General features: G+C 39.9%; 2 protein-coding genes and 2 long non-coding RNA genes across 15 annotated transcripts; 2 read left to right on the top strand and 2 right to left on the bottom strand.

The window, feature by feature from the left end:
* On the top strand, positions 2112 to 206307 carry MCC (mutated in colorectal cancers). Of its 7 annotated transcripts, none has more exons than XM_021380993.1 (19): positions 2122 to 2482; positions 21281 to 21528; positions 35838 to 36049; positions 136580 to 136693; positions 143575 to 143717; positions 151495 to 151631; positions 153028 to 153191; positions 157888 to 158094; positions 167721 to 167867; positions 168185 to 168274; positions 168952 to 169100; positions 170765 to 170905; positions 172419 to 172519; positions 174943 to 175126; positions 181145 to 181379; positions 187700 to 187906; positions 188849 to 188946; positions 201618 to 201740; positions 202849 to 206307. In XM_021380993.1, the coding sequence occupies exons 1-19, from the start codon at positions 2346 to 2348 to the stop codon at positions 203027 to 203029; spliced, it is 3018 nt and encodes a 1005-aa protein (XP_021236668.1). In that variant the 5' UTR covers positions 2122 to 2345; the 3' UTR covers positions 203030 to 206307. The 7 variants fall into 7 exon arrangements, with proteins under 7 accessions (XP_021236671.1, XP_021236668.1, XP_021236667.1 ...); XM_021380992.1 differs by having other exon boundaries at positions 2123 to 2482; positions 174940 to 175126; XM_021380995.1 differs by lacking the exon at positions 2122 to 2482 and adding an exon at positions 7564 to 7579 and having other exon boundaries at positions 174940 to 175126.
* Positions 115922 to 117916, top strand: LOC110389922. Its single transcript, XR_002433450.1, has 2 exons — positions 115922 to 116052; positions 116762 to 117916. It is a non-coding gene; the product is annotated as an uncharacterized LOC110389922 (long non-coding RNA).
* On the bottom strand, positions 181386 to 202877 carry LOC110389921. The gene is made up of 5 exons (XR_002433449.1): positions 201820 to 202877; positions 199107 to 200401; positions 196483 to 196656; positions 187520 to 187735; positions 181386 to 185015 (listed from the first exon to the last, which is right to left on the bottom strand). It is a non-coding gene; the product is annotated as an uncharacterized LOC110389921 (long non-coding RNA).
* Positions 206829 to 242470, bottom strand: DCP2 (decapping mRNA 2). Of its 6 annotated transcripts, none has more exons than XM_021381001.1 (11): positions 242145 to 242470; positions 230412 to 230563; positions 228733 to 228860; positions 228225 to 228323; positions 224905 to 225057; positions 222538 to 222650; positions 222323 to 222430; positions 221474 to 221597; positions 220851 to 220958; positions 213255 to 213306; positions 206829 to 212449 (listed from the first exon to the last, which is right to left on the bottom strand). In XM_021381001.1, the coding sequence occupies exons 1-11, from the start codon at positions 242453 to 242455 to the stop codon at positions 212286 to 212288; spliced, it is 1512 nt and encodes a 503-aa protein (XP_021236676.1). In that variant the 5' UTR covers positions 242456 to 242470; the 3' UTR covers positions 206829 to 212285. The 6 variants fall into 6 exon arrangements, with proteins under 6 accessions (XP_021236676.1, XP_021236675.1, XP_021236678.1 ...); XM_021381000.1 differs by having other exon boundaries at positions 206829 to 212452; XM_021381003.1 differs by lacking the exon at positions 220851 to 220958.

Raw genomic sequence — 247034 nt, forward strand, 5'->3', positions numbered from 1 at the left:
ATAACAATGGAACTACTGCCCTAAGTCATTATGCTTGAAAGGAACTGTATAACAAGAGGAGTTTGACAACTTTACTGGCTTTGCATATTCACAAGCCACTGCCAATGTTGTGTAGAAGAAAGGGATGTCTTCAAAGACTGCAGAATGCCATTTGAAAGTGTGAAAGAAAAGCATTCCCTTAATAACAAGAATTGTTTTTCACATACACAAAAATAGGATAGAAGAAGACTTACCTGACCTTATTAATCACAGGATAACAAAGTGAGAGATATAATGCTACTGGGAAACAAGCAAATGCAGTTCCAGACTGCTTCAAAATACCTATTTCCAGGAGGGATAAAAGATAACCCTTATATGTAATGTTGATGCAGCAGATCTTTTCACATGAGTAAGAAAAAAAAAGACTGATTAAAACTTAACTAGGCATTAAAAAGAGTGCCAAAGATACTAGAGAAGATGAATAAGCTATTTTGTATGTGTGAGATGAAAAGGTTTTTTTATCTGGCAACAATGATTCTGTTAATAAAATGACTTTTTTTTCTAAGTGCAAAGGATGCAGAAAGATGGGGAGTGGTGTATGCAAAGAATAAGTTTGAAAAATTTGTGGTTTTTTTTAATCAGGGCACTGAGGCCTTCCTGATGATGAATTGTTGGAGCAGAAAAACAAACCACTTCCTTTTCATATAAAATGAGTGGAAAGGAATTGGATGCGCCAGAAAGAGCCAGAATGCTCCCACTCATTGTTCAACACCCCACCAAACAAAATGATGCACAAACACAATGGTGCTGAACACAAACACGATGGTGCTGAAAACACCTTGTTTTGTTGTAGTTGTTTAGTCTTGGTGTTTACAGGCTGGCCAAAGTCAAACAAGGCTGCAGCACTAACAAAGCAGGGAGTTTGGCCTGCCTTGTGACGGCATCTAGCAATGGGAGAACAGAAATTTTAGGGCCAGTTCATTTTAATGTTTTCATAACTGACTTGGATGCAGGACTTGAAAGCATACTAAGCAAGTTTGTGGATAACACTAACTTAGGATGAGCTGTTGACTCCCTTATGACATCTTGCTGAGAGATCTTTAGAAATTGAAGGGCTGGGCAACTGGCAATAGCATTAATTCAAACATGACTTAAGTGCCACATTCTGACCATGGGACAGGGCAATCCCAGCTATATGTACAGACTGTAGGACAAGAGGTAGGAGAGCAGCTCCATGGAAAGGGATCTGGGGGCTCTGGCTGATGGCAAGTTGAACATGAGCCAGCAGAGTGCCCTGGCAGACCAAAGGGCCAATCGTATCCTGGGGTGCGCCAGGCCCAGTACTGCCACTGGGTGGAAGGAAGGGTTGTCTGCTCTGCTCTGTGCAGTGCAGCCTCACCTCCAGCACTGGGTGCAGTTTGGGTGTCACAGTGTAAGAAAGACGTAAAACTATTAGAGAGCATCCGAAGAAGGGCTATGAAGTCGGGGAAGGGTCTGGAGGGCAACATGTGTGAGGAGCAGCTGAGGTCTCTGGGTGTGTTCAGCCTAAAGCAGAGGTGGCTGAGGGGAGGCCTCATGGCGTCCTGCAGCTCCTCACACGGAGCAGAAGGGCAGCAGCAGGACCCAAGGGAATGGCATGGAGCTGCATCAGAGGAAGGTCAGGTTGGGGGTGTTAGGGAAAGATTCTTCACTGCCACATGGTGGGCATGGAACATGCTCTCCAGGGCAGTGGGCACGCCCCTAAGTGCCAGAATTCTGGAAACATCTGAGCAGTGCTTCCAGACATAGAGTTTGAATATAGGATGGTGCTGCATGGAGCCAGGGGTTGAACTCAGTGATCCCTAGGGGTCTCTTCCTTGAGATATTCTGTGATTCTATAAAATTACACGATCCCTCCCAAGGACCAGTTTGGTCAAGGTTTTCCCAGCATTTGTTGATGGTCCCTAGGGCAGTGTGTAACTCTAACGAAGAGGGCAGACATTCACTTTCTGAAGGCCACCCACTCGCTCACAGACCACCACGATTTTTGGTAGTGTGGCAGAGGTCGGCGGAAGGAGGGAAGGACGGAAGAACTCTCCCAGGAAGGTACAGAACGCAGCGGCAGCTCTACGCCCACCCCGCATCTTCCTCTGGGTGCCGGCCGGGCCGGGGGCGGTGCCTCGGCGGGGCCTCGTCGCCTCTGCCCCCCGCGGGCACGCGCCTGGGTTCCGTGAGAGCACGGAAGGAACACGCAGGGCCGGGGGCGCGCCCTGGGGCTCCCCGCCCCCGCGCTGGCTTTGTGCTGCCGCCCACGCTTTGCAGGCGCGGCGGGACCGGGAATCTCGGGCGGTTGAAGCAGTCGTACCTCCTTCTCCGGAGCTGGGCGCATGATGGCGGCAGCTGCCGTAGCAGTGGTGAGCAGCGCCGGGAGCAGCAGCAGCGATACCTCCAGCACTGGCGAGGAGGAGAGGATGAGGCGCCTTTTCCAGACCTGCGACGGCGACGGGGACGGCTTCATCAGCAGGTAGCGGCGCAGAGGCGCTCCCGCGAAGCGCCGTCTCAACTTCTCACAAGTTTGCCGCTGCCGCTCGGAGCGGAACGGAACGGAGCGGCGGGCGGCGGCGGCCGGACCCTCCGCCGGCATTCAGACTGACCGCTCCCTCCTGCCCGCCGGCAGCTCGCGGCGGCCGCTGCCTCTCCCAGGACGGTGGGCGAGCTCGGGACGGGGCGGGCGCTCCCCAGTGCTCTTCCACCGTCCCCAGTGCTCTTCCACCGTCCCCAGTGCTCTTCCACCGTCCCCAGGTGGCTGTGGGCGCCTGAGCGGGGGCGCAGCTGAGGCCGGGGGCTCGCCTGTGGCTGGGAGCTGCCCTGCTCGCGGGCTGCGGGAGCGCCACATCAGCGGGTGGCGAAACTTGGGGCTGTGAAACTTGTGCGCCCCAGCCATCAGCGAGCAGGTGATTTTCGAGGGTAAAGATAAAAGCTGTAGGTAGTCGTGGAGGAAGGTATGACATTTCTGTTGAGTGCTCGTTAGAATCAGATGTCTTTTGGGGGTGCTCCCTCTGGTGTACCCACAGGTGTCAGTGTGAGAAGGTCGATAGGGCTTGTCCCAGTAATGCAGTGTGGAGGTAGAGCCCTGGATATTATGATGTAAGATAAAATTTGTACAGCTCTTCCAGACTTTCTTGTTTCCCTGTGTTTTTACCAGTATCCTTGCTCTGCAACTTTATATAAGTTTCTGCACTGGTCCTGTGTTAGTTTCGGAACTGTTACCTGAGCTGATAAATTTCTTCAGGCAGCAGTGAGTTCATACTGTTGCAGTAGGTGGCTGGGTATAAGCTACAGTGAAATATACAAATGTCTAGGATTATTGGCAGCATGTGTTGATCAGTGTTGGGCACATTATAAGGATACTTCTGGGACTAGTCCTCTGCTATCTCATAGAATAATGGAATGGCTTCTATTGGAAGGAACCTTAAAGCCCACCCAATTTCAACTCACCCTGCCATGGGCAGGGTTGCCACCCACCAGAGCAGGCTGCCTGGGGCCCCATCCAGTCTGGCATTGAACACCTCCAGGGATGGGGCATCTGCAGTTTCTCTGGGCAGCCTGTACTTCACCACCCTCTGAGTAAAGAATTTCCTCCTAACATCTAACATAAATCTTCCCTCTTTCAGTTTAAAGCCATTCCCCTCTCTGCCCCTCCTTGTTCTATCACTGCCAGACTGTGTAAAAAGTCTCTCTCCTACCTGTTTGTAAGCTCCCTCCTTCAAGTACTGGAAGGCCCCATTGATGTCTGTTGCGTAATGATTTTAAAAACATTGGGATTTCCAAACATAAGAGCTGTAAGAAGTGACAGTAACTTGCATTTTCACATTGAATCCTGTGCTAGTTGCAGTGAGTGAGCATCTTCAGAGAGCTAAATCAAAGTGAGGGAATTTTTGAGTTTGTCATCTAACCTGAAACCTGAGAGTATGACCCTACAGAAAGGCTAAGTAAACTTCAGTCCCCTCTGTTGTCTCCTTGGAACCAGAAAGTTGCTGAAAATCTCTAACAGCTGGCAGTCACTTTAGAAATAAAATCTAGGGGTCATGATATCCTTTATCTAAACAGCTCCTCAAACACTCTTTTTTTTTCTTTTCCTGATCTAGTAATTATTTTGACAGTTGTGGTTCTGAAATGTAAACTAAGAAAATGTATGCCTTCCAACCACTATGTTAGGATCACTTCTCTTTATGTTTTTGTACTGTCCTCGTGGAAATTATTCTAATGTCGGAAAACTTTGCATGTTCACTTAAAGCATGTGCTGCTTCCTCTCAGCGTGTTCTCTGATCTGCAATTTGATGCTTTTCTATAATGTAAACTCTATTGTGTTTTGTATATTTGTCTTTTAAAGCACTTACTGTGAGACCTTTCTTATTATGCTCCATATGGACAGTTGAGAGATGCTACCATGACACAAACCACTCAGATTTCTGATGAACTTTTCTTACATTTCCTAACTTTCATTCTAAGTTAGTATTACGTGTCTTTCTGAGTGAGTATTTCTGAGTGTTGGTTGAACTACACTGTTGTGAACATTGAGAACTCTGGGACATGTCTGAGGCGGAACACGGATTTCAGTAGCAAACAGAAATATGGCCCAGAAGATAGCAGGAGTAGAAAGCCCTTCTGGAGATGGTAGGTCTGTTGCTGAGACTTATTAGCATCTTGCTTCATAAGGGATTAGTGCCTTCAGTACAAAATCAGCATCACCTTGATCAGAACATTGTGTCATAAATTACTGTCTCCCCTTAAATTTCCAGATTTCAGAGAAAGTAGTGAGTGAATATTTAACAAGTGATTTTTGACATGAGTGAGAGTCACTTGCTCTTCTGGACTTCATTAGCCAGCATAAATGCAATGTGCTCCTTGCTTTATGTAGTATATCCGTTTCTCTTGTGATCTGTGACAATGGCTATGCACAAACAGACTTGCTCAATGGTTTTGAGGGTATATTTGTATGCCACAGTCTTGCAGGCAGTTCCTTCTGGTCATTGGCACACTGTATCTCTGTGAAGAGTATAGTTTTTGTCGTTGTTTGCAGTCTTAGTGTTTGGTAATTTCATCCTTTTTAATGTAGTGAATTAAAGACAATGAAGTTAACTTTTTAATGTAGTGAATTAAAGACAATGAAGTTAATTTTTGCATTAAACTTAATGCCCTTCTTCTGTGGACTTTCCTTTACTGGTGGAAACCCTAGTGTTTTCAGTCTTTGAGAGCAGCAGTATCTTTGTTTTTTTCCTTGTAGCCCCAGTGGAGATAGTAGGTTGGCTTCTGCACGCTAGTTGTGCTCTTTACAGCAGGTTAGACGTTGTGGTAAATGCCTGGGAATCTGTTGAAGGAGATAAAAACGCTGTAAAACTGTCTGCTTCATTGTAGAGTACAGCTGATTTATAGCCTCTTACTAGTTTGAGCCTCTTCAGAACTTAATTTTCAGTAAAGGAGGGTTTAAATTTTTTTGCAGCCTGTTTTGCAGCTGTTGTTTGTTGTAAGTTGTCATATCTTTTAAATCTAGTATCTCTTCAGTTTTGCTTATAGGGCTGAAGCTTTCACAGTCATTTGTTTGCATAATGCATGTAGTAGTTTGTTTACAAGATATCTTTCTTTCCTATTCCTGTGTCATTAGGGAAGAGATTTTTCTTTTTGAAGCAAAGGTAGGCATTTTGTACCTGTGTTTACTTAGCTCTTTTTCTCATACAATATGAACTATTTGCATTCCTAATAAAGTTATATGGTGACTCAGCTGTGTAAATGCTTTGTTGTGCATCAAGCTGTAAAGCTTTTTAAATTATAGCAGGGAAATAGAGGCACAGATGGAGAGGAGGAGCATGTCCTGTGACTCTAATTTTCCAGCTCTCACATAATGTACCGGTTATTTTTTTTTAATAGTTAGGATGATATGAGTGTACTTGTTAAAGTGTGTTCTGTTGATGGTTCTAACAAAGAAGAATCTGAATCATTGGGCATGAAATGCCTCTATCAGTCTCTGTGCATTGAGTTTGATGCATGCACGTTGAAGTTCTGCAATATCCAGTACAAAAAAGTATTAGGAAAACTGAAGAGTTCTAAGTTATTTTCCTCTTTATGAGACAAATAGTAATTACTTAATTTTTTTTAACATCTCTGAAGTGCTTGGCATGTTTTTGATACTTCAACAACAAGAGCTATCTTTACAAATAAAAATATGTGCAAAGCAATTAATGATTAAGATGGGATTTTGAACACTTAATATTAGTTGGATCAGCCTCACTGAGAGCAGGAAGCAGCCTTAAAGTGTTCTGAGCAAAACTTTATGTTTGCAGCTATAGTTGGATTGTGTTGTTGTTAACAAAAAGCTGTTAACTGAAAAAACTCTAATTGTATTCATTTGTTTAGTTTTTATTCTGTTTGAGATGATTCAGTATCTGATGCTATGGTTGAAACTATATTCAGCTTCAGAGGCTTGGTGCATTGGGGAAGATGTAGAGTAGAATATGTGCTGCCTTTAAAAAAAAAAATTTGCTTTGTCTTTAAGATTAATATTGTAGCCTTTATGGTTGTCAGTGAGGAAAGTGAAACCAAATGAAAACATGGGTTTTTGCAGGTATTGATCTGGATAAACGTCTTCTTCAGTAACTTAAGTGCCTTTATTATATGTGGATGGTACTAACGTTTCTTTTAGACATATAATGAATTTGACCTTTACTGCGGAAGTCATTAAATGGGTTTTTAGGTTATTATATTGCAACACTGTGTGGTCTAAGGTAAGATAATTTTGAGTGTGTGGGAAATACTTGTGTTGGAAAAAATGAAGTTATGAGCTACAGAGATACGGGGTGAATAAAAAAATATTAGTTTTGTAAATAAGTTACAAATAAATGCTAGTTTTGTGATTTGAAATTTAAAACATGACTTCTAGGTTTATGCAGAAGGCAAAGCTAGCATTTAATTCAAAAGGATAAATTTCGTCATTATTTTAAGAATAACGGTATGAAGTTCTACTTGTAGAGTCTGGCAATACTTTTGTCTGTATAGACTTTTGATTTTTACATTGCACTTAGTATCTCATTGAAACTCTGTAGTAAAAACAAAGTCAGATGTTTAAAAAACCACAAACCCATTGATTTGAGTTTGTGCAGCTCTTTAAAAGCACATGCTGAAGGAGTGCCTCCTTTGACACCATTTCTCAGAAGCAGCTAGAGATTTGTTGGATTTGATCTGTTATGTGAATGGTTTTAGTATTACTTACCTTTGGGAACTCACAATGTTTTCAATAAATATGAAGTTGATATTTCACTTTTTAGTGGGCTTCAACAGGAGGGCATTCCCAGATTTCCTGCTGAGTTATTTTGTTACCCCCTTCATTGTTTCGCCTTTTGATGGCCGCATGCTATTAGGAAAGAAGGTCTTTTCATGAAGACAAAATGCTTCTGTGTAGTCTGTTTTTAAGGAAACAGAATTATGCTTCAATTCTGTCTATCTGTCACTCTTCACACAGGAATTACTAAGAAACCTTTCTTTTTTAGGTAGCTGCTTTTGATAACGAGCTGGAACTACTAAAAGAAGTATCTATTGAAGAAGGAAAGGACCGATTGAATGAGAGGTGGAAAGTTGACTTTGGTTATTTGTGGCAGACAAATTTACTGTTTAAGCTTTTGTGCTTTTGGTTGTTTGGGGTATATGAGACTCAAAATATGCTGTCTCAGCAGGTCAGCAATTCAAGCTGACACTTCTTTTGTATGTGTACTTAAATAAGCTGGCTACTTGTAGCCATGAAGTCACAGAATCAGAGAATTGCAGGGGTTGGAAGGGACCTCAAGAGATCATTGAGTCCAGCTCCCCTGCTAAAGGAGGTTCCTTCCAGTAGGTCACACAGGCTGCCATCTTGAGGGACCTTGAATGCCTCCATACGACAGACACATCCAACCTGCAGCCCACGGGCCACATGCAGCCTCACCCAACTCACACTGCAGCCTGCACCCCCTGCTGCTATGCCATCATGGCATGGCTCTGCCCCAGGCGTGCAATTGTCACTCAGCACCAATGGCCCCAGGCGTGCTGCAGCTGGCACTCAGCACTGACTGAACGTTGGTGCACTATTATTGTTTATAAGCATTAGTCTGATCCCCCCCAGTGTTTATTGTGTGCTTGTGCTCATGTCAATTCATTTCTCGACTTCGTTGAAGTAGATCAATTCATGAGATTCTTAATTTATTTTTCCCTTTTCTCACCATTTTCTGTAAGTGGTGCAGAGAAGTGGAAGGGCAAACTGCCTTGAAATTTTGTTAAAGAAGTTACTACAGTGGCTTAATATCTGGAGAATGCTTTGACAAAAAAAAAAAAACACCTTTTAATTACTTAAAACAGATAGCCTTATGTAAAACAAGTAATGTTTCACCCTCTACTGCCTCAGTGTAGGTCAGGCTTTTCACTGATTGTAGCATGGAATTTGTCTTGTTCAGCTTACTTCGTGGGTCTTTGTGGAGAGAATATCTATGAAATGAAACTATGAAATAACAAAGCTGGCAGTGATATCTTTGTGAGAAAGTAATGTGAATGTTAGTTTTTCCCTAAAACAATTTTCTGCTCTTCCCGTTTTCAATCTCCACTCTAATAAGGAATTATTGTGAAGTGTTTGGAGAGAATATAGATGTTTCCCAAGTTTGCTATCTGTCTTTACTCCTTGCAGCTGATTGAAGAGAACATATCATACTTCAGTCTATAGCTCTGTATGAAACCACAATTTAGGTTCATACAGAGCATTGTCAGAGATTTTGACCAAGCATCATACATTTCAAAATTAAATATAAGTTGGCGGCAGTGATCTGGATGTCATAGAATATGAATAAATGATGAGTTAAGTGTATTGCACACTGTTATGATGGGGAAAAAAATAAGAAGCTACTGGTGTAGGATAAATCAGAGAATCACAGAAAATCCTGAGTGAGAAGGGACCCATAAGGATCACTGAGTTCAACTCCTGGCTCCACGACGACCACCCAAAATTCAAACCCTATGTCTGAGAGCATGGACCAAACACTCTTTGAACTTTGGCAGGTAAGGGCTGTGCTCACTGCCCTGGGGAGCCTGTTCCATGCCTAGTGCCCTCTGGTGAAGAACCTTTCCCTAACCCCCACCTAACCCTCCCCTGACAGAGCTCCATGCTGTTTCCTTGGGTCCTGTCACTGCCACTCTGCTCCCTTTGAGGAGCTGCAGGCTGCCATGAGGCCTCACCTCAGCCCCATGTGCTCTGGGCTGAGCAAACCCAGGAGTCTCAGCTGCTCCTCAGTGTCTTCCCCTTCAGACATTTCACCATCTCCAGAGCCCTTCTTTGGATGCTCTCTGATCATTTTATCACCTTCTTACCCTGTGGCTCCCAAAACTTACGCATGGCCAGAAAGTTCTTAGACTCCTCCTATGTACTTCTGGATGTTGCAATTAGTATCTTTCCAGTGTTTATGAGAGCTGTTAAGTAAACAATTCTGTTGACAGTAGAAAAAGTCCTTCTTTCTCAAAGGCTGTAGTTAGCAAAGCAGTTTTTCACAAAGGTAGCCACAGAAACCGTACAATAAAGAAAACATACTCAGGCTCTTACTATCACTGTATTTTCTTTCTTTAACTTCAGAAAATGCTCTAATGTGATTAGACCATATTCCTTTCACACATAATCTCAGAATGTTCTGGAACAAAGGTGAGCAGAGGTACTTCTATGGTTATAATAACGTGGACTTGAAGTGTAATGTTGAGGTGATGCCTCTTCTGAAATAAGCCTTAATGTACAGACTTTGTTGAAAGATGTGAACGAAGAGCTGTTCTGTTATTTACTTCGCAAGTAGTCTGTTGGAGGTCAGTTGCTGTATAAAACTGTACTGAACTCTATAATTGTACATGCATACAAAGGCGGATTTGTCAAAGAGTTAATCAGCCTCTTTTTGGTGTGGAGCTTATAATATTTTACGTGCTATATATGCAATTCGTAAGCCCTGTGGTGGTAAAATATGTTTTTTTTTACCTGCAAGACATTCTTTATGGGTCCGTGCAAATATATTCAGTGAGGTTAACTTGGTCATGAGTTACTGCTTTACGTGTAGGTGCTTTCTTCTCCCTTCAGGTTATTCTCTGCTATTCGTAAAGCAGCATCAGGAACAAAATGTGTAAGCAGAGGATGTTAGCTCTCAGCTGTGAGCAGACTAAGGAACAATACAGCCTTATTTGCTACAATGAAGAGGTTTTAAAAAGATCATCCATGTAATGGAACAGAAATAAAAAGATGACTTTGATGAGTTGGTAGAAAAGTAATATTATTCTGCTAGTTTTACAGGTACTGGGGTTCCTAACTGCAAAACCAATTTGGTCCCAGCAGTTTTAGTTCTGGCCTCAGTCTAGCTGTCTAACAAGGAAACAGCACTTGGAACAGTCTGCAAAATACCACCAAGGACAAGGCTTTTATTAGTCCTTTCATTCTTTTTGACTCTTCCTCATGTTGTTGGGCCATTCTTACTGTCACATGGTTGTAGAAGTTAAGAACAACTTGTACTAGGGTCTTACTTGAGATCTGAACTATTCTCTGAGCGTTTTTGAACCACCTGAAAGCTTGACACAACTCCATTTTAGGAATTCTCACAGAAATTGCCTGAGCCTTCTTGAAACTGTCTTTGTCCTAACCCCAGTTTTTCCCTGAGTCTTGAAAACAGTTCCAGCTCTCAGGGTATGTTCCTAGACTTGATTTTATTTTTGATCCATCTCCACTAAGAAGCTGTTGGAGGGGCTGTGAAGCATGTAATGGGAGGAGTGCTTTTATATGGATACAGCACAATAATATTACGTCAAATAAGACCGAGTTTGAGGCACTGTGCTGTTTTTTGCATGGTTGTACTCTGTTTTCTTTGTTTCTGCTGGAGCTTACTTTAGTCAGTGGTTCAGTGTCATGGTTTTGTGATTTTTGTTATTGGTATTCCACATCATAACATCATGTAGCGCACTGGGAGTTAAAGAGTTAATGCTCCAGTTCAGTGGATTGTCATAGAAGAGAAGAAGAACTGCATTCCCCAGAGGACTTTGCATTGTTCTGTTTCCGTTTACTGTTCAGAGGGAAAGATAAAACTGCAGATCATGAAAAGTTTTCTCTCTCTCTTCCCTTTCTGCTCTTCTCAGCAGCATCTCGATTTCAGCATTAGAGTAAGGCCTTCAGTTTTGGACACTCTCTCTCTCATTTTATTTGATTTATTAGCTTCAATTCCAATTATATTGTATTATATCATATTATATTGTATTGTGTTTTCTTGCATTCTGATGACTTTTTTAGTAAATTAGCTTTCCTCCTCAGATCGTTGCCACTGTTTTGTTTTTAGGCCCATCTCCCTACCTTTTCCCCTTTGCCCCTTTCCCTTTTTCTGGGGTGTGGGTCCTTGGGTCCCTCTACCCCATTAGTCACGGAACCAGGTTGAACCAGCCCGTAAACTGCTGACACTCAGTTACATAGAATTCTGTGGGTTTTTATTCTTTGTCCTGTAAAGGTCCTCTCAGAGCATCAGAACTGGAAAAAAAGGAATAAGTTATGGGAGAAAACTGATGTATGGATATAGACAACAAATGAGAGAAACACTCTATGTGCTTAATTTGGGCTGAAGAAAAATTATCCCTTTGTTAAATATTGTGTCTAGCAAGCATGCCAAGAATTAACATTCCCTAAAGACTTAAACATTTCAAAGTCTGTATTTGTTACAATTAAGAAACAGTCAGAGAACTATACTCAAACTTGAGTTTTCTGAAACCTTTCATGTTGTAGCGTTGGTTAGCTGTCCAGTTCTTATGTAAACATCAAACTCAAGAAAGTAATCAGACAATTTAGGTGGAGCTACTCAAGTTTTAAAGATAGTAGACTTAGCCAGCATGTTTTATACAGCTTGTTCTATTTTTCTTCCTACTGGCAATAGTAACTTAGGAAAAATGATTGAAGTATAAATCTCAGGCGTACTGCTATGTGGCTTTATTGTGTTCTTGTATTCTTCATTGAAGCTAAGTATCCAGGTAGATTGTAATGTGGAAAAACTGAGCAGTATACTCTGTTTTGTCATACTTTTTTGTGTCTTTGAACATTTTCACCGTTAACTCACAAGTGCTGAAGCTATTTCTTATCCTTATTCATTTTTAATGGGTTTGTTTGCTAATACTATTTTATAGGAGTTATTAACATAAGAGAATTTAACCTCTCTTTGAAATCAGTAATTTCCCGTCTGTGGTCTTGGTGAGGAAAAAAAAAAAAAAAGTATGCAACTGGAATTTTTTCCATGTGTTTCTTAATGGCTGTTCTGAAATATTACAACTTTACTAATATACTTAATGACTGATATCCCCTGCTCCTGATCCTTAGTAATATCTTTGGGGTAACTAAATGCCATTTTATAAGGCAAATGGCCATTTCCGTTCACCAAACTTGTTGCTTATCAGTTCCCTTTCCCCTTATCAGGCTTTGAAGGTCTTGCACAGTTGGGAGATTCTTCTCCCCCTCCCTATCAACGCTGTGGTTTGTGGGTGCTGGGCTGACTTCTTCCTTATAGTCCTTGAAGGTCCCAGGCACCTGGCCATCCACAGAAAAGGGAACATAACAGCACACAGGATGCTGTCTATAAAATTAAGCAGCTACAAATTGTAAGCAGGACTTGGACCAGAACTGCTACAGGACAGCAAAACTTGCGATCCCACAGTGGGCAGGGATGTCCCATCATTGTCTGCTTCCTCTGGAGACTGAGTGAATGTCTGATGCTCTTTTGTGCGTAATAACTGTTATGTTGTATGTCGCATACTAACATTTGACACGATCTGCAGAGGATCTAGATGATTTGGGCAAGCGGATAAGAGACAATAAACTAAGGAGTGCTATTACATCTTGTGCTGTGCTACTTATAAAATTTTAGAATAGAATAGTTTAGTTGGAAGGGACCTACAAAGATCATAAAGTCAAGTTGCAAAAATCTGCTGTATGCTTATTCGGATTACGAAAATCCTGTGTTACTCTGGTCATAAAATTCTGTTACTTAGCTTTAGCTAACTACAGCTTAGTGCTGTTGCCGTTCTGCCCAGAATCCCTCCAGAATCCCTCCTTGTGAAGGCCTCAGGTGCAGATGGTATATTTAGAGGTTTGATGGCTGGTTCTGTGGGTCTGACTCAGTCAAGCTCAGTTAAGTTAGGATACCCTGGAGGGGACACGGCGCTTGGTCGCGTTACAGAATTCCCTCAGTCAGTGTGGCATCAGAATAGCAAGTCCTCAGAATAGCAAGCTCTCTTTATTGTGTTTTACACACACCTTATATATCCTTCACTCGTAAGCTGTAAATCCATTCACGGTTAATTATCCTTAAGTTCTTCACAACAACATAGATAACAAACAAAGGGTTGCTTAACTGTCCCAGAAGTGACCACATTAGCTGTGCATACTAAAGAGTATTCTGTTTACACCTTAGCCCTGTCTCCAGACTCCGGAGGCCTCATAGAGATAAGATGTACCAGAGTGTTGAGCTCTTTGTTGTCTCCCCCCACAAGGACAGAGACCTCCAGCCTCTCTGCACATTCCATATGAGCTGCAGACTGCATTCTGCAGTCAGTTCCATATCTGAGCACCCTTAGAATGTCAGTCTTTTCCATTTGTCTCACTGGGAGTTGTCCATTTTCCAGCATGGGCTTTGTGCCTCTCATCCTTCCACCACTGAGCACCTTTGAGAAAAGTCAGGTTTCATATTCCACACTCCCAGCGGGCAGCGCTAGTCAACACTCAGGTCCTCCCTGAGCCTTCTCAAAGCTAAGCAAAGGCAGTTCCCTCAACCTGCTCTGGGATGCCATGTGCCCTGAGCCCTCCCCAGCCCTGAGTCCCTGGGATGGGCCCATAGGCTGACCTGTGAAATGTAAAAATGATGAACATTGCTGCTTACTTCAGCTTTGCCTATCAAAGTTGGGAACAAGAAATTTTAGATGTATTTCCATGCCCACGTACAAGCTGCTACTTTGTTTTTGAGAGAGGGGAGCGGGAGGGACCGGCCTCATAGGAGCCATGGCAGTCAAAATAAGAATTACCAGGAAATGGAGGCTCCGTGTCAGCCTGCAGGATGGCCCTGAGTTGGAGCTCTCCCAGCTAACAGTAAAGTTTTGGAATGGGAGGATCAGCAACAGCATAAAAGTGGCTGTTTGGAGGGAGGTGGATGGATCCTCCTACCCCTGCAGTGGTGTTTGGGGCATGATCTCTTCCCAGTCAGCCTGACAGTGATAGAGTGGTGATCAGTCTGCCCCAGTCGAGGTGGATCCACTTCCATCAGGTTGTCCTTTGGAGGTGGATCCGCCTCCATGGGCTCGATGTCGTTGCCCCTTTCCACCAGCCACCTCTTCTTCCAAGGTGGATATCCTCCATCCTTGAATGGAAAATTTCTTGTGTATCTCACATGGAGATCAAATGCCGCGAGCTGCTTCAGCTCAGCAACTGTGGTTCTGGATGCAGGGTCCTTGAATTTATCGGACTTGGAACAGAAGGTGGCCATGGCAATAGGATTAGGAGTTTCCTGTAGTGACCAAAACATGGGAGTTGGGGCCCATTGCCCTTTCTGTGAAATGGTTGCAAGATTGTACCAAGAGGGTCGGGGAAGGGGGGTTCTCAACCACCCTGCACCTGCCCAGAGTGGAGCTGTCCTGGTGCTAGCTAGTAGTGGAGAGGGGGCATACTTGGAATGGCACTTGAAGAAAAGCTGTACATATATGACTACTGAAATGCACCTTATTTTTATATGCATCTTTTAGAATACGTCTGTACATACTGTAATGGTTAGCTGCAGTGAGCACATTTAATGTCTTCTTTCTTGCGAGAGTTTTTTATTTCTTTGCAGGACTGCTATCTGAAATACAATAGACCAGTACTTATGTAGTACTAGCAGTAATTTATTCAGTGAAATCTCTTATGCCATTTGTAAGAGTAAGTTAGGTAACGAAGTCCAGACTGCCTTTGAATGACAACTATGCTCCTGATAGTTCCTACTACGTGGTAAAATCTGTAGGCTGAATTGATGCTCTGGGCAAAATTCAATACTAATCAGCACAAAAGAAAGCATAGTAGCAGGGATTCTACTGGCAAGTTCTGCTTCTCTTTTGATAAATGGTCCTTTGTTCACCTGCAACAATTCTGTCTCAGGAGGCTACAACCTTAGACAAAATGTGGATACACAGGTTGCAAGATGCAGTTTGGCTAACATTTTGACATACATGTTGGGAGCACACCATTTAATTTATTTCTAATTGGGTAGCATATGCATTTGCCTACTAAAAAACAAACATGTCATTTCTGACACTTCCTGCAAGAGATAGTTGATATTGTCCGTATCTAGTATGAATTGTAGGGGGGGCACCATGATGGGACATACTGTCAATTGGAGAAAGGTTCCACCTGCAAGAGGAGTGTTGCTGTGCAGAGATGGTATAAGTTATGCTGCTAGAATACTACTGTGAGATGCAGCCAAGGTAGGGCACAGCCATGAATTAAAACTTAGCCAATTGAGTTATGAATAAAGCCTATGGAGTTTTGGGGTTGGCTGACTGTTAATCCTTCCTTTTTCCTGCTGCTGCTCAGCACGGTGGAACTAGGTCAGGTTGTGAAGTTTAACACAATGGAACATTAAAGGCAGAAGATAAAACCAGCAAGTGGTTTCAAGTGTAACAACAACAACAACAAAGAATTGACCAGCACAATCCTGAAAGTCAAATTATTCACTACTCCTCTTTGGATTTAAAACACAAAATATCTTTGCACTTCATGCTTTTATTTTGCCTTTTCGTTCTGTTTCCCACAGCCAGCTCCTGACTTACTCCTCCCCTCCAAACTGCTGTATCTCCTTTTTCTTCTCCTGAAGTTTCTCTTTCCACTTGATCCTGTATCATCAACTGCATGCGCTGGTACCCTGCCCTCTGCCCAGGCTAGGAGAATAGATCATGTTTGAAAATATAGGAATAGTTGGTTGTTCTTTAAAACAGTTTGAAGCAGTACTGCGCTTCTAGTGCATAGATTAGTAAATTCTGTCCTTAAAAAATGCTGGCTTGATGTGGTCAGTGCTGTGCTTCTCCATTCCTTCTCATTTCTGAGTTTGTGGTGCTAAGTTAATAGTGTTTCTCAGTTGACAGTTTGGGCCCCTGGAGAGCTGTGGAATTGTTTAGAAATAGTTAGCAAGTAGCACAAAAAATCCACTTAAGAAGTTCTGCTCCTTTTAAAGGCTGCATGAGCCAAAATGCACCTGCTCTTTCTACTACTCAATGTCTAGGTTTTACATGCTGTTTCTGTGTCTTGTGGACCTGAGAGGCTTGGAGCATTCTCTTTGTGATGTGGATATGTCAGAAGGCTTGGAATTGTGATGACTTTCTTCTTTAGGTACAGATTAAGAAATAAATATTTTGTACAACCTGCTTCATGTGATGATGTCTAGATAGTTCTTTTTCCATCTAAAATTCTGATAGAGGTTATTCTAATACCTCTCTGAACAAAGGCTGACCCTTCTGGAGGATCTTTCTTAAGACTTACTTTGTTTTGCAATTGTTGGTGGCTCTTGTCTCTACTTTACTCCCAAAACTTTGCATGAATTAATTAATTCCTTCAATCTCTGTGGTACGCTATAGTTTTATCAGTTGGACATTTGTAGTTAAAATTGTAAGAACGAGATTATGAGTTTATATCTTTATTTTTATTTTGGTTTATTTTTGTGGCAATGAAACAAGTGAACTGGAAAACAACTGTTGTAATCGCAAAATCATTGAATGGCTTGGGTTGAAAGGACCTCAAAGATCCTCCAGTTCCAACTCTCCCACCCGAGCAAGGTTGCCAGCCACTAACTCGGGCACTAGGCCAGGGTGCCCAGGGCCCATCCCTGATAGCCTTGAGCATGTCCAGGGATGGGATACCCACAACCTCTTTAGGCAACCTGTTCCAAAACCTTACCACTCTCTCATTGAAAAATTTCCCACTGACACCTAATCTAAATCTCCCCTCTTAGTTTGAAACTGTTTCCCCTTTTCCTATCCCTATAAGGTCTAATGATGAATGGATTTGTGTAATGTTTGCATATTGGTCAATGTGATAGAATTGCTGTGTCAGCTGAAGGTCTTTACACGTAAGGGAGTTGCCCCAGGTTCTGCAGGTGAAGATGTGATTGCCTTCTCTGGTAGGAATTGCAGGTTAAGGAAATGAGGCAACTGTCTCATGATACTGGTAATCAAGAGAAATTTTGCCTCTGAAAGGACTGGTGCTGGCTTTCCTCCCTCTGTAGTAAACTGCTACAGGGAACTTAGTCAACAAAAACTATTCTTGTTATCACGATCAGTTTTATGCTGTTTTAATTGCCTGATGAGAAAGCCTTAGTAGAGGAACATGGAAGGAGCTGTGGGTAGACATCTGATGGAGTGGCATTACCTCTTTTGACAGCAGAAGGCTAACAAACTGCTTTCACAATTGTTGCTTCTTTGTGTGGGGAAGCAGAAACAGAGCAAAGGAAGCTGGAGACAGGCTACTTTGGGGAGCCAGAATGATGGTCAGGAAAGATGACTAGAAGAACTGAATTTCAGAGTAGAGGACTACTTCTTATCTGGTAGGAAGCTGATTTGCGGGGCAGAAAACATCTGTGAATTGCAAGAAATCTTTGGTTTGCTGGAATAAGTGAAGTACTTCACAGAAGTATTTGTTTGACCTATGTCTAAATTAAAGACTGATGAAGAAACTGAGGCAAGAAGTACATTTTTATTCTGCTTGAAGCCTATTTTAAGTGCAATCTCAATTAGGAGCAGCCTTAGAATTCTGTGTGCAGTGCAGTGCGTTTCAGAAATTTAGACTTACTGTTGCCGTTGCTAGATCAAATCCCACCAGGTGAAATTCTTGGGGGAGAGTGTTCCTAAGCTGTGTGGAAACGTTGGTCTTCCTTGATGGTTTTCCTGCTTCATGAGGGCAGTGACATCATCTGAAACCTGCAGAGGCTGAAGTCCAAACACTGTGTGCTCAGTTGGACTGGGGGACTTCTGTTCATATTCTTAGTAACATGGCAGCATCTGTTTAGATGAGTTTTCTCTTTTTCTTTGTTGCTGGGGCCCGTAGCTTCTTAACTGAAAAGCAAGATAAGTATTTTAGGTAAGTACTCTTTGGTAGCAGATGAATAGCAAACACGAATCAGGAGGGGGAAAAAATTCTTAGACTGTTTCCAGGGTCGTTTGTGCACAGTTGGCTCAGAGAAAAGACAGTGCTTGGGAATTGGTGCAGTTCCATGGTTTGATTAGTCAGGAGTTTGACTTGTTGTGAATGCAGAGGGAGTCAGAGCAGTTAGGGCACTGTGTGAGGCCTAGAAACACAGCAGTCTGGTAGATGTCCAGCAGAGGAGGCTTTGAAAACTCCTGGCTACCCCAGATAAGTAAATCAAATATACTGTTACCAAAGAAAAAAGTAATCTAATCCCAGTATATTTTTTATATTGACAACTTCTTATTGCTTCACTTCCCAACGATGTTACTGAATACTCCATTGGAGGGACATTTCCAAATCAATCTTTTCAAAATTAATACTTCAAACTGTCTACAGAACGTGTGAGCGTGTTCAAAAGCAGCTCATAACACAACTGCATGGAACGGATTTTCTTACGTTTGTTGTTTTTTTTAACTCTGTTTGCCTCTAGGGAGCTAATCTTTAATTTTTTTGACTTTTCTTCAAAGTCACTTGTAGAACTGCAGGTTGCATAAGCAAAGATAAAATGTTTCCTTGCAAAATCACCGTAAAACCTTTTTAGTGGCTGAAAATGTAGAGTCGGAATAATTCAAGTTGGAGTGGACCCATAAGGACCATCGAATCCAGCTGTGGTCTCCACATAGGACCACTCAAAAGTCAAGCACTATTTCTGAAAGCATTGTCCAAACCATCCTTGAACTCCATCCATGTGCAGCACAGTATCTTATCTGGTCTAAGAGAATGTATAACTTGAAGTGTGTAAGAAGTTCCTTTGTAAATGGCTTTTCCTAAATTTGTTGCTAGAATTGAAGTGATGCCTAAAACAGTTGCAGTCAGTGCCACCACATCACTACTGTTGTTAAAGTTGGGGTTAATTTCAGATTTAGCTGTTGGCATTTGAATTCAGGCTAGCTCTGGTTTAAATTTTTAATATAGATATAGCTTAGCTGTATCCCCTGTGAAAATTTGAATGCTTTGTCGTCTTTAATTTTCTTTGCAACATCCTTGTGAGATTGGTTTGTATTGTTATCCTAACTTTTAAAATAAAGGAACAGAGCCATGTTAGGTTTTATTTATTTACTTATTCATTGTCCAGGTTAAATGACAAGAACAAAACTCTGACCAAAATTGTAACTACAAATATCAGTCACTTAGAGTTGGTGCATGCTGCTTAATTCTCTTATTATAATTTCTTGTCCTATCTGGCAATATACGCTAAAATACATGCTCATAGCATTTGTTGTTGTATATTGTTATAGTTCATTTAGATTATAAAAATCTCTGCCAAAAAAATCGGCTGGGGAAGCTCTTACCATTCTCAACCCAGCAAATAGCTTTTATCTGTAGAATGGACAGGTGTTGACATATTACAGGCAATTGTATTAAGTGCATTTTAATGAAGCAGTTTCTGCAGGAACTTTAGGTACGTCATGATGTTTTCATAGAAACATTCTGAATGATGTTCAGTGTTTGTATTGAACTAATAATACTAAATATGCTATAATTCACATAATATTTTTTATTACACATTTCCTTTGCCTTTTTCCTATGGAAAGGTTCTGATCAACATGAGCAACATTTAAAACAAGCTATGAAATATTATGTCTGGTGTGAATCAGCGTGGTAGCATTTCACAATCCAAACCAAAAAGTATTTAAGAAAACGATGAAAGGGAAGAAATAGCAAAGGTTGAGACTGCCAAAGTGGTGGTAATTTTTTTAACCTTTGAAGATGGAGAGAATGGGGCACGAAGTTTTTGATAGTATAGGGCAGCTGTTGATAGAGATCTAGATTGTCACTCACATTTTATTTAGAATGTGATTGTTTTTTGACATATATGTATGTCTTCCTTCAGTTGCTGTAGAAGTTGTAACACGGAATGCTCAGGAAGATTATTCAATCTTGGTTTACAATTGCCAAGTTCTGTTTGCACAAGAATGGTAGTGGCTTTTTTTGTGATTTACATTTTGAAAAAGGTTAATACGACAGTCTCTTCAAAAAGAGCCTACATTTTCTGAAGGCCATTGTTAGAGAATGTCAGATGTTTGTCTATTAAGTCCACTTATTCACTATTATTTAGTCATCAACTTCAGATTCATATTGTGGTTTTTACCAACTGCTGCTACTGAGAATTCTTTCAACAAACTTAATGCAATTCTAATAATGGGGAACAAATAGAACATATTCTGCTGAGGATGTTTTACTTCAAGTTAAGCCTAAAATATGTTCTTGAGATTCTTTCATTTTTCACACAAAACAGGAAATAACATTGACCATAGTGTTGCTGGCTGGTTTGTTCTTTGGCAGTATGTTTACATGTATGTATATGTATTTATCCTAAGAGCACACTGTATACATTTTTAAGTATATCATATGCTTTCAGTATCTACCCTGTTGACTTGGTTGCAGTTGTCTTTTAGCCACTCACACTTGGTTTCAGAGTATTTTATGTAGTGCTGCCCTCCTCTATGCTTTGAGTTTCATTTAACAATTAGACCAAGCAAACTACTTGAGAGGATTTTGCAGTCATGATATTTGGAGATAGGCTTGAAAGCAATTATTCCAAATACTCTTTTCTGATTTTGTCCCTAAATACCTTTTTCCTCTTTAACTTACTGCTGTTCAGCAGCAAAAGAGATTTCCTTGGCCTATCCTGAGTAAAACGGGAATCAAAGCTGCCATTTGATCCATCTGAATTATAATGATTTAATTTCTTACTATGTCACCTTACTGTGAAGATCAGCAGCATGATTCAGCTCCCACTTGTGTCTCTGGTAGTGGAAGTGTTGAAAATAGCATGAAAATAGAGATTAATCCTTAAGGAGAAATCTTTCTGCTTTTCCGTCTTTCTGTGTTACAATTTCTTTCCAACTTCAGGTCACAGATTGATAGAAAACAGTAGTTGGCTTATTGGGTTTAAATGTCTGTATCTTTATGCATTTCAAAATTAGACAGAGTTAGTATTCCTTCTAAACTAAATTGTTCTTGTTTTTTCTTCTCCATTCCCATTTTTCCAATCTTTCTTGCACTTTTCTCCCTCTCTTACCCCCATTTTCCCTCTAAAAATATCCTTAGGAATGACTTGCTGATGGTGTGCCGCCAGCTGAACATGGAGGAGTCTGTTGCTGAGATCATGCACCAACTGGGAGCAGATGAAAATGGAAAAATTTCCTTCCAGGATTTTAGTCAGTGCCGCATGCAGCTGGTGCGAGAAATCAGAAAGGAGGAAGTGGAGCTTTCTGTGAAATCAGATGATTCTTGTAAAAAGAAAAAGTTAAGAGATAGGATAGCTTCCTGGCCGACTAGCAGCAATAACAGTTTAGGTAGGTATGACTTTTAAATGTCCTGCTGATGTTGTTTAACAGACAATAAACTCTGAGGTTGTTGCTAACAATTCTTTTTGGCATCAGAATTTCCCTGAAGAGTTTTCAGAATATGCTTTGGCATAAATTCGTCATATGTTAAAGTGTTGTTTTAAGTGATGCGTCCATGTCATTTGGTGTTTATAGAAATGTGTGTGAAGAATCTCCTCTTCTAAAAACCATAGTTACTCAAGACAACCACCTTTCTTGAAAAGACAGGAGTTGTGGTTATATTTTTATCTTGCAAATACTGTATATCAGGTATGTCCAACCTGTGGCCTGCGAGCCACATGCAGCCCAACACAGCTGCACTGTGGCTGCCCCTTGCCTTGTGCCATCATGGTGGCGACTCTGCCCTGCCAAGCAGCCCGGCCCTAGGCACGCATCCGTTGCTCACAACTACCAAACAGCTTTGTGTGATCAGCGCATTCTGGGCTGGAACCAGGGGTAGGGGAGGGTGACTCTCCCTCTCACATCTGTCGCACACACACACTCTCATTGAACCCCGCATGTATTGCATGTAGCATGTGCTTGTGCCTCTTGTTGAGTGATTGCCGATAACTGTTATTTCAACATGACTCATGGCATCTCAGAAGAAAACAGAACATAGAAAAATTGTGGATGAAGGAAAAAAATTGACATATTAGTACTTTTTTTCTCAAGACAAATAATATGGCAGTATGCTTAACATGTAAGAAAAGCATGTCAGTTTTCAAAGATTATAATTTGAAAAGACATTAAATGCAGAAACATACTGCCAAATTCAATATACATCAAAGAATGCTTTCTAAAGACAACACAGTGGAACTAAAAAAAAGTCATCTCAAGAAAATCTTTAAAAAAGTCAAAACTCAAATGGACTCTGTTATAAAAGGCAGCTACATGGTAGCAAATCTAAGCAATGTTTGGAAAGTGTGGCAGATATAATTTCTCCCGATATCTAGTAATAGCTACTGATGGCGCTCAGGAGATGGTTGGTAAAAATATAAAATTGATAGAAGATGATGCAGTTGCCACCAGCAGCGCGATGTTTGGTGAAATGTCACGTATTGTACATCAAGAAAATTTATCTTAGAATCATAGGATGGCCTGGGTTGAAAAAGACCATAATGGTCATCTAGCTTCAACCCCCTGCTGTGTGCAGGGTTGCCAACAGCTAGACCAGGCTGCCCGGAGCTACATCCAGCCTGGCCTTGAATGCCTGCAGGGATGGGGCATCCACAACATCTCTGGGCAACCTGTTCCAGTGCATCACCACCCTCTTGAGTGGAAAACTTCCTCCTAACATCTAGCCTACATCTCCCCTGTCTTAGTTTAAAACCATTCCCCCTTGTCCTATCACTATCCACCCATGTAAACAGTTGTACCCCCTCCTGTTTACACACTCCCTTCAAGTATTGGAAGGCTACAGTGAGGTCTCCCCGTAGCCTTCTCTTCTCCAAGCTAAACAAGCCCAGTTCCTTCAACCTTTCCTCATAGGAGAGTTGCTCCAGCCCTCTGATCATCTTGGTGGCCCTCCTCTGAACTCGCTCCAAGAGCTCTGCGTGTTTCTTGTGCTGGGGCCCCCAGGCCTGGACGCAGTACTCCAGATGGGGCCTCACAAGAGCGGAGTAGAGTGGGACAATCACTTCCCTCTCCCTGCTGGCCACTGCTCTTTTAATGGAGCCCAGAACATAGTTGGCCTTCTGGGCTGCTAGTGCACACTGCTGGCTCATGTCCAGCTTTTCGTCCACCAGGATCCCCAAGTCCTTTTCTGCAGGGCTGCTCTCAAGGAGTTCTTCCCCCAGTCTGCATAAATACCTGGGATTGCCCCTGCCCAAGTGCAGCACCTTGCATTTGGCCTTATTAAACCTCATTAAGTTCACATGGGCCCACTTGTCCAGCCTGTCCAGTTCCCTCTGGATGGCTTCCCTTCCCTCCAGTGTATCAACTGCACTGCTCAGCTTGGTGTCTGCAAATCTGCAAACTTGCTGAGGGTGCACTCGATTCCATCATCTGTGTCATTGATGAAGATGTTGAAGAGCACCGGTCCCAAGACCGAGCCCTGAGGGACACCACTTGTGACCGGCCTCCACGTTGACATAGAATCATTGATCACAACCCTTTGGCTGTGTCCAGCCAACCAATTCTTAATCCACTGCACAGTCCATCCTTCAAATCCATACCTCTCCAATTTAGAGAGATGGATGTGGTGAGGGACCGTGTCAAAGGCTTTGCAGAGGTCCGGAAAGATGACATCCGTCACCCTTCCCCTGTCCACCGATGCTGTCACTCCATCATAGAAGGCTACCAGATTGGTCAGGCAAGATCTGCCCTTGGTGAAGCCATGCAGGCTGTCTTGGATCACCTCTTTATCTCAATCTGGTGGCCTTCTATGATGGAGTGACAGCATTGGTGGACAGGGGAAGGGCGACGGATGTCATCTTTCTAATGTGAAAGCTTTAAAAATAATAATGTCATGCAAATAGTCTTCAAAGCTATGAATTTGGTATAGTCCAAGGGACTGAATCGTTGCTAATTCCAGGACATCCTTAACAGTATGGATGCTGATTATGGGGACATCATTTACTTTTCCAAAGGGAGGTGACTAAGTTGGGGTAAAATGCTAAAAAGATTTTAGAATTTGCAAAATGAAATCAAGTCCTTTATGGAATCAAAGGGAAAATTTATGCCAGAATGTGAAGATGAAAAATGGCTCACAGATTTTGCATTTTTGATGGATTTGGCTGCTCATTTAAATGAATTAAACATGTGTCTTCAAGGAGAAGATCAACTTAACTGTGCTATGTTTCAAACCTTAACAGTGTTATGAAACATAAATTATGGCAAGCTCAAGTTATAGCAAATAATTGTATGCATTTTGATGTTTTGGCTAAACAGAGTCCTGTGAACAGCAAAAAATGTGCAGCCTTGCTTTCCGTTTTGATTCTAATTGTCTTTTTTTGTATGTGTCCTAAATTAAGTTAGAAACATGTTTTGTTCTTTTTTATCCTCAGATTTACTTCATGCATCTTTTTGAACAGTTTGTTTCTCTTTTTTCTGGGTCTTTATGTTACTGACCTTCAATTCCTTTTCTGTAGTCAGCCTCCAAGAATGTAAAGTGTGTGTGTTGGTTCTTAGTTTTTAGCTTGTATTTTACAGGGTTCATGTGGAACTTTCTTACAGTAACTCTTTTTGCATGTGTTTGTGGCTTGTCTCAGACATTCATATGTTGCTTGTTTGCTTTGGATCCTTGGTGAATTCCATGTCTTCTTGCTTTTTAGATTGATTGTACTTTTCCCTTGCCATCCCATCATCTAATGCTCACTGGCTTTTCTTTTTGTCTTCCTAATGTAGTAGATATGTCTCACAGCACTTTTTATTCTCTGTCTGATCTCTGTTACCATTTTCATAGTCATATTTTGTTGTAGTTACTTACTCTGTAGTTTCTCTGCTCATTCTCCATCACTGACTATGCTGAATCTTCATAGTCCTTGGGCTCAATTGCATTTCCAGACCATAAATCACAGAATCACACAGAATCACAGAATTGTAGTGGTTGGAAGGGACCTTTAGAGATCATCAAGTCCATCTCCCCTGCCAAAGCAGGCTCCCTACAGCAGATTGCACAGGTAGGCATCCAGATGGGTCTTGAATATCTCCAGAGAAGGAAACTCCACAACGTCCCTGGGCAGCCTGGTTCCTGGGCACTGGATTCCAGTGCTCTGTCACCACCACCACAAAAAAGTTCTTTCACATATTGGTGCAGAATTTCCTGTGCTCCAGTTTGTGGCCATTTCCCCTTGTCCTGTCCCCACAGATCACTGAAAAGAGGTTGGCCATATCCCTTTGTCTCCCACACTTAAGATAGATCCCCTCTGAGTCTTCTGTTCTCAAGGCTGAACAGACGCATGTCACTCAGCCTTTCCTCACAGGGGAGATGCTCCAGGCCCCTTATCATCTTTGAGGCCCTCTGCAGGACTCTTTCCAGGAGATCCCTGTCTTTTTTTGTACTGGGGAGCCCAGAACTGGACAGAATACTCAAGGTGAGTCCTGACCAGGACACAGTAGACAGGGAGGATCACCTCCCTTCACCTGCTAGCCACACTCCTTTTAATGCACTCCATAATCCCATTGGCCCTCTTGGCCTTCAGGGCACTCTGCTGACTCATGGCCAACCTGTTGTTCACCAGGACCCCCAGGTCCTTCTCTGCAGAGCTCCTCTCCGACAGGCCATGTCCCATCTTGTACTGATACATGTATTTATTCCTTCCCATGTTCAAGACTCTACACTTGCTTTTGTTAAACCTCATCTGACTTTTTGCTTGTCACCTCCAGTAGCTGTATCAGACACCACCTCAAAACCAAAATGACCCCTAATATCTTTTTTATCGGATTAGGAATGGTGTATATTCCTTAGCTCATATATATGTAATTATCTTCACCTCCTTTCTTATATTGGTTATTCTTTTAGCGCTGTTGCTGTTCCATTTTCCATGTTTTCTGTCCACCATTTGGCTTCTAGACATTTCTTGTCAACTTGGGCTTTAAATTCTTGTTTCTTGGAGAGATCAGCTTAATAATTACGGTTTATGGTAATTAAAAGATTGAGCCTAAACTTTACCAGGCGAAGGTCTGTATTATTACAGTCTCAAAATGTATCCCACAAAGAAGTCTTATTAATTGCTGTCCCAAACTCGTATGACAAACATTCAAATTTGGTAATGCACATAGTTCAATCTCTACTCTTTTTCTCCTGTTTTCTAGCATCTTCTGATTGTATGAAGATAATTTAATACATTTTAAAGTTGATGAATGAATTAATATTTCTCTTCATATTTTTTTTTAAAGTTAAATCTTGAATAATTCCAGATTTCATGCCTTGGTCTATTCTGCTTTGTGCTGATGAAGCCTGACCTTCAAGCCTACGGAGACTTCATGGTTTCTGTACTTGTGCTGCACTGACTCTTGCAGAGTCTTTAGGACTTTGCAGTAGTTGGAGAACATATGGAGACATTCTCTTATGAAGAGAGTGGGAGAAAATAATAATGAGGATTCACAATGCATCATGTTTTTATTTGGTTGTAAAAGTAAACCATTGTGGCAGCACTAGCCAAGATTTCTACAGATACTTTTTTAGGCAGGCAAGGAAACACCACTGCCATGTATCTCTGTGATACATTACAGTGCACTGAGTATGAATGTAATGATAGCCAAGGAATTATATCTGCAGTCAAGCTTGAATTATAATCTGTATTTACTTACATGTCTTTCATGTCTTCAAGACCTCACGCATGTGCTCTTCAAGTGGATCAAGGAGTATTACATCAACCAGCTTATTATTGCTTTCTAGACATTGTTTAAAACAGGAGAAATTATATAGGTGCAAATTCAAATATATAAACTTTGTAGGTTTTGTGTGTGTGTTTATTCTGACAGGGAACACTTTTGTCATAACCATTACTTTCAAAGGTAGTTTATAGGACTTTTCTATGTAGTATCTTAGAGGTCTTTTCCAACCTTAATGATTCTGTGATTCTAATATATCAGCTACTGGTATTCCTTAAAAACTTTTATTGTGTATCTATATAGGATGCATAAACTGCACAGATTCAAAATTCAATTTGACTGCCACTGAGCAGCAGGGGTCCTGGTGCTCTGAAGCAGACAACACAGCTTCTCTGATGGACACGCTGTATTGCAAGTTGGGATTGTACAGAGATTACCACTCACGCAGCGTTGTGTGCAGGCTTTTCTTGTAGCTGGTCAGTTTCTTTACAAAGAATGCAAAAATGGATGAATATATCTACCAAAAAAAAAATAAATTTCTTTGTAACCTCTAATTATTGCAGTATTAAGTAAATAACTGGAGAAGAATAGTCCTAAGAAATAATTACTGGTAAATTACTGTTGAACTTCTTTGTCTCACCTATCAGTTTTTAGTGTTGATAACGATATTACAATACATTTGTCCACAAATGTTTCTTCTCTTGTACAGAGGTAAGGTAACTGGGTAACAGTTTTAGTCAAGGTACAGGACCCGTCATACATATGCTCATGAAACCAAACCTGCATCCTTGTCTAAAAAAGAAAGTGTAGGATTAGATTTGAAATTTTAATCTTTTATTCAAATGCATGAAAAAGGATACTTTTAAATTATTGGAACGATTTTTGCCACTGCTTGGATATGAACAAATCAAGGCTGTTATTAATAATTGTTAATAATACAGTTCTCAGACTATTAAAGTCAATGGGTGCTTTAATTTGCAAGTGCTAACCAGTGAATTTTCCATAGATGAAACTGAATGTGAACTCTGTTCATTAATATTCTTCTAACATTGCTTAAAAATTATTAAATACGAACTTCTGAAAGTGTTGCTGGACACTTGCAATGATTGTATGCCAACCTGACTTTAATATATCACTTCCGTAGGAAATACAGGAAGAATGTCAGCTACTGACCAGATATGTGGCAACTGTTTCAGTTATGGAGACTGAAAAGCCATAATGGTTATTATTAAATTTATGTGAATAATCTGTCCAGGGATGGAATTGAATTGCTTGTCAAAGAAGCCCCTGTAGTACAGCTGAACTATACCTCTAATGATCTAGGGCAGGAAATGACTTGAACATGTTAATGGTTTTACATTACATAAAAACTATACATGGTTTTTATATCTTTAAGTAAAAGATATAAATATAATTATTTGTATTACATATTGTACAGATTTGCTAGCTCTTTCCAGGTAATTAGCAAATTGCTGTTTTTACTTTTCTCATGGTAAAGATGACCTGTTTCTAGTACCTGTTTTTTCTGAGTGTGAATAAGAAATGATACTGTTTGTGAGTAAATTTGTCCTTTAGACAAGTGCGGAATTTCCAGTCCCACTGAGAGCTACGTATACTTATTGAAACAATTTCATATTCTAGATAAATAGTTATAGATACTAGAGACCACAATCTTTAGCTGTTGGTTAGTCGTCAGTAATTAATTCAGAGTCAACTCCCCTGTTCTCTTTACTGAAAATTTGATATAGTAATTTATTAAATTATGGATCAAACCTAAAAATAAATCAAAGGTGTGGCAGAAACTCAGTCTTAAATTAACCTTATAGGTAAGAGAGGCTGACCAGTTAGAGCTGAGAAATCATTATTTCTACTTTGCGTTAATTCTGTGTTTCACGTTATTGCCAACAGATTGGTTTCATGAAACTGATGCAATGACTACACTTAGTTTTACCCTTGGTCTTTATAACTGAAACAGCCATGACTACCTATTAGGCCAGAGTATAAGTACATATATGCTTATAAGTATGTACTTATATTATACTTACAATATATACATATGTACTTTGGCCTAACAGGTCAGTTAGGCCACATACAGTTGATATTATGTACTTATATTAACTATATTCAGTTTATTAAATAGCCATTTGGTATCACAACCTTTGTGCAAAGCAAGAGAGTATATGTAACTTTTTCTTACAGAAAAGAAATCATTAAACAAATAATCTACCATTAATAACAAACTGGTTGTTTTTGGTCACTGAGATCTTCAGCAGTCACGGAAGGCATTTCCTTTTGCATCTGTTCTACATAGAAATTAAAAAGGGAAAATTAATTATGCCATTCTTAGAACTATCAGTCAGTTCCTCAGCCTTGAGTTAATTTGCATGGAACTGAATCTGATGAATACAGTGATGCGAAGAAAACGGTTGCACTGAAACTGTGGAATGCAGTACTCCACAAATGGGCTTAATATTTCAATCAACACTTTCTCCGAGTGTTTAACCAGTTACCTCCTGCAATCACATTACACTGCATTATTTTTCTTGGCTGGAGTACTATAGCTCACTGTCTTCTCAGTACCTTCTACAAACTGAGAAATTCAGCATAGTTTAGACTTCGACAGCACTGTCAAATATCTTCAAAATTACCAAACTGCTTTAAAAATTGGAGAGAATGGAGAAGCAAGACAAACTGTTGGGCATAGTATGCCTATGAGAGAAACATGAGAAGCTGCCTTTCTTGATAGTTTCTGCTACAATAGGTGAGTAGAATAGCTGCTCCAGGTACAAGTATGCATCTAGAGCCAGAGCCTTGGCTTGCTTAGCATCACACAGCTGTAAAATAGCACCACAACAACTCTGGCCTGTGCCAGAGTAACATTACTGCATAGCTGATGCTATCCTTTTTTTTTACTGAATTCCAATGGTGAGACATGGATCTGTGGAAGGTGGAACTGGATTACAACATCACTTCATCACTTTTGTCCCAGCTGATGCGTTCTATGCAAACTGGTAAGACTGAGAAACCAAAAAGGTGGAGCTGGTAATTTCTCCTGGGTAGTGAGAGACCTTGGTATACACGCTGTTTCATAACTAATATTCATATTCCATTTCTTGTGACCTATTAGAGGAAATGGTTGCCATCCCTCAAAGATAATCTTGTTTTTCATTTCAGGTAGAAGTACAGGTGTCATGGTGATGGTGTCATGGAAACTGACCTTTTTTTGTCTTCTGTTGATACCATTTCTGATATGATTAATGCCAGTCTGCTGCTAAACATTGAAATGAGGATGAACATTTTTGCAGGAACTGAAATAAATTTAAAGAAGGTATTTCGTTTGAAACTACATGAGTATTTGTTAATCTGCATGGTTTGGGCTGCTGGTTTAACAAGCCCTGCTTGTTCATCCACACAACTGTATTGCTGGAAAATTGTAAGGAGATAAACCTTTTTTTTTTACATTAGGTGCATCACTAACTGTTGTACTTTCTCAAGACTTGATAATGAATGAGTTACTTGTTGCAAACTTTGATTTCAGTCTACTTCATGATTTTATTCTTGTCAAGCTCATTCTTTTATCTTTCATAATTTTCTAGTAGGCATTGAGTTTCATTCTTAAGATTTTGGATAGTTTTTATACTTGGTAAAGATCTGCTTTGAAAAACATGTAATATGGTGGGAAAAAATAAAAAACTAAAGGCTGAAGAAACAGATGCTAGCATTACTTGAGGAAGTGAGAGTTAAGTCTTGAGCTATTCTTCTAATTTCTTTAGAAAATACTGTTAAGTATTTCCCATGCTTACCCTCTTGTTATATCTTACAGTCAATCTGGCTGCACAGAATTCCAGACTTGTTAAATTCTGAATTTTTTAATGTTGAGGATACTGCTGTGACCCTGAAATGAGATTTTGTGATGATTTGAAATAATACAGTGGTAGAAAATGAAAACGTTGTAACTGGTTCAGGGACATAGGACAGTCAAACTGTGAGCAAACTGCACAAGTACTGCACCTCAACCTGTGCAGGAGCATTCCGTGTGCATTAACAAACATAAATGGAGAATATTTTACGGGGTATCAGCTACAAGAGCATTCTTGTCTATTCTAAACGTTTTGTTATTCTTAAAGGTAAGAAATATTTTTTAATCTTTCAAATCTTGACTTCTCTTTCCATCTGTTCTTTGTATTTTCATGCCAAACATATTGTTATATAAGATCATTTCTGATATTGATGAATATTTTTGTGATCTCTGTAATGCTGTGAAACTTTCAGATTATGTATAATATAAAATGCTGCTTAAGCTTTTTTCATGTATATTCACTTGTGTTGGCATTGTCTTGGTTTGTTTTGAGGCTTTTTGTTCTTCTAGGCATTCAGAAAATAGTAAATACAAAAAATGTCAAAGGTATCAAATGCATTTTTCTGGTGAAGACAAGGCCTTTCCATTTTAGAGCAAAACCGACTGGTTTAGTTCAGTTTTCCTCTTCCGTCTAATTTCTTGAAACAGATTTCTCCTATGCATTCTGAATCAGGGTGGGGTATAGCTGTGGCTAGTTTGCATAGAGGTTTTTATCTTATCTTCCAATCCTAAGGTGAAAGAGGATGAAATAATAAAGTGTAACACAATATCTTTTATCAGTGTTCATCAAGCCAAATACAAGTGGTGGTGAGAGGAACGAGAACTAGATAGTGATCCAGCAGGCCCAACCTTAAAGAGATTCCTCAGAATTTACTGCACCAATTGAATTAAAGATTAGCAACAACAACAGCAACAACAAAAAACAACTGAAAAATAGACACTCTTAGAGTAAAATAATACTTTTTGAATAGAGAAAGATTCAGTAAGTCAATCAGAATTTTGAATATGAACTGAAATGGAAGTGGAAGAAGAAAAAAAATCTGCTCATTGATTACCCTATGCTTTTCTGGGCATCAGTTTTGTGAAATGAGATGGTGGACTCAGATGGACTGTATCTCCAGGAATTGTTTTATACATGTGCTGAAGTATGAGGAAAGTGTTTAAACCAAATTATTTGGCATTTGCTAACATAGTCATTGGCTTTTTGAAATACTTTTAGAGACCAGGGGCTAATGCTTGAACAGAGACTAATTCAGTCTTCACCCACTCGGAAGAAAAATCACCAGACTCTAGAACTAAATTTCTCCCAGAAACTCTGAGCTGTGTTCAGTGTATACATAAATTATATATGTATTATCTTAGTCGCTCAAAAGTGTTTAAGTAACTAAATGTCACCGATACCTAATGGAAAACAGTGATCAGATTTTTGATCTCTGCTGTTAAGGCTGTACTCAGTGAAGTGTAACTACGTGACCTTGAGCCAGTTTGCACTTGTAGTGTGTTACATTGTCACCTATCTTCACATTTGCCATTTGCAAACCAGACACATTAGAGAAGCTGTTGCAGATTAATCTCACAGTATCTCACTTTTCCTGATATACTGGATCCTTCAGTGCCATAATGTCTTGATGCTTTGTGAGCAAAAGAACTCTAGGTCCATCAGCACAGTCTGATAAAGTTATCCTTCACCAAACCAAAAAAACATTGCTGTAGTCATGTTAGACAGCTGCTTCTCTATTGCCATATATGAGACTTCTACACAAAATATTAATTATTAGAAGATGGAATGCCATTTGCTTTGAAATCAGCACATTGAAATGATGCCAGCACCAGAACACAGCTCTGTGTGACATTACTGACAGCCTTGCAGTTGGTGAGGCATCAAACCTAGTAAATCCCGAGTAAGGGGGAATAGAAATTTTAGAATAGATCTTTCAAGTTGGGAGTACAGGCTTAAGCTTTTATGAAAAGATGGGTTAAAATTACAGTCATGGTACTGTAAATAATATATATATATATATATATATGTATTTGTCATTCCTGAGAGCCTTATCAATCAGTGTATCCAATTGCAGGCAGTGCAGACTATGAAGGCCACTGGTGTCTTCAACAGTGCTGATATTGTTAATTCGCTGAATATGAGAGCTCTTTTGCAGGTAATTGTCTTTTAAGAAACAGAAATTTACAGTGCACATACTCTGTTAGTGCCATATTTACCTCAGTAAAAACAAGTGTGATACAACATGCTGTCAATTTTGTGTCTATTTCCTGTATTTTTATCTTGAGGCATCTCTGTGCTTTAGTTCTGTTGGTTGCAGATTTTTCTGCTGTGCTGCATACAGTAGCCACAAGAGGGCAGAGATGTGTAGCACTGTACTTAGTACACACCATGTAATGAATTCGTGCTTTGGATGTTGGACTATTGGAAACGGTGTCTCAGTACAGCTATGTTGGACAGCTTGCAGCATGTAGTTAGATAATTTAGAGTTGATATACTCTATATATACTTATATACTTATATGTATACTTTCAATATAAAAGTAATTGAATTTTTTAAAATTGTTTCCAGAACCTGTGATAATCATGTTAATTACATTAGTATAACGTGTAATTCTTTGTTTCATGTTTTCTACTTAAATGCTTAAAGACTAGGTACACTTTTTGCTGGGTAAGGAGCTGGCTGAAAGGCCGGGCCCAGAGGGTGGTGGTGAATGGATTTAAATCCAGCTGGGGACTGGTCACGAGTGGTGTTCCCCAGGGGTCGGTGCTGGGGCCTGTCCTCTTCAATATCTTTATTGATGACCTGGATGAGGGCATTGACAACACTCTCAGTAAGTTTGCAGACAACACCAACCTGGCAGGAAGAGTCGATCTGCCTGAGGGTAGCAAGGCCCTACAGAGAGATCTGGACAGGCTGGATCTCTGGGCTGAAGCCAGTGGGATGAGGTTCAACAAGACCAAGTGCCGGGTCCTGCACTTCAGCCGCAACAACCCCAGGCAATGCTACAGGCTTGGGGCAGAGTGGCTGGAAGACTGTGTAGAGGAAATGGACCTGGGGTTGTTGGTCGATGCTTGGCTGAGCATGAGCCAGCAGTGTGCCCAGGTGGCCAAGAAGGCCAATGGCATCCTGGCTTGTATCAGAAATAGTGTTGCCAGTAGGAGTAGGGAAGTCATTGTCCCTCTGTACTCAGCACTGGTGAGGCCACACCTCGAGTACTGTGTTTTGTGCCCCCCACTGCAAGAAAGACACAGAGGCCCTGGAGTGTGTTCAGAGGAGGGCGACGAAGCTGGTGAGGGGTCTGGAGCACAGGCCTTATGAGGAGCGGCTGAGGGAGCTGGGGTTGTTCAGTCTGTAGAAGAGGAGGCTCAGGGGAGACCTTATCGCTCTCTATAACTACCTGAAGGGAGGTTGTAGTGAGCTGGGGGTTGGCTTCTTCTCTCTTGTAACTAGTGACAGGACAAGGGGAAATGGCCTCAAGTTGTGCAGGGGAGATTCAGGCTGGACATGAGGAAATTCTACTTTTCTGAAAGAGTGGTCAGACGCTGGAACGGGCTGCCCAGGGAAGTGGTTGAGTCACCGTCCCTGGAGGTTTTCAAGAAACATCTAGATGTTGTGTTGAAAGACCTGGTTTAGTGGGGTTATTGGTGGTAGGTGGATGGTTGGACCGGATGATCTTGTAGGTCTTTTCCAACCTAGCTAATTCTATGATTCTATGATTCTGTGGCTAGTGTATTCTTTTTACAATATAAAAGCGATTTACAATAATAAGCAAGGAAAACCACCTGTGAGTTTCTTACGTGAGTTTGTTAGATATGTCTGCTTTGCAGGGGAGTAAGGATATTGATCTAAAGATAACATGTTTGTTGCTACCTTGCTTCCCTTCTGGCTGCTCTCTTGCAGCTTTAACTTTTTGGGTGAGGGAGTGAGAAGGCACTCTACTAGTTGTTACATAGTTTATTCTTTCTCCTTAGCATTTTACTAATTAAATAATAAACACTGATTAGTAAACACTTGCTTATAATGTTTATGTAAGAGAGAGAAGTAGCTATTTGAAATAACTGCTCTCGTGAGACCCCACCTGGAGTACTGCATCCAGTTCTGGGGCCCCCTGTACAAGGACATCTGTTGGAGTGGGTCCATAGGAGGGCTATGAAGATGATCAGTGGGCTGGAGCACCTCTCCTATGAGGACAGGCTGAGAGAGATGGGGCTCTTCAGCATGGAGAAAAGGCAGCTCCAGGAGGACCTCATAGTGGCCTTCCAGTACCTGAAGGGGGCCTACAGGAAAGCTGGGGAGGGATTTTCTATATGAGCATGTAGTGACAGGACAAAGGGAAATGGTTTTAAACTGGAAAGTGGTAGATTTAGACTAGATATTAGGAAGAAATTCTTTACTGTGAGGGTGATGAGACACTGGAGCAGGTTGCCCAGCGAGGTTGTGGATGCTCTCTCCATGGAAGCATTCAAGGCCAGGCTGGATGGGGCTGTGAGCAACGTGGTCTAGAGGGAGGTATGCCTGCCTATAGCAGGTGGTTGGAACTAGATGATCTTAAAGGTCCATTCCAACCCAAACCATTCTATGATTCTCTTAAGAATTCACTGTTTGTCACTAGATATATGATCATTGTCTTGCATTGATTATTAATGAAATGCCTTGTGATCGATGCATTTTTGAAATTTGAACTGTAACTGGCAAGCCTGAGATAATAAGAAGGTAGTACTAACTAACAAGGTCATAAACTATACAAATAGAGTATTTATATGTTGTGTTGTTATTCTATTAAAAAAAGTTAAGAATTATGGTTTTCCTCTTTTGTTCTCTAATGCTGTTTTTAAACATGACAGAATTGCTGATGCTTCTTCCTTCTGTGGTCCTTAGCTATTGTAAATTACACTATTTACTTTTTTTTATCCTTTACTAAATAATGCTTGCCAGATGCTTTTTTTTTTTCTTCTGTATCTTGTGATATGGCATATGTTCTGTGCACTGACTGCTTCTTTTTCCTCTCTAGTACCGTCAGCATGTGCAAGATGAGGTGGAAGAGCTGTTTGCTTGTTTTCTTTCTGGGAAGGCAAGCTGGCTGATTGATACGTTCTCTACACATAGCCCATATTAGAACAGTTTTTAATTTCTGCATTTTAGGTGCCTTATCAGGAGCCAGAGAAAGCTGGGAGTATGATTCAGGAGCAAGAGACCTTCAGAGTCCAGACCTCCAGAGTTATTTTACACTACAGAAGGTATTGGAGAATGGTGGAAGCAGTGTGACTAAACAAGCTGCTCTGCAGAAGCTTCTAGCTCAGGCCTCAAATTATAGCAGCTCTGTTGGAGGAAGTTACTTGGAACTTGCCAACACTGTAAGTACATTTTTCCTCTCAAGTTCTATAGATTATTATTTTTTAAAATTCTCTGAAGAAGCATATTAATTCAGCCTTTGAACTGTCATGGAAACAATGTCAGGCTGCTGGTGCATTTCATTTACGAGAAAGTGAATGTGATTTTAGCAAGTGGTAGTGTATAATATTTCCAAAGCTCATATAATTGAGTTAAAAAGGATAGTAGTCAGTGAGGAACTAAGTTCAAGTTCTTAAGTTATGCGGTTTAACAAAAGAAGAGGTATGTGTGAAAACTTCCTACCCATTCCTGCCGATGACAACACTAAATTGAAAGGAGCTATTGACTCCTTTTCGGGCAAAGAGGCCTTGAAGAGGGATCTTGACAAATTAGAGGGCTGGGCAATCACCAACTGCATGAATTTTAACAAGATTTGAGTGCTGGATTCTGCACCTGGCATGGGGTAGTCCTGGCTACATGTTCATACTAGGGGATGAGAGTCTGGAGAGCAGCTCAGTGGAAAGGAATCTGAGGGTTCTGTCTGAGGACAAGCTGTATGGAAGGCAGCAGGGTGCCCTGGCAAGCCCAAAGGGCCAACCATACCCTGGGGTGCATCAGGCCCAGCACTAGGAGGAGAGGGGTTGTCCACCCTGCTCGGTGTTGTGCAGCCTCACCTCCACCACCAGATGCAGTTTGGGTGTCACAGTATAAATAAGGACATGAAACTGTTAGAGAGCACTCAAAGGAGGGTGTCATGGTTTTATGATTTTCAGTTATTGGTACTCCACATCATAACATCATGTAGTGAATGTACCTGGTCCTCAGAAGAGAAGGACTACTACATTCCCCACGGTACTTTGCTCCTCTGTTACCATTTTCCAGCCGGAGGGAAAAGATAAAAGCTCGCAGTATAAAAACTTGCAAATCACGAGACCTCGTCCCTTTTTCCGCCCGTCTCTCGTCTTGGCAGCACCTCGCTCTCCAGCCGTCTTATCATCGGTAGTAGAGTAAGGCCTACCTTGATTTTGGGACATTCTCTCTCATTGTATTGGATTTATCAGCTTAAATTGTAATTATATTGTATTATAGTGTGTTGTTTTGCATTCCGATATTTTATTTAGTAAATTAGTTTGTTTCTCCTCAGATTGTTGCCGCTGTTTTTTGCTCTCAGGGCCATCTCCTTACCCTTTCCCCTTTTCCCTTTTCCCGGGGCGTGGGCCCGTGGGTCTCCCGTCCCCTTTGTCACAGAATCGGGCCTAACGCCCGTAAACCGTTGACAGAGGGCTACAAAGATGGCAAAGGGTCTGGAAGGGAAGATGTATGAGGAGAGGCTGAGGTCCCTGGGTTTTTCAGTCCAGCACAGAAGAGGCTGAGGGGAGGCCTCATGGCGGCTGCAGCCCCTCACAGGGAGTGGCAGGACAGCGCTGAGCTCTGCTCTGTGTGACAGCGACAGGGCCCGAGGGAACGGCATGGAGCTGTGTCAGGGGAGGGGCAGGTGGGGGTTAGGGAAAGGTTCTTCACCAGAGGGCAGTGGGTGCGGCCCCGAGCTGCAGGAGTTCAGGGAGTGTTTGCACAACTCTCAGACACAAGGTTTGAATTTTGGGTGGTCCTGTGTGGAGCTGTGAGCTGGACTTGATCGATGGTCTTTATTGGTCCTTCTCAACTTGGATTATTCTGTAATTCTCTTAATTCTTTTTTTTTTTTTTTAATCAGGGTATCAGATTGCTGAGAAACAATTGTGTACAAAAATTCTTCCCATGTTTTTTCTTTGCAGCTGACTAAATTGTTTGGTAACTTTTAAAACTCTTAGTTGCTGCATTATGCTTTCTATCTCTATAGGCAGGAACTACTCTTTGTTATGTAAAGATATGCAAATGTTGAGCATGTAAGGCATTATTTTTGGCTTCTCCTTCAATACATTTGGATCAAATTTGTATTTTAGTTCTAAGTGAGGCATGAAATAAAAGACCACTTTGTACCATGTTCCTGATTTATGCTGCACAGAATTTTAAATGGAGAAGAAAAACATGAAAGAAAACAGGTTTTGTTTCTGAAATGGTTGTTTGTTGACCCATTTGTCTTCCATGAAATTCACATACAGCAATTCAAGCTGCAAGCAAGCCTCAGGAGGTTGTCTAGTCCAGCTTCCTGCTCAAAAGTTAATGTCTAATGGAGGTGATTGCTGGCAGCTGAGGAAAGTCAACTTCTTTAAGCTGCGTTACTCAAAAAAAAAACAATGAAAAATATTCTGGAAATGTTTTTAAAGCCTCCCATGTTTTTCTTGTTTGCTTATTTGTTTTGAATCTGATGCAGGTCCTAAAGTTTCCATATGTAAAGTAAAAATTTGTAGATATTCAAATGTGCCTAAAAGACAAAAATGTTTAAAGAAGTTGACAATTAATCAATTGTAGCTAATTGTAAATTGGTTAGTGAAAACTGGACAGAATCATATGAAATTTGTAAAAAGCAGAAAAAGCAGACACATGATTTATAAAGAGAATAAGATGGAGAACATGGGCCAGCTAGTAGTATTATTTATACATCCTGGTATGTTTCTGGAGATGTGCACGATTTTAACTAAGTGAGGATATCTGGTTTTATTTGAGAACAATAACATCCAGCCCATCTAAAACCTACTTTAACAGTGCAGTAGACTTTGGAGAAATAGTACGTCATATATCTCTGGTAATACATTTGACCCTGACTTGAATAACATTGTAATAATCAAATGCAGAAGCATGGTCTAAACTACTAATAGGTGAATGTCTGAATGGTTTTAAAATTGTGAGGCACTATTTTTTTAATGTCTTTCTCAGCCCTATTCTTCTCTGTTCTCTGCTTTGCATGATAACACCACCAAATTAAAATGAAGCTATACTTGCTGGTAAAATTAGTACTTCTCCACACTGAAAACTGCACTTGTGATTGTTCATTGAAAAGGTGCGCGTCTAGGTCTAAGGAAGATAGTTAATCAATGCTCATTTATACGTATTTCCATAGCTTTGGTTGATTTGCTTAAAAATGTATGATCTTGGAAAAAACATGAGCTACTTCTCATTTAATTATTTTAAAAGATGTAAGATGCAGTTTAAAAGTCTGAGTGGTGCGGCTTAGGATTAATATACCTATACAAAAAGGATGGTTTAAGACTTGTCTTTCTGGAGTAGAAACTATGAGTTGCTGAATACTTTTTGAATCTGGACTTCATTCAGGTTTCAAGATGAGTACATTCTAATGCGTCCTCTTATTATGTTCCTCTTGACAGATGTTGTTTCAGAAGTGGTGGGTTTTCGTAACCTGGAGGTGTTGGTTGACGCTAAGGTGAACATGAGCTAGCAGTGTGCCCAGGTGGCCAAGAATGCCAGTGACATCCTGGCTTGAATCAGAAATGGTGTTGCCAGCAGGAGCAGAGAGGTGATCTCTCTACTCAGCACTGATGAGGCCACACCTCAAATACTGTGCTCAGTTTTGGGCCCCTCACTACAGTAAAGACATTGAGGTCCTGAAGCGTGTTTGGAGAAGGACAGTGAAGCTGCAAATGGTCTGGAGCACGAGTCTTTTGGGGAGTGCTTGAGGGAACTGAGATTATTTAGCCTGGAGAAGAGGAGGCTCAGAGAGACCTTATCACTCTCTACAACCACCTGAAAGGAGGTTGTGGCAATGTGGGAGTTGGCCATAAATTGTGCCAGGGGAGTTTCAGTTGAATGTTAGGAAAAATTTCTTCTCCAAAAGAGTAGTCAGGAACTGGAATGGGCTGCCTGTGGAAGCTGGTGGTGTCACAGTCCCTGGAGGAGCTCAGGAACCATGTGGATATGGCACTGAGGGACATCATTGGTGAGCATGGTGGAGATGAGTGTGGGGGTTGGACCAGATGATCTTAGAGGTCTTTTCCAACCTTAATAATTCTATGATTCTGCGATACTGCATTGCTTTGACATGTAGATATTTTAACTATAAAAATGTGAAGCCTCAGAAGAAATGAAGTTCTCCAAATATAATAGCTTTCTCTTTATTGCCATCTCTAAATTCCTTTTATACTTATGGTTTTGAGAGATACCTGATCTTTGTTTTTAACAAGGATCTGTCACACTTCTATTTTTAAATATTCTTTCTGTGGTCTTTGAAACTATAGTACAATCAGACATCTCTCTTTTATATGTAGATGAATAGAACCTTCATAGCATCTTCATTTGACTTCTGCTAAGCACTGCTGTCATGAGTCGTGCACATTTTTGCTTTGGCTTTATTACAGTGAAGAGGGGCGAGAGAAAATGGAAAGAATATTTACAGTTTTTCACAATTTCCATTTATTTCATTTACACTACTAATAGATGAGATGCTTGTTTACTGCAGTCTGAATTTAGACCTGTAATGAGAGGGACGTTGCCTTAGAGATGTGATTTGTTATAGTTACTTCCTTCTGTGTCTCTTTCTCAAATTGTTTTACCTACTTTATTTAACACAATGACAAACCTTGCAGCTGCCTTGTATTCATTTTCAGAAATCACAGATTTCAACTTTCACACTTCTGTGGGTTTAATCCAGGGAACTTTTCCATTTGTACAGGAGCTGGACAAACTGCTTTGTACTCTAACTAGGATTACTTAAAAAATCCCTGATGGATCTTTAGTAACTGCTTTTCTGGTGTTTGGAAGTTGATTGTATTTCTTTTTGTAAAACTGTGTAATAGAAGAGCAAAAATTTTAAAACAGGTGACATGTGGATACTTCTCTTAGGTATTTTAAATGCTCCTAAAATTAGCCATAGATTTTTAATCTTCTTCAGAATGGTTATGAAGAAGCAGAGCAGAGCCTTTCTGTGTCATCTTGCTTTTATGAACAGTTCTGGGCAGTTGAACATCTCCCTGATATATCTACACAAGCCATATGGACACTCTCTTGAAAGGAATGTTTTTTACATTTCTTTGTAGGTGTTTAGAGTTCAGACTTGGAGCTCTAAAGAAAATATGTCTCTGAACATGGATGCTTTCTGGTTAGAGATTGTAATTTTTTTTTCTCTGAACACCCTAGTGTTACACCTATTGGAGCGCTTTTTCTTGTTAGTTAAATTAAATCCTTTTGATTTAAAAATATGCAGTAGGGATAAAGACATTCTTTACGTACTCCTAAAGCATAGATGATATTCCTCACACAATACAAAGGGTGTCCATTCCACTCTTAAATATTTAACTTTTCCATTTACAAAAACTAAGTGAACATCAGTCCACTATTATTTTGCTTAGTTTTTATAAGGTGAATTTTAAATGCGTTTTTAAAAGATTGTGAACACATAGCTCTGCTGAGCTTTGTAAAAATATAACTGCTCGGCAGAATTAACTCTTTTCCTTCAAAAGATGCAATTAAAAAAATGAAACTTTGAAGCTTACCTGTTGATATTCATTGTATTTATTTATATCTTTTTATTTCTTTTCAATTTGCAGTGTTTTGGTTTATCAACACATATTGCTATTCAGCTTACCTGAATAATTTATTCTGTTGTTTTTATAGGATGTCTAACTTTCAGTGTTTCTCAGATTCATCATTGTTACACCTAAGTAGTAAGAACACATTTCTCTTTATTGTTTTTCACCTTGTTACCAGTATTTATGACTAACACATTAACCTTTCACGTGACCCACCACCACTTACTAGTGATATACCTGTTCATGCCGGTAGCTTAAATACTACTGCTGTTATCTTTCACAAGAACCCTCATATGTCTTCCAAATGTAATCATCTATGAGTTTGTTTTTTATTGCATTCAGATACTGTATGGGAACTGCTGAGTCATAGCCTGAACCACTGACTGAGCACCTGGAGGAAAGACCCAGTCAGCCCTGGGAGCACAGGTGAAGCCAATTCACCTGTGTGACTGGAAGGGGTGGAGCCAGGCTCTATCCCTCTTAGGCCTCATTTAAGGGCTGACTGCCTCGTAGAATCACCAAGGTTGGAAAAGACCTCTAAGATCATCCAGTCCAACTGTCCAATGACAAAGAGATAAACACTTTAATATGATATGCATGTTTCACATTAGAGTTCTAGTGTATTTTAATAAGCTGAAGGAATGAGATTTGGAGATGTTTAGTTCTCTTTTTGTATTGTCTTTGTGCATGATAAAAATAGACTAGATAAACTTTTTCTTTTTACTTTTTTTTTTACTGTTTTTTCTTTGGAATGTATACATACAAATGCTCATGCATTTCTGTGTGCTTACTGTTTGTTTTTGTTGCTGAAGTTCAGTGTTGATAAGGTGAATGTATTTGTTGTCACAAATAGCTACATTTACATAAGTGAAACCAACTGGGATTGTTTGATTTGCTGTGATGATATGATTTCACAGTTTTGTTCTGTCAGATGGAAATAACTGTTGTGTTGTTTTGTTCAGAAAATCTCTGCACAAAGATTTTACATTTCAAAAATGTGGCCCAGAGAATGTTGATTGGTGTTTTAACTGTCCAGTGTTTGAGTTGATTAGATCTGGGATCCTTTACTCATTTTTCCTTCCAAAGGCACTACAGCTACACTGATCCAGCTCTTTTGGTTGAAAACACTTAGGAAAGGTTTGGTGGGAGTATGATTAACTTGCAGAGAGGAAGAATAGAGCTATGTTTTTGAGAATAAGTCTGTGGTAGGATGCCTTTATGACCACTTGCTTTTAGAAGCTTGTTGCTGTTTTCCTCTTCAAAGCAGCTGTGCAAGAGCCACAGATTTGCATGTTCTTACTAAGGCAGAGCGAGGGCAAATTTGAAGACTTGCTAGCATTGTTTCCTGCAGCATCTCACTGTTCTGACCAATTACTAAACAGGAATAATCCTGCTTTATCTTGAGCAGAGCTGTCAGTGCAAGGTGGATGTGTTTAGAGCGCTGGTCTGAATTGCTCAACCTGCCAAATCTGCACTTCTTTCTCATCATAAATGGAGCTGATTTTGGACTGCCTCCATAAAGAATAAAACAGAAAGCTAATGCATCTTTTTGTAACAACACTGGAATATACTCTTCCTCAGCTAATTCTGACTTGCCTGTATGTGTACCTCAGTTGGAGATATTAAAAACTTTGAGTTTGGGAATTGATGTTTTGATCATGTATCTGTGTGTGACAGGATCTTTTCTGTACAGTGGAATTAAGGTAACTAAACCAAGGTTAGTTCTGGCTGTGGACTGTCATTGCCAAACGTAGTTACCATCTCTGCTAGATAAACAACTCAAAAGTTTGTAAAGAACGAAGGGATACTGTGAATATTTGTAGCAAAGCTATATGTAATTGTACTGACATTACTCTCAACATGATTACTAGCAGATGAGAACCTAGTGTCTTTGTCTTAGGAAAGTATTGTGTTCTGCAAATAGGTATTACTGCAATAACCTCTTTGTGAGACTCAGTAGTTGTTCCCATTGCTGATTTTTCCTCAGGATCATTGAGCTGCAAACAATGACAGCTAGAGCAATTGTTTTGAGAAAGCTGTTGTTTCTAGTTGATACAGCTTATACTGAGTGATAATATTTCATAAACTATTAATTTGTTCACTGACAGGTGGCTTTTCCTTTCCTACCTGCAAGATCTGTGTCACAGTTAGGCAAACCTGAACTGATTATAATTTTCTGTCTATAAAACATCATATTTGAGATTATTATTGTGTATTAGATTCATTTCAGACTGTAGAGCAGTTCGGATATCTACCTGAAAAAGCACTCATGGGCTATTTCATTTTCTGTCACAAATAGCCATTTGTGTGCTTGTGAAATGCATGTAAAATATAAATCAAGTGATCTGCATGTAAATTGAATACTGCTGTCATGTTATTGAGCATTTAAGATGTAATGATTCCTTGCAGTGCCTTAATGTTATGAAACATGCTTAGTACTGTAGGAAGATAACATTGTGGGGATGCTTGGTATTTTACATATATTCACACAGGACATTTTGTGTTGAAATTTAAAGCGCTAAATTTAATCTTTGTCCAGCCTTTTCTCTAGCACTTCAGACCATCTGACAGTACATTGAGTTATTCTCTTATTTGATATCTTACCTCCCTGATTGACTGTAAGCCAACCAGCAACAAGCAGAAGATGTGTCTATGTAACTAAAAGTTTTTATAATCATAGAGTTGCTCAAGTTGGAAAAGACCTTAAAGATCATCAAGTCCAACCGCAACCTAACGATACTACCCTAACAACCCACCTCTAGGTCGTGTCCCTGAGCACCACATCCAAATGGTTTTTAAACACATTCAGGGATGGTGACTCAACCACCTCTGTGGGGAGCCTGTTCCAGTGCTTAACAACCCTTTCTGTAAAGAAGTTTTTCCTGATATCCAACCTAAACCTCCCCTGGCGCAACTCGAGGTCATTTCCCCTTGTCCTGTCACCAATGAGAAGAGATCAACCCTGCTCTCACTGCAGTCACCTTTCAGGTATTTGGAGAGAGCAATGAGGTCTCCCCTCAGTCTCCTCTTCCCCAGACTAAACAGCCCCAGTTCCTTCAGTTGCTCCTTGTAGGGCCTATTCTCCAAGCCCTTTTCCTTTCTGATATGCTATGACTACCAACTGGTAACAGGAATCTGCTTCTTGGTCTTATTTATCTGTTTTTTATTTGGCACGGCTCGCCATAGTGTTAGTGTTAAGGGAGTAAAAATGTAACTACGTTACTAAGACTCCAGTCGTTCTCCCCTGCGCTCCCCCCCAGCTATAAACCTTTGTATATGCACTGTAATTTTGTCAAGCTTCATTATTGTCACATTTCAACTAATCTGGAGAACATATTTTTTCAAATTGAGTCTTTAAGTATGGGAAAGATTGTCTGGTTCCCAAAGAAAGCAGAAATACTTCTGTAGGTGAGGGAGAACAGAGGACTTCACAGAGATGTGTGACTTTCTCGCTTGTTTAATGTATAGCTATCAGCTTAAATGTTCTATTGCAATCATCCAGGTATTTCTTTTGGGAATTTTTAAAGAGAAGTGTCAAGGAAGTTACGCCTGTACTGTGAGAAGTAATTCCACATCTGGTTTATAGATTATAGTCCCAGTTAATGAGGCCATACTTTTAAGTGTCTTAATTCATTTCAAAAGTTTTTGCAGTTTGATAACTCAGTAATACTGATACATGCTTTTCTGGTGAAGTCTGCTCTTTTTTGTTCTCTTCCAGGTTTTCCCTGTTTTTAAATTAAGCCTACTTGTTTCTCAGTTTGGGAAGCTCCAGTCCTTCAGCTTCCCTATCCCTTCACTTCCATACAGGGAATTTCAGACATCAAAGTGTCAGATACTCTGTTTTCTCAAAGCACATCTATTTGAATGGGAGAATAATGCCCTTCTAGTACCTTTGCATGAAACTAATGTGGACAAAAAACACCTACCTTCCATGTGTTTCAGGGAATTTGTTCAGTGCTGTATGTGCTCTGTTGGATAAACCAGAGTTAAGTTAGTTGTGCACAGACTGATTTTTCCTGGGTTATCTTGTCAGGGAATGTGTTCTGTATTTGGGAACTAATGCATAGTACTAAATAACAGGAGGTGGATGTGTGCCCCTCTTCCCTTTGAACACATTCATGTTCTGTGTCCTGTGTGCAACTGTTATTAGAATTTCTTTTTATCCCAATAAAAGCTATTGGCATAAAAATATAAGATAATTATTAATTCATCTGGAATCTGGGGAAGCTTGAAGTTGAACAATATTTTGGTGGTCAGGACAATGGAGCCTGCTTTTTATAAAAGATCTTTTATATGCTATAGCATATTAACACCATTACTTTCTCCATATTAGATGATAAATGTTATATACCCCTTCTAACAACTCTATCTTGAGGTTCCTTTTTGTTTCATTTTGTTTCTATTTTGTTTTGTTTGAATCCTTTTACAACTTCTATCAGCCCAGAGTGATGGTTTTTCAGCACAGGGTATGTGTGTTCAAGCAGCCTTTTAGTAGATCTTTTTGGTGATGCTTTTAAGAGGATCATTTATGAAACAGTTGAACAATATTCCTTACAAGTATGTAAGGAAGGTGAAGTGCAGAATGATGGGTTTTGACGCAGTTCTGCAATTGGAATTGTATAATGGGAACAAGCACATACCAATCAGGTGCTATAAGAAAGGGTTATCTTAGTAAGAGTGTTTAAGTAGATGTTTTTAAGGCATAGGTATTGAATTTCAAAACTTTGAATTTAATTTAGTTGCAAGTGCTCTGTATACTGTTTTCCTCAACTTCTCAACTACTAAGAAGCTGTTTATGCATCTCTTTTTGTATGCTGTAGTTAAGAGAGCTCTGGCCCTGATGCAAGAGCTATTATCTTTTCACTTACTTTTGCCAACTTTTTTTTTCTCCGGTTGTCTGAGGTGAAGAGCAGTTCATCTTGTACATTGGGCTGTCATCACTGCACACATCTGTACAGAATATAGAATTATTATTAATAATAAATAATAATTATTATTAATTATTAATAATTATTAATTATATCAATTAATTATTAATTAATTGTAATTATTAATAAATAATAATTAATATTATTATTATTTAGGCTGGACATTAGGAAATACTACTTTTCTGAAAGAGTGGTCAGACGCTGGAACAGGCTGCCCAGGGAGGTGGTTGAGTCGCCGTCCCTGGAGGTGTTCAAGAAACGTTTAGATATAGCCAGTTTAGATATAGCGTTGAGAGACCTGGTTTAGTGGGGTTATGTTGGTGGTAGGTGCATGGTTGGACTGGGTAATCTTGTAGGTCTTTTCCAACCTAGCTAATTCTATGATTATCTGCTTGGCAACATTAAGCTGAACTTGAGACCTAGTATTAATCCACTGAAGCAACATTAACCTCCTGCATTCCAGTGTGCCAAAAAGATTACCCTGCAGCTCTAGTCACAGACAATTTTGTTTTAACAGCTTTTCTACTTGTTCTCTGTTGACCTTTAGGTGTGGTTGATAATGGTGAGCTTCTGTGAACCCTCATTTACAATATAGATGAGAACTTATTACTTCTCCCCCCTTATACATATACAAAACCCTTATGTTTCGCTTACATGATACATAGGAATTTTGAAAATACAGTGAAAATCTTTCATCTATGCACGGTTCAAAATGGACTATAAGTGATTCTCCAGTTCAGTGCTAGTTCCGTTATAATGGAGTAATCAACCATTATTCTGTCAACCACATGAGAGAAGGCAGAGTTTCCATAGAAATCTGTCAGTGCCATGATTAAATTCATCAAGATGCTTCTGCTCTCTAGAACCATTTCTCTGTCACTGTTGGATTTGGGGTATTGAGTTGAGGCAGTGTAAAACACTGACATCATTCAAATTCCCTGCTTGTCTTTATGTTCTCTTCTTTTTCTAATGAATGTATGGTTGTCAGCATAGCTGTTTGTGCAAACTATTTTGATGCCAGTGCAAAGGAAATGGAATATTTCTTCACACAAACTTTTTATCACTTACACTTTCTGCCTTCTGTGAAGGTATTTTTCAGCATGCTTGCTTCATTTGGTGCTACAATCTTATTGCCATTTCTCAGCTGGGAGACAGATTATGATGGTAGCTGTGTTGGTAAACTCCACTCTTCATCATGGGAGAAAGCAATCAAAATAAACTGCTTGAATTTCAGTAAGGGCAATATCTGTTCTATGAAGAGCTGATAATGAAATGAGAACCCCACTGATGCACCCAAGCAAGATTTGTGCCCTTAAACTAAATAGCCATCTCTAACTTCTTACACTGAATTTCCTATTACTTTACCTACATGAAGTTATAATTTTGGGGAGAAAAAGACATTGCATCTTTCTACTTTATGTATTTTTAAAGAGATGGTAAACGCCCAATACTGATGGAATCTAATTTTTACACGGATATTGATTGTCTGATATGCATAAATAAAAAAAAAAAATCTTTGTTTCTGCTCACCCCATAATGGGGACAGGTGTTTCTTTATAATGATGAAATATCTTGTGCCAGAATTCATAATGACAGAACAAATATGACTATTTTTTAAGATTGGGTGGTTTATTATCTTTAATTTACTTGACTGAAAGACCTTTGAGCAAGTAAATGCTAGAAATATGTAGCATTTCTGCGCTTAAAGTAAGAGACTACTCATATGAGACCTGAAAGTAAGGTTGTTAAACCAAATTGACTCTAAAAGAAGGCAAAAAACCGTAATTGTTAAAGCAAGGTTGCTCACTGTCCCTTCCAAGGTAAAATGAAACGGTCAGGTATGAAGAGTGAAGTAGGAATGAATGAGGGAGAGGTAATGCAATCATAAATATTATGATGAGAAACTTAAATGTAGGAAGATATGTAGGAAAAAATATACTGGAGAAATTCAAAAGTTAGAAGGGCTGAAAACTGTGCTTTGTAGACTAGACAGACAGTTAGAATAGAGAACATGGGCTTTGTGTTCAACTGTCTGGAGAAAGAGGAAAAAGAATAGACATTTAGGAAAAATAAAGAAATATTCATATTTTATAGGTACTGAGTAGGGAGAGAATGGAGAAATAATATGTTGAGCAACTTCCTGACCTTTGTGAGCAGCAAATAAACTATGTAGTAAAGGAAGACAACAATTAAAATAAACATCTGATGAGAGCTGTAGGAATTCAGTTGCAATAGTCTTAAATTCATTGGTAGTGAAATGGATCTGGTAGAAAACCAGGGGGTTTGATTTACTGGATGTTTTATATGTATTGTTTCAGCTCAAACTGTTGAAGTAATTTTTCTTAAAATTTCTGCCAGAATGAAAGCTCTCAAAATGCCATCTCAGTGAAGCTTATTCATGTTAGTTATTCATGCCAGAAAAGACATCTTATAGAGTTTCAGGAAGGTTATCTGTCAGATGCTTGCCTTGCATTTACAGAATTCATCTGAAAATGTTTCAAATTAAACATTTCAGTCTCAGTGACTCCAAACTCTGTAATATTGATACGTATATGTATGTTACACATTACATCACACATTACACATACATAAATGTGTGTGTATATATATATATATGTATATATGCACATTGCCAGAAAGTACTCATCAATTAATCTATTAAGCATTCTAAAGAGATAGCGACCTTATATTTTCAAATGGGATGCTAGGCAGGGTTGGGAGCTGATGTAAACCAGGGGCTGGGATCCCTCTGCCTTCTCCATGTCAGTGTGATCACTTAGTCCCAGATCTGGCTCCGGGAGTTATTTGTTTAATATGCCAGTGGTATTAGAAGTTTGTGGAGAGAAGGCTTACAGTTAGAAAAGGTAAATTCAGACTGACTGCACATAGATGTCTTGGAGTAAAAGAGAAGTGGGCAGCTGATGAGTTGGGATACCTGAATATTTGCAGAGATGAGGGTATAGGTGGGAAGTGGGGACCAGAACTGTAAATAAGAGTGTATGAAAGAAAAGATAGGAAAATAAGAGAATATCTGATTTCTGATTTTCCCAGTCTGGGATTGGGAAAGATAGGAGAGACTTAGGAGGAGAGTACTGGCAATTCATTATTACGTAAGTGAGAATTTTTTAAAGAGATTTAGTTCACATCTGATAAACATAAGGAAATACGTGTTCTATTAAAGTGGAAATGCAGGTATCTTAAAGGTAGGATTAAGCCATGCACATATTATTAAGAGTGATCTTAGTACAATAAGTATGCAGAACTACAAGCTGTTTCTGGGAAGGTTAAATGAGAACAGTTGCCAGGATCATAGAGGCTGGAACTGAATGAGTGAAGTTACCTTGTATTTAGTCACAGAATCGCATAATGGCTGATGTTGGCAGGGAGCTCTGGGTGTATCTACCCTTGATGCAGCGGGGACACTCAGAGCAGGGTCCCCAGGACCACATCCAGACAGCTTTTGAAGATCTCCAAGGAGGAGACTGCACATCTTCTCTGAGCCAGCGCTTCATCACCTGCACAGCATAGAAGTGCTTCCTGATGATGGGGTAACCTTCTGTGCTCCAGTTTGTTCCCACTGCCCCTTGTGCTTATTGCCTGGCACTTGGGCAAGAAGAATGCATGACTGAACGGAAGGAATACTGGATGATAAATGGAAGCTAAGCAGAAATATGATGGCATGAACAATATTTCACAGAATGCCCTTGTTTTAAGCAAGGAGCAGATGAACCGTGAGGATAATTAGGTGGCTGCAAGATAAAAGCAGTGTAGAAATTGCTGCCATCTTTCCTTATTGTCCTCTCAGACACATCTCAAACATGAATAACAGGCACACATTAACTCCCTGGTCCTTTTCCTGTCTTGACCTTATGTTTAAGGCTTAGTGGGGTCAGAGGGAATCAAAATGAATGTGATGGCTTTGGATGAAATGACAGAAAATGAGAGTGGCTGGCTGACAGCTTGGTGAGTGGCTGCATGGCATGAAATACTGGAGAACTGAAAAAGGGATCAAATGTAGAGTCCCATGGAGACTGGTGAGGTCAAGGACATGGCTTTTTAAGTGGATTAAGTATTTGGTGAAGGGGTGAGAACAGCTGATTGAAGTGCTATTTGGTAAATGGATTATTCTAGATGTTTTAGACTAATCAAGACGGTGTGATTGAATGAAATAAAGTAAGTTTGCTTTTTTTTTTTTTTTTTCAGAGACAGCTTCATTATTTGGTGTAAGGTTACTTAGAGTTGTTTCAGATGAGTTGGATTTTTTTTCTCTGACCCTAGATGCATACCCTTCACTGGCATTATATGGGAAGAGTTTGCATCAAGGACCTGCATTCCTTTCAGCCTCTCTCTTTTAGATAATAGTGCATTAATGCTGTGGAATAAGGAGTTGTTTGGAAACATTATCTAAGTATTGTATTGAATTTTCCATTTGTCCATTGAAACTTAAATATTGGCATTACACCTGTATATTTTGTGCCAGAGTGAGAACAAGAACATGCTCAAGTTGTGTGTAATAGGCTTGTAATATATGAATGTGGAATTTATTTGTGTGGGGCACTTCACAGAGTGCTGCTGTGATTATGAAGATGATGCTAAAACTAACTAAATACTTTGTGAATTTCACCAGCTCCTTTGTGTATTTGGGGCTGGTGGCGTTGAAAACACTCAGGGCTGCCCTAGACAGGCTCACACCTCCTTTAAGAGGTGGCAACCCAACACACTCTCACCCTTCCTGTGGGTGGTTTACCGTTGGTGACCAACGGTATGGCCGTAAGAATGGAGTATCGCAATCCCTCCCCGCAGCCACCCTTGGGATCCCTGCAGCAGTGCCTTTACAATGTTCATCAGCATGATGGTGTTGTTCTGGACGTGCTTCTTCCCCTGGAAGCACACCACTGCATTATTTACAGCCAGCAGCATCTCAGTGTTGCAGCTGTTCCTCCAGCTGCTTCAGCATATTGGAGGGCTTGCCCACCCCTCGAGGTCCTTATTTTTAGATAATTCTGGGGTCATGGCTGTGTTGATGAACCTTTGGCACAAATGCCAGAATTTTACAAAACATAAAGTAAGAGAGAATTCCAAGCAGTTACGAGAACTTGTATGAGAAATGAGGTAAGAACCACTACAGAACCACTGTAAAGAACCACATTTTCAATGCACAGGAAATCTGTACACAAAACTGTCCCAGTTGTACTGTTCTAGATGGCAGTCTAGAGGACTCGGCCTGTTCCTGGCCTCCTTGGTGCTGTCTGCGTGGTCTGGCACTGGTCTCAGCGTCTCTGGTGGCTGAGATGGCAGCGATCTGCCAGCAGAGGGCAGTGCAGCCCCTTGTCATTACTTGAGAAAAAGTAAATGGAAACGTGTCAGGTACAAAGCAATGAATAAGGAATACCGAGAAGCGCTAAATGTGGAGTTGGAATGGAGCATGAAGGTGAGGCAGGAGAGATGCTCCCAATGAATAAAATAATAGAAGCTGGAGGCAATGCTTGGTCAGCATGAAAAAAAGAAACAAAAAAATACAGATTACTGGAAAGCAAACCAGAGAATACAGAATACAGGAAAGAGAAAGAAGCAGTGTGAAAATAGACTTGAAGAATAAAAGTAAAATTCTTGTAAAGAGATTGTGGCATTGTCCTTACCCCCCCGGGCCAGTTCCTGATCTTAGGTGCTGGGGAAGGAGAGGCACCCAGAAAGCACTTGTTATCTCTAGTATTGTGGATCAGTATGTATCTGTTTGCCTTGGTCCTTCTCAATGCACTTTCTGTATTGTCATTTGGATGAATTACTGTTATGTCTTCATATTGATACTCATCTATGATCAATAGAGAAGAAAATAAAATCTCTGGATGATTTTAAAAATTTAACTTTTGGAGTGCATATTTTTTTGCAAGGGTGCAAGGATTGTGCTGCAGTTTATATAGCATTTATTCATTTTCTCATGAATTTTTTAAACTCTTCTCAGTATTTGACACTCTTGTAATAAAACGTATTAAGATAATCAGGAAAGTTTCAGTTGCAGAGTATGGCATTCCCTACTTCAAACACAAAAGTGTATCATAATCCAGCATCGCAAAGAGCATAGGGCTGCCACTAGATTCTAGGGGATAGAGGGAGTGGGAAAATATATATATTTTTTGTTCTTGCAGTGGATACAACGTGACCTCAAATCTATCTCACTAAGGATTTTTCTAGGCTTTTTACTGGGTGCTGAAAGCAAATTGTTCTTTCTTCCCCCTTTGTGTAGCATTTCCCCAAAGTCTTTGTAAAATGCTGGTGTGTTATGTAAAATCTCCAGCTTTCCAATGGTGCTTTTGGGTTTACTGTGACCTTTTGAAATCTTTACAACTCCCACCCCCAGAACCACCCAACTTTCCCTACTGAATTGCGTGTAGGAATAGGGAAGGAGGAATTCAACTTTATTGTTGTCCAGGTGACATTTCCTGTTACTTGCTTAGCTTTATAGTTTTGGTATAGTAATTAGTATACAGAAAGCTGGAAAGATGGCTGTAATTCCAAAATGAACTCTATAGCTCTCTCCCTCCCACTCTCCTTTTAGTACCGCCCCTTCCATGCACCCTTTAGCCAGCAGCAAGACAGCTGTGTTAGATCATAAACCACTTAAACTCCGGGCTCGCTGGAAAGGGAAACTTCAGCATGAAGTGCAGCATTGGCTTGTCTCAGAAAGAGCAGCTTTCTTTTCTTTCTCCTTCTCCTTCCTGAACACTGAAGACCGTAGCAGCTCTCCTTTTATTTTCTCTGTGAACTTGAGTGAAGCTCACCAGATTGTTCTGAGTACATTAAGCAATGTTATGAGATGCCCTTAAACGGAGTTGCAGAAAAGAGCAGCATAAAATGTACAGCAGAGGTGAAGCACAACTTGTGGATGGACTGAGACAGCCCTGGGATCAAGGCAAGCAGCTTCTTCTTGGTGTTTTCTGAGCCCTCCATGGTATTAGCAAATCACTAGCAGCAATGGATTATATGTAAGTGGAAACTCATTTGGATCTTTTAGAAGGTCTTAGATCATTAATGTTAACAGTTAATGTGGAGTAAAAAATGGCTGTCTAGAGCAAAATATGCAAGACAGAAAAAAATTGGAGAAGGAAGAATTGAATGGGTTATATTTGGAGCATTAAAACCTGAAGAAATCATAAAGCCCTGAGAAGTCTCATAATGAATTCTGGAGTTCCGTTGAAATATGGAAATGACTCTCCTGCAGAGCTGAGTGAGGTAAGCGGTTTATGCTTTAAAAAGAAACACTCCCCTTTTGGGCTTTCACTCTGCAAGCAATGCAATTAAAAATTAAGAGAATGTGTAACTTGCTGTAACTTGATGTGCCAGTGAGGAAATGACGTGAACTTTCTTGCTGCTTTAGACTGAATACGTGGTGAAAAGCAAATGATTGCAGTCATGTTGAGATGCTTTTTCCTGTTTCCATGCAGCAGAGATTTCCTTACCTCCCAAGAGCTGTATTTATGCCCAAGATTCATCTTTACTGTGGGTGAAATACAGAGATCTCGATTGAGATTAAGCAGACTGTGACTAATTTAGGAGGGAGTTGGGTGAGTGGAAGATGACAAATATTTATTGGTGTGACAACAGCATTGGCAAAGTTGTGTTTGACTGTATTTATCCAAGGCGATGTTGTTCTTTTAGGTTAGATGAATGTTACCTTCCTCGCTTAAAAGAAAGCAAACCATGGGAGATTTTCTACTTTTCCCTTGCAAAATGTAGGCAGCTGTTATTTCTTATAGGTATGGGTATGTCTGGTTTTTTTTGTGTAACATATTTCTGAATATTTTTAATAAATCAGAAATTAAAGCTATATCAAATGTTATGTAAATATTTAATAAATTTTTTAGAAGTAGTGTATCCTGGCAGTTAAAGAAAAATCTTAGGTGTATCATCTTTATGAGCTCACTTGTCCTGAAAACTGCTAATTTGAATAATGCTATGAAATCCTGAGTATTTTATTAGTCATCTTGTAGAAAATTGAATTTTTGGTCCCAGTTTAACTGAAGCACCTCTCTTTCTTCTTTGCCCATTTTTTTGATACACTTCACATTGTAATGCATCATTTGTTTATTTTATGTTTTGTTTCATTCTGCCGTACTTGGCAGAATGAGAGATTTCACAGTTTGTGGAATTAATTGTCCAGAGATGGGAGACACTGAGATGTAGAATGGAAATGAAATCAGTGGGCTAGTGAAGGGGACAGCAGAGTAAATGTTTTGAGACCTTTGCCAGTGCAGTACCTTGTCATGCAAGATGGGCAGCAGGTTTGTGACTGGGGGGTACAATTAAAACAAATTTTGTGTACATTCCTCCTCTAACTACAGAATAATTCAATTTAATTCACTTTTGTTTTCAAATGATTGTTTAGAGAATATGTATTGGCAACACAGCATAAATTGAGTTCATAAAGTCAATATAAAAGCCTAAGTCATTTTTTTGTAGGAGTTATTTTTGTAGAAGTCTGTCATGTGTTTCCTGGCTACCCTTGTGGTGGTGTCCTGTTGATCTGTTTTCTGTCCCTTCAGCATTTGATTTTCAAAGCTACAGCGTCTCACATAAAACGTGAAGTGCCACAAGGACTTGATATTTGGCTAGTTATTTGGAGCAGGCAGTATTTACTGATAGCATTTCTACCTTAAAACATTTTCTGTTCAGATTTGTTTTACTCATTCACAGAGTAAGCCTTTTGTTGTAAGAAGTATATTTTTCCCCTGCTGTTCAGCATGAGAAATGTCAAAAAGAAGTCAGTGTCCATGCATCATAGAACGTTTTTCTTTCTCATTTTCAACAAGCTTACTTTTTACTTGATTTACATCTATAGTCTAATGCCAAAGATAAGTGAGAAGTAGTCCCCTTTCTGACTGCAAACATACCAGTGAAGATCTTATATTCCTGACTTTCCCCATCTGCTAATCATAATTTCTTTGCTGTTGCTTTTCATCTTTGTGATTTGAGCTGTTTGTGTAAGCATACTTTAGTCTGTTTTACTCAAAGGGCCAGGTCAGCCAATCTCAGTATGGTTCTTTGATAGGACACTGTTTCCAACGAAACAAGGAGAATTTACAGAAACAGCATATTCTTCATGGGTTAAGTTGCACGAGTACTCTGAGATGCAGTCAGTTGCCTACCTCTAATTTCTCAACTTTCTTCTCTCTGCAACTTGCATGTTCTTGTTAGACCTTTTCCTACTGTTGATTTCTACTGCTTTGTCTGCACCTATTGAAGACAGGAAGTCTTGACTGAAGACTGTGCATATACTTTATATATCTGTGTTTTGCACCAGTTTGTCATGCTTTTCCCCTTTTCCTTTGTTTCTGATTATATTTTCTGTGTGTCGTGTTTATTTTTGATCAGTGGAAGACAGTGGCATTGTGTTCAGTGGGAAAAGCTGGAACTGGTTATGTTAGTAAATGATGAAATTAGTGCAGTCTTAGTATGTTTTAACCCACACTTCTATCTCTGCTATCAGCTCATATTTTAACATCGTAGGGGGCTGTTACCTATGTCTGTGAGGCAGAAGAATGACAGACCAGGAGAGGCTGTGATGCAGATTTTGTTGTAGGTGCCTTGATCTATTTATCTCAGTATATGAAGCTCTAGGCATGAAACTATTGTTATTAAAATAAATAGGAAAACTACAAAGCCCTGGAGATGTAGTAAATGTGATGTTGAATGGGTGCACTAGACAAAACAAAGTGAAATTATTGCAACTCATTGCATTTGTATTGAAACTTTCTCTGCTTAAGATTAGGTTTCTCTTTGGGAAACAGCTGAGAATTAACTTACATCTTTTTTTTAAAGACACAGCTGTAATTGTAGAAAATTGTGTGTGGTTAATGTTTACTATTCATAAAGTTTGTCCAGGTAAACAGATCTTGACTGTTTTTATTTGGTTCTCCCTGTCCCATTCCAAAGATCATGCAGAAATAAACAAAAGGGAGGAACTCTGAGATTTATGTTGCAGGTCAGTGAGGTGCTTTGTGGTTCACTGCTTTTGGAGTCAAGCTGTTGTTTATTGATCTGTACATCGGTACCCTGTCTATTCTGTTTTACTTTCCATTCAAACTTCTCTTTCTTCTGGTCAAAGAACAAAATATAGATTAGCCAGTGTGCTGTTTGCATAGCAGAATCATTTTGTAACTGTGTAGAGAGGTAGAAGAAGCACTGTTCTTGTGTAGCAAGGTGTCTTGTAATGTTAGTAGTTGTTTAGTTGGGTTTTTTTGTTTGTTTTTAAAGTAAAGCATGATACATTAAGAGAGGCAGATTAAAAAAAAAAAAAACTTAAGTTTGCAGATAGCTCTTACTGCACTCTATGAGAATGCTGGACAGACTTTAGCAAACAAGTAATGTCCAACCAACCTGTTTTACTAAGTGGGCTTTCACCTGTCAACATTACACCTTACTGTTATTTGCAGTTTGCTTCGTAAGACTTGATTTAGTATGAGTGTGATTTGTATGCAATGCATAACACCCAAACTAAGTAAGTGCACTTTGGATTCCTTTGTTATTTTTAGTTTTAGTTTTAGTTGTGCAGTACTGAAACCTTAAGTGTAGTCACAGATTGTACTCTTAAAACCAACATTATGAGTGTCACCAAAAACACGTCCAGGTAAGTAATTCAGTACACAGAGGCTTAGTGTTTTTTGGTGTTTTTTTATCAGAATTTATTTGCTTTGTACATATTCATTCCTCCAGTAGTTTTTCAGAAAGTCATGTTTGTATAGAAGGAGCTGGATGGTCTGATCTGTATTTTGTTCCTTCAAATTCAAAGACACCACCTTTTACCCAGGAAGTCCTTGAATTTCAGTTTGTTATAAGCTGAAACCAAGCTTTATGGAGAGGTATCACTGCATGCTAGTCATCTTAAATCTCTTCACAAGCCATCCTGTGCTGAAACAGGGAGTTCTCTTGTCTGATCTAGTACAGCTATTGTGCTGAATGCTATCAGCAGTCATGCACATGTCTAATCATGGACAGTTCAAAAGAGTAGCATGGGAACATTAAGGGAATACAGTTAATAAGCTCTGTAATGTCTTTCCCCGTTGCTTACTTAAGGACTAAATTATATCCTTGGATTAAGAGTCAAATTGGATTCAGTTTTCACTAAAGTGAACCTTGTGAACTTGCTGATGGCAAGACTATGCCAAAGAGATTTTGCTGTGGGCTAAGAGCTGGTATTATAGTACTGCAGTACATTTGACACTTTAGACACAAATGATGTATTTAATGTTTTTGCATTCTTTTATCATTCGTTATGTAAGTGGATGGTGTGTGATTTTTAAAAAGGAAACTGTGAAATTAAAAGGTACTGTGCTGATTTAGGTGTATACTTCATACTCTATGCGTCTTTCTTTGTGCTTGGAAGTCAATTATTTAGGGAGTGACCATTTTGGCTTGCAACCTTACATTGATCTATACATTCATAAACCCTATATGTTGTCTAGAGTGATCGTGTTGTCTGTTTCTCTTGGGAGAAGGAGTAGTTTATTTGTCCACTTGACAATGGGATATTTAAAAGTTTTAAGAGGGTAAGAGAAGACAGGATTCAAAGTTTGTGTTTGTGTGGGGAGCAGAATAACGAGCTCATAAGATGGATTTCATAAAAGTCTTTTGAGTTGTACAAGATGTGACGTATAGAGAGCCAAATTTGAATGGCTTAAATTCTGAGCCTTTTATAATTTGACTGTAGGACAGAGTGCTGATTTTTTTTTTAAGATTTACATTCCACTGCTAATATACTTAGAAATTTCACTTTAAGGAGAAAATCATGTAGAAGGTGAACTGCAGAAAGAGAAGGTGCTGCATTGCCTGAAGTTGTGAACATGAGGCCAGAGGGCGAGTCTGAGGTCTGTTGCACAACTCTGGGCTGAGACCCCCTGGCAAGGGAAACATTCAGCAGCAAGAGTCCTCAAGCTGAGGGACTTCCCATGTATTTCTCTGCTTTTTTGGACAAGCATCAGCTTGTGCTCATAACCTACATGCATGTGAGGAAATAGCACTGATGGAGTAGGGAATAGGTTTTGTTTGCATTTAAGACTGGGATTAGATCTCTAACTCTTGTTTTGTCTTCCTGGGTTTGGCAGTCTTACCAAGACAGACAGTGAGCAAATGTCACCCTAATACTGCATCTGCTTCCTGAATGGTATTTAACTGTGCAACAGGCATGCCGGTACACTTTTGGTACTTCTTGTGAACACATGAACACCATCTCCCAGGGGAAGCCTCTCTCTGCTGCTGGATATGGCCTTGGCCCTCACTGTGAAAGGGATATGAAACTCATGGAGAACATACAGCATCTTCCCACCAGAGAGGGTGTGTGCCTTCCCCAAGCATATAGATGATGATGTTTTGGGAATTGTGATAAATTGTTAGTGTCAATCCTTTAAAATATTACAATCTTGCAACTGATAGAATATGATTATCAAATACTAAATATGGCGTATTTAAATTATTTGAACCTTGAAAAATCTCCATTGTTTTTTGTTTCTTTGTAATGGGAGTTCAACTGAAAATGCGAGCAGTGTTTGTGAACAGGTGACCAATAGTTAGCACTATATGTCAAGCCTTAGAAGAAGGAACACAGCAACCCAGTATACATAGATCAAAGTATCTCAGTAATGCTGATGCAGCTGTTTAATTTAAAGGAAATACTTTAATGGGGAACTTCATTGATTGTGCTCCTGGATGGTGACTATCAAGTCTGAATGAAACTCTTGGATTGGATACACTTTTGTTCCATTTCACTGATCTATTATGGATTATTCATTTCTCTTTGAAAAATCTAATTTATTTCTACAGCTTATTTGAAGCTTGTGATAAACTACATAGGTAAAAGCATCCTGTAAAAGGGGAAAGATAGCTTTTCTAGCATCATTTGGACATCCACAGTTCATTAATAGAGAAATCTGCTGATATGTTATTAGTGAGCTGATTATGAGGGGTTAGAGCATGAACTTGGTTCCATAGTCTGAGGGGACTCTATTTCTGGCATGACCAAAATATGTAATTTGTGTGATGGATGCATCATATTTCCAGTGAAAAAATGTAGAGACTTCAAAGAATGTTTATTTTCAGGATTTGTGTGAGCTGCTTATCACACAAACTAAGTGTTTTCCAGGCTTGGATCTTATTAAATGGAAGGACTATAAAAAAGATTACTCAAAATGCCCAAATACTGTCAGCAGAAATAATGCTCTTCTGCAGCATCCTAATGGAAAAAAAAAATACAGAGATTATGTAACTAATCTGCCTGATATTTTAATATGCCTCAATCCTAGAAAAACACGTTTGAAAAATGCCTTACCAGTTAAGTAATTAATAAAGACAAATGCAAGCTGTAAAACTAACATTAATAATATCTTCTTCTGAATGCTTTTAGAGTCTTTGTGTTTCTGTTCTTGCATCAAAAAAACAGAGTTCATTCCTGGGAGATTTTTGGAGATACAAGTCAAGTCACCCTTCCCCTTCTCTCCTTCAAACTTGTGTTGGAAAAGAAAAACGTCGTTCTGTCTGCAATCAGTCTTGGACAAAGGACTTGGGCATGTGTGCTCTATGTTGGTACAGTTTCAGAAGTTTTGGGGGGCTATTTTACTCTGCAGTCTATGGATCGGTGTTCTGTAAAGGAATGCATAAATCAAACCACTTGAAAAAGAATCCATAGATTGCAGACTTGTTGTTTCCAAAGGCAAAAGTGTCTCTGCTGTATATATGTGTGAAAAGAGGGCACAGGGAGAGGCTTTGTAATGAAATGGGACAGCTGTGGTAGAGTATAATGAAATATTTTGTTCTGGAGCCCCGAGTAGTTTGATAGCAGATTGAAAAGAAAATGTGTTGTTGCCACTCTTCCCCCGCATCTTCAAGTTTTGTAGTCTTTCTGACTTTGTATAGTATTTTAAAGTTGCAGATTTTACTTCTGCTTTCTAGATTATGTGGAAAAGCCTGCTGGAGCTCCTTGGTTACACACAGTAAAAATACATCAGTCAGTGTGCTTTGCAGGGAAATGTGATGATATCTGAATTTGAGAATTGTTAATGATGGAACAACAGAGGCTTGGTGTGGGGAGTAGGATCTCATGCAGGTAAAGAGCGCTTTGACACCGGTGGCAGTCTGCGTTAGTCCCACATCAAGATTTGCCATATAAATGAATCTTCTGTGTGAATAATTTATATTTTCAAAAGATTTAGATTTTTACCATGTCTAATGAACAGAGACATTCATTAAGACTCTAGAAATTGTCTTGTGTATTCTAACTTAGTTGTAATCATACATCTAAATTTTTAACTGAAATTAAAATATTGACATAATTTGGTAGAACTAAGTAGATTTTAAAAATAAAGCATAATTAATAATGATTTCAGTTACTTAAAGATCTCAAGATACTTATAATAAAAAGTGAGATGTTAAAAAAGAGTTGTCAGAATTCTGAATCTGCTTTAGAGATTACATCTGTGAGCTGGAAACAACCAGGGTAACAGGTAAAGCATTAAGTCATCCACAGTTTAATTCTACATTTCATGTTATGAATCTTGTTTGGAGTGCTGCATGCTTCTGATTGCTGCTTTGACAGGCACATTGAAGAGCAAGCTGATAATATACAAAGTATCTGAAAACAATATATATGTAAATACTTAGATTTAGGAGGTGAACCTAAAATTAAAGCAGAAATGCTTGTGGTATTTAAATTTGTATTTATTTTTAAACATGACTTGGTTATGATGTTTCTGCAGTATCCAAATATCTGTGTTAGAATGAGTGTTTCTAAATCCAGATACAAATATGATTAGTATACAGTCATTGAAGAATTACTGACAGTACTTAATATCTTAAGAACTTTTTAAACTTTGATTGTGTTATTGCTTGTTTGTGCTTTTGTTGCTCATTTACTCTCAGATAAATGAAAAGGTGTTGTCAAGAGCATTGAGTTACTAATGGTCAATACTGTAACAATAAACACTTTTTTGTTATTAAAGTATAGAACACTGAACAAAATAAGGTCAGAATAGACTACCCCTGTAATCTACTTGTGCAGCCTGGCCTAGGGAGCCTGCTTTGGCAGGGGAGTTGGACTCGATGATCTCTAGAGGTCCCTTCCAACTCCTACAATTCTGTGATTCTGTAATTCTGTGACTGTAGTGAACACTGAAACATCCTTACGTTTTTAGCACTCAAATGGCCTGTTTTTTAAACACAGTTTCACTTCAGCAGTTGGCCATTTTCCATTAGCTCCTAGCAAATTTCTACTTTGCAATGTAACATATTCTAGTGAAATTCTGGTAAAATCATTATCCACAGAAACATTTAAAAAATTCTACAAAGGTTAGTGATGGTAATCTATAAAATTTAGCATGCGATCAATAGTAACACAACCAATATTTTAAAGATGTATCATCATTATTGTTCAAAACCTAGCAGCTGAAACTTGAAAGTACCTGATGTACAACGTTAATGCAAACATAATATAAGTTCTTTGCCCTAATGTATTAAAGTGAATAGTACAACTTAGTCACTATCTTTTCTTCTGCACAAGTGAGAAGCCCACATGTATTTCCCATGCCTACACATACTCAGTTCTAGTCTTTCCTTTCCCGATTCTTTCTAGGCCACTCTGCCTCCAATTAATTGTTCCTTAGGCAATATGCAGGTCTCATCCATACCTTTTTCAGCCAACATCTTTCTCTGTCCTCACAAGTCCCCATTCTTACCTTCTGGCGAAGATGTCTTACAAGGTATCCAGCTTGCTGCCCAAGGAGTAGTTCTAGGGACCTGCACATCCCAATCCTTCTATGCCATTTCCTTACTCCAAGACCTAGTTTCTCCTTCCAGCCCACCTTCCAACCTCCTTTGTACCTGCCAGTGTTTACTCGTTTCTTCGGCATTTTCTTGATTTCCAAGTCCAGCTTTTATCCTTTACAGCTTCTAATCAGAAAACATGATTCTCAGAGACTAGAAAGTCAGGATGGACAAGATTAGGAATTGTAGTAACAGTCAGTTACGTAGTTAGTCATAACAGCACCTCTAGTTTTGATGCCAGCACAACTTTCTGAGACTTATCCAAAAGACTGAGTTATTTATGTGCAATGCTGGAATTACAGTTGTCAACATTGATAAGTGGTACACAGTTGTGATGACGTAAGGTCATTCCTGTACATTGTGATTAAGCCAAAAATTTTCGTTGGCAGCATAATGCCCTTCTGAACCATTTTTCCAGATGTTTGGATGAAGCTAATGTTCTCACAAAACTGGTGACCATCTTACTGAGTCTATCATTTGCAGGCTGCAAGCCCAGGGATATAATTAGTTTGCAAAGACCTTATGTTAACTGATCTTTGTCTACTCTGGAACTGTTCTCACCTAATGTCAGGAGGTATCCCTCAAAGCTCTGAAAGTATCTAGTTTGCCAATCTTTTGCACTTTCCTTCCTGTCTAATTTGCTTACTCTTAGCCAAGGTATTAAGTAACTGAATCTAGGTTTTTTTTTTTCACTGTAGCTAGCACCAGTACTAGTGTCCTTCAAGTGGCACATCAATTCTGTCATCTGTCCTTGAACTGCCTTAGACTGTGTGCTTGAGATCTGTTTTTCTTTCAAGTGACCAGGTAACCATTTATGAATGGTGCAATGAGGACTGTCCTGTGCTGCTGCTAAGTCTGAATGAAATTATTTCGTTTTTCTGCCCCTTTATCTCTTTTCCACCTTTGCTTGCATAACGTATTAAAGCATATATTCTGGTGGTTATGGATGTTGCTGTTGTTTGATTTACAGATTTACTTTGTTCTTTTTGTTTAAATTTGTGATGGTCTTCTCGTTCATCATCTGTTTCTTTCTCTTTACATATGGCAGTCTGATTACTGTAGGAACAAATGAGTCTCTTGGGATGTGTGGTATACCAGAAGCAAATGTTCTGTCATGTATACCTAACACAATAGAAGGACTGGCCCATGCTGAACAAGTATACTGTTTTCAGTATGATCAGTAAAGAAATTAAATCTTTGAAGGCAAATTTATCTCTATTGGTAGCATGATATGTCATTTAAATGCTGTGAATGATACCAGTATGATGGCAGTATTGAGAACTGCTATATGTAAAGGAATAAATTTGTTAAGCTTTCTCCTTTCTTTTGAAAGGAGTGACTTTTCTTCTGTCTTATGAGAGGCTAGTATGAAGAATGGATTGGATCACTTTTTATTCTCCACTGATAAGTATCTTCCCTGTGTTGCAAAATAGAAAAAAGCGTGTTGACTCCTAACAGCCAAACATTGTTTGGCATAGAGATCTGCATAAATGTACTTACTCTATGATAGATCTCTGCAAAACACAACTCTTTTTTCATGCTTTTAAAAATGTACAGATTCTCCCTTATTGCTGCAGGGCTGAATATCTACGAATACCCATGATTATCTATCTTCATCAAAATCAATGCAGTTGAATTTCAATACCTACCCCTTCTGAAACCAAAACAAAGATACTAATTGCTTTCCATGATTGAGGTTTTCTTCTTTCCTGTGAAAATTTCTTTAACTTCCTGTTTACCTATATTGTGTGTATGATGTTAAAGCTCTTTTTGTGTGTCATTTAAACATTTAAAAACCTAATAATTTTTTTCCAATTAGGTATAGGTGGCTGTCAAATCTCTTTTAGAATGTTACCTGATAAAATTCTGCAGTAATAAGATCTCAGTTTCCACCACAGAGTGACAGGATGATTGAAGATGGAAGGAATGTTCAGAGATCATCTGGTCTGATAACCCAGTTTAAGCAGGGCCACTCAGAGGAGGTTGCCCAGAACTGGATGGCTTTTGAATATTTCCAAAGATGAAGACTCCACAACCTCTCTGGACAACCCATCCAGTGCTTAGCCACTCTTGCAGTGAAAAAGTTTTCCTTCATGTTCAGAGGGAACCTCTTGTGTCTCAATTTGTGCCCATTGCTGCTTGTCCTGTCTTGTGCTTGTCTAGGCACCACTGAATGACTCCCGTGCTCTTTGAACCTTCCCTTCAAATATTTGTACACGGTGATGAGATCGTCCTGAGCCTTCTCTTCTTCAGGCCGAGCAGTTCCAACTCTCTCAGCCTGTCCTTATTGGATAAGTTATCCAGCTCTTTCATCATCTTGGTGGTCCTTTGTTGGAAAGGGACCTTCAGTCCCTTTCTGCCAAACTGCTTTCCAGCTGGGTCGTCCCCAAAATGTCCTGGTGCCTGGGATTGTACCTCCCCAGGTATAGGACTTTGTATTTCTTTTTGAACTTCATGAAGTTCTTATAGGCCCAGCCTGTCAAGATCCCTGTGGATGATAGCACAACATTCTGGTTTATCTTCCACTACTCCCAGTTTTGTGTCATCTGCAAATTTTCTGAGGGTACAGTCTACCCCATCATCCAGATCAGTAATGAAGATGCGGAACAGGATCAAACCCAGTAGGTGACCACTAGTTACAGGCCTCCAACTAGACTTTTTGCTTAGTGATTACCACCCTCGAGGCCCAGCCATTCAACCGGTTTGGAGTCCATCTCCATCTGCTTATCTAGCCCATGCTTCAATAAATTTTCTGTAACCATTATATAGGAAGCAGTGTCAAAGGCCTAAGTCCAGTAGACAGTACTACTGATCTCTCATCTGCCAAGCCAGCCACTTCATTGCAGAAGTTTCCCAAGTTTTTCAAGAATTATTTCCCCTTGGTAAATCCATGCTGACTACTCCTGGTCATTTTCTTATCCTTTCTTAGCATTAAAATGTTTTCCAGGTTTAGCTGCTTCACAGGGCTTGAGATGAGGCCACCCAGTCTGTAGTTCCCCAGGCCCTCCTTCTTGACTTTTTAGTTCTAAGACTGGAGTGACATTTGGCCTCAGGCTCTTCTCTCATATACACCATCATTCAGAGATTATCAATAGTGGGCTCGCAGTGCCATTTGCTGTCCCAGAATGGATAAAACACCAAACGTCCAGTGTTTAATGGATGTTATTTAGGCCAGAGAGTCCTTTCCTTTGTACAGAACAGATTAATAGAACAACTGGTAGAGAGTAAGCTTTGTATTAAATTCAAAATGTTGGTAGTATACTAGATACACTTTATAGTATAGCAGATATACTTTATATTTCATAGTGCATTTCATTTGAAGAGCTAAAATAAGCTGTACGCCATTATTGGTGCAATTCTGTCATTGTGTATGAGAACCCACATTTCAATTTGTTAATTACATTATGTTGCATGCTTTATCAGAGATCTTATTAGTCAAACTGATAACTCAGTTCCAGTTACCTGGCTTGGTCTTGCAGAGAGGAGTGCGTCTTATTGGGGCATGGTTAGGAAATTATACTTTTAAGACCATTTTACAGAAAGGGAATTCAGAAGATTTTAGTGGTAGGCAGAACTGGGTCAATTTTTCCTTTTTGCGAATGACATTGTTGCAAACTTCAAGTAGATTTGATGGCAGTGCTTGAGGAGACCTTGCATTTTAGTAGTTTTGAGAGAATTGTTGAAAAAACAAGATGACCTTGACACAAAGGATTTTTAGAACATGGTGCCTCCTATTTATATAAAGATGAGTTGTTAGCACAACCACAGGCAATCAGTTTTTTTCCTGCAGAATACTGGTTTCGTTTAGAGCCTAGAGGCTCAATCATCAGATATTTATTGCATTCTGTGGTTAACTTTTTTTTGGGTAGGCTTTTCTGGTTCTCAGCTGTTTGTATCTGCAGTTTGTTCTGTATTTTTCTCACAGTTTTGCTAAGTGCTATGTCTACTCTCAGCTTTCATTAGCCCTTTCTTGTGGCCCTCTTGCAGTTGATAATTTATTGTTGCTGCCCTTTAGCCTTTTGCTTTTATACATACCCAACTCCCTCTTCTCTGTCTGTCCTTTTACTTATGTTTTGTTCCACAGTTCTGCACAGAGTTCTTGCTAATGGCCTTCATTAAAGGATAAGGGAATTCTACCTTTTGCAGAGTTGACTGTATGAGGCTGCAAGTGCTTTGAGAAGGGGGATGATTCTCTTGGGGTAATGGCATGTATTTGCCATGTGATTAATTAGCATGACATTTTACAAAATTAATGGTCACGGTTAAACCAGTGTAAGCCAGGCAAGGGTGTCTTCAGTAGGGTGATCTGTGGTGTTGGTACAGCCATGTCCCCTCTGGTGGTGACAGCTCCTAATGCCATGTGATATAAAAACAGAATTGGTAACATTTGGTTCAAGAAATGTGTAGATGTGGCACTGAGGGACATGTTTAGTGGGCATGGTGGTGATGGATAGATGGTTGGACTAGATGATTTTAGAGGTCTTTTCCAACATTTATGATTCTTTAATTCTATGAAACCACTCCAGGTTGTATACTCTGGACTTCTTGAGGTTTATGCAGTACTTCAGATGATGAAAGTAAAATCTCTGCAGAACTTCCATATAAGAGTTATTGAAAGTGGTAATTACTTGAAAGTTTGCATTTTTTTGCTGTGGAGTACTCTGAAAATTTGATATTCTTTAGCGGATTTTGACATGAGAATTGATTTTCCTGGAGAAATCACAAGTGCTGATAGCATAGAGTTTTGCTGAAATTCCAGTATGTCATATTAACGTTTGTAAATAGCTGCTTATTCAGCTTTTATGGTGGCTTACAGTTTGTCTCCCACAAGTGATAATAGATTATATGATTATATCTTCCTTTTCCCTATGAGCGCTCCAATGATCTCATGAAATATCTTCATCTTCAGTAGCTTTTTCCTGTTGAATCACTTGAGAGCTATCTGGATGTAGTTCTGGTCACTTTGAGCTGGCTTCCCAGTAGTGATTTGCAGATGTCTTATGTCTACTAGATTAATGTTCTCAGCGCTACTACTGTTTTTTTTCTTTGCTTACAGGCAGTGTCTTATGGAAGCTGAAAAGGGAAAATGAAATACTTCAAAGAGTGAAGAACAGTGAAGAAAACTTAACTTTGTCTTTTGATATTATTAAAATATCCTGTTCCATTATAAGAGAATAAATGGTTTTAAATTTAACTTCATTCCATTTAGTCCAGTACTCTACTAACTTCTCATTGGCATTTTAATAGAAATTACGAAAAACAATTGACCTAGATAAACTGAGACCTTTGTGACCACAGTGAAGTCATTGACATTTTGGCACTGCTACTCTCATTAATGGTACTAATCCAAGTGTTGTGCTTTTAGCACTGCTGCATTTCATGCGTAAAATTTTATACACAGAAAGATAAAGAACTTGCAACCTCCTAATGAGGAAATCTAATAAGCAGTACACAATTTATGGTTATGTGCCAAGTACATTATGATTATGAAGTCATTGCAATATAATAATGTGATTTGTCAATATAAATCAGTTCTTCCTCATTTAGTGAAAATTTTAGAAGACGCAGGAAGACATTGTTTCATCTTAGACTAAAATAAAACAAACTCTGAAGTAAGAAGAGAATGCAAAGGACTGAGAGTACAGTTCTTTGAGAGGCCTGGTTTCAATAAATATTTTTTTCACATCTGGCAATAAGTTAAAATTTTACTTTATAATTTGACAAACATAATAGAATCATAGAATCATAGAATTAGCCAGGTTGGAAAAGACCCACAAGATCGTCCAATCCAACCATCCACCTACCCCACTAAACCATGTCTCTCAACGCTATATCTAAATGTTTCTTGAGCACCTCCAGGGACAGTGACTCCACAACCTCCCTGGGCAGCCCATTCCAGTGCCTGACCACTCTTTCAGAAAAGCAGTGTTTCCTAACATACAGCCTAAATCTCCCCTGGCGCAACCTGAGGCCATTCCCCCTCGTCCTGTCAGTAGTTACAAGAGAGAAGAGGCCCATCCCCAGCTCACTACAACCTCCCTTCAGGTAGTTGTAGAGAGCAGTAAGGTCACCTCTGAGCCTCCTCTTCTCCAGATAATTGTCCAGTAATAATACTACTATTATTTTTGTTCGCTTCCTTGGTTACTCTTTTTATCAGAGTGCTTTAAAAAAAAATGAAGTGAAATTACTACAGATTACTACAGAAATCTGCAATTTCTGTAGTATTGCTGAGACAGTTGTTTTTGTTTTTAGGAGGCAGACTCCTTCTGTCCACATGAAGAAACTAATTTGTTGATGTTGTTACATGATTGTCACAGTTACAAATGTGACAGGCAAAAATATACTGACCAGCTTAGTTGCAGACTAATAAGGATCACATGATTTTTTTGTCAGTTGACGAAATAGGGATTTACAATAATTTATCTGTGAAACTTTTTTCTTTTCTCCCTTATTGTTTCCTTACATTTGAATTCTTAAGCTTTTCCTGGCTTTGTGTATGTATGCTTGAAAATGTATTTCTTGTGTTTTTGTGCCTTAGTTTTTAACCTATGCTTTTGGATCAGAACAAGGCAATGTAGAGACCAGCATTTTTTAAGCTCTGTCATGCAAATGCAACCTGCAAAATAAGTTATCAAAACTGTGAGAACAGTAGGGCTCATGATGTTCCCTAGGTTGCTGGTAAACAGTGCTTTTAGAAAGTTGCTATTGCAGTTAGGCATTCTAATAGGCAGTGGCTGGATTTTAGTATTGCTGTGCATATTCATTTGAGTCTTTCATTCAGTGCATCACAGAACTGCAGCCTAACTTTAGAGGCCCTAGAAGAGCCTAAGGAGCAAGGGAGAGGGAGGGAAAAGGAAGGGGAGAAGAGGGCTGAGGAAAATGGGGAGAAGGAAAGTGGGAGAGAAAGGAAATAAAGGGAAAAAACTGCGCTCATTCTTTGGAGTTTTTAGAGATTTCATTTTTTTTTTTACCAGCAGTCTTCATAGCAGATCAAAGATTGCCTGCCTGAATTATCTTACATTTGTGCCTGATTATCTGTTGTTACCTTTATGCCTGATTGTCTGTCCACCAGTGCTACATGCAGCTGTTGGAGTGGGTCCAGAGGAAGACCATGAAGATGATCAAAGGGTTGGAACACCTCTCCTATGAAGAAAAGCTGAAGGAACTGGGCTTGTTTAGCTTGGAGAGTGGAAGGCTCCAGGGAGACCTCACTGCGACCTCCCAGTACCTGAGGAGAGCTTATAAGCAGGAGGGAGACAGACTTTGTGTGTGGTCTGATAGCGACAGGACAAGTGGGAATGGTTTTAAACTAAAAGAGGGGACATGTAGATTAGATACGAGCAGGATGTTCTTTACTCAGAGAGTGATGAGGCGCTGGCACAGGCTGCCCAGAGAAGCTGTAGATGCCCCATGCCTGGAGGTGTTCAAGGCCAAGCTGGATGGGTCTCTGGGCAGCCTGATCTGTTGGGCAGCAACCCTGCCCGTGGTTGGAACTGGATGGGCTTTGAGGTCCCTTCCAACCCAAGACATTCTGTGATTCAGTATAAAGGTACAAGCTAGGATAAACACTGTTATCATTACTTCTGATTTATTCAGTGCAAATACAGCCATGTGTTCTTGCCCAGTACAGATGGAATTTCTTCCTCTTAGGAGGTCTGATAGTATTGAGATTTTGTAGTAATAACTGTGGGATTACAGTCTAAGCAGTAGCTTTCAGACATCCATGAAGTACATAGGTATTAAGGAGCATAGAAGTGCTTGAACTCAGTAATCTCCTTCCACTTTTGCACTGCTGTCATGGCAAAGTATGTAAGGAGATGAAAATCTGAGTAGGAGGATTCTTCTTGCAGATAATCTGAAAAGGTTTTGTTACTCTTTCACAGAAGCCTGAAAGATAGAACTAGATGCTGAAGATAAGCTTCAAAGAGAAGTAATAATAAAGACAGTATTTTATTTTACGTACTGAGACTCACTTGTTAAGATAGAAAAATACTAAAGCACACTAACATTTGAGGGTATAATTAATCTTAGAATTGTTCAGTGTTTACTGAGGTGGGACTATATATGATCTTACTGAGTAATTATATTAAAGCTGAAGTTACCAGTATGAAACTAAATCCTGTTTCTATAGGAAAAAAAAAAATCAATGCTTGTCTTTTGCATCGAGTTCTGGGCTTCTCAGTTCAAGAACTTCTAGAGAGAGTCCAGCAGAGAGCTGCAAAGATGAGTGGTGTGGGGCATCTCCCTTCTGAGGAAAGGCTGAGAGATGTGGATCTGTTCAGGCCAGAGAAGAGAAGGCTGAGGAAGGTCTTATCTATGTTTATAAATATCTACAGGGTGGGAGTCAGATGGATGTGGCCAGGCTTTTTCCAGCAGTGCCCAGCAACAGAAGGGGCAACGGACACAAACTGGAACGTAGGAAGTTGCATATGAACGTGAGAAAAAACATCTTTACTTTGAGGGTGACACAGCACTGAAACAAGCTGCCCAGCGAAGTTTGTGGAGTCTCCTTCTTTGGAGATATTTGAAACCCACCTGGATGCTTTCCTGTGTAATCCTCTGTAGGGAACCTCCAGAAGCCCCTTCCAACCCCTATAACTCTGTGATTCTGTTTTAGTAGTTTTCTCTGTCTAAATGAGAACTAGACTGCTAGAACACACAAGAATTTAACTTCTTTGAGCTGTCTTAAGTTGCAATACACTCAACTGCTGTTTGTGGCATAGAGCTTTCACAAATGACAGCAGAGTTATTTGGACTTTTTTAATGTGTAAAATTTTTGGCATGAATTCCAGTCTAGCAGAAAGCCATTAGAGACAGCAGAGATTCCAGATGGGTAATTGTTTTAAAAAGGCAAGGGGAAACTTGGTGATCCCTCCCTTCCCATGTTTAATTTAATCAGACAAGAAAAAACCCTTTATTCTTATGTATTTATCTACCTTTAGAGAGTTGTTCTGTATATTTGTTAGTATTTGGGCAGTGTTTTGAGAACATGAAATGCTCTATATTTGTGATTATTTGGAGCCCTTTAGAACATCAGTTACCCCAGAAAAAAAGATGGCTTTATTTAATTTAAGGTAGAAGGAAGTCTGCTGTAGGAAAAAGATTTGCTGGTGCAAAGAAGCAGACATTGTTTGGAGTTACTTTTTTTAGTCTAAATTATTTGTAGAATCATGTTTTGGGAAATGAGTGACACTTTCTACTCTGTAAGTATCTGAATTTTGTTTTTTCCTTTTTTGCACCATTGATTTGAATCACCAGAGGCTAGCCATTTGTTTCTCATAAACTGTGTGCCAGTAATATTCTAGCTTTGTCCTTACTGTCTACATGGACTGCCCTACTGAGTTTTTTGGCTTCTCTAAAATTTTATTTTAGAGCCTTACCAGCTTCTTTAAAATATCTCCTTTTTTTTCTGTTGCTGTTGTACTATTTTTCTTTGTTTTCAGGGTGATATGAAATATGTTTTCCCCACTTTTTTCATATTTTCATATTCCTTTAAGCCACACTTTCTCCAGCAGTGTTCTGGCAGAGGAAAATATGTTGTTTGCCTGAAGAATTACTTAATATATGTGTATAATTTTAAACCCAGTGATCTCAAGGTCCATTTATTGTCAAAATACTGGTCTTAGCTATATTTGAACACATTAGAGAACATGTCTGAAGTCTTGCAGACACCATGAAAGTAGGTAGGATTATTTATTTATTTTTAAGCTCCTCTTTTCTTCCTACTAATTATTACCCTGATTAGTTTTTGGCCCTTTTTGAAGAGTGATCATTTGACCTAATACACGAATGTGCTATTTTACTGTAGTAGTAGTAATCCAAAAACCATTACCTGATCAGCTATATGAAAGATTCTGGTATTTTGAAAATCTTATCTGGTATGAATCACAGAGCTAACTTAGCTGTTAGTGAAAATCCAGACTGCCCAGTGTTCCAAGGTAATGTTTTATCTGACATTTACAGAATAGGGCATTGTTATTAAAGAAGCAAGAGAGATGGCAGTAATTAGACTGAGTCTTTATCTCTGTTCTGATATGTAGTTAAGAGTAGAGGATGTGGAAAATAAATGTATTCATTTTAATGCAGTGTTTCTTTAGAGCAGGTGCCTCTGCACCAGAGCTTTCACTGTCTTAGAAACTCATTTTAAAGAATTAGATCTTTCATAAACTCATTGCTTCAATTTTCCTCACTGATTTAAATTAAATTGTTTAATACTCACATAATTTTGTAACTTTGGCTGAGGTTCTTATGATGAGAATCTTTAATTCCAGGATACTTAAGTAGGATATCTCTCCTTGATACTTAGTTCTCTTGAAAATGTTTGTTATTATTAAGGCCTCAGTCAAATAAAAAATTATTTTTGTATTGAATTTTGTTTTATCTGTACATCATGGTTAGATCATCCTTTCTTGACTCCAGCAAGTTCACTATGTTGATGTATCAACATTTTAAGAGATCTGCTCTCACTTGATGACTCATCTCCTAAAGAATAACAAAAGGGCTTGACATGGAAATAAATTACTCTTCAACAGACATTCATAGGTCTTGTTGGAGATGAAAACTGTGGATGAAATAAGAATGCCAAGATCATTTCATAAAATTATCCTGATATAGTCACCATGGTTTTCAATAGTCTTTGCAATTTGCACAAACCATGTGTTTTGTTTTTTGTCTTACTGACTGTACTTCATGTTTTTAAGCCATAGTTATGCAGTGTAATTAACCATCATGGGAACTTGGGTTTTTGATAAAGCACAGGCATTTGTTGGAGAGCAGCGTGTAACTCTGCCCAGTGTGAAGCCTGTCTGTTTTTAATTTAAAGGAACATTCCTTAGAAAAATTGCCCTCCCTTGACCAAATAGTGAAGAAATCCAGGTAGGATATCTAGAAGTGTCTGGGCTCACCACTGCTGGGCATGCCTGTTCTGACACTGGTGTCTGATGTTAATTTTCCATGGCAACATAATTCCACATTGACAATATTGCGATTTCTGTTCATTCTTTAATCCAGTCTGGCTCATCTATCACAAATTCCCAGCTGCCTCTTAGGCTCTCATTCTTTCCAGAGTGATTCTCATGTTCTATTTCATCCATATTCTCCCTCCTATAGTCTGGCAGATAGATTACAACCTCTGCTTCTGCTCTTTGGTTGCTTTTTTTTCCTTCTCATCAGCACAGCATACATCCTCCAAGATAGCTGTCCAATTCAATGTTTTCTTTTTGTGCCTGGTAGCCATATATGCTATTCATGCATGAATATGCAGTATCACTGGCTGTTCCCATTAACCTACTCCAAGTCCTAGCTGTGCTGGCAGACACAGCTCTGCTGCTGCGCACTGTTGCCACACTGCACAATGAGCTTTTCATTTGGGAAGTGTAGCCATTGATGTGCAAGTTAGTGGTTCCCGAGGCTGACTCTTGTATTCTTTGTTCTAAAGAACAGTATCGTTCCTCAGTAGCTGTGTTGAGAACAGGAGCAAGCATTCCCTGCAAGATGGAACAGACTTTGACTACTATTTTTTCAAACATAACTGCTGCAGCTGATATTCACAGAATCATAGAATGGCCTGGGTTGAAAAGGACCTTGAAGATCATCTAGTTTCAACTCCCCTGCTGAGTGCAGGCCTGCCAACCACTAGACCAGGCTGCCCAGAGCCATGTTCAGCCTTGCCTTGAATGCCTCCAGGGACGGGGCATCCACAACCTCCTTGGGCAACCTGTTCCGCTGCGTCACCACCCTCTGTGTGGAAAAACTTCCTCCTAATATCTAACCTACATCTCCCCTGTCTCAGTTTAAAACGATTCCCCCTTGTCCTATCGCTATCCACCCTTGTGAACAATCGTTCCCCCTACTGTTTATATGCTCCCTTCAATTATTGGAAGGCCACAATGAGGTCTCCCCGTAGCCTTCTCTTCTCCAAGCTGAACAAGCCCAGTTCCCTCAACCTTTCCTCATAGGAGAGGTGCTCCAGCCCTCTGATCATCTTGGTCGCCCTCCTCTGCACTCGTTCCAAGAGCTCCACGTCCTTCTTGTGCTGGGGGCCCCAGGCCTGGATGCAGTACTCCAGATGGGGCCTCACAAGAGCGGAGTAGAGTGGGACAATCACCTCCCTCTCCCTACTGGCCACTGCTCTTTTAATGGAGCCCAGAACATAGTTGGCCTTCTGGGCTGCTAGTGCACACTGCTGGCTCATGTCCAGCTTTTCGTCCACCAGGATCCCCAAGTCCTTTTCTGCAGGGCTGCTCTCAAGGAGTTCTTCCCCCAGTCTGCATAAATACCTGGGATTGCCCCTGCCCAAGTGCAGCACCTTGCATTTGGCCTTATTAAACCTCATTAAGTTCACATGGGCCCACTTGTCCAGCCTGTCCAGTTCCCTCTGGATGGCTTCCCTTCCCTCCAGTGTATCGACTGCACTTCTCAGCTTGGTGTCTGCAAATCTGCAAACTTGCTGAGGGTGCACTCAATTCCATCATCTGTGTCATTGATAAAGACTGATGACAAGAAATTGATTGAGCAAAGCAAATTTCCAGAAACACATTTGCTGTGTTACTCAGTACTTGGAAACACCTTATAAGTCCCAGAAACAATGTTTGGCTTTTTTAGAGAAATACTTTCTGAATTCTTTTACGTGTTTTTGTTTCTGTAAGTACATTTGTAAATAGTTCCAGTTAGGACATAAAACAGTACTTTCATGTATTGTTTGATTATGGTGCTGATGTGTCAGCCATCCAGTGGCTGACAAATCAGAAAGCTGTGCTGCCATTCAGCGCAATCTGGACAGGCTGGAGAGTTGTAGGGAGGGGAATCTTATGAGGTTCAACAGGAGCAAGTGTAGAGTCCTACACCTGGGGAGGAATAACCATACGCATCAGTACAGGCTATGGGCTGACCTGCTGGAGAGGAGCTCTGCAGAGAAGGAACTAGGTGTCCTGGTGGACAACAGGTTGGCCATGAGCCAGCAGTGTGCCCGTGTGGCCAAGAATGCCAATGGTATCCTGGGGTGCGTTATGAAGAGTGTGGCTAGCAGGCTGAGGGAGGTGATCCTTCTCCTCTACTCTGCCCTGGTGAGGCCACATCTGGAGTACTGTGTCCAGTTCTGGGCTCCTTTGTTCAAGTAAGATAGGGAACTTCTAAGTGAGAATCCATTGGAGGGCCAAAAAGATTGAGGTGTGTGGAGCATCTCCTGTGTGAGGAAAGGCTGTGAGACCTGGAACTGTTCGTTCTGGAGAAAAGAAGACCGGGGGGAGAGAGGGGAGGGAATGTTATTAATGCTTATAAATATCTAAAGGGTGGGTGTCAAGTGGATGGGGCCAGGCTCTTTTCAACAGTGCCCAGCAACAGAACAAGAGGCACAAACTAGGACTCAAAGAATTCCATCTGAACATGAGAAAAAACTTCTTTACTTTGAGAGTAATAGAGCATGGGCACAGGCTGCCCAGAGAGGCTGTGGAGTCTTCTTTGCTGGAGATATTCAAGACTGGTCTGGACGCTTTCCTGGGCAATCTGCTGTAGGGAGTGTGCTTTAGCAGGGAGTGGGACTAGATCATCTCCAGAAGTTCTTTCCAACCCCTGCAATTCTGTGATTGGATCTCACTGTATTTCTAGGAACAGTGTTGTGTTGGTGTTATTTGCTATGAACTGGTGTCATGAGAAATGTCTGTTTCTTTCCTCTGCTGAGTACCTGTTCTATCAGCTATTCTAAGCAATTTTCCAAGGACCAGTGGTATGATGATGATTTAGTCTGACAGGCAGATGTAGGGCAGCTGAATGCTTTCTCCAAATTCAGAGGAATCATACCATCCATATGTTTGTTGGTCACATTTTGTATGTTGTTGTAAGGTTCCATACGATGTTCCACAGATCTTTATAACCATGCAAAAATAAAATGTTTTGTTCTTTCATATGCTGGAGATCTTGGCAAGACAAAATGTTACAAATTTACTTGAACGCATTTAAGGTTGTGATAGGTAATCAGAAAATGAAATCAGTACTTCCCACATACTATTAGACTAATCTGATATTTTAAGGACATAGTATTGTGTCAAGTATTGCCAGTGTTTGCTGAAGTTCAGGTTTACCTCAAAGATTGACATTTTGGTCAATTCACCATCTCTTGCCTACTGTACTGGATGAGTATGTGCTAACACCACTTAAGTGAAAAACCTGTCAGTGAGGTTTGAGCACAGATAAACATGAGATTATGTGAGACACTGTGCTTTGTAAGGAAGTCATGGAGGCTCTGGCAGTGTTTTCTGCTGCTTCTGCTGTAAAAATGACAGCTTGCAGCAGAAAAGATGGCTGGAGGGCAGTATCTTCATAAACTGCTTTCATGACACTTGTTCAATCTTATTTCAGTGTTGGGAAATACACCACTCTTCAGTTCCGTTGCTCAGAATTCTGTAAATGCCATACTGAGGGACTCTATTTGTAATTTACTTGCAGGTATACCATAGTTACTGACGTAAGTGAAGTGATCTCATTTCTAGCTTTTGCATTGCTATAAAAAGCTTAATAGACTTGCATTCTTTTTTTGGGTCTTGTGTATGTGTAAACGGATTTGCTGAGTTCTGAATGAATGCGTCATCCACACTGTGCAGCCAGCATAATTATTCTTTGACTTCTTGTCAGTATAACTGACACCACATTCAAATTTTTGTCAGCTCACCAAGGATAGATAGAATCATGCATTCTTTTTCTTGTTGGCTAGTGTGGTTGTGCTGTCAGAACTCCAGAGTTGTGGAGATATTCATATTCAGCTGCAGAATTTCTGTTTATTTCTGTGGGGAACCACTCTACCTGAATAAGGACTGCAAAACTTTGCTTTGACTGTATTATATTTGACACTGCAGACAAAGTACACAGGCAATATTCATTCCAGATGAAAAACTCCCTGAAAGCAGCATCAGTTAGTTTATGCCGCAAAATCACTTCTTCTTTTTTTCTTCCTTTTGTTTCCCCCATGTAAATTGTGGCAGATTTTATGGAAATAGTTTTGTGGAGATTGGATATTCTGTGAAAATTTAGTGTATGCCAAGTCCAGATCTTTGTTGCTTTTTGAAGTTTTATCTTTACAGTACCTCTCAGCACCTTCGAAATTATGTGAATGTAGCTTGATAGTATGTTTGAAGAGTCTGATTGCAAACAGATTGCTAAAATAGCAACTCTGTTTCATGCATACTGGCACACCCAGAACCTTAACATGAGGACAGAAAACTTTATTTAAATAATGAAAGGTCATACTTCAGGGAGAGTTATGCAGAATACAAAAACAAACAAACAAACAAACAAACAAACAAAAAACAAAAACAAAAAAAACAAAAAAAAAACCACAAATTGAGTGTGCTTAAAAGAAAAGTTGTCTGAAGAAAATTGGAATTGACATCGTAGGCACAGCAATGACTACAGTAATTTAGAGCCTGCCAAGTAAAAATCTAATTTTGCTCTGAAGTGCAGCATCCCTGATGCGCTGACTACTTTTTGTATGTAGCTTTTTTATGTAACATGTATCACTTGGTTTAAAACTCACCTCATATCAGATGGTATTTTTTTAATCACAGTTTTATTTATATTGTATTTCAGTAGAAGTTAAGTCTATTTTAGCAGCCCAGACAGTCCCTTCGAATGTATGCAGCATTACTGAAAGTAAGTTGTGATACACCACTGCCTAGTTCTTACCACAGTGTTGCCATTGATTCTGTAAATAGTTTGGTCAAACTGCTTAATTTCTGAATTACCTCTTTTTTCATAGGCATGATATTTTTGATGGTGGATATTTTTCAGGAGATGCTTACCATTTAAGTGCGAACATGCAGATGAGATTTTAAAAAGCCACGTTGACTCCAAAAGGCAGAGGAGGACACCTCTTAGAAACAGTGAAGTATAGAATTAATAATAAAACTATTCCCTTCGTTGGTGTTCATGGTGTTCTCTGCTTTTTGTTTTGTTTTCTTTTCTTGTGAGTAAAATCCAATGAAATATGCAGAATGGATGTAGGAGAAAACAACATGGGCCTCTTATCTGTGATCACTTGAAGCTTACAAGACAGTTTATGCATTTGTCACATTTTTTTTAATTTGTTGCTTGGGAAACAGCTATGAGATACTGTTAAAACAAAAATGGGAGAAAAAAGGATGAGAAAGATGGAAGGGAGCTTTCTTTCTTTATGTCTAACATTGTGTGGAGATGTGCAGTCTCCTCCTTGAAGACCTCCAAAAGCCACCTGGATGTGGCCCTGGGCACCCTGCTCTGAGTGTCCCTGCCATCCTCCAATACCCTATAGTCCTGTGACACAGTTTCAAGGCTGTGTATTGTTTTTAGAGCTGAGGTTTTCAAGTGCTTTGTCTTTCAGTTCAAGCTACTACACATGCAGTCAGGTCAATCAGACCAACGTGCAACTGACATGTACCTGCAGGTAAAAAGATTACTGGTGTGTTACCTGTGACTGTGATTTATAAGTTACATTAAGAGAAATAGCACTTTTAAGGAAAAAGAATTTGCAGTTAGGAGCAGCAGTGAAGAAAAAGTGAGATGACATTATACACAAATACACTGAATGGGCTTAATTGTTAATAATAATGTGCCACAGCTGTTGAAGAAGCAGAGAAGCAGGAAAGACACACATATATGTATCATATATATCTTATTTATGCTCTTGGAATTTAATCCATTTAGTTCACAGATAGGAATCTAAAACAATTTTGAATGAGAACATACCATATGTTTACAAAATACAACTGTAGCAAGAAATGGCAAAAAGGCATTCCAAGTATAAGCATGCTCATTTAAAGACCCATGCTAACAAAAACTGTACTGTTTTATCTACAGAGCATCAGTTGTTCCTATAAATCATACTTTATTGTTTGATCTTGAATAAGAGGTATATTGGGTTTCAGGCTTTCTTACTTACAGTGTGTGGTTCTACTACCCCAGCCTCATGGATTTCAGTTATAAAATCATAGACGCACCCCTGTCTCCCTGTACCATCACTCTCCATAGCTCAACTTCATATCCCCAGCTAAAGAACTCCCAGCCTCACATCAGTGCTGGTTCACTGCCATGACTCTTAGATACACAGACCATGCTTTGTTCCTCCCTTGGCAGTTCCTGTACCTCTTCTATAAATTGTGCTTCTTGTACCAAGAACCACTGGTGGGAGTCATCAAGACAGGAATCTTTGGATGCTGTAGTATTCCATATTGTCATTTGAAATAAATGGGATATTCTTTTGAAAGATTACACCTGAGTTTTTGAAATGAGTTCACAAAAGTGAAATTCCTAAATCCCAAGCAAATATGTTTGGACTCTGACATTCATTGACTACTTGGAAGACTCCATGTTTCTGGATGCAGATTCCAAGCTTGGTTTTTTAAAATCTCTGCAAGGCTATAATCCTAGTTCAAATGAGCTTTCTTCACCTGTATCTTTTCAGTTCAGAAAAATGTGCTATATTTCCTTGAGATATTTAAGGGAGGTACTAATACAGTCTGGTGTTAGCTTGCATAGATAAACAGTAGGGAAATGTTAAGTGTTTGATCTGCTTTCCTCAATATAGTAACTTACATTAATTCCTGCTTAAATAGCAGAGTGCTAGTTTGAAAAGCTGAAATATTTCAAGTTAGATTAATGAATACACTTTCAATGGATGTGTCTTGACGAAGCCATTAAAAACAGGACATCAAGTTAGCTTCCCTCCTTTTCTTCTTCAGCAGGGGAGGGGTTTATGATGAGCTTCTGTATTCCGTTAGGAATTCCTCAGTTTCCAAATGTGTTTTAACTTCTGAGGTTCAGAATGATACTTTGTCACATGTGTGGTGACCATCATTATACTCAACCAAGTTTTCATCTTCTTCCAGGACCAGTGATGGTATATGTAACCAAGTGTTTGAATTTGTCTTTTATAAAAACTTTCCTTGGTTCCCTCAATATTGTATTTCAGGTGATGACCAAAGAGGTAAAGTACAAAATAGCTTTGGCTGGCATTGTAGAACCTTTTAACTGTATTTTTTTTAAGTCTACATCAACTATTTTGAATTCAGCGTTTTCCTGACCATGGTCTGCTAATTTGATGAAAAAAACACACCAGGCTCTTTATTTCATAGCCTCTCGTGTATGCAGTAAGTTAGCTGGTTAGTTGTTACCCTTTGTATGCCAGCCTGGCTTCAGTGCACCTGGGATATCTGATGCTGGGAATGTTCCAGAAGCAGCAGCAATTTCAGTTCTGTTCAGTGCAAAGTCCTTCCTTAATGATTCTTCCACATGGCTTAGGTGAGTAACAACTTCAGTAATATTTCCAGGCAAGACACATCCTGTCCTAAGCTAAGGGGAGAGCTATCATATTGTGAGACTGCTGAAGCCAGTAATTTTTGGAAGAGAGCTTAAGAAAACATTTAATGTTCAAGTGAAAAGAATACGTGTCCTATTATCTAGAGTATTCTAATTCATTAATGCAGTTGTGATGAAAGGAAGTAGTTATTCCCACATTATACGTGAGCAAACAGTAAGGGCTTGTCTACACTTGTCTACAGCAGTTGTGCTGATGGCCAATGCACTGCTATATTTAAGCAGCTGTAATTATGCTGATAGAATTCCCCAAGTAAGACTCTACTTTGACTAAAAGCGTGCCCTTTTCTGGTTTGAGGTGTATTAGTTGGGAAGCAATTTGAACTGAGCCAAAAAAAAAAAAGAAAACAAAACAAAGAAGCTTTCTAGTTTAGAACAAAATAAGAGCAAGTACAGAGTAAGTTACACTGAGTTAACTGAGTCCTTTCATCCTGCCTAGCTTTCTTGGGTAAACAAAACATAGATAGATCAGTAGTGTGCTTTTGTTACTATTTATCCTGCACATTAGTACTGTATTATTTGTGCCTGTCTTCTCCTTTTATCATAGCTAGCTCTTTTGCTGAGCCTACAGGAGTTCTTTTGCAGAAGAATTCAAACATATAAGAGTAACACAAAAGGAGCAGAGAGTAGATCAAATCTGAGGGTATTACTCTGACCTGTATTACTTTTATTACAGGATGGATAATATTTATTTGCATTAGTGTTCAGTGTTAATTAAATTCCAATTAACATTTTGCTGAAAAGAAAGATACACGTGTGGAAAACTTTGCAGCTCAGGTCAAACCCCTTATATCATACCCATTTCCAGGAGGCTATGAAGTCTACTGCAGACTAAGCTAATTCTTTCTGATCAAGTAGAACTGTAGAAAAAGTAGGGGTGAATAAAAAGACAGTAACAGGCAGTGAAAATTGTGTCTTAGTCTACTTTTCTGTATTACTGTGGGTATTTTGGTCATATGGCTAGATGAAGTCTGCAAATATTCTTTGCAATCTGATATAATTGATTTTTTTGTTGGTCTTTGGTTAGAAGATGCAGATAATTTTTGATGATTTCTTGATGATATTAAAAATTATGTCAACAGAAAAACTATACAAGTTACAGATGGAAAGGCCCATGAAAATGTACTCCATATGTCTGTCATTGGAAGAGCACTTCTCAAAGTACATACATTTTGTTATCCAATCTAGTTGTGTGCTTCCCAAGTCACAGGTTATTTAACAGTCCCTCTGGGAAGCCATTATACGACTCTTCTAAATTTTGTTGTGAGGATCCCCTTTTTGGAAATTTCACATAAGCGTTTTTAGTTTCATACCATCTACCTTCCTAGCTGTGTATTTTTAAAATTATTTTTAAACTTGCCTTCTGCATTTCTGTATTTTAATGTCCATAAGAAACTTGTGGTTTTTTTTCTCTCGACTGAGTGAAACTAATTGTAAGCGTACTAGCCAAATTTTCAAGTTAATCACATTCAGCTTCAAAGTAGTTTCTCCTAGACAATAATTTTTTCCTAGTCTTTAAACTGTGTTTGCCTCTCTCTTTCTTCTTTCCATGCTTGATATGGTTAAATTGCTTGATTGCTTAGAGAGTTCTATGCATCTAGTAGCACTTTATAATTGTAGGTTAGTTCACTGTTCCATTAAGTAACCTTTGGTTTAGCTTCTTGTACTTCCCTGACAGTGAGAGGGCTGAGGGGCATGAGTAGCTGGGAGGGGACAGAACCCGGACAGCTGACTCAGGCAGAAGGGTTGTTCTATACCATGTACCTCATGCTCAGCAATAAGAGATAGGGTAAAGAAGGAAGGGGAGAATGATCAGAGTGATGACCATTTGTCTGCTGAAGGTACAGTTAGTTGTGAATAGCCCTGCCTTCCTGGAAGTGGCTGAAAACCTATCTGCCTTTCAGTGGGAAGCATGAACAAATTCTTATTTTGATGTGCTAGCGTGAGCAGCTTTTGCTTAAACTAGTAAACTGTCTTTATCTCAGCTTATGAGTTCTGGCACTTTTACCTTTTGAACTGTCTTCCCCATTCCACTGGGGAGAGTGAGCAAGTGGCTGGGTGGGGCTGAACTGCCTGCCAGGGTTAAAACATAACAATAACATAGAGAATATCTCATCTTTTGCTATTTATTCTGCATATTTCAGTTTTCATTATTATTAATAATATTCTGTTATCTTCTGTCTTATCCTAGAGGTAGCAGCTGGTATAAGCTTTTGCTTGTGATCATGTTTGTTTGGCATTTTTTACCCCTGTGTTGTTGGCAGGTTGAAAGGAGAGACGATGGAAAGATGTGATGTAGGGAGTTCTCCTTGTTAATTTTCTGTTAGAAGAGCCAAGATTTTTGTGATCTTTTCATTTCTTTTTAAAAAACAATGAAATAAAATCTTCGTTAGCAGCTATCACTTGTCTGGTTACTATTTTGCCAGTTTCTTGGCTTGCGTTTCTAGCCCACTGGTGAGTATTTCCAACCTGAGGCTGCAGTCATTGAATAATCCTAGTCCTTTTAAGAAAAATTCTCAGGAAGCCACCATTGCAGACATGAGAGAAAAAATGCCAAAATCTGTTTTGGAGAACTGCCTAAGCAAACAGTTCTTGCTGGAAACGTAGCATTTGGGAATCTTCACGTCTACCACAAAGGTTACATCCTGTAATCCCCTTTTGACCCAGATGGAATTTTCAGACTTAAAACTAAGGCAACAGGGTTGTCTAGTAGCTGCAGTTTCATGAGTGTTTGTGTAATCTTCCAATTATATGCAAGTGCAAACACTTAATTTTTGAAATTTATTACTGTATAGTTCTAGTTTGAAGAGTTGCTTGCTTGAAGATTAGAACTGCCACTTCAGTGGTTGATAACTGACGCATTAACTTTGGAAATCAAACTGCCTTTGTATGACTATTTTTTTGGTACCAGTGGCTAATAGTCATTTTAATTTGTTCACACTGTTTGAGGGATATCTTGAATTAAAACAGTTTGATTACAGTTCATTTTCCAGTTTTAGCATTCAAATACATTACATTGTATTACAAAACATAACGTATTGGAGACGAGGAGGAAAGTTCAGTCTCAAGCATTTGACATACATAAACTAAGATTTAGTCCTAATGCTATGAACCATTTGTGCATGTCATTAATTTCACTTGTTCAATTTTGTAGATGATAATTCCATGTTTCAAAAGAAAGTTTAATTTCTTATTTTTGCCCTTGTGTTTGAGACCCAGCCTGTTGTAGGAAGCTGGGGCTTTCACTGTCATTACTGAAATTGTCTGCAGGTGTGTAGAAGCATGTTTTAATCCTAATCTCTATTGTGCTTATTTCTGCTTATAGAAGTACTGCTAGAAAACAGTACTAACACAGCTTAAGATTCTGTCATTCTGAGGAAAGCTTTCTGGTATGAGAGAACATAAACAGCTACTACTACCTGTGAGTGAACTACTTTTGTTTCGGAAGACATATTTTACTTTATCTTTTCATTATTTTTTACATCGTCGTTAAAATGCAAAATTCTGGAAGTCATTTATATAATGAAAATTTTCATTTTTTGTTTCTCATCTCTCAAGGATCATACACACGAGTTTCCTCGACTTGTATTATTCTTTGCAGTTATTTCATCAGAGCTTTTCTTATTCAACACCTGATATTCATCTAACCAGAAATAGTCTAATGCTGATTAAAGTCAAAAGGGAAAGCAGGAAATATTGCAAGAAACTTTTATTTTCTTGTTCATTTGATTTTGTTGCTGTTGCTGAAGAACGTAATTCAGATAATTATTTTAGAACCATGGGACAACTGCCATAAGATTTCTATTTCATTTGTCAGAATTTTTCAGGTTTTTGTTTACCCCCGGACAAATGTAGCACTTGCCACATCTTTTCTTCTGTTTACATCTTCACCTTTTCTTTAGCTTGTCTAAATCAATAAACTTAATGAGAAGGTCAGGGAGAGAAGGTTATGGTTTTCTTAAATTAGGTATTGTTCATTAGTGGCTGTGTTTGTGTGAAAATTATGTTTTGGACATAAGCAGTTTTGTGTTGTTGCTTTGTCTCAGTGACAGGTCTGTCTGTATCTATATCATTTTATTCAGGTCCAATTCTTATTTTGAGGCTGTTGTCTTTAGTAATGTAATTCTAATATCATCATATATGTAGACCTTAAAATCAGTTTATATTCTTTTCCACTAACTCAGGGACCTAAAGGCATTTCACTGTGAAAAGGATAGTGCTCTTTCCACTTCTTTTGTTCTAGCCTTCTTGACTGAAACATAGAGGCGGTCCCTTTCTGAAAGATAAAAAATCTTACCAAAAACCACCGTAACTGTTACATACATACATACTGTTACCGCCATGATGGTGACAGCAGTAAATAAAACTTACTCTAGCAATCCATAAATGTTGGAGGATGTTTGATAAAACCTATCTATGCAATTAAAACTATTGAAAAGCATTTCTTATTAGTTAGTTCAGCTGTTCTCAGTGATAAAATACATGGTACCTGGCAGAAGATAGTGCTTTACAGCTGTGCAGCTGCAAGTAAATGACAAATGCTCTTGTAGATTTAGCTGAGGATGGAACATTAGCCAGCACCAGTGGTTCAGAAGCTGCACACAGAGGGAGCTGCTGGGGACTTAATGCGTTGACATGGAATCCCTGACACCTGTGTAGCTGTCTGCTGCAGCCTATGCAACTCCAGCAAATAACTGTGCCAGGGATGCATCACTGTCTCTGTATGAGATCTGGAGTACAGACAATTGGTAGTATTAGCTTTCTGAGCTGTGCTCTGATTTCAGTCTTCAGTGTTTTCAACTACGGCCTTCTCTTGTGATTTTGTAGGCTATCAGCAGTCCATCCTGAATTGAGGCTGAAAGTGACTTCAGCTTATCCCAAACTTCAAAACAAGACTGAAGAAAAAGTAAATCACTTTTTTTCAGTTTTCCAGTTTTTTCAGTTCCTTCGCAGGACTCAGGATTATAGATCTTGGTTAAACAATGAAGTGATGAGAGATTATTTTCAGGTTTTGTTCTCAAACTAGGTCAGTGTTTTCTTTCCTTGCAGGGAGCTGTTACAGTGTTGTTGCTGTTTTCATTGTAGAAAATAAGGAGCAAGAAGCAAAATGTTTTGAAGTCAAGTAAATGATGCTGCCTTCAATTAAGGTTATAGATACAGTCTAATTTTAATGGTGTTTTAACACTGAGCCATGAAACTGGTGTTTTTTCTCTGAATAAATTTTGCCATTTTTGCCTTCATGGGGCAGAATTTGTATTTCAGAATTATCCAAGCTGCAGGGACCACAGGATATCTCTAAATGAACCTCTTGCCCATAGCACTGAATTCACACCAGACTGCTCAGGGCTTTATTTGGTCAGGATTGGAAGCCTGTAAGGATGGAGTCTGGACAGCGTCTGTGGGCAGGACTTTCCACTGCTTGACTGTCCTCACTAGAGAAAGGTTGTTCTATATAACCAGTTGGAACCTGCTCTGTTTCAGTTTATTTCTGTTCTCTCTTTTCCTCTTGCTGTGCACGCCAGCAGAGAGCCTGGTTATATTTTCTTGATAACCTCTTCATATTCGCTGGCAGGCTGATACTTGGTTCTCCCAGGCTTTGTCTTCTCCATTATGAACAAACCAGGTTCTCATAGCCTGTCCTCAACTGCTCCAGCCCCTTGACCATCTTGTTGGCCCTCGGATAGACTTGTTCAAGTTGATTAACACTTCCTATGTGGCACAAAACTGAAGTGGGATAAGAAGTGACGAGTAAATAGATGTGAGTAGTCACTTATCTCTTTGTCAGCCTTCATGGTGGTTCAGTCCAGGATGCTGTTAGACTTACATTATTGCTGTGGTCCATTGCTGACCCTTCCACAGCCAACTTTCCTCCAAGACTCTCTGACTCTTCTCTGCAGAGCTGTTCCCCAGCCAGTCCATCCCCAACAGGCCTCATTGTAGTGTTTAGTTCACACTGTCTGTCAGACATTGCATTTGTCCATGTTGAATTTAATGACCTTGTTGTTGACCTAATCCTCCAGCCTATGTACAGTGGCAGCCCTGCCCTTAAGTGAAATAGAGGCTCATAAAGATTAATAATAATGATAAAAAAAATTTCAGTTAAAGAAGCAGCAAAAGATACCAAAATTTTTGCATGATACCTACTCCATTAAAATATGGCAATTTTCAGCCATGGTGCTGCAATGTGGCAAGCAGATGTGAGTGATAAATAGAAGGGAAGTGAATGTACCTTTTAAAATAGAATGTAGGACATAACTCTTGGCATCACATATGTGGGTGAGCTTTGCCTGGCAGTCATAAGCTACTCTAGCTGCTCACTTGCTCCCTCACACCCAGTGAGGCAGGGAAGGACAGCTGAAAGACCAGAAATGAGAAAGCTCATGGGTCAAAGTAAAGATGTGGAGATCTTTTTACAGATTACTGTGGCAGGCAAAACATGGTCACCGTGAGGAAATTAATTTATTGCTGATTGGATGTATATTTACATTGAGTTACTGATTCAGATATTGGGAAGCAATTATTCAAGGTTGAAAACCAAAAGGAAAACACTCCCACCTTTCCCAGTCTCCACTTCATACTTCTTTCTCCCTGCTTTGCGCTCAGTTCCTTCACAAAGTGATGAACTGTGTGAAAAAGCATGGGTTGGGTATGGGCAGTACACAATGGTTTCCCTCTTCTATTCCCTCCCTGCTTTTTTTCTATAACTTTTCTCTGCTCCAGCATGTGCTATCTATGGGCTGTGATTGCTTCAGGAAAGTTTTGCTCCAATGAGTGCTCTCCACAAGCTGCAGTGGTTATCTGCTCCCCTATGTGCATCTCCTTCACTTCCTCCTTCTCTTCTGACGTTGGTGTTCATTCTGCTGTTTCTTAACTGTTTTTTCCCTCCTCTTCCCTCTGGTGGTAATTTTTTTGTGCCTTTTGGCTGCTTGTTCAGCTGTGCCTGGCAGTGGGCCATTGGTCCAGTCTGGCACAAGGACAGCCCTGTCATCTTCTCACTGAGGCCACCCCTGCAGCCTTTGCTTTGCCATGGAAACCCAATACCACATTAGGAATTTGTGTAGCAACTGGATTTTGGTTCCATTGAAACTTTTGTTAGTAGCTACATGTCTACTCATCTAAACAGGGTCTAGAATCGATGACGGGCTCAAGTGCACCCTCAGCAAATTTGCCAATGACACCAAGCTGAGTGGTGCGATTTACACTTCAGAAGGAAGGTGCGCCATCCAGAGGGACCTCAGCAAACTCAAAAGGTGGGCCCATGTGAACCTGCTGAGGTTCAACACAGCAAAGTGCAAGGTTTTGCACTTGAGTCAGAGTAATCCCATATACGTATGCAGACTGGGAGAACTCCTACTCTACCCTTGTGAGACCCCATCTGGAGTACTGCATCCAAGTCTGGGGCCCCCAGTATAGGAACAATGTGGAGCTATTGGAGGGGGTCCAGAGGAGGATCACAAAGATGATCAGAGGCTGGAGCACCTCCCCTACAAAGATAGGCTGAGGGAGCTGTGCTTGTTCAGCCTGGAGAAGAGAAGGCTGCGGGGTGACCTCATTGCAGTCTTCCAGTATTTAAAATGGGATTATAAAAAGCAGGGGAATCAACTTTTTACACAGATAAATAGTGATAGGACAAGGGGGAATGGTTTTAAGTCGAAGGAGGGAAGGTTTAGATTGGATGTCAGAGGGAAGTTCTTTACAGAGAGAGTAGTGAAGTGCTGGAACAGGCTGCCCAGAGAGGCTGTGAATGCCGCAATGCTGGAGATGTTCAGGACCACGTTGGATGGGGCCCTGGGCAGCCTGGTCTAGTACCAGATTTGGAGGTTGGTGGCCCTGCCTGTGTCAGGGGAGTTGGAGCCTGGTGATCCCTGGGGTCCCTTCCAACCCAAGCCATTCTATGAGTCTTTGATTCTGTGATCTTCAGTTGAGCTTTGTCTGTTAAAACCTTTGGAGGTCTTTTTGTTCTTTTACTTCCTTCTGTTTGGGGACTTGCCATTTTAAAACATTCCTGAGAGCAGGCTTAGTTTTGTTGAAGTAAATAGATATTTAACCATTGTCATATAACTTTTTTATCGTCACTGAATGTTGTTTGATGTTGGCTTCTGTCAGTTAATTGTCTTGTTTTCAACCTTCAGATAATATACAAACAGTATACTGCTTTGCAGGAGAAATTTATTAGGGGGGTTCCTAAATTATTCTTCATACTAAAGGAATGGAAGATAAGCTTGGTTTAAAATTCCAAATGTTATATGTATTTATGTATGTATGTATCATCAAAGCTTTGCTTCCCTTATCTGGAATAGGAGGTCAAAAAATGCAATGAGAAATTGAGAAAAGTAAAAAGAATGAAAAAATCTTTGATGAGCTACATAAAGCTTCTGGAGAAATGCTCTATATTTGTACTAAGCACCAAACTATATTGTCAGAAATATTGGGCTTAGGAACAAAGAACTTGGAAACATATTTTCTGGACACTTCTCTGGAATCAAAAGATCTTACAAACTTTATAGATAATGGGAAGTATTTCTGGGAATACTCATTCCCAGAGAGAAACCACTTATACTGATGGAAATATGTGATTAAAATAATAATAAAAAAAATATTTAAGAAGAATCTTTCTTCTGTGTAAGTAGCCTGGGTATTTATAAAGATTTCTAAAGTAAAAAATTGTTCATAAAGGAAAACCTCACTGTGAGTGAAGTACCAAAAGTATTGTTCAAGCGTAGCTTCAAGTAATTCCAAAAAAGCAATGTAATGTGGTGCAGGTGAAAGTTACTGATACATATTTTTGCAGAGGGAGCTGCTTAGGAGGCGCTTGTTGTTGCTGATATTTCTTTCTGAAGGGCTTTTAAAAAGCTTTGATTTTATGGATGCTTTTACATAAAACTTCTCATATAGCACATACTCCTGTAATTTTATATTGTCTTTTTTTTGCTGCTTTTTGTGATCTCTTCTGTGAAATTCACAGGATCTGAGTTCTCGGGGATGAGCTGCTGACATGGGTAAAGTTTGGTTCTGTGTAAGATCCAGAGATGTGTTTTATGGTGATTTTTTTTGTGATCTCCTGTAGTGAATCTTTTTCATTCCAGTAAAACTTTTGATTTCATTGTAAGTTCTCATTTTGACATTGCAGTGTAGCATTAATTAGTTGTTAAGGCATATGCCTTGGTTAATTGGTTTTACAAAGGCATGCATAGCTCTTACTTTAGTTATCCCTCCTAGAGAAAAATGACTGTGGAAACAAGCAAGTTATTGTCCTGGTGGAAAGCACTGTTTAGGTTATAAATGTTGAATAGTTTACCGTTGTTAATAAATAATAAAGAATGTTTTATTCAAATGGGAAGGGAATCTTTTGGTTTGGGGAATTTCCAGAGTAACAGAGAACAGCTTTTACTTGAGCTGCTGTCTTAATTTTCTTGATCTTTGGTGACCAATCTAAATTTTTCATGGAAGGATACCTGTTTTCCAGATAATGTTTTTAACACTGGAAGATGTGGAGTCTAGAAATCATTTTCAGAAAGTGCTATATGAAATGGCTTTTGCAGAATAAACTGGTTTTGATCATCTGAATTTAAGCATAACTTCAGGTTTAATTTGGTAAAGATTTTGCCAAAATAGATAAATCATGTCAGCTTTTCTGAGACAGGATTTTATGGTTTTGAGTAGGTTGATTATAGAGGTATTAGTTAACACACAGGGAACAATTCAAGAAAATCACGTGATGGCAGGAGTTGGATACATAATGCAATTAAAATCTTTTTTTTTAAAAAAAAATTGAACATTGCTGAAAAGAAAGGTTACCTGAGTGGTGTTTGAAACAGGATGATTGGGTGTTCTAGCACTGTTGCAATTCTAGCAGTATTAACTTTATCTTAGATTTGTAACTACTTTTGAAACTATTTTAGTTATGTGGAATTTGCCGGAGTTGTTTAATAACTGAATGCAGTATTTGGTGATGTGAAAGAAAATATGGCAGAATGCTGAAGCGTGGCTGTGTCTTTTCATGCCTAGATGCCTTTTAAAAATTTATCCATTTTAGCGGACATAATAAGCATTTTTCCTGTGATTTGCATGGTAGAAGAAATGTTTTGTTTATTTTCTGAAGAATGCAAGATCCTTAAAATAATATGTGTTCTCTAGTCCTATTGATGCTGTCATCCAAAATCTGCAAAGAAAACTCTCTAACTCCAATGTGGTGTTAGAAAGCAGCATTCTTTTACTCCTCACGATAACATACCGGGCGACTAGATTCTCTCAGAGTTCATGTTCTACATTTGAACAGTTAAGACATGCATATGCAGTACATTGGCATACATATTCATTCATTTTCATGGTCTCATAGGTACGTGCTAATGTCCCTTCGGGCATGTTCAGTGGTATCTAGGGTGGTCGAGTGCCCATCTACATCTTTCCCATTTTTCACCATCAGCTTAATCACCGAAACCTTTGACCCACTTCCATCCACTTTTCCCCAGTTTGGAAGATTTCCATTGCTTATTAGGCCATAGTGAGCCACTTTCTAAAAACAATGTATGTGGAACCCGAGGAAAATGTCCTTGCATGTTTTGAGGCAAAAGACAAAAGGATTCTGTTGTGACTCTAGTGTTTCTTGTGAGGATAGTGCGGGTAGCGTTGATGTATTGTAGTCAGTTGTCACTTAGACATTTTTAAGGTATGCTGACCAGGTTAAATAATCTCAAAGAAAATTTAGAACAGAACATATTACTAAGACCTTCCTGATTACTGATAAAACTCCGCTTCTAATTCACAACCTCTCAAGCCAGAGACTTTCAGAGTTAGGGACAAATTGGATTTTAGATGAGGAAAATACTATACTGGTAGACACTTTCATATCCTTAGTACAACCAGATGAATGGATGCATGGAGTAGAGAATAAAACTTTTGATTTTGTAAATACTTGTTGCTTTTAATCCATTTATTTAGTGTTAAGCCTTTGGAGCAAAGACAAATTTATTCTCTCATAATTTAGAGATACAGTGGAACCCTGTGGCATTTAATTCTATATGTTTGTGTTACTGCTGACAAATGGCATACGCAACTGGAGGAAGTCAACCTGCTTAGTTGACAGTTCCCCACAGTCTTTCAGACCACAGTTACGTTGACGCTTGAAATCTTCCATGGGAAGAGGACCAAGCTAAGCCATTGTCTCCCAGGAAGGAAGAAGTCTCTGGCTGCCCTGACCTCCCTGAGTGCCAGCAGTTGCTAGGCTGATGTCTTTTCTTTGCACTGGGGACTTCAGAAGGCTGCTGGCTAGACTTGTTTCTTTGAAATGAAGTCTATTTGCCTGTAAAAATTGTGCACATAATGTTGAAGGGGCAATAAGAGAAAAAGCAACTGTCTCCAAGGGAAGCAGGGTTTATGAAAGAAAAGCTATGCCTTTGGATTAAAAACACGTTCTGTGGGTTTTTTGAGAATGCTTTTGTTGTCACTTAGTGTTTCTATAGACTGTATACAACTGTTACTGTTACCACTGTGTGGTGGTTTTTTCTCCTTTTTAGGTCTTGTGAGAAGATTGATTCAGAAATTGTTTAAAATTGAGTAGGATTTTGTAGATCAGGCTTGAAGGCTATGCAGGCCATACCCTTGTGGACATCATCTTGAATATATTCACCAGAGCTCATCAGTATCACAAGAACAGAGTATAGATGTGCTTCTAAATGAGACCAACTGAATAAGCTTTATAAAGTAAGTGTATATGATAAGAGAATTTTCTCAATCAGTATGAGTACGTGTGCTGCCCTGGATCCCTTTATGCTCAGTCTGTCACACTGAAATGTAAAAGAAAGTTTGTAAATAGAGAAATGGGTTCTTTCCCATTTCAAAGGGAGAGTAAAAATAGAAGTTGGATTCTGGAGCTGCTTCCTTTTTACTACCCTTATCAACTGCCATCAGAGTGTACCAGGAAGACTGCTGATCACCACCAATTAAATAAACAATGAAGGAGTTCAGTGATCCACACTCTACAAATTCCATCTATCCTTAGCACCGTAGCCACTTCCTGTCAGAGATCAGTTGTTAATCTCTCTCAAAATTTCACCTTGTTAGTCTCCAGACTTGCCTCAGTATCATGTTTCCATCATATTTTGTAGTTTTCATTGTGTTAGTGACAGTGAGAGACCAGATAATAGTTCTTAAATTTGCAATGCAGATGAGAGCAGCTTTGCGAAGGTACTGATGTCATGTTGGAGCTCACCATACCAGTTTCTGAGTGTTCTTCCCCCTCTACTGGAATAACATCTTGAAGTTGCATTCTTCTATGTAGAAGCTGAGTGTAAGATCGAAGTCCCTAAGACAGCAGTTTTTTCCAAACTTCCCACTCTGTTAGAATTGCAGTAACTTTATTACCTACTGTAGAAGAAGTGCTAGTGAAACAGCCTGCTGCTATGCTAGACAAAGGCACAGTGGAGTAGGAACTAATACAAGTGTGCAGTTAAACTTTTTGTTACAGACTAAATAGAGTTTAGAACAGTAGAGGGAGAAGGATGAGTTAGGTGAAGAATGAAAAACAGGGATTAGTCTTCCTTTGCGATAATTCAGTACAGCATGAAATGCTTTTGCTATTCAAGGTCAAGGAAAGCATTCCCCAAGAACAAAATGGTAGGTATATTCTCATTTTACAAGAAGGCCAATTGCACACACAGAATACATCTATTAAACACTAACAGGAAAACCTCATGGATTACCCTGTGTGTCTAATCTTGTATTAAAATGAAGTACATGAATGCAAATGAGACTCCTTAATGAGTAGTACTGTCATAGAGGGGTAGTAGATTTTGAATATGAATTCTACAAAAGGAATAATATTAATGCCATCTTCTGTGGTGTTAGTTGGGAATGCAAAACATCTATCTCAAAGACATGCTGATGCCCTTCAAACATACACAAAACCAACCCTCTCTCCTCATTTTAGTGAAATTCACATAGCTGCTGTTTCCACAGAATGTTTCAGTGTTGGGATGCGGGTAGAAATTTCATCATTCAGTTCTTCAGTTATTAATATTGAAAATTCTTCTGCTGTTGCACATTATGTTTTGTAATCTGCACATGGACCACCCTTTCCATTTGGATGGCTGAAGTGCAGACATCCCAATCACTGAGCAACTGTACATCTCACTGTAGATGTAAGTAACATGATGTAAGTGTTTCAGGGCCCTGGGGGTGAGTTTAAGTGCCCTTGGGATGATTGGTAGCTAGGAGCAAGCTGTGTGCATTGTTCCTGCGTTAGTCTAATTCCTGATGGTGGGAGAAGGTTGGAAAGCTAGGTGACTGCACTAAAAACTTCTTCTTTGCTGTGTTTGATTTATGGCTGCACCCAGGCAGGCAGTGTTGGCATGGACGTGTACTCCCAGTCGTCTGGCAGCTTACAGTTTCGGAATGGCTTTGTTGAAGTCAAGATTGTTCTCCATTGAGGCAAGATTGTGTTTAACAGGTATTGCCTTCTGTGCTCCTTAATATTCTGAGAAACTTCGAAGTGATATATTTGTCTGTGGTAAGGGAAGGATCATAATGGTAGCACTTGAAGTAAATTCTTTTCAAATGTGTAATTTGTCTGCTGGTACTGTTGATTTGAAGAAATAATTACACAAAATATTCTGTTAATGCTTGCTTGCAACAGATGCTGCAGTAGCCTTTAGATGTTGTGGATGATAATTGTGATGCAGCATTGTAGATGGGGAGCCATGTTGTAAGACTGTTCTGCTTTGGCAAGGCAAAAGAAACAACAACGGAAAAACCAGAAAAACTGCGGCTGTTTAGTGGAGTCCTTACCATTTATCAACATCAAAGGAAGCCAGGATACATACATACTGGGCAGAATTGGCCCAGTATGTATGTGATAGACAGCATCAAGACATTCCCCTTTGTCTTCCTTGTCTGTGTGTGCAGAGATGTGTCTGGTTGTCCTTGCATTCCACAGCAATATGTGAGAAAAAAGGAGTGCTTTTAGAAGATAGACTGTTTGGAGGAAGTAAATGACTCCCTGGAAGGACAAACAATGGGCCAACAGTGGACCATCATGATGCTAGGAGGACAAGGCTGTGGAGCAATAATTGGGAGTGGATAGGATAATGAATTTGGGAATGTAATGAATATGTAATACATGTGAAAATATAACCTGTTCACAAACAATCAACTGGTGAAACGTTCTTGGAGAGTTATCTCAATGCTACCCCTGTTCTGCCAATAAGGAATACCTTGCTTACCAGTAACAAAAATTTGCTGTTATGTCTCTATGCATCAATTTCTTCAAAACACCATAATCCACAGACAATAAAATTTCATACACAAAATCCTTTTGGAGTGTTTGTTATAATCAAGCTCGTGAAAAAGTATGTCTGTGATCCTGAGTTAGCATGTGAGATCATAGGCAAAAATTTGAGATAGGGTTTTTTTTCCTCCCTTGAGCTTTAAGGGCTGTAGTTACTTCCTCCTTTTGAAACTTTGGCATAAGAACTTCTGTTTCTGTTTGAAAACCTGTATTACTGATAGAGGATTCTGTCAGCGTCTCTGGGTCAGAACTTTTCTGAATTTTAAATGTTTCTGAGTAAAAGTTGGTAACATATTGCCTTCCTTAGGTCATTCTGAGGTATCGTCAGTTTCTTGGTTGTGGAAAGAGAAGTGGAAAGAGAAATGAATAAATCAAAATGAAGATATTCATACTTCTGCTGCCTCATGCTGCTGATCATCCGTACAAGGATCCTTTGTTTTTGTTCTCATGTCAGTGCTGTTGTTTGACATTATTGAACATTGCTGCTGTCACAGGGCAGCAGCTCTTTCAATGACATAGTGTTTGTGTGGTGTTTAAATTTTCACTGATGCATTGCTAAACACATGAACAAAATTCAACTTTTTTTTTTTGTAAACAGAAATTGTGTAGGTCGTGTGTGTTTAATAGACTTGAGATCTAGCTTTCAGTTAATCCACTTTGGGCAGAATTCAGGCAGAGGTGTGAACCGCTGGGATTCGCAGTGCTGTTGCGTAGCTTACTTATGTTAGGTCGTCCTGACGCATGCCGCTAATCGTGTCTCACATTTCAGTGGCAGCCCTGTCTTCCAGGACTACTTCTAACAGTACTACTCTTGCTGAGGAGTGACCTAAAGAGGGAACAATGAACACGTTCCTCATGGCAGCAGTAGTAATCTCAAGGGCCTGCTTCATTAATTGGAACTCTTGGGAGTTTGAGAAGGGTGTAAAACTGCCCCTACCATGCCTATTAGCCTATCTTCATACCTGAGTGTGCTGCTGAGCTGTTCTGGAGAAAGCTCTGTGCAGAATCTGTTCTTTATAGATTATCTTCTCCCTTGCAGCCTGCCTTCTGTTCTGGCTGTGGAAAGGAGCAGTAACATTCTTAGCACTCCAGTGAGGAAAATCCTTCTGTAGGCACAAACCTCCCTCCCCTGTAGATGGCTTCTTTTGTTGCCGTCACTTAAGTGGTAGTTGAGGCTGCAGCGGGGTGGAAATATGTGTCCTGCTCATCTCTCCTTTTTTTGTTTTTTGTCTCCCACAAGATTCTCTGCACTCTTTCAAATACTTGTTTTTTTGAAAAGCAGCCTGTTCCTTCTTCCTTCCTACACTGTGTTCCTAGCTGACCAGATGTATGAAACCTATATGATAATATGCTCCCCACTTCAAGGATTTTGAACTCCCCAGAAATTGTGATCTTTTCCTCCGCAGGTTACCATTTCTGATAACTTTTGTGCTATTTAGCTAGCTAAACCCTTGTGGTGCCTTTATAAAACCTCGATGTGGATGCTTTAAGTGTTCCTTTTTACATTGCTAATTGATCTCATCACCTGCCTCTTCTGCTGTACTGTGTTCAAGATGCACTCCCATTCCTCAGCTTCTAATTCTTAATGAACTTTTCTTCTGTTTTCCTCTTCTCTTCCTTTCAGGGCTCTTGTGGATTCTTTTCAATTTCAGCCATTATTCCCCTGGAGTTCTTTTATCTCACTGAAAACAAGCAGCCCTTGATTTGAGGGGAAGTGAGGTAAAATAAATTGTTCTAGCACACTGGGGCAGCAGCCAAACAAGCTAGCATGAAGCCAGACAATCTAGGCAGAAAGCAGGAGAGGTGCTGGCACTTCCCTCTTCTCACTGGGGAATTTCTGTTTTGCTGGTGGCAATTCAGCTGCAGGTGTAGGTCTCCTGTCTATAATGCACTTCTTCCTTCTGGGGCTGCCTCAGCTCTGAGTGTGGACCTGCAGACATACTTTTGAAAATGGGATCAAACTGCTGGATGTTGAAATGGAAATCTTTAATAAGTAAAATGAGGTTTTGGGAGCTGTAAAATGTAAATTGATAAATATATGTCTTAAGACACAGGTGAAAGCCAGACCTATAATGCGTTAGAACAAAAGTCCAACTACCCGTTGTCTGATTTTTGATAGCGGCTGAGAACAGATGCTTGTTTAAAAATGAGACAGTGACATACTGCTATGCCCTGTTGACCATGCTCAGCACAAGACTTTCTGATCTAGACCTGTTCTGGGAGAAGGCAGTACTGCTTAATAGTTCCTGAAGGATTTTTAATTCATAGAACTGGTAAGTCTTTGAATCCATGTAAGCTTCCACAACCAACTGCATTTCAGGGCAATGGTCCCAAAGACTATTGGCACTTCGTGTGAACTTCTCATTTTTTTTTTAAATTGAACTTGGCAATGTTACAGCTTTATTTTTTTATTATGCAACAACAAAGACAGTCCTTGATTTTCTTCTTCTTAACAGTCAGTATTTTAAAAACTTGGGGTTTACTGCCCTCTTTAACCATCACTTTTATCATGCTCTTTTACAGTTTATTAAATTGCTTTTCTTGAGGAGGCCTTGGATTGTTTCTGCCATCCATCTTTGTTCTGATCTTAGCTTACTGATGTCTTTGCGTACCTGGGTTACTTTCCATTTAATATCTTTACCCTCGAATTACCATATTCTTTATATTCATTCAATTGTTTTTATAATGTTTCTGTGAAAACAAACTTTCTTAACTTTTTCTCCTTTTTTTCCTTTTACAGTTACAAATATTTTTTCTTGTTTTAGCATGTGATTCTGCGTTAATTTTTCATTCTGTAGACATTTTCTTGTTCAATAAAATGTGTTTATTTCCACTTTCTTGAGGAACAGACACAGGTTCTGAGTCAACAGATAGAGGTATAAAAAGGGGTATGGATTGGACTTGCAAGTGCTTCACTGTCACTTTCATTAGAACAAAAAGAAAATTTTTTTTAGCTACAAAGTTTGAAAAAGATGAATTATTTCCTGTATCTGCTGTAATGTGAGATGATGGCCAAAATCCTCTAAGCAGAAACTACTTGTCAACATTTCAGTTTTTAATTTCAATTTCTTTGTGATATTGCCTGAACATAGTTCACTGGAGATCATACTGCATCACATTAGCATCCTTCTTTATAGCTTTGGAGCAAACTGAAATACAGGAGGTTTCTCTGAACACCAGGAGCACTTCTGTGCAGTGGGGGTGTTGGAGCACTGGCATAGGCTGCCGAAGAGGTTGTAGAGTCTCCTTGGAGATCTTCAAAGGCTGCCTGGACATGATCCTGGCCACCCTGCTGTGGACGTCCCCACTTGAGGACCCAGAGGACCCTGCCAACTTCAGCCATACTGAGATTCTGTGGTTATTTTTATTTTTCAAAAGTCTAACATTATAGTGAAATATTAACTGGGATGGATATTAATCTGGGGAGCTGTTTTTACCGTTCATAAAGATTTTACTAGACACTGCTGGGAATGATGTAACTGAGAATTCATAGAATCATAGTATGGCTTAGGTTGGAAGGAACCTTAAAGCCCATCCAGTTCCACTCACTAAATCAGGCTACTCAGGGCTCATGCAACCTGAACTTGAATACCTCCAGGGATGTCTCTCTTCTGAGCTATCCACTTCTTAACGTAGAGGGCAGCTCACCTGCTCCTTCTTCCCTATCTCCTCTAAAAAGGTGTAGCTCTCTACTGTATTGCTCTAGTTTTGAGATTCACCCCTCCATGTTTCTGTGATAGCAATTAGGTCATAGTTTTCTAATTGCACCGCGTTTCCATCTCCTCCTACTTGTTTCCCATCACTTAACGATGGAAGGAAAGAGCAATAGGGATTAATTATGTCAAAGAGCCTTAGAAAAATCATTTACTTTCCAAACTCAAAATGTATGGTCATTACTTCACATGAAAAATAGTGATAGGAAGGGGACTTGTTTCAGTTAATGCTTTTTTATTAAAATAATCAGACGTAAAGTTAATGTGACTGTTCATTTGAGGAAATGTGTTCGGAGCCAGGGTATGTATGTTTTATGTCTATTGCATGTGCAGACAAATCTGTTTCACGTGCATGGAAATCCTAAGTAATTCTGGAAAAAAAGTATTGAGGTAGACAACATCAGGGGAAAATCAGTGGGGAGATATCTCTAGTGGTGAGTGTTCTCTTGCAAAACTGTAAAGTGAACAGCTTTGTGGCTCCAGTGAGAAAGTGACTCTAAGATGGGGCATCTGTAATGGAATCTTTTGTAATGATAATTTGGGGTGGCAAATTCTGTATAGTGCTTTTGACCTTGATTTAAGTTTAAATTTAGACTAGAATAGTGTTCCTTGGTGTTGCTTCTATAACTGGAGTATAACTGATCTTGAAAAGGGAAAGAAGCTTTCAGGATCTTGGTTTTTGGTAACTGTACAAGGAGTTTAGGAAGAAAGATACTGAAAAAATGCAAGCGTAAAAAGTAGTTAATTACTATTTTATTACCTTAAAATTGAGTAGACCATGTGATTTCCTCTTAATAAATAGGTATACGCCACACAGAGTATGCGAACCCCTTGGGGAAATGCTGAAAGCATTCAAGAGTTTGCTTTGAGCATTCAGTCATGCTGTTGGGCAGATGTAGTGTTTACAGCTGAGTCTGTTAGTCCAGTACTGCTGCTTTTCTGAAGTTGCTGTCATCTGTGGAAGACCTGGCTCAAATGGACGTAAGTTGAGCTTCTCACCCACCTCATTTGCATTGTTGTACACTGATAAAGCCAGAAACTGGGAAGGATGCATCCACAGTGGGGATGGCTGTGGATCAAGTATCCATTCTTGAGGTAGCTAGAGAGATCATGCTGGGAAAGACCTGCAACACCTGGCTCTACGTGGCAGCGTGAGTCAGAGCCTCCTGCCCACCTTCCACCATAGAGAAAACACACAGCTCTATTGTTTGGTACAGCGAGAAATGACTTTAATTGCACGTTCCCCATAGAGAGGAGACAAGGTTGTTTCCAGAACAGCTAAGGCAAACCCTTGTAGCCATCTACTGTAAACCACCCTACCTGGTTTATCCACCAGGATAAAATACATAAAAATATATAAAATATATAATAAAGCCTTCATAGCCATCATCTGTGAGAGTGTTTATGTGCCAAGCTTTCTGAACCCAAAACACATCTGTTTTGTGGCTGATGTGGTGATACTGACACGCAACCTTGCTTTTTCCTGGCTTCCTCACCTGAAATGTAGGAAAAAGTGTGATAACATGGAAGCATAGAGACTGCACAGCTCAATGGGATTAAAAAAAATGAGTAGGTAGAAGAATACTTGAATGACTTTTTACAACTAAGTCAGTGTGACCTGTGATCAGAGCATTCTGCGGGAAAATTCTTCAAGCCATATTTCCTGTTGGTCCAGAAAACCACGTCATCCATGTTTGCTTAAGGATTATGTGCTCTCTTGTGCATTCTCTATTTTAAAATAAAAACTAAAAGCATGTTAATAGTATTTCTGTGTAAAATGCCTTATGCTGACTCTTGTTTACACTTCAGGATTACTGTACTTAAAAAAAAAACAAATACAGCAGTTGTGTTCCATCAATATGCTTGAGTTGATCATGTCTCTGATAAATGCTGAAAATGTTCTTCAGAAAGTTGTGACAGATTCAGTCCAGTGTTGGACAGAGTTTGGGCAAAAGTGTCTCTAGAATACAGACTACAGAGACCTGAAGTGCAGTGTCCTTCAGCATGGTGGGTGTCAGGATGGAAGCTGCCAAAAACCATACCCAAATATCAGCAGAATAGAAAAAAGCCCTTGTATTTTGTTGAGGATTTTATCTTCATTTTTATATCTGTATTAATTGTCTAGACTATCTGCGCAAGTAAAAAATAAAAATTTGAATGTAAAAGGCAGATTTTGGTTCTGTTCCATATCTTGCAGAAATACTTTGGCTCTTAGGACTTGACAGCTGGTGGTTGTTAGTGATAACTGGAGCAGGATTGAATATGGTTACCTTATTAGTTCACTGAGCACCAGAAGAAAATACCAGGACAGGCTTCCTTAGCAAGACTTTTCAGCTGTTGTTACCTAAGGAGGCAGAAGGAGAAGGTGCATGGAGTTAGAAGATGCAGTTACTATGAACCAGTGTTCCAACTAGTCATACTACAGTTGTGTTCCAACTCTAGTCATACTACAGTTGTTTTGACTTTGCTTTCCAAGCAATTTCTAGCACTGCAGCTCTTCGAGATGGTTCTTACCATCTGAAGTGACTAGGCAGACAGGTACCGTATGCAAAAGCTTTCTGTCTAATGCTTGGTCTCCTGATTATGACTACACTTGAAAGAGCAGGAGAGAGACTTAACTTGAAGATAGATTTCTGAGGTAGACCACTTTGTTACCTTCTTTGGTTTCAATTCACGATAAACAGTGAATGGAAGCATCATGAACAGAGAGCATGTGTAGGCTGCAGCCAGAAAGCTAATGTTTTTCTAGGATAAATTTTCTCAGTATTTGTGTTTGTTCATATAAGGGATGTATGAAATTCAATAAGAAGAAAAAAAGCTTTTAATATCTTGTAGGTTGTAAAAGAAAACAGTTAAGAGAAACTAATTCATTGAAGAATCCTCTATTACTAAATAATACACCTGCAACATAATTCTTACTAAAATGTTTATTTTAGTTTGTTTGGACTTTACTTGCCTGCACCAAAAGCAATCAAGCTCAGGAGATGTTTTTCTTACGTCCTTTTATTTAGGTGTTACGGCTTCGAACACCATCTCAGAAAGCCTGTGGAAACCCACTTCGGTCACATAGCTGTGTCTTCTGTGAGTTGTAATGGTAACGTGGGGTACAGGTCTTGGTGCCCAGTAGTGTCATGGTCCTCACTGCTGCCAGGAGAGCAGCCAGCATTACATTTCAGCTATTGCCATTATCCTGTCCTGTAACGCCATGCCTAGAGTCTGAGCGTTGAATATGGTATCTGCACTTAATTGGGCACTAGGCAAATACCTGCTGCTGGAAAAGGAGCTCCTTCAGCTGCTTTGTGCATGTTAGCAAGGGACTGCTCTGTCAGGACAGATGGTAGCTTGTGCAACAAGAATATCTGGATCCAGAAGAGGACATTGCTCTGTGCTCCAAGAAATGTGCTGGGGAGGTGCAGAGCCTGCCTGGTGCTGCAAGCTTCGGATTAGCATTGTAGGTGAATGTTTCAAAACAGATCTGGCGAAACCAGTGTTGATGAGTTACTGTATCAAACTTGTCTCAAAGGCAGGTAATTGCTAGGTGGGGTTATGAAGCTTGTGTTTTGCAGGAGGTCAGATTAGATCACCACAATTTCTGCTGGCTTTAAATTCTGTGACTCTGATGTAACCAGTTGTTCCATGCAATCACTGTCCATACTTGTTTATCACTGGCACACCCATATCAGCTTGCATCCTTGTGTGGCTCAGAGTGTAATAGAGCTACCTGTTTTCCCAGGCATGAAGAAGAGCACACTGAGCTTTTTCACACACATTTAACTAGGTATCTTTCTGTAAATAATGTAACTAATTCTGTGTAACTACTCAAAAGTGGTTGTATTTTATTGGAACATGTCAATATCACTCCATTTATTAGTATTAGGTGTTAAGAAAGGAAAATGTTGCTACTTTGTACTTAAATGTTTCATCTCTAACCAGCAATTTAAGTTTCTGATTGATTTGCAGAAGTGTCTCAATTCTGTTTGCGACATTTATGTATGTTTCATAGAAGAATGAACAATTGTGACAGATCAAAGAATCATAGAATCACCAAGGTTGGAAAAGACCTCTAAGATCATCCAGTCCAACTGTCCACCTATCACCAATATTTCCTACTAAACCATGTCCCTCAGTACAACATCCAAACGTTCCCTGAACACCACCAGGGACAGGGACTCCATCACCTCCCTGCACAGCTTGTTTCAGCTCCTGACCACTATCTTGGGGAAGAAATATTTCCTAATGCCCAACCTGAATCTCCCCTGGCACAACTTGAGGACATTCCCTCTAGTCCTGTCACTAGTTACACAGTAGAAGAGGCCAACCCCCACCTCACCACAACCTCCCATCAGGTAGTTGTAGAGAACAATAAGGTCTCCTCTGAGCCTCTTCTTCTCCAGACTAAATCCCAGCTTCCTCAGCAACTCCTCATAAGGCCTGTGCTCCATACCCCTCACCAGCTTCGTTGCCCTTTTCTGAACACGATCCAGGGCCTTGATGTCTTTGTTGTAGTGAGGGGCCCAAAAGTGAACACAGTACTCAAGGTGCGGCCTCGCCAGTGCTAAGTACTGAGGGATGGTCACTTCTCTGCTCCTACTGGCAACACTATTTCTGATACAAGCTAGGATGCCATTGGCCTTCTTGTCCACCTGGGCACACTGCTGGCTCATGCTCAACCAAGCATCAACCAGTACTCCTAGGTCCATTTCCTCTACACCGTTTTCCAGACACTCTGCCCCAAGCCTGTAACATTTCCTGGGGTGGCTGCAGCCAAAGTGCAGCAGCCAGTATTTGGTCTTGTTGAACTTAATCTCATTGGCTTCAGCCCAGTGATCCAGCCTGTGCAGATCGCACTGTAGGGCCTTCCTACCCCTACGCAGATTGACACTTCCTGCCAGCTTGGTGTCATCTGCAAACTTACTGAGGGTGCACTCAATGCCCTCATCCAGGTCTTCAGTAAAGATATTGAAGAGGACAGGCCCCAGCACCAACCTCTGAGGAACACCACTCATGACCGGTCACCAGCTGGATTTAGCTCCATTAACCACCACTCTCTGGGCCTGGCCATCCAGCCAGTTCTTTACCCAGCAAAGAGTGTACCTGTCCGGATCATGGGCTGCCAGCTTTCTGGGAGAATGCTGTGGGAGACAGTGTCAAAGGCTTTGCTGAAGTCCAGGTAGACTACATCAACAGCCTTTCCCTCATCCACCAGGTGGGTCACTTGATCATAGAAGGAGATCAGGGTGGTCAAGCAGGACCATCATTTCATGAACCCATGCTGGCTGGGCCTGATCCTCTGGTTGTCCCACACAAGCTGTGTGATCTCCCTCAAGACAATCTGCTCCATAACCTTTCCGGCACCGAGGTCAGGCTGACAGGCCTGTAATTCCCCGGATCCTCCTTATGACACTTCTTGTAGATGGGAGTCACACCAACATGCCTCCAGTCCTCTGGAAGCCCTCCGGTTGACCAGGAACGCTGACAGATGATGGAAAGCGGCTTGGCTATCACCTCTGCCAGCTCCCTCAGCATCCTTGGGTGGATCCCTTCCGGCCTCAGGGACTTATAACAATCCTGATGGAGTAGTTGGTCTCTAAATGTTTCCACCTGAATTGTGGGGTGTTTTTTCTGCTTCCCATCTGAGACTTCTAGGTCAGGGGGTAGAGCACCCTGAGGGTAACTGGTATGACTTTAAAGACAGACATAAAGAAGGCACTAAGATCCTTAGCCTTTTCCTTATGCTCGGTAGTCATGTTCCTCGCCACATCCAGTAAAGGATGGAGATTCTCCTTAGCTCTCCTCTATATTTGTAAAAAGGTTTTTTTGTTCTCTTTTACCCAGATGGGCAAGTTCAGTTCAAGGGGGGTTTTGCCTTTCTAATTTTCTGCCTGCACATCCTAACAACTTGCTTTCAACTTGCCTTCCCCCATCATGTAGAAGCAGTTTAAGTATTTATGAATGAACAAGGCTTGGGACTGGAGCATGCAGTATTTGCTTCCATTTAAAGCTCTCCAGAATTTGCACTGCTTTTGAACTTGGCATGAATGTGTGACTTGCACGTTTATGTAGGAGAGGCTCTTTTCCTAGAGATGAGATGCTCATGCCAGTGCACAGTCATATAAGCATTGCCAATGGGCAGAGTTACCCTCCTAACTCTCCTCTCAGCCCCTTCAGAAGAAAAGAAGAAATAGAAAACTAAGAATTCTACCAGTCAAACTTGTCATGCATGTTTGATTGACAGGCAGAAAGCTGAGGTAATGCAGAACTAAAAACAAAACATTAGTCAACCTGAAGTAAAATGTTACTGCTTCTTGTATTATGTTGGCAGTGTTCAAACAAATGTTTAGTCTGTCTCCATCATCGGTCATTCACAGTGTAGGGCAGGATTGGCCAAAAGATCAGGTGTACTCTATCAGATGTATTTGGAATCCTTGAAAATAATACATTTTTGCAGTTGAGATGTGGTTAAGCAGCCCTGCACCTGTTCTGGTAAATCCTCAGCTCTCCCTTTGTCTTCACAAGTGCTGGTTACAGGCATGAGTTCACCTGTGCCTGCAATTTTAAGCCAAATCTGAAGGCCTGAGTTTAACCTTGTTTGCATGAGAGTTACCGAGAGAAAGTTAAAAGACTAGGTTTCAGACAGAGTTTGTATGCAAGAAATATGTGGAGGCTGCTAATTAAATGTACGCATATGAAAATACAAAATAGGACGTTTTAATGAAAAAGTTTATTTGTTTTTTAAGCCTACATGAGTATGGGTCAAGTTTTAGTTCTGCAGATGGAATCTGTGTCTGGTTAGTTTTACTGTAATACTGTATGCTGTATTTGTGAGATGCAGTGCTCTCCACTCCTTAAGTTCATTGCTTCCTGGAAATGATTGTTTTTCCAGGCACAGTGCTTTGTGAGGAAAGAATGAGGAGGCATGATTTTCAAAGCAGGACAGGATTGGAATGCATGAGAGAGCTTTGCTCACATTGTAATAATGTCTGAGTCAGCACCACTCTAAGCTCTCGGCATTCTACCTCAATTTATCTGTCAGGGTACTTATTTTCATTTACAGCAATTCAAATAGGTTCACAAAAACAAATGGAGTTTATATGGGTAGGATGATTGCTATGTAATATTGATTACTATGCTAGTAACTCTGCTGTAGATTTACCTCCTCTTCTTTGCAGGGTCTGGGATAAGATGACAAGTCTGAGTGTCTCCCTCAGCTAAACAAATACTTTGTTTGAGATAGTACATAAATTTTTCTCAACAAAGCTAATTAGAAAGATGCTGAGGAGGCTTATTTTTAGTGGAAAAATGTACAAATACCAAACTCACTGTTATCTTTGATATGTTCCAAGCATTTTCTGAATGTCTTTCCAACAGATGGTGTGCATAGCTCTTCTCTGGAATCAGTTATGCCCATTAAAAGTGAGAACATAAATAGGTCAGATGAAGTTGTTAAGTGTTGTTGTTATGAATGAGAGCGGTGGTTTCACTGCTGCTTCAGGAGCACATGGGCTTTTGGTACAAAACCACTCCATTTTGATTATTTGTGAAGAATATGTTGCAACTTATCCAGAGGAAAAATTGTGTATCGAGACATTGCTTGTGTCATATCTTTCCCTGACACCCCTCACTGTTTTTGTTTATATGGTTTGGCTGGATATCTGGTGTCATTTGGCTGTGTATTGATTCCGTTTCTCTGCAACAAAAATACGGATTTGAAAAGTGATGATTTTAAAAGTCTCTTTAGAATTCTTTTTTTTGCCATTAGAAAAACAGGAAGATTTAATGGCTGAAAGTAAAAAGAAGAATTTTTTCTATAGAGTTTGTTTTTGAGATTACCGTTTCTGAAAGGTGCCCAGGGAGTACTCTGTTATTACTATTTTACTTATTTGTTAGCTGTAAACAGATATATTTTGGGTAAGTGGGGGGGGGGGGGTGGTTATAAATTCTTAGAGCTTTTAGGGTTATTGTTACTGGTTAGAAGGCTGTGTCTTGTATCAAATACTTTCCAACTGTGAGTGCCTCAGAGGCTGGTCTGCCGTAGCTCCCACACTTGTGTGACCATTCACTTTTAATGTGATTTGTACTATAAATGTGACTTTTTTACCATTCTTCTTCAGAAGTTCTTTCTGATGGAAAGGGAACTGATTGCTTCTGATGAGATAGACCACTGCCAGAAGCACACACCTGTGGTCAGATTCTTTGAAAGCAGTTTATTATTAAGGTGTTTTGATGAGGTCAACCTGCTGATCAGAACCTCAAATTTTTGAGGATACATTTAAATATGAGGATATCAGAATTTTTCTCTTGAGTAACTAGGAGACAATTTAAGCAACTTTATTTAGTTGTTTGCAGTTGCTTTATTATTTATTTTTACCACAAAAGGCAAAAAAACGAGGCTTTTGAGCATGTAAGTGTCTGAAGTAAGTAACTCCCGTTAACTTGTATGTCATCTAAACCACTTTTTAAAATATTGCAGTTTGATGATGAACCCAGAGTATCTCCCTGGGGTTACAGAGGCATGTCGTTATCCATTATGAGGAACAGAACTGGAAGCACAGCTTCACATGAAGCACAAATGCATAGCTTGATAGTGGTATGGCACTTTGGGCAGAGGCAGAGTCTGAAAAAGCCATGGAACAGAGCAGCTAAGCAAAATTATTACGAACTATGAACTATGAGATACTTGTGCCCTTAACACTGACTTAGTTGATCAGCAGAAGCACTACATGGATAGCATTGTATTTATTATAAATAATCGTAATAATAATCACTTAATGACAAAAGCTTACAAGTGCCCAGGAGGAAAAAAAAATGCCTGGGCTGACTCCCCGTTCTCCAGGCAGCTGAGAGCCAGGAACTCTAAAAGCAATCTGTGCAAGGAAACTCCATGTTTCTCAAGATAACTAACAGACATCATTTAAAGAAAAGGTGTCAGATAGTTCAGTTTTTTAAAATATGCTAATCTTGAAGAAATGAAATTCAATTTAATTTTCTTTATACTATTCAATCAAATCTCTAGTTCACTTGCTCATCAATGGAACTTATATCCATTCAAAAGTATTCATATATTCACACGGAGGGTGGTGACGCACTGGAAGAGGTTGCCCAGGGGGGTTGTGGATGCCCCGACCCTGGAGGTGTTCAAGGCCAGGCTGGACGTGGCTCTGGGCAGCCTGGGCTAGTGGTTGGTGACCCTGCACTCAGCAGGAGGGTTGAAACTTGATGATCTTTGAGGTCCTTTTCAACCCAGGCCATTCTATGATTATATGATTCCATGATTCCAGCATTTAACTCCATAAGCATAAGTGTATGTATTTAGGGAATGCAGACTTGAGTAAAGTAGCTCAAAACTGAATTTTATCATTCATATGCAAACCGCACTTGTGATCAAACTTTATATTCTGGCCAAGTATTGCCAATTAACCCAAGTTTTTCTGTGAGGATTTTTACAAGAGATGGGCATTCTCTTGGCAATGGCTGGCTCTTTTTGAGTGGCTTCCTTCCATAAGAAAGCACTTAGTGATGTTTTTGTACTAAACCTCAGGGAAAGAGACAAAAATATTGGTCTGACAAGTAGTTACTTGCAATTGTAGAAAGTCTTGCTGGCAGAAGTGACAAATAGCACATGCATTTTCATACCGGAAGTATCACGTGCAGATAGGAACATGACTATCTGCACTGCAACATCCTGAATATGTCTGCGTTGTTGGGATCTTGAGCCCAGAATTTTCCGTGGAATGGATTCCAGAGTGGTTGCTTCCGTAGGCCGAGTACTGATGAAGATTCGTGTTCATTTATTCATCTTCAGCTGAGATTTGGTACCAGCATACCTCTTGTGTACATCCTGTGTTCATGGTTTTCTTTTTTGTTTGCTTGTTTGTTTCAATGATTATGACAACTTGTTGCAATTTCTTTAAGAACTCAAAATATAGAAAAAAGATAATGTGTTCTTGTGTGGTTTTGCTCTTTCTTAGCAGGTGTTGGATGGCCCTTGAATTACAGAATAACATGCTTAAATTTGCTATATTAAATAATGTAGTATTATTTTATGAAAGTGATGTACTAAGGGAAGTGGTTTAATGGGGAGATATTGGTGATAGGTGGACGGTTGGACTGGATGATCTTGGAGGTCTTTTCCAACCTTGGTGGTTCTATGATTCTATGATAACAAGTATGGCAAAAATAGATAGATACAATTTTCCTTTGATTGGATTGATGGTTTTCCGTTCTCCTATGTTCCTAACCTGTGGCTCTTTCCATCAAACAGTAGAGTATGTTGTCCTCTGCTGCTGTAAGCACGTTTATTATTGTAGGTTGCTACTTGGAAATGTGAGTATCTGAAAATAAATCTTTTGCCAATCTGGAAACGTGATATGTAAAGGGAATGCTTTCAGGTCTCCAGAGAAGGTCCACAAAGTACCACTGAGACATAATCTGTGGTTTGGGTTGCCCTGAAAGCTCTTATTGATAAGAGATAAGTCTTGATGGAGATGTCCTGCTGTCCTGTGTTCACTGGGTACTGACTGGGAGCAGGGAGGCTGCCCGAGCAGTGCTGGAGGGAAGGAAGGCTGAAGCTCGGACCTCTCCTATACTGCAGACACTGAAGGGTAAAAGGTGCTAATAATGCTTCATTAAGTCGGACTGACTAAAAACTGCAAAGTTTGTTAGACATGAGATACTCTGATCAGTGCTCATGAGATAAGAAAGCAGTGTGTTAAGGTAAGGGCATTGTTCTCCAGAAGCAGATACTGGAAGCTTTTTTTATTGTGTATGTAGTGGGGTTTCTAAAGTGCAGATCGCTGCTGTGCTACTGGAAAGAAATTGGCTCTGTAACATGTCATTGTCCGAGAAACAGCTGGAATGCAGAAATGCCTTTGAACTCAGGATGGATTTGTTTTTGCTTCCCAGGCAGTCAGCATCAGTGTTTTTGAACAAAAGGGAGGAGGCTGATTAACACGAGGTTTCCTGTTCATGTGGGTAAGGAGCTTTCAAAAAGAAACAGGAAAACAGAAATTCTCACATATAAGCAGCATTCTGCTGAATCTTCTGATGTTCTGTACAAATTGTAAATGAAGCAGAAATAAGCGTCTGCGGAGGGCTGGGCAGGAGGCACTGAGCTACTTCATGGGAAAAAGAGATAGCCAAAAATGCAGAACTGCGCGAAGTGCCCCCCGGAACTGGACGTACGTGCGGGAAGGCACTCGGTGAGGGGCGTGCTGAGCGTGTCCGCGCTACCCAGGCCGGGGTACGGACCGCCCCAGGTCTGCAGCTTAGCGGGAGGGGCGCGCGGGACGGGGCAAGAAGGAACTTCGCTGCGGCCCGGGAAGGTGGCACTGAGTCACGGCGCGCTGGGAGGACGAGTTGCCGGACTGGCCACTCCTCCCGTGCATCGCGCTTGGATCTCACCCCTTCCTCCCCAGTGCATGCACTCGTACGTGTACGGTCACAAACAAAAAGGGCTTTTCAGAGGAAGCGCGCGGCTCCCAAACGGTTCATCGCCGCGGCGGGGGTTTGTCTGGAAGAAGTGAGGAGGGAACGAGTTCTGCACAGCCCGCAGCGCAGTTGTCTGGCTGCAGGGCCGGTGGACGGCCGCCTGCCTCCTTCGGGGCTTGAGCCATTCATCCGCCTGTGCTATGTAGGGGACGGGAAAGCCTGCAGCCAGAAACACCGCGCCGGATATAAAACAAACTCTGTGTACTAGGTGAGTTTATTGATTCCCCCCCCCCGACCTCCTTCTAAAAATAGCGTGCAGCCGTCGCTGTTTCCTGTGGCGGCTCCCGCGCCACGAGGCCGAAGACCGAGGCACCTTTCTATTCCCCGGCCGAGGGGGGCGGCGGAGCCAAGCGGAGTCGTGCCGTGCGCTCCGGGCGGGAGCCCAGCCCTCCCTTGCCGCCCGCCGCAGCTCTTCCGCAGCTTTGTGGTGGTACGGATGTCAAGGGAGGCCTCAGGCAGGTGCCAGCCCGCGTTGACAAAATGTACCTTTTTTAATCCAAGTTTTAACGTAAGATTGCCAGACTTTGGAAAATACGTGTTTTCACTCTGCATAGTCAGCCTTTGTGTGATGTTAACTTGGAGGAGCAGCAACTTAAAGCATGATTCTGATCCCTTCCTGCCCTGTAGATATGTCTGTATGAGCGTGGAAGTGCATAGTTAGAGCAGCGAACAGCCTGGAACACATCTGGATCAGGTCACCTACTCTTTGAGAGTTCCCTGCTAGGTTGTGAGCTTGTGCTTCACAGGTCAGCATGGGTTCTACTGAGAGAGAGCAAGTGTCAGCACTGCTGGTGGCACTGAGTGGTTGTTACTGTGGCCTGGGTGTAAAGGTGTCAAAGGTGAGATTCTGGAAATGGGAACTCCCGCAAAATAATGTGAGGAGGTCCCATAGCACATGTACAGGTGAGATGAGATGAGTACATTGTGGAGCCGACCACTGAAGCCTTGAAAATGAGAGAATTCTGGCTTTCTGAGAAGATTAAATGAGTGAAGGATCTGTAGTGTATGCAGGGAAACTTTGTACTGTTAAAAAAACAGCAAATAAACCTCACATCATGGAAAATCGATTCCTTCCTTTGATCTGGGGACCTTTCTGTAGCTTTGAATCACCTCCACCCCAATAACCAAAGAGTTAACCGAAAAGAGAAACAACTAACAAGCGTATTTTACATAAAATGTTCAGAAGCTTTTTACTGTGTTTATGTAGAAGTAAATGCAGCATTTTGAATTCCTGAACCAAAAATGACAATTGCAAACCAGGTCTGTCTGCGCCATGTTGCAGTACTGTTTGCCCTGAGCATGGCATTGACAGCATTTTGAAATGGCTTAGTTTTACCTGAATATAAGAAGTTTCTGCAGTGTAATACTTGTATTACCAAATTGAGGTACAACAGAGCTTGGCTGCTGGAATACAACTCTTTGCAGTTGTCAGTTTTTCTAATTCTCATTGCTGCATTTATTGTAATGCCAAGTATGGGTTGTTTGTAAATTGCATCTTGATGTGAACCTGTGTGGCAGCACAGGAGAGCAAAAGACAAATCAGCAACAAGCAACTGTACTTAATTACAATAATCATTATCTTTTAGATGACAGATCTGAGTACATTCTATTTGGGTGAACTTAGTTTCTTCCCGTTCTTATCTGGAGCATGAGCTGCTGAGATAGCGCTGCATAGGTGGTTTCTGTGTATGACAGGACCTGTGCGTAGGGATCTTTTGCAACAGATTACAAAGGCTCCTGATAAAAACATAACAATTATTTGTTTTCAATCTCAATTTTCAATTCTTAATTTGTTTTTAAACTCGATCGGGGTATGAAAACTGTTGTTACAACTTTAGCCTGCTTCCACATTTTAGTGTACGTGCGATTCCTTTGGTAGAAGACAAGGCACGTATCACTGTTCAGTTCTTGTGCCTTGCAGATATGACAGCCATGGACCTCATAAGAAATGGAGCAGGGATAGGAAGGGGTAGAATTCTGTATGAGGTGCTCAGCTGCAGTTTTTCCTACGAAGTCTAGAATGATGAAGGCAGAAAAGTTAGTTCACTCACCCTCTCCCTCCATCTGTATGTTAGGAGTGTAAGTGTGCTGTGCTACATCCAGGACTGCTTCTGAATCTGTTTTCTCTTTGCCTTGGGCAGCACCTCCTGAGGAATGCTGCAGACACCACCTCTTATTTGTTAAGAAGTAATTTTTAGTTGCTTTGGTAGGCTAAGACAAGGCAGAAAGGATTTATAGTGCAGGATCCTCTTATCCATTTACTTCCCTCTGGCTTAGCTTCTTTCCTGTTGCTGAGGAAGTTGAGAGTGGGCTGTGTTCCAAAGCGCACGCTTGGGTAATCCAGTCCTTTCTTTTCAAAGATATGCATATTTAAAGAAAACAGTATTTTTTTTCAAGCCTTATTCTCAATTTTGAAGGCCTTTTGGCAGCTGTGTTATAAGAAAGGTGTACAGCAGCCTTCCTCTTCACTGTATGTTTCTCTAACATTATCTGAGTAACATTACAGTTCTTTCATACATAGTTACTTACCTAGTTTTGTTGGTGCAGTCTTTTCAAATTGGCATTTTTTATTTGTGTTCTTTTTTTCCCACTTCCTTTAGCTTTTGGATATGTGTAGTCTGCTTTTAGTAGCACTGTATCCATTCTGTACGTATCCTGTATGAATCAGTATGCAGCAAACCACACCTGGTTTTAGCCTAACCAGCTGTCTTTTTGTTCTGTTCCTTCCATTAAATGAGTGTCTGCCCAAACGTTGAGTAGGAATGAGAGACATGATGGATACAGTGCTTTTCGCTGCTCTGGACTTAGAGATGTCACATTTACAATTTATCACCTTACTACTGAGTCAGTGCTTCACTTTGTGTCAGCAGTGATAGAAGTTCAACCAGTTGTTGACTTTTTTCACTGCTGTCACAAGGGAAGCTGCTGTACAGACAGGACTTAGGTGTTTTTACCTTTACTGAAACACTGTCTAGTCCTGCTTGCTGTCAGGTGTGCTGTGCTGCAGATTATCACAGCCCAAGTACATCAGAGAATTAATGATTTTAATCTTCCATGGACAGCATGTCGTTGAGTGTATATTGTTCCTACTTTCTCTGAAGTGCAGGATTTTAATCTATTCTAAAGACAACACTTCAGATAGGTTGCTTTTCTGCTATAGTGTGGCAGATCTTCTATTTCCAGACAAAATACACACGATATTGTTGCCATTACAGAGCTCCCTTCCTTTTGTCATTGTGTAACACTACAACGAAGTGAACAATAAGAGCCAGTATGTGGTCTTTACTGTCAGCCATGTCCTTGGGCCTTCCTCTCATGTATTCTTTCATTTCCATCTTTGCACTCACTGCATGTTTTCCAGCTGTCCCTCGGACACTCATCTGTGACTGCAGAAGCAGACATGCATGTCTTGACACCATCGTTTGCGCACATGCTTGTCTCCCATTAACATCTCTAACGCAGTTGTACATGTGGTCTTTCACTTGCAGAGAAGATAAAATTCCACCACCCTTACTAGGATGGATGCTCTGGGCAGCGTAAGCATCTAGACACTGAGAGAGAGAGATGACAGCCCAGTAGCAGACCAGTTCTCACCAAGGTCACCATTCTGCTTCTCAAAATAGTGGTACACTGTGCTTACTTTTAGACCATTTACTTTCAGAATTAAATTTGGGGAAATTTGTCACAGTCCTACTTAAAGGATGGCTTTTTTCTCCTCTGGGGGTTGTATTCAGTAATTTGAAGAAACAGAAAAAAGTCGTTCCCCATAGAACTCCATCAACATCTGAATAAAACACCTTTGAAGGTGGAGTAAAAAAAAAACTGCCTCATCAACAGTGAAGATTTTAAGCTGAGTGGCAGTGCAGGCCAGAATGTGAAGACAAAAGCATGATTCTGTGATGTTTGAGGTATCCTGTGGGAGTTACGGCAGAAATCAAGATGACCAAAGCACAAAGCAGGTGCTTAACAGTGAGGGAAGGTACTGGAGAGGAGCATGTGACAAGCTTCAGGAAGAGTCTCTGAAACAAGCAGGATTAGCTCTTCTGTCCTCCTGATGAGTGTTGCTGAAAGGATGGTACTGGTTTTCCCAGTCCAGCAGAGATCATGCAAAGAGAGATACATTCCTAACTAGTGATGTGAACCAGTGGGAACAGAAGGCACAGAGTAGCCCCAGAAGGTTTGTAGTGACTCCAAACAGTGCAGGTAGAAAATGGTGGTAAATATTGGAGAGTGCAGGAAGAAACTGAAGAAGAGGTGATAATAAGAAACCCGTCTTAAGCTGTGAGCCAGTGAGGTTCCTCCTAACTCATGAAGAATGGTCAGCAGTTCTGAGAAAATAGTTATTTTCTTGAAGTGCTTCTGCCTACAGTTTCTGAAGAAGCTTTTCCGAAGGGTTTCTCTGAAGATAGAAACAGCATTTCTCCCCTTCGTCTTTGTGCTGGGACTTCTTCTGGACTGTTGGAATTTAGTTCCATGCTCTTGTCTGAGAGCCAAGGCTCTTCATTGTCGTGTGATTGTTTCCCATACAGAGTTTGCTCAACTTCCTGTGTCATTTCAGTTAGCTCTGCTACTGTTGTCCAATTGTTTCTTTCATTAGAGCTTCTTCAAGAGCAAAGGTTTAATAGTAAAGTTTTAAATTGTAAATAAGTTTTGTGGCTGTGTCCATTCTCAGTTTTTACTCCAATAGAGGGAACCTTTTAGACATGGTAAAACGCGTTTCAGATGACCTCTGAAAAGCTACAGGGCATGTGACCCCTGTGTGCTCCACCTGTTAGTCATTCTGTGCTCTCCTGTTACAGAATACGGAACAGGTTGGTGTTCAGTGAGTTCCTTCTCTCTGAAATTAGTTAGACCTGCATAGTCAATCCTCATTCTTGCTGAGTTGGATCACAGCCAGCATGAAAGCAGCAAAGTCAGAATCGCTCGTTTGAGTGATTGAGAATTGAAGTCCCTCAAATTTTAAGGTTATTTTTAGGTAATTGTTGAAGTCTCCTGCTCTGACACAGAGCATTTTTCTGCATTTCAGTGAGTTAGATAACATGTTACATTTTGAAAAGTTCATCTTAACAAGCTTCTTGGCAGATTTTTTAGAGATCATAAGTTTAGAGTTTTTTAAAAATATGGTTAGACTTGCTTCCTGCTTCTGCAGACTTCCTTGCTGTTCTTGTTTTAGTGATGCATTACAGTGAAATTAGCCTTTAGAATAACTTACACCAGAGGTGGTAATAGAGTAATAATGATTTGTTGGTGCAAACCTGGTTGTGGTGGTAAGTTTTATTTTAGGTTTAATTCTTTTCATTTTTTTAAGGATTGGGGAAAGAATAATTCCATGTATTCATTTTCTCTTGGTGTTTTTTTAAATTTTCACTTTCATATATAGCTTTATGTTCTGAACACAAGAGATGTGGAGGATTAAATGCAAGTTTTTTAAAATAACCTGAAAATACAGGACACTAACTATGGCAGAAGGCCTCAGAGACTGTTTGCTTGCCTGTTGATACTAGTCTGAGATTGCTCTCCACAGTTTATTTTCGAACATTTTCCAGCTCTTCAGCTCTTCCATTTTAAATAATGGAAGTTCAAATAATGGAAATTCAAATACATCTCTCGGGAGATTATTCAAGTTGAAAAAAATCATATAGTTGGAAGAAGATCACCATACACAACTCATTTTTATTCTTCTCAAAATCTGTTTTCTGATTGGGTCCATGTCTTGGAATTAGCTGCCCGTGTCCATTGTCATTTACCCAGAATGTACATATCAACAGTGTACCTCATGAGTGTACACATCTTCTTGTGAGTAGCATGGCATATGGGAGTAAACAGACACACGAAGCAGGGGTTGCAAGTTTTTCATTGTCTTTCATGTTCTTTTGTGTTGGTTTTTTTTGTGTTTTTTTTTTTTTTTTAATTTCCCTCAGGTCTTGGCTTAGATTTCAGTTTCTCAGGACTGAGTGGATTTTTTTCAGATAGTGTCTTACCTGAGCTGCACAGACAAGAGGTGTCACCATCTTGACTCGCTAGCAAGATCCTTTCTACAAAGTTCAAGGTGCTGCTTCAGTTCTCTATGCCTTTTTCAGGGTGCTCTTGTATTCTAACTCAGTATTTGTATAGTATTCTTCTGTGTTAAGTTATCTAGCCTCTTTCCGAATTCACTTTAATTTCCAAACCAACTTTGTGTATCTTTTGTATTATTTCTCATCAAACTGATGCTTTAAGCACCGTCCAGCTTACTCATATTTGCAGATGTTATTAGTTCATTGTTAGTCCCCTTTCTTAAGCATTGAGTAAGTTAGATAAGTAGTGGACCTCTAGTAGTGGACAGTTAATACCTCTATACAGCTTAGTACCTTCTCTGTTAGCATTATTGTGGCTTTGTGTGCAAGTACAAGTTAATTATATTTGAAATGAAGTATTCATGAGACATTATCAGAATTTCTACTTAAATTGAATATATTTTACTTACTGTTGGCTACAAAATGTAGGGCCTTTCTGTTTGGTTGCTTGGTTTGTGTTTATTTGTTATGTTGTTGTTTTAATAAAGCAGCGGTGGCAGAATGGAAGTGAAGCTTATTCTTGCTGTAGCCTTGTTCCATTTGTATCCAGATATGTCATAAAACGTTTTCTGGATTACCTCAGATTTGTCCTCTTACCAACCAGCAGTATTGGTGAAACTGTTTAGCTAATACATAAAAGCTAGTGTTTTTCCATTGACTGTGGCTAGTACTCTTCATCTGTTATTTACTACATTCATTAAGGCTACATCCCCAGCACAGAGCCTCTTGCTACAGTAAAGGTGAGTGGGTCCATTGGAGAACTACCAAGCTGATGGAGGTCTGGAGCACTTGTCTTGGGCTTGTTCAGTCTGAAGAATGGCAGCTTGACGTAACAGAAGCCGCCTGTGCCTGCAGGGGGATTATGGTGAAGATGGACTGCAGAGGTGCTCGGAGGAAAGGTGCATAGACAACAGGCAGAAATTGAAATGAGATGTGACTAAATACATGGATTTTTTTTTTCTCTGTGGGAGCAGAAGAGCAGAGGAGCTGATTTCTCAAACAGTTTGTGCAGTCTTCATCAGTGGAGGTTTACAATACCCAGCTGTGTAAATGCTCCTGGACAGCCTTGACTCCACAGTGGGCAGGAAGTTGGACTACAGACCTGCTGTCTACCCTGAATGATCCTACAGTTCTGTACCAGCTGTATACCACTGCTGATCTTTCAGACTGTTCATGCCATAGTTTTCCTGTTTAAATAAAAGTACGCTGAATTAACTCTAGTTTTACAGATCCTCTGAAGTCCAGACATATATCTTACATACAGTGGGAGATGTATTTTTCATGCTGATAAGTGCTTTCTAAAGAATTCTTTTTATTTTAAAATGAAAGTAAGAATTCTGTTTGTCAGCTGATTTGTATTTCCACAACATCTGAAAACAGAGCATGTTACTGTGATTAATAGAAATAGGGTGGATGTACTGAAACAACTGCAGGGCTTGTGTGAAATGTGACCAAGTTAGAATTAACATAAGCTACATCTAGTGTTTCAATTCTCATCTGAGGTCCTGCTTTAACTATAAATAATGTACAACCCCTTTTACATACTCCAAATGCTAGTGTTCACTGTAATTTTAGCTTTATGTTTTCCTCTACATGATAGCTGCTCTACTGAAGTATTTTAAGGTGTAAAATGATCATCTATTAAGTCTTTTGATTGGTTTGTTTCTGGCACAGGAAAGCTGCAAAAAGTCTTGTTTCTCTATTTAGCACAGACAGGTTGAAATATCTTTACAACAATACCTACTAGACTGTTCCCAAAAGGATGTTATCAAATTTTAAGGTCTGTAGTGGAAAAAATCTAATTTCCACGATCAGTGTAAAACAAACAAGACCAAAACAATAAAAACTCTTATTTCATTCTTGTTTTTGCTTTGGATGGATACACTTACTGGTGCATTTGCGATTTTTCTGCTTTTCTCAATTACTACTGCAGTACAGTCTTGCTTATTTTAATTTTCCTAATCTGAAAATCTATTATTTGTTACCGAAAAACTGGCAATGCCATCTCTCTTTTCATTTGGAAAAACAAAGAAAGAGTATTGACTTGAGATTTTTATCAGTTTATAAAACTAACCATTTTTACATCAGTACTGTCTGTAGTGCATAATTCATGTACAGTAGAGTAAGATAGTAAGCAGTGTTAGCACTGTGTTGTGCTTGCCAAAATAAATTTGTGAAGTACTTGGGGGTGGTCAGGATGGTTGAATGATTAGAGCAGCAGTCTGGGAAATTAAACACCTGGCTTATTGTGCCAGGTCTGCCATTCCCTGTCTGACGCTTGCGAAAGGAAGTCAGTGTCATTTATTCTTGTCTGTGGAGAGAAATACAGTTACTGATTCCTAAGTAATAATTACTTAGAAATGCTTAGAAGTATTTTTATTTCTCAGTCAAAATTTTCTAAGTATTACTAACTTCATTTTCTGATGTCTAGAAGGTCAAAGGATGGTTAGCACATGGATAGCATGTGGTGTTTGCAGGCTTTAATTCATAGTAGTGAGCTTCCCAACTCCTTACTTAATCCAGCAGATTCTGGATGTAGTGCTATTGCTGGTGTTATTTGAGAGGTCATACCAGATGGCTAGGCCTCCAAGACTGTGAAGTTGTGTACTTGTTGTCTGTTTTGGAGGTGCGGTGGAGTTTTTTGTTCAGTTGTTTTTTTAATGTAACATGGAAACTGCATGAGCTAAATGCTGCCATGCTCTTTCGGGTTATCTGTATATCTGAGAGACTTATGTGAAGGGTGACTGAGGTCTTAAAAGTTCTTCCCATGCAATCACACAAAAAAAGTTTGAAAGATGATAGTGTGATTCTCCCACATATGGACATGGAAATCTTTCCCTGGCCTATGGGGAGTGCAGAGAAGGAGGATGTAAAAGTGGGTGATTCAGACTGGTGGGAGAAGCAGCTCCATCCCATGTGTAAGGATTAGAAACGCAAAATCAGCTCAAATAGAAATTAAGCTCCAATGTGTAAGGCCTGCTGGGATTTCAAGGGGCTGGAACAATCCCATCTGCATTTATTCTGCCTGTGGCTGGGAGTGCATTGAGCAGACAGAACAGTTGATTCTCACAGCTTCCATAATTTTTGTTGGCAGTTGAAATCTGCCCATTCATAGTCGGATTGCTGAGCATGTAAAACAAAACCTGATTTTCCATTGGCTGATGCTGCTGCATTTTTATCTCCCACAGTATATAGTCTCAGTTCTGGGATATGGGATAATGCTGGAACTCTTTAAGTCCATAACACTGGAAAAATATGCATGTGTTGTGAAGAAAGATGTTAATATTTAAATGTAATGTTCTTGCCTGGAGCCATATGGTTTATAGTGTCCTTGAATTCTTTTCCAGATCTCTGACTTAGTTTCTGATTTTCTAGTGTAATTGGACATTTGCTATTAATTAGAAGGGGAAAGCCCCTAATGTCCCCACTGAGGAAAAGCAGTTAACTTAAATCTCAGGAAACTGAAGTATATCAATTCAGAGCGGAGTGGTCGCATTCACAGCACATTTTACAGACCAAGCGCACGCAGTCTGCCATCATAACCTTTGGGAAGACGGGGAGTGACTGCAGGGTCAGAGTATGTAAGCTGTACAGCTGAGTGTTGCCCAGAATCACAGAACCACAGGGGTTGGAATGGACCTCAGGAGATCGTTGAGTCCAACCCCCTTGCTAAAGCAAGTTCTCCATGATAAGGATTGCAGATAAGTGTAGAGACGGGTCTTGGATATTTCCGTAGAAGGAGACTCCACAACCTCTCTGGGCAACTTGTTCCAGTGCTCTGTCTCCCTTAACTGTAAAGTTCTTCTGCATGTTTTTATGGGACTTCCTGTGTTCAAGTTTTAGGCCATTGCTGCTTGTCCTATCGCTACACACCACCGAGAAGAGCCTGGCCTCATCCATTTGCCTCCCACCTCCCTTTAGATATTTACAAATGTTCATGAGATCCCCTCCCAGTCTTCTTTTCCCCAGGCTGAACAGACCCTGGTCGCTCTGCCTTTCCTCATAAGGCCCTTCATAATCTTTGTGGCCTTCTGCTGGACTCCTTCTGGGAGAACCCTGTCGTTTTTGAACTGAGGAGTCCAGAACTGGACACAGTCTCCTTAGGTGCGTGTGAACAGCCAGATAATGAAACTATGAGCTGTTCTTGCTGCATCCTCATACAAAAAGGAGGAGAAGGCAGAATTGAAAATTCCAGAGTAAGGCTGATATGCAGCTCTGAACTGCAGCCGCCAGCTGCTGCAGCCTGCGAGGAGGCCCACATAACAGGTAACACAGAAGTTCTGTTGCCACTCATGAGTTCAGGCTTCTTTGACTCTGAAGTGGCTCTGTTAGCCATCATACATACACATTCCTACTCTTTTCTAACTGTAGCCCATTAATTTTTATCCAAATGTAAAAAAAAGGGGTGGAAGATTGGGGAGATCAATGATCTTGTGGTATCCTACATACTGAACTCTTTCAGAATTACTCTTCAGTCTCATGTATTTGCCAGGTAGTTGGACCTGACCTCAGTAAGAAGTTTTAACAAGGTTAATCTGAATCCAACTTTGATCTAACACACATTGAGGATACTGGTGTGGATCAATATATGTAAATAGAGCTTCACTGGAGGCTTTTGAGTGTATAAGCAGTGCATGATTATAGCTCAGAGAAGCAGATGGTAAATTTCTGTGGTTCTTTGCTGTTGAAACCAGATACATTTCAATAACAGGGATTAAAGAATGATACAAATTACATTTACAGAAATACTCTTCTAGAGTTATTTGAGAAGATAATTTTGAGAATCTCAAACAGTGGACTCAAACTGATGAAATGTTTCTTCTCCTACTGCACCCCACACATGCCTCCCTTCAAGAAATACCTGCACTTAAATTTGACTGGATGTGGATAGGAGCATGCAAAATTACATTAAAACTTATACAGCCTTTCCAGCTGAATTGCACTGAACACGTTTCATTTTGAAGTGGGATGGTAACAGTAGGACTGAGGCTTGGTTTATCTCCAGTATGGAAGTTTGGTGAAATATGTTTATTACAAACTTTCTGTCTCAGTCCAGACCTTAGAAGTAGCTGTTGAAGTTGAAACCTTTTTTACTCTAGCAAGATGTGGTGTATATAAGTAGGGTTTTTTGTTTTTTGTTTTTTGTTTTTTTTTTTTATGTAGAGAGGCATCAACTTTCAAATGTGGTCTATTTCAGGAGCCATAGAACAAGAGAAAAAAATGACTTAACCTCCATCCTTTTTCTGGGTTGGGTTTTTTAGCAGAGTACTTTGAGATATGCTTGTTGACTGAAATTGAACTGTCTTTTGGAGCACTGAGTTGAGATCGCAAGGCACAACAAGGAAACTGCTAGCTTTTTTCTTCAGAAGGAAACTGTTAGTTTGCTTTCAGCTTGTTCCCCAGTCTTGCTGGAAATTTCAACATATGCGTTGAAATGTAGGGAAATTGAGTACCAGCTGAGAATATGCTCTGGGATCAGTCATCTGATGCCTGCAGGTTATGCAGAGCTTTCCTCCAGTGTGGAAACAGTAGGTCTCCTGGTGGGATTGCAATGAAAGAAACCTTGACAGTGTAGTCTGTTCTACAGCAGAAAACCTCATAGTAAGCGCAGAGTGCTACCCTGCAATTGTTTCCCGGAGCAGCAGGGAGACAAGGATGTTTGCATTTGGCTAATCAGTGTTGGGTTTGAGTCAGTGCTGCTTATAACCAGGTGGTCACTTTGAGGATTACTACAAGATCTGGGTGAGTTGCTTAAAGCTTGACTATTTTTCAAGAGCTCATTGTTGTAAAATTTGGTGAATCCATCTAATGACAAATTTAAACTTCAGAGAATTGGACAACTGAACCACAGCTGTGTAAAAAAGGTTAGTGGCTACCTTCTTGTGTATATTGTAATAGCAGACAAATTGCTTTTGTCTTACTTGAAAGTAGGCTCAGCAAAAACTTTGAGGGGGCTGGGGTGGTGTTAGAAAAGGGCTGAGCTCCATCTTATTGCAGAGTAAGAGTATCCTTGTGAAGAATTAATGTCAGCTTAATTAATGTTTTCCACAACTATAACTTTTATTTTAAAGTCTTGGGAGTTTGCTTCTTAACCTCTTCAGAGAAATGGGCATTGGAAAAAAACAGTTTTGAATATTCTGAAATATTCTGGCATGTGATTTAAATTACATCTATTTCAGCTAAGTTAAATAATGCAATCCACAACTTCAGCCAGGTTCAAAAACATGGAAGTGGTGGGTTAGTTTCTAAGATTGTTGCTCTTTAGATTCTGCCATTACTGTTGTAAATCTTCTCTTTATCACAAGGTCTTTTTTAAAGCATATGGTTGTTAACTTCAGTTTCTAGAAAGAAATTTTAGGCTGTCTTGGGCTGTGGAGCGCATTGCATCTGCTGCATGCTTGGTATTACAGCAGAAGCAGGAAAAATAAAGGTTTCTGCATACGGAGACAATATCAATTACTGCCAGCACTTAGGTAAATAGCCATATCAGCGCATAAGAGCAGAAGAGAAAGGGTTAATGAGAGGCTCATTCCTTCCTTCCTTACAGAGACCAGGCTAAATGGGAGCAGCTGCTGTAGTAGGGGCTGTGCTGAGTAGGGTGGCAGGGGGGACACGGCTGTTGTGAGTCCTGAAGCTTTGGAAAGGAGAAGATGTGGGGAAAGACTGCTGAGTAGGGAAGACAAGAAACAATCCAGAAATGCGAGTATGCAGAAAAATGTCCTGTGTCAGTAGCCGTGAGAGAGGAGAACTGTAACTGAGCAGAGGGGGATGAAGGGAGTTCAGGCTGGAACTGCAGACTCATGGAGGGGGTGCAGCCCCCCGAATGCCCTTGCCTTTTCTGGGTGAACAGCATGGCTTGTAGTTGAGTTGACATTGTGTAGCGTATGGGTGGCTTGGATATTAGAAGAGCATAGCTGTGTGAATGAGATACTTAACCTGAATTTGCTAGCTCTGTTACAAGGGAGGGGAATGTTACTTCAGGCAGATGCTGGCTACATAGTGATGTGTTTCTCCAGAACTGAGCTCTGTCTGGAGCTGCGTGTTTTTGATGGCCCCTCGACTGAGAAATTACAAAGAAATTACTTACTCAGAGAGTGCTGAGCTGCTGGTACGAGCTGCCTAGGGAAGCTGTGGATGCCTCATCTCTGGAGGTATTCAAGGCCAGGCTGGATGGGGCCCTGCACAGCCTGATCTGGTGGGTCTCAGCCCTGCCCATGGCAGGGCATTAGAATCGGATGGGCTGTAAGGTCCCTTCCAATCCAAGCCATTCTGTGATTTGTCAAAGCATAAATTATAATATTTTGCTTTGTTGATGTGTGAAGCACAAGAGTAAAATTATCCAATGCTGTCTAGATTATGAATGATTTGGATGGTTGTCACCTCTGTTAAGTGACATGATAGTGTTGCCTGGAAGTAAGCTTCTCACTTTTTTCTGTGCCTGTCATGAACGTAGACATGTAATGTGTTCTTGCTGTCACACTAGGAGCTGTTACCAGTATTCACAGACAATACCTTTCTGCAGACACTTTTCCATGTTTTTAACTGATGCTTGCTTCTGTGGCTGGCAATACTTCTTAATGACCCATAATACTTTAGCTTAAGCTAAGTCCTGTACAGTTTGTAGGGAGGAAACAGCTAATGCCCTTCCCACTGTGTTCTCCTAAAGACAAACATTTTTCCCTGCAATTGATACAGTCAGCTGGGGAGGGGCAGAACAGCTTGGAACTTCTCTGCAAAGAGCTGTGAAGTACGCCCCAGGGTATACTTCAGAATATAGGATTGCTTATGTATAGGCTAGACTGACCCAGATATTAATGCAGCAGAGGCCAGTGATGTAATATGTGTGTAGATTTAGGCTGCTGACAGCAGAAAATGGTTAGCTATTTCACCTGTGCTGCCACGCACTGTCCCACGGGGCTATGGTGTATTGAGCACCAGAAGTGTAGAAACAAAACTCTCCAAAGAAGGGCAAGAGAGAGGATCAAAAGTGAAGGAGCAGCTCTGTTAAATAGATTAGGGCACGTCAGCTTGAGATGGTATGGGGCGGGAAGGGGCTATGTGTTTTTGGGAGAGCATTGTAAACTGATAAGAGATATGAAGTTCAAAGGGAAAATGTTATCCATGAGTTGCGGGACATGGAAGGCATTACAGGGAAGCATTACAGATGCATATCCATTTCTCACATCTTTTTATTAGCTTCTGTTAATGATCAGAGGCAGGCCACTGAGCTACCGGACTGTGCTCTGGCCTGGTAGAGCACTTCTTTGGGTGTGTTGCTTGAACTGAGAAATTGCTTAAAGATGGTTGTTCTTGTTTTGTTTTTTTTTTTCCTAAATAATGTTTCTTAGTTTTAGATTGGAGTGGCTACTGTCCCATTATCAAAATTTTATTAAAGGTGATAGTTTTAGAAGGTATAATTTTAGAGCCCACAGAAAGTAATATTGAGAGTGTAAATTAAAAAGAAAATAATGCTTCACCTGAACTGTGAAGCACAAATGGAAAAGCCATGTGCTATGGAAAAAGTAGACTTCTACTTTCATTCTGCCAAATTATACAAATGAGAAATATGCTTTATGCTATATAAAGACGCAAGTAGGAATGCTGTATGAGTGAGGAACATGCCTCATGAAGAATTAATGTGGAGAAGCTTTAGAGTTGCTATGAGCAAACGTTTGCCATATGTAGTGTACAGGGGTGAAAAATAAGCCATGTATTAAATGGATTAATGCTGTGTTGATTCTTTTCTGTCAGGACAATTAGCATGAGTAAAATATTTGCCCTACTTTAAACCGATAGGGAGATACTGTATTGTGTTCTTCTTAAGATTGATGTTCCTATACGAGTAGCAGAGAGCACAAGATTTATTTCCTGAACATTATGTAGATTTATGGCTGTGCCAGTTACAAGTTGAAAGCGCTTTATGACCCATGTTCACTGTGAGTCTTTTCTTGTGTATGTTAACGAAAGTGGTCATATGAAGGATGCAGACATTTTGAAGTGCTAAGTGGGATGTGTGGTGTGTGTAATGCCTTTACAATATAAATTTTGGCTCACTGTGGCCCCTGATTTTTTTTGTGTGTGTGTATGTGCATACGTTTGCCTGCATTTGTATTATATAAACTTAAAAAATACATTTTATTGAATTCTGTAGAAACAACTCCCTGTGCTGCCCCGACTTCCTTGGAGAATCAGTTACGGGTTTTTTTTGGTGTGTGCTACTATTTCATGATTTAAACCAGAGAAAATTACATTCAAGAAGAGAATGTCAGTCTCATGGGAGGTGTGCGCTTTCCATTGAACTGTGCTCTGGACTCAAAAATATCTTTGTAACTCCTGTTTATTTAATAGACTTGCATGGGTGAAGTGTGGGGTCAAATTTGGCATTGAGAGTCCAAAATAAGGAACGAACCCCTGTCTTGGACTTGGTGGAAACAGGTACATAATGGTGGAAACACTACCTAAACAAATCTCAAAATATTTTAGCAGTTTTTATTTATAATTTTTGTTTGACTGAAACTTTAAACTTTGCTAGTTTTAAGTATCTGTCATTTCATTTATTAAGTAAAAATTTTGAATGTGTATGTGTATCAGTTACAGTGAAGATAAATTGTCCACTAAACACCCTAGAAATACCCTAGAACACCCTAGAAATAATTTTCTTTTTCTGAGAAAATGGAGGGAAAATATATAAAATGAGTTGTCTTAACCAAAATACATGATATATCTGGTTAGAAGATGGCTCTTAAGTTTGCAGATAATTTTGACGTTAAAAGGATAGGCATTTTTTCATGATGAATAAGGGATTTTTTGATGTCATTTGAAAAAGGGAGGCATCCTTACTAGAAGAATAGCTGTATCTTATCTGTCAAGTTCCCACATCTGAGCTTATGATACAAAAGAATAAAAATGAGTTCCTTCTTGGAGGAGAGGTTATGAGAAGCAGATTTAAGGTTGTACTGTGGTTTGCCAGATACCTTTTCCCACTCATCAGTTGTGCGGAGTTGTGAACTAGACTTAAATTCTACCCATTGCATTTGTGAGTGACAGTTGGATTTTCTCCATGTTTGTGATTACTGGCTACTTGTACCTTTGAATTACTTTTGATGAAATCTTTACTAATTGCTGTCACCAGTTCAAATATTCTGTTATGAATTTGTCATGCTGTTGAGGCAGAGTTCAGTGCAAATTTGACAGCTGTTGGCATTTAGTTGGAGAGGCCTGCAACATAAATGGTTAGGAAAGAAAATGAAGCTGCTTAAACAAGATACTGTGCTGACACAACAGACACTGATACCATGCTGGGTTATTAATGCACTGAGCAAGAGAGGAAAAGAAAACATTCATTCTGAATGGAGGAATATAACCAGATGTTACTAATATACCAAGAAACCTATCTACGTAAATTCTTACTTGGTAAACCAATTGAAGTGTGCCAGCTATGCAGTCTTGTCTGTGTTAGTGTAATTGATAATAAACATTTATTAATGTTTATTTTGACCTTTTCAGTGGTTTGTGCAATGAAGGTTCCGCTGCATAAAGAATTAGCATTGTAGTCACTCAAAAAGAGAAACACGCTGAGGTAACTGATTTTATTTCAGAAAGCCTGGTTTGTAAATGTGCTTGTGCTGTCTGCTTCTTTATGGGTAGATGGCATTAGGAAGGAGATTGGGGCATCATGCAGAAGTCTTGCATAAGGAGTTCTGGTAATTGTACCAGATACGAACATGCGAATAACCAGAATTGGAGAAGATAAGGTGCTGGAGGCTACATTCGGTTTTTCAGTCCTTCAGCTCACTGCTTTGGTCTGGCAGAAAAGCTAGTGAAGCTAGTGGCTTTAATGCAGTGTTTTGGGGTTAGGTTTTTTGTTTTGTTTTTTGGTGGTGGTTGTTTTTCCAGAAAGGTGAATAAGTTTTTAACTAGAGTTTTTCAATGAGAGATTTGTTTTAAATGAGCTATGCCATAGAGAGCAAAAACTTAACTGGGATAAACCCATAGAATAGTTTTAGACAGAAATGTTTGTTAGAATAGAACACAGAAATTGTGCTTGGGATTTTTATTTAAGGCACTTTCTTAAAGAACTGAGGATAGTTTTTTGTTCATATTTTTAAAAACCGCGCAAAAACAAACGACTGACATGCTGGAATCCAGCTAAATGGATGCCCTTCTGTTGCAAGCAGACTCCTCTAACAGTCTTATAGTAACTCACGTTTTGAAACTTTGTAGCATACTAATTTCAAAAGATAATCATTGCAGAGAATTATCAGGGCTATATTGTTAACACTGATGTATTTTCTATTTGTTAAAATTGTTGTTTCACTAATAGCACCCAATGCAATAGAAATGCCAACCGGAAATAACATAAGACTCTAGTAGTTTGCCATCTTATCACAAGGTTCTCGGAGAAATCAGTCAATTTTTCCCTTGTTACTGACCCAATAATAGGAAAGAGGAGACAATGAAAGATGCACAACTGGAGAAGTCTGGAAACGCTGAAATGTGTGAATGTTGTTTATGCATGCAGTACTCTTCATAGAACTTTAAAAAAAAAAAAAAAAGTTTTTTATGCATATCTAGAGGGAAACTCTGGAAGTTACCTACAGGAACTAATGTAGTAGCACAGGTAATTTTCCTGCCTAATAGCATGCCTTATTTGAAGAAGTCAGTTCCCTCTAGCAAAATTCCAGGTCCAGGTTTGAGCTAGTTAGCTGGTAGAAACTGCAAGTCAAAACTGAGATCTGCCTCAAATGACAAAACTGGGCATGGGGGATTCACTTGTGCGAAGAGCTGACCTGGAAATGTGATACACTGCCCTAAGAGTGTGGCACTGATGAGTCTTAGATCCATGGCCAGGAGTGTAAAGGTGCTTGCTAAACTGTATGGAAGTGGAGTATTGATTGTAGTATGCTGTCTTTCAAAAAAAAACATGAAAAAGGCTGTCATGAGCTGTCATGTCATCTGGGTGGCCACTGTTATCTCTGACACGCTAGAGGATATGTAACTGGTGGAGTTACAGGTGTAGGCAGTTCTTGGAGGAACTGCCACTTCAAGTTCTGTGAGGAGGGAATGGCCTGTGATTAAAGCAGAAGGGAGGGGAAGAATGTGGACATTTCAGAGATGCAGCTAACCCTGCAGCAGTGGGGTAGTTAAGACATAGACTGTACTGATTTTGCTAAGTGAGTACTTGATCATCCAGAAAATTATCCTGACACAATCTGGAGCTCTGAAGTTGTCTAGCTGTATTTAAGAATTGCTGTAGAGCTGTAGTTTTGTAAGCCATGTGGTGGACATTCTGTTAAAACACTTCAGTGCATGAGGTAGTTAAGAATAGTCAGAAAGATGTTTTCTTTCTCCAAACAGTGAACAATTAACCAAGTATGTTACAGGGGGTTTAGCTGATGGATTTGATGTTTTGTATTCTTTGCTTTTTGTTCTTGCTGCATCATCAATTTTTGGCATATTGCCAAAGAACAGTGTTGAATTTGGTGGTTTGACAAATATTGTCTCTCTAAATTGACCGTGACAGCAGATCACATGTATCATTCTGGAGATGAAGATCCTCGTATTGTGGTAAATATAACTGTTGTGAGTGCATAGACTTAATCTTCAGAATCCAGAAAATATTTTATAGTTGAGAAGATTTGAATGAAAACTATGGGAAGCGTGATTTTGCTTCTAGTAAGTAGCATTTATTTTTACTGGCTCTCAAGTGGCAGTCTCTATTTCAAAAGATCTAGTTTGCTCTTGGAAAAGACTGGGGGTGAAAGAGCTAGTTAATGTGACAGAAGAAAAGTGATGGGGCTGTTGGAAAACAGATTGATATATATGACATCTCTGACATTTGTTGTAACCAGTGGTAGAATGTGGGTCACCATAGTGTTTAATGTAGCAAATTGAGTGAGGTACGTTCTTCGGGTTAGTTTTCCACTTCCTTCTTTCCTGCCACCTCAAGGTGGTCCTTGCAAATTGGAGAGGAACAGAGAAAGGGGTTTATGGGGAATAAGGGTCTATGCTGAACCTCACTGTTTTTCTCCCTGTTTGTTTCAGTTTCTTTTGTTGTGTTGCGCAGGAGGACAAAATAAAGGTCTTCTTCCTCTTCTCATCAATTCAAAGTGATTAAAAACAGATAATATATCTTGCTTGAATTGTATTAAGAGTCCTCCAGCCAGAAATTGTAAGGGCAGTAGGAATGCTAAATAAATTGACTGAAGTGGGATCAAATTCTGCTGAGCATAACCATTTAAAGCTCTCTCTAGTTTATAGCGGAGTTTTATCATTTTCAAATTTTTTTTTTTTGAATTAAAGAAAGACTACCCAGTGAATGCAGACAACGTGTTGAGATTAAGATGAAATGAAGACAGTATTTTGTCCCAGGCAGGATCTCCTCTCCACCACGTTTCCACCCCCTACATTACTGTTACACTGCTCCCTGCAAATAGCTTGGAATGGAAATGGCAGTGGGCTCCTCCTTTGAAGGAAAAAGGAAGGCCGACTCTTCAAACAATGGAAAAGTCAGGTGAGAGCTTATCAATGTGGACATGTGGGCTGCCTTGCAGTAGGACACATAAAATTGTTAAGATTTCCAGAAAAGTAAACTTTTAAAGTGTAGTTTTTCTCTGCAATCTTCAGCTTCAAATGTTTGCATCTTTTGGTTACTTTTGGGCCATGTGTCTAGATTTTACTCCTCAAGTCACCAAAAATTTTCATTCCCAGGAAGGTGCGAACATCTTTTATAGTAGGAATAGGGCCATTAGTCTAGCTCTCAGGCACTCGTGAAGTACAAATTCGCACATGCTCTGTTGATCAAGTGTGAATTGCTTGAGTAGTTTTTCAGATGATAATATTTTCCATGATTCAGTCTTTTGTTTTAGTGATGTTCTGAAACTGATTGTACTCTGAAATAGTGTCAGATTATCTGTTCCATAACATTTTTGAATGTATTTTCTTTATTAAACACTTTTCACTGATGAGGCAAGACTTTGTGTTCTTTTAGTATAGAATCATAGAATGTCTTGGGTTGAAAGGGACCCCAAGGATCATCAGGTTCCAGCCCCCCTGCCACAGGCAGGGCCACCAATCTCCAGATCTGGTACTAGACCAGGCTGCCCAGGGCCCCATCCAACGTGGTCTGGAACACCTCCAGGGACAGCCTCTCTGGGCAGCCTCTTCCAGCGCTTCACCACTCTCTGTAAAGAACTTCCCTCTGACATCCAATCTAAACCTTCCCTCCTTCAACTTAAAACCATTCCCCCTTGTCCTGTCACTGTCTATCTGAGTAAAAAGTTGATTCCTTTGCTTTTTATAATCCCCTTTTAAATACTGGAAGACTGCAGTGAGGTCTCCTCACAGCCTTCTCTTCTCCAGGCTGAACAAGCCCAGCTCCCTCCGCCTCTCTTTGTAGGGAGGGTGCTTCAGCCCTGTGTTCATCTTCGTGGCCCTCCTCTGGACCCTCTCCAATAGCTCCACATCTTTCCTGTATTGGGAACCCCAGACTTGGATGCAGTACTCCAGATGGGGCCTCACGAGGGCAGAGTAGAGAGGGACAATCACCTTCCTGTTCCTGCTGGCCACCCCTCTTCTGATGGAGCCCAGGATACCATTTGCTTTCAGAGCTGCAAGAGCACACTGCTGGTTCATGTTCAGTTTTTCATCCACCAGGACCCACAGGTCGTTCTCTGCAGGGCTACTCTCAAGGAGTTCTTCCAGTCTGCATACATATTTGGGATTACTCTGACGCAGGTGCAAAACCTTGCTCTTTGCTGTGTTGAACCTCAGTAGGTTGACATGGGTCCACCTTTTGAGTTTGTTGAGGTCCCTCTGAATGACATCCCTTCCTTCTAATGTGTCAATCGCACCACTCAGCCTGGTGTCATTGGCAAACTTGCAGAGGTTGCAATCAAGCCTGTTGTCTATGTTGATGATTGGGGAAGATGTTGAAGAGTATGATGAAGGGTATGATTTGGTTGTTTAATTTTTAAGAAATAGTTTGGAATACTAAAAAGTGCATGAAGTGCCCAGAAATGTTAATTTCTAGATTAAATATATATATATCAGTTTAATTTGTTTATGAATAACTTAGATTGAATACATCTTCTGCAGCTTTTTCAAATTAAGACAGAGTGTGCTTTACAAAGATTTGGTCTTTGTTTTTCTAGAATTTGGATAATTCCTTCTTGGCTTGGGTTGGCATATTATTTGTTTAGTATTGCACAATCTTATGATGTAACTATGTAATAAAATGACAACAATTGCTTAGGCAGGATAGTCACAATGTGTCCCTTTTGTATGTCATTTAATTTTTTAATTTGTTAACATGTAACAATTGTTTGAAACATAGAGTTTTAGGGCATGTTGGTAGTCACGTCCGACAGTTCAATGACATTGCTTTTTTAGGCATTTTGACTTTGCCGTAGGTAATTAGTTACACAGCAGCTAGCTGTGATATTTCTGGGCTGTGCTCTATAGATCACACAACTGAAATTGTCTAGGGAATATTGAGCTGTCCTGTCACTGCTTCTGGGATATGGCTGTTCTTTACACTTTTCCATTTCACCTTGTCAGTACATCCACAGAAATGGGCTTCAATTATATTTATTCCATCCGTTGTACCATAAAAATGCACATTTCGTGGATCATGAGCAAGAAAAGATGGAGGAAAAAAAAACAGTATTTAGAACCGAGAATAAAAATTTTGTTAGTTTTTAGTTTTTTCACATAACAGTCACTTTAAGTAAATGTATTATTTGCATGTGGAGCTGTATCTGTGCTATTTGATGAAATGTAAACTTGACAGCACTTCCATTACGTACCGCAAATGTCTGTGACTCAAATTTTTAACTACTCTCTGATGAAAGCTTTCAAGCTTTGTGTATGTTATCTTTTGTCTTTCTGCTTTTTAAAGATGTTTCCTAGTTGTGTGAACCTATGGTGTAATTTTTTGTACTGTTTTTCTGTGTAATTTTTTCCTCTTGTACTTTCACTGTGTAAGGTTTAAGTGTACCTGTTATGTGTTAATGTGACATGTTCTCATCCATCTCAGCAGCTGAGTGCCTGCCTTGTCTGAGCTTTTCCTGGGCTAACCCTGACATTGTTGTCTCCTGCTGTTAAGAGGAGTTACCCGTGTACAGCTCTGGAACTCCTGAATGCAAAATCAAAAAAGGTTTTTATTTCTGCCTTAGAATGCTTATCGTTATAAACTCATGCTACCAGCCTTTTTATTTCCTTGTCTGTAATTGTAAATTCTGGTAGGTTTAGTTTCCTCACCTTTATGATGGGTGTCAGAAAATACATGGGCACTTATTTTTCCCTTTCCACAGTTTTGGATGAGATTCTGACTGAACTTTGTGTTCTGTACTAAAAACTCCCCATCTCTCATATTACAAAGCAGCATGGATTTTCAAATCCTGTGTAATGCCATTTGATAACAAAAGATTTAGTAGGTTTTCTTCAGGCAACATTATGAACATCTGATCAGGTATGTTTGTGTATACAGCATGCCACTGAAGGAGTTGTAGCAAAACACAGAAGAAGACTGTGCTGTGGATTATTTGCACTAAACCATGCAAAATATAAATGGAAATAGAGCATGATGTCAGAGTCCAATGTTCTCTGACCTGAGTCTTTCAGAAATTCCGTGCCTGGAGGATGACATGTTCACAATTAAATGCACTTATAATAAGTGAAAATAACTACACCTATATATATGTTATAAAAAACAGGCAAGACTGCATTGGATATAAAATACGGTTTAGCTGTTTTGGTAAACAGCCTGCTGTTGTGCTTGCATAAAATTTTGTAGAAACTATAGCTTTTGAGGTAAGATAGGTGTTGCATTTTTTAGTAGTGGTGTGTATCTGCTTTCTTTACTGAAGGAATTCTTATTTCCTTTGCTGGTGGTAGATAACAGGTTTTTGCCAGTTTGATTCCTTTTTAATCATTGCTTTCACATGTGTTGTCCTTCCTTTCCTGTTAGACAGTTTAGATTCAATCACATAGTGGTTTCTTTAGTGAGAATTTATTACTTTCCGTGTTGGATCAATATAAAATTTATTCACAGCATTGGCTGTGAAATGTTTTCCATGGTGCTCAGCTGGGTCTTTTTGGGAGCTGCTGTTTGAAAGTTTAGACTGGCATGTTGTACAAAGAGTACTCCAGGTGTTATCTAACTTAATTGTTACAAATGACAAAGTTTTTAATTTGTTTTGTGGTCTGTGCCACTAAGAGGCAGCCCACCCTGAGCTATAAATGTCTGAGATTAGTGCTGGTGATAGCCACTCTGCCTTGCCTATCATTGTTTGTAGAACGGGGAAAAAAGGGCTATTTCAGTTCTTTCTTTCTCAGGTCTCATATTCTGAAATAATTCAGTACCACTGAAACGGGATTTTTTTTTTTCCACTACAGGGTGTTCGGTTTTTTTTTGTTTTCAGTAGGTCTTCATTCTTATGTTTCCCTGTTTGTGTTACAGCAGCGCAGAAGATGTACATGCCAGTGCCCACCCTGTTGCATATTGTAGGAACGTGGAGGGAAACATGGGCTGTGGGAACATTCAAGGCTCAAGGAAAGATGCAGCAATACTGCCTAAATAACTTTTCTGAAGAATTGCAGAGGAGGTTCTGGTACTGCCAAGAACAGACAGATACACCACCTTCGCTAACCTTATTTTTTTTTTTTATCACAGTATTAGCTGGAGGCACCACTTAGATATTACTTACTGCTGTGTGTACTGGGTGTGCTGAAACTGAGGAGTGTCAGAAGCAGCCTTTTTTCTCTGTAGTAGAATGACTGGTCTGCCATTTCTGTTACACTGATTTTTCTGGGTTTTTTCCTTCATTTTTCCTTTTTTTTTTTTTTTTTTTTTTTTTTCCTCTGTAAGTATGTAGAAGCTGACCTGGATCAAATTAGGGAAGGATCATTTTGGATAGCAAAAAAATTTCTCTGTAATTAGCAAAGCAATTCTTTTGTTACTTTGATTGAAGGGGCAGTTACAGCCTACCTGTTGGATACTGTTGTGTGGCAGGGGCTGTCAGTCCAGGCCAAGTGGCAGTGTTGCTATTAAGCTAGATAGAATTTGTGCTGGTTCTTACCTGGTTTGGAATGGCAGGGGCCTTGAAGAAGAGCTGAGCTGGTCCTGGTGTGTGAAAGGAACAAAGGCAAATTCATAGGAAGTCAGCTTCATTAGTTCTACTGCTCAGAGAACAAGTATTTTTTCATGGAGATTTTTAAATTGGTGTCATTTTATATTACAGCTCCATGTGTATGAACATTATAAGTCTGGTATTTAATTAAAACCACAGCTGGTGATCATTTGATTATAGTGTACAAAAGGGAATTATCCTTACTTGACCACATACCATTATTTTATTCAATTTAGAGAATTGTAGCCATTTTTTTCACGTATGATTTGAAAGCTGTGGTGAAGGATGCAAGATCTGATGAACAAACTGGTAGGCTTCATTACAACATTTCTCCTCTGTTAAGGTAAAATGGTGACTTGCAAATTCACTATCTTTCCTGAAAATTGCAAGTCAGTTATAAATAGATCGGTACACTTTGGCTGGTTTTTGTTTCTCCTCACTGTAAAAGCAATGCACAGTTTCCCATGGTAGGAAGGGTGGCCTTACTCCAAAGGCCAGGAATGCTTTAAGACTCAGGGAGTTTCTGGGCTTACTAAGATATTTCAGTGCAGCATATTTGAAAGAGAATGTATAGCGTATGCCTGTAGTAGGCCTGAACTACTGTTTTTTCACTTGAAAAATGAGACTGCCTTAAGAACCTTAAACATACTACAACATAAAATTGCATATGTATATTATGCTGAAATGAATAACTGCATGCAAAATGTTTTGTAGCTGATGTAATAAAAATATTTTAGACAGCTGACAAATTAGGATGTCCAGAGCTTCCAGTCACGTAGTTATTCTGCAATTAAAATGGCAGAACTCACATCTAAAGTCTTCCTACAGATAAGTTTCATGTCCTCATGCCAGAAGTGGCCTTTTCTGTAATAGTGGAAATACTGTATGTGAAGGAGTTCCCTAAATGAATCTTGTCTCTTTTCTGTATTACAACTACTTTCACGTATCAGTACATAAAAACATATGTGGTTTTGCTGGCTTTTGGTATTATAAAGGCGAAACTGAGATCAGAATAGGATTCATCAGTGGATTGACTGGAAGTGGAAGAAGAAAAATTATGTAAAAGAGACTCACTCCATAAAATGTCAGACTACATGAAAACCTGAAACTGATTGGAAGTCTAGAACCACTGTTTGTGTTTCAGTCCAAGTCTTGGCAGCAGAGCAGTGTTTGCCGTTTTACTTGGGCAGTGTGAAGGATCACTTTAGTTTTCACATCCAGTATAACTTAGAGTTGTTTCTATACTACTACAAAGAATGACTTCAGTAATACTGGCTAGTTTCCTCATGGACTTTTCTGCTGTAGTTGTCAATATGGAACATTGAATTCTAGCTGCTGAAAGGGATATTGAGGAAAGCAAGAGAGTGTGAATGAGTTCTAAGTGTTGGATTTTTTTATAAGATTTATTCTTGATTTCTAAGTTATGTAGCTAACATAACTTGATTGTGTTGTTTATCCTACACATATTTCCACATATGATTGGTTAAATACAGAACACAAAATCATAGAATCAGTCCACCGTGGTCACTATAGACACAGTTGAGTGATGCTTTTTAGTAGACACAGAATCACAGAATATCCCAAGTTGGAAGAGACTCACAGAGATCACTGAGACTAATCCCTGGCTCCACACAGCACCACTCTAAATTCAAACCCTATGTCTGGGAGCACTGTCAAAATGCTCCCTGAACTTCGGCTCTTTGGGTCATGCCCACTGCCCTGGGGAGCCTGTTCCATGCCCACCACCCTCTGGTAAAGAACCTTTCCCTATCACCCACCTGGCCCTCCTGTGATGCAGCTCCATGCTGTTCCTTTGGGTCCTGTCACTGTCACCACAGCACAGGTATCAACGTAGATAAGTATCTTTCATCAAAGTAATCTCTTGCAGAGGGAATAACAGTTCACATTATCAGGGTATAGCTTCAGTAGGTTGGAAGTATTGAAGCTCACTGTTATGAGATAGAGAAAAATGACAATAAAGCAGTAGTTCAAAATGGAGTAGGCAGTAGTTGCAAAATAAAATTGAATCCTATGTATGGAGTTATTCTCTGTGTTATGACACAGTGCTCAAGCTGCTTGCTTTTAAGATAACCTTAGGGCTAATGCACATGTTCCCAGTTGCATTACTTTTCATTATACTTATCCTTACAATGCATTTTCTGAGGAAGGAAGGTGTGAAGTGTCTGAAGAAGACAACTCAGTGCTAAAAGGGTGTAGGAGTATGTGAACTGCTTTTTGGCTTCTGTTATTGTAAAGCTCCTGTTAACTACTCATCATATTCATGCTCAGAAATCCACAGATGTTGTGGCTACTGTATAATACCGTATCTTCTTTAAAATTCTTCTGCTGTAAGGCTTGTGACTTTTTTTCTCTATCTTTTCTCTTCCAGCTTCATTTAGCAGCCCTGGCATCATTAAAGGGAGACATAGTGGAGCTTAATAAACGTCTGCAACATACAGAAAGAGAACGTGACCTGCTGGAAAAGAAATTGGCAAAAGCACAGGTAAGCAACAATTACAATTCTGAAGATGGCCAGGGGTTTTGTACTGTCCTTGTTCTTCAGGGAGGTGTAAGATATGTGGTGAGGGTTAGAGAGGATGAAAGATCTTAACAGTGCCATGAGTGAAAAGAATTCTAAGACCGTAAGAAACATAATTGCCAAGGGTTTTAAGTTTTACATGCTAATAATATTCTTTTAAAAAGTACCAAGAAAGAATTAGATTGATTTTGCTTGAAGCCAACATAAAGAGTGTCTTTTAATAGTGAATGTTTCAAAATATTTTAGAAAATAAAAGTTGTAGTTCTCACTGGACTAGGTAGCTGATCACAGAGTCTTTTAGTCTTGGGTAAGATTCACACAGCACAAATGAACACTGATCAAAAGCTATTGCCAATCCTCAGCACTTCAGCGTTCATGTGAAAAGTGACTAGTGATCTCAATCTAGCTTCTAGTAAGCCAGTTTATGTATCTCTGTTATGGAAAACACAGTCAGTGGAAAGCCGAAGAATTAAATGAGAGTAAAATCTGAGCTCTAATGCTTTCTTGGCTCTTAGCATTTTTTTTTTTCACATCAAGGTAAGTGTAGAGAGGCAAATGCAAACAGGGAAACAACTATTTTATCTAATATTTCTTGTATGAACAAAGCCTCTGTTTTCAGGTACTGTGACTCTAGCAATTACCTTTTATAAGTACTTTACCATTTAAAACAACTGCAGAGTATGTACTCACACTTTTGGAGAGCCAGACAAAGCATTTTGTCTTGTAAAGTATCACATCTTATGTGTTATCTAGAGAAGCTACAGAATCTCTATCTTTGGAAGTACTTAAAAGCCATCTGGACCTGGTCTGCTGTAGGTGACCTTCTTTCAGTGGATAGGGTTAGAGGACTGGCCTCGAGATCAAGCTTAGCCATTCTGTGATTCTGCAGGTTTAGAGTCTTTGGTATTGGGGCATTTTGATAGAGGCTTCTAACTATATGTTATTTAAACTTAAGGCAGATGTAGAAGTATTTAAATAATCTATGTTTTAAGGATTTTACTTCAGTCCTTCAAGCATTCTCTTATACTTTTTCAGCTATTTTGAGGCTTGTAAACAGTACTCTTATTCCAGCCCATCAGTGCAGCATACTGAAGTACAAAACGTTGTCCCTTTTATTCCCTTTGATCTGTGAGCCAGAGACACACACATTATTTATCAGCTATAATCCCGAGATTGTTTTCTAACTTACACTGCTCTCTGAAGGAGAGTCCTCTTTCTGAGGTACAGCTTGATATTAGGCTGCATTTGGCGATCATTAAACTGTCCACTATACCCAAACAGTCTTTACCGTTCTGCGTGACTACACCGACCTGGTTGTTATTTTTAAGTCTGCAGGATATTGTGCTAGCTATAGGTTTTTGTTAGTGTTTTAAATTTATTTCAGGGTCTTTATTCAAAAGTACATATCATATCACAGCCAATCAAGAGTGCTTTGTACATGCAGTGATGGATCCCCGTTGATGATGACTGTGCTCTCTTAGCATGATTTTCTTGTGTTTTTTTTTTAACTGGTTACCAGTTGTGCATGCATATAGTGCTGAATTTCTCATGTTGGTGGTTTTTTCCATGATCTTGGGCTTTACAGTTGTAAATAGAACCATAGCGATGACCGCTGCCTGAACTGTGAATAACATAAAATCAGAATATCTGTTCTTTCAGAATACCTGAAGCCTTATGTGCTTTTGCTGTACATTTCTCCATGATGAAATAAACACTTCTGTGTGCACACCCAAAAAGAAAACTATAAGGTTGTGGGAGTGGGACTGAAGATAAATTTTGATAGGAGTAGAGAAACTTTAGGGGAATAGACTGACTGAGCTCACTTGTTGTACTGGGTTGATTACTCGTGTAATGTACTTTTCTGGTTTACTGATATAGTTGTGGCTGATGAGAAGCTTTGATGCAGTTGTTTTTTGGAAAAAAAAAACTTTTTAATTAACAATTTCTTTATAGTCTTAATATAATAGCACTTTTTTTCTAAAAGGCCTCAAGTGAGTAGGAACTTTTTGGGGTGTGAACGAAAGTCTAAAATGGTCATTTTTAAATAGTCATTTTTAAACAGTCATTTAAATACTCTTTTTAAGGGCATTAAAGAAGCACAGCTTATATATTCAATTAGTTGGCTACATTTAAGTGCTGAAACAGATTCTGATGACTTTGCCTTACCTTTTTTTCTTTCTCTAACTGCATTGCTTTCTTTTTCAAGCAGATGTTCCACATAACATTATTTTTTGAACATTTCCTCCCAATCTACAGAGATTCATCCAAATGCATATCACATTATGTATGTCATTTTTCTCTGACAGCCTCTGGCTAATGCATTTCTTCCTCACTAATATGAATTAGAAGTTCAGAAGGCATACATTAAATAAGAAGTGTTTGAGGTTCTGCATAACCATTTTCAGATGCTAGAGGGTCAGCATTAAATGGCATTTCTGGACTATACTTATAAAAGCAGTACATGTTTTTTTTCTGCTGGCACGCTATATGCTCTCTGGGAAAAAAAACATTCCTTGAACCACATTTTTTGTAACACCTTTCCTGTCATTTTGTGAGGCATATGAAATGCTTTGGAAGAAAGGATTAGTGATTTGCAGACGGAAAGTGATTTGGGGAACCAGAATTCACATGATAGAGGTGACAAATGGTTAAGAAAGATAGTTGGATAGCTCCGCTTTATAAGATTTTTGTAGAAGGTTGTAACTGATTGCTGGTCATTGTATTATAGTAGAGCTCATTTCCAAAACTCCAGTCTGTGGAGTCTCTGTTAAAACATTTGCCAACATGCTGGTATTATTTCTGTAAGACATCAGACCTCCTTGTCTCTTTTGTTCTCATCAGTGTAGAATTTGGCACTGAACTGACTTCGTGAATGAAAGTTACGGTAAAGTAGTAGTCAGCTATATCTAATGTAGTCTTCCAGAATCTATCTTTGGCTGAGAGAATAAAAGTAGTGCTTTCTACTAGCCCTGTATGGCTAGGTATCCTGGCTCTAATGATAATAAATGTCTGAAGGGAAAGTGCAAGTAACATATGTAGACAGTTGTTCTTCATATGCACTCATCTTTCTACTGTCAAGACTGTATGGATTTTCTGAGCAAGAGACTGCATTACACTTGATAGTCTGCTGTGGTCCTGTCCTCCATGGATTTATTTAGTCATCATTCCAATCCATTTACATTTTTTCTATTTCTGATATCACATGACGTTCAGTTTCTCTGGGGTCTGGCTTGAACTGAGTTAATTTTCACAACAGCCCGTGGGGTGCTGTGTTCAGATCTTCATCCAGCACAGTGCTGATAGCACAGCAGTGTCTCAGCTTATTCTGAGCAGTCATTGCACAGAGCCAAGGATTCTCCTGTCTCTGCCCACTCAGTGAATAGATGGAGGATGTGCAGGAAGCCAAGAGAGGACACAGCCAGGCAGGTAACCCAAACTGGCCAGGATGACGTTTCATGCCGAATAATGCTGTGCTCAGCAGTGTAAAGGGAGGGGCATCTGAGGGAGGTGAACTGCATTCTTGTTGGGATCTGGGTGAGCAGCACTCTGCCCATGGCAGGTGGTGGGTGACTAACTTCACGCTGGTGTTTAGTTTTGTTGTCTTTCTCTCTTCTTTCACTTCTCTTTCACTTACTAAACAGATTTTGTTGTGATCCACAAGTTTTCTTGCTGTTACTCTTCTTTTCTCTGCTCCTGTTCTCCTGGGAGTGGAAGGATAGAAAGTTGTGTGGTGTTTAGCTACCTACTGTAGTTAACCTACAACAGTTACACAGTTGTATGGTAGAACCATGGAATTAGCAACATGCTGAAAGTTTCAGTAAATGCATCAAGAGTGGACAGTTCACTTTCTGCATCTTGTATTTTCGTCTCTTTTCACAAGGTAGTTCTGTTCGCTCTTCATACTTAGTCCTAGTAATTTTGGAATTTCATAAGAGCTGTAGGCACAGAGTAACAAATACTGTGCTGCAACATTCTAGATCCTTTGTCACTGGAGCAGTATGTTCCATTACTGCACTTCTAAATTCTTGCCTTCCTTTCAATTATTCAGAATAGAGGGAGGGACAGCAGAATTTCATTATAAAAATATAACCGACAATACTTGGCATGTTAGAACATTCACACTTCATGGGAAGACTTCAATTGCTCATTTAACAAAGTTACTTGAAATAGAGATACTCAGGTAAACAGAGTGAACAGATCAGCATTGAAGTCATTAGCTCTGTTGTGCAATGTCCTTATCTCACTTGGATTAGCCCTGTTTGCTTATATTCGTTATCCACACTAAGTAAACACTGAATATACCCTATTAATTAATCCTGACCATATATGTTTTCATGATTGAGGCTTTAGCACAGTGGACATGTGTTTGTACTTAAAATTAGAGGAATTTATTGCCACTTTAAAATCTGCCTCTCCTCTTAAATTGAAATACTTGATTACTTGTTCAACAGGTTTAATGTTGTGGCTAATTGAAGTGATAAGTTGTGTTCTCCATAGACAGTGTTAGTGGCTCTGCAGGGCCCAAGGAACTGAGACATCTGTTAGCCTAGTACTGCTGCTGTTGGTTATTTTTTTGCCTGAGCACTTTAAATTTAACACAGGGTCTGCATGTGTTAGCATCACACGTTGTAACAGTATATTTTAATTAAAATATTTTCCCTTATGATCCTTCATACTTTTTTTTTTTTTTTTTTTTTTTTTGCTCTTGTGGTTGTTTCCTAGCATCCTCCTTCCAAGAGGTTGGAAAAGGGTGTTTCCAGGCATTGTTCATTTATTCTGTAATCAAAATAACCTTTCAAATCTGTACCAAAAACCAGCCAAGGGTCACTTACATAGAAAACTATGCAAGAAACTTTTCTCCTGACCTCTGTAATTACTTGTCTTTTGCAGTGTCTCAGTGGATTATCCCTGTATTTCCTTTTTCAGAAAATTAGAGCCCATACTGTTTTGATCAGAACTTAAGTATGAGTCTGGAAGAGAGGGATGAGGGAAAAAGTGCAAGGTGTTTATCTTCAAAATCTTGTGACTGACATGCGAATAAATCACAGTTTAAAAAGACAGGAACTAGGGGTAGAGCATTGTTCTGAGACTCAGAGGTCACAGAAAGTAAAAACAATGATGAACATGCTGAGTACTAAAAAAAAGAAAAAAACTGTGTAGCAGTGGGTACCAAGAGATGCATTTGTTTCTTTTCCAAGTTTTGAGGTAAATGTGCAAGTTAAAGAGCGGTCTGTATAACCAAGATTTTACATTGCTGCATTTTGGGATTCATATTAAATTATATTTCATTGTGTAAATACTTTTGTCTTTTTCAGTTGAGCCTTGTCATGACTGACTGGAATTTCTAGACCCTGACCCTCCTCTTAATCTCAGTGTTCCTTCTTAGCATCACGTCCTGTCTCTCCCAGAGGTTTCTTTCTGCACTGTGAAATTACTTTTGCCCAAGATAATCCAAGATCCCTTTTGAGAAAAATCAAACTTTAAGCTGCCATCATAATGCCAGACTGCTAGTTGCTCACACTGTATGTCTATCAGTAAATTATGATTATCCTGAAAAATGGTGGCTGTGAAATGTCTAGAGAAGGCAGAAGGCATGTCTGGTAATGTGGCTGAGGTCCATTAGCAAGAGTCCATATATCTTCGGTCAAGATAAACAAATTCTGCTTTTCAGTGCAGAGCTCAGAAAGATAAAAATTGCTGAGATAAGCCTTTTATTTACTGTATGAAAATAATTACTGTACACTCCACTCCATCTAAAACATCCTTTGGTTTAAAACTGAAAAAACAGTGCACAAAATTCACTGTTCTGGAAAACACTTAACTGTTTTTCTTTTTTACATCAATGTGTATCAGAGGAAATTTAGATTTATAAAGGAAAAAACTCCTCATTGTACTTAAATATTTATGTTAAACATTTCTGTTACTTTCACACTTTTAAAGCAGCGTTAGTACTTCAGCTAGATAACATGTTAATGTTCAGAAATAAGAGAAATAAGTGATCCTGCAATAAAGAGTCATTGTAATATACATAGTTAACCATCTCAGTTGTTGAGCATGAAGTTTTAAAAGCCAGATGAAGATTTCCTGTCTTCTAAAATTTGACCAATTGCTCTACTCTTCAGCAGTAGGACGTACTCTGTTTGTCTTGGTACAGCTGAAACTACTTTTGACTCAAGTTTGTGGGAGAAACTACCATTTTATTGTAATCTGTGGAGAGCTTCTCTAATCTTTGGAGCTACTGCCTTGCAATGTTCACATTCCTGAAAGTCAAAAAATATTGAAATAATTTTTACTAACAACGGTAAAATAAAAAATGTTATTGAAGCTCAGCATAAATTGTAATTTTGAAGCAGTGTTTTATGTAAATATTCTCAAACTGTGATGTGAATGGCCCAAAAAATGTAAGAGCAAACTATGAAAATTCTGGCACGCCTATTAGTATGGGTATAAGATTTGTAGTTATGAAAGAAGAGTTGAAGGGATTATCTCTGTATAGATTGTGTACTTGATTGAAGTGTGGTTACTTTTCTTTATAATAATGTGGTTTATACCTTATGACCTATTCAAATTCAGACAGTGCTGATAAGGTCCCTGGAAATTTTTGATGCATCACAAATCTCACAAATTCTTTCAGTTATATAGTCTTAAAATAGTCTTTCAAAGTTTCTAGAAGTTTGCTGGTTACATACTTCTTTGTGCTTGTCAGTATTTTCCTTGTGTGCTTTTTTCCTGCAGGTTTGCTCTGATAGGTAAGAAGACCTTGTAAAGGGGTCAGCTTCTATTTATATCTGTTCTCTATGGAGTTGTTCTTAAGACCCTTCCTATTTCTTGCTTCTCTGATTCAGTGTGAGCAATCCCACCTAATGAGAGAGCACGAAGATGTGCAGGAGCGAACAACACTACGCTATGAGGAGCGAATCACTGAGCTGCACAGTATCATTGCTGAATTAAATAAGAAGATTGATCGGCTACAGGGAACAACAATAAGGTATGGAAAATTCCTGAAAATTCTGTGCCGCACAAAAATTGATACAAAATACTGTGTGAATTATACTGTAAATATAAGTTGATAATGACTTCAAGGGTAGCTATGCTTATTAAAGCTGGTACTTTATTACGGGTACTGTAATTTAGGTATGTAGAGCATTATCCGATGGCACAAAAGTGCTGCATTCTCAGTGGCAAAGTCATGTTCTGCTCAGCTTAATGAGCACTGCACTGTGCTAAGTTTTTTTTATTTTTTAGTTTAGTGTACATGCAAATAGATGAAAAAAGCGATAGCCATAGTTCATAGAGAAAGTTGTAGCCAATCAATCTGCACCTCAGCTTTTCGCTTTCTTCCATGGCATTCTATAGATACTTAAGATGAACGAATCACTTCTGATGGGAAATACAGATTGAATGGTTTTCAGTATGTTTTGCATCTACTGTACTAGTAGTTGTGACAAAACTGTTGCAAAATAAACTTGGACTAGTAAAAGAGAAGAGCTTGTTAAAAGTTTAGCTTATGGGGATGCAGATAAACCACAGGAATCTATGGATTTTCTACAAAGTATCCAATTGTAGTTGATGCCTTTGTAGGTAAAGTTTATTTGATGTGTGTAGCAAATTTTCAATCAATCCTGCTTTTACTGGCTGAATAGTTTTTTATATTTGCTACATTTGTGTTTCTGTTAGCATAAGTCATTACAGCTGCTCACTTAACCTTTCATAAAAATATCTATATCAAAAAAAAAAAAAAACAAAAAAACCAAAACCAAGATGTGGTGTACTGTAAGAGAAAGTATCATCATGCATGTGTACCTTTATAAAAGTAGTAGTGGAATTATATCATGTTAATATTATATAAGAAAATAAATGTTGTAAACTTTGTGATAGTTATAACTGGTGATATTCATGGTGGGATGTTTTCAGGTCAAGGTTTTCTAAACTGAAACTACATCTCTGAAAAAAAATCCCACTGACTCCCTTATCCATTTGTGCTTCCTACCTCTGCATGTAGAATTTCTTTTCATCTCATTTCAAGTCATCTTTCTTTTTAGCATGAGACAGCTCATCCCACTCCACTCTATTCCTCTCTGGTGAAATTTTACAAACTGCGAAGGCCAACTGAAAAATGAAATCTGAAGTGTGAGAGCTGAGTAGATATGTTTTCTTGAATAACAGAAAAACACTCTGAAAATTAAGAGAAATCATACATAGAAGAGAGATTTTTTGCTGGAGTCTCTGTGGCAAGTTAAATACCAAATATAAGTCAAGATCTCCTGATGAGACACTGCTGGTATTTAAGACCAGTCAGATCTACCCATTTCAAACCAGGTGGGTAAGAAAGAGATGACCCGGTCTAAAGCTGAAGGAGCACCCCTCAGTAGCTTGTTTCATCCACGTCCAGCCAAGCTGCATATTGAAATGAAGCACAGTTTTGTTGATCATCAGAACTGCTCATGTTCTGACCAGTAGGCCAATCAAATGGACAAAGATTAATCAAATACCAAATAGCATTTTTAAAAAAGCAAGTCACTTCAGACAGTTTTACAGTTGGACTAGATGATCTTAGTGGTCTTCTGCAACCTTAATGATTCTGTGATTGTAAGTGCAGTTATTAAGACTGGGTAGATACCGTGAGTGTTTAAATGTGTCTGTAAACAAGGCAGTTATGGCATGCACAAGAAAGTGAGGCATGAGAACTGAGTTTGATATGAAGTGCAGGTTGCTTCACTTGAAAAGTGCAGTTTTGGGGTGCAACCTTTTGAAGGTATTAGAGTAATACTCTGGCAGCAAATGCTGAACCATTGCTGTGCCCCACCTCTTTGGTTTCACAATATGAGAGCTTCTTTTGCTCAGATAGCTAAGGTGTCCACCTGTTTTGTTTCACTCTTGTTTTACTATCAAGAACAGAAATGTTTATTAAATCAGTGTTTTTTTTAGTTTCCTTAATGATTGGAATACCCTGTTTTCTTTGGCTATCCAACAATTTAGTGTTTGGGGAATAGAGGAGAAATATTTTTGCTAAAAACATCAAGGAGAAGTAGAATTGGAGAGATTTCATAGTTTGTAACAATGACTGAAAGAAATAAAACTAGTGCTTCCTGCTGCCACTTTCTCTAAATTCAGTGTGGGATTTTCTTTGCGTCATCCTGCAGAAGCTGTTCCATCCCGCAGACCGGCGGTTGTGTAATTGCTGTCACTGCTGAGAAGTGTGACTCGCCATGCTCCACCCTTGGCCATCGGGAGTATGAGCTCCACAGCTGGAGCAACAAGGCTGTTCCCAGGCCTTGGCAACTAACACTGTCTTGCTATATCAGATTACAGGAGGTATTTGCATTTTTCATATGACTGTGGGACACCTGCGCATAATATCAAGAGGAAGCTTTGCTTGTGATACCACAATATTTTGGCTTTCTAAAAGCAGTTTTGTGATGTTACTTCAGCTGCAGAATAGATAAATGTTTCCCTATTGCTAACAGATTTTTCAGTATAAACTTCAGTAAAAAATTCAGATTTTTCATATGAACTTGGGTGTACTGCTTCTTTATGATGTTCTTTATTTTCATTAAACAGAAATATCCTGGAAACAATTACAAGAATCTGGAGTTTTATGGAGAGTATTCATCTATCCTCCTGAAGCAGTGTTATCTTTAAATTTGTAACTGTTTGTTTGAATGTGAGTGGTGTCCTCAGAGTGTATAACATAAGCAAAAAATAGTGTTTAAGTTCAAATAAAGTATTGCAACAGCGTGAGAAGTCCTGGAAGATTGTGTAAGCTGGTTGATACTCTCCGTTCCTAGATATTCTCTGTCTTTACCTCTCCTTCTTCCTACCCCCACTCCCTCCCTATCATTTTTTTTCTCCTTGTGATAACTGGGGGTTTTGAACAGCTTAGAGCATAATAGCTCTTGATAGCATGGTTTAGTAAGGCCAGGTCTAGAAGAAAGCTTAATTTGCATGTTGATGCCTGTGCCTCTTCCCAGATATATTTGATATGCTGATCTTAGTAGCAGTAATCTTGTGTAGGGATGTTCTGTTTATTTTTATTTTTATTTTTTTTTCCCAGAAATGTTGGGGATTGTTCTAGGTTTGCTTGCCATTTTGTGGTATAACACATTCCGTGTATGTGATCACATGAAGTTAGCTGCTGCTCTTGCACTATGTTCTTAGAGCATTCCTAACAAAAATTAGGTCACTATGGTTGTGGGAGCAAGCCAACATTCATTTGCAGTTTTCTCATCACCATTCTGCTGCTTTGGACAGCTCAGCTGGTTTGTAAGCCCAACCTCAAAAAAAAAAAGGAAAAACTGATGCGCAGCTGTAACTTATTTCATATTGAAGCTGAAAGAGACTTGCCTATACTGATACTGCACAATTAGAAGAAACTTTTGCTTGCCTAATTTTTTATGTCTGACACTACAGAATTTATCCACTGCCTGCTGCAGCAGATTGGTTAGAAGTTGATGACTTTGAGCAAAAGAACTCTAAAGAAGAGGTCCACTGGCATGAGGATGTGTTTTTTTCAGTTGAGCTATCTGGAGACCTAAACCTTGGCTCTCTTTTTTTTTTCTTGGAAAAATATAACTGGGTGGCAATGCCTCACTGTTGTTGTCTGTTAGGAAGAGAGTGAAAGGGGGTGCCTAGTATGTTACTTTTAATATTAAGCCACAGACTTTGGTCAAACTCAGAGTAAGGCTGTTGAATGGAAGAATCTGTGGTATTTCTGCATGATCTTTCAGAGCTTTTATCCTTCACTGAGTGATGCTAGCTTGAAATTCCTGATGGAGTGTCAGCTGGATGCATGTACCAGTGTTTCCCCATGCTTTTACCGTGTCAGTTTGTTAAGGAGAATGTTTTTACATGTGTTGGTTTTCTTTGACCAAAGACAAGATGTGCGCTTACTTCCTTTTTCCTCTCAAAGTGTGTACAACTTACAAGACAGCAAAGCCAATCAGATGAATCTTTCCAATTGTAGAGTTGTATTTTAAATGTTTGGACATAAAGGATATGTTCTGATTACTCTGAAGCATGGAAAGGATTTACAAATTATGCTGTAGTATGCTAATATGGAGTTATGTCTACATTAAAAGTGAATATTCCTGAATTCACGGATTGCGAGTACCACCTTGTATTCATTCAAACTCTTTTTTTTTCCCCTTAATCATGTGTTTGACTGGGAAAATCATCAGTGATCCAGGTGTTCCAAACTGACTTTGGCCAGTGACTGACAGTTTTCTTCAGGTGTCAGCTTGAAGTTCAGGAAAAAAAGAAGGTGGAGAGATGATACTGTTTTCAGTTCTAAGTTAGTGACTCATTGGATGCATCCATGCAACTCTTAAAAATTATTAATAGTCTATATGAAACAGACATATACTTTTTTGTTTGGTGCCTGTTAAAGATTATTTGAAATAATCTTAGAAAAGCTGGTAACTCGTTGCTTGCAAACCAGTTCAGACTTAAGGCTTTTAGCCTTAAATAAAACATATTCAGAAAACAGATTGTCTTAGAGTTAATGAGGAAGGAGAATGAATAGACCACAACATCACAAGAAATAACACATGGCACGCATAATCATCCATACCCAGTGACTTAGAAGTTTCATTCTAGCTTTTAATTCCAGATTCCACTTAGATTCTAGGTGAAAGCTACTTGGATTCAATTCAAATAGCAATATGGATGTGATAGTGTTGGGCTCAGCAAACAATACCTCAGGCCCACCTACACTGGGTGATTGACTCCCATATTGTCTGTAGTTTGCTGCTCTTTATTTACAAGTGAACTAGTTTAGACAGACCTCAAGTGTGTATACAAAGAGAGCAGCCAATCTTTGGGTTGCAGTGCAGATATACCTGCAGAATTTTCTGTTTGAGAGTCCTAGAATGCATTACGAACGTTTGTTCAGTAAAATGGTTATTTAAAAACTTTTGACGTCTGAAGTGTGGAACTATCCAGTGTTTGCAGGTGTGACAGCAATGCACCTTAGCAGCGTTGTGGAAGAGTTCTGCAGTGGTGAAAAATGATGCTGAAATTTGACTATTTTTTTTCCACGTTTGATATTTGTTAATGGTTTTCTCGACATCTGTCCTTTAGTTGCAATCCTTGATTGCATCTAACGTGAGGAAAGTAGGAAGTGCATACTTACCTGTAAAAAATGCTCCTTTGTTCCAAAATTGATCCCAGGCTGATCTGAGCTTAGAACAGCTTGGTATGGACTTAATTGCCTCCAGCTAGCCATTACATTCTGGAAGTGGTGCACCTTCAAACCGGAGAGAACAAATACTTGCTTTTTCTAGCCTGGGCATAGATGATGGCATTGGGAAAAGAAGCAACAAGGTGACTGTGATCCCTCTGTCTTTATGAGTGGTGTTGTAGAAGTTCAGTGAGTAGTCATAAGGTGTGAAAAGCCTTGACCTTCCAGCGCTGTTGAAGAACTGCTCTCCCATTTTGGAGAAAGGGAGATCTCAAATGGTATCTTATGTTACTGCCAACCAGGAAACTTGTCACCTTCAGCCTAGCATTGGCTCATTAAGTCCTGATAACCTTGTGTACAGTGTTCTTTCTGTTCTTGTGTGAGCATTCATGGGACACACCTGGTGCAAACTTTGTGTTACTCCAAAGTTGCCACCATCGTTAAAATGCATTGAAACTGACATTCAACTCTGTACACAGTTCCCTGTTTGTAATCCTCTGATTCAAGCAAACAGGGTGATGGAGATACCCTTCATTTTGTGGAGTGACAGCTATGCATGGCTGTCTGGAATGTGGCTTGTCTTTCATATCGCTGTTACCACTGCAGCACCCACCGCCTGATTGTGCTCACATCCACTGTTTGGTCTCCATAGGCACTGAGCAAGAATCGATGAATGTCAGTGAGTGCCATTTTTTCTGCATGGGGGAATTCAGTGATGTAATGGAATATTGGTGGGAAGGTTCAACCTTTACTGCCGTACCAACATCTGCCTCTGATGTCATAGGCCAACATAATAAAATCAGAGGCATTACTTCTGCAGCAGCCTTTGTAGTTCTCTCACTTTCTTACATGTGTTGTGCAGTACCATAAAGACCTTTATTTGATGTAATTTTCAGTTTTAACCAGCTGACCTGCATATTTCTAAGTATTACTGATAAAGTCTGGATTTCTTTGCACTGAAGCAAATGTAAGGGGTAGAATAGCGTTATCATTTCTGTAAAAATTACATTTCGGTACCTTAGGAAACCCTGCTTCAGTTGAGTGGACTTGATTAATAAATTGTCACTTCTGCTGCTTTGAGAGGAGACATTTTTCTGTTAGTGTTCTATGTATTCGCAGGCCATCATCTCTGGTGTTCTCCCTGGCAAATCCAGACAACTCTCCAGGCAAAATCCTGCAATATTTCTACATTTCTTACATTTCCATGTGTCTTACATGCAGCATACTTACAGTACAGATGCCCCTCCTGTATGCAGATCCCCAGATAGCTCTTTGCTATTTCTTACTTGTTCTAAATCCAGACAATTCTGTTCTCATGCTGTGTTTCTTATCCACAATTCTGCTGAAACTGCAGCAAAATAAATCTTTGAATTTGATTTAAAGATTAAAAAAATGTCTGTTTTCTTACTTGTCAGACGGGCTCTGCATAAACTGGTGTTTTTTGCATATTTAAAATATGTATGTTAACGTCAAAAGAGTTGCTGTAGAAATATTTTTTAGTCCAGTCAGCAAGTGGATCAAAAGAGAAAATGTTGACAAATGTTCTCAGGCAAAGGTATTATTCATTTACTTATCTCTTCTCAGTGGTCTGTGGGGGCAGCACAAGGGGAAATGGCCACAAACTGAAGCATAGGAAGTTCCGCGCCAATATGCGAAAGAAATTTTTCATGGTGAAGGTGACAGAGCCTGGAACAGGCTGCCCAGGGAGGCTGCGGAGTCTCCTTCTCTGGAGATATTCAAGACCCATCTGGACAGGACGCCTACCTTTGCAGCCTGCTGCAGGGAGCCTGCTTTGGCAGGGGATTGGACTCAATGATCTTGGAGGTCCCTTCCAATCCCTACAATTCTGTGATTCTGTGATTCTTTCCCAATGTTTTGAACTCCTCATACAGAGTCAGAAGGAGAAAGCCCTGATTTTTTTAAGGTTGATGGATTTAGCTAAAGTTCTCTGTGTCCTAAATAATTTTGATAGAACCAGCTTGACAGATAACTTAAAACCTAGCAGGTTGAGTGTTTTTATTTTCCAATAACTCAAGCAGTTCTGTACTCATTCTCTTCCTTTTGAGAAGAGAAACTGAAAACCTACCTCTCCCCAAGAGAATGTGATACGCATACACAGATATGTGTGTGTATACCTTGCTTTTCTCTCAAGCTGATGGCATCCTTCAAAAGAGGAGAGGACCAAATTCTGTTATTCCTAATCAACTATGTGATCAAAGCAACTTGTGCTCATTAAAAATGGTCTGCTGGGGAGTTATTGCAGTGCAGTGTGACTTTTTCTGGAACCTGTCCTTGCTTGCACTGAGTTCTACTCCTTGTGTCATTGTATGGTAGTCTGGAGTAATAAGAACTGGGGTTTAAAGAAATGGAAACCAGGCACAGGCTGCTCCAAATTTGTACTATGGGTACAGCACAATTAAAGTTGCTTTATGGTAACAGGTACAAATCTTTCTCAAATGGCTGGACAAAATGCCATTAGAGTTGTGTGGATTGTATCCCGTGGCTCAGCTTATAGGTCTGAAACAAGTGTCATAGAGTTGCATATTTACTCAGAGGTTTTGATTTCTGTCTTTGCTCTCTTGCCCAGGGAAGAAGATGAGTATTCAGAGCTGCAGTCAGAGCTCAGCCAAAGCCAGCATGAGGTTAATGAAGACACACGCAGCATGGACCAGAATTCTGTTTCAGTACCGGAGAATCAATCCACCATGGTCTCTGCAGACATGGGTGAGTGATGCTTCTTAGTAGACACAGAATCACAGAATATCACCTCAGCCTCTTCTGGGCTGAGCAAACCCAGGGACCTCAACTACTTCTCACACACCTTGTCCGACAGACCCTCTTCACCTTCATAGCCCTCCTTTGGATTCTCTCTGATAATTTTATGTCCTTCTTAACTCACACTCAGTGCAAAAAGACATACTTCTTGTAGGAGAAGGACATCATAGCCTTTGAAATGCCAATCAAAACATTTAGTGAGGAAGTAAATAAATTGAGGCTGTGTTAATGGAAGCAAATCCTGGAGTAAAATGAAGTGTAGCAATACACAAAATAACAGTGCTAACTCTAGGGATTCTTGCCTTTTTTTCCACATTATCCTTCTACGCATAGATGCTCTCCTTCCTGTTTCTTTTTGTTTCAGTATTCCTTTGAAAGTAAATTCTTTGTGTGTGTGTGTGCATAGAAATATATATTTGTATCTATTTTACCCCTATGTATTGGGGTAAAAAAAAAATAACCTAATAACTGTGTTTGGCCTCGCTTACTGCCTTAACAGAGTGAGCCTCAGTGACTGAATAAAAATTGTAGCATGTCATGATGCAGTAATGTATTTAGATATGCTGCTCTGCTGTTACTGGCAATAAAACGGCAAGAGCTAAAATATGAATGCTTCTCAGTATGTCTTGCAGAGTTTGTGGAGCAGTAGTGTAGAAATCATACACAGCAGCAAAAATGCTTGCCATTGTTTTTAATAAGGTATAAGAACTGTTGATGCACTGCTGTCACGTGGTACACCACGTGGGTACTGTACAGTCAGTAATTTCTGTAGGCTCTTAACTAGTAAGTTAGCAGTGCCAACCAGCACATTTGAGAGACAGCTTGTGGGTGAATTCTCTCCTGTGTCTTCTGTAGGATCTATGTCTTAGCTGTCACCATATGTGTGCAACATAATGTCATTGAATGTACCAGGCCAAAGAATCAGAAAAACCTGTGAGGATAATAAAATCAGAGTAGTAGGCCCTAAGTGGCAAAAAATAACAAAAAAAAAAGGCATAATGTAACATTTAAAATTAAAAATGTAGTTTTAGCTGTAATTTTCAATTTTAAAATTATAAATCTTAAAATAGAATTCTTCAGAAAAGTATTTTTGAACTAAGAATGAATATTGTGGATGCATAGGGAGAGTGTTAACTGTCAGAATGGAGGTAGCTCACGATTTCAGTTGATGCGTGTACTGTATTTAAGCCAGTTAATTGGTGAGGAAAAAGTGACAGATCGTAAGGGTATACCTTTCAGAAAAGGAGTCTTAGCTGTTCTGCATCAGATATGTCTTGGGCTAAAGTTTGTATTTTTACCAAGTCACTCAGTGTTGCAATCTAGTATATTTTTTGTTTTGTTTCAGATAACTGTAGTGACTTGAATTCAGAACTGCAGAGAGTGCTGACAGGTCTGGAAAATGTTGTCTGCGAAAGGAAGAAGAGCAGTTGCAGTTTATCGGTGGCGGAAGTGGACAGACATATTGAACAGCTTACGACTGCCAGTGAACACTGTGATTTAGCCATTAAGGTAAGAGTAATATTAGGCTCTAAGTGTGGTGTATGTATTGCATGTGAGAAGTGTTAATATTCTGTAGAAACAGCACCTTACATCTGAAGTCAAAGTACCTCATAGAAGTCAATTGTAATTCATTTGATGTGGTGGATAAGTACACGTGTTTTACATTAAATTTTCCAAGGCACAGGAGGAGGTACTAGTAGACTTTTGGTCTCAAAACAGAAATGCATTTGCCTTGTCCTCATTTCAGAAATAAGAGAAACTAGGACATTCAGCAGTTAATTTACTTTCTGAAGGTTATCCGGCAAATTAGTTGTTATTTGCCCAAGGTCACACAGCTAGTCGGTGACTGGTGACTGAGAGCACAACGTGTGAACTCCCTGAAACTTGAAGATAAGATGCCATAAATGATCTATAGGTTGTGACTTTGCTGTCTTAAAATACAAATCTAATATTTAAAACAAAAGCGTGTTATGGTATATTAATTCTGAGAAACAAATAGTTCAATTTATACCTGTTTCTTGGTTTTATTATGCATGTAAGATAACAATAAAAAGGAATGCCTGATCTGACATGTAATGGGATTGTAATCCAGAACCTGAAAGCAATGGAGTAATAGTGTCATGTATGGAAAAAGAGGTGAACACGTTTATTGTGTCAGGTAGAAAAGCATCAGTGACTCAGTTATATAACAACAAAAGTATTAACACTTTTCTTTTGATGGAGGCCTGTGACCATTCTAAACTGCTTAGGCAGGCCTTTGGCATGCTGCTAGAAAAGTTGTCCTCTGCTCCTGATGGTACTTGAGGAATGTAATTGCCTGTAAAGAAATCGATGTTGAGTAGGAGTTCGGAGAATGGGTATGTATGAGAGGCAGTCTGACTCCTAGGTCTCTTGGCAGTGGTGCTAAAGCAGTTTATTTGAGTGTCTCCAAGGATTAGGATCAATACTTTGAATGTTGTTGAGCATTTTCTGGAGTTTTAGGACTAAGTGTTCTCAGAAGTGTGTACTCATGAAGAGAGGGATTGTGGATATTGGAAAACAGGCTGAGACTGGTCGACAGTGCAGTGCACAGAAGTCTCTGAATAAAGAAGAGATTAGAAGTTTTGCAGGAAGTGGATTTCAAAATAGCTGCTATAAGCTGTCTTCTCAGGCTTCTTTGTTTTAACTCCATTGTTTACTGTGATTCTAATTAAAAGCAGTGAAGCTTTTATCAATACAACTAACTGCTGGCAGCTTCTTCCTGTTACAAAGTAGAGTTTTTCTGTTTTCACATGGTCTCTACATGCTGCATTGCAATTTTTGGACCATGAGGGGAAACACTTTTCCCCACTGCCTGTTCTGTAGAGCCTGGGATTGTTTGTGTTAGGCAAAGGGTAGCATGCAAAGGATATTAACCTTTCAAAAGGTAAGAATCTCTCTGTCCTGCCCTGATTGTGGGCTTGGGAAATGGGTCACTGACGTGCTTAATTCAGCACTACTTATATGTTGAGGCCCCCCGCATGCAATTCCATCCATGGCTGCAGGTTGTTTCTCCTTTCCTGCTTCCTGAACAGTTACAAATCTATCCTTTGTTTAGGAAAATTTCCTCAGAGTAGGCTGGTTAATGCTTCAGATGTTTTGAAAAGTAAAAAAGAATCAGATCCAGGAACAAGTACCTACTGAGTAACAAATTCTGGTGACTAAAAAAGTTGTAAATATTTCCTAACAGTAATGACTTAGAACATGATAGCTGCCTTGGGTTGAACCAACAGTTCATCCTGCCTGGTGACAGATGTCAATGGAAAGACTGTGTCAAACAGGACATGCATAGTGTGTCCTTCTCCTTACTCCAGAGATGTTTCCATCAAGATGGGGTTAGGAACATCTCAGCAAAAGGTTATGTCTTCGTGTTTCAGTTTTTAGTGTGATTTTCTTCTGTGTTTGTACCTGATTTTTTATAACCTATCTAAATTTTTGGCCTCCGTAAGTTCTAGCAGGAATAAGTTCTACCCTTAAGTTATACCCTGTGAGAAAGTGCTGCTTTTTGCATCTTTAAAGCCTGATACTTGCTGATGTTATCTGCTATCGTACCTGTAACACAGAACACATGTTGTAAGAAAAGCAAGGTAAAGAGTATTGATAACCTTGTCAGAGACAACACTGGAATTACCATATCATTTCCTGCCTTGTGCTCAGAACATCGCATGTAATTCAGTCTGTGAAATAAGTCTGTTAATTCAGTCTGTTAAATTGCACCTGAATTTATTTGCTTTGCAGCAGCATCCCTGTTAAAACTGCTCTGTTATACTGCTTTGAAGAAAAATAAACAGCATGATATTTATGCAGATATATCCATGTGCAACATACATGGTTTACTAATGTGGAGGATGTAGCATGTTGGTCATCAAACCAGGGAACTGTGGCAATAATTTAGTCAGCGAAAGGATATTGGTCACATCAAAATGAGAGCGCACAGGAGCAGGCAGAAATGTCCCTCCTCTTTGTTAAGGACTGTAGGGGAGCCCTTAGTATCACTGTTAGACCTGTGCTGATGCTATCACTGCCTGAAGTTTGTAGTTGCATAGGCAGTGGTGAAGGGTCTGGAGATGCAGTCTCTTGGAAGTATATACCTCTATGGTCTTGGCACTGCTGCTGCTTCTGCTTTCAGCATTGCTGCGTGCTTTTTGCTCACAGTAGTGCAATGAGGAGGAGCCCAGGCACAAACAATGAATGAGTGCACTAGGAACTTGAGGAAGGAGACAGGAGCAGAGCTTGGCGTTAGCAAGTTGAGGGAACAGCAGGGAAAGTGCCTGAAAGAGGAGAGGAGTCTCTAGAGAAAGGGAATGGAGAAGACAGCAACAGAGGCACTCTGTGAAATAAAGGTGAATTCATTAGAGAGATTGTTCCTGCCATTACAAAGCTTTTCTTTGTATTTTAAAATTATTTGCCCTGCACTTATTTAGACCTTGACCTCCTCCTCATGTTGTGTTGAAATAATTTACCTTTCCTTGAGACATGTTGGTCTAAGTGGAAGTAATATAAGGGAGAACTGTAACTTCTTTTGTCTTATAGAGATAATGCAAAATATTGCTCTTTAAGAAGTTAATTGAAACTTACATATGTAAGCAGATATATATATGATGTTATAACTCAGATACTGTGTCAGTTGTGTTTTATATTTATTAGTCTAAATGTATTGCAGTTTTATGGAAGAGAGTTGAAATGGAATTCAAAAGGCTAGACTGAATCTGATTGCAAAAATGTTGACCCCACTTTTTCCACAGAGGCTTGTAGTCCGATCTTCAACTTGTTGTTAAAAAGATTTTTATTTCCTTTTTTATTCCACTAAAGAATCTTGCTATATCCAGAAAGTATTTGAAATTAATGTTTTTATAACCATAAATATCCACTTTTTTATTATGAGCAAATAATGGTATGTCTCTGATACCACAGTGTCACTCTGCTGGAAACGGAGGGAGGATTTCTTGCAGAAAAAAACAGCTTTGGTTTCAACTTGACTTGTCCTTTTCAGCTGTATTCTAACTGAACCTTTTGTTCCCTCCCAGATTAAGAATGTAAACTTCTAGTCATTTTTGTTATATATAAAAATCAAATCCCTTTTATATAAAACAGCTAGACTATTTTTACCTTGGTATACGAGCAACTCGTCTTACGCATTAAATGTAAAAGTACAGTCTTCAGCTAAAACATTCCCTTGGAAAGTCCAATGAAATGAAACTTCTCTGTTGCTAGTTGCGTAATGCAGTCACTTATTTTCCAAATCTATTGTTACCATTTTTACATAGACTGAGTTAAAAGAGATTCAAACACTTATAAGCAAGATTTTTATTTTTTTTCTCAAACATCTTGAATAAGTTAATACATTTAACACAGGCAAAGCGTATGTTAACTGCAGTACAAGAACTGCTTGAAAGAAGTTACCTGACACTCTCAGCGCTATGCCATATTTTAAGACTTTGAATGACCAGTCGGGCTGAAAGTTCATTCACAGTAGTGTTCCTTTACTGGTATTGTATGCGCGTAGCTCAGTTCCAGCCTGTGGAAGATGCTCCATCTCTTTTGTGCTGAATGGTGCCTACAGGTCGTAGTTTTGAGCAAGGGAGGGGTCAGGGCAGGAAATACTGAAAAGAGTTCTATCCCACAGAAAAACAGCCTTTTTTAGATAGTAGGAGGGCTGTAAAATCTTCTGATTTATTTCTCTGTTCCCTGTGGGGAAGAATGTACTCAGGGAAGGAAGAATCTTTTTTTATTCTTTCTCTCACCCTTTTTGTGGGATTGGTCTAGTGTTAAGAAAGGCCCCATGCCCATTATGTACAACCACAGCCCACGCACAAGCTGCTGCTTCCTGCACACTGCCCAGGCAGGGATACAACAAGTGCATTGCTTCCCTATGGCAGGTAGTCATTAATTTGTTTTAAAATGTTTTGAGATAAATTTACAAGGACTGCTGTCACTTCTGGGTATTGCAAAAATAGTAGAGCCAATTTGCATTTAAAACGTCCCTTTGCTTTACTCTGGGTCAGCGTGAAATATTTTAATAAATTGGTTATCCCTAATAACAAGCTAAAGAAGCAAAATGATGATGTCGTGGGTTTGGGTGTGAATACATAATTATACAGTTGCTTGTTTCACACTTCTGTGCTGTGTACCATAAAACTTGTTCAATTAATTTCCTTCTTCCTATTTTATGACCGTATTTTTTCAGACAGTAGAAGAGATTGAGGGCGTCCTAGGACGTGACCTTTATCCAAATCTGTCTGAAGAGAGATCTCGATGGGAAAAGGAACTTGCTGGCCTGCGGGAAGAAAATGAGAGCCTCACTGCCATGCTCTGTAGCAAAGAGGAGGAGCTGAATAGGACCAAGGCCACTATGAATGCTGTTCGTGAAGAAAGGGACAGACTGCGTAGAAGGGTAAAGCCTTACAACTATCTGCATACACACTGCATAGATTATTCTGTGTTTCAGGGGAAAACTGAGTCCTCCTGTGTAATTTTGTCATGAGAACATCTTCCTTTATGGGCTTTATGGTTTTCTGTTTTTAAAGCTGAGATGAATAAATGGCAGAGCTAGGACAAAATTGAGCATTACTGAAAAAGCATGTATGATAAGCAGCTGACCTGAAGTCAGAAAGCATGTGTTAGCAGGAATTCTGATGTTCATCTCCACTTGAGCATATGTAGCTTGTCTTTTACTTGTCTTTTACTATTATTTTGTTTTAGATGGAAATTCAATCTATGATTAAGAGAAAGAAATAGAACAGGATTCCTGTCACTGGGTAATAATTCTCTAAACTGAACAATGCAGAATCCCAGCCACGTTCTGTTTCCATGTCTACATTTTATGGTGCTGCAGTGTCAGATAATGGCTTTGTGTGAAGTCTGAAGTAAGAAAACTGGAAATTTTTTTACAAAAAAAAAAGATCAAGACAACATGACCTCAGGACCTGTTACTTTTAAAATAAGTTAACTTTTTCTCTGTTAAATCTGCAGGATATCAAATAATTTTGTTATTAAAATACATCTGTTTAAAGTTTATGCTCAATTTGAGTAGCAGTTTAGACCACTGTGTGTTGTTAAAATTAATGAAAGTGTTATTGTTCACCTAGTGGCAGCCGAGCAACTCTCTGTGCAAGCACTGTGTTTCTAAAACAATACTGTTCTGTAGTTACTTTATCATTTCCCCATGAAGCTGCACCAATTTTCAAATATGGAGATTGAAATTACCTTTACAAAATTCTCTAGGGTTTTTTAACACTGAAAATGCAGCGTATTATGAGGGAAGAGCAACAATCTACTATTACATAAAACAAGACCATTTCTAACTATTGCTTTATAAAATGTATTTGTTATATACCAGAAGTGTGGATTGATTTCAGTCCTGATTTTTTTGGCCTCATTTCTTTTCAAATAGAGGTAGTACCCACCCCTTGAGTTATAAAAGTAGTATTTATGCATTTGGTAAATTATTGTAGGATTTTTAAGGGGAGTGGGAAGAGAAGTGTGCGCTTGCAAAATTTGCTTACAGAAATGCAGGTGCTGACACTACAAATGATGCAGACCAGTACTGAGATATTGTACAAGGAAAAAATACATGTTTTTGAGGATAGAATTAGTAGAAAATGGGCTGAATTTTGAAAAGTAAGGAGTGTGCCTAAAAGCCTGATAAAAAAAAAAATTATGACAGCCAGGAATTCTTCAATTGAAAAAAAAAAAAAAAAAGAGGAAGAACTGGTGTTTGTACTGAGTGGGATTATCCTGTAAGACAGTGATTCATGGCAGCAAATGCTGTTTTATGATGTACCAGGTTAAATTTTTCTAGTAGAGATTGTTTCACTTTATGTTAAGAGCGATGAGATCTGATCTGGAGTATTTTATGTAATTCTTATCTCCTATACATAAATAGATTCAGTTTAAATTGACAAAAAAGATGTAGAAGATGATCTTAAAAATTAGAGCTTACTTGGAGAAGTGACTGAAAGATACTGTCTTGTTTAACCTGACAAAGCAAAATCTGTATTTCATTTCTCATTATGAGTGCTGCAGAGAGCAAGTAAGAATTGGAGCTAACTGCTATTCAAGCTCAGGGACAAAACTAGAGCAAGAAAAGATTAATATAAACTATCTATAACTGCATTAGGCTAATTAAGTAGAAATTAGAGTATGTGGTGTCTAACAAACTAAAGGATTGTGGTTCTGAAGAGAGTAATGAGTAAGGCTGGAGGCTACTTTGAAAATAGAGTTTAAAATACTAAAGATATGTTTGTATGATGAAATATACAGCTATGTAGATACCGATCAAAATGAGGATATTGGGACTGCATCCAAAGAAAAGCAAAAAAGCCTGCTTTTAATTGGTCCAGTTAATACAGCAGCTTTATTTCTAGTGCTAGTTTAATGATCTGTTAAAAACTGTAGTGTTTTGTCTGGTTGCCACAAGAGCAGAAGGCTGGGTTAGGTGATGAGAAAATGGTATCTTATTCTTTGAATGTGGATGATGCTTGAATTGGTTGTTCTGTATCGGAATTCTCAAGCATTTGTGGAGATACACAAGTATTGGCTATATTACAAAATGAATGCACAATTTCCATAGGGCCTAGGAATGGAAGGGCAGCGTGTTAATGTTGATCTGATAGTTGTTGGTCTGTCTCTTTGAACTGTTCGTGTGGATGCTGCATCTGTCAGTAATGTGTGTCTGCTACAGAAGCATCTCCAGTGGATATAGGATTGAGACCTCCAACCTGTATGGTGTAAGTGGCTAGCACAGCTGTCAAATCTGCAGTGCATCACTATTGACTGGAACTGTGTTCAGTGTGTTGTCTGTGGATACGGTGACTCTTGAGATGCTCTGTAAGGATTCTGAGCTGTCTACTGTATGACAAGCCAGTTTCGTTTAAGTGTTCTTTTTTTTTTAACTAAGGAAATTCTTCTTGTACAAATGGGATAGATGTCTTGCCCTAGCTTTGTGGTAGTTAAAGAATTAATGTTGGGTTTGCACAGAGCATAATAAAATCCAGCCAACCATGTTCAGGTGCAGCTGGCAGGTTTTTTCAGTTGTTTTCATTTAGTTTGCACCTTTAGAGGACTCCTCTGAAATATGTTTTTTAGTACCACCCTGAACTTAAAGAACGCCTTGTTTATTGCCCCCACTGGGGAAGTGTGTTAACGGCATATGACTTTATCAGCAGTGCTTTGTAACTTTGCATCCATAGCTGCAACAGCAAATTTTTTGTTTGACCTATTAAATATTTTCTGTATGCCAGCTGAACTCAGAGTCACTCCAAATTATTTCCCTGGAGAGCAGAGACAAGATCCAACAAAAATTTAGTTATTGTTCTCAAATTAAATTTAAGTGAATAAGGTGAAGTTGACCAGATCAATAGGTCTGTTACTTTAGACCAGTGTCTGTAATCAGGCAGAGTGCTTTCAATACATTTTTGTCAGGCTTGTTGGAGATTTAATTTAATTAGGTATTTAATGTGCTCAGTTAACAGATTGTGCTGCTTTCTAGAGCATTAGCTATGAAACAACATACACGAAGAGTTCGTTTCTCATGGGTCTTTAGTAAATGAGGTAATCTGTATTTCTGTAAGGTGCCTGCACCGTTGCTGATTTCATAACACTGAATTTTAATTTACCTCTGTGTGATACTGCCATATTAAACATAAAATTTGTTTAAGTCTGGGCTAGTCAGAACCCTGAAAACTGCTTACTGCAGTACATATTTATATTATTGGATTCAGAATAATGATAAAATGGAACGCAGGGGAACTTCTGTACCAGCTCACGGGAATAGTACTAGCATAAAACTGGAATCAAGCAGTGCAATTTAAAACTACTATGTGTAGTAACAGGCTTCAACAATAGTGGAAGAATTAGTATTTGTGTTCTTACACAGAGTGTCTTGTATTCGCCAGGTGAGTCAGATATGCAATATATAGCATGTAACCTTCATCATGAATGCAAAATAAAAGTTGAGGGTTTTTGCTGATTAGGGAAAAAAAAAAAGCAAATTAGTGGAACCTTATTTCAGTACCCAGCAGTGTGCTGGCGTAAGAAGTGATCAGTATGGGCCATGTTCAGGCTTCCCTGAGTCTATAAAGAACTGAGTCTAAAATGAAAGTACAGTTCCAGCTCTGGATGTCTGTTAAGTCTATTCTCTGCATAAGCCATATGTCACCACTACAATTTAGTGCAGTTAATCAAATGCTTTCAGTTGTGATGATTTTTTTAATGTATCTGCTCCAAGCTCACCAAACTAACCAGAAAGTGCAGACCTAAAAATGTAATTGTCTCTGACTTAAGACCTTAATGAAAACATAACCTACAGTGAATTAGAAAACTGTAGTTTTAATGTGCCATCCCTCCAGCTGTCCAGATTGCCCCCACCTCAAGAAACTTTATTTTAGCATGAGAGCTCTCCCAAAATACTTCATTCTTGCAAGCAGCTGAAACCAAACCACAGAAGGAATCAGTGTTGGCTGTGCAGGCATTCTTGAGCCCACACTGTTCTCAAGTGACACAAAGCTGGCATGACCAGCTTGTCTCCTTCTTTTTGCACCATTCACACTGTGATCAGAAAGCATTGCTCCAGATTGCTAAAGAACACTGATATGTTATGGGCCCGTAGAGAATGTTACAATCTTAGCTTAAGGTGATCCTTAAGCAATTCTGTCACCTTGTCTCGGCGTGCAGAAACGTGCACTAGTAGTCAAAACCTGTTTACAGTTCTGCACCTTATTCAGATGCATGTTATTTGTTTACACAGGAATATCTCAGTTATTAAGAAACTAGAGCTTTGCTTCTTTTTCCAAGTTTGTATGAAGATGCTCAGTGATTAATCTAAAATTAAATGAGGAAAAGTCTGAGATAAGCTGACTGCCCTCTCTTAAGTTTGTTTCCAGCTGTATGCTTGCCTGGATCAGAATGCTCAGAGCTATCAGAGAATCCAGTCTCCATGTCCAGTGTCACATCCTTAGTTTTCTTTGCTTTGCATCCTTTATAGAGGTGCAGCACCCAGATCCTTGGTCAGCAAGAAGCACTGTGTGAGGGACTCTTGTCTGAAAGGCGTCAAAGGCTGTAGACCACTTCATAACATATAAACCAGAGCACTGCAGCTTCTCCTGCTACTTAAAATGCCCCTATGTATTAACCTTGATAGCACACCTCACATAGATGAATGTGTCCATGTGTTGTTCTTTTTTTCTGTTCCTCAAATGAGTTTTTCAGACTGTGAATTGATTTTCAGTCCTGTCAAAGGAGTCAGGCTTCCAGTGACAGTTAATATTTCTTGTAAGTTCATCCCTTTTTATAGGAGAGAGGACATTTACAGAATGTATCTTAGCTAATGATGACAGATCTGAGCTGATTCAGCTCCAGAGAATTCATTGAGGAGATTGCCCTCAGAAGTACTAGGAAATGCATCTGTTGGGATGTAAGTTGATGGCAGTTCAAGACTACTGTATTCAGACAACCACAAAGGCAGATCTGTAGCACGTCAGGCTTCTTGGTCCTGGTACTGATGATTCTCCTCCACAAATCTGTAGTGTACATGAATAAAATTGAAAGTGAGAGAGACTCACTACTTCCTGTAGTTTGTTGCACTTTCTCTTCACCCTATTAATAACAGGAAAAAAAATCGAAGTGATATTAAAATGCTGAAAAAAATCCCATGCTATTATGTAAGCAGTTTGAGGATACCAAATGGTGTAGTAGTCAGGTCACAAGCAGGATAGAATGAAAAGAATCTCATGCATGTCTCTTATTTTGTTTAGGAACAAAGGCAGCAGGTGTCCTTTTAATATGGAAATCAGTAAAAACAGGCAGTTTGTAGCTGTGTTTTTTACTTAGTGTGTGTTAAGAAATCACGATGTTATGAGCTTGCATGTGTAAAATACAAAGACTAGAAATAAGTTTCTTAGACTTGGAATTATAGACAATGAGCATGTTCCACTGAAGTAGTTTTTATAATGTACTATTCATTTCTGCAAACAAATCGCTGTTGCTTCTCAATCACTTATTAAGTCTTTTGTAAGTCCAACATTACTGTAGCATGTCAGCCCCTTTTTATCCTTTCTTTGCTGTCTTTTTATTTAGTTTATAAGGCACCCATAACAAATTTGGCTTTTTCGCCTATTTTCTACTCCAATTCTCAGCATTGAAATAAAATTTTAAAAAGTAAGTGAACGGTTGCAGCTAAGCACAAAAAAGTAATACATAGAATTTGAAGTTAATGTAAGTTTATATCAGTTACTTCAGAAAATGTTTGTTCTTGACTTACTTCGGTAACTCTCATCAGTTTCTCTGAAATTTAATGACTGTTCCCTTGTGTCTCAGTGCCCTTCTGCTGCAGTGTCTTTACTTCTATAATTGTATAATTCTTTGGGTTTCCTCCAACTATTAGAATATCTTTCCTCTTTTTTTTTTTTTTTTCCTCCCCCCCCCCCAGTCTCGCAGTTGTGGTTTTCACTGGTGTTTTCTTGGATTTCTACTTTCTTCCTCTGGCTGCTCCTCAACCTTGTTTCTTCTGATCATGTAATTCGATCTGCCTATCTACCACTTTCCATCTCAGTTTAGAGTTTTAGGGCTTTATGGCAATTTAGATATCCTCTGGATGTTCCTATCTTTAAACTAAACTTGATGCAGAGGTTTAAGATACCCTTTTTTTAAGTCCTTCCACATTATTCCTCTCCAGCTTACAAATCCACATTTCTTATCTTTAAGTGGAACTGTTTTGATTGATTTTTTTTTTTTTGCTGAACTTGTCTTAGTCCATTGGATTTTTCCAACTTTGTCACTCATTTCCTGTAAGATCTTCTGTTCTTCTCTCACCCATTTCTCAGTGTTTATTGTGTCTTATGCATTATTGTAGTTAACTTCTATCTTCTGATAAAAGTAATCTTCAGAATACTTTATATTGTGATGCTGACAAGACTGAAGATGGAAGATGTGTTGATCAGACAATTTTTAGTCATGCTTTTACAGCTAGTCCTTTCATTAACTCTTGCATTCACCAATCCAGAAAAGACACTGCTTCTTTTAAACTCTTTTTTTTTCCCCTTGGTTCCTGTTTTTTGATCTTCATTTAATTTCCGTATAGAATTACTACTAGTGTGGCAAAATACATTCTGAGGAGTTTGTATATACTGCTGTATTTATGGATAATGTTTTGGTGACCATTAATTGTTACCTGAGCTGCTTCTGGGCTGTCTGGTGGGTGGGTCACCCCATCACAAGATCCTGATTTGATGAATGTGTGGATTGTGAGACTAGTAATTTTGCAGGTAAGATAAACTTGCACTGTTATTCTACACAGAATTACCATCCAGTACTCAGTGTTGCTAAAATTAGTGCAGTTATTTATAGCAGTTAATTCGGCATTTTTTTTCTCATATGATGGCCTGAATCAATAAATACATCAAGAAAACAGACAGCTTATTCATGCCTTTTTAGGTTGTGGTTTCTTCTGTGATATGGTATTAAAGCAGTGACTTGAATAGATTGATAAATGTACCATGCTCTGTGTTTTCTTTTATAAATGCTCTTGTGAGCAAAGCTTTGCCGGGCTGCAGTGTTAGCTGTGTTCATTTTTCTTTTTGTTATGAGTCTTGTTTTACAGATCTGTAAGAATAATTGCCTCTATAATTGTGGATAATAATTACTACTCAGGAATAAAAGATAAAATGTAGGAAACCTATTTGCATTTGAGTTTTATATACTGTTGACGGTACATAAGGTGCTTTGAATTTTGGAGTAAACAGTTACATAGTATTTTAAGAAACTTTAACACTTTACCTCCTGGTTGCCATTAGAATATTTAGAATATTATTTATTTTGGAGTTAAATCTTCCAGTACTAGCTTTTGGGCATAGGTAAATATTTTAGCATTTTCTAAGTTGGACATTGTGGCAGGGATATTACTTCAGAATAGCATAAGTTAAAGAAATAGTAATACATGCAATTTTGATTTAATTAAGTTTTCGGGTTGCCTTTTTCTCTTCAGTGTTAATGCCAAACTGTACAAATCCTGTCTGTACTGGCATACCTCATGTGCAAGTATAGACATACCTGCAAGATTTATTTCAGTTTTATGCGTATCAGCAGGCTAAAATAATTGGTTTGCATCAGTACAGCACTCCTGTCCTTAAGGTTTGCAGTAGTGCTGCTGTACCCACGTTGGAATTATACATGTATTATTATATATGAAAGCCTCAGCTACAAATATTAGGAAGGTATATGCTTTAAATGTGCACTTTGTATACTCTGCTCATTCAACGCTCATTACAGCAGTTACACTTAAGATGTATAATTCTGGGGCAAATACTCATGTTCATTATTCAACAAAGTTCCTTGAAACATTGGAACTTTGCTTTGAAGGTGTTGTGTACTTCACCCTTTTTAACAGAGAGATCAAAGAAGCTATTTTTGTTCACATTGTGTAATTCGCATTGTGCACTCCTCTATGACTGAACAGGGAAGTTAAAAGTACAGTTAGCCTTTATCTACTCTTGTTGTTGCCGCCTACAGCCTTTTATTAGTAATATGCAATTGTTCTACTCTGCTGTGTAAAGAATGTTTTTTCCTTTCCTCCTTGTGATTTGCACTTCACTAAAAATTCTGTTGTTTTGACAGCAAGTCCTCAGACAACCTGACCTTCAGTTTGTGTAGTATCTGAGGCAGAGGAAGGTGAACTCTTCAGACACAAAGAAGCAGACTGTCGGGGGTTGTAGTAGACGTTAGATACTGTTTTGTTGACTGGGAAGAGTTCTAGCTTGAACTTTCTCCTCTTTGCAGTAGCTTGAAGGGATCTGTGCATGTTGTGCTGAGAACATCCTGACTGCCACTCCTTCAAACAGGGGTTAATTAGTGCATTTGATAAGCCTAAAAGCTGAAGGAGGCCCAAACCTTTATTGTGACTCAGTTTTTATATTTTCTGGCTGTGGAATTTCAGCTTGCTTAATCAGTAATTTGTGTAAGATGTTACATTTATTTGGAAATACCACCTTTCTTACAGAATAGGTATCGGAGTTGCTTTTCATGCTTCAGGAGGTTGTCAAGTTCAAATAACTCTTCTTAATTACTAGACTTATGGTAAAATTTCACAAGTTCTGTTGTGAACAGTTTTAGTATAATCCATGCAGAAACCTGCATATTAAAGTAAACATTCTACATTCAGGGAACCTTCCTCTCCATGTGACTTCCACCCCCTTCTCTCATCTCCCACTCTTTGTTTTTAACCAGGATGCTTGTTCTGTAGGAGAAATTAGCTCTGTCACTTTACCTTGTGTTGTAGTTGTTGTTAAGCAAACCATTTATTCTTCGTTAAAATTATTCCAAAGTAAGCACTATAATCTTTTGCTCAGCAATACAGCTTGGCTCCTGCATGCCTTTCTACCCCCCCTCAGGTCCTGAAGCTCTTTTGATGTCAGTTCTACAAATATCTGATGTACTGTGAGGACTGCGCAGTGTTTTGCAGAGGACTTCTGCAGACGGTCGGTTGGGTACTTAGTTCAATTTTTTTGTCCGTACAGTGCTCACTGTTTGGTAGTTCCACTTAATAATGGTTTTGAAAGCACGATTAACATCTGAATTTGTTGACCTTTAAAATACAATAGTAATCCTGTAATATTTTTATGTCAAGAGCTTCTTCAACACTAGAGCTTTCCACTAACAGCAGGATTGTGGGTTTTTGTTTAGGTATCACAGTCTAAGGCTAGAGCATTAAATTCACCCCCCGAGAAGATAATTCATATACAGGTAGTATTGCTGCACTGAAGGGCTTATGGGAAGTAAGCTGAAACATAATTACACTATTACGTTTGCGTATATCCTCAACAGATAGTTTAAAAACCTTGACAACAATGGAATTTTAAAACAACCTTCATGCGTCTTCTCCCCACATGAAAACTCTGCAGCCACCACACGACAAAACACAACACCTGTGCTCAAACTAGAAGCTGTCAGCTTTGTCTGGACAATGATAAAGTCTCTGAACAGTTTTAACTTTAAAAGTGGAAATAACATTGTTATGTTTTATTGTAGGTTCGAGAACTGCAAACTCGTTTGCAAAGTGTGCAGGCAACAGGTCCATCCAGCCCAAGTCGTCTCACTTCTGCAAATCGACCCATTAACCCCAGCACAGGAGAGCTGAGCACAAGCAGTAGTAGCAATGACATTCCTATAGCCAAGGTGAGCTATTGCAGATTACAGTAGTGCTTCTTACTATCTAGGTGAAGCAGACTTCATTTTGCACAGCCACTGTGCGTGGCTGTGATTAACTGAGGAATACCTAGAGTCCCCTGTGAGTTTTCCAGTGTCCTAAGTAGGCCCAGGAATTTGAGCAGCAGAGAGAAATAAGGTGTCAGCAGTTGTAATTTTCTCAGTTAGAACACAGGGGTCAACTTTATAGTAGCTTATTTTGGGTTTGTAAATATGGCTAGTCAACGAATGCATTTTGTATAATCTTCATGGGCACTTTGTAAGCTGTACAGCATTCTGACTTCTAGATTGCTGAAAGAGTGAAATTATCAAAGACAAGATCAGAGTCTTCATCGTCTGACAGACCTGTCTTAGGATCGGAAATCAGCAGCATAGGGGTAAGGACTAATGATTATATGCATGCACGATACCTTCTGAAGATGACTTGTATTTTATTTAAAACAGTTTTGTTTTCTCTCTAAATTTAAATCTGAGCTAACTGAAAAAAAACTTTAAAAGTTAATAAGAGAAAAGATATTTCAACAGAGGGAATTTCACCTGATGTAAATATCGCATTTTCTTTTACTTCTTGACTAGATATCATTCCCTGAGTGACTTTAAGACAATGATTTTGGAGTCAGTCCAAAATATTACTCCTCAAGAAAAGACTGGTTGCATTCCACGACTTCCAAATCAACAGAGAACTGTATTCTGCTTTGTAATACCACTGTAAATCCACAGTGCTGTTGCTATTGCGTGTTAATATTCAGTATGTTTCACTGAAGAACTTGGCTCAGATGTTTTGCTAAGCTTTCAAGAAAGTAAATAGCTTGCAGCTCAGGCTTTTTTATATCTATGATGAAAAACTGGGCTTCACCCTTTAGTTGGCAGAATTTTAAATCAAAATAGCTTCTTTAAGTAGAATTTGTAAGTGTTCTACTGAGTATGAAATTCATGGTAAAAACTGAATAATGACTGTCTTGAAGTGAGTAAGGAAAACTCCACTGTCAACTCAGACAGTCTGTAAGAGGAATCCAGTCACTGTTCACAATGATCTGTTAACTACTCTGTGCAGGTGTCTAGTACTGTGGCTGAACATTTGGCACATTCCCTTCAAGACTGCTCAAACATCCAGGAAATCTTCCAGACTCTTTATTCACATGGATCTGCTATCTCTGAAAGTAAAATCCGAGAGTTTGAAGTGGAAACAGAGAGATTAAATAGGTAAGGAGAAAAATTAGATGTGCTCAGATGTGTTGTTTACTGTTAACTTCTTTGAAGTTGCTACTTTTTTGCTTTTCTGAGCATTTCACATTTCAGTCCAAGCTCAACTCTGGCAGCTGCCATAAACATGAAATGTAGTTGGTGAAGAGAAAATTGAATCATTTGGTAAGGGCTCTTTCAGTGACTATGACAGTTCTGTCATATGTTGTTAGGTCAGCATGGCATCTTCTTCGGTCCTAGTATGGACTGTAGAATGTCCCTTGCTGTGGCTGAGCAAGAAGACATGACATTTTTTCCATAAAATACAATGGTTCTAGAAATAAGGATTTCCATAAATTATTCTCCATCATTCTGGAAGTAGTTTGCTTTGTTTTGTCCTGAAGAAGCTGAATTCAGTCATCAGCTGTTTCCATGGAGGTTCTGGTATATGGTGGTGTGACAGTGCACCATTAAATAGGCTTCTGGCTACAGAAGAAAGATTGCAGCATTCTGATTTCAGTAGAATAAAACTGATGATATCTTTCAGAAGCCTTAAGAAAACCAATGCTCCAGTAACCTGTTGGAACATAAAATCAAAAGCTGTGGATCAGGAACAAGAGAATTGTGTCTCGGAGTTCTTTAAAGTTCTCTGTTCCCCACAGTTTTCTCAAATTTAGTCTGATCAGTGCAATATCTCTTTTATTTATAGGTCATGTTTCAGTATTACTGCACTCTTTGTTTGTCTTCACATGCACTGCACAAATTTTATGTGCACAACATGGCCTTATAGGAGATATCAGAGAAGAAATAGGTGGTGAGGCATCTGGAAGATCTAACATCTGGAAAATTCAGGGTTTTGTTCTGATCACTGAAGAAATAGTGCAATAATCCTTCTCTTTTTTCTGTTTGTTAAGAAATCAGTGATTTCGGAGTTCTTGTTGGTAGCACTGGTCCAAATTTGTCTGGTCTCACTGTATGTCCAGCTTTTGTGATTAGTCATGATACAGTGTGATATATTGATATGTATTGTGGTTAACAGCAATGAAAATAATCAATAATACTGATGTTCTGAAACCCTATTTTCAGATTTAGAGTTGACCTCATTGAGAAGAATATTATGATTAAGTTCTGATCTGAGCTTTTTGACCATTGCCAGAACTTGGGAGATTTATGTCTTTGAAAATCAGTTCGTATTTCAGAAGATATAATAATTTTAAGTGAAATGGTTATTCTGAATATTCCAAAGAAAGGGAGCAGCCTGATCTCTACATACTCCCACACATTGCACTAATGAATACAGCATTTGAAAAAAGAAGCAAATGTGATAGCAGGAAGGGACAAATGGAGGAAGAAAGATTAAGCAAAAGGTTAATAAAATATCTGTCCCTCACAATATTACGGCAACAAAATAAAGATACAGCTTTCTGCTTGCTGCTGCTTGACAGGGTTATGCTTTACTTATTAAATTTTTGGGGAAGTAGAGAAGAGACTGTCGAAAGAGAAACAAAGAGGTAATCTCTTGTCTCTTGGTATGAGACACAAAACTGATAGGTTTTGCTGTCATCATTAAAAAGATTGTGTAAGCCAAATGATCTTTCCTGTTATAAATTACAGTTGTTTCAGAGTTTTCAGGGTAGGGTCTGCAAGCTAAGCTTGAAGGTCGCAAATTACTTCCTTTTCTGCAGCCGTATTGAGCACCTGAAATCCCAGAATGACTTGTTGACAATAACGCTAGAAGAGTGCAAGAGCAATGCTGAGAGGATGAGCATGCTTGTTGGGAAGTATGAGTCCAATGCCACAGCCCTCCGGCTTGCATTGCAGTACAGGTATGTACTTATGCAGAGGGTGGCTAAGCTGGAAAAAAAGGGAGTGAGTGAGATTTGATAGAAGTCTCTTGAGAGTTAAATTGTTGATGTGCCATTGTAATGGTATTAACTTCTGATTCCTCCCTGAAAAACTTCTTTTACTGGTTAAACTACTTGACAGACTATGTAACTGAAGTTACTGACATAAGTGTTTCTCAGACATAGTTCAACAGCAGCAGCAAACACAATCAAACGGTGTGATAATATGGATTTATCTTTTCATTTTTAAACACTGAATTAACATTTGAGATTGGGAAATTTTAATTATTTTTCATACCTTTTTGTGCACGTAGAAAACCTATGTTATCTGGGAGGTGGGTGGAGGACAAATTAACATGTTCATTATTAACTCATCCTTGTGTGATAAACATTGCTAGCGCTTCTTTTACAGCAGGAGGAAAACTGTGTTGTACCTCTCTAAACTGCATGCCATGTTCATAAGTCCATTGCCTCCATTGCTCAGATATCATCATTAGTATCTTCAGATGTTCTCTCTGAAACCAAAGGATTTCCTAAGGAAAAGTACTGAAAGCCAGTTCCCCTAAAAGTAAAAGTATCCTGGAATGTTCTTCTGAGTTATGTGTACATTTGGACTGTGTCTGCTCTTTCTGATCTTAAGTTACAGGTTGTCTGTGTTAATCTAGTACCTTTCATAAGACTTGTAGACAAAGGAATTGTGTAATTTAAATGACTTCAGAGACACTCCACATACTACAGAGTGACTTTTCAACATCCGCTGGAATTTTGAGAGAATTGCTTGGTGTTGGGTTACAAGTATCTAAATTTACTTTAAACTTCATGTGAAAAGATGTTCTTATTTAACTCCAACTGCAAGTAGTTTGGAACAGGCACTTCTGGTCTTAGAACAAACTGTGTGCCTTTTAAAGAATTTATTATGTTACTATCAGCCTTGGGCAAATTATAAGAAAATGTAAATTGTAGATAGGTGCGCATCTGTTTTCAAACAAATTAAAATGCATCAGAAGTGAAGACTCAAAACTGTATATAGTATCCATTGGCTTGTCTGGAGGAAAATCTTAAAGCCAGGAACAGAGAAACAAAGTATTTTTCTTGTATTTTCTTATATAATAATTTTATATAATACTGTTCTATAATATAGTTGTACAATATAGAATACCATATTTTATGTATTAAGAAGGCCGGAAAAGAGTTTCTTAAGAGGATATTCTCAACAGTCAGGTGTATTAGTGACTGTTTGAAACATGCTTCTGGTGCTTACATCACATCAGGTCATTATCTTCTGTTTCAAGACCAACCCAGGGCCATCAGTAGGAAAGAGAGACTGTTGAATGCTTGTGACAGAGGTAATATGCCTGCTGTTAGACATGTGGTAGGAATCATGTAGTTCATTAGCTACCTTTCTTTTGTTAGTGATCGCAAATATTTTTACCTTTCAAATTACAGATATATTTTCTGTGATTCTTTTTTCGTATGGTTTTCTTTCTTTTTTCAGTGAACAGTGCATAGAAGCGTATGAGCTGCTGTTGGCATTGGCAGAAAGTGAGCAGAGTCTCATTCTTGGGCAATTCAGAGCTGCAGGAATTGGTTCTGTTGGTAAGATTTCAATTTGTCGTTTCATTATTTTCACATTCATTAGCATTGAAGTTATTTGTAATAGTGGGCCATCTCATGACCCACCACTTAAGAATGCTATCTGGCCTTTTCTTGTTTTTAAATAAGTAAATAATTTTATACATCCAAAGAAGAGGGGAAAAGAAAAAGAGAGCTTGGAATGAAATCAGATTTCAACACTGAATTATATATGTATAAATTCGATTGTGTGTGCTGTCACTGGGGATGCCTACTCTGGCAGTGGTGAGGCTGCTACAGGCATGCAACTGTACAGAGTGAAGTAATTAAGAGATACTTCTGAGCATATGCGGATTAAAGTCATGCAACTGTGGTAATGACAAGTACAAATTTTGTTTGAACTAAACGTTGAACCCACCAGCACTGCGAAATTGAGTGCAGTTAATTTAAAGCTGGAATTAAGACAATACAGAAGTAGCATTTAGTAATTTAAAAAAAAAAAAAGCTCTAGTTTTTCATTCTGAATTTTACCTTTGCTCTGAATTTTTAAGTTTTATACCTTATGTTTTACTGTGTTGTCTGGGATATTAGCCTCTTACATTCTGGGTTTTACTTACTTTGTAGATAGCTAATTTTGAGAGTAGTGAGGTTTTTTTTGAATATGCTGTTCTCTAAATTATAGAGTGAGACTTTTTCATGGTACTGTTTACAAGTGTGTGAAACTTGACATTACTGCTACCTTCATTTTACTGATGGTAAGAGATGTTTACACAGTGAATGTTTATGTATGTTTTACAGTCCCATTCCTCTTATGATAGGGGAGGGTAACTAGTGATCTTTGAGTAGAAAGAGAAGTCCTCAGAGAGAAAAGAATAGTTTGGCTTGCTATGCTGAGGCATAGCAACTGCATGGTTGAGACATGAATTTATAGTGCTGGCTTCTTAAAAATCACTGAAACATGAACCAGAAGCTTTTAGAAATAAAGTGACCGTCTGGCTTTAGAGCCACCGGACTGATGAGTGCAGCCTCTTGTTTCAGAAGACTGGATGCACTTGTCTGACAGTCACTCTGCTATTAAACATTCAGCTTATTTTGTATTTTCTCTAGTGCTACTGGTAGGCCTCTGTGCAGCTGGCTTTGCCTGCGCAGCCACTGTCCTGCAGTAAGCTGTACAGTGGGTGCTTTAATTTTTCATCCACCTCCTTCCCAGTGCCTGGTCATTCCACATTGCTGCTGAAAGAGATGAGTGGCCAGAAAAAGTTAATTTAGCTGTGGATTTCCTGCTCACACAGAAGACAGAAATCTTAGAAAGGATGAATATTTTAGTTTTGAGTAGGGCATCATCTTATATGCATTTTGTGAAACAGACAGTGTTGCTTAGTCTTTATTTATGTGTTTGCCTACAGCTCTTAGTTACAGTATTATCAGTTACAGCCCCGTGATAGAAATAGTGCTGACTGTATGCTACATAACACAGCTTTGGAGGAGGTTGTGTTTGGTTTATGTACCCAGCAGCTCTTAATAGAACATTTTCACTTCCATTCTTCTGCATTAAAGTTACCTGTATTGCATGCATTTTGCTTAGCAAGTGTGATTATTTGACTCAGATAAGGGTGAGGTCAAAGTCTGAGGTAGAGCAAGCTGTTTTTTGTTGATAGCTATCACGTCTTTGCATTGTATTTGTTTGAGTATGGGTGTGTAGCTTTGGTCAGAATTTCAGAGTAGCCATGAGGTTGTCTTTCTTTACTGACTTTCTTTACTTGACTCTAGCTGCAGTTAGGACTACAAGAGTATTGTCTGCTGTGATTTCTGTCCTGCCTCTGCTGAAGTGATGGCTTAACAGCTGCATAGTCAGGAGAAATTACAGCGAATTAATACATAGCAGTGCTCATTTTCTTTTGGATTAGTATGTGTGGCTTTACACTCTGAAAGGCTACTTGTAGAAAATAAAGCAATCATTCCAGCTGGAAAGGGAACCTGTAAGAAAGCAATTTGGCAAATACATTAGGCTTGACATTAAGTTGCTTGTGAGAAAGGATGCTGAAGATAACTGTCATGACACAGCATTGGACTGTTTGAAGTAAGAGTTGTAATTTAGCCTGGTACTTTCCCATTGTGTTACTAACTTGAGCATCTTAACCTGATCCTAATCTGCAGTGCATGCCCTTACAAACTTTTGAGATAGCTAAGATAAAACTCTGCTTAAGACATGTACCTGGGGCAACAAGTACTTGGAGCTTGTGGCTGGGAGGGAGGTGGATTCAGACCAGAAGCCCAGTTACTACTGATGCTCACACAGAAGTGAAGTTGCTTTCACATTACAGGTTGATAATTTATAATCACTGTCTTGTTAAGACACTGAAAATGCATCAAAGCAACTCTATTGCTGTAATTTTTATCATGCTTCTCACTCAAACCTCTGAAACAGATTGTTTGTTTAAAAGTAGGTGACCAGACAGGTGATGAAAACATCACCCAAATGCTTAAGAGAGCTCATGACTGCAGGAAGACAGCTGAGAACGCAGCAAAAGCCTTGCTGATGAAACTGGATGGGAGCTGCGGGGGAGCCTATGCAGTCACTGGCTGTAGTGTGCAGCCCTGGGAAAGCCTCTCGTCCAACAGCCACACAAGGTAACTCACAGCTCATCGGCTTTCCTGATCCCCAAGAATGTGATCTCTGACCAAACATTATTTTTTATTGTATTTGTTGAACTACCTTCCTCACCTCAGTCTGCTGAGTTCTGTGCTTTGTTTTTCAAGTCACCGTGACTCAGTGATCTAATTGTCTTTAGACTTTGAGCAACTGCAGCCAAGAAGGTTTTGTACAAATGTGTTGCCAGTGGATGATTTGGAACTTAGATATCCATCAAAAAGGGCAAAACCATTACACGTGTTTTACTTCAGTAACTTTCTTCTTGTTTTATTTGAACTTGGATCATGTAATTATTGTTCATATGTGTTGTATGTGGACAGAACACATATACGAAGGTGTAGAGATCACTTCTGTTGAAGTTCTGGAATATTCAAGTACAGTTTTCTGAGTGTTGCAATTCCATCCATTTCATTCTGAAACATTTTCTCTTTCATCTTGTTTCCCTTTGACCTACTCAAAATTCTTCCTTCCCATGCTGTTCCACTGCATGTCAAACAGCAAATGAACATCGTAAGTGACAGTAAATTCTTCCAGAAAAGGGCAGGATTATGCAGTTTTTCTGAAGAACTAAGAAACAATGAAACTTAAATGAGCTATTATTGCATCAATGTTCCAGCTCAAATACATCTGCTAACAGCTTCATTTTGAGTTGTTGCCTGCCTGCAGTGTAGTTGTACTCTGGGCAGTGAATGTGTGCGCATTTGTGGATACAAATTTGGCAAGCATTCTGGATAAATGTAGATGAACATTTTTCTTTTTAAGTTATTTTGGTTTCTCAGATTCACTCTAAAACTTTTATTTTAAATTGTTTTTTGAGCCAATTCTTCATTCAAATGCTGTCATTTTTTGACACTTCTGGAAGTTTATTTTAGTACTGCATCATTTCCTCTTGCCGATGCGTCCTCCAGTGGATCTTATTTCCTGCCATCTGACTAGCATGAAATAGCTAAAAAGTCAGTAAGAAGGTAACCTGGAGGAATGAGGTCCAAATAAGAGATAATGTTCAACATTTTACTTGGAAAAGTTTTATGGTGCTCTATCAGTCCAAGAAAGCCTTATTTTCAGAAATTAATGTGACAGTGCGAGTGCTAGTAACATGTTGATCACTCATACTACCAAAAGTATTGACCAACTTTGGAAAGAGGTTATAGAATGCTGTTTCATGTACTTGACTTGCCTCAGCCTGTGTGCGCTTGTGCCCTATCTGCAGCTACATGTGAACATGTTCTAAGTGACCACACATGCAGCACCTCTACTCAAGTTGATCCTCTTTACCACTTGAGTATTTTAAAAGGTCATTTTCTTTTCTTTGTAACTATTTCAGTGTTTCTCTTCCTTGTGAGATGTCTGAAGTCGAAGCATATATGTTTGTTGTTTTTCTTTTTTTAACAGTTTGTTTTCCATAATTGAAGGGGGAAGTTCATATGAGTGTCATATGGACATACTGATCTGATCACAACTTACGTATTTTTGCCCCTCCACCTCCCTCTGCTCCCAGTGTAATTTTTCTTGTCTAAATACACATACCAGTGAAAACATTTCTGAAACTCTAGCTCCTGTGTGAAATACAGATCTTCTTTCCTTCTGTGGTGTTCAAGTGATATATGATAGAGGTGTTCTGAGATTTTTACCTCCCATGAACCCTGTCTCAAAAGAGAAGCATCCCTCTTCAGCTTACAGACACTGATATTGCAGCCCACAGGTGGAAGCTGTGTACTCTCCAAAGGCACCCACTTTTTCTATAATTATATCAGCAACTGCTCTGTCTCAGGTTTAAAAATTGAAGATTTTAACTCTCCTCTCCATGTCATTCTGGATCCCTTTTTTTCCTGTCTCCAGGACCCTGCGCATGTTTTTTGATGTTACCCTGCCTATTTTGCAACTTTCTCAATCCATTTGTATGTGTCCTCCTGTCTCTTGGGTCTCTGCTGCTGTAGACATACATCCCATTGCCACAGACCTCCAGCCGTCTAAAATTCTTCAGTGTTGATGTTTCACATTTTCTTTCCTTTTCCACTGCAGTAGTAATCAGGACAAAGATAGGAAGGCAGATTCTGGATTTCTAGCTGTTCTTGCCTGCTTAATATTTTTATTTGTCTTAGAGGACTTGTCAGTCTATAAAACTGGGGTGTAGAACAAGTCCTCATCATTAGTGAGGGCTGTGTGAGTCGACGTTCAGGAACCACTGCAGTTAAGTGAAAACATTTTTACATAAAGTGGTTCAAATGCACTCTGAATCTGCAAGACTGTTCTTCTGTGAATATATATTGTTGCCTTTTCTCTTTGTAACCAAGAGTTTGGAGGGAGTGAAGTGATGAAAACCCTCCTTCACTGAAAGTTGTGACAAATGAAGAATTCTCTGCATTTTTTAAAATCTTAAAATTAGGGACTTGTAAAAGCATTGACCCATCTTTAGGCTGGCATTTCAAATGTGATTCTGAATGTCAAACCACTGAGCACATTACTGAGAGAAAATGCTTTGGGAGCCATCAGTGACAAGTGGTTAATGACTGCAGAAGAGAGCAGCTGAAATGAAATGAAATGTCATTGCAGAGGTTGATACTGGTGAAATGAACAAAAATAACGGCAGGCATCTCAATTCATTTGACTGGTAGCAGCACAACAATGTTGTCAATTAACTTTTGAAAATAGTAGTCTGTGGTGTAGTTTGAAGTCGTAATTACTTTAATGGACAGAACCAAATTGTGGAACCTACATTATCAGTGAGGTTTGACTGCATCTTGGAAAAGAATGAAACAAAAGGAAAGAGCAGCAATTGTAATACCAAATTAAAATGCAAGGTTTTATTCCCTGTTAATGTCAATAACCCCAACCTTACATCTGGATTAATGACAGGGAAGATCCTCTCTCTTGTATGCAAAGGGAATTCTTGTCAGTATTATGTAGTGTCACAGAATACACAGACATAGCCAAACACAGGACTGTATCACTCATCAGAATCCCCTGGGATTTCAGATTAGTAACTGACATACAGGATTATCTTGGCTTGAAGTGTGGGAATAAGTTACTTAGAAATATTCTAACAGGTATCTTATACTTCATTGCTAGACTGAAATAGGCTCAGGAGTCAGGGTGGTTTCACCGAAGGTTCTGAATTTAGCCAAACGTGCTGTTTGTATTCTGGCTGGTTGTAGTGTTTTTCAGTTTCTCTGAAAGTTATCGTCTTGCAGCGTTGCACTGTTCGGACCTCAAGTCACAGGATTTGAGTAGAAGACTGTTGGCTCTCATACTTTGTGCCCATCAAATACATTATTTAAAGTGCAGTGGATCAGTACTGACTCTGTTATTTTTGTTCTGCCAGCCTGGTATTGACTTGACTTTTAATAGATTAACTGAATGTTATACAGGCTTTTATTGACAAAGTTCTGCAATATGCAGAAGTTAGTCAGTGACATTGTTGGAAGACTCATTTATATCCAGCTACAGCCTTTAATTCACACACATGCTCATGAATGAACACTCACACAGGCAAGTAAAACTGCACATTACACTGTACCAGCCTGCATTCTGTCAGTCTGATTTCCTTTGTCCCAGTTCCCATTAAAAAGGAGAACAGTGTCTGAAATTCAGGATCATGTGCTTAGCAGCTTAAACAGAGCACCAATGGACTATCACTATGGCTGTGGAAAGATTTAGGGTAGGGCTTTTGAGGGAACACACTCTGGCAGAGCTGTGCTGTGGGAGTTCACAAGCACTGTGGTGTTGTTGAAGTGGCTCATCACACCGTCCTGATTTCACAACTGTTTAAAGTGGGCTTTGCACCCTGGCTTTCTGCTGCCTGTTCTGCTGCCTTTTTCTGGGCAGGGGTGCTTGCTGAATGCTGGGGGAGCAGGAAGGTTTTTTCTTGTCCCTTCTGCTGGCTCAGACAGCTTCCCCATTAAACTTCCCTCCATCTTATTTATTCAAAAAAAAAAAAAAAAAAAAAAAAACCTTGCTCAGAGGAGCCAGCTCAGCTGCAGGCAGGCAGGCAGCCAGGACTGAAGTAAAAGCAGCCTGAGTATCACTGGCAGTGACCCAGACCGCCTTCCCTAGTTTGGATGTACTTGCATAGCTGTAGATGTTTAAGGGCCAAAATCTGAATATCTAGCAAGTTTGAGTTTCAACACAATATAACAATAGACTTATCAGCATTTTTGCTTGTGTTTCATTCCCAGCAGGAGAGCTAGATTTTCTCTCCTTGGCAAGTGAAAACTAAGATGAGCAATTTGCGTCCCAAGGTTTGAAGCCTGTGTAGACTTTCAAAGCTATCCTTTGGTAACAGTTCTTTGGTTACATTTAATCCAGGAAAGCTGTGTAATTGCTGTCTTTGGGTGTTGAGGAAACTTGCAACATGGCTTCAGTATAGAATTAAGTATTTCTCATGTTACTTACCTCCATGATTTTTACATCAGTACCTACTTCAGAGGGGTGCCAATAAATTCAGTAAAGCTAATCTTAAGAATTGAGATTCTCTAATGAAGAGCAAGTATGAACAAAAATTTCAACCTGAAAGTTCCTGTGCAGTACAAGTACTGGATGTTCTGTGCTTTACTGCCGACAGAAATGGATGAAAACAAAAGAAAAGAGCTGTTTACTAGTACTGTGGAAAATATGGCACTTGTAAGGAAAAGAGGTATAAAGCAGTGTTTCATGAGGGGGAAAGGTTTTGAGAAATCTCTGTAGATCTGCCAACTCTCTATCTCCTCCAAGGTCATGCTTGGAATGTGTGGAAAAATAGGCAATTATTGGAGGCACTTAAAAATCAGTGCAGCTTTAGTTAAAGTAGAACTGAAAGAAAAGAGAAAAATCAAGCCTATCTTGATAGGCTTCCTGATTTTCACATGCATAATACATGGTAGGACATCATCCTGACTCTCACAGCATGTGGCGGGTGGGGCTTTTTTTCCTCATACAAAAATGTTGAACAGCAACACAATTTGATACAGAAAGTGATTTATTCCCCTGCTGATAACTGAGATCATCTAGCATTCCAGACAAGCACAGTTAATGGATGACTTATCCCTCAGCCAGCAGATAATTACAGGACCTCAGGAGACAGCAGGCAGCTTTGAGTGAGGTTATAGAAACAACACAGCATTTATTTTCCTTTAAGTGTTATTTTAACCATATTCAGCCCTGGAATTCTAAAGCTGTATCAGTCTTGGCCCCCTACAGCACTGGCATGCATGTAGGTGAGGAAGCAGCACTAAGCCACCCTTATTCTTATCAAGACATTAGTTTTCCTTTTCTGCATTCTCTTTGTAAACATTTGTGGGGCAGACTACTGGGCAGTCATTTGTTTGAAACCATGCCCACAGAAAAAAAAGAGTTCTGACAAGTCTGATGATGTCTTTTTATTTAAAATCCAGCTAAACTATGGTTGGTTTTAAACTCCTTTGGACCTGAAGGAATGTCTGTATACAGCGTAGTCAATCTATCACAACACAAGCTGAAAGATGCTACCATCTGATAGCTGCCAGTGGGTTTTTTCTTGGATTGATTCCTATAACTGTCCGTTAAGAAATATGAGATAGTAACTAGTCTTGCCATCAGCAGATAAAAATGAGGAGCGGGCTGATACTTTCTTATTAGCTGATGCTTTTTCGCAAAGAAGATGAAGACTTAGTGGCAGACCAGCAGAGAAAAACTTGACCTTCTAGAGTATTGCTAAGAAATCTTAAGTAGCTTTATTTTTTTTTAGTTTAGAAAAGGCTTGTTTCAAGAGACAGCATTCCATGTAAAGTAATGCAGTTACACATCACTAAAGATCAGGTAAGGCTAATTTTTTCATGCAGCTTAGAGAATTAATTTCTTCTCTGAATTTGTCACACCCCTCTGCATCTTCTGAATATTGCAACATCCACTCCACTTTACATATGTCCTTTCTGTGAACTTATAAGTAAGACTGATCTGTGTTGATGAAGCATTTGAAGAGTGTTTGACAGAAAAATACAAAATGTGTTCCAGTTTTTTTAATACTTTATTTCTACTTCCAGTACTACAAGCTCAACTGCAAGCAGCTGTGATACAGAGTTTACAAAGGAGGATGAGCAGCGATTGAAGGATTACATTCAGCAGTTGAAAAATGACAGAGCAGCAGTGAAACTAACAATGCTGGAGCTGGAGAGTATTCACATTGATCCCCTTAGTTACGATGTTAAACCTCGTGGAGACAGCCAGAGGCTAGACCTAGAAAATGCAGTATTGATGCAGGAACTTATGGCAATGAAGGTAATTTAATTATATGCAGACTAACTGCAGTGCTGACAAAGCCCTTGTGCTACAGAACATACTAAGAATGTCATCCATATGGGAGGCTTTGATAGTGATTGCTGGGTAATAAAGGCTTACTTAGTTGAAGTGAATAATCAAAGCCAAAAATCCAGTAGTAAAATAGTGACAGAAGGCAGTGCATTAGCAATGACAAGCTGTGTGTGTTTTGAATTAGGCAAAAACTTCATCTGTGGCTCTACTCTTGATATGCTCTCCTTGACAAACAAGATGCTTTTTCTAAGAGATACAGCAGCTGAGTTGCTTGAGGGTGACCAAAAAAACATGATACAGCACTTCCCAAGAGAGCGTTCACTACTTACAACCGTGCAGAAGCTCATCTTGAATGTTTGTGAACTCGAGCAAAACAAATTCACCTCCTTTTAGTACTGCTGTGAGAGGAAGAATGGTGTGTAAGAAGCTGTCATCCATGGTGATCTCAGCAGTGACAATTCCGGAGCTGTTCTAGACAGTGTGTTGAAATTTGTAATTTGTGTTAGAGCTAGAGCAAAGAGTGGGTGTTGTAGTGACAAACAGTAGAACAGAGATTTTAGGAGAACTCGTATGTCAGGCCTATTTTATGTGTCCGGTTCTAAAGATGGGATCTAGACAAACTGGCTTTTTTTCACTGGGTGTACAGCTTATAAAATTTTAAGCCTGGCTTCTGTATTGACTTTGTAAATTGGTAGAGGTGAACTAAAACATAATTATAGAATCACAGAATGACTTGGGTTGGAAGGGACCTTAAAGCCCATCCAGTTCCACCCCATGCCACTCAGTAGGTGGTTGCACCCAGGGCCCCATCCAGCCTGGCCTTGAACAACTCCAAGGATGGGACATCCACACTTTCCCTGGGCAGTGCCTCACCACCCTCTGAGTAAAGAATTTCCTCCTAACATCTAATCTCAATCTCCTCTCTTTGTGCTATCACTATCAGATCATGTGAAAAGTCGATCCCCATCTTTTTAATAAGCTCCCTACAAATGCTGTAAGGTATGTATTAAAGGAACATAGTAAAGGTAACATAACAGCGTGTCTGCATTTAGAAATTGTCTGGTGTCGGTTCCATAAGTGTAGTTTCTGGTTGTTGGCAAGTCATATTTTAGTCAAATACTGGCAAGTATGGCACTTTACAATATCGGGGCAGCAAAACCTAAATCCTAACAGTTCTGTAAGATTTTAAAGCTGTAGATTTTTGTTCAGATCTGGTGATGCTGTCTTAACTTCTAGCTTAGTGATGATATTTTATATTCTTAGGGATGCTGCCTTTCCATCTAATGACAATATAATTTTGCAATAATACATGCAATGTTTGTTGTCAAGAAAAAATAATACCTGCTGCCAGTCAGAAGTTTTAAAAGTTATGTCAACTGTTTGAATATATTATGGCCAACAGCAGTATATTCCTTGCAATGAAAATATGTGAGATATACTGGAAGACATTTGTAGATTATTGAATGTATGTTTCGTACATTACACTGCTTTCTCCTCTCTTGCTTGCAGATCTTCTCTGAAGTATCATATACACCATTGTTACCTCTGTCTTTAAACTGATGGGTAAGGGCAAACTGCAGAGCTGTCCCTTGTGATTGCTGCCTATGCATTCCTTGTCTTGGCAGGGACATCCACAGTTACATATAATTTCTGGCACAGTTTTGAGTGCTAGCAATTCTTTAATTCTCTCTCTCTAAACAATCATCTAACTTGCTTTTTGCATACCTTGTCCACCCATAACTTGGTGCTGCATGTAGTACCTTGCATTTTCAATGCAGGAAATCTCCCCAGAAGTCACCTTTCTTCTTTAGTTCCTGTGCAGTTCGTACTGAAACAGGCACATGTTTTACACATGTAGCTGTAATCATCTTCAATCCTTTCTGACAGAGAACAAATTACAGTAGTGTTCATTGGTTATCATTTACTGGAATTCACAATTGCAGAAAATTTCTTTAAGTTTCTGAAAAGAATGTGGTGAAAAAACTCAAGGCTGTCAAAACTTGAAAAGGATTTGATGGTAGATGGCATCTCATAGGACAGAAATTGAAAACACTTACATTTCTTCTTTGGGTAAAACATTACAAAAGGCCCAAAGGCAGAGCTATACTGTGCATACTTTGGTCCCAGGAGAATGTATTACCTTATTAGCATTCATGGCTGTTGCATTACACCTTCTTCATCTGTTTAGCAAACTGTAGCGTAGCTAAGCCTGTGAATTTCTTGGCTTTCAGAGTGTATTACTTGTATGTATTTGAAATATGGAGCTTAATCAGAACAGTATATAGATCTGTTTTCTTCTTTAACTTGAAGCAGATGGACTCAGGCTGCAGAGGACTTCTTTATGTAGCATCTCTTAGTAAATTCCTTCCCTTCAGCATTCTTAGCAAGGATAGGTACAGCTTGATTGAGCTACTCAGGTATTTTCTACATTGCTGGGTCTTGTGACCTGCTGCCTTCTTCCTGAAACTTGTATTGGTTAGCATTTCTTGTACACCTTTTGACACCTTTCATTTCTGACTCCCAGAAGAAATGATAACCACATCGGTTACATTGCTTCTTACATCTGTGTATTATGCTAATGGTGTTCTGAAGGTGCCTTTACACCTTTTTTTCTTTATTACTGATTAAGTTGATCCATAAAAAGACAGGCTGGAGGTGGTGTTCAGGAAGCCTGACATTTTGTCTGGTTCTTCTGTCGCCCTGTTTTATTTTTCACTCATCCAGAATATAAGACCTTCTGGTCCACCAGGGCTTCTGTAAAATACAGATCTTTGCTTCAAGCAGTAATTAACCATGTTTCTAAATACATTCTTGTCTGCAGTTTGTCATCATTCAGTGGGTCTCGCTTTGAGGTCAGTTGTTATGCCCCAGTTAGCAAGGAGATTACTTCTGATGGATGTAAATAATTCTTGGTTTGCTGTCTTTCTGCATTCCAAAGGACATGTAACCTAGATAAGAAGTCTAAGCTTCCTACACTGATAGTTCTCCCTCTTTTGTGAAACTGCTGTAATCTGCTCTTTGCTGAGAATGTTAAAAATCCTTTTGTTCATCTTTATTAAGCATTTAGTGCGCTAGTACATGTGTGTAGTAAAATCACTTAAACCAGAACTCTGCTTTTATCAACTGTGATATTTGTTTTGCTTATGAAAGATTGCACCTTGTATATAGTGATCCTCTTGGAGTCCTTTTTCATGTGGAACTTCCTTGCTGTTTTATTCTTCTGATATAACCACATCCAGCACAATTCTAATTTTGAGAATGTTGTGGTGGTTCTGATTATATAAAATGAAAAGTCTTTCATTTTCATTCTAATTTTCACACAAATTCAGAATTGGAGTATGAGTGCAAGTACTCGGTATTTGTGTGATTCAGTATGACTTCAAGTACTCAGCATTTGATAAAATTAATCCTGAAATGATCAGTAGATTTGGCATTTCAAGGTTGTGAGGTTACATGGGTTACAAAAGTCTTCTTCAGTCGACTGAAAGAATCACTGCTGGCCACCTCATCCTTCGTTGTTTCCTTTTTTGCATACCACGTGTACTTCAGGTCCATGCTCTGAAGAAGCTGTTCTGTTAAACTGTGCAATAATTCACTAGCATTCTGTAATTAAAACAAAAAACAAAAAAGTCTCACTATATTATATATGCAGAGGTGATATTGTCATTGAAATTAAATTTGGATGCTATCTTAGAAAACATATTTTCATTGAAAAAAACTATTACATATGTGAAGACTAATTAAATCCATAAATAAACTTTATCTACTTAAATTCATTTCATGTGAAATATTACTTGTTGCCACCCTGCCTCACTGACTTTATCTAAAACAGAATTCTCAGCTGTAATTTTTGCCTTTAATCTCAGCCTTCCCACTTGTCCATTTTTACTCCTTTCCCAAGAGCCTCTCTAGGAGAATAGGCAACAGTTCTTCCACTTCACCCCTGCTTTGTCTTTGCATCTCTTTCTTTGAAGTCTAGTTGTCTTGATGAGAAGCCTAGTGCGTGGAGGGTAATTTGGGTGTTCATGTGTCGACTATATGATGATCTGAGCTTACTGTCTTCATAAACAAAGTAGTTAACTCACCACTGATCCTCATGTTTATTCTGAGCTAGTAGACAGTGTAAACAAAGACCTCATTTTTAAATAGAAACTCTTAGGTGATGAATAAAATAAGTTCATAGATCCATTGTTTCAGAGGTTAAATTCTCCGTTTTCTTTTAGAACATAAATGTCCCTTACTCCTCGGTTGAATTTGCTTAGTTTCAGCTTCCAGCCTTGGAATATTTTGTCATGCCCTTCCCATGAAGATAGACTATAACCCTCTGTCAGGAGTATCTTATATTCACGTAAGTGCCAAAATACTCTGCATAAATTACTTCTCAGCCTTCACTAACCAGGCTGAGTAGATTAATGGCTTTAGAAATAGAGGATTAAGAAGCTAAGCACGTACAGTTTAAGTATACCAGACAATCCAGTTTAGTTCCTATAACTAACTTGCCTCATCATTGTTTATCAATTATTCACATTTTTTGCTAGTGACAGGGAAATTAAGTTTGCCTAACAGCTTAATTTCTGCAAACCACATAGAATGAAACTGATTGTGCTTCGAAATTTGAATCCATAAACAAGTAAAAGAAAAAATGGATGATTTTAAAGCTCATACAAATTTTTCCAGGCCTGAGGAGTTTTAGGATGTAGATTTTCTTTTTGCATGGTTGCTGTTTCTGAAAAAGTCAAAGATAGCTTTGGTTACAGTATGCTCTCTGTAACTGTACTGTACTTGTATGCACTGGCTACGCTTAATCCAGATAATTTTTGTTAGGAACATAAATTCTCTTATTCAGAGAAAATTAGTCTGAATATGTTCCAGCATTGTTCGTATAATCTTCACTAATAACAAATGTCATATGAAGAAATACTTTTGAAGAGTAAGACAAGGCATCTCAGATATTCTTGTGACTAGAATATGTTTTTTGGTATAAATAAATAAGTAGTGATTTGTTTTTAGCTCGATATCCAACAAGTGTCTTTCTTTCTGAAATGTTTACAAAGTGAACAAATCTGTTCAGAACTTCAATAAAGACAACTGATGCTCAGCTTGTAAATACGTGTGAGGGCAGCTAGAGCTTGCCACGTTTTAGTAATGAGAATGTTGTTCCAGCTTTTTAGTCATTGTTTTTGGGGGTGTTTTGTGTATCATATGGTGTGTTTTGTTTCATTTTCTTTCATTCAAAGATTGTCTACATTATATTTTAGGATTATTTTTGAAAGTATTTTGTGGATCCTGGATTTTCATAAGTTCAAAAAAACTGGACATTCCATGGAATAAACTTTTCCAGATAGTCATTAAACACAAAGGGACTTCTAGTTTAAGGCAGCCTATCAACTGCAAGTTGTGGGATGTTGAGAGAGAGTGCTGGAACTTCGTTCAGCCCTGCTTGCTCATACTATGTTCTTATGCTTCTGCCCAGCCACTGCCAAAGTAGTTAGAATCGAAGGGCTGTCCCCACATAGCAGTTGTTGTGTTACTATGATTGACAGCCCTGTCGGAATGGTAAATCATTTGTATGTGAACTAGCTTTCAGAACTGGGCTTTGTTACATGAGGTACCAATATCTACCTTCTGTGAATCATATTTATGGAAGAATTTTTAAAACTGCACCTTTGTGGCCCTGCAGTTGTGAATAGTTAGGATTCTGGCCATTTAGAGGAGGAAAATTAAAAATAGGTATTCGGTGATTCCATACTTACTTACCCTTTTTGACTACTTGTTCTACTGCAGAGGCTGGGTGTAAGGCAGGAATAGATGATTTTTGTTTGCTGTCCTAGTCCTTCAAGTATATTGCATTGCAATGAGATAAACCAGCTGTAATGTGTATGTATCAATAAGAAATTGGAAGCTGGCATTTAGGGGGCTGTTTGATGAGCGTATCAGACACTCCTGTGTTTAGGAAGGATGTCATGAAGGGACATGAAGGTAAAAGTAGAACTGAAGAAATTTCAGCATCTGGGAGCCTTCTCAGCCAGTACTCCAGACACCATGATATCTGAACTGTTGCCTCTTTGTTATGTCTGAGAGGGGATGGCGCAGCTTGTGATACTCACTTCTAACACATAGTGGCCTTCCTGACGAAGACAGTGTGCCATCATAAAAAGCCTTCTGGCTTGTTGTTGTTGTTCTTCATGGAAAGAGCACTCAAGTAATAGGAATGAATGCTTTGTTTGATTTCATCTTCTTTTTGATATGTAGTCCCATGAAACAGCATTCTGATGTTTCTTCAACAGGAGGAGATGGCAGAACTCAAAGCACAACTTTACCTACTGGAAAAAGAGAAGAAAGCATTGGAATTGAAACTGAGCACTCGAGAGGCCCAGGAGCAGGCTTATCTTGTCCATATTGAGCACTTGAAGTCTGAAGTGGAAGAGCAAAAAGAGCAAAGAATGAGATCTCTCAGCTCAACCAGCAGTGGAAGCAAAGATAAACTTGGAAAGGTTGGGAGTCAAAATAAGTTCCAGAATCAGCGCAAAGATTATTTATTGTGTTTTCCACTTCTCTACAGTAATCTTTAGCGTGTTAATCGTTCTGCTTTTCTGTCAGTACGTTCATGTCCTTTCTCTATTCTCTGGTAGTCAGGTGGTTCTGTACACACTGTAACTTCTGAGCACTTTGCAGAATTACTGTTAAGCCTGGACAAAAATAACTTTGTCATTTTCAGGAGTATTACAACAAAGCCATTCTTCACAGGCTATTCTGGTTGAATGTGATATGTCTTGCTTTTTGCTGCTTACTGGAAACTAATAGTGGAAGAGAGTGGAAGAAAGGGCAAAACACTGTCCTCCCCAAATGCTAACCATGAAAAATTAGATGCCATTTCTATGAAGCAATTAGAGCATTGTAATGACAGTCTCTTTTTGCAAATCAGTTTGTAACATTTTGAGAACTAAGACTTTTTTTCCACTTAGTATAATATAAAAGAAAAAAATTTCTTCATTGACATTAATAATTTACATGAAGAAGTAGTGATACCTAGAAAAATTGTAATCCTGTTCTTCTGGTGCTGTGTCCACAAAAAAAACTCTGTAGTGTGTTTTAAAACAACATCTGGAGGTAGTGCATAATTGTTTCTTTACTTAATTGTGTTTCTGGCAAAACATCATAAGAATTACTTGATTCAAGTGTGATAACAAAAGTAATACAAGGCATCAGAAGTTATGCATGCTATACTAGAATTATGCAAATCAATGAACTATAGTGGTTTAAGAAACCACTTTAGAAGAGTTTGTGTGGTGTTGATTAGCAAGTCCATTTCTTGGTGTATTTATGCACTGCTGTGTTTTTGTGATGTTAATTTCACCACCATTTCAAAAGAAGCTGCGATAGAGATTTTCAGTTTTCCCATTAAGACTCAAATATGATCTTGCCTCATTTCTCAGGAATGCAGCGATGGCACCGCAACACCGTTAACACTAGCAGAGCTGAGACCATACAACGAAAGTGAACTGACAGCTGAACTTACAAACGCACTCAGGCGGTAAGCAGCTTCCTTCACAAGAGATGTGACTTGTTCTGTAAGTCTAAGGGAACATTTAATTCCAAGCCCATACTCTTACCTACAAATGCTTTTAGAACTGATTACAGACTTCACCTCTTGAGAGGGAAAAGGATCAAAGTTCTTCTAATCTTCTCTTCTCTTTTGCTCTTGTTCTTAACTTGATAAAAGTCCATCATGCTCAGTTCCGTTCATAGAATCAAACAGAATCACAGAATTGTAGGGGTTGGAAGGAACCTTTAGAGATCATTGTGTCCAACACCCCTGCAAAGCAGGCTCTCTACAGCAGGCTGCACAGGTAGGTGTCCAGATGGGTCTTGAATATCTCCAGAGAATAAGACTCCACAACCTCCCTGGGCAGCATGTTCCAGTGCTCCCTCACCCTCACCATGAAGAAGTTCCTTCACATATTGGTGCGGAACTTCCTATGCTTCAGTTTATGGCCATTTCCCCTTGTCCTGTCCCTACAGACTGCTGAAAAGAGGTAGGTCATGTCCCTTTGACTCCCATGCATAAGACCTGCAAACACCTATTGAGCAAAACCACTACACTCCCTTCATGGGATGTCGTGTACACACTGCATTTGCACTCAAGTTGCTAAAGAAAGTTGAGTGCACCCTAGGTACATTTCTGTGGAAGGCTGTTTACCACAATTTTCCAGGACTGTGGGATGTGGCTCATTTTGAACCTCTTCTGTTTTGGTTTTCTCCTGCCCCCCTTCACCCGCTGGCAGTCCCATTGCTTACTCAGAGCAAAGAGCATCCATGTGGGTACTTCTGCAGAGGGAAGGTTTGTGGTGGGGCTGGGGAAGAGGCACGCGCAGCCAGCTGGCCGCCCCGCCTTGCCTCCTCTGCGCTGCTTTGCATTTCCATGCGAGCAGCATGACATGAGCATGAGTGCCCAAGTGTGCCCATCCCTTTGCAGCAGTGCCAGATCTGCTGCACAGTTGGAGCAGAGCTATCCCACTCAGCTGCGCTGCACCAGGCACTGCAACAAGCACCAGATGGGGCAGAACCTCTCTCCTTCTTTCTAAATGTGGAGCACTTTACCAGCCCTCGTGGTAGCAGCACTACCGGTACATCCTGCAGCCCTCCTGCTGCTGGTGGCACCTCCTTCCTGCCACTTGCTGCCCCAGTACAGCATCCTATCACCTGCTCCCGGTCCCGTGCTGGCCAGACTTTGTGGCACTGAGAGCAAGCTGCCCCGTCCCTTAATTCCCCTTAAAGTTTTTTAAAATTCAATTGAACTTTATCTTTAAGAAATGCTTGAAATGTCAGGAAGTTTGTTCTGTATTCAAACAAGAACATGAGACACAAAGCAGCAACATAATTTGCTTGAGGGCATGCAGAAAACCTGTAATAACAATAGGATTTGAATTCTGATCTTTGGCTAGGATGGGTATTTACAGGTTAGAACCTGGGTACGAGTTAAAGCAGTGGAAATTGTAGTGATTTTCATGACTCAGATGCTGCATTTGCCTCCTGAGTATGTAAGTGGAGCTACAATTTGATTACAAAGAACATCGTTGTGTGAAGCATTAGCCTTCCAAAGAAAGAGAAAATTGATGTCTTGACAAACTGCTTCTATGAACAGCCACGTCTTATCCAAAGCTTTCAGTTGCACATTAACTAGGTGCTTGTTTGTGCAGCCCCAGCTATGGGGTAAACTCCATGATAAATACATACACTGTTTAAGTGGTTGTTTGAGTACTTGTACTTTTTGTAAGACAGAATTATACAGTATATAACTAGGTGGTTGTATTTTGAACCTGTCCAGAATGCTATTAGGAATTCTGACTGGAAAGAGTGCATTTTGCTTTTCTGATGTTTGCACCCCCTTAAACAGTGGAATGACCTCTCTGGCAGCTCTGGTGTTTCAATCCTGAAGTGCTTTTACCATAGCTTGCAATGTGCCTTAGGGACAATTACACCTGAAAGACATTAGGTAAAAATGTAAGATCATTACACTGCAAAATCAATGCATCTCATACCATTGGCTTAATAGTCTGGCAGTAGCTACAGGCTTAGTTTCCTTGATGCAGGGAACGATGTTCTGTGGTTAAAATAATCTAAACCGTCACTTGCATGTGGGCGGATAAAACCCATCAGCAAATTCATTTGCATAGTCATTGCTCAGAGCCCTGGCCTCTCCATATCGCTCACACTCCTTACTAGTCCAGTGAGCAGCTCCGTTGGTATCTTCTATTTTCATTCAAACTGTAACTTTTTCCTGTTCCTGTTATTTCTTCTTGGATTTTGAGAAGATACCAGTGACCTGAGTTAGTGGAGACTTGAATGAAGTCATGACATGTGGTTTGATGACAACACAGAGGAAAAAAAAAAAATTGCTTTATCTACTGTGCCTTAATTTGATTAGCATGGATTTCCAGCCAGGAGCCTAGCAAGCAGTTCGTCAAGCAGAAATGCGGAAGAAAAATAATCCGATTAAACTGTACATAAATTCTGGAGTGAAGGCTCTCTGTGTAATGGAAATATGGGTGTACTAAATGTGATTGCTACTGCCAGTGGGGCTCAAGCATAGTTACCATGAACTGTGTGGACAGCATATATTTTTCCCAAATCAGGGTCCCAGTTGAGTCTGAGTTCTTAGTCTTCTTATCCTGAAGTCTTCTGTCTAAAAATTGGTAGAAAGTCTGTCTAGCATGTGTAGAAAGCATACCGGAATTTGCTTAGCAACAGCTGTGCTAAAAAATACCAGAAATTCTTAGCTGGGGTACTGGAATAAATGGAGCTACAACAATGAAAATCTTACCATCGTGGATCCACAGAAGAGCTTTAAAAGTAATTGAAGTGTATTCTCCTCTGCACAAGTGCTGCTACAACACAGAATGGCCTTGGAATAAAGATTCCAAATGGAAACTTCTGAGATAAAATGGATTTAACTGCTAATTTCCTTAGAGCCTGCTGGCCTGTGCTTGCATGCTCTGGCTCTGTGTTTGATCCAGGGGATCCTGGTACCTCCTGCTAGCACCCTCCCACCACCAAAGAACTGGAATCAGGATTAAAAAAAATAATAATACTTTGTGCGGTAACTGTGTTTCCTGGTGGGGTCAGGAGGAAGTTATGAAACAAGTGAAGCCAAATCTGCAGTTCAGAGACAATATTCACATGCAGATGTTTGGGAGTATTTCAGCACTGGTTGTTATTCGTGAATGCAATTAGCCATTGATCCTGCCTGTTGTTCCCACAGGCAGTAGGTAGGGGCTCAGAGGATGGCCAGCAGCTGCAGTGTTAGGAGACTCAAACTTATGCGATTCAAAAATCCATTTGCTTTTGGTTCTTTCTGTCTGAGAGGGAGTGTGATGACAATCAGCAGACCTGCTTGCTACCCCTCTTCCTACCCCATCTTCACAGAGACAAAAGCTCTGGCAGCTCCCCCTCCACCTGCTGCTTTCCCATTCTGTCCTTCTGTTTGTTGCTGCAGAACTGTCAGGTTCTTCTGAGTTAATTGAAGTAGAGTGAAACCCAAATAAAACAGCAGGATGCAGTCATCCTTTTGATTTTGGGGTAGTTTGGAAGCATTTGGATGTTCTTAGTCTGCAAAGAGCTTTGCAGCACAGCAGCCTTATCTGCAGAAATAGCCTATGTTCTCTCTGCAGAAGCGGATTTTTTTCTTAAATCTGGAATCCAACATTGTGTCATGAAGCTCCCTAAGTTTCCAGGGATGGTGCCAATCAGAAGAAATTGAAGGCAGGAGCAATTCTTTGTTTACTGTTTCATAACATATTTGTTCTAATGGACTCAGGGTTCCCCTTAGTAGTGTTTTAGCATTAAAACCCATCTTCGGGCTTTCCACAGAAATGGTTTTTGTTACCCATGACCACTACATAACCAGTAGAAATAAAAGTTACCTGTAAGTTCCATGTTGTAAAGATACATCTAGGTTACCAACTTAGTGGTGTTGCAGGCTTTGATGGCCAGTTTAGAGACATGATCCAGTCCAGGCAAGTATAAATACTTTCTACCAATCTAGCAATTTTGTTTTTCTCATTCTCCTTTCCTAGTGGAATGATGGAATGTCATGAAAACTCTTAGTACCATTCTCTTGAATATGACACATCCACAAACAAACTTGTTGGCAGGGAATACTTTATTCTTGAGAGAGCAAAAATTTATTCCCAGCAGCCTGATGGCCTGGCACTGACAGTTAAGTATTTGCCAGAGGCCAGTTTTATGAGAGAGGATCTGGTCTGAATGCACCAAAGTCAGGCATTACAGTTTCTGAGGGAGACCCTGAAGTGAGTGCTCTGCTCTGTTCCAGCAGGGGAGTTTGGTTGTATGAGTTTGTAACTTAGTAGGCACGTTCAAGGCTGTAAATGCATTAGATAGGGCATGGAGGAGGCAATAAGAAAACTTCCAGATAGGAATTTGTTTTAACAAGGTGATAACAAGGTTGATGTAATGAATTTGTTTATTATTTATCAACTAAGTTTGTTCATTCTGTGAAAAAATGGCCAAATTGGCAAGACTGAAACATTTTCCTCTCCAGTTGGTAGAAGGTCTCTAACTGTTGAGGTGTACAGCCTCAATGTTGGTATTGTCTGTTTCTTTTTTTTTTCTGTTCTGAGTTGTATTTTGTGTATATATTTAAAGGGTCTTTTATAAGCATTAGAGTATTTTGGGCAGGAAGGATGGTAACAGTCATGGCAGACTGGTAACAGTCATGGCATGCATAACCCTGCTTGAATAAGACATGATTGTGAAGGGAGGCATGTGGTAAGAGTGGGCTTATAAAAGTAAAGAGACATGGTCAGATTTTTGAGTTGAATGTCTGATTGCAACTCTGAAAACTCCATTTGATAATTTCCAGGTGTAGCAGAAATGCTAAGCCATGGCCTGAACCAGTGATTGAGCACCTGGTGGGAAGGCAGGGCCAACCAAGGGGAGCTCAGGTGCAAGCAGTGCACCTGAGTGACTGGAAGGAGTGGAGCCAGCATCCACCCCTTCCCAGACCTCATTTAAGGGTTGGCAGTGGAGGCAAGAGCATCTCTTGCTGTAGATCCCTGCCTACCTGAGGCCTTCCAAAGGTAAGCAGCTCTTTTCCTTCATTTCTTTAGCTGCTGCATTTGGGCTCGTTCTCGTTTGCTGCAGCCAAAGATTTTGCCACCCCGCTGTTATGGTGGTACTTTCCCTCCCATTATAGCCTTACACCAGGTAATGTATCTACATCAACTGAAAATGGAGTTGGCAAATGTTCCAAAAAAATGCTGATTTTTTTTTGGCAGTCTTGCAGCCTGTTCTCAAATTTCAAAATGGAAACAAGGGCTGCTTATTTTTTGCTCTTCACGGGACTGTGTTTAGCCAGTGAATCAAAATACATAGTATTATTTGCCATCACTTGAGCTGGCACTGCACTATGCCCTCCCTGTGCCCTGGTTTCAGCTTAGATAATGTTAATAGCATGCTGATGTTTGGCTCTTGCTGAGTGGTGTGTGCGCTCCTGGGGCCAGGCCAATCAGTGGGGCAGAGCCACAGATGGTGTGGAGTAGGGGCCTGGCCACAGTGATAGCTGCACCAGGCCATATGAGGCCCACAGCCTGCGGATTGGACGTGCCTGCTCTAGTAGGTATATCAAGTAGGATATAGAATTGTGTCTTACTGTAGTAGCTTCTGTCTGGTTTACTGAGACACAGCAGTGTTCTTTGTAGTCTTAGGTCCTTATGCCTGTATGAAGACCACGACCCTGTGTTGTGCCAGACGTCTTGTTTTGGAGAGCAACCATTTAAACAGAAAGCTGTGCCAAAGCATGGCAGTGATTATGTCCTAGCATTATACTTGTCAAAGTTAAATCAAGACACTAGCCTTTATTTTAAACTTTCACAAACTTAATGTGACAGCATCTTAGCTTGGCATGTTTTTAAGGGTCACCCCTATTTTCTTGACGGATGGATCCAGTAGTAGGTCTCTTAAATTCAGGCCCATCTTGACCATCAGTAGGGCTGGTTCTTGGAAATGAAAAGAGGAAGGCCATCCTATTGTAATTATTCAGATTGAAAATTAGTCTTAAAAATCGAATCAGGAACATCCTCTTTCTTCTTGGTCAGTGGAGTGAACATACAGTTGAGAAAAATGGAGGAATAGGGGGCAGTTTGTCATGAATGAGCTACTGGGAAGTTTTTTAGTATTACCATCCATGCCCTATCTGGTGCTTTTTGCCAAGTATTTTATATTTGCTTATTCCTGATCTCTTGTCATGTTCATAAAATGGGGAAATACAGAACTCTGACATGGATTGTGGTCATTGCAAATTTCATGGATCCCTATTTTGTGACAACAGTCTTCTGTTGTGGTTTCCCTTGGCTGCCTGAAGGGGTCAGAGGGCCTGGTGTGCCTGTGGAAATTCCCCTGGAGAGCCCCACTGAGAGGGTCGTTGTGAGAGAATGACTCACGGTGATATAAGGTTCAGGCTCCTCAGAAGCGCGTTGGGTAGCTATTTTTGCTACATGCATTACAGATAACTGTAATTTTTTCTTTATTGTTCATGTAGAATTAGTAGTTCTCCTTACCACCAGGTAGGTTATCACAATTGTCACAACTTCCCTGGGGCCTCTTTTCCTGTCCAATTGCTGGTTTGTTTCCAGGATCATTTCTGGGCTGTCAGTGGTGCTCACTGAATTTTGAGACCTACTCAAGGTACCTGATGAAAAAGTATCAAAAAGGCAGTGCCATTTTAAAGTGTTCGCCATCTTCTTTGTGGTCAGAAAAGGATACTTTTGTGTGGGTAGCAGTCAGTGTTGGTGTTCTCAGGTCCACCAGTGCCCAAGGAGGTGAACCAGGAAGATGCAGCATTTTGGGAGGGCAATTTTTAACACTCTTAGCATTTGAGTTGTGCTGTTCGGTGCTTCTTAAATAAATAAATCTGTTACATGTTTGCTGGTTTCTGCAGCAGGCAAGTCCAAACCCGTGAGGCAGGCATGCTTGGGAATTGGCCTGGGGATTGTGCATGCAAGACTGACATAAGATGTTAGATTAAATTGCTGATGAAAGGAGAATTTATCTGCATTCCTTTTGAATGTCTAGCTGTGACCTCGTGGGGAAAGAAGACTTGAATGCCTAGAAAAAATAATTGTGTGTCACCCTGTTCAGTTGGACCTGGAGATGGCAGAAAGAAATGATAGTGTGCCAGGATATTGGGAAAGGGGCTAGGAGCCAGTCAAGGGAAGTAGAAGGCATGGGTCTCCTGTTCTGTGGAATTTCCCCTCACTTCAGCAGGCCCCAGTGCCTGGCCAGCCAGTGTGGGCAGGTGTGTGCGGGAGCCCTGGGGCCCTTTTTCCCCAGAGCCCCCTGCCATCCTGCTGCCTGGGATTTGTTGTATGTGAGCAGAGGGGCAGAGACTGTACTGGAACTCAGGGTGCCCCACTGACTTGGGTTCAGGAGTTTGAAGGGCTCTGCTTTGTAGCAGCAATGCTTCCTGGGGGGGAAAAAGATGCTCCTTTGGATGGTGAGACATAGGATAAAAAGCTCCCAGAGGCTCCCAACTCCTCAGCCCTGTTCTTACCTCCTGATCTGGAGAGAGCTTGTTGTTCCTTTCTCACTTCAGATTTTGTAGGTGCTCTTGACCCCAATGCAAAGGAGCTATAGCTTATGCTTTCACCGGAGGGGAGTTAGCTGGGTGCACTCCATGCCATGGGCAGAAGGATCAGTTCTCTGAATGCCAGGGGAAAGCGGCTTCCTGTTTGTGACATACGAGAATTCTGTGTGAGATGAGTAAGTGCAGGAAAATCTGCCTGGGAAGATTTCTGGCATATAAACCTGAAAATGCCTCAAAAAGCCCAGGCAGGAGAGAAAATAGAGGGTGCTGAAGATCTCACTTAGATTATTCTGGGCCAAGCATGGTGCTGTATGGAGGCCAAGTTGACAGAAACTTCAGAAATGTACCCTATGTTATATGTATGGCTCTGGCAAGATTCCACCTTCTGTCCAGTGGTAGCCTTGAAACTAGATAAAACACTCACCCCTGTCAACTTGCCTTTCTATTAAAACCATTCCCTAACTCTGAAACAAAAAGCCCTTGAAAACTGCTTAGCAACTGCCCACTGAATGTTTTGATTGTGAAAATATAAAACAAAAATCTTTCTTACCAGCATATTCTGGATTCTATTGGACGTACTGTTTTAGTGGATGTCAGAATAGGCTCTAGGCCTCCAAATACACTTATTCTGAGTTTTTTTTCTTGGAAACTGTAGTCAAGGGTTTCCCCAGCTGATTTTCTAAGTGTCCTGCAGCATAGAGTCCCTGTGCTGGAAGTGAACCATACTCTCAGATCATTAGCTTGTTCTCTTTTCTGGGAACACATGCTCATTTGCTTTGTGCCCATGAGGTGCTGTGGCTGTGTTTTCTGCCGTTCTACCTGCAGTAGCTAATTGGAGGAGGAACTGGTGAGAGAAAAGCTGTGCTGACTGCAGCACAAGTCCAGTTGAGGTGTGAGTTGGGGGATCATACTAGTAGTGTTTTCCTAAAAATGTTTGCCTCTGCTCTCCTTCCATCAAAATATGCACATAATTGCCTTCTCAGGCTTCATTCTTTTCTGTACCACAGCCCGGGTGTAGGGCAACAGTGTGTGTTTGGCATGCAGGCTTCTCCACTAGGTTCCTCTCCGGACTCTGACAGCAGAAAGCCATGCCGCAGCTGTAAGACAGTCCTTAACAGGATGTTCATGTGGTGGCATGAAATGCAGTTACACCCCTGGTTCACAGTTTTGACACTTTCTCATCCTGGAAACGATTCTGCATATGACTAGGTCTATTGTTTTAAAATACGCTGTTTTATTAAGCCTGTAGGCTTTTAAGGCTGATTCTTCAGATCACAGAGCACAGCCCTGCCAAAAAGGACCTGGGGGTTCTGGTGGATGACAAGCTGGACATGAGCAGCAATGTGCCCTCACAGCCTAGAAGGGCAACCGTATCCTAGGCTGCATCAAAAGCATGGCCAGTAGGGCAAGGGAGGTGATCCTGCCCATCTACTCTGTGCTGGTGCGACCTCACCTGGGGTACTGCATCCAGATGTGGAGTCTTCAGTACAGGAAAGACATAGACCTGTTGGAGCACAACCAGAAGAGGGCCACAAAAATGATCAAAGGGATGGAACACCTCTTCTATGAGGACAGATTGAGAGAGCTGGGGCTGTTCAGCCTGGAGAAGAGAAGGCTCTGGGGAGACCTGAGAGTGGCCTTTCAGTATCTAAAAGGGGGCTGTAAGAGAGAAGGGGACAGGCTCTTCAGCAGTGTTTGTTGTGACAGGACATAGGGAAATGGTTTCAAACTTAGTTAAAGAGGGGAGATTTTGACAGGATGTAAGGAAGAAGCTTTTTACAATAAGGGTGGTGAGGCTCTGGAACAGGCTGCCCAGAGAGGTGGCAGGATGCCCTGTCACTGGAGACAGGCTGGATGGGGCTCTGAGAACCCTGATCAAGATGTGGATGTTCATTCCAGAGGAGCTGGACTAGGTGACCTTTAGGGGTCCATTCTGACTCAAACAATTCTATGATTCTGTGATCATGCTGATTTGCAATAGCCATCAGGAAAGTGAAGTGGTTGTGGAAATCTCATAAAGACAGCTAATTCTGTAATGCTTCAAAGGAATGCAGAGAGCACCTCAGAATCCACTGTCACTTGTTTGCTGCCAGACTAAAGAATAAGTTCTGGAAAGGCACAAATGAGGACAGTTCTCTGTCTAAGCAGAGCTAGTAAGTGTTAGAAATGAAGAGAGAACGGTTAGCATTATGAGGATGGGAGAGCAGGCACTAGCAAGTACTCTTCCACTGACCTCAACATCAAGAAAAGGCAACAGATCTGTCTGGATCTCATCACTACACACTAAGGAATGCATGTGTCCAAGTGGTATAAATCTACCTTTGGTGCACCCAGATTTGTAGCGTTACCGCCTGTTACCTGTGTAGGTCGGGGGCTTAGAGCTGGCATCTGGGAGTTGTGTAAGCAGCTCACAGAGGCCCTGAGTGTTAGCGCTCTGCTCACTGTATCTTTGGCCAGCATCAGACAAAGGTGTTGCAGGACAGATTTCAAAGAAAAAATCTTTTGATGCTTTAATTGAGTTCAGACAAAACGTGACTGGTTGGAAGGCGTGGGTGCAAAAGCAGACAATGGTTTTGCCAGATAACACTCACCTTAGCAGCCAAACTTCACTGTGCGTGGGAAGTTCCTCCAAGCCTTCCCCACTGCATTTCTTTCCATGTGTTTTTTGTTACCCCCGGTGTGTCAGGGATCTCAGCTGCCATGTGCTGTGGCTCTGCAGGGTTCTTTCCCTTGGGACTGTACATCGTGTTTTCACAGCTATTCCTTTTCTCCCATGTAATGTTGCATTGACCAGACAGATAGGAATTTTAGTTTTTCCTCTCCCCAAATACTGCAGATGTTTTTCCATGCCCAGCCACAGTCCAGGACACTGTGCTACTGAGCCTTCTCCATAGCCCCTGTCTGAGTCCTTTGGAGCTGACAGACACCTAATTCACACCACACGCAGTCCCACATGATGTGGCTCTCATAGCAGTGCTGCACACATTGTCTAATGTGCCTGAAGGGTGATGGGGTGGGTCTTTTCTTATTTGTCTTCAACTGCATGTAAAAACTGGTTTAGTTCCTGTTTTCTTCGCAGAAAAAAAATTTCAAGGGTACACTGTGCTGAGGCATTCCATCAGCTGAAATGGAATGTAAAGGAATAAAATTTATATTTGAAGTGCGAGGAGGTGAGCTTTTAACTCCTAAGGAAAAAGATTGAGGAAATTGAAAATAGAGTGCATTACTTCAGTGAAAGGACGTGTAAGGAATATTGACAGTTCTTCATCACAAGACCTCTCTTCATCCTGGCCAGTACATTAGCATCTGTAGCGTGTTAGAGTATTTCCCTGTACATTGTCAAGGCTGTTCTGTTGCTGAGGCAGACGGACACGGCGAGATGTGCCACGTGCTGCAGTGTCTGGCTGTGTCTGGCTGTAGGATGTTGCCGCGGCTGGGCCAGCCCAGGCACTGCAGGCAGTGAGCAGGCAAACAGCTTCTGTGTGGCCTCCAGGAGACTTTCGCAACACGTAGGGTTATAAGCTCGTGTCCAGCTCTCCTAGAGAAAATTTCTTGGTGGGCTGACAGGGTAACTTCAGTGTGGAGAAGTGATTGTCTTCCTCTGTACAAGGGAGTATTTGTTTCAGTTTGGGATGAGGTTGCACCCAGCTGTCAGGCTTCACATTCTGCCCTGGCTTCAGTATTCTCTCTCAGCACTGCACTGGAGCAGTGTGGTGCCTGCAGGCACGTCACTTCCCAGCAGTAGCCTGGCAGCTGCCCTGTAAGCACTGTGGGGGCCGTGCCCTTATGCTGTGGTGTGTGAAGAGTGCTCACTCCTACATGACTCCTGCAGCCCATGTGGTGGCCTTGTTATTTAAACAAAGTCCAGGTTACTGACTTAGCCACACTGCAACAAAAATGAGGAAAAACAAATCATTGCAAAGTGGTTCAAGGCTGTAAAGCAGAGGCAGATACTGCTATAGGGTTTGGCATTACAAAATCTCTCTTGTCCTAGTTTAGCCCAACTCTGTGGCTTTTTTTCCCCCCCCCAAATCCACTGTTTTCTCTCTGGACTGCCTGTGCCATGAGGAAAGGGCCCCCTGGTCTCTGCACCAACATCTGGGGTGAAGAGGGAAGGCCTTGTGTGTGCGGCTGTGGGCAGCTGCCCAAAGGAGGCCCCGCCTCTGCCACCTGCCCCATCACCGCGGGGTGCCTCTAAGAGCCACCTGAAATCTTCCCTAGAACTTCTGTATTATTCACTTTTCTTTTGCTCTTAGAGATTTGATAAGATACCTTACTCCCATTTTGGCACACTTCATGTAATTAGGTTTTGGTTAGTAATTTGTAACTATTTGAAGTATTAGTAATTAGATTGTGTTGGTATTTTAAACCTCACTACTGAGGTTTATTTGAAAGAGTTACCGATAGAAAAAAATTCCTGTGCTCATTCTTCTGTATTTCTTGTGCTTGACCTTTTCTGTCTGTTCTCCCCTCTCTTGTTCTTATCTTTCTCTTCTTCTCAATGCTATATGAACTGGACTTGCTGGCTCCTAGGTAAACCACTGATCTACTGTAATTCACACTGTAGTTTAGATCACTTGGGTAAATTGGAGATCATAACTGAAATCAAGTGACATTGCTCTCCATCTGTAGTCATTTCTAAATAGAGATTTATTTAGTAAATCAAGCTTAAGGACAATTCTGGTATGCTATTGTTAATCAAAATTCTTATGATGTGATCATCATCATGCTTGATTTCTCTTCAGAGTTCGTTGCCTAAATCAAGACATACAAAGTGACCTGTTCCAGGTATCCTTAAAAAAATACGCTAACTAGCAGTCACAGTGTGATTTGGTACATACAAGGCTGTGACCCACCACAGAGGTTTCTTCTCCTTTTTGTTTGCTGCACCTCTGAGCCTGTATTCTAAACCAGTGAATTTTATGAAGTCATTTTTTGGAAAAGCTTAACATAATGACTTTGTGCATTGTCTAAGTTATATTAAATATTTTCATCTGTAAACACGACTCAGGAAGAAATCTGATTACCATTCATGCTTTTGCAAGCTCAGGTGTTATTTCTGTTTTGAAAATAGTTTTCTTCTTCCTTTTCTCCTGATACAGAGAGAAGAAGCTGAAAGCTAGAGTGCAGGAGCTGGTGAGTGCTTTGGAGAGACTTACAAAAAGCAGTGAAATCAGACATCAGCAGTCTGCAGAATTTGTTAATGACCTGAAAAGGGCAAACAGGTAAAGGATCTCCCAGTAGATGGATGCACAATTGATTTTATCTTTTTGCTGTGTTCTAGTAATGCACTGTAATCCTCACCATGTCATCACGACCATTTCTGGATCCTTGTGTTCACACAAGTTGAATCCTGAAGGTTAGACATGGAGGAGGGTAAAACCTCCCAGCTAGGATGCTGAAAACTACATAGCTAAAAACAAGAGTGGAGGGAACAGGTTAGTCTTAACCAAGTTACTAGAAAATGCAATATTACTTAAAGAAAAACCGAAGTCCCTCCATTTAATCCAATTCTTCCAATTCTGTTACTTTGTTTAAATTTGCTCCTTTTTCTCTGGCTCCAGCCTCTTTAGCAAACCAGCTTCAGTAATCACACTTAAAATTTGTTGCTCAGTATGTATGTGCGGGTCAACTGAGAATATGGGTTGTAGCTGCCTTTCCTGCAAAGAGTGTAATTATACTGACAGTGTAATTTTCATTAATAAGTTATTAATAAGTTACACTAAGGAGAGAAAGCCCTTGTGGTGAGGAAGCACCTGCCTCAAGCTCTCCTGCTGAACCAGGTGGATATGTCAAAGGTATTTATAGATACATAGGAGATATACAGAAGATATTTAGTAGCTGACAAGTTAGCACAAGATGTCATACTCTCATGTTAATTTTTAAATGCAGCTGTTTACTCAGTGCTGGATTTTTGTAATCAGACTCTGGCCACAAGAGAATAATAAAGCATTACATGTGTAATCTTTTAGTACAGCATACAAAGTCTCATATTTAGTATACCAAGTCTTTATATTGAACCATACTGAAATATTTTTGAGTAGCTAGTTTACTGGTAAAGATGTGTACTTGCCCAAAGAATGTACAGAGGTTAGCACTGCTTAGCACTGATCCATGTTTGGATCAATGAGCTGTAGATCAAATGAGTTTTAAAGCTCCAGTAAATTCCAGGAAGAGGGACCAGATTTTTGAGGGCCCTGAAGAACGTGTTTTGCTTATGGTTGGGTGTGGGTTTTTGTTGTTGTTGGTTTTTTTGGTTTTTTTTTTTGTTTTTTTTTTTTTTAGCCAGCTTTTTTGAATGACTTTGTATTGCCTTGTATTTTTTTCTAACAGCAACTTGGTAGCAGCGTATGAAAAAGCAAAGAAAAAGCATCAAAATAAGCTGAAGAAACTGGAATCGCAAATGATGGCCATGGTGGAGAGACATGAAACACAAGTCAGGATGCTCAAACAAAGAATAGCTTTACTAGAAGAAGAGAACTCTAGACCACACGCAAATGAAACTTCACTTTAAATACATCTCTTTCAAAGATCTTAGTGCTATCACAAATTTCTTTATTTTGGAGGCTGGCTTTTCGGTTGCTTCATTGCTGAGGTCTGACTTACCAACACAGGCACAGTTCAGCACCATCTCTCAGATCTCAGCTGTCCAGCCAGGAGTTATGGGGATAATCTAAACATTAGCTAAGGACCATTTAATAATGTAAAATGGCAGTGCCTGAATAATCATGCTATAATTATGTGCATTGTCTGTGTCATTATGTCTATACTCACAGTTTCTCTTCCATTTTATGTCCTATGGATGACAGTATCACACAGGAAAATACTTCATGTTGATAGGTTTTAATTTGGGCAGGTTGGAGGTAATCTGAGTTTTTTTGATTCCTGAGTCCCTCTGCACACAGCTGTACTCAGGACACATTTAGATGGTTAAGCCATCTAAACAGATGGCTGCAGTTCAGGAAGCGGATAGGCTTATTTGCTTTGTGCTCCACAGTAGCAGTACTGTTAAAGTGCAGATAAGGTAGGAAAGCTGCTTCTGATCTGGGGATGGAATTAAACAGTTTTTAAAATACTCGAGTTGCATCTCCTCAGGGGATGGTTTATTTCCTATGAGTCTGTAAGAGGGCTAAAGGCTGTAAGTTTTACCATGCCAGCTAACTAGTCTGCGCCGAGGTTGGTTCAGACATTACAAGCCATCTCCAGGTATTTACATTGCATGGTGTTTGTTTGCAGCTATTTTGTGAAAGTTGAGCTTTCTTAGAGTCAGGACATTATAGCCAAGATCTTCTGTAAGAGGCTAGGCCATCTTTGTCACCTGTAGAGATTGTAGTGCATCTTTCTTCTGTCATGAGGTAGAATGGCATCTTTTAATACTTTTAACCAAAAAAGGTACTTAGTAGAAATGTACCTTTTAAAATTGAATACATATACACCAAACTATGAATGTGTAGGTGTATGGATATACAGCTCCAAACAGAATGTGAATGAGGTCTTCATACAGCTTCATAGGTTAACTTTTGTTACTTCTACTGTTTTTTTTTTTTTTTTTTTTTTTTTAAGCCACATCATGTTAGTGCATTATCATGTGAATTGAGAGATGTTGGCCTACTGTGTTAAGAGGAGCATGGGGATCGGGTTGATTTCTCAACAGAGCAAAGATGGGAGACTGCCCTAGTTCCCATTTCAGATGGATTTTGTCTTTTTCTTGACTTAGTACATAAAACAATTTCCATGTTTACATTTGATTTTGTTTGGCAAAATATTAGCATTGTAAGCCTGTTGCTGTTACTCTTGTACTTTGCATTTTTCAAGTTCAGTTCTCTCCAGTGAATCAGACTTCAGGAACTGTCCATCATTGTTGCCTTACATGTTGAGTTGCACCTCAAGTTTTATTATATGTAGAATTACAATAACTTCTCTCATTTAGTCCTACAATTTCTAGTTCAAACAAAATATTTTTAGAGGATTGGTTTTATCTAGTAGTGTCTTAGGCTTACAGGTGTGAGAATTTGTGTTCAGAATATGGCATTGTTGTTAAGTGTTGATTTCAACTGAATCTGGAGCAGTTTGTGTTCATGACACCTCTGATTTCATTACTGACATCTCTGTTTTACTTATTGACATGTATAGCTGAGAAACTCCTAAAGCATGCTGAAGGTAATTTCTATTCTATTCTGTTGTAGCTGCCATCTTCTTCCTTTCTTAGAGTAGTAATTATTTCATACTTCTCCAGGGTGTGATAGATCAGCAACAAAGCCAGCACCCTAAGTGGTTGATTGCAGGAGCACATTAAAACAATGCTGATTTCAAAACTGAGTTGTAGGTGGTGATGCCCTGGGGTTGGCTTAGATCAGTCCTCTTCGTCAAGCTACTTGTAATTCTGAATTTATAATGCAAATGGATATTTTTGAAACCAGACTATTGAGGAATTAAATATTGTTGCTGTTTTTGCTACATGTCCCAGTTTTCCTTGGTCCGCAAGTTTCCTGTCAACAGCACTTCTAGTTTTTGCCATGTTTCAGTGGTAGCTGACCACACTTACATCTGAAGAAATAAAAAGTACACAGCTGATCATTTCCTGTGGCATTTACAGTTTTGTCATCTTGGATCTAGAACACACATCTAGTGTAAGGTCATCTCAAATTGTCAGAGTGAAACAAACCTTTCTCTTAATTAGACAATACTCTTGCATGGGCTTACCTTGTGCCCCATTTTTCTGTTCCATGGTAGCTGAAGAAGCCATTAAGTTCATGTAATACAATAAAGCTTAAGGCATTTGAACCTGTCTTTACATGAAAGATGTACATTCAGAAGCACAGAAAGTTGCAGTATTCCTCACCATCTTCTTAAGGCCTAATAATTTGCTGATTCTGCACAAACTGAATGTTGTTTTACTACGTTTGCTGTGCATCTTCCCTACCAACAGTGCTCTAAAAGTGTTCTAGAATAAATTATAAGTCATTAACTATAAGTAAGCCACTTCCCTTTTCTTCCCATAGGACTCTTTGCTGGAACAGCAAGATTGCCCTAGCAGCAGCTGTAATTTGCCAAAACAAAAGTTACTTTGCCTAAGCCATCAGCTACTGGGGAAACTGATATCACAGCAGTTAGTTGTAGCTCTGATTAAAATGGCACCAATCCTGTGACTAAATACCAAGAATCAAGTTCCCTTTATGTAAGTGAACTACTAGCACAACAGTGTATGGACAAGTATGTATTAACCACTGACACAAATCACCTTGAGTGATCTAACACTTACTTTACCTAACACTTGTTGTAGAAGTAATATATTTACAAAGGAAGAAAAATAGTTTCTCCTGGCAAGAACCACATATGTTGTTCATTCATTAATCAATCTTAGTGTGTCTTATTTTCTAAATTGCTGGAGTGCATGAAACTTTGTATTTCTGTGTATTTGGAAAAATACTTTTTTTTTCTAACTAAGCATATAAATCTTCACCAGCTTGAATGTACTATTAGCGATTGCAAAGCACATATGACTAAAATTGCATTAATGTCAGTATTGTTCTGCTGTTTTTATTAGGAGTTTCTCATTTAAAACCTCATTTAATATTGTACCATACATTGTAATTTTAGAATCTTTTTGCCTTGCTGAGTTAGCTTTGAATGTGTTGCTGCTTTTTAGTCTCCTAGCCCCTGTAAAATAGCTATTTTGTGTTTATTTGATATAGAATTGTAAAAACTGCATTTATTTATACAGAGACATTTATAATACTTATTTTACAAATGTTCTTATATTCTGAATAAATTTCTAATGCTGTTTCTTTTCCTTGGGGTTTCTTTACCATACCATTTCATCTTACTGATCAGAGGTTCTGCTGAGGGGCACCACAGACACCTTCCCTGAGAGAAGTCATTGAGGGGGATGGTGTGACACTGCCAGGACAGCTATAAGTGAGCTGAGGAACAAAAGTACTTACCACACACCCCCTACAGCTTCAGGGAATGCTTTGCACAAATGGAAGGGCACATTCTCCACATTCAGTTACTTGTTATTAAAGTTATATGAGAGCAGATTTTTTAGTCCAAATACTTCAAAAAAAAAAGTGACTGAACATCACATACCCCCCTTGCTTAGTCTAACATTATAAAAAGTTTTTTCTTCCCATCATGTTCAGTGGGCCCCTCATCCACCTGTATAACTGGCTCTGAAAATACTACTGCTGTTTATACTAGCAAATTACCTGCGTTGCTAGCTGGTTTAAGGCAATGTTAAACATTCTACAGTGAAAGAATAAGCTGTACCAGCAGCACAGGCTTTACATTCCACTCTAATCAGTACACTTCAGTAAGTTTGTACATAAAGTCATTTAATGGTAGAGAAAAATTACATTATAGAAGAAAATGTCAATTTAGTCATTGCTTTTTAAAGTGTGTGCTTCAGTTTCTGTATCATGAATAACAATTAAAATCACAATCATCAGTACAACCGGTGTTACAGATAGATACAGATTTTATTTACTAAAATTGAAGAGCTGGCCAATACAAGCCCTCTTCAAGATAACATAATGGAAATTGAATAAAATCTGTAACTTTACATAGGTTCAACCCACAACTAGCTGTAAGTACTTTCTACTTAGCACTGATATGCCACTTCCATACCAGAGAGGGAAACAGATTTAAGTTCTTGAGCTTTGAAGAAACAGGAGGAAGACATAACCCATCATGTATGAGCCACAGAATTAAACATGGGCTCTCCATTTTTCTGCAAGGCATGCAACACTGCACAGAAAAGAGCTTTCTTCAGGCAGCAGTATCTGCGTCAGCCCATGTCCTAGAACATGCACAGGGATTCAGCATTATGCTAGAATTAATGAACAAACCCCCACCTTCCTCTGTGGTGTCTGTTTTGTTTTTTTTTTCCACATGTTAAAGTTTCTTGCAAACAGATGGACTGCTCCTCAGGACTGAAGTACTGTTTCCACATACTGCAGTGCCAAGCAGACACAGTAAAGTTCGTTAAGGATCCTGTTTTAAGTGTAGGCTTGAGAAGTATTTGCTGAGAGCTCTTAAATCATGCAATTTTACAAACTTTTCCTGCATAACAGAAATATGTACCCGAACAGTAGGAATAAATGGTTTGTCTCCCTAGTTGAATAATTTTACTCAAACATGCTTAAAAAAAACTTGTAAGTACATTTTTATCAGCAAAAAGTGTGGCGCAGACAACTGAGTTTGTAGGTCCTGTATTCTTAAAAAGCTGTGGATGCCCCTTTTAAAATCAGCACCCCATAGGTTGTAGTTATCTTCTTCAGGTCACTGAAGTATAACCCATAATGGAAAGAAATTGCAAGTTAGTTCTGATCAAGTGTTTCCCATAAAATTCAGGGTGGACCTACTCAATTTTAAACAGTTTGTATCCCAGGAAAACAAATTCCTGATCATTACTTAAAAGCATACTTGTTTCTCCCCCTCCCCCAAGATGGAAAGATGAACTGAAGACACATTTTCTTCCCAGAAGCATTCCACAGCTGAGAACTTTTTAAAGATGAGTTTTCCAGTAAAGTGGAATCTGTAAGTTGGTCTAGTTTAACCTAACACTTTCAATGAAAAGACAGGTTAGAACCCAAGCATTTGATTTTAATGTACTCCTACTAATCCAAGTAATTTTATCTTGTATGATATCTTGAACATGGCCAATAAAATTGCTATGTTTTCTTGCTTGTGCGTTCACAACCTACTTGAAACAGTTAAAAGCGCACACAGCACAAATCCTACTGCATCTATCAGTGCATATGTACAGTATTAAGAACAGTGCTGATACTCATACTTCACCTACTTCTTTCATTCTTGAACTAGACTATAGCTATAAACGCATTAGAACAAAAATCTATGCAAGAGTAGTGACATTCCCAAGCCTAATTTACTGTAAAAGCACCTTCAGTTTGTAGAAATTTACCACATAGATTTTTTGGTTGCTTCAAAAGCTGAAATAATAACAAAAGCAAACTGAAATTCGTATGAAGTCACGTATTAGCACCGGATTCTTCAACAGCTGCACTGCAAGCTCAATTTTCTGTAAGTAATCTGCTTTTAAATCAACAAAAGAGGCTATTCTACCAGTTCTCAATAGTTCAGAGTGTAACTTCCTAATTTAAAAGATGAAGGCACATGATTTTATGTCTGAAAAAAAACCTGTTGCTTAGAATTTCTTTCAAAAAAAAAAAGTAGTTGAGAATAAACTGGTTTTCCAACAACTGGGAAGCCAGTCACCTATGGAGTAGCAGTGCCATTTGTACCGCAGGACAATAGAGCTTGGATTCCTAATGTAGACTCTTTGTACTAGAATGGTACCAGTGCTGCTATACACTGCAAGTCAGTAAACACAATGAGTTGGAAAAAAAAAAAAAGGCCAATCTGAGAGCAAGTCTATTAGAACAGCCAGACTCAAAGTCTGCCTTGTTTTTAAAAGAAACTGTTACATAAACAACAGCCACAAGTAGGTGAAGAAAAACACAATCAGCGTTGTTCCCAGTTCACTAACCTAGATCTGGAAGGTTGGAGCACAGCACAGAAGCCTCATAAAGTAAGTAGGCCCAAAATTGTGTTACAAACTACTTATGCAGGTTTGGTCTAAAATTAAATTGTGTAAAAAAATTTTTTTAAAAGCTTTGATTGTGCAGTAAATAAAGCTATATCCCCTTTTCTCAATACCACCATTTCCTGACTTCAAACTACGCAAGACACAGGTATTTTCAGAAGCATGCATATACATCAAGGAGCTGAAGTTAATGTAACAGCACAGAACACCCTTAATTCAATTAGGCAGATCACTCTTCAGTCAAAGTTCAAGGTATTCTGTGTGGTGGAGAGATGCTATAAAACTCCACCAAGACAGAGAGTTTATGTAGTACTAGAAATGGCAAAGTAGTACTAGATTCCCAGTACTGAGATATTTGTTGGTTTTGTGTTAAAATTTGGACATTCCATACCTTCTTTAATTTCAATAATCAATCCACACTCTGAGTGACCTCTTCCAGGGGAGCATTCTGGCTTGCTTTAATGAGCATCTTAACATCACCTGTTAAGTCTGACATGCAAACAGTTATTTACTTCCCTGTGTCGAGCTCCCAAAAATAAAAACTCATGGAATTAAAATCTCTCACTTGGTATTTCTTCATTGTTTAACAGAAAAGAGTGTAAACTGTATACTTCTAAACTTGGAAATATATTTAACTATAAAATGATGGTGAAATAAGAACATGAACTAACAGTAAACAATCCAAAATGCTCACAGTGCAGGGCATGATGGAAGTCATAAAGTAGGTCACATGCCACCACACTCACATTGTTTTAGCAACCTTACTTAGGAAGCAGAAAGCAATACTACTACAAGGAACAGTACCCTTATACAAAGAAGTAAAAGTTATTGCATATTTATCACATTTATTTGCAACTCACATTAAGGCTAGTTGTACTAAAATCATAACGTGTACAAGCCCCACTTTGGGCTGCTTAATGAAGCAATCAGTCTCTCTTACACTGAGCCAGGCTTTCACTAGGAACAGAAAAATGACCCAGTGAATAGAAAGCACCCAGCAACTCCTATCCATAGGACACACTTGCTTCATTTTAAAGACTTCCTCTGTCTGTGACAGAAGTTCCAAGTTCACGGTTTCATCAACATTCCCCTTATTTCACAGAGCACTACATGAAATAACTTTTTTTTTATTAAAAAAAAAAACAACCTACTTATTACAGATTTCCACAGCCCGATACTGAATCATGCCCTAGGAGTGTCTTAGAAACTCCACAGGCAGCAGCAGCAGCTTCAAGATACGAATACAAACTTCTGCCTCACCATGAGTAAAGGCACTTTTGCTGGGAAATCAACTACTTGCACTAGAGACATAACTAAGGATTACTTTCACCTGAAGCTGAGTAACCACCTCCAGCATTATCCCACCTACTCAGTTACTGTACTTATCAACTTAATGTTTTGAACAGCCTTTGGATTTTTTTTTTTTTTTTAATTTTTTAAAACTAGGTGAGACAAAGCTAGACTGAGATATTTCATGATTTGGTCTTGAAAAACAAGGCCCTCAGGACTCTTGTCCTCTAGAAGGAAGAAATGCTGCAGTCTGTTTCTCCTGTTAACTGATAGAAATATCCGCGATTCCTATCACCAGAAGTATTACAGCATTAGAGTCCCAAATCACCTGGCATCAAGCAGATGAAACAAACCAGATTCTAACGCTATTTCTGAGGAAAAACACTGGGTAATAGATTAATTAGGGCAGTTAAAGGAAGACCAGGATTGTGTTTTTGGATGCCACATGAGTTGCATAAAGACTCAGTGCATGAGCATACGCTCTGAGTGAGAGAGGAGGGCCTAGTTTGTTCAACGTGAAAGTTACTAATCACACATCTTAATTTTACATAGAAGTCCATTTTTAAATCTGGAACTTGATTGTGCCTGATAACACAAGCTGCTATATCAAATAAGTTCAGTGTGTTTCTCTCAGCTGCAAAGCTTGTGTTCAGAACACTAACGTGAATCATGAAGGTGATTTAACACTTAACAGTTTATCACCTCAACTGTTACTGTTTTTTTTAGTTTGTGTGTTTGGTATTTTTACTAAGAAAGTGTTGTAGCTGAAAATGACTGTGGCTACATCATTAAAATGCTAACTGCAAGTGCAATTCGATACTACTATATATATGTATGTATATATATATATACACACACATACATACATATACAGAGCATAAACTAAAGGAAAGAACTGTCGATTACAGCATGGAATACAATACTGGACATCCTTAGAATAGTTATTGCAAGCCTGATTAAGCCATTTAGTGTTACACAATGATTCTATTATCCATGCACCTTCTTTCCTCCTGGCAAGATGTAGAGGCGTATTTACATTCAGTATAAATTCTACACAAGAAACCTCCCACAAACAAGTTTGAGCTTTTCTTTTTTGAAAGCAGCTACAACTGAGAATGCAGAACTTTTTAACTTCTTTTTACCCAGCTCGGGTCAGTGCATAAGAGTTGAAGCTAGACACTCTGAATGGCTAGATTCTACTCAGTCTGTGTATCCTTGCCAGAAACAGAGGCAGAGTAGGTATCCAAGAAGTAAAAATGCTATAATTTGACCCATATACTACCAGTTGCCAGCCAAAACAAATTCACTTTCAGTGTGAAGGAGGGAAGTACAGTGGGTAAACAATCAGGAAAAAGAAAGGATAATAAGCTGAGGCTAGGTTTGAAATGTGCAATGTCCAGTTTCAAAATTACCAGGACAGACAGGAGTCCTCTGAGAACCAGTTTCATTGCTGCTGCCATAATATTGCAATGCACTATAAAATAATGACTAACAAGTCCAATAATTTACATCAGAGCAGTTAGAAGTCTAACACACTGGTATACTCCAGCAGTACAAAAAAATGTCAATGTCAATGACAATCTGAAAAACACACAAGTTAATAAAATGAGGAAAAAGAATGCCCTCTAATGCATGGCTAGGAACAAGTGAACTGAGCATTGGAAAGGTACTTTTGTGGACAAAGGCTATACTGCATTTAAAGTGCAACACTTGACTATGCCACTCCAAAACTGCAAAGAGAACAAACCCTTCCAAATCACCAGTCAGTCCCTGCATTGCATTTAAAAACAAATGAACAACAACAAAAATTCAACAACAATAATAAAAAAAAAACTCCTGAGAAAGAGTAAGGCTAGATAAGAAACCCCTCAATTGCAACAGGCAAGTCTGATCTTTGTTCATAAATGATTTGCTGTCAGAGGTCAAAACATTTCATTATGGCATTGTGGTCAAACTTGAAACTCAAGAAAGCTCTAGATGAGAAAGCAAATTTGTAATTGCCATTGCATGCCACAGAGTGCCCCTCTACATGTTCCTGCAGTGGGTCTTCACCAGAACAGCAGATTTCATACGCTGCATCTACTTAAAGAGAAAAAACATTTAATCAATTTTAAATGTCTCGTCATCCGTAAGAAAACTGTTGACAATACAAAGCCATACCTGAAATTATATCCAATGAATATTTATGGAAAAATCACTGTCCGACTTGTCTCTTTCTGCTTATGACCAAAAAGCCATACTTACAAATCTAACAGCCAGAACAAATCTTAAAAGTCACAGTGATTTGAAGACTATTTAAATTTTTTTTATTTTTGGAGTTTTTCCCCAGACGTTGCTGTTTTGCACTGTGTAACTTGATAAGGACGAAATAAATGCAATCCTACTTTCTAGGCAGGCAATAAAAAACTGCATAAACACTTCAGAGTACCCCAGTTACAGAAAGCCTTGAACCAACACTTACTTAATCACCAACATTCTGTTAGCTGAAATGCTATTTTTGTAAACCAGTTTTTAGGTACTTTTCACCCACCAACATGATGTAGTCTGACAATTTTCATAATTAAGGAGAACTGCAAAACCAACATGATTTATCATAGTAAGTTAACCAAATGAAAAAGAAGTTGGACTTCCTTAGAAAATAACACTTGGTAGACTAGCATACGAGGAAAGAATCCCACAAATATTAAGTAGGGTGATTTCAGCCTTCAATGCATGACTTCAGTGCATGAATCCCTGGAGGTATTCAGCCTTGGAGATGTATGAACATAGCACTTAGGGACACAGATTCGTTGTGGACTTCTGGTGTTTGGACACAATGATCTTAAGAGTCTTTTACAACTTCAGTGGTTCTATGACTTTGGATGGAAATTCAGAATGTACTTACCTGTTTCAAAATTATCTTGAAGTTTTCTTGGATTAAGCTTTTTTTCACATTTCTGGTTTATGAGAACAAAAACACATTACACTTAATTAAGAAAACATAGCATTATATTTCTTGAGAGAACAGCTTAAGTGTCAGCTAGAAAGCATGCCTGTTATTTTTGCTTTGACATGCTTCCTCTGCAAGTTGTGCTACTTACAACTCAGGATAAATTCTGTGATGTTACCTAAGTAATACCAAGCCATAAGTCTTTCAGAAACACTGCAACCTTCATAGTGTGGCTTTGATTAGAAAGGACCTTAAAGCCTACCCAGTTCCAACCCCCTGCTGTGGGCAGGACTGCCACCCACCAGCTCAAGCTGCCCCTGGCTCCATCCAGCCTGGCCTTGAACACCTCCAGGGATGGGGCATCCACAGCTTCTCTGGGCAGCCTGTGCCAGTGCCTCACCACTCTTGAGTAAAATTATTTTCTCTTAATAATCTAGAAATCCTAACCTAGAAACTATCAACCAACCATTTTTAAAATGTAGCTTTTAAGAAAAAAAATATTTGTTTTCAAAATATTATAAGCCAGGTCTTGAAGTATGATGGTGTGGACTTGAAGTTGCAGATACGTAAGCCTATTCTTTGTCCCAAAAACCAAGAGGAGTGAATTTGCAAGCAGGCAACTAGTGCCAATTAGATTATCATGCATTAGAGACACAAACTTAGAATTCTACAGGGACGATTTGTCAGCCCTAGATATGCAGCTGTAAGTATACAAACACAGAGAAAAGAATGGCTCTTTGCAGTATGTAAATTTAAGAGTAGCAGGCCTGTAAATTTGACTAGAAAATTATCACTGGGACACAAAGTGTTTAAATTTAAAAAGATTAACAATCATGGAAATGGAAATGAAACACCACAGAAGTATTTAGCAAAGTCTGTAAAGAACCTGCACTGTGACTTCAGAGTATTAACACTTCCACTTGTTCCCATCAAGATTCTAGAGCTTCACCTTTTTTTTCCTCTTACGCAGCCAAATTTCTACAGTCGATTCTTTGATTTTCCATTCTTCTGCTCTCAGACCCAAAAGCAACTAACCATTTCTTACTATGAAAAGGACTTCACAGAATGAAGGAGGTTATTGTGTTTCCATTTTTTACAAGAAAATCAGAAAGAAGTTAACAACCAGAATGAGAAGAATCTAAAGCCAATAATCAAGAGAAACTAAAGCCAGCTGAGCTGAATGGAGAACTGGGGCTCACTGCTGCATAAGAACCAACAATGCAGAATTTGAGTGAGAAAGAACAGGGGGGGGAAGAATTTCAAAGACATAACGTACAGCAGATAACTCAGTGTCTTCTCCTAGCCATCAAAACTTTGGGGACAAGTACAGTTAGTTACTACTGCATGGAAAAAGTAACAAACCAAAGAAGTCATACCGCAATTTAATTAAAAATTATATGAGATTATGGTACGCAAGGCAAGTCTGTATGTCAGCATTATTGCTACTGAGGAGGAAAATAGTAAATGTATGCATTCACACTTTGTATCTAATTGTTGCATATCAAAACTTGTTTTTACAATAATGGGTAAAACATAAGCATGTAAGAAACTATGACATACTGAAACCAGGAAAGCTGCAGAAGGATTGTCTACTGAAATGGCTGATTTTTTCAACAGCTAAAATAAGCTTGGCTTCCAAAATGCAAACTCCAAAGGAAGGATGCATTATCTGAAGATACATATGCTTATAAGGTAGGAAATGCCTTATTTCTACAAACCAGAGCTCTTTAACATCATTATAAATGACACAGAGAGGAGGTTTGAGTGCACCCTCAGCAAATTTGCTCATGACATCAAGATGAGCAGTGCAGTTAATATAGCAGAAGGAAGGGATGCCGTCCAGAGAGCTCTGGACAGGGTAGGCAGGGGGCCCATGCAACCCAATGAGGTTCAAGAAGTTCATGGGCAGGGTGCTGCACTTGGGTCAGGACAGTCCCAGACATGAGTACAGACTGGGAGAAGGACTCCTTGACATCAGCTCTGCAGAGGACACAAGTCAGAAGGGTGTACTTGTAGTGCAAAAGGACTGTATCCTGGGCAGTGGCCAAGAGGAGTGGCCAGCAGGGAGAGGGAGGTGATTGTCCCCCTCTGCCATCATGAGGTCTCACACGGATTATTGCATCCAGGCCTGAGGTGTTAAGCTCAAGACACAAAGCTGTTGAGAGTGGGTCCAGAGGAGGGCCACAAAGATGGTCAGAGGGCTGGAACAGCTCTCCTATGACTAAAGGCTAAGGGAGTTAGCTTGTTTAGCTTGGAGAAGACAAGGCTCCACGGGGACGTCACTGTGACCTTCTAGTACACGAGGGGAGCTTATAAGCAGGAGGGAGACAGACTCTATATGTGGTCTGATACTGACAGGACAAGGGGGAATGGTTTTTAAAATTATCTAATCTACATAGAATCATAGAATGGCTTGGGTTGAAAAGGACCTCAAAGATCATCAAGTCTCAACCCCCCTGCTGAGTGCAGGGTCGCCAACCACTAGACCAGGCTGCCCAGAGCCACGTCCAGTCTGGCCTTGAATGCCTCCAGGGACGGGGCATCCACAACCTCCCTGGGCAACCTGTACCAGTGCGTCACCACCCTCTGTGTGGAAAAACTTCCTCCTAATACCTAACCTAAACCTCCCCTGTCTCAGCTTAAAACCATTCCCCCTTGTCCTACCGCTATCTACCCTCACAAACAATCGATCCCCCTCCTGTTTATATGCTCCCTTCAATTATTGGAAGGCCACAATGAGGTCTCCCCGGAGCCTTCTCTTCTCCAAACTAAACAAGCCCAGTTCCCTCAACCTTTCCTCATAGGAGAGGTGCTCCAGCCCTCTGATCATCTTGGTCGCCCTCCTCTGCACTCGTTCCAAGAGCTCCACGTCCTTCTTGTGCTGGGGGCCCCAGGCCTGGACACAGTACTCCAGATGGGGCCTCTGTAGAGCCCCAAAGAGCCGAGTAGAGGGGGACCACCACCTCCCTCTCCCTGCTGACCACTGCTCTTTTAATGCAGCCCAGAACATAGTTGGCCCTCAGGGCTGCCAGCGCACACTACTGGCTCATGCCCAGCTTCTCGTCTACCAGGACCCCCAAGTCCCTCTCCACAGGGCTGCTTTCAAGTACTTCTTCCCCCAGGTTGTATAAATACCTGGGATTGCCCAGGCCCATGTGCAGCACCCTGCACCTGGCCTTGTTGAACCTCATTAGGTTCTCGTGGGCCCACTTGTCCAGCCTGTCCAGGTCCCTCTGGATGGCTTCCCTTCCTTCCAATGTATCGACTGCACCGCTCAGCTTGGTGTCATCTGCAAACTTGCTGAGGGTACACTCAATTCCATCATCTGTGTCATTGATAAAGACATTGAAGAGCACCGGTCCCAGGACTGAGCCTTGGGGGACACCACTCGTGACTGGCTTCCACCCTGACATAGAACCATTAATCACAACCCTTTGGCTGCAACCAGCCAACCAGTTCTTAATCCATCGAACAGTCCATCCTTCAAATCCATACCTCTCCAATTTGGAGAGAAGGATGTGATGAGGGACCCTGTCAAAGGCTTTGGAGAAGTCCAAGTAGATGACATCCATCGCCCTCCTCCCATCCACCGATGCCGTCACTTCATCGTAGAAGGCCACCAGATTGGTCAGGCAAGATCTGCCCTTGGTGAAGCCGTGCTGGCTGTCTCGGATCACCTCCTTGTCACGTATGTGCCTTAACATGTCTTCTAGGAGGATCTGCTCCATGATCTTCCCAGGCACAGAGGTGAGGCTCACCAGCCTGTAGTTCTCCGGGTCATCCTTTCTCCCTTTCTTAAAAATGGGAGTAATGTTTCCCTTTCTCCAGTCACCGGGGACTTCACCGGACAGCCATGATTTTTCAAATATGATGGAGAACGGCTCGGCAACCACATCAGCCACCTCTCTCAGAACCCCAGGATGGATGTCATCTGGCCCCATGGACTTCCACACATTCAGTTTCAAGAGGAGGTCTCGAACTTGTTCCACTGTTACAGTGGGGCAAAATCTGCTCCTCTCACCCACACCTCAAGGATCAGGGTCCTGGCAGACACGGGGAGCTTGACCACTAGTGAAGACCGAGGCAAAGCACTTATTAAGCACCTCAGCTTTTTCCACGTCTGAGGAAGCCAATTCTTCATCCTCATTTACCAGAGGGGGAACACTCTCCTTGACTTGTCTTCTCTTGCCTATGTACCTGTAGAACCCCTTCTCGTTATTTTTCACATCCCTAGCCAAGTTCAGCTCTACCTGCGCCTTGGCTTTCCTGATCCTATCTCTACACATGCGGACAACAGCCCTATATTCCTCCCAGGCTACACAACCCTGCTTCCACTTCCTGTACATTTCTCTTTTTTCCCTCAGTTGAAGCTGCAGGTCCTTGCTCAGTCATGCCGGTCACCTGCCTCCTCTGCTTGATTTCTTTTGCTGGGGAATGGAGAGCTCTTGGGCTCTCAGGAGGGTGTCCTTAAAGAGCTGCCAGCTCTGTGCTGTTCCTATGCCCTTAAGGACAGTTTCCCAGGGGATCCCACCCAGCAGTTCCTTGAGCAGCCAGAATTTTGCACTCCTGAAGTTCAGGGTCCTGACTTTACTCTTTGCCAGGCCTGCATTCCTCTAGATCACAAACTCCACCAGGGCATGATCACTACAGCCCAGGCTGCCTCCAATCTTAACCCCTCTAATGCTCTCCTCCACGTTGGTGAGCACCAGGTCCAGTAAGGTTTCACCTCGGGTTGGTCCATCTAATACCTGGACAAGGAAGTTATCCTCAACAGACTCCAGGAATCTGCTGGACCGTCTGCCGCCCGCCTTGCCGCTATCCCAGCAGATATCCAGGTGGTTGAAATCCCCCATCGGGACAAGAGCCCGCGAACGCGACACCTCCTGCAGCTGGAGCAAGAAGGCCTTGTCCACAGGCTCCCCCTAATCAGGTGGCCTGTAACAGACCCCAACCACTAGATCTCCTTTACTGGACCGATCGCTGATTTTAACCCATAAGCTCTCAACCTGGTCATGGCTGTTACTCAGACACAGCTCTTCACAATCTATCCACTTCCTAACGTAGAGGGCAACTCCCCCTCCCTTCCTGCCCTGTCTGTCCCTTCTGAAGAGCCTGTAGCCCTCAATCAGAGTATTCCAATCGTGGGATTCGTCCCACCACGTTTCCGTGATAGCAACCAGATCATAATTTTCCAAGCACATCACGGTTTCCAGTTCCTCCTGCTTATTTCCCATGCTGCGTGCATTAGTGTAAAGGCACTTCAGCTGGGCTTTCTGGCACACTACCTTTCTAGAGGGGCCCTCCCTCAAACTTCCAGAAGAAATCTGAAGTTCTCCCCCACTGCTTCCTAAAGCCCCAATACCATCTTGTCCATGCTCACGTGTTATCAAAGCCACCAACCTCACAGCATTCCTTGTGTTCTTCCTACAAAAGGGTGCGTTGTCCTCCTCATTCCTCCCACAAGACTGTGGGATCTTACTAGCACAAGCCCCTCCCAGAAGTAGTGGCTCATTACATACAGGGTTCTTACCAGTGACCCTGGTTTCACCCCCACCCCCCTTCATACCTAGTTTAAAGCCCTTTCAATGAACCTTCCCAATTCCCACCGTAAAACCCCTTTCCACCAGTGGGATAAGCTATTCCTATCAGATGCCAGCAGGCCTGGTCTCGTGTACATCGAGCCAAGGTCGAAAAACCCAAACCCCTGCCGGGCACACCAGGCTTGGAGCCAGATATTAATCTGTTGACCCATCATGTTTAGTCTCTTATTATTCCCTATAATTGGAGGGATAGAGGAGAACACAACTTGTGCTCCCGAACCCTTGACCAGATGCCCTAAGGCTCTGAAGTCCTTCTTCATGGTTCTAAGGGAGGTTCTTTCTATTTCATCTCTGCCTACCTGAAACAACAACAGAGGATAATAATCTGAGGGCCGTACTAGGGATGGAAGTTTCTTCCTTACATCTTTAACCCAGGCTCCCGGGAGGCAGCAGACTTCCCTGTGTAGAGGGTCAGGTCTACATCTTGGGCCTTCCACTCCCTTCAGCACCGAGTCACCAACAACAACGACCCATCTTTTGTTCTTTGCTGAGGATGTTTTAATGTTAGGGGTAGTCCTGCTGGGCTTTGGAGACACCTCCAAGTGGGGAGAACCATCATCTCCACCACTGTCCAGCTGTTCCCGCAGAGCACTGTACCTGTTCTGCAGGGGCAGCTGAGGAGGGAGGGGAATCACCAGGCAGGTGCGCCTGCACAGCCGAGCAGGGACCTTTTGCCATTGCCCCCTGCCCCCCAGTTCATCACCATTGTTAGGTGGGGGAGAGGACAGGGGGATCACTGCAGCAGGAACACTGCCTGCCTGCTGGTTCCCCCCTGTTACCTGTTTGCAAGGCGGTAGGGGGTGACATACTTTGTGCAGGGCTGCAGCTGGCTGCCTCGATCTCAGGGATGGCAGGGACTGGCACCACCGATCAATCTCCTACTCACACTCCCTAATACTCCTCAGCCTCTCCACTTCTTCCTTCAGATCAGCCACCAGGCTAAGTAAATCATTTAGCTGGTCGCATCTGACACACACGCTTTCTCCATCACCCTGCACTGCAAGGGCCAAGCTCAAGCACTCACCGCAGCCAAAAACCTGAGTACTAACATGTTGCTGTGGGACCTCCATCTGGGTCTCCTCATTTTTCTTGGCAGCAGCCATCCTTTTATCCGTGCGTGGGACCTCAGTCTGGGTCCCCGCATTTTTCCTAGAAATAGCCTTCCGCCAGGGGGCAGCCATGGCAAACCAGCCGACCCTAGCATGGTCAAGGGCAACCTTAATGAGGTGCAACTGGTCCAGTCCTCTTGGTTGCCAATAGCGCCGGCTCCACCCTGACCACGTTACCAGGTGCCCCTGCACTAACCACTCCCAATACAGTGATATAACAGGCCTCCTCACATCCAATACAATGATACAACAGGCCTCCTCACTGTGTAGTCACGTGAACGAGTGGCTTACTGTTTCAGCGCGTTTGAACGGCCTTTGTGGTACATGCACTCGAACTCCCCCGCTTCGCCCCAGGTCACACCTCCCTGAGCTTTTTTATAAGGCAAGGGGCGTGGATGCAGGGCTCTCGCAAGAGCTGCCGGGCCGCTCCGTTAGTTCGGGGGTCCCCGCGTAAAGGAATCGATCCCCAAACCCCCCTGTACCCCGCTTCAGTCGCTGCGGTTCTGGCTGGGGACAGCGCCAACCAGCTAACCTCAGCAATCAAGGGAAATTCTTTACTCAGAAGGTGGTGAGGCACTGGCATAGGCTGACCAGAAAAGCTGCAGGTGCCCCATTCCTGGAGGTCTTCAAGGCCAGGTGGGATGTGGCCCTGGGCTGCCTAATCCGGTAGGTGGCAATCCTGCCTATGGCAGGAGGTTGGAACTGGGTGGTCCCTGATTAGAATGGCTGTCCCAAGCCATTCTATGATCTAAGATACACACTCCACTTTCTCTTAGCAGGACATCCACCTGGGCATGTATTAAGCATTGCTGTTAATGAGATAGCCACTGCATTTTTCTTACCAAGGCATGGTTTTGCTTGGCTGGTTGACTGTGGACTCCATTTGTTCTCTTCTTTTGGGCAGGAGTGTCTTGATTCTGCTTTCTGCCATTGCCCTTCAAGCTCTGACTCTGCCATTATATCCAAAAGGTAGTCGAGAGTTTAAATGGCAGCATAAGACATTATTGACACTTCCTACTTTCCTCCAAATAGCCCCAAAACATCTGAATGATTTTTAGATAAATTGAAATACACTGGAATTATCCAAACATGCACACAATTTACAGTCATTAGCTACTTAGTCTCTTGAACAACGACAACATGCATACTAGTGATACCCAAAGTATTTCAAAATTGTTTGTGAAAGACACCACAATGGTGAAAAGTAACTGCTGTCTACATATGATGTAACGCAACTACCACCTGATATCTGTCACCTCTAACATCAGTACCAAGCAAATAAACTAAATCTGAAAAATCCCTGCATATTTTGTTTGCGGTTGCTTTTTTTTTTTAAAACATGTTTTGATTTTGTATGCTATGTTCATAAAACTCAATATTTTAGTTCCAAGGAGGAACACTTAAGAAAAAAGACATCTATTTTAATTAAGTCCAAATGCACATGTTTGACTAAGGAACAGCCTACCTTTGTTTTTAACACTTCAGACATGTCAGGATGATTATATGGCTTTTGTTGCTGCTTTTGCTTCATCCACTGCTCTCCGGAAGAGCCATCTGTGAACAGCTGCTGACTACTACGAAGTCTGGATCTAGTACATGAAAACAAGACTTTACAACACATCTTAAAGTCTATTCATTGCAGAACAGAAATACAATGATTTTTCTGCTTTTGACAACAACCTGGAAGACAAGCTTAAGTAATCTAGTGTGGAAAATGCAATACCAATCACTTCACTCATGCAGCTTTGTTTTGGCTGCAGATAGGAAGACCAAGTTCAACATCAGCAGCAGGCTAAGCCCACATTATCATTCATAATGCATTGTGTTGCTGACCTCATCCAAGTTACTGAAGTCTTATTTTTGCGAGTCCAGGGTTTAAAAGTTTGTTCTATCACTTTTATCCTAGCTGAATCAGAAACCAGTAGCACTTGTTTCCCCCTCTACTGATTCACATTGGTTTTATCTAGTTACCTACATCTGATGTTACTTTAAAACACTACTAAGTCTTTACAGAGCCTTTTCTGTACTATTTTTGTTTGTTTTCACGTGGTTTTTTTTTTTTTACTCCTTCAGACAGGACTCAAGGAATTGTCTCATTTCTGGAACACTTCAGAAATTTACCAAAAAGCATTAAATGATACTATTAACTTTTAATCCTGTTTACAGGCCTCTGAGATAAACCCCTTAATTATTACTTATTTTTAATTAGTCCACTCTATTACTGGAATAGATTCCTCAGAGAAAAGACAATCAGCTTTGTATGATCAACATTTTACAGAAGGATATGGAGATGCTAAACTGACCTGGTTCTTACCTAGCTTTTTCCAAGTTGGGCTTAGAGGGTGTGCTCCCTGTAGGTGAAAATCTGTCACTATCTGAGGAATCCCCTCCAATCCTTCGGGAAATCCATTCCCTCAATGGCCTGTAAGCAAGCAGAAGTTCAACAAGGTATACTTACTACAACAAATCTAAAGAAATGAAAGTTTTCCAAAAGGCACTGACCTAGCATTTACCTCATCTTGAACATACCTGATAAAAGGAATGGCCATAAAAAATTTGTTAGGTGCCAAACCTAGCTTGGACTTGGGGGTCATGTCATTTCTGTGGCATGGTAATTTATCGATGGAAAACCACTCAATGTTCTAGAAAAACAAGAAAAAATATCAAAATACCCACCGCTATAGCCTCAGAGAATGTTACAAACGCGTATCAAGCATATTATTCTTAGCTTCATCTGGGATGGAATTATTTTCTTCAGTGTGCCTGGTATAATGCCTTGTTTTGGTTCTAGGAGAAAAACAATGTTGATAACACACTGATGTCTATAGCTGCTGCTAAGCAGTGTTGTAGGGAACCAAGCCATTTCCTGCAAAAGGCCCAAGGAGCTGGGAGGAAACAGAATTAGGACAGCTGACTTAAACTAGCCAAAGGGATATTCCATACCATATGACATCATGTGAAGGAGTTTTGAAGGGGGTGAGAGTTCACCTAGCTCTCTTGTGCTGCTAGGAGTGCTCGATGGGCATCAGTTGGAGGTGGTGAGCAATTGCTTGGGTGTCATTGGTTATATGCATTCACATATATATATGAAACATATGTATTTCATATACATACAAATATATCGCATATATATATTTTTTGTCATAATTATTATCCTTTTCCTTTTCTCTTAGTAAATAGTTTTCTCCCAACCAACAAGCTCTACTGTGTTTTTTTTTCCTTTTGATTCTCTCTCCCATCACACTGGGAAGTCAGGGAGGAGTGAGCAAATGACTGCAGTGCTGAGCCATCTGCCAGCTTAAACAACAAGATATTCCTAATTAAAAAAATGAGAAAGACTTCAAGAGATTGCAACAGCACTTTCCACAAAATGTTATTTAATGATCAAATTGTTTCTCTGACTGCAACTGTGGAGTAATGGACTGTACGTCTCATACTTACAAGATACACCTAAAACTTGAATTGCACTATCCAGCAACTAAATCCTGAATAAGCATTTCACAAAAACAAGCAAACAAAAAAAACCACTGCACAATGAATGTCATAAAATAGGAGAGGTTTTAAACAATTTTCAAAGCCGCTAATAAATTTGCTGCTTTTATTTAAAATGCTATTAAAACCAGACCACCAATAAAAGCTTAAAAAAAATATCAGAAGCAAGGGAATTTACTTTGCAGAATAAGTTTCAAATTTTGTTATAGAATTAAAAAAACAAGGATAAATTCACATTAGAATTTTTACATTATAGTTTTAACAATTAAAACTCTACATTCTACATTTTGCAAAGAGTGGGAGAAATCAGGAATTTTTGAATATGCATATTATATGAGACCCTACATGAACTTTTCCACGACAGAATTTAGCAGCAAAATCCCAGATCCAGGTAAGATGAATATTATGGAAAGTTATAAAATGAAAGGGTTTTCCAATACAACTCTGCAGGCAATACTAAAATGGTATGTGTGGTTAAATTAGATCAAATGAAGAATATACTTCACTGGGAAGACAAAAATCTATTACTGTAGGAACTATACAGATCAGTGACCATCTGTGTGGGAGTGAAGAAAAGATAGTGTGAAGGGTATTTACTGTATATTTAAAAGAGCCTTGCTGTTCATCCTCTTTTACTTGCAACTGATGTGGTATTACTGAAGTTCAGTGTTGAATCGCTTTTGAAAAAAAAAAATTACAAAGAGACTCCTGTGTGGTCAACTATTAGTACCTTTTCATATTTAGAAAGCCAGATGCCCTGTTCAGCAGTACCATCTTCATGAAAATAGCTGTTTTAAACTAAGTTACAATACAAGAATATATTGAAACATCAAAGATGGTGTGCATTACCAACAGGAACAAAATATCCAACAAGTCTACTACTCTAGTCTTTGCATCTCCTCTTCACAAAACCTTCTAAAAATGTGCACATATCAAGTATAGACAGTTCCTGATTTTGCTTCCCCTTCCCAACCACCTCCTTAAAATGCATTATTCTTTAAGTCTGGACAGTATTAACCATGAAAGAGAAGACAAGCTTTCCCTTTGAATATGTAAGGTTTTGTATATCAATTTATAAATACATCCTCAGAAGAATATATGGTTACTTATACAGCCACAAGTTGGAATAAAATGGAACGATTAGCATATACACTGCTTAAGAAAGATAAGCACTCCAGTCTGACTGCATGCACTTCACAACAAATAAAGACATGAGAGATTGTCAAGAATCAAACTTGCCATTAGAGTTGCAGCAAGTAGGCAAGGCTACAGTGACGAAACTATTTTTTACTAGTAGTTCAAGTATCCATCATGCATGGTAGGTTTATTATTTTACAGATCGTGAATTTTAAAAATGAAACTCCACAACAAGGTACCTGCAGAACTAAACAAGTTAACACATACCCGAATTTCCCTTCTAGTTTTGGGATTGAATTTTGTGTTCTTGGGAACTCCCGGAATGATGTACAATCGTGCTAGCTGGTCGTTAATTCGCAGCTCAATGTATTCTTCTTTACAGATATAATCTTTTATGTCAAACCCAGTTTCTTCAAACACCTGAGAAGCACAAAAATTAGATCAGTATATATATTCAAATTTATCCTTTTAGAATCTGCCACCACAAAGCAAGATAACTACTTTTCAGACCTATTAATGAGAGTAGGCCACTGAGGAGGGGAGAACCACTAGACACACAGGTACATGATCAGTAATGAAAATGTATCTAAGATCCTATCTGGTTTACATTTCCCTTAGACAAATAGACCAGTAATAAAAAGTTGCAACAACTCTATTACACTTTCACATAGCTATTTATTGTTATGGATGGGAAGTCTCCAGCTGCTTCTCCACGCTGCTTCATGCATTCAAGTCTTATTCACAGCACCTGCTATTCTGGGTGTAAAGAAGTCTTCAAATTCTAGCAAACTTTACTTGCAGCTCAGTTTTTTCTCTCATCCAATGATCTTTCTAATGAACCTTCTACCCACTACATATGTATTACTTCTGACATCCATAACTAAATCCAGTAAGTTTTACTACAAAATTCAGACTGCACATTCCCCATGACAACAACCTTTAAACTACATTGTCAGCTAACAAAAAAAAAGAAAAGAAAAAGGAAGTTATACCTGATGGAAGTTACAATTATGGCTTAAAATAATATTTAGAATATTTTATGGTCTATGTTTCTAAAGAAGGATAAAAACACATTTAAAAATACTTTTGAGAACATTCTGAAATATGCAAACTTAGAATAGCATAGAGAGAATAACAGAAAATCCAAATAGCTTAGATAAGATTGTGTCTAAAAGCTTGCTAAGTAGTCACTGCTAGAAACTCCCTAGTCCTCACAGTCTCCACAGGAAGTTGTCAGAAAACACGTTGATACCACTAATATTTCTGCTGACATGGCAGAAAATGCAGGCTGATGATCACTTGTAGAACTGGCTGTTAACTCCAGAGCTATTAAGCCCCACAGCAAGTAATCCAGAGGCAGAATTACTGTCAATTTTTTGAAGATCAAACTTAGAATTAAAAATGTGGGACAAGCTAAGCTTCTTCTCTCCACGCTCCACTCTGATTTAGTAAAGTACTTGGCATTTTAAAGTTCGTTGGGATTATTTTTTTTTTAATGTTTTCCTTGCAAGTATTTTGTTGTTGAAGTGTGAAATTCAAAGTCACAACGCTTTGCTGCCTCTTGAAACAGTAAGGTGTTGACTAGAAACCATACAGCTTGTGGTCTTGCCTGGGGGTATGAATAGCAAAAAATAAAAACAAATAACCACAAAGTAATTATAGCAGGTAATACTCAAAATACCCTGTGCTGAAGTGCATATATCAAAATCAGCAAAATGATTGTAACTCTCATTTTTCAAAACACAGAAGAAATTAAGTGCAGCATTAATGAATTTTATTTAATACACAGCAAATAATTTAACAACTAGACTTCAAACCAGTACATCAATACATAAAAAATACCTTAAAAAAGAGGAAGCAAACCAAGCAAATCATCTTCACATCAAATTGCATTAAGAACAGCAGAATTTAGAAAATAACAAGTGTCTCAGTTAAGAGATATACACATCTCCTTTCTACTTAATCTTCCTACTATATCCCATGTTTTCTCTTCCTAAATGATTCTTCCAGACAAGTTAAGTGAATTCATCACAGAAATTTGTTTTGTAAAGACAGTCAACCATTTAATATGTTTTTTCCTTCATCAGCTTCTGAAATACTACTGAGCTGTCTAAGAATTTAGTGAACAACTCATTAATTAGCCCACATACAGGTGCACCTCATTGTTTTAGATGTGTTCTGACTCCAGGAAAAGCAGAAAAAAGATTTATGCACAGATTTCATGGACATTACAATGTCTGGCAACACCAGTTTTGAAGATTTTGTCAGTTTATCCACAATGATGATTTACCTTCACAGAAATAGAAAAAAAGCAACAGTTGTTTACTGATGTCATATAATTCATTCTCCAAATTAAAAATACAATTGTACTTTTCCTAGTATAACTGTGCCCACTTTAATGCCTGCGTCCATTGTTTTGCGGTCCATGTTTATTTCTGCTCTCCTTTTTCCTGGGTTGTAATCCTTCAGTTCAACCTTAGAAGCACCTGCCTAGTAAAATTTCAATTCAGGAAGTTATTTACAGAGCACTGCGGGAGTAGGTGAGGAAAGCTCTTCTTCATCAAGCTATCCAACCCTGTATCAAAACAGTCTACATTTCCTTTGCATCTGTTGCATGGAATTGCACTGTTAAGACCTAACATATTATTTTGCTTTTTCGGGTCGATACTAAATATCATAGTGGTATGGAAAGCACTGTCAGGGAATCAGATAAAATCAGTTTTTCATTCATGCATGTTAAAGAAGTACATTTAAGAAAAAGTTCACAACTTCCCAGGTAACAGTTCAGTCCAACCATGAAGAAAATTAAAGCACCTTGCTGCGTCCCCTCATCTTAGTTCTCCCTGTCAAAAATTCCAGCTGTATTATATTAGAGGAACACTGAGTTTATACCAGTACTGTTCTTTCACAGGCTATTTTTAACACACAGCTCTGCAAGGTTTTCTGCAACAAAAGACCTCATGGACTGCGTGACTTTTCTTCAGCGTTTACTTGCCATATATATTGATGCTTGTTCCTTTATCATTTAATAAAATAAAAGTTCTTCACAATTTTTACATGACCACATACAACACCCAACTCACTGTAGCCTCTTTATAACACCCAGTTTATATACATAAGCTAAATTCCAATTCTTCTATCATTTTATATTTTGTTGGCCCTTCAGTTCAATATTCCAAAAGCCATGGAGCCTCAATAATATTAATATTTATTATATTCATTAAATATAAAGTAATATTTAAAAGTCACTTCAAATTTAAAAGTCAATTTAGAGTTCAGAAGAGATCTTTTAAAGTAGTATTCATTTCACTTTGCAAGTCAGTACAAAACAGCAAAAAACATCAAACATTGATTTTAACCTACATAACCACACCCTTGATTATCACCCTGCAACTCAGAAAAGTACTAAAAGCTACAGCAGAAGACTGCAAGAATTAAAAAAATTATTTACCCAATTCCAATAAAGAAATAGCAAAGTAAAATGTCTTTTCATCTAACGCATATACATTTATTTTTTGCTCTCATTAAAACATCATTTAACTTAAAAGAAAAAAAAAATCATTTTAAGGGAAACAAACACAAGTTACCTCTCTAGCAGCACAATCATGAGGAGCCTCTTCTTTATTTACTTTTCCTTTAGGAAATCCCCAACCAGACTTTGCTAAATAGCCCTGAACCAAAAGAACCTGCAAAACACAGTGAACACATTGAGCAAATAACTAACAAATTTATATTATATCTCTTCCCTTCACTGTCTCCTGCTTCCTCCCCAAAAAAACAGGCCTTAGACAGGAGAGAGGTAGGGTCTCTGTGCTCCAGCAATAAGAGTATTTTTTTTTTTTTAAATAGGACCATAACTCAGAATAAAAAAAAGCAAAACTGAATAGGGAAGCAAAGAGAAGAGTATTTACTGTCTCCAATATTTTATTCCCATATTCGACATCCAGATGCATTCAGCAATGCCAAATACGTCAAGTTTTTGTGAATCTGAAGTGTTTTTCTTCCAGATGACAAATGTAAACTACAAAAAGGTTATTGTACCAGCACATGCCATCCTCCTCCCCTCTAGTTCTTCACAACTATTTCCATACTTACATTTTCAAGTGTCTCATCAAGAATAATTGCACCATAGGTTGGCACTCCCATTTTATATTCCTTCCACTCATCTAAAACCTTTTGTACATCTTCACCTTGAGGCAGTAAGAAAGGGCAGTGATTGAAGAGTACAGAAGCATATTAAGGAAGCTAATATCTCAAGCATACAGTTTCCAGTCACATACAGACAGATAAGATACTCAATACTTATAATAACCATACTTCCTCCTTTAAGTGCTTTCAAAACACAATCTTGGAAGTTAGAAGTATTTTGGATAATTCACTACCAAACTGTAAACATTAGAAAGCATTGAGGAATTTGCAAATTCTAATGCAAGCCAATTAAATTAAAACATAAAAAAAAAGATGGTGCGAGTGTGCTTGTTTGTGAGAATTCCCTAATCTTCCAGAAAATGTACTCATAAAAATTAGTTTAAATGTTTTAATTATTCTTAAACATTTTAATATTTTGAAACAAATAGGACAAGACAAGACCATTTTGTTTCATCTCTTGCTTGGAGAAGAAATTTTCCCACAGTCAATCTTAGGGCTACTGCACAGAAATCATACTTAAATACACAAATAAAAAGAAAAATACAAAAAAATATATTTGTAATGGCATCATATTACAGAAATCTAAATTCCAATATACTATCAAAGCTCACCATGCAGAGAAAACAAGAACAATTTTTGTAAACCTAAACCTCTGAAAGCTAATATAAAAATCTTTTTAAAAAATTATATACAAAGTTATACTACCAATAATAAATACCCAAACGTTAAACAGCAGCATACTAAAAATAAGATACTGCAACAGAATTGGTATTTTTGACAAATGCAAAGAAGGAAAGATGTAACGAACAGTATGTATTTTATTATTCCTGCACTGTCTACAATTTTAAGAGAAATTATGTTGGTTTGAAAATTGTAGAAAACCTACATAAAAAAATAGCTGCATAGCATCAAGCAACAGAAGACAATCACATTCATGAAGCCTATTGTTAAAACAGAAGTTAAAGCATCTGAAAATATCCTATCAAACTAACAAAGAATATTTTGGGTAGTGAAACTACAGAAATTGTGATGAAAATTAGAAGCACTGAAAGCCACATCAAGAATGAATGGAAAATTGTTTTATTTATAACCTATTTCGGGATACTGACATGGAATTTACTCCATGGGTTTTTCCTCCAGTGATGACTAGATTGTCTATGTTCCACCAAGAAATGAAAAAATGCAGAAGTCAAACACAGTACTTTCGTAAAAAATTCATCCTGGATCATTCCAGTAGAATGGTTTCTAGAAGCATCTGTGAACATATACCATCTTCAGCTAGATTAACATTTTCACATTTTATTGGAAAGAGATCAAATAAAGGAGAAAAAGCATCGCAGAGCTCTCCTGTCTGACTGCAACCACAAGGAAATATCCTCAAAGATTAGAAATTACCCGTTTTCCATAGCTCTTCAGCTGAACAAGAAACTTCTGTTTTGTGGATGCCACAGAATCATGGAAGCAATTAGAAGATAAAAATCTCAAATCTAGAAATATTATTTTTAATCATTAACATATGAAGTGTCTGTTACCTTCCAGCTTAAAGTATGAAGCTTTGTTAAGATTCAGTTTGCATTTTATGTTGTTTTCTGTCTAGAAGACAATGACAACAATAAAAAGGATATCAGCTTTTGCAAAGTCTCTTATCCCACACTGAGGTAATCCTGGTGTGTTTTGCATGTAGAAATCCAAGTAAAACCAATGGGCAAGTTCAATCTGAAAACACACTCTGATTGCATTGTCTCTCTCTTCGCTTGGAATGTGCAAAATAAATCGGCTGCCAATGAAGAAAAGATATGATTAGCCAAGTCTACTGATGTAAAGCAATCTAGCAACAAAGATACATTACAGCAGTGGAATTCTTGATCCATTAACACAGAGCAACAGATCTTCCTTGTGCTCCGGACAGTAAAAGTCTTCATATGAAAATAAAATTCAAATTTTAAAGTCAAGAAGGAAAATGGATCGTGACATTCTTTCACAAAAATTGACTACAAGAAACTAAGTAAGCATTGTGAAAACAGAAAGAATAAGGAAGAACAGCCTACCGGGCTGCCAGCGCTCACTGCTGCCTCACTTGGAACTACAGCAAACTACTAATTTATGTAAAATTTAGAACTCAGTATGATTGTATTAATTTTCTCAATCTGAAATAGAACATAGACAATTGGTTTATTTTTCAAGTCTACTTTATAACTCAGCTCAGATACTGACACACAAAAACATAATTCCAGGGATGTACAGATGAGAAACAGCACTGAGTGATAGCTCATTTTGTTTACAAAGGCTTTATTTATTCAGTTGTAACATCAAGAACATAAGAATTTTCCTTTTAAAGTCATCCGCCCCGTGCAACTTAAACTACTTGATAAGAGTTTGTTTAAATCCAACTCTTGAGGTCTATACCAGGTAAAATCTGAAGGTGTGTTATCATCTTCGCCAGAACTAGACATATTTAAGACAACTTTAGTTAAATTTGGTAAGTTGTTACAGTATGCTAAGAGCAGCTGCTTCTTCCACCAGCTTTGGTCCTGGACTCACTCCTGCCTCACTGCTGGAAACCATCCCAGTGCCTGGGGTCTTTGCCTGGCCTGAGGGCCTCAATGCCATTTTCCACGGGTTCAATGAGCAGTGAGGCTGAGCACCTATGCCAGAGACACCGAGACAGCCAGTCACACAGACTGCCTCAGGCAAGGCACTTCCTGAGTAGGACCTATACCCACAGGGCACAGCCCACCCCTCTCTGCCCTGGGGCCAGGACAGCCAGTAGCCCCTGCTGCAGGCCCACACACAATGTCCCCCCAGGCATAGCACAGCCCCTCTGCCTACCCAGCCCCCTGCCTGCACCCCACATCCTTTGCCTTACTCACAAGGCCCTGCTCCCACTTAAAAGCTTTGCTATCAAATACATGGACACACACTGGGCTTGGAGGTGATACAGATGCTCACCCCCAGCCCCCACATAGAATCACAAAATGGCCTGGGTTGAAAAGGACCTCAAAGATCATCTAGTCTCAACCCTCCTGCTGAGTGCAGGGTTGCCAACCACTAGACCAGGCTGCCCAGAGCCACGTCCAGTCTGGCCTTGAATGCCTCCAGGGACGGGGCATCCACAACCTCCCTGGGCAACCTGTACCAGTGCGTCACCACCCTCTGTGTGGAAAAACTTCCTCCTAATACCTAACCTAAACCTCCCCTGTCTCAGCTTAAAACCATTCCCCCTTGTCCTATTGCTATCCACCCTCACAAACAATCGATTCCCCTCCTGTTTATATGCTCCCTTCAAGTATTGGAAGGCCACAATGAGGTCTCCCCGGAGCCTTCTCTTCTCCAAACTAAACAAGCCCAGTTCCCTCAACCTTTCCTCATAGGAGAGGTGCTCCAGCCCTCTGATCATCTTGGTCACCCTCCTCTGAACTTGTTCCAAGAGCTCTGCCTCTTTCTTGTGCTGGTGTCCCCAGGCCTGGACGCAGTACTCCAGATAGGGGCTCACAAGAGCTGAGTAGAGTGGGACAATCACCTCCCTCTCCCTGCTGGCCACTACTCTTTTAATGGAGCCCAGAACATAGTTGGCCTTCCGGGCTGCCAGTGCACACTGCTGCCTCATGCCCAGCTTCTCGTCTACCAGGACCCCCAAGTACCTCTCTGCGGGGCTGCTCTCAAGTTCTTCCCCCAGTTTGTATAAATACCTGGGATTGCCCCAGCCCTAGAGGAACACCCTGCACATCTGGGCACCCTTCACCCCTGAGCACATCTGGCTCACTCACCCCAGTTCCCTCCAGTAGCTGGTTTTGCACAGTTCCCACCCCAGAGGTTGGAAGTTCAGATCCCAGCCCTCATTCTACTCACCAGCACCCAAGGCCACTCACACTGGGCTCAGTTTGTCTGCAGAATGCTCCCCAGGCTCAGAGAGCTACAGCCTCTCAAGCTAATGATGCTGAGACCTCCCTCACACTCTCACACACACCTCCATCCATCTCACCAGCAGCTAGCAGTTCTGCCTTACAGCACACCTACTCATAGGATTAGAGAGTGAGAGTATGCAGTCTGTTAAGAGAAGATTTAATAAGATGCAAGAAGATAGGACAGACTTTGGTGAACCGACACAGGACTCTGTCAGACAAGCGTACTGACACCATTCTACATAGCCAACTCCCTTCATGACCCTTTCTGTCCACCACCCACCTTGCCCCTCCTCTTTTCCTTCCTCAGCACTCTTCCCAGACCAGTGCCTGGGATCACCACAGTTATCATTCATATCAGATGTGAGGTCCAAGTCAATCCTTCTGTAAGGGGTATCTGTGGTTTCTCAACAGCCTACCAAACAGCACAGCTCAGAGGTATGTTTCTCTTTATTGTTTCTATGTTCGTTTTCTTAGGTCCGTGCCTCCATTTATTTTCATTCCCAGCTTCCCCTTTTTCCCTTACTTTCCAGACAAGGTTCCCAATCAGATAACCTTATGGGAATAAACACTCTCACTTTCACATGCCCTTGTTCAGCTTTCATCTCAGCCTCCCTTATCACTTGTCTCTCCAGTCTGTGTCCCTGTATACTTTGTTTATGGCTTACTCCTTTGCTCATTACCTTGCAGTGAAAAAGGCCCTTGACCAGATACCTTCCTTACATAAATAGCCTTATTCCTGTCAGCAAGAATGTTTTCCTACTTGGCAATTTTCACTTCATAAAACCCCTACAGTGGTCTCTTCTTTTTGAAGGCTGTTACTGATGAAAACATTCCTTACACACAAAGCAGTGGTAGCTCCAAAAATTAAAAAAGGCAACTTTGTAACTAGTCAACATAACTAGATGATGATGTTCTCTTGCCCCAGCACTACAGCTGAACATAAATGTGAAGATACAATATGCAGCAATACACAATACAAATGGAATCCTCTCTGCTGCAGAGTGTGTTCTCTACCAGCACTGCCAGATAACTCATGATGCTCTGCAACCTGTGGGAAGGATCCACAATGGAATAGGGGAAAAGTGTCAGGAGGACCAGAAAAGAAAAGTTGATGCAGACTGACCTCAACTGCCATGCCTGTGCACAGCTCAGAATAGAGGAAGAAGAGGAGTGTCCTGGTTTCAGCTGGAATAGAATCAATTTTCTTCATGGAGATTAGTATGATGCTGTGTTTTGCATTTTTGATGACAAGTGCGGTGATAAACACACCACTGTTATAGAATCAGAAAAAGACTTCCAAGATCATCTGGTCCAACCATCCCCACCGACCACCAACATTTCCCCGCTAAACCATGTCCCTTAATACAAAAATCTAAACATTTCTTGAACACCCTCCAGGGATGGCAACTCAACTACTCCCCTGGGCAGCCCATTCCAACACCTGACCACTCTTCTGGAAAAGTTGTTTTTCCTAATATGCAACCTGAAACTCCTCTGGCGCAACTCAAGGCCATTCCCTCTCGTCCTATCGCTAGTTACACAGTAGAAGAGGCCAACCCCCACCTCGCCACAATCTCCTTTCAGGTAGTGGCAGAGAGTGATAAGGTCTCCCCTGAGCCTCCTCTTCTCCAGACTGAACAATCCCAGCTCCCTCAGCTGCTCTTCATAAGGCCTGTGTTCCAGACCGCTCACCAGCTTCGCTGCCCTTCTCCGAACATGCTCCAGGGCCTCAATGTCTTTGTTGTAGTGAAGGGTCCAAAACTGAGCACAGCGCTCAAGGTATGGCCTCACCAGAGCTGAGCACAGGGGGATAATCACCTGCCTGCTCCTGCTGGCAACACTATTTCTGATACAAGCTGGGATGCCATTGGCTGCCTTTGCCACCTGAGCACACTGCTGTCTCACATTTAGCTGAGCATTGACGAACACCCCCAGGTCCATTTCCTCCACACAGTCTTTCAGCCACTCTGTCCCAAGCATTGTCTGGGGTTGCTGTGGCCAAAGTGCAGGACTCAGCACTTAGTCTTGTTGAAATTCATCCCACTCGCCTGAGCGCAGATACCCAGCCCGTTGAGATTGCTCTGAAGGACCTTCCTATCCCCACATAAATAGACACTTCCTCCCAGCTTGATGTCATCTACACACTTGCTGAGCATGCATTCAATCTCCTCGTCCAGGTCACCAATAACGATATTAAACAGAATGGGCCTCAACTGACTCCCAGGGAACACCACTCATGATTGTTCGCTAGCTGGATTTACCTCCATTCACGATCTGGAGTTGGTCTTCCAGTCAGTTCTTTACCCAGCAAAGAGTGCACCTGTTCAAACGATGGGCTCCCAGCTCCCCCAGGAGAACACTGTGGGAGACAGCGTGACATGCTTTGCTGAAGTCCAGGTAGACTATATCAGCAGTGAATTTCCCTTATTCACCAGGTGGGATGGAGGTCAGGTTGGTCAAGCAGGACGTGCTTTTCATGAACCCATTCTGGATGTGCCTGATCCTCTGGTTGTCCCGAACATGCCATGTGATCTCACTCAAGATGATCTTCCCTGGCACCGAGGTCAGACTGACAAGCCCATAGTTCTCTGGATCCTCCTTATGACCCTTCTTTTAGATAGAAGTCACATTGGCAAGCCTCCAACCCTCTGGCACCTCTCTGGTTGACCAGGAACGTTGACAGACAGTAGAAAGCAGCTTAGCAATCACCTCTGTCAGCTCTTTCAGCACCCTCAGGTTAACCCTATCTGACCCCATGGACTTGCAGCAGTCCAGGTGGAGTAGTAGGCCTCTGTTTCCATCTGAATCCTGGGCAGTTTATTTTGCTCCCTGAGACTTCCAAGTCAGGGGGTAGAGTACCTTGAGTATAACTAATCTGACTTTTAAGGACAGATGCAAAGAAGGCATTGAGATCCTCACCCTTTTCCTTATTCTCAGTGGTCACATTCCCCACCTCATCCAGTAAAGGACAGAGATTCATTCACCTTAGTCCTCCTCTTACTGTCAATATATTTGTAAAAGTTTTTTGTTCTCTTTTACTACAGTGGCCAGGTTGAGTTCAAGCTTGGCTTCTGCTTTTCTGAATTTCTCCCTGCATATCCTAACAATTTCTTTCTACTCTTCCCAATTCTTCTTCCACAGCAGGTAAACTCACTTTTTCTCTTGGAATCTCAGAAAAATGTTCCCTGTTCATCCATGCGGGTCGTCTTTCCCTCCAGTTAATCTTACCGCACAGGACAGCCTGCTCCATTGCCTCTAGAACTTCCTTCCTGAGCAGTGATCAGCCTTCCTGGACCCCCATTTACCCTTCAGTACTGACTCCCAAGGGACCCTTCCCTACCAGTGTCTCAAACAGTTCAAAGTCTACCCTCTGGAAATCCAAGGTAGCAGTTTTGCTGACCTCCCTCCTGACTTCACCAAGAATAGAGAACTCTATCATTTTGTGGTCACTCTGCCCAAGACGCTCCTGATCTCCACATCTCTCATCAGTGCACCTGTGTGTGAACAGCAGGTCTAGAAGGACACCTCCTCTAGCATGCTCTTGTACCAGCTGTGTCAGGAGGTTATCTTCCATACACTCTAGAATCCCTCTAGACTGCTGCTTCTACACTGTATTAGATCTCCAGTAAACATCAGAGAAGTTGAAGTCTCCCATGAGAATAAGGGATGGTAATTGCATAACTTCTGCTAGCTGCTTGCAGAATGTCTTGTTCGTCTCTTCATCCTGTTAAGGTGGTTTATCACAGACCCCTACCAGGACGTCAGCCCTATTGGTCTTCCCCCTGATCCTCATCCATAGACTCAACCTTATCATTCCCAGCCCCAGGCTCAACAACATCAGAACACTCTCTAACATAAAGAGTGAAACCACCACCCCTCCTTCCTTGCCTGTCCCTTCTGAAGTGCTTACAGTCACCCATTGCAGCACTCCAGTCATGGGAGCAATCCCACTTTTCAGTAACAGCAAATGAGTCGCAGTTTGCCTGCCCCATGATGGCTTCCAGCCCCTCCTGTTTGTTGGCCATGATGCACATACTGGTGTAGACGCACTTCAGCTGAGCCATTTGCCTCATTCCCAACCCATCATTGTTCCCCCATGTTCATCTCTAGCAAGCCTGGTTTTAAACCCTTCTCCCTTCATACCTAGTTTAGAGCACTGTCAACAAGCCCCACCAGCTCCTGGGTTAGGATACCTTTCCCCCTTTGAGACAGGTGAGACCCATCAGCAGCCAACAGGCCAAGCACTGAGTAAACCACTCTGTAGAACAAAAAAAAAAAAAAAGAAAAAATTCCTGCAATTGCACCAGCCTCTCAACCATGTATTCATGAGATGGGTTTTCCTGGTCCTCTCAGTATCCCTTGCTGCCACTTGATCCCACAAAGGGATAGAGGAAAACACCTCCTTTTTCCCTCCTTTGTCTCTCACTATCCAAATGTATTCTAAGTGCCAACAAACTACATCAGTTTTTCCCAATTTGAGTCTGTTTTGCTCATGATCCTAACTTGTAAGCAACCTCCTTGTCTTATTGTGACCCGTGATCTTTTCCATCCTATTTCCCCCTGTGGAAGAGGGGCTGAGCAAGACTGTGCAACAGACAGTCCTGAATTCAAAAGTTGAGGAACCACACAAGCTCACGAAGACAGAAATCCAACATCCAGACTCTGTACTTCCACTTACTCAGTAAAGTACAACTCAGAAGTGCAAGGCAGCACAATGAAAAATTATGTGAATATCTGTGACTTATTTTTCAACAAAACAGACCCTAACAGTTCTAATATCAAAGATGGAGGACCTTCTAGAACAAATTGTAACCTAGCATTCTGTAATTCCAAAACAGTTTAAGAATCGAGCAAATGCTTGAAGACTCTATGTACCTGGCTACCTTTCAGCTTGTTTTCACTTGCTGCCAAGTAACAGTTCACACTCTGGACAAGAATTCTAGGTGCTGACATTTTTAACTCAGTTAAATAGCAGGGAAAAGCTATGACACAGCTTGAAGAAAAAAAAAAACAAGTTCAAAGCAATGCATTAACTACTGTGTTTAATCTTATTTTGTTATCCATAGGAGAACACTTTTTCAACGAAAGCATTTAACAATAATCACTAACACTGTCAGCACCTATACGATATCCTCAAATTGATCTCTGAAGCAGAATTTGAAAGTCTACTAATTATAATTGTGGTTGTTGTTTTTTGTTTTTTGTTTTGTTTTTTACTGTTTGAAGAAGTTGTTTGTGGAGGGTTTTTTGTTGTTTTGCTGTTTAAGAGCTAGCTTACACAAATCCTTTCTTACAGGTTTCAGAGCTGCATTATTCCAGTATTAGAGTCTGCAAAGTCAGCTATGAACGTTTGAGTCAGAATACACCTACTGCTGCAAGTAACATTATGTTAAGCTCCACATGCAAGATAAAAACCAAGAACACAAGAGCCCTTCACCCAATGTTCTTGATTTAATAAGCCAAGAATGCAAGAGAATTTTTAGCAAAATTTCATTCACATTTAATCTAACTATTGCCTATAAGAAATTACGATATTTTCTGCGTTTAACAGCAAAGAAAAAAATACTGAGGTTAATATCAGAGAGTACAGACACAAATACACATTTAGACTGCAGGGTTTTTTTTCTCCTTCCCGGGAAGAATTATATATACACTAAGTGTTTTTTACGCTGAATACTACAGTTGCTACTAAATTGACAAATGTTACCCTCGGTGAAACATACAAACACTGCAAGATGAACCTTTTGAACACTCTAACCCAACTAGTAACATCAACTCACAAACTGGATCTAGAAAAGCAATTTAAACCTTCTTAAAAGCTTATACATCTCAAAACTGAGTAGCTTCAAGTAATTACAGATAAGTGTGGATACTGTGTCCAGTTCTAGAGCCCCCAGCACAAGGACATGGAGTTGTTGGAGCAGGTCCAGAGAAGGGCCACAAAGATGACCGGACGGCTGGAGCACCTCCCCTATGAGGACAGGCTGAGAGAGCTGGGTCTCTTCAGCCTGGAGAACAGAAAACTCCAAGGAGACATTATAACGGCCTTCCAGTAGGTGAAGGGTGCCCACAGGAAAGCTGGGGAGGGACTTTTGAGAAGGGCGTGTAGCAAAAGGATGAGGGAAAATGGCTTTAAACTGGAAGAGGGTAGATTTAGACTAGATATTAGGAAGAAATTCTTGACTATGAGGGTGGTGAGACACTGGAACAGGTTGCCCAGTGAAGATGTGAATGCCCCCTCCCTGAAAGCATTCAAGGCCAGGCTGGATGGGGCTTTGAACAACTTGGTCTAGAGGGAGGTGTCTCCACCTATAGCAGGGAGGCTGGAACTAAATCATCTTTAAGGTACCTTCCAACCCAAACCATTCTATGATTCTATTCCATGATTCTATGATACTTAGCCCAAAGAACCTCACAATTGAATGGTACTTGGCAATTTAAGATCAAAACCAATAACTACACAAAGAAATATAATCATCCTGCACATTACATAAGAACTTGGAAGCTTTAACACACAATGGAAAAAATAAAGTACTTTTTACGTGATAAAAATTATCCAGCAGCACTCCGTGTTTTTCCAAACTATCTAACAAACTAACACACCACACCCTTGCCTCGAGATAGACAAAACAAAGGAATCGCTAAGGCACCTTTGTATGCCTCTGAAGCCAGGAATAATCAAGAGAATTACCTGCAGACATTAGAACTGCCTTAAAGGGTTGAATTACTACTTAAGACTAATTTGCTGAATTGGGTGGAACAGCTGCAAGTGATCTGAGAACCTAGGATGAACCTCTGAGTGGCATCTAAAGAAAGTGATTTAGCTTAAAGTAAAATCCATTCATATTGTAATCCAGCAGTGTGTTGTGTTAATTGCTCTGGCTCCTGCTCAAAATGTTCTTACTATCATAAAGAAATCTATTAGATGTCAAGCAGGTAAAATGTCATATACAGTCAGAGGTACTGATGATTGCAGCTCCTGCGTACATAATCACTTTGTTAACAGAGTTTACTACAGAGAATCCAGACCTTTCTTCTGACAGAAACAAAGTGTAGAAGCCTGAAAGATACTAAGATGTTCTCTAGATACAAAAAGACAGTAGTTTTGCTCTATGGACATGTAAACTTTAACCTAGCTTTTTGGTTTTCAAATTCAAAACAAACAAGCAAGAAATACCACAAAGCCTTAAACTACTTGGCAAGTTTGACTTGGAAGCCTATTTTTTAGTCACTTTTTAGCTTACTACAAGTAACATAAATGCTTTCCAACTCCTAGAAATCCACCAACAGTTACTTAGATTTGCAGTTCACACAACTACAGTTCATGCAAAAATACGTTAGATAAGCTCTACGTGACCAGCGTTTCCAAACATGTTACTACGAAATTATTGTAATTAAGTACCAAAGATTCATTTGCTGACAGAGGAAAAAACACAAGAACGCACTCACAAAAAGACACCAAGGAATAGGATGTAAAAGATATTTTACATCTTCTCAACAAGTTTACTCAACTGAGTGTTAAAATTCACTCAGCTCCTTCTACCAAAATTCCTATCAATAGCACACCTAGAGGGAAGTAGGAAGTGAAACAAATTGTAACATTTATAGCCAACAACCTGAGATTCAGCACCACTCACCTTCCACTTACTGAAAAATTAATCTCCCTCGAGCCACAGACCTATCAGACCCTGTCACTTCTCTTCGTGCACAACAAAATTCACAGGTTGCTTAGCGATGTGGTTGATGCCCCATCCCTGGATACTTTCAAGATGAGGCTGGATAAGACCCTGAGCAACCTGATCTAGCTGTGGATGTCCCTGTTCACTGCAGGGGAGTTGGACTAGATGGCCTTCAGGGGTCCCTTCCCACTCTAAGGATTCTATGATTCTATGAAAATTCTCTCTCCTTCCTGTAGCATCAAAGTCTGATTCCTCTGTGTCTTTCAGTTGCTATGTCATTGCCCCACAAAGGATAGTGTATCTGAAATAGGGCTGATCCAGCAGCACTAACAAAAGTCAACAAGACAGATGGTAACTAAGATTCCCAAAATCTACCATTCTAAGGTGTGTGTGTGTGCTTCTTTTTAATTAAAGCCATATCACTAAATTTATACAAGACAGAACTCCAAAGGCTAAAGATAAGAGCAGCTCAAAGGAACAAATTAAGACAGTGGGACTGATCCTCTAACAATGCAAGACCTGACTACTTACGTGCCTTTCTACCAGTCACTACCCCACAGGAGTCACACCAATAGGCTGGCGAGATCACTGCTCTAAGTATTGTAATTCCCTTCTTGATCTTCTGAAAGACTTACACTCGTCTTCACGTGTGAGTAGAAAACTAGAAGAAAAGTCTTATCACTCTGTAGAAAGATCAAAAGGTATGTAAGCAATCTTTAAAGGTCAGATTTAAAGAACTGAAAAAGCATTTGTGTATTGCAGACACTGATTCTTACACGAGGTACAGGATGAACCATTTACGAGTACAGCAGATCCCATTCCCTGTGCTCTCACTCCTAAGGAGTTTCACTCACTTGAAAACAGTAATTCAAAGTAAGTAGATTCATTTCTAATAGCCCTTTCCTACTGCACACAAATGCTTTAGAGTCCTTTCAAGGAGGCAAAACAGAAGGATTATTTGTTATGAAGTTTCAAGACCAGCTTTGGACCTCAAATTCTGAGGATGGGTGGGATCACTTCAAAAGTCCACAGATGATCACAAGTTGAGATTATAAGGAAACGAAAAAGCCTCCCATCGCCTGTGGAAACTGTGCCCGTGTCCTGTGGCTCTATGGAAATGTGGATTCTGCCTTAAAAAGGCCCACTGTTTCAACTGTGAAGGACTAGTAAACAAAAGGGACTTCACACTGGTGGTGCTCCCTTGGCTCTTCCATCTCACCAGAGTTCTCCAGCAGGATATTCCACACCCCTCACTAACGAAACCAGACGAGTGATGTATAACCCCCACACCACTGGGTCACTGCATAGGTCACGCACACCTCAGGCGTGCCGCTCTTCTCACTCCCGCCAACACCACCAGCGCAGTTCTACGTCCTCAGGCAAACAGCGCTAAGTTGCTAGAAGAGAAACCCCCAGACGGCGCTCCGCCGCCGCCGCCCCCGCCCTCGGTTTCCTCCAGCTCGGCCCTGCATCAGTTCCCGCTGCAGCACCTCCCCGCCCGCCCGAGGAGCTACAGAGCCCCGGGGCCGGGCGGCACAGACGTGCCCCGCCAGAAAGGGTCGCTCCCCATAGTCACCCACCCCGCTGTCTCCCGGCTGCCCCGCGTAGTCCCGGCCGGGCCCGGAGAGCCACGCCGAGCCCTGAGCTCCAGGCAGAATAGCTGCAACGCCGAGACAGCACCGGGCGGTGGGAAGGCCCCCGCCACCACAACGGCCGCCGCCCTGCACGACAGGACCGCGCGGTAAAGCGAGAGGTAGACAGGGCCGGGCCGAACCTGCATAGGTCGTCCAGGACGCTGCTGGGGATCTCGGCCCGTTTGGTCTCCATGGGGAAGCGCGGCTCATCCCGACGCGGCAAGCCCGGAACACACAGCTCGGCGGCAAAGGCGGAGCTGTCGGCTGCCCACCCGGCGGCGGAAGGGGCGAAAGCAGAGCGGCAGTTCGCTCCGCCAATCCCCTGCTGCGTGCCGCGCCGGGCTCTTCTCGCGCGGAGGAGCGACGAGCCAATCAGTGGGAAAGCTGCGGAGGGAAAGGGAGACTCAGGTGATCTCAGGAACCAACCAATGGGCACTGTTGCCGCCTTCATGCGTCGTTAGCGCATGCGCTAGGGGCGTCATGTCAGCCGTCGCCGCCATCTTAGGTGTGGGTAGAATCTGCGTTCCTCCGGCTGGGCTCGTGGGGGCGGCGGCGGTGGTACCGCTGCGCTGAGGGCTAGGCACGCCCAAAAAATGATTTATCTCTCCGCACCGAGTTCCGCTGTTGCAGGTGAGACTGTGAGCTTGCCTTAGACCTGTGCTTCATCGCCCGCACCCACGCACTACACTGCCTTTGGTTGGCGGGGTGTTTTTAAAACCCACAGGCTCCCCGGCCCTCTGCTACCAGAGGACGCTTGGGGCTGCTCCTGTTGCGGTCATTGACGTGAACTTACCCAATAGAACTCGGTGAAAGCACTAAAGGGCGGAAGTCTCTTTGAAGTGTTTCCCTTTGCTGTTCCAGCGCTTACAGGGTTTGTACTGAGCCCATCCAACTTCCACATTCTCATTTCAATTCTTTCAGAAGAAAAGTAGTCAAGCAAGGAACCAAAAACTCCTGTAAAAATATGATTCCTGATTGTGTCTGTGCTAAGCACCTGAATGTGAACTCTGTGTGCTATCAGCTATTAAAACGCTGTGTTATTAGAATCAGAAAGGCACTAGTGAAGACACCGAGCTAGCAATACCCAAAAGACAGAAGTATATACATTTGCAACTCGTTTCCCAACTGTTAGGGAAGGAAAGGGAGGAATATACCTTTTGCCTCTTTTCTGAAGTTAAAAGAAGAAGCAAAGACTCTATGGTTGCTCCAGAAGCATCATGTATTGTACGACTTTGGAGCACAATCCTCGTAAGAACAGCAGATTTACATAAATTAGTGCCTCTCTTCAGCAAAATCCACAGTGGAGTTTTTGATAATGACATTTGCTCCACAACCTTTTTGCTACAATATTTAAGATTATAGGTGATGCACATCAAATCTTTATGTAAAGAAGCACAGAGGAAGGAATGGCTCTTGGCAGAGACATATGGAAGACTCTGAGTGCAAATTGGTAGATCCCACTGCTTGAGATTCCAGTGAGTTCAGTTTCTGTCAGAAGGGAAGACATGCAAGCTTAAATAGAAGATACAAGACCTACACAACTTTAAGGGTATCAGCTTCCAAGGTAGCTTTTGCAAATTGGTAAGAGCAAATATCTAAGTCAGAAAGCAGAGGCTTCAACTATTGTTCCAAGTAAGCAGCATTTCTCTCAAACCAAAGCAGCTTATCATCCATCAGAAACAATGAGTGGACAGTGCTAATTCCCAGTCATTCCTATGAACCAGTGAGAGGATTGTGATACCAAAATGCCAAAATTGTGCACCTCAGAATCACTCTTCTAGAGTCCATTACCTTTCTCTTCTCTGCCTATTTTTTTGCTTCTTTACTGCTTTCCATTGATTGAGATATATATTTAATAATATACAAATTAAAAGCCTTAAGATTTTCTTGCAGAAATCATTGCACTTACAAATGCTTTTTATTTGCAAAAGTCTCCAACTCCAGACTAGTTTCTTTGGAAGGCTAAGAAGCAATCTCTGGTCCTGAAACACCCGCTTCCTGAAAGGTAGAATGGAAACATTCACCCAGCTCATAGGAGAAATCTGCTGTGAGGCAGAGATCAGGGAAGATTTTCCTTCAGGTGTTTTTCTCTGCTCTGCTTCCCCACCTCCCCCCCACCCCCCCCATGCAGATGTTGTACCAAGAACCCCATAAGGAGAGAAAAAAAAGTTTTAGAAAATGTACATTGACATCTTATTCCATATAAGATTCTATTAGTCCTTTTGTGATTTCTGGGGGGAAAAATATATATATGCAATGATAAAATAAATGTATCTAATGCTACAGACCTTAAGCAACTATCTATCTAAGGATGTTTCATAACAGAGAAGAAACTGTAGAGTGTAATGAAAGTTTATACCCACTGCTGTCAAGTCCTTAGGACAGGAGAGGGTAAGAGACGTTTGCACAGTTCTTGCTTCGCTTTTGAGACATCACTGAAAGACACTGAATCAGAAAAGAAACTTAAGAAGAAAACACTTGTTAAGTGTGATTTGGAACTGCAAATCATTTTTTTTTTAATTCATTTAGAGGAAATTCATGGCTTATCCTCTTTGCTAAAATAACATGCATGCCTTTCTCTCATAAGCTCATGCAAATCAAGTTTAGTTAAAGCTGACATATTCAGGTTATAGCATTTCTCCAGAGATAAGTCCACATATAGACACCTCTCAGGAACTTGCATGCAGATACATGTTGAGGGCACAGTTGGCAATGCCTCTTGTCAAGTGGCACGCACTTGACTTGGGATACAAGGATGGCAACATATGGCATCAACTTTTCCCTAGTACACCAGCACCTGCAAAATTACCCAGCAATGTAGTCAAACAGGTTTTTAATCTCTACTTATCAGTCGGCCTTGGCACTCAGTCAGAAAGGCAACAATAAAATGTGAAAATTAGTGTTCATTGTATGTTTGAACTGAGGCAAAGAAAGAAGGTAACAGGAAACAGAAAAGAAACAGAAACCCAGCAGAGGTTGCTGACAGAATTGAGCAGAAAAGGAGGAAACTCTTGGAAGCTAGGAGAGAACCAAACCCAGAGCTCAACAGCATGTCATTGCATCTCATGTGAGATTGAGATCTCATGTAAAGATTGAGGCAGCACATGAAGAGTTTGCAGCTGACCTGACTTGCCCGAGTCATCAGAAACAAGATGTCCTTTCCACTCAGCCCTTCAGCAAACAGTTGGTTCCTATACTAAAATCTCCAGCAAAGGAGAGCTAACAGAGGTAGTAGGGGCACCAAAGAGCACTGACTTATAAGTAGTGTGAACTCATCTGAGCTCAGCATTGGCAGTTACTATAAAGCTCCTTTCTTGAGTCAAATTTACATAAAATCTACACAGAAACCATTCAAGCACTACTCCCCTGCTCTGCTTAGTGTGTTAGATGGGAAATGAACAGAGTGGGAGAGCTCATATGGGCATCCAGCTCAGACAGATGGTAGAAATCAACTATCACTACATAAACCATACTGAGAAGTGTGAACAGTTAAATAATTTGAGACAAGTTTACATATAGCAAATCATCTACCCTAAGTGAAAATACACTCATAAAACCAAGTATGTCTCAGTTCCCTGTTTAAAGGAAGATAATTGCAAATATCTTCAGAAAATAATCTGGCAAGTTTGTGGTTGGTTCTTATTTGTTTGATTGATTGTTTTTAAATGAGATGTACTATGAAAATGGCCACGTAGTAATGCACAAGAAATTATAATAATGAATAAGATACATTCAGTAGAAGATTTACATGAAGTATGGTAACTAAGCACCAGCAGAATTCTCTGAATGTTGCAGAGGAGGCAGGAAATCTGTGGAAAGTGAAGTCTGTGACTGTGGTATGTGTAAAGACCTGTGGTAGGCCTGCTCAGAAAAATCTACATTTAGGCTTTAGCTAAAATTAAAGTACTTTGCTCAAACAATTTTCTGATGTATGAGTTTGCAAATAATCATTAATTTAATAACAATAATGCATGTTGTTATACAGAAAGAACAAGCATGCAGCGAAGCATAGTACACACAGCAGGCCATGACTGAATGCCTTACTTAAGTCAACAATGAAATCAAACAGGCTTACCCAGCTGATCCACGTAACAATTTACACATCCCTTGGGCATGATAATCCACTTGAAATCCAATTTAGACAGATTGTTGGATGAAGTATGTACCTGTGCTAAAGCCAGAGGTTAACCTTTAACTGTGTACAGATGACAGGAGTGGAGTACAGCTCAGGGTGAAGAGCCATGACATTGGGAATATGGGTAAAAAGGTAAATGAACATATACAGGCTGTTCCGATTCTCCTATTAGACTTAGTAGCTTAAAACACCAAAGTGGAGAAGTCATCCATTTGTACTAACTAGGAAATAAAAGTAGAAAAAAAAAGATAAAAAAAAAAAAGTAGAAAGGAAATAACCCTGCTCCATGACGTCCTCTTTGAGCTCCTCTTAACATGCAGTCCTCACAGGGGTATAATATGCAGCCTGCCTGGCTAGGTGAAGCTTAAATGAGCAATTCTTCTCCCGGCCCTAGTAGCCTATGTCTAAAATGACAGACTTTGTTATTTCATGAAAATCTACAGCAAGAAGGACAGCAGACCACTACTGTATGCACTTTTGGTTCTTACTGAGGACACCTCTTGCACACTGCTACTTCTGAAATTTGCATGGTAAGAAACCACAAATCTCTGGGCCCTCCACAGGATAGACCTGATGCATTTTTCTATTTCTCAGCAGAACCTCCTTGAACAGGTCTCTTGATCCTTCTTTAACCTTCTCTAAGCTGGCTCCTTCAAGTTGCAGTATCCTTCTCTTAGTTTTAGGCATTTCTGGGAACAAGAAGGAACACTGCTCAATATTTCTTGCTCACCATTTTTTGTTATAAGAGCATTAGTACAGTATTCTACCTTTGTGTCCATTTACATTTCCAGCTTGTTTCTTCCAACATTTTGCTATTGCTCCATAACAATAAAACCATCATAAACAAAGCAGATAAGCACATTACCATTAAAAGGAATTTATTCAACAGTTTGGA

Source organism: Numida meleagris, chromosome Z, assembly GCF_002078875.1.
Source record: "Numida meleagris isolate 19003 breed g44 Domestic line chromosome Z, NumMel1.0, whole genome shotgun sequence".
In the NCBI taxonomy this organism is placed as follows: Eukaryota; Metazoa; Chordata; class Aves; order Galliformes; family Numididae; genus Numida; species Numida meleagris.

What these genes read in the sequence shown, in the direction of transcription:
- MCC (XM_021380992.1), top strand. Translation starts at nt 2,346, where the DNA reads ATGATGGCGGCAGCTGCCGTAGCAGTGGTGAGCAGCGCCGGGAGCAGC. An exon ending in ACTGTGATTTAGCCATTAAG is followed by an intron (nt 153,192 to 157,887) that starts GTAAGAGTAATA and finishes GTATTTTTTCAG; the next exon opens with ACAGTAGAAGAGATTGAGGG. An exon ending in AGGAACTTATGGCAATGAAG is followed by an intron (nt 181,380 to 187,699) that starts GTAATTTAATTA and finishes TTTCTTCAACAG; the next exon opens with GAGGAGATGGCAGAACTCAA.
- DCP2 (XM_021381000.1), bottom strand. Translation starts at nt 242,455, where the DNA reads ATGAAGGCGGCAACAGTGCCCATTGGTTGGTTCCTGAGATCACCTGAG. An exon ending in CCCAACTTGGAAAAAGCTAG is followed by an intron (nt 221,598 to 222,322) that starts GTAAGAACCAGG and finishes TTCATGTACTAG; the next exon opens with ATCCAGACTTCGTAGTAGTC. An exon ending in CTGAAGTGTTAAAAACAAAG is followed by an intron (nt 220,959 to 221,473) that starts GTAGGCTGTTCC and finishes ATATAATGGCAG; the next exon opens with AGTCAGAGCTTGAAGGGCAA.